Source organism: Rhinoderma darwinii, chromosome 6 (assembly GCF_050947455.1).
Source record: "Rhinoderma darwinii isolate aRhiDar2 chromosome 6, aRhiDar2.hap1, whole genome shotgun sequence".
Classification (NCBI taxonomy): Eukaryota; Metazoa; Chordata; class Amphibia; order Anura; family Rhinodermatidae; genus Rhinoderma; species Rhinoderma darwinii.
The window spans coordinates 69,224,028-69,512,385 of NC_134692.1; the positions used below are offsets into that span (position 1 = coordinate 69,224,028).

Genomic DNA, 288,358 nt, shown 5'->3' on the forward strand with positions numbered 1-288,358 from the left:
TCGATCTGTAGTTGTAACCTAGTGCATTTCTGAATTCCATTAGCAGCACCAAGCACATTCTGCCCAACAACAAACTAGATATAGCTAGTCCACATAAGAGAAAGTATTGGCCATCACTTTCAGACAATTCACTGGTATTAGACACACACGGTTCCTTGCTTGCGGTGGTGTTACTCTGCCGCTGCAAAAAAAACTGGTAAATAAGTCTGCGGCACTAACCAAGAAAGTTTGTTGTTTACTCAAGAGGCAAATAACTTTATTCATATCCTTTCAATTAATTTAATAAAAAAGAGATAGTCAAAAATGAAGATTAAGAAGCACACAAAAATCTATCAGGGTCTAAATATTTAAAGTGTGCCTTCACAGTGCTCTTAGGCTATGTTCACACATTGTGTATTTTGTCCGGAATTCCGTGCGTATTCCATGCCTAAATCCAGACAGAATCCGTTGAAATTCCAAAAGCAATGCATGTCAAACCTGTGGCCGAAATCCTGAGCATAAAGAAAAAGATTGTGACTACAGATTTGACAGTAGATTTGCTTCTACAAATTAAGACCATGTAAACTAGGCCTTTGATCCTTATCAATGGGGCCGTTCACACAGCTGTTGTTTCAATGGACCGTGTGAAGGGTCAGTTGAAAGATAGGACATGGTCTATTTTCTTCCCTTTTCACAGATCCCTCGATAGACTCAAGTCTTCGTGGGATCCGTAAAAACGAGTACTGCATAGGTGCAACTCGGACATGAAAACCTTGTTCGTGTGAATCTGGCCTTAGGCCCAGGAGAAAGGTGTCTGTTTAAGTTAGGGACCCACATAAATTAGGTCACCCTGTCGTGGCAAGTGGGCCAGTATAGTGAACATAGCAGTAATGAAATTTATAATCTATACAGTGCATTTGGTGGTCTTGGTGCTCGCAGAGTACTGTTGCAATATTTATTTTGTACTGTTTGCAGTCATACGACGCACGTGCACCTGCACATTCATGTATTGTGTTAGGATGTGCTGACTAGTCTTGTGTTTACCCTCATTCATTGGAGCAGGATCCATGCGTACTCTTTTAAGAAAGGGATACCTAAAGTGCTAATACCTGCGTTTACGCAGGAACTGTTCCACACTGAGTGAATTTAAATAAAAACGTCAAGGCACTGCGTAAAAGATTCCGAGATAGGGGTTTCCCTGTGCAAACCGTTAAAACTACATATGATCATGTTATGTGCAGCAATAGACCATACCTACTGACATAAAAAAAACTCTAGTCTGGAAATTGAAGGAAATAGAATAACAAGATTAATAGGTACATTTGATGAGAAAAATCAGGAAGTGATGAATATCCTCAAAATGCACTGAAACATCTTAAAGTATGATCCGGAAATCACGGAAGAGATCCCAAGCTCACCTGTGATAACACATATGTGGTGACACATATTTACACGTGCCACTACCAGTGCAAGAAGACATTATGAGGCACATGATTACATAAACTGCTAAATCATTGGAGTAGTAAATCTGACAACCTATATCTGAGATCTCATCTCTGACATAATAAACTAAAAGAACAAACCAGTGCAAACATGTACATGAATGTCACAATGGTGACAGTAGATGTCTCCGTTTTCAAGCCATTGAGATAGTCTGCCTCCGTTAAGAGGGAGCTGCTGGGAGAATGAAATATTAAAGAAAGAGGCCCAATGGATTTTTAGGCTTGATAGCATAAATCACAAAGGTCTAAATTAAAAAAGTTCATAATTTACCAGCATTATTGATTAAAAAATAGTACTGTCTGTCACGTTGCAGCTTTGTGGACCCACTAGGCCGTACCGCCGTAGCGCGGAGGCAGCTGGCCAAACAACAGGGAACCCCAGCAAAAAAATGTCCAGCACAAGGGTACCTGGATAGTCCAGACAGTGACTGCAGCTCTGGTACTGATGGAGATGGGTGCAGCAGGTAACGCCAAACATGGCAGATGACACAGGTGCCGCAGGTTGCGCCAGACGTGGCAAATTCCTCCGGACATGGCAGATGACACAGTACATGGCGGATCACACAGAAGCCGCAGGTTGCGCCAGACGTGACGAATTCCTCTGGACGTGGCAGATGACACAGGATGTGACACGACTCCAACACTAGTAGGCACAGGAACAAGAACAGTACGGGATACAGGAACAGGTAACAAGGCATTTGTAACAACTGGAATGGGAAACACTAAGGGACCATTTGCAAGACAGACTTGGGAAAACGAACAACAATCAGGCAAGGATCAGAAGGGCTGGGACCTTCTTATAGACCAGGAAATCCTGGGCAGTTGATGATGATGATTCTCACTTGTGCGTGCGCTGGCTCTTGAAGGCCGGGCACGAGAGTGCGCACGCACCCTATGGTACACAGCAGGCCGAAGCGGAAGTGAGCACTGGCATCTCCTAGGAAGGAGATGTGGACCAGTACTCACGGATCCATGGCAGCGGGCGTCGGGAGGTGAGTAAACCCGACGGTCCGTGGCCATGGACGCTACACTGTCACAAAGAAATATGGTATAAGAATAGGTATTGGCAAAAAATGGGCTCATAAACTGAGACCCTCCTATGAAATAAAGAAGTAAATTAAAAAATATATAAATACACATCTGTACCTTAGTACGAGGGCATAAAGTGCCTTGCTATATAAACTTGCCATAAGTTATGTGATGGATTAAGAGGCTAATAGGAGAAAAACGTAGTTAGCTGTTATAAATTTGTTTGGATAAATATGTGTGTATCGAAAAGCAGTTTTTCACGTCCGCGTTGCCGACCGTGAGGGTCCCGTTTTCAATGATCCCCATAGGCTTGTGTCTATGGACAGATCTGTGAAAACGGAAGAAAATAGGACATGTTCTATTTTTCAACGGACACCTCACATGGTCCATTCAAACAACGGCCGTGTATGCCACCAATATGCCTTTTCACTAAGGGGCCTTAGGCTAAACCGCCGCAATTTCACAGCAGCCCAGTCTAAGCCCTGCATGCCTGTCCCGTACAGGCTGGAGCCGGGGCTCGGTTGTCTGATGACAGGCAAGCTCCTGCTCCAATGGTTACCGATCGAAGTTTACTTCGATCGTGGCCGTTTAACCCGTTAAATGCCACGGTCAATTGCGACCACGGAATTTAACCTGATTAAAGAGGGAGGGAGCTCCCTCTCTCACCCACCGGCGGCCCGCAAATGCAATCGCGGGCCTCCAATGGGGTGCCGTGGCAGCCGGAGGCCTGATAAAAGCCCCCAGGTCTGCCCTGGGCATATGCCTATTAGGACGTGCCAGAGGCACATCCTAATAGATTGCCTGTCAGATTTACACTGACAGGCAATAATGCTCTGGTATACTAAGTATACCAAAGCATTATAGCATTGATCTAAAGATCGCGTAGTAAAGTCCCCTAGTGGGACTAAAAAAAAATAAGTAATTAATGTGAAATAAAAATTATTAATAAAAACGACAGCAAAAAAATAATAATTTATTTTTTCCATAAAAAGTGGTTTTATTTAGTAAAAGTGTAAAAAAAAAAAATAAAAGTACACATATATGGTATCGCGACCGTAATGACTCAAAAAATAAAGTGCATAAGAAATTTAAACTGCAAGGTGAACACCGTAAAAAAAAAAGCAAAAAACAATGGCAAAATTGCTATTTTTATCCATTGCCCCCCAAAAAAGTCATAATAAAAATTAATCAATGAGTCCCATGTACCCCAAAAGAGTAACAATCAATACTACGTCTCGTCCCGCAAAAAACAAGCCCAAAAAATCACTACATAGACAGAAAAATTTAAAAATTACGGTTCTTGGAAAGCGACGATGCAAAAACAAATAATTTTAGTTCAAAAGTGTTTTTATTGTGCAAAAGTCGTAAAACATAATACACCTATACATATGTAGTATCATCGTAATTGTACCGACCCATAGAATAAAGATAACGTGTTATTTATGCGGCACAGTGAACAACGTCAATTTAAAACGCATAAAACTATAGTGGAATTTTAGGGTTTTCTATTCCCCCCCAAAAAAGTTAATAAAAGTTAATCAAAAAATGATAAGTACCCCAAAATGGTGCCATTAAAAAGTAAAACTAATCCCGCAAAAAACAAGTCCTCATATAGCTATGTAGACGGAAAAATAAAAAAGTTATAACTCTTTGAATGCGACTTTCGAGAAAATGAAAAAAAAAAGCTTGGTCATTAGGGCCTAAAATTGGCTGGTCATTAAGGGCATGCCCAGACGTGGCGTATTTCTTCCGCTACTGTCCGCTTCAGTGCCGCACAGAATCTACGTTGCAGATTCTGTTGCGACTCTGCCCAAAATGGGCAATAAATTGATGCGGACTAGCCATTGCGTATTGAGGTGAAGTACTTCCCTTCTCTCTATCAGTGTAGGATAGAGAGAAGGGACAGTACTTTCCCTAGTGAAAGTAAAAGAATTTCATACTTACCGGCCGTTGTCTTGGTGACGCGTCCCTCTTTCGGCATCCAGCCCGACCTCCCTGGATGACGCGGCAGTCCATGTGACCGCTGCAGCCTGTGATTGGCTGCAGCCGTCACTTAGACTGAAACGTCATCCTGGGAAGCCGGACTGGAGGAAGAAGCAGGGAGTTCTCGGTAAGTATAAACTTCTATTTTTTTTACAGGTTGATGTATATTGTGATCGGTAGTCACTGTCCAGGGTGCAGAAACAGTTACTGCCGATCGCTTAACTCTTTCAGCACCCTGGACAGTGACTATTTACTGACGTCGCCTAGAAACGCTCCCGTAATTACGGGTGCTTACACGTAGTCACCCGTAATTATGGGTGCACACACGTAGTCACCCGTAAATACGGGAGCCCCATTGACTTCCTCAGTCTGGCTGTAGACCTAGAAATACATAGGTCCAGCCAGAATGAAGAAATGTCATGTTAGTAAAACCAATACACTCCGCAGCACACATAACATCTACATAACATCTGCGGACTTCATTGCGGAATTTTGACTCTCCATTGAAGTCAATGGAGAAATTCCGCAATGAGTCCGCAACAAGTCCGCTACACGTCCGCAACAACCATTGTATGCTGTGGACACCAAATTCCGCTCCGCAGCCTATGCTACGCAGCGGAATTGTCCGCAACGTGTAAACGAACCCAACCACAAGGCTGTGGAAGGCAATGGAAAAACGTGTACGCTACATGTGGTCATGCCCTAAGGGTTTAAACTGAACTAGCATTGCAGATTTTCATTCCCATGCAAAAAATGCAGCGTTTTGCGTGCGCAAAAGGTCCATAAAAGCTCCGTATGTCATCAGCATATGGTGCGCGGCTGCATTATTTTCGCGCAGCCTCCATCATTATGACACTGTTTTTATGTTTGTAAACAGAAAAGCATGTGGTGCTTTTCTGTTTTCATTCATAGTTTTGACTACTGTGGCGCGCATCACGCACGGCACACCTAAGTGAGTCCGTGTGCCATGCGCGGTTTTCACGCACCCATTGATTTCAATGGGTGCGTGAAGCGCGAAAAACTGCCAAATATAGGACATGTCGTGCGTTTAACGCAGCGGACACACGCTGCGTGAAAATCACTGACAGTCTGAACGGCCCCATTGACTAACATAGGTCCGTGTGACGCGCGTGAAAATCACACGCGTAGCACGGACGTATTATACGTTCGTCAGAATAAGCCCTTAGAGCTGAGGCAATTAGAATGTTATTCAGATGCAACAGATAGAACTGACCAGACAACTTACTAGTCTATCCAGCCTTCATTAGTAGAACTAGAAGAAATTACAATAGCCCTGCATAATTCACTACTGTGGCAATTTTAAATTTCTTGTAGACGTTATTAGAAATATACATTTTAACAATTTAATTAAATGTTACATTTTCAAAGAGTCTTTGTGAGGTCCATGTTTATTATGCAAAAATACATACAATAGATAAAACAAAATGGCATTGTAGGTTTTCATAGCCTTTAAGGGCATGGCCAGACGTGGCGGACATTTTCTCCATTGCTTTCCACTGCTTTTTAGTTAGGTTCGTGCACACGTTGCGGGAAATCTCAGCTGCGGACCATAGGCTGCAGTGCGGAATTTGGTGTCCGCAGCATACACTGGCTGTTGCGGACGTCTAGCGGACTTGTTGCGGACTCATTGCGGAATTTCTCCATTGACTTCAATGGAGATTCAAAATTCCGCAATGAAATACGCAGATGTTATGTGTGTTGCATAGCGTATTGGATTTCCGAACATGATATTTCTTCATTCTGGCTGGACCTATGTATTTCTAGGTCTATAGCCAGACTGAGGCCCCATGCACACTAATGTAAAAACGCCCGTAATCACGGGCTGTTATTACGGCACGGGCAGACCCATAGAAGGCAATGGGGCTCCCGTAATTACGGGTGACTACGTGTGTGCACCCGTAATTACGGGAGCGTTGCTAGGCGACGTCAGGAGATAGTCACTGTCCAGGGTGCTGAAAGAGTTAAACGACCGGCAGTAACTGTTTCAGCACCCTGGACAGTAACTTCCGATCACAATATAGATCATCGTGTTAAAAAATAGAAGTTCCTACTTACCGAGAACTACCTGTTTCTAAGTCCAGTCCAGCCTCCCGGGATGACGTTTCAGTCCATGTGACGGCTGCAGCCACTCTCAGGTCAATCACAGGCTGCAGTGGTCACATGGACTGCCGCATCATCCAGGGAGGTCGGGCTGGATGTCGAAAGAGGGACGCGTCATCAAGACAACGGCCGGGTAAGTATGAATTTCTTTTGGTTACTTTTACTAGGGAAAGGGCTGTCCCTTCTCTCTATCCTGCACTGATAGAGAGAAGGGAAGTACTCTTCACCTGAATACGCAACGGCTAATCTGCATCAATTTAATGCACATTTTAGGCAAAGCCCCAACAGAATCTGCAACGCAGATTATGTGCGGCATTGATGCAGACAGTGGCGGAAGAAATACGCCACGTCTGGTCATACCCTAAGACTCCAGAAAAGCCAAAAAGGTTAAAAAAATAAAAAGCCCCAAAGACCATATTTTGTTATTTTGATGAAGTGACAAAGAAATGTCAGATTTAATCATCTTTACAATCACCCTAGCTATTTATTTATTTTTTTATCAAAAGAAGGTACCTTAGACTTAAAAAGGTATTCATTTGATAAATTACCCTATTAGATAAGAACTCTCCAGGTTACAGACATATGTCTTGATTGACATTGCTAACTATAAAACTATGTATGTATTTCTCCAATCTATTCGGCAGACATTATGCTAAGATTTACCCCTTAGGGCAAAATTATGTACATGTATGTCAAGGTGATCGCATGGGCACCGATGCCTGTGCGATCACTGCTGGAGCTCGGTGGTGATTGACATGCGGGCTCAATAGTGACCGTGTAGAAGGGTAATTGGAAAAGGGAGGATCCTGCAAGGTGCTGCTGCGTGGCTGCTTGTGAAATATTGGCAGTGATAGACGGAATGATAAATAAATGTTTATTGTAAAACAATGATGGCTACGCGTTTCAATGCTGTACCAGCGTCTTCCTCAGGCCTGAGGAAGACGCTGGTACAGCGTTGAAACGCGTAGCCATCATTGTTTTACAATAAACATATATTTATCATTCCGTCTATCACTGCCAATATTTCACAAGCAGCCACGCAGCAGCGCCTTGCAGGATCCTCCCTTTTCCAATTACCCTTCTAAAACCTAACAAGCGGTGACCGTATGGTTTACCGGTGTGGATCCTGGCAGCAGCATTTGTGGATTTTCTGATTACCTTATTCAAGCACTATCTGGGTGAGCATAATTTACTACTGACATTTCACCCAGACCAAATTGATCTGCACTATGTGGCGCCGTGCTTTTTATTTTTATGTTCACTCAATAGTGACCGTGGCATCTAAGGTGTTTCAAAGAGGGAGGGGGCTACCTATGTCAGCCCAACATTGACAGAGGCCTAATAGATTGCCTGTCAGTTTAGTACTGACAGGAAATAATGCGTTGGTATACTGAGAATATCAAAGCATTATATAAGTGATCAAAAAATTGTATTGTGGAGTCCCCTAGTTGGACTAAAAAAAATTTAACGCAAGTTTAATAAAGTTTATTTAAAAAAAAAATTGTCCACTGGTAAGGTGCAGGAGGACGGGCGACAAAATGCCTGAAACAGTGGTTGCAGTTAACGTTTTCCTTGGAAGAATGCAGTATACTGGAACGGTGCAAAAGTAACATCATGCATATGATTAACTTTAAAATGAAAGCTTTAGCAGTCTTCATATTACATGCAACAATGAAAGCACCAGGCTATAGTAATGTGACTATGGTCAGCCCCCCTGTATGCAGTAATGACGCGACGTGGTAAGGACACAGTCCATCAAAAGCATGAATAAAAAAATCAAAGACCTCTTCTTCGATGCAAGAGTGTGAGTATTTATTCAACATGAAGTGAAACATAGAATACAACAGTAGATTATATCTGCCAAAGTTTCAATTCTTCCTGGATTGATCACGGCAGTAGTTTGGGGAGTGTATTAATATAACAATTAATGGGAGTAACAGTTATAAAATAGAACATAAAAAGTTGTTAGACAAAAAAGTGAATAACAAAACCAACATAAATTAATATTGTATCATAAGTAAATGTGCATAGATTATTCTATATCAAAATAAAGGAAAATTACCTGAATCAACTAGAGCACACATCGAATAATAACTATATTCAATGTATAACTAAGTGCAAAAACAGAATTAAGGGAACATGTAGTGTATTGCAATAGAAATAATGCATTGCTGAGATACATATGGGACAACTTGAAGAGCCATGTCGTGTCAAGGAACAGCTTGGACGACCAAATGGTCCAAAGGATTCCTGTCATCATTATACTCATCGTAGTTGGTAGTCCTCGGTATCTCTCAAGAATTTTGAGCATTTCTTAATTTTTGTAGATTTTTTTTGAGTCTTCTCAGTCCTAACCTTAAGTTCAGCCCAATCACCAGAAGATAGGGTAGAGGTGAATTGCTCCTCAATGTTGTGTACATTCATGGAATCTGCAATTGTCTTCTGTAAATACTCAAAATTAAGAACAAGCAGGTCAAGAGAACAGTATGATTTCAAATTTATCGTAGAATTCCTTATTATCACTAAATAGTGTGAGTCTCAGGTGTGACCTGAGACTGCATGGAATACGTTGACTGTGGAAATATTCTGACAAAATAGAGCAATGTAACTGGAATTCAATCAGCTTCAAGATTCCCGTTCCCAATCTTGGGTCCTGAATTCACTAGTAGGAATATTCAAGAATTGATAAGATATCTGTAATTGAGATACAATGTCATTTGTAATGTCAGTATCATAATAAAAGTTATTGGTAGACATTGGTCCAGGTGCTTAAGACACAACATGTCTAGTATCACAGTACTATTATGGTCGGCACTCTGGTATACAGTAACGGTACCACGTGGTAGGAATAAAGTCCATCAAATATACTGTATGACTAGGAAAACCATGCCACTCTTCGATGCAAGTAAGAGTATTTCTTCAACATAAGGTGAAGCATAGAATACCACAGAAGAGTATATCTACCAATGTTTCGGTCCTTCACAGACCTTGATCATGACAGTAATCTGTGGTATGTATAAACACAGCTCCTCTACTGAATCTGTTGTCTAGCTTCTCTGGATTCTTGCCTCTTGTTATTCCTTGGCTTGATTGCCTAATTAGTCTCACACTTTTGACATCCTATTTAAAGCTATGTAAACCTTTTAATGGCAAAAAATATATACGGTATATATTTTTTTTAAAATAAAAATGTGTATTGGTGCGTTTTGTGTAACTTTGTAAATACTTTTTATAAAAAAATATTTATACTTTTTTAGATACAGCTGCTCTGTATTCTCTATACAGAGCAGCTGTATCATTCGCTATTCACTGAATCCGTCAGCCCCGCGGACCTGACGGATTCAGTGACAGCGGGTCCTGTATGTCTCTGAAACGCAGGATTCACCTGTAAACTATCACATCTAAGTTCAGAACTTAGATGTGATACATAACTGTAGCAAAGTCTGGTTTAGGCGCTCATAAGCACCATTTCTCTGGGGGTAGTACAGTGTAGTGTTACATAGTTATATAGTTTGAAAAAATAAATAGGTCCATCAGGTTCAACCTTTCTCAATAAATTACCCGTCATTCATTGCTTGATTAACTATAACCCTCAAAGCCATTCGTAAATAAATAAGCATCTAGCCTTTTTTAAATGCTGACATAGTATCTGCCATCACTACCTCTTGGGGAAGGGCATTCCATAGCTTGACCACTCTAACTGTAAAGAATTCCATAACTTGACCACTCTAACTGTAAAGAACCCTTTTTTATATTGATGTCTGAAACGTCTTTCTTCCACACGCAATGAATGTCCCCTGGTCCTTTGTAGAGTCCTTGGAAGGAACAGATCATGTGCTAGTTCTCTGTATTGACCACACATATACTTATACATATTAATAAGATCCCCTCTAAGTCATCTTTTTTTCCAAGCTGAACAAGCCCAATTTTACCTGCCTTTCATTGTAAGCGACACCTCCCATCCCATTTAATATTCTCGTTGTCAGCCTTTGAACCCTCACCGGTTCTCCTATGTCCTTTTTACAATGTGTAGCCCAAAATTGAATTCCATATTCTAGATGTGGCCTTACAAGGGATTTTTAGAGTGGCAATATTGCATTTGAATCCCAGGTTTATATCTCTCTTTTTATACACCCTAAAATCCTATTTCCTTTTGCAGCTGCTGCTTGACATTGAGTGCTGCTGATTAGCTTATTTGTTACCAGAATACCCAGGTCCTTCTCTTGTTCCGTTATCCCCAGTTTTTTTCCATTTAACGTATATGAATTAATAGTATTATTGCGTCCTAAGTGCATTACTTTACATTTATCAACATTAAATTTCATCTGCCATGTTTTTGCACATGCTGCTAACTTATCTGGGTCTTTCTGTAATATTTAAAAGTCAAGCTGAGTTTTAAGTATCAGACAAAGTTTTGTATCGTCAGCAAAGACTGACACCTTGCTATCAATCCCATCCACAAGGTCATTAATAAAGAGATTAAAAAGAATTGGACCCAACACTGATCCTTGTAGTACCCCGCTGCTGACTTCAACCTATTTTGAGTAAGTTCCATTTATAACGACTCTTTGATTTCTGTCCCTTAACCAATTCTTTACCCACTTGCATAGATGGTCTTCCAGCCTCTGTGCCTGTAGCTTCAGAACAACACTGTTGTGTGGAAAAGTATCAAATGCTTTTGCAAAATCCAAATAAATCACATCAGCCGCATGACGAACATCCAGATTTGCACTTACCTTCTCATAGAAACCGAGCATGTTAGTTAGGCACGACCTGTTTTTCATGAATCCATGCAGGTTATCAGTTATTAGACTTTTCTCTGCTGTATACTTTTGTAATTCATCACTTAGAATACCCTCACATACTTTACATACCACAGATGTCAAACTTACTGGACGGTAGTTACTCGGTTCCACCTTTTTACCCGTCTTAAATATTGGTACAACATCATCCGTCCACCAATCCTGTGGCACTGATCCTGTTAGGGTATGTTCACACGAGGGCGTCCGTTACGGCTGAAATTACGGCAATGTTTCAGCCTGAAAACATCCCCGTAATTTCAGCCGTAACGGCATGTGCAGGCGCTTGAACGCCGCGTCAATTACGGCCGTAATTAGCGCTGCTATTCATTGGAGTCAATGAATAGCGGCTCCAATTACGGCCAAAGAAGTGACAGGTCACTTCTTCTACGCGGGCGTCTATTTACGCGCCGTCATTTGACAGCGGCACGTAAATATACGCCTCGTGTGAACAGACAAACGTCTGCCCATTGCTTTCAATGGGCAGATGTTTGTCAGCGCTATTGAGGCGCTATTTTCAGATGTAATTCGGGGCAAAAACGCCCGAATTACGTCCGTAAATAGGCCGTGTGAACATACCCTTACAAGAGAGTCTAAGAAGATGAGATACAATGGTCTGTGCATTACTGAGCTCAATTCCATTAATACTCAAGGATGAATGTCGTCTGGACCATGGGATGTATCAATATTTACTTCCTCCTGTGTTAAGCGGGTAATTTTTGGTGGGGAACCTTTATCATTGTCCCCCTAAATATCTGGTACTGGCAGCTCATCAGTGAACACAGAGGAAAAGTACGTGTTTAATATCTCAGCCCTCCATTTGTCCTCTACAATTATATTATCATGGTCATCTTTAAGATGACTAATATCAGATTTGTTCATTTTGGAATTATTATATTTATAAAAAATGTTGGGATTTATTTTAATGTCGTTAGCAATTTGTTTTTCTGTAGATTACTTTGCTAACTTGATTTAATTTTTTAATTTTCTATTGATATCTTTGTAAGTCTGGAATGTATTTGCTGTGCCCTCAGCCTTCAATGTTTTGAATGCTATTTGTTTTTGTCTTACTATATTCAGTAATTCCCTATTCATCCATATTGGTCTCCTTTTATTCCTAGACATTTTGTTACCAGTAGGTATAAACTTACTACACGATTCATGTAATAGATCTTTAAAAACTCCCCATTTATCTTCAATATTCCTATTTACCATTACATGATCCCAGTCAACAAGACAAGTATTTCTTTCAGTCGATTAAATTTTGCTTTCCTAAAATTCCAGGTATTTGTTGCTCCCCTTCGTATTAATTTATTGAAAATTATATTAAAATTTACCATATTGTGGTCACTATCGCCCAAGTGCTCCCGGAACTCCACATCTGATATTGTCTCTGGTCTATTAGATAATACCAGATCCAGAACATTATCCCCTCTGGTTGGTTTATTAACCAACTGAGTGAAATATTTGTCTTGAATTGTGTATAAAAACTTCCAGCTTTTAGCACATCCAGCGACCTCTATGTCCCAATTACTGTCAGGATAGTTAAAATCCCCCATAATAAGGATTTGTTGCAGCATTTCATCCTCAGCCTGTTCCGCTATTTTCGATGGCTTATAACAAATTTTAATTAGTAGTTTACCGTTATTAACCATTCCATGACTATTTACCCATAAAGACTCCACACTTTCACAGTCTCCCCTAATGTCTTCATTCAGGACTGGTCTTAGGCTGCATTTTACAAATAGACAAATCCCTCCACCTTTTTTTTATCTTGTATATCCCTTCTAAATACGGTGTAACCCTCTAGTCATGATTCTCATCCAGCCAGGCTTCTGTTATGCCCACTACATAATTCATGTTAGTCATTAGAATCTCCAACTTGTCCATTTTACTTGCGAGACTTCTTGCATTCGCCAGCATACATTTAATCTTACCGACACCTTTAAAATTCTTAGGTCTGTATTTATTCCTAGTCACCTCCCTATTTGGCTTACTAACCCCAGCCCCCACTAAATCCCTATTACCCCTTCTTTATCCCACTCTCTATGTACTCTATCTAACCCCGCTTGTGTATCCTCACCCTCCTCCCCCAGATCCTAGTTTAACCCTTTAATGACCACCAATACGCCTTTTCACGGTGGTCATTAATGGGCCTTAGTCTAGGCCTTAATGGGCTTTATTCTAGACGACTTTTCACGGCGGCCTAATCATCGTTCTGTATGGGTATCCCGTGCAGGCTGGAGCCGGTGCTCGGTTGTCCGATGTCAGCCGGCTCCTGCTCCAACGGTAGCGATCGAAATTTACTGCGATCGCGACCATTTAACCCTTCAAATGCTGCGGTCATTTGCGACTGCTGCATTTGAGTTGTTTGCAGAGGGAATTCAATTTCGGGCATCTGATGGGGTGCCATGGCAGCCGTGGGCCTAACAAAAGCCCCCAGGTCTGCCCTGGCTATATACCTATTAGGACGTGCCAAAGGCATGTCCCAATAGATGCCTGAAAAAATAACTAATGTGAAATAAAAATTAATAAGGTACACATTCAAAAAAAAATAATTTTATTTACTAAAAGTGTAAAAATAAAATAAAAACTACACATATATGGTATCCCCGCAATCATAATGACCCAAAAAATAAAGTTATCATATTATTTAAACCGCAAGGTGAACCCATAAAAAAACGCAAAAAACAACTGCAAAATTCCTATTTTTTCCCATTTCCCCCCAAAATAAAAATAATGAAAGATTAATCAATAAGTTCCATGTACCCAAAAATGTTAGCAATGAAGTCCCGCAAAAAACAAGCCCTCATATGGTGACATTGACGGAAAAATATAAAAGTTATGGCTCTTGGAAAGCGGCGATGCAAAATAAAATGATATTAGTTCAAAAGTGTTTTTATTCTGCAAAAGTAGTAAAACATAAAAAAACTATGCATATTTTGTATCGCTGTAATCGTACCGACCAATAGAATAAAGGTAGCATGTTATTTATGCCCACAACCTCCTCCCAAAAAAAACAGCCTATAGTTTGTCCTACAAAAGAGATGTATCCCCTATCCACAGGGTAGGGGACACATGTGTGATCGCTGGCAGCGATAAGGAGAACAGGTCCGCCGAAGCTCTCCATGACAAACCTCAGACTTCCGGGGTCTGCGCAGTTCAATAAAAATTAAAGGAGCGCTGGTCACGCATGCGTACAAGCGCGACCGGTGCACAATTCATTTCTATGGAGCTGCCGACAGACCCCGGAGGTTTGTCATGGAGAACCCCGTTCTCCTTATCGCTGGGCATCCCAGCGATCCCACATGTATCCCCTATCCTGTGGATAGGGGATGCATGTCTTTTGTAGGAACAACCCCTTCAGTGGCGTCGGGCTGTAGCAGCTATAGCGGCTGCTATCGGAGCCTCCGGCCATGAGGGTGGGGGCCCGTGCCGGCGGGCAGCATGGGCCCCCTTATGCTGCGGGCCCCGTAGCAGCCGCTACGGCTGCTACAGTGGTAGTTACGCCACTGCCTGGTAGGATTGTCCATGGAGCACATGTTTAAATGGGGTTAAACAGTATAGCAAGACAAAAAAAATTGTAGTACAGAATACAGAAAAATGCACAAAGAAAATGTGTGTATGTCTTTCTAATCCAGCACAACCCTTCAACCAATCTGCCTTCAAAACAGGCCCCTTGGTCCGAGTGTAACTGAGCAAGACATCCATAAGGCAATAGTAAGTCTAAATGTGTCCCATCGGGGCCTTCTGTTGCACTGCTCTGGCCAGATTGCACATTTGTCAGCTTCGGCAGACTGTTTTGGCTGCATTCTGCAGTAAGGGTGGTAATAATAGTACTATATCCAAGCAAACATTTTCACACGTTCGAAGTTCCCCTTCTCCTCATACATTCATCTTTATCAGCTCCCTTTCCGATAGCTCAATCTGCCAAGTGGGCCCACCTCAGTTCCTGTGAGCCTTTCCCTTTCTCCACAACTGGGTTTCATCAATAAGCAGAAATTGAGGACCTCTATCTCCTCTAGCGCTTCATCAGTGGAGCATTTTCACTGCTACAGCCCAGTCAATACCATACCTTTTACTTAAACTTACTAAACCTGGCCAACCAGAGTTTCAAGGCCCCCAGCCTAGCGGTAGATTGTACGAGGGGAGTTTTGTTAGCCTGTAAAATGTGAGGAATAAATCCCCAAGATACAGAGAGTAGTTACTTTACATTGTTTATTCTATTTTGAGCCCTCTATGGCATGGTAAATAGTATGCAAGTATAATAGTGGACTGTGCATTTATAATGTGCTGTTATCTGCTGTTATCTACTGGTTTTGTGTCTTTTCCACACTACGTGGCTTACATTCAGTGGTCTGTCCAGCCACTGCGATGACAGCTTTAGAGGAGGAGTGGTCAGTCCGGCCACTGTATATATTGCACTGTGTATAGTGTTGTGCTGATGTTATGTGAATTTACAGATATAGCCGTCTTTACCTTGACTTTTAATGCATTAAATAAACAATGGCTAGATCTCTTATTTGACTTTTTCATTGACTTTTAAATGGCTTTTGTTGTGTGATATCACGCAGCAGCAAGTTATCAGAATCAAGTTAAAGATGGCTACATCCGTAACTCTGTTCCCTTGCAGGTCTGTCAAAAATATATCTAATTTGTAGGTGCAAGGATGCATGTTCTGAGGGCGAAGCTTAGTGCCGGAACTGGAGCTTGGCACCAGGGCAGAAATTAGTGTATAAAACAGCACGGAGCCTGACAAACAAAGTACATAATGCCAGGGCCGGCCTTAGGGGGTGTGCGACCTGTGCCTTTGCACAGGGCGCATCACTCCAGCAGTTGGAAGGGGGCGCTGCTCTGGCTCCCTTCCCTAGCTTGTTCCAGAATCGCCCGGGCCCGACGAGTCAGCAGTCGCCTTTCCGCCCGGGCGCTTCTTCACTCAGTAGAGTCGCTACCACTGTAGTAGCCATAGCGGATGCTAGCGGTGACACCGGGCATGTGGGCGCCCGCGCTGGGCCCCCCATGGGTGGCAGCGCTGCTAGCAGCCGCTGAGTCTGCTACTGCGGTAGCGACGGCACTATAGCAGAGCAGGGAGGTATCTACTAGCGCCACTGTAGCTCCCTGAAGGAGCGGAATCCTCGGCCACACGCTTGATGTCTCTGTCCATATATGGACAGTGACATCAGGGGAAACTCCTGAAGCGGAACCCCTGTCCACAGTTTTGCCGACTCTGTGGCCGGGGATTCCACTCCAGGAGAAGCCAATGACGTCACTGTCCATTAATGGACACAGACGACAGAAGCTTCTCTTGGAGTGGAATCCCCGGTCACAGCGTCGGAAACACTGTGGACGGGGATTCCGCTTCAGGAGTTTCCCATGATGTCACTCTCTATATATGGACAGAGACATCAAGCTGACCACTCCAGGAGCGGAATCCCCGGCCACATGGGGATTCCGCTCCTTCAGGGAGCTACAGCGGTGCTACCTACAGGAAGGGGGTGCTATCTACAAGGGTTCTGTATGGCACTACCTACAAGGGGGCTGGGGGCTGTGTGGCACTACCAACAAGAAGTCTGTGGGCTGTGTGGCGCTAACAACTAGGGGGCTTTGTGGCACTACCTACAAGGGGGCTGTGTGGCACTACCTACAAGGGGGCTGTGTGGCACTACTTACCAGGACGCTGTGTGGCACTGCTTACCAGGACGCTGTGTGGCACTCCCTACCAGGCGGCTGTGTGGCACTACCTACCAGGGTGCAGTGTGGCACTACGTACAGGGGGCTGTGTGTCACTACCTACATGGGGCTGTGTGGTACTCTCTACAGTGGTCTGTGTAGCACTCGCTACAGGGGGCTGTGTGGCACTCTACAGGGGACTGTGTGGCACTCTCTACAGGGGGCTGTGTGGCACTATCAACAAGGGGGCTGTGTGGCACTATCTACAAGGGGGCTGTGTGGCACTATCTACAAGGGGCTGTCTGGCACTTTCTACAAGGGGACTGTGTGGCACTATCTACAAAGGGGCTGTGTGGCACTATCTACAAGGGGGCTGTGTGGCGCTGTCTACAAGAGGGCTGTGTGGCACTATCTACAAGGGGGCTTTGTGGCGCTATTTACAAGGTGGCTGTGTGCCGCTATCTACAAGGGGGCTATGTGGCGCTATCTACAAGGGGGCTATGTGGTGCTATCTACAAGGGGGCTGAGGGGCGCTATCTAGAAGGGGGCTGTGGGGCGCTCTCTACAAGGGGGCTGTGTGGCACTATGTACAAGGGGGCTGTGTGGCGCTATCTACAAAGGGGATGTGTGGTCGCTGTCTACAAGGGGGCTGTGTGTCGCTATCTAGAAGGGGGCTGTATGGCGATATCTACAAGGGGGCTGTGTGGCGCTCTCTACAAGGGGGCTGTGTAGCATTATCTACAAGGGGGCTGTGTGGCAATATCTACAAGGGGGCTGTGTGGCACTACCTACAAGAGGCTGTGTGGCACTACCTACAAGGGGCTGTGTGGCACTATCTGCAGGGGGAATCTGTGAGTGGTGGGCTGATGGTCATTTTACTGTGAGTGGTGGGCTGATGGTTATTTTACTGTGAGTTGCGGGCTGATGGTCATTTTGCTATGAGTGGCGGGCTGATGGTCATTTTAATGTGAGTGGGAGGCTGATGGTCATTTTACTGTGAGTGGGGGGCTGATGGTAATTTTACTGTGAGTGGGGGGCTGATGGTCATTTTAATGTGAGTGGGGGGCTGATGGTCATTTTAATGTGAGTGGGGGGCTGATGGTCATTTTGCTATGAGTGGCGGGCTGATGGTCATTTTAATGTGAGTGGGAGGCTGATGGTCATTTTACTGTGAGTGGGGGGCTGATGGTAATTTTACTGTGAGTGGGGGGCTGATGGTCATTTTAATGTGAGTGGGGGGCTGATGGTCATTTTAATGTGAGTGGGGGGCTGATGGTCATTTTACTGTGAGCGGGGGTCTGATGGTAATTTTACTGTGAGTGGGGGGCTGATGGTCATTTTACTGTGAGTGGGGGGCTGATGGTCTTCATGTGGTTTCCAACTCTGACCTCCAATTGAAATTAATGGGAGCCAGAAAATACCTGTCATCCGTTTGGAGCTTTTTTGCGTGCGCCTTTTAAATATTATTATTATACTGTATGGGGGCACTAAAGTGGCATTATACTGCTTTTTATAGGGCATTTTTTTTTAATCATGGGTTGGGGCGCCGAAAGATCATTATTCACGGGGCGCCATCTATCCTAAGGCCGGTCCTGCATAGTGCATTCTTTTCTCCATCCCTCAGGGTTCTACTAGCATGGGCGATTACTCGCTCACGGCCATTTGGAACTTGGGTCAATACCGTTCCCAGCCAAATTCAAGCTCCCATCAGTATACAGGGAAAAAGGCTCAGTATAGTCAGCATAGGTGTAACATCCACAGCCACGGACTGTCGTACCCCTCGACGGCTGAGGCCATGTGAGTGCTGGGCGGCATCTCCCTCCTTAGAGACGCCTTCACTCACTTCCGCTTCGCTATGCTGTTTCCCGTAGGGTGCGCGCACATGTAAAAAAATCCCTAATTAGCCCATGATCAGCCCGGACTATAAAAAGGGCTCTGCCCTTTCACTCATTGCCGGAGCATCGTTGTGTTTACCCATGTTAGCCTTAGAAAATTGTTCCTTAGTGTTATCCTGCTCCCGTTGTTCCCGTGCCCTGCTACCAGTATCCTGTATCTCGTATTTGTTCCTGTGCCTTAGAGTGTTGGAATCGTGTTGTGCAACCTGTCACGCCTGCTGTCCCACACCACATCTGGTGTCATCTGTCTTCAAGTTCCTCTGCGCTTAGCCTCCGCTACTGTCTGGACTATCAATGGTACTCTTGTATTAGGACTGTTGTTTGGCCAGCTGCTACTTTGCTACGGCGGTGTGGCCTAGTGGGTCCATATACTCACGAATCGTGACAGTACGCTCAGGCCATGGACCCCGCTGGTCTATCCAAGACCATGATGACATCACAAGCCATGCAGGCAGACCTGCGAGACCTTCGGTCACGACAGAACCAACTCCTCATGGCAATGATACACCATTGCATACTGGTTGGATGCGCAAGCTGCAGTCATCACAACACCTGTTCCTGTTGCTCCGGCTGTTCCTCCTGCTACACCTCCTGTCAGTACCAGTGCTGACTCCTGATTCTCGCTGCCACTACCTCCTCGCAACGACGGAGACGCAAGGACCTGCAGGGTATTTCTGAACCAGTGCCAGATCCACTTCAGTCTAAATGCCAGAACATTCCGTTCTGATGGCGCAAGAATTGCTTTCATAGTCTCTCTCCTTACTGGCAAGGCCCTAGCATGGGCGAATCCTATCTGGGAACGTCAGGGACCAGAGACCCGTGACTTACAGTGTTTCCTACAGTGTTTCCTTCCAGTGTATCAATCTCACCCATTTAACCCCTCAGATGCCGCGCTCAATGGCGAGTGCTGCTTCTGAGTGGTTTTGAAAAGAGGGAGGGAGCTCCCTTTCTGACCCCACCGGCACCATGCGTGTGATCGCAAAGTGCTGGTGTTTTCTATGGCAGCTGGGGGGGCCTAATAAAGGCCCTCAGGTCTGCCACTAGTTATGTCTGCTAGGCCATGCCAGAGGCATGGCCTAGGAGATGCCTGTCCGTTTTATACGGACAGGCAGTAATACACTGCAGTACAAAAGTATTGCAGTCTATTATAAAAGCGATCTGACGATTACATATTGAAGTCCCCTAAGGGGTCTAGTAAAAAGGTAAAAAAAAACTTTAATAAAGTTAATTTAAAAAAAAAATTAAAAAAATTAAAAACCCACTTTTTCCCCCTTAAGAATTGCTTTGTTACTAAAAAAAACAAAAAAAGTTACACATATTTGGTATCGCCGCATTCGTAACGACCCCAAATATAAAGTTATTGCATTATTTAACCCCAATGGTGAACGCCGTAAAAAATAAAATAAAAAACAATGCAAAAATTGCTGTTTTCTGTGAATCCTGCCTTAAATAAAATGTTATAAAAGTGATCAAAAAGTCGCATCTACTCCAAAATGGTACCAATAAAAACTACATGTTGTCCCACAAAAACAAAGTCCTCATACAACCGCATCAACTAAAAATTAAAAACGTTATGGCTTTTGAAATATGGAGACACAAAAACAAATAATTTTGAAAATATAGTGGTTTTACTGTGTAAAAGTAGGAAAACATACAAAATTTATATAAATTTGGTATCGTTGCAATCGGAACAACCTGCAGAATAAAGTTATTGTGTTATTTATACCACGCTGTAAACGGCGTAAATTTAGAACGTAAAAAAGTGTGGCGAAATTGCTGTTTTTTTTCTTCCCCACTCCGCAATTTTTTTAATAAAAAGTAATCAATAAATTCTATGTGCCCCAAAATTGTGCTATTAAAAAATATAACTTGTCCTGCAAAAAACAAGACCTTATACAGCTATGTCGACGCAAAAATAAAAAAGTTAGAGCTTTTTGAATGAGACGATGGAAAAATGTAAAAAATAGCTTGGTCATTAATGCCTAAAATAGGCTGGTCATTCAGGGGTTAAACTGCACAGTAAACAACGTGGAAAAAAATGCAACACAACAGCGGAATTCTATAATCTACAGTACTGTGCAAAAGTTTTAGGCAGTTGTGGAAAAATGCTGCAGAGTAAGAATGCTTTTAAAAATAGAAGTGTTAGTTTTTTTTATCAATTAACAAAATGCAAAGTGAATAAACAGAAGGAGAGAAATTTCAATCAAATCAATATTTGGTGTAACCACCCTTTGCCTTCAAAACAGAATTAATTCTTCTAGGTACATTTGCACAAGTCATGGGTTTTGTAGGATTATAGTCAGGTGTATGATTAAGGCCTGATTCACACGAGCGCTGCGCATCTCGGACGTGAAAAACTGCAGTTTTTCACGTCCGAGGTGCATCCGTGCTCAGCGCTGCGGGACGCGATCTCACGCATCCCCATAGTTGAGAGTCTATGGAGGAATGCGTGATGCGTTAAAAGATAGGACATTTCCTATTTTCCCACGGACCCTTCATACGGTCCGTTGAAACAACGGCTGTGTGAACGGCCACATTGAATTACATAGGTCCGTGGGACGGCCGCTGTTTCAACGGCCGTCCCACTGATGTTTAACACGTTTGTGTGAATCAGGCCTAACTAATTATGCCAAACCGGTGATAATGATCATCATTTTTTATCTAGGTTGAAACAGTCATTAACCCCTTAAGGACACGGCCAATCTTAGTTTTTCTTTTTAATTTTTTTCCTGCCCAAATTCCAAAAGCCATAACTTTTTTAAATTTTTCATCGACATAGCCGTATGAGGGTTTGTTATTCACTGGACAAGTTTTCATTTTTCATGGCACCATTTATTGTACCACATAATGTACTGGGAAACCCCAAAAAATCTTTGTGGGGTGAAATGGACAAAAAACTGCGATTACGCCATTTTTGGTTGGTTTGCTTTTACAGAATTCATCAGGCGGTAAAAACTACATGTTCACCTTATTTTGTGGGTTGATACGATTACAGTGATTTTTATGTTTTACCACTAAAAAATAAAATTGTGTCGCCATTACTTTATAGTTTTCCATCGATTGAGTGATGTGAGGGCTTATATTTTGCAGGGCAAGCTGTCATTTACATTGGGGTACTTGCAACTTTTGATCACTTTTTTTATTTGTTGGAGAGCTAAGTTGACCAAAAATCAGCAATTTGGGTGTTTTGACAAAACATTCTGACAAAACAGGCTTTCCTGTAATAACAGATCGGGGCGATGCGGTAATTACTAGAAGTTGCCCTGGTCATCTGGAGTAACCTGGGAAACCACACTCGTTAGGGCCAAAAGGGTAGGATCACTATTATTGCTGACTGATCCTCCCGAATCTTTGTCAACACCTTCATTATCATTGGATTTGGATGAAAAATTTATGCCAACTTGAAGGACCATCTGATCGAAAAGGCGTCGAGTGCGTGTGGCCTGTCGTGACAAAACAGGGAGTAGAACACTAGAGATTTTCTGTTGGCACTAGTAGCCATCAAATCGATCACTGGACTACCCATTCTCCAGATCATCTGGTTTAAGACCTCTGGGTTCCGTTCCCATTCCCCCGGAACGGCTTGATGACGACTGAGTCTGTCTGCCCAGACTTTGACTGTTGACTTCTCTGATGTTCACTGCCACTAGATCTGTAACATAGACCTCTGCCCATCTCATAATTCGAGCTGTCTCTCAGAATAATATAGCAGACCTGGTCCCCCCTTGTCTGTTCAGATAACTTACAGTTACAGCATTGTCCGACTGTACCTTTGCAGCTCTGCCTTCTAATAAGAACTGAAAGTGTATTAGAGCTTTTGATACAACCATCAACTCCCTGAGATTTGATGACAGGCCTTGTTCTTGGAGGGTCCTCAGACCCAGTATGTGGGCTCCCCATCCATTCCCAGAGGCATCTGTCATCAAAATCGTCCACCTCTATGACTTTATTTACCTTCCATTTACTGGTCTTAGCCACCAATTCAGTGTTTCTCTAGTGCTGGAAGGGATAACCATGAACTCTTCTAGAGTCTTTATGGATCTGTTCCATTGGGTTCTGCTGGAGATCCTGCATGTGCTCTCTGGCCCATGGGACCACCTCTATGGCTAAAGCCATAAGATCTCGGATTCTCATAAGTTTGCGGAAAGATACAACATTGACCAGCCTCATATCTTTTATATGGGTTACTAAGTTCTGAAGTCCCTCATCTGAGAAAGCAATGCACATCTCCCTGGAGTCCAGGATGAACCCTAAATACCCGCACATTTGTTCTGGAATTAAATTAGACTTCTTTTAGTTTATAAGTCAACTTAAGTTGAACAAAAATATCAATCACTTCCTGGAGTTGATTCTGAAGCTGACTGTCCGACCTGGCTAACAGCAGCTAGTCGTCCAAATATGGCACAACTGCAATTTCTCTCCTTCTCAGATTCACCATCATGGCTGCCACCACTTTGGTAAAAATCCAAGGGGCTGAAGACAGACCCAATGGAAGACATATCAACTGGTATTGTTTTATTATACCCTCTACTAGAACGGCAGCTCTTAGAAACTTTCTGCAAGATCTCCTTATTGGGATGTGCAGATATGCATCTATGAGGTCCAAAGCAGAGAGGTCCAACAGTGCTGTAGCGGATCTTATAGTCTCCATCCGAAACCTGTGTTTTGTAATGAAAATATTCAAGTACCTTAGATCTAAAATGACCCTGAATTTTCTGGCTGGTTTTGGAACCAGGAATAAAGGAGAATAGACACATTTGCCTATTGAAACTTGAGAGATTTCTTCTAACAGCCTCTTGTGGATAAATTCTCTGATAGAGGTCATGGGAACATCCCTTGCTGGAGGATGTGGAGGTAAGGAAGTGACCTGAAACCTTGGCAGTGGAAGGGACTGAAAATCTATCATGTAGCCTTCTGAGATACCTGTATGATTCAGGGATCTAAGCCTTGATACTGCCAGATCGTGGCAAACTCCTGAAGTTTTCCTCCCACTGGCGGCAACCTGGCATGAGAAATTGTAGGAGGAAGGGGAGGATGGATTAGATCTGCCCCTCCCTTGAGATCTGCGAGAACTTCCCCTCTGGGAAGCCGAGCCTTTTTCTTCAAAGTGAAATCTCTCCCTGAGATTTCTAATCCCAGCCGCAGAGGAGGCGCCTCTGCGTGGAGGAGACTCTGCGAGGAAATCTTCTTCTGGATCCTTGAAAGAAAGGTAGTGACTTCCCTTTTTTATCCAAAAGTTTCTCCATCAATTCATCTAATCTCTCTCCAAACAGCCTTCCAGGCTTATACTCCATAGCGCATAAAGCATTCTTGGACTTCCAATTGTCCATCCATGGTTTAAGCCATATGGCTCTACGGCCTGTGACAGATAACAGCATACCTCTGGCGGATATTCTGATAGACTGACTAGAGGCATTGCTGAGGAAATCTGTGGCCAAAGCCATGTATCTGAAGGATTTGAAGAGATCGTCCCTCTGGACACCATCCTGAATATCATCTTGCAATTGCGCTAGCCAGCCCCTGACACTCTTCACTACAGCTGAACTTGCAATTGCAACTTTTGGACTGTGCTACCCCGGCATCATATGACTTCCTGAAGGCTGCATACGTCTTACGGTCAAGAGGCTCGCTATGACTAGCCCCCTCCCAAACCGCACCAGGGTTCTTGTGGACAACTTTGCCACAGCCACATCGACCACAGGAGAATTCTCCCATTCCTTGATCTTCTCTTCCTCAATGGGAAACATCAATTTGAAACGCTTATTTATTACTTGTGCTCTATCCTGTGAATTCTACTCTCATTTCATAAACAACTTAGCCCTGTCATCTATAGAAAAGGCCTTCGATCTCTTCTGGATCTCCTGGTCTTCTGATGTTACCTCTGTGTCATCCACTCTCACTGCTGCCCGACGGTTTATCTTGTCACGGGGAAACAGAGTCCCCAAAGGGTCCTCTTCCAATGATGAAGTATACACCTTATCTATGAACTGCAGGTCATCATACAACAACACAGAAGCATCTGCTCTATAGGCCCTTTTCTTGGGGCTAAAAGGGTGACTGGATGATTCCTGAGAGCGAGAAGATCCTAGTTCTCTAATGCATTCAGCTTACATTCCTTTATGAAGTATTCCATTGCATGAGACATTGTGAAACCCCCTACCAATTGCACACAATTTCTGGACAACTTGTCTTTACAACGATCAGGTAATGGGGTCTTGCAATTATCACATGACAAGTGCTTTCTTTTAGATGAAGATTTTTCACTCCTTTGCTCATATCTTCTGGAGTCCTCTGACCCACGACTGGACATCTATAAAGATAAATAACAATTTAAAAGTAACAAGAAAGCAATCACATAACAATCTCCAAAAGTAAACTTACTTTAGAGGACTAACAGAAGGCACAGCAGCCTATGTAGATACATCCACACAGACAACTAGCTACCCTCAACTGGTGTTTTAAATAGGGGCAAGGGAGGGAGAGACAAGTTGCCTAATCCCAAAAAGGCTCTGCCTCCCTGCTTCTCATTAGGCAGAAAAAGACTTCCTTCAAGATATTACCTCCGTACCAGTTCAGTTAGCGCTGCCCAAACTGATAAAAATCCTCAGAGAAAAACAGGCTCTTCTGCGGTCTAAAACTCTGTCTCTGGAACAGCTGATATGGCGCTGGCTATGTTTTCCTGGCGACGCTGTCTCTGCCCCAAGACGCCACCCCTTGAGGAAGCACATCGCGAAACGCGCGTTGGGGTTCATTTCGCTTCACAACAGCTTGACTCTCCTAGCTACCTTCCATCATGGGTAAGTTGCTTTAGGAGTGGGTGGATATATGGATATATGGCTTACTCAGACTCTAGACCGAACATTTATTTTCGGCCCACTACTTATGGTCTTTATACTCTCTAGGTCTCTGTGTTGTTACTAGGTCTTCTACTGCAATCTGATCTCACGACAGTAGCCTTTATAGGTATTAGCTGTATCGTTATTGCATCACATTATCGCATGTAGTCCACCTTCTTACCTATACTACCTCCATAGTCCATCCTTGTGACTTCAGTAAATCTACATTACCGTGTATTATTACTGTACTATTTAGAGAGTCTTCCAAGCTGTGTTATATTGAAATTATATAGAGTCCTCATGTCCAGCTCTGTACCTTTTTAATTCCCTTCATGTATGTCTTTATATGTTTAATAAAGCTATTTACTTTTACCTTTGGCTATTATGCTCCATTTTTCTCCGGTGTATATAAGTATATATAGGAGTTGCCTTTTCTCAGTACCTGGGTAGTATGCTATACTCAAGCATCTAGCCCCACATGTGCCGTATGAGCTGTTTTGTATATTCCTAACGGAGACCACTACGACTCTAAAGCCAAGCCCCCGCGCTCTGCCCCGCCCTACACACAGGGACGAGCACAGCACTAACAGACGTCACTGCCCGGCCACTCCTCTAAACACGGAGGCATGGCTAAGCCTACATCACCGACAAGAGAGCCAGGGAGAGACTAAGGTCAAGCTCCCTAGCCTTGGCCCGTAGCGGTTCCTCAGTACAACGAGCCCCCTGCACCAGGGACAGGAGAAGAAAGAGGAGGTACTGCAATACCATAAGGTGCCCTCCAATAAAAAGATCCCTACCAGACCTCACTTAAAAGGTTTAGCAGAGAAACAAAACCAGAGTCCCCTAAAAAACATAGGGATCCTAGCAGGAGCACCTGTCCAATGGCAGTAGGAAAAAAAAAGAGACAGGGAAGAAGTGGAGATTAGGTCCTATTTGTAGTCTTGTTAATAATTTATTGTTTCTTGGCACCTGTCCTACCAGTAGTGGGGAATTAACCCATTTGTTTCTGTACTGCTGCATAGAACGACCAGGTAAAATAGTTTTTAGGTCGCTGCATTCCAAGAGCCATTACTTTTTTCTTTTTCGGTCGATGTAGCTGTTTGAAGGCTTTTTATTTGCAGGATAGGTCATATATTTGATATAATCATAACAAATTATTTATTAACTTTTATTCCTTTTCTTAGGGGGGTGGAAAAAAAGTTTTACGCCATTGCTTTTTGTAGTTTTATTTTTACGTCATTCACCATGCAGTTTAAATAACATATTTACTCTATTACACGTGTCATTATGATTGCAGCGATACCATATACACTGTATGTGTGTTTATTTAAACACTTTTGCAAAATGAAACTTCTTTTTTTAAATTAACTTAATTTATATTTTTTTTAGTCTCACTAGGAAACTTCACAATGCATTAATTTGATCGCTTCTATAATGCTTTGGTATACTCAGTATAACAAAACCTTATTGTCTGTCAGTGTAATACTGACAGGCAATCTGTTAGGTCATGCCTTTTTATATAGACACGACAGGACTGGGGTCCTTTTATAGGCCCAAGGCTGCCATGGCAACCAATTGGCACCCTTGTGATTGTCTGAATCTCTCTCCCTCTGTAGTTACTTAGGTGCTCCAGTCACCATTTATCGCAGCATCTAAGTTGGTAAACAGCTAAGATCTGAGTTAGAAAAGATATGAGGAAAGTCATTCCATATGTCCTACCTGCCCAAAAAGGTGCTAAAATCCCATTTGAGACATTGCTAAAGGAATTAAAGGGGTTCCCTTATGAACATAACTGCTGAATGGCCTTGTGACAACATCGAAATGGTCGCCATGTAATACTACATTTCCCTTGCTGTTCTGTAGCCGTAGGGCCGCAGCGGCTACAACATCATGTGGGTTGCCTGTTAAGAGACTTAGAATTAGTGTTGGATATCTAATTAATATGTGTATGTGTGTTTGTGTGTGTGTGTGTGTGTGTGTGTGTGTGTGTGTGTGTGTGTGTGTGTGTGTGTGTGTGTTTTCTCAAATAAACCTTTTTTTTAACTGAACTCATTTCGCTATTGTTTCTTATCAAGTAAGTAAAATATATTAGCAAATATGTTTAAAACCAGTGACAGATGTGACAGAGCTGAATTTGCTATTTAGCACAACTCTCCAGGGTAGCATGCCGTGTTTTTCCATGGTTTAGAATTTTCCTGCTAAATAACTCTGATACTGTATAGCTCTAATAAAAAAAAAAAAACTCTACTGAGGGCTAGCAAAAATTACATTGAAGATTCTTTTGGATAACATATAATTATGCATTATTAGCCACAGTAAGCTGGAAAACAAAAATACATGTGGCGGGTTGCTGATTTAAATAGACACTAACATTCAAACAACTTATGATAATCTAATAGTATACCTGATATAGATCATCTTTGTAATTTACTTACTGTTAACACTTTGTTGTTTTATCCATGCAAATTCTGTATGAAGTTACTGCCACCTGGTGTCTCCCTTCCTGTAATCTGCCATCCACCCCATTGTCAAGTAAAATCTGTCCCTAGTTAGAGACGGCTGCAGAAGGTGGCAGGGTGTCATTTCACTGCCTGTCCATACAACTCTATGGAGAAGGGAGGGGAAACAGGAGGAGGGAGCAGAGAGAGAAAGTTTCAGATGCTACATACAAGTCTATTAAGAGGGTAGGGGTGAGAAGAAAGGAAGCGGGAGCAGAGTGAGAAAGACACAGACACGCTGCATACAGGTCTATAAAAAGGGGAGGGGTGAGCAGGGGGAGGAAGCAGGAACAGAGTACGACAAGCACAGGATGCTGATAAGATTTCTGTCACCCCCAGTGCTGGATTCTGCTGTATAATCTCCTCTATGTACTTGCAGCTTTTATGGAGTATGTTCTCTTCCCTATGTGCTATGTATAGAAGACATGAGCAGTTAGGCTCTGCCCACTGGCTCTGAAACAACTGAGAATTAAAGGCTATGTAATCCTTTGAAGACTTTTTTTCTTGTTTTACTAAAACAATGTTCATAACTTAGATGTGAATAATAACAAGTGGATCCTATGTGTCAAATACGTGCAGGATCCGCTGTCACCGAAGCCATCAGTCCCGCTGAATTGACGGACTTGGCTTTCAGCGCAAGATACAGCTTCTCTGTATCCAGGATACATGGAAGCTGTATCTCAAAAAGTAAAAATTATTTTTCATAAAAACCAATTACAAAGTTACACTAAAAACCATAATACATTGTCTTCAAAGGTTTACAAAGCATTTAAGGATAAAGCACGCAGAGAGGACAACTGCTAATAAATGCAGACTACAAGTCATATAATGGCCAGAAATAGTGTTATTCCTAATGTGCACACATATGACAGTTTATTGTGAAAAATCACCTGAAAAGTTAGGCATGCTTTGTGGGTACTCTGTGAAGTAACAATTTGCACCAACTATTATGAAATTGCTATTACTTTTATTAAACAAAAAAGCGTAGTTCAATGCTTTGGCTACATTTAGCATTTACTGAAGAGCTTATTTCCACTTTGCCTTTCCCTGGTTACTATTCATATATTTGAATTAACAGCAGTTACTTTTATTTAGGAAGGATTATGGAGACATAGGCATTTTTGCCAGAAATGACCAGTACATCTGCAGTACGTGGAATATTATTACCTTCCCACAATAAAAGTGACGTCAAGCTACAGTTTAACAAATTGAATTTTTTTTTTGGGGGGGGGGGGGGCGGGATTCAGCAACAAATGAGAAGTAAATTAAAGCTTTGCAAAGATACATGGTTATAGCTAATTGTATATTTGATTTTTAAAGAGGATCTTTCATGTTTTTTTTTTAAACCACATGCCTCCCATTATTCCCGGCATCCCCCTCAGATTCCAGCATTGTAAAAAAAAGAAAAAGAAGTTGCACTTCCCCCGTTGTCCATTACAGCCCTTGCTCCATTTTGGTGCCAAATAGGCTATTCGTAAGTAAAGGTACAGAGAGGAGGAGTTCTCATCACTTCTCAGTAGACGTTGTCTCTTGTATCGCGGTAATGCTGTCCAATCAGAGCCTCACAGCATTGCAGAAGATCTGCTCATCTTCTCGCTAACCCGCCTCTGTAAAGCAAACAATCCGGCAACTGCCACCATTCAGAACACAGGAGAAGAAATAATGGGGAGAAGAATGGAAGACCCAGACCATAGATCCTGCTCATTCGAGCAGCAGCATTGCCAGCATTAGGTAAGTCTCGTGAGATCAGCAGGTCTTCTGCATCACTGTGAGACTGTGAGGTCTGATTGGACAGTGTCAAAGCGATGCAGGACACAATGCCTATGAGGTTAGATTTCCTCCTCTCTGTACCTTTACTCACAATTAGTACATTTCGCACCAAAACAAAGTGGGGTCTATAGCGGAACAATGGTGGAACGAAAAAAAAATAATTTACAACGCTGGAATCGAGAGCACACCAGGACGAAGGGGAGGATTGTAGTTAAAAAAAACTATGCATTTTAATGCAATTCCTTCTATTCTCTTAAGCTGCAAAATAACTAATAGTCAAAGAGATATATATATATATATATAAATATATATATGCTCATATATATATATATATATATATATATATATATATATATATATATATATATATATATGTATATATATTTCCGTTTGGTTTGGCAAGCATCAAAAAGTGCACTAAGCCCACTTATAAAATAATATTTATGGGCAGCTGTCAATTTTTATTTATTCAGGATTTTACAAAAGGAATTTAGCACCATCAAACATGTATACTGACTCTCCCCATATTTTCAAGAACAAAAGCATAGCACCTTTTAATATCTAACAAGAAATACAAGTATTGTGTATGCATCCCAGAATCTAGAGATGAGGTAGCTCATGCTAAGAAATTTTGAATCCTTTTCCACCTGACTATTTGAGGCAAAAATAATGGAAATTTTGCTCGCATACTGTACATTACTGTTTTCTACTTACAATGTAATCCCCTCAATGCTTAACAAAAACTGATCATTGTTGTGAGTAATGCAGTTTGCTACACACTGCTCACATGATGAAGACTTAAAAATAACAAACCATATATTTTCTTTATATCTTGTAAATAAATATTTGGCTTTTTTTTTTGCTCTTTGTAGTAGTACAACAAAGAACATATACAAATTCTACAAAAAAAATAAAAAAAAATGAACTGCAAAATAACAATCAACTGAAAATAAAACCAAAATGGGAAATCCATCAAGCTTTGTAACTACAGATTATATTGTAGCGTTTTCACCAACATTACTATTGGGGAATTTTATTAGCTATTTAGAAATCTGAACTCAATGTCAAACTTTTCTACACCAAGCAATCTGTATTTAATTTGTACAGTATATATGAACAAGAAGCCTTAAGATGTAAACGAAGCCCAATTTTGATAAACCAATCCACATGAATGATCTAATTTAAGAATTTAAACATCTTTGTAAAATTAGATAATGTCACAATGTAAAAGTAACCATGAAAAATATATAAAGCTTGATGAATTAATCCCAAAATTTTGTATAACAGAAGTCCATCAGACTGGTTAAAAAAAAGTCAAATATTGTTTTAAACCTTTAAGACACTTGGCATACCTAGGAAAATCATGATTATTTTGCTTCTACATTTCTTATTTTGGCCAATTTAATCCATGGCGAGCAAATATAGTGACCACTATAAAAATATTGATCCATTTATTATTTTTCTGCTCTTAAGATGGCTTAAAAACCGAAATAAATATTTTGAAGGAAGGCCAAATAGCTAATAAAAAATGGAAAATAATGGACAACTGTATGTACAGTGCTGGGGCACAGCCAGCTATAGTTTTCAAGAGTCTCAGGATAACTTCAGTCAGTTTAATTCCTAGGTTGTTTTTTGGTGGGATTTACAAAAAGCAAACTGGCCCAATGTCAACTCCAAACTCTTGGTCTGCACCTCCAACGTCCACAGGAGCAATATCAATAATGGGTAAACGTTTCACATTCTGGGTCCTGTACTCAAACACAGTTTTGCCGATATTCCCACTGCGCTTCTGGAAAGAGAAACAGAAATAATTTTTTTAACTCACAAAAAGTAAAGAAAAGTAAAAAAACTTAAAGGGAATTATTCAACAGGTTTATGCCGCCATATCTAAGGGCTGCATAAAGAAGTGACAGAGACCCTGATTCCAGCGGTGTGTCACTTATTCTGTAATATTTAATAGTTTAGAGAATCCCTGTATATCCCCTGCAGGGGGAGCTGAGAGTATCCATGAGCTGCGGCTCCCCCGACCTCGTACCGCAGATTGACAGCTTTCTCTCCATACTGGGCATAGGAAGAAAGCTGTCAGTCAGCAGGGAGAGGACCGGGGGAGCTGAAGCTCATGAATATTAAGGACTCCTGAGCACGAGCACATCATTAGGAGTACTCCTGGCTCGACTCACACTGCATGACATAAATAGGGATTTTATAAGGCCTCAACATAAGGCCTCAAGCACATGAGTGTATTACGGCTCTGTACAACGTCCAAGTTATATGGAGCCATAATATTATGTCCATAGATTTCTTTGGGGCCCTACTATACCTCCATATACCTCGGATTTCAAAAGAAGGCATAACAATGTTTTTCCATATGATTTCAACAGAAAAAAAATGTTTCATTAGATGCTGCATTAGGGAGATATTCTCCCCTAGTAGCATTCATTTTTGAGGCAGAATATCTCCATACTATAATACCATATGGAGCATCATATGGTAGCCCATGACGTGCCCACAACACCGTACATCGTCGATGAGCATGGCTCTGATATGTGCAGGAAGCATTAAGCTTTTATTGACGCCCTGATTCTTTGCATTATTCTATACATTTCCTTGTGAGTTAGGATTAGAATCTTGCATGAATTTACTTACTGAACAAGTGTCCTCCAAAACAGTGTATCTGAAGCGGCTGTTTCCTTCTGCTCTGATATCGAGATCATTAGCGCCTTTGAGTATAACAGCTTTCTTTAGATTTTGATTTTTTTCATCTAAGTATCCCACTGCATTTTTACAATAATAGGTAATATTTTGCGAAGCCTCTTTTGACAGAAGACGCAAAAAGGTCATTTGAGTAACAGCTGTATTTGGTGAATCACTTTCCCCATAGACAAACTACAAAAAAATAAAATAAAGTAGATGAAAAACAAAGTAGTACACTAATTACGATATATGATTGCGAATGTTAACAATCACAATTTGTTTAAGCACACAATATAAAAAAGGCAATACAAGTGTAAAATGAATACTAGCTTACAGGTAACTTTCCCACAAATGTTCATACAACTATAGATAAAAGGGGAATTCCTATCTTGTAATGTCATGGCACATCATTAGGATATGCCATAACATTGTGATTGGAAGACGTCCTACTTCTGTGACCCCGCCAATCCTGGCTATTACCCTTTTCAGTAGTGCTCCCATACACCTACTGTTTCTTGGAACTGCAACACAGCAGCTGTGCATGGAAAAACTGTAAGGGAGACACAGCTCTCTGGCTCTCTTATTTTGAGGATCGTGGGAGTCCCAGCAGTTAGGCCACCACCGATCACAAAGGGATTAATAAATAAGGATGAAACACCTTTATTAGCATTATACATGAGCTTTTTGAGGACACAATTAGTTACACATAAAGGGGTATTCCCATCATAGACATTTATGGCATATACATGGGTTATGCCATAAATGTCTGACAGATGTAGTTCCCAGCTCTGAGACCGGCACAGATCTATGGTATATCCTATGGATATGTCATAAATGTCTAAGGTGGGAATTAGAGGGTCTACAGCAGGTCTGGTGAGAGATACCCTAATTGGAATGAGAAGTATAGGAGTGTTCTTTCTGCCAGGTAAAAGTAAGCCTTAAGCCACTTTCACACAACAGTATTTTCGTCAGATTTTTAATTTAGCATTTGTAAGACAAAAAACCTAGAGTGCCTTCAAAACATGAAAGACGTGCAAATCTTTACTTTATACTTTTTCTGTGTAGGTTCCGCTACTGGTTTTGGCTTGCAAATTCTGACCAGAATATAGCCAAGTGAAAGGGGCCCCTAAAGAGTCATTAAAGAGAATATGTCACCAGATTTTACAATATAAACTGCATGCATTATTAAATAGATTTCTTAGACCTGATGAAGCGTGTGTACTTAATTTGAAAATCCATGAAAGAATGGCTGTATAATCCTTTCTCCAAGTTTTCCCACCTGATATTATAATGATCAATTTGATAAAAACCAAGTATATGCATGATGTAATCTCAATCTCTGCCCACCTACAATTGACAAGCTCCTATCAGTGTCCCTCCTCCCCCGCACAATACTGAAATATCACACATACTCAGTAAAAGCTCTGGTTTTCCTTGCTTTGCAGTGAAAGAAAGCAACAGAGCAAGTTAGAAGCTGTAATTCCACACTAAAACTGCTGCTGGAAGACAGGCTCTCCAGGGAAACTGCCGCTTGTACTGAGCATATGTGAGATTTCAGCATGGTGCTGGGGAGGAGGGACGCTGATAGGAGCTTGTCAGATCTAGGTGGGGGGAGATTGAGATTACATCATGCATATACTTGGTCACATGCATATACTTGGTCTCATAAAATGCTAATTTTAATATTAGGCAGGAAACTTTGAGAAAGGATTATACAGTCATTCTGGCATGGATTTTCAAAGCTAGTACATTAGTCTCATCAGGTCTAAGAGATCTATTTAATAATGTATGCAGTTTGTATTTTAAAATCTGGTGACAAATCCTCTTTAAACTCCAGGACGTCCTTAATAAGGCCTACCTTTTCTCACAAATAGTTTGGTTGCTTGTACTTTATAATCCTTTTATTTGTGCCGCAATGGAAATCAGTACTCCACGCATTGGATTTGTATGGAGTAAAACATGGGATAGAATCCTGGAGACCAAGCCCTTTGGCCTGTAACTTTAAGCAATCATCAGCACAGATGTTATTGAAAAACATTTTACATTTTAAAGTACACTTAATGGCTATGTACACCTTTGAAAAAAAAATTATATATAAAATTGTGCATCAGTGTGATTGGTGCAACTTTGTAGTTACTTTTTATGAAAAATTATATTTGCTTTTTGAGATACAGCTGCTTTGTATCCTATATACAGAGCAGCTGTATCTTGCGTCAGGACCTGAATCCGTCAGGTCAGTGGCATTGACGGGTTCAGTGACAGCGGATCCGGCGTAAGAGATCCACCTGTTATTGATCACATCTAAGTTATGAACTTAGATGTGATCGATAACAGCTCGATTGGACCCGCTGTCACTGAACCTGTCAGTTCCGCTGACCTGACGGATTCAGGTCTCAGCGCAAGAGACAGCTGCTCTGTATACAGGATACAAAGCAGCTGTATCACAAAAATGTAAAATCATTTTTAATCAAATGTAATTACAAAGTTGCACCAAACACACTGATACACATATTTATAAAAAACAACAACAAAAAAAACCATTTTCAACAGTGTACATAGCCTTTAACTACTTTCTGGTAGGACTCTTTTCCAGTTTATATTTTTTTAATGGTAAAAGCAATTATACACCTACATCAACTAATAATAAAATTATTTCTCATGACATCATTCAGTTATTTACCTGAGATCCTCTGTTCATATCCACACCATACCATATTGGTTTGAAATTATCTCCGCTTCTACCACTCCACCAAGTCTTAATAGGTATCTTGGAAGGATTTGCAGACATGCAGGTCTCTCCAGTTTCCATATTACAGTAAACCTTGATGGCATCTTCTGAACATCCTTGATTGGGATCTATCCAATAGTCCCCTGTAAACACACACAAATAGTTAAAGGTATCAGCATAATATAGATGGAACAGACACTCTTTCCAATCATGTTTTTTCTGCATTGTGTTTTTTTTTTTGTATCATAATGTGTTATCTGTAGTTAACATGGAAAATTGCATAAACCCACTGCATTATGTGTACAGATGTAGCCAAATTTATCTTGACCTCATAACCTGAGGCAGCGTGACATCACTCAACAAAAGCCATTGGAAAGTCATTGAAAAAGTCAAGTTAAAGTTTCTTGACACTGTGCATTTAATGTGTTAAGAGTCAAGATAAAGATGGCTACATCTGTACCTGGAGGGTTATTTTGATATACAAAAAAATCTATCATGGTAAAATATAATAACTGAATAACAATTTGGTGCCTACTACCTTGCTATTACCAATTCTTTATATAATTATAAAATATAACATCAGCTTTGAGCTGAAAAAAAAAACAATAATAAGATATATTTGCAATAAACAAATAATGTGTGTTTGGCACATTCAGTGCAAAGGGGTCAGTTAGTACAATAGACAAAGACGAGTTTACAACGCAAACATAATATGGAACCTGCAATTATTAGTGCAGGTTGTGTTCCTGTTTATTGGTTGAACATATTAAAGATCATGTAAAGTTTCAGGCATAATTTAATTTAGATAGGAAGTAGAATAGGGTAGGGGGCCTTTCAACTGCTTCTCCATTTGAAAAAAAAAGTCCATACATTTCTGCATTGAAAAGATAACCAATCAGTAGCTTTTTAGTATTATTAAGATACCTACCGCTTTTCTTAGTGGGATGACAAAGTTTTAAGTCATCACATGTACGTGCTGGATTTTTCTTGGAGCCATCAGGACTACGCATTGTTTCAATTTGGCTGCTAAGTGATTTCAAAGTTGCTTGAACACCCGGATCATTCTTTTTAGCATCACCAGCAGCTTCATCTTCAGTAAATTCTGGAAGTGGATCTGGCATAGTATCATCATAACCACCTATAAAATCATCTAGGGCAGCTGTGAGAAGGCCTGGAGGTCCAGGAGGACCAGGCAGTCCAGGCTCACCATTTGGACCCTAAACATAAAGTAATTGTTGTCATGCATTGATTTAGGTTTGCATACACTTGCCATATGCATTAATATTTATGCAATTATTGCGATTACTACCTCAGGGCCAGCTTCTCCAACAGTTCCTCGAACACCAGGAGGTCCAATTGGTCCAGAAGATCCTTGACTACCCTCCTTACCAGGAGGTCCAACTGGACCAGGGGGGCCCTACACATATAAAAAAAAAAGGCATAGTGTTGGAATAATTCGGAATTATCCAGTTCCTTTAATTAAAGGAATAAAAATAATCAAAATGTTGGAAAAAAAACATGTCTTACCCTGGGACCAAAAGGTCCGGGAAGTCCAGGCGTTCCTTGCTCACCAATAGGACCCTACAACAGTAAAACAGACACATAAGAAACAACATATATAACATACTAAATATATAACACAGCAAAATGTGCAATTTATTACAAAAAATGCCTGCCCGTTTGCTGAGGTCTCGGGTTGCCAGTCACGGGAATTTTCTGTTTAGTGCTTGTTTGCTGTTTTTTTATGATTGCATTAGCTGTATATCTTGAAAAAAAATTGGGCAGTAGAACATTAGAATTACCCGATTTGCACTGAATTAAAGTTTTATGGAATTGTCAGGTCCCTGTAGTATGAAGGAGTCCTAAATTATATAGTGGTTTAAAGGGGTATTCCTATCTTTAACATTTATGACATATCCACAGGTTTGGGGACACCCATTCTCAAGATGTAGCCATCTTTATATTGACTTCTAACACATTAAATACACTGCGGCAAGAAAATTTAACGTGACTTTTTCGATGGCTTTTCAATGGCTTTAAAGGGTTTAAAACAATTTTTAATTGGTTTTTATATTTATTTATTTTTACTTTTTGAGATACAGCTTCTATGTATTTTGGATACATAGAAGCTGTATCTTTGCTCTCAAACTCGAATCTGTCAGATCAGCGGGACTGACTGCTTCGGTGACAGTGGGTCTTGCATCACATAGAAGCTGTATCTCAAAAAGTAAAACATTTTCCATATTTTTAATAAAAAAAACAGTTAAAATGTGTTTTAAATCCTCTAATTCATTGATTATTTTTCAAAAATAATTTGCTTAAAGGTTTACATAGCCTTTAAATCCTCCTCAATCGACATGCTTTCAAGTTTCTTCAGTTGAAAAGTTTTTTAACACAATTCCTTGGAGTTTTCTGATATTCTAACTTTTGTTTAACCTGATTAATTAATATTAGGCATTAGAATTATTTCAGAGAGTCCATTTATTTGATAATCCAAATTAAAAGAAGATACCATTAATAGATATGCAAGCAATATTTAATTAAAGCAGGTGTTCCATGACTGGAAATCCCCATTAGAAGAACTTTACTGCAGTACCCAAAACAGTGTCATACATGTACATGAGGCTGTGCTTTGAACTGCAGCTCGGCCATAGCTGAGCTGAAGTACCAGATTTGGATACATGTCATAATTAAAGCTATTTTCCAGTCCCTAAAAAGTTATCCTCAGGATAGGCCATCAATAGCTGATTGGTCGAGGGCCAACTGCTGGGACCCCCACTGATCAGATGTTTTGAAGGCACCTTCATTTTGGTCACTGCTCGTATTGTGAATCACCGACACAGCAGTAGAGGCGGTTCACAGTATTACCCGATTACAGCCTTCTCCCATTCACTTCAACCGATCAGCTATTGATGGCCTATCATGAGGATAGGCCATACATTTTTAGGGACTGAAAAAATCCCCTTAAAGAGATATTCAAATAAATAGGTTGAACTTAGTGGACATGGGTCTTTGTCTAATCTGCTATATGTAACTATGTAATTCATGTGCTCAATAATATGATTAGCCACTTTTCTAACCAATATGTAAAGATGCGGTATATACAAGTTGAGCGTGCAGTTATATTAATTTCTATTTGTACAAAGTTGTTTACTACAATTACATTTTCCAAGTTATATTACCTCCTGAAATAAAGCAATAATTAATATCATTTAATTCAAAATGAACATATTTAGGACTATATTATGTATCATTTATCTGTCATTTTTAAATCATACTTACGGGAGGTCCTGGAAGACCTTGCAAACCAGTGAAACCTCTGTGTCCCTTTTGTCCTCTTTCACCACGTTCACCATTGTCTCCTTTATCACCTTGAGGTCCTTGCGGTCCCTTTAAAGAGACAAGAAAAATTAACTCTTGCTTAATTTAGACTTTATGCTATAAATTTAGCTTATATAGCAACATACCGGCAAGCCACGTTTTCCAGCTCTTCCTGATGGACCCATTGGTCCACGAGAACCCTAGAGAAAAAAGTAAAGAACAAAAAAGGCTCAGGCTAGGGAAGCACACATTGATACAATAGCAATAATAATAACTTAGTCTATGTTTAACCATTACTATTTAAAACAATATCCAATGGATTGTATAGAAGAAAATTGCTCATTCTCGAAGCGCTCCTATATGTACGTGTATTAATCACGTGGTACATACAAAAGCGGCTGCCGCCGGTGTTTACTCCAAGGACCAGCATACTGTATACTACGAAGTTTAAAAGTTGAGTTGTGCCGATGAACTTTGCACGACTGTATAGGGTGAGTAAACATTTTTACCAGCTATACTCACTCATGCTGATGAGTTTCTATCTTTTTAATCTATTTATACAAACTGGATATACAATATCACCTTAGAGCATAACCTGTTCTTCCCCCCCCCCTCTCTCACCCCCTCTCCTTTCCTCCCCCCACTTCAGTTTTTTTCAAGACTACATATTTAAAACAATAAGAATAAACAATGTATACAGTGACTTACTGATTCACCTCTTGGCCCAGCTTCTCCTGGTGCACCAACTGGTCCAGATGTTCCTGGAGCACCTTGAATTCCAGCAAGACCCTCAGGCCCTGGATCACCACGATCTCCCTAAAATTGTAAATTCAATTACAATTTCAATCTAAAATTATGTTACGTTGCTTATACTATGAAGTCAAACTAATACCATCAAACGATCGGATGTGCCAAAAAAAGGCAAGTCAGAATGAAACTTGAATTACATAATATTCCCAACTACTGCAAATCTAGAAAAACTGTATATACATGTAAAAATCAAGTACACATACACGCTTTCCCAGGGCTCCATCACGTCCGGGTGCGCCATCATTTCCATGAGTACCCTAGAAGAGGTTCACATTAGCATATTAATAATCACACAAATAGACTCACAGCTAAATATTATTGTTTTTAACATTTTCATCAGATATCTCATAAGTAATCACAGCTAGAATTATAAGTCTAATATTGATCTGTTACTCAGATCCTAGTACTATGAGTGTATGCTGTACCTACACAGAATGCTTCCACATAAATATAAAAAGGAAAGGGAATTTGCAAATTTGCAATTTCCTTCAATAATAGTGTAGCTTAAGCACAGATGAACCTACACTTATAGATTATGGACTTGCAGGAAGAGTCTGTTAACAAGACTTTAAGGTGATATTTTTACTTTTCAGGGGGGGAATATTTCCAATACAATATGCAAAGGCATGTATGGCAGCTAAAAACCTGAATCAGTACTTTTATTGATTGACTTTGCTACAAAAGGAAGGGCTGCATTTACCTCTGCACCTGGTTCACCAACAGGACCATTAGCGCCTGGAAGACCAATAGGACCAGATGGTCCTTTTTCTCCAGTGGAACCAGTAGGACCCAGTTTTCCTGGAGATCCCTAAAAAAGGTAAACATAATATCTTAAAATATTTGTAAAATGCATGCAACATGTTAAATAAACAATAAATATACTCAATATGTGTTGATTTATATATTAAAGGATTTGCTTATCCTTTGGCAAGAGGATCAAGCCGTACCAAATATTTTCACGTTGGATTATGTAGTACATGATCTCTAAATTATTTTTCTAGATAGCCATGATTTCATATTTACTGGATTTTTGCCTTACTTTACTATGCAGTGTAATCACATCTGTACCAATCTCCTCCTTGGGATGGGCACAGTTACAAAAAGTTATAACTCTTTTTGGCAAACATCCCATTTGACATTTTAATCTGTCGGAGAAGTTTTATTACTCCTCTATTCTACTACACAGTGTTACTTATTTTAATATATCTAGAATGGATAAGTATGAAATCAAAATGTGGTAATCTGCCAAAGGTCAATAACTTGAGAAACAAATGCTGAGTAAAACCCAAATATTTCAGGCCGTGTATCCTTCTGAACTATTTATCCATAATGTGTTGAAATGGAATATAACTATAAAATGTAAAGCTTCAATATTGCTTTTTGTGTACAATTGCACTAGATTGTGGTCTTCTCCTTGCAGACTTTATATAAATAATGACTTGAGGTTTCTTGTACTGAAATTTTTGCCAAACTCCTATAGAGACATACAGTACAGTAATATAAACCATGTAAAACATTGTCATAATACTCACAGCTGGGCCTGGAAGTCCAGGCATGCCTCTTTCTCCCCTTTGACCTGGCATGCCAACTATACCCCTCTGACCAGTTGTTCCAGATGGACCAGGTGGGCCATCAGGACCCTGAACAAAATGAACGCATAGTGTTAACCATGAATATTAATTTTTTACAATAAAATTAAAATAAATATTTTGATACATATTTTTCTAATATCTACTATATAGTATATATCTACTATATATTCAAATAACGAAGAAGAATTGGTAAACTATTATGTAAACTAGATAATCATTAAAAGAATAGATAATTAAATGTCACAGGCATAAGGGAAAGATATGAATATAGCATCTATTATGTCAAACTTGAGGATAATTTGTATTACTTCCTGACAGTATGTTAACAAAGTGGCACCAATTATAATGATAAAGGTTTTAATTAATAATTTTAATACCGGCTGTCCATCATCTCCAGAATCTCCTTTATCACCAGGACTGCCAGAGGGCCCAGCAGGACCTCTGTCTCCAATTCTACCGTGTGCACCAGGCTCACCACGTAGACCTGGTGGACCTTCCTTTCCTGGTTCACCAATAGGACCAGGAGGACCAACAGCTCCCTAAAAAAAAATATAAGGGTAAATAAATATATATCTCACAGAGGTGCAGAAGAATACAATTCATAAAGCTTTATCAGATGACATATACCATTGCACAACAAGCAATACTACAATACAAATGTTACAAAAGTGTTAGAATACATACTCATGATCTTATTTCATAAATATAGACAATCTATGTTTTAGATATATTGAGGCTTTACTCACAGATGAACCAGGAGGTCCAACTCTTCCAGCAGATCCAGGGAATCCTGTTGCTCCCTTAAAAAGTAATAATGTATTAAATATTCAAGCATAAAAACAGATTTAAATATAAAATGTATATGCAGGTAGGTACAGCATGTATATTACTTACAGGTGGCCCTTGTGTTCCTCTACCGCCTTTCAGACCAGGCACGCCATGAGGTCCCTAAAACAAAAGTTTAGGCAATAGTTATATTTTAATGTACTACTAAATGCGTGTTTTTTGTTGATATATACATATAAATAAATAAATATATATATATATATATATATATATATATATATATATATATATAAAATAACATGTTACGGGGTATTTGTTTCAATATTCTGGACAGAAGCATGAGTAACTATATACAATCACATACTCGTGTATCCATGTCATACAGAATATATGCTATCCTAGGAAGCGCATGCACATTGCTTAAGTAAATGCCCAAAATGTGACTCTTTAGATGTGTCCTTCTTTACCTTTCCTCATATCTCAACAGATCCTGTGATGTATGGTATGAGATGACCAGCTTTGAAAAAAACATGATTTTGTGATACTGTGTCCCGAGATGTCCCGGCTATATGTGTCTATGTGTGGTCACTCACTAGTTGTTATATGAATTGCAAACTGTCAAGGGTTTTGCTATCATGTCGTGATATTGTATTGAATTTGTTTCATGAGAAATTGAAGTCCTTAACTAGATTCAAGCAAAGGTAAGAATGACCACATCAGTATAGAAAGCCAACCTGCTACAGTACATAGTATATCGGGATGTCCTTTGATGTAATCAGTTTGGTCTGCGATTAAGACCACGTTCACATCTGTGTTGGAGACTCTGTTAGGATCTGACTGAGAATACCTGAAACAATAGCGTAGCATGCTGTGCTCTTGTTTCCAGTAAAACTACGGAGACCCCGGCAGGAACCCATTAAAGTCAATAGTTCCATCGGCCACCGGTAGTGTCTGCCATGCAACAGAACCAGCGCTTCTAGTATTTCTATTGTTCTGCTCCTCTGACAGAGCAGAACAATGGAAAGCCACAGATGTGAATTAGGCCTAATACATATAGCTCCATTAGGAAAGTAGACATACTTCTTACTCCAAAGTCAATGATCTTTCGCTATATTCATATAGACATTTTCTGACAATGGTTTTAAAGGGAGAGCTTCCAAGCTCTTGCACTTTAGAAGGGCAATATTTTTCTTTCTTCTAGTTATACTGTACGGTAGGGGGGTTTAAAAAATATAAAAGGGGAAGGGGAGACATTTTTCTGGCCTAACTTGCTCTTCAAACAGCATTGATAGTCACCCAATATAATTTGCCTAGTTTTTTGTTAGGGTGGATTTTGAATCTAACTCAAACTGATGCATGTTGTACTAATACTAGTGCAATATCCATATATATCCTATTCAACTAAAAATATATATTTAAAAGAATATAAGCTACCTTTTATCTACAAAAGTAATTCCTTTATGCCTGCAATATAGACAGGGGTGGAAATACCATGCAGCCACATAAGGACCCAGTGGGTAGGGGGACCCACTGCAACCTAAAAGTAGCCCCCTACTGTCTATTAGATTCCATATAAGGGACAGAGCTAACGACTTTCATGGCTCCCAATTACTGGTGGATATGTAGAGGATTTTTTTTTCCAGTCAACATATGGTCCAGTTTTCACGCTCATGCAATTCCCTTGTTTTTTCAAATACTGGAACATGATATGACATCTGCTGTTATAACCCATCTGTACTCAGGAACAACAAGCAGTGCATGCTGAGATGACATATGGTATACTAATGTTGTGCTCAGCTATTATTTACTGCAGTGTGCCAATAGACCTAGCCCTAAATATTAAACCAAGCTTCACTTTGACTATTGCTTATTAATGTACACATAAGAATCCAAGACACAGTCAAGGTACAAATAATTATCAATTTAAAGTTATAAATTAAAAGTTTACAAAAGAGACTAAAATACACTGGATTGGTGTGGGAATGTTGATTTTCAAATCAGTATCTATTCACTGCATGTAACACATAACTGTATGTAAAAATGGCCAATGCTTTGTGGTACTTATGTTTATAGAATCTAATACTCACATGAGGACCAGGAGATCCAGAAAGACCTTGTGGACCAGGAGATCCTGCATCACCCTTTTGACCAGGCTCTCCGGGCTCGCCTTTCACACCAGGTTGTCCATCAGGTCCCTGAAAAAAAAAAAAAGCACCCAAAAAAAAAGTTTGCATTACTGAAGCATGGCATGTATCATGAGATTGTTTTTGTTGTGAGATGGGATTTCATTAAATGCAATTCAAAATAATTAATTTCCACAGTGGAAAAAAACAGTGATTAACTTTTACGTACAGCCGTACTTCATTCATTGATGTAAATTAAGCTAAGGCTATCTAAGTGATAATAGAGCTATAGCTGGTAAAAATAATGAGCATTATAGAAATTAGCAAATCTTCTCATTGATTCTATAATATCCTGTAACATTTTTATATATTTTTTCTCATTTTTTTTTGGGATCCGCACCTATCTCTAGAATGCGGCCCACTAAACCCAGTTCTACCATTCTCGGCTCCCGATGTCTCCAGCCAATTCCTAATTACATGGCCAGGAGTTATGAAAACAGCGTAGCTCACTGAGCTTTGCTGCTTCAGTATCTCCAATAGAAGTGAACGGGGTTTAGGGAGACCCGTTCTAGAAAAAGGTGCGGGTCCAAGAGGTGGGACCCACATCTATCTGACATTAATGGCGTATCCTGTGGATACGCCATAAATGTCCCTGATGGGCAAACCCTTTTAACCTCTAGCTATATGGGACCTTGAGAACAAAGAATTTGTTTTCGTTTTTTCATCACTGTGCTCTGAGAGCCATGACTTTAATTTTTCTATCGACGTAACTGTATAAGAACTTGTTTTTTCTCTAGATGAGTTGTTTATTTTAATGGCACCAGATTGGGATACATATAATGTATTCTAAAACGTTTATACATTGTTTTTTGGGTTTTCTTTTAAAGGCATTCATTGTGTAGTATAAATGACGTGTTAACTTTATTCTGCACGTCATTACAATTACAGCGATACCAAATTTATATGTATTTTATATTTTACTATCATTCTGAAAGCTGTACCATTTTGGGGTACATAGGACTAATTGATTAACTTTTATTTATTTTTTTGGGAGGGAGATGATAAAAAAACACGTTATTCCAGCTTTGTTATTTTGTTTTGCGTGTTCCAGCTACCTCCGTGTGGTGTTAATAACACATTAGTTTTATAGTACAGGTCGTTCTGGTTGCGGCGATACCAGTTATGAGTACTTTTTTTTAATAGTTTTTTGCCCATACTAAATCATCTTGTAAGGGGAAATATAGGGATTTTGATCTTTTTTTACTTTGGATTATTTTTATTTTTTTACATTTTATTTTAGTTCCTCTAGTGGTCATGACCATGCAATCACATGATCGCTTCATTAATACACTGCATTACTTATGTAGTGCAGCGTATTACACATGGTAAAACTGAGAGGCATGCACAGATAACTGACCTGGGGACCTTCTTCAGTCCACGACTGCCATGGAAACCCATTGGCAGCCTGCCTGTTGGATGACAGAGGGATCCCTCTCCCTCTGTCTAAACACTTAGATGTAGTGGTCGATATTAACCATGACATCTGAAGAGTTTAAACGGCCGGGACAAAAGTAATCTCTAATCTCGGGTCCTTGCTGCAAACCCTCAGTTGTAATGTACAGCTGACACTGACTGTGGGTGGTGGGGAAACATCTCCTGGGCCCGCACCATCCCTGCGTCATACATTTATGGTTCTTGGTGCTAACTACATAGCCCCAGCACCGTAGATGTACGTCGGATGGTGCCAAGGGGTAAAAAATAACATTGCATTACATTTGTGCCATGCTGTAGAATAGAATTAAATTATTTTAAATGTTGATGGTAAAATATAGTGATTTTTTTTAGTACAAGATAATTGTCAAAGTAACAAGTTTGGAACGGAAGCATCAAAGAAACAGGTGACGCATTTCAACATAAAAATATTAGCTTTGATAACAAAGAGTACATACCGGGGGTCCAGCAAAGCCAACAGGACCTGTAGGACCATTTTCACCTCGAGAACCCTTAAACAAAAACAAAACAAATATGTTCATTAGTGATACATAGACTAATACTATGGATATTTGTCCTTTATCTATGTTCTGTTTACATTTGAATTGTCAAAGAAGGTTAAGATCATTGTTGACAGAATTAAAAAAAAAGACTACTATAAAACAATTTTATCTACTTTTCTATAGGTGTTTGTCAGTTAGTACACATCGGGCCACAATAATGCCTGATTTTAAGTAATTTTACTGTATTGATGTTAACTTATTATTATGATCATATTGTAATTAAATAAAAGTATTAGAAATATATCACTCACAGGAGTTCCACGTGATCCAACTGGTCCCATTACACCTCTTGGTCCTGGTTCTCCCTAGAATAATAATTAAAAAAAATATATTAAGTGTATCATATCTGCTGTTGAAACTGATAGTTTGACAATATTAAAGAGGTTTTCCCATGAAAGACATTTGTGACGTATCAACAGGATATGTCATAAATGTCAGATAGATGCAGGTCCCACCTCTGGGACCCGCACATATCTCTATAATGGGGGCCCCCCTAATCCTCGTTCTAGCTTTTTGTGCTCACACTGCCTCCCGGCCACTTCCTGATTACATGGTCGGGACATATTCAGGAGTTACGGAAACAGCGTAACTCGATGAGCTGCGCTGTTTCCGTAACTACTATTCACTACTATGGGAGTTACAGAAACAGCATAGCCCAGCGTGTTACGCTGTTTCCATAATTGCCGACCCTGTAATCAGTAAGTGGCCGGAAGGCATCGTGAGCACAAAAATCTAGAATGGGATTTAGGGGACCCCGTCTATGGACAGGTGCGGGTCCCACAGGTGGGACCCGCATCTATCTGACATTTATGCCATATCCTGTGTATATGTCACAAATGTCCTTCATGGGAAAACCCTTTAAATCATATATTTACCTTTTCACCAGCTGGACCTGCTGCACCAGCTGGACCAAGAGGTCCTGGAAGACCCTATAAGAAAAATATTTAATGTGTGAAATAAAATATGCAGGAAATTGCAGACATTGTATTTGTGAGAACACTAATTTGGAGTCTAAAAAAGTGAGGGGAGATGGAGTTCCCGCTCAGGCTAGGAGCAGCTTTAATGTGGCTTGGTGCACTAACAGAATAACTATTTCGCTCTTTTTTCAATGATTTGTATTTATGTAATATAGGCAAGTACTGTCTGTGTAAAAGTACATATAGAGACCGTAAATAGAAAAATCATTGCATGTAAACACTTGCTAAACTGATATATATGTTATAAATATTTACTCACTAAACTATAATATATGATATTTATATTTATTTACAACATCTCTTAAAGAAAGAAAATAGGATAATCGTGCTTGGGTGTTCAGTATTTGTTTCACCATAGATCCCTAAACAGTGGCTTTGTATAAATCAATAATAAATTTGTTTCTGAAAAACAATTTCTCCACATTTAACCGTTATCTAACCACTAATAGACTGTCCCAAGGGTCTGCATTGAATTCTGCAAAGACTTTTGCACAAACAGTTTTGCAGCCACAGGAGAGGAGAACCAGCTGCCAGAGAACAACACAATAAGGCCACGTTCAGACATGGCGGAATTGCTGTTGAATTGCGCTGCGGACAGTCCGCAGTGGAATTCTCCAGCGGCCGTTTTTTACATTTGTTTCTATACATTTTTAGGAAACTTAGTTCAGACGTTGTGGAAAATAACTGTGTAGAAATTAGGCTGCGGTGCAGAATTTTCCCTCCGCAGCATGCACTGTCTGTTGCGGAAAAGAAGCGGAATTTCACTGCGGATTTCAGACTTTGCAATGCAAAAAGTGAAATCTGTGGCAAATCCGCTGTGATATCTGCAACGTCTGAATTACCTGTCAAATATGCAAATGTTGGTGCAGATTCATTGTGTAATTGCCCCGAATCTGCACCAACATTTGCAGTGGAAAAATTCTGCCACGTCTGCCAACTCTATCCAAAGCTCTAGCCCATAGCATAACCTACAAATGTTATAGATCAAAATAAAAGTTAGATAGTGGGGAACCACCATTAAGACTAGATTGCAGGGACACATTGATTCATTTACATTAGGAGGGGTAACAATTTGAGAAAATTGTTTATTTGCTTTGCCGCTAACAACTCAACTAATAAAAACGTACAAAAAAATATAGCCCAATATTTGACTAAAGAGATACAGAAATCACCAAGATAGAATATAAAAAGAAAATATTGTCATTAAGCAAAATGTGACAAAAAATGTTAAGAAGTGTCTGATGATTAAAGTGAAGTGGTTAATACAATTATTTTACAGCAGATTGGGTCCTGCTCGAATGACTGACCTATCACTTGCTTGATTATATTTTACTATGCCACACGTACTTTCTACACCTTATCATGAATAGCTTGCAGGTAGGGACAGTGGGAAGATTGTCAATCCAATGGATGGAAGTCAAAGCACTTGTACTTACTCTTGCACCATCATTACCAGGGGTTCCTTCAGAACCTTTTTCACCTATACCTCCCTGAAATAAAAGAAAAAAAGGGAAAATTATGTTGCATTGTATTCACATTACATTTACTTTACATTAGAGAAGTAAAAACAAGGACACTTACTCTGTCACCTTTTGGACCAGGTGTTCCAGCAATGCCTCTTTCTCCAGGCATACCTTGGAGACCAGGAGGTCCTGCATCACCAGGGGTGCCAGTTGGACCAGGACTTCCCTAGGGTCATAATCACATATTAAAAACAGCTAAGAAAATGTGTAAGAACAGATAGAAAATATGAACTAGACAAATATGAAATGCATGCAACAAAATCGCTCAAAATTGATTTTTAATCGGTAGCGTCAAATAAAACCGTAGTCAATGAAATATGTGTGAGCATACAAACTTTTTGCATACAGTCTTATATTTTAACTTTAGATATTGAATCATCATTACTGAAGTAAAAAACGCAAAAAGACATCATTACTGAACTAGTTCCTTATTTCTTTTGCATCCAGTTAAATAAGCGAATTCACCTTTAATCCATCAGGACCATGACCTCCAGCCATACCCTTTTCACCAGATAGTCCTGAAGCCCCAGGTTCTCCTCTTTCACCAGGATTACCACGTTCTCCCTAAAAGAAGAAAATACATTTGTATTTCCCCCAACGAAAAGGATTGCCCATAACTGCTATACCATGTACTTATATATAAATGTAATGCTTACCCTTGGACCAAGTGGGCCTGCAGCTCCAGAATCTCCAGGTACTCCCTATGTAGGATTTAAAATCATATTAAGTATTTCTCCTATTTTTGACATTACTGAAAATCGCCAATATTTCACCAAAGTTCTCCCTTATGTTAAAGATTTTGCATTAATATTACTGATATAACTTACAATGACATCCTTATCACCATGTACTTGAGAATTAATCCAATTTTGTATTTTTTGTTTTAAAATTGCACTTTTTCACATATCGGTTCATTATGCAATTATATAATATGCACAAGAAATAACTTACTTCATCTCCTGGTTTCCCTGTTTCTCCAGGAGGACCAGGTGGTCCTGGTAAACCCTGTAAAGTATAGAGAACACCTTATTGTATACCTATATTTTAGTTATCATGCTATTCATTTTTCCTAGGCCTTTGCATAGAAAATTTTTGAAAATGCTGAGCCTTACAATGTTGTTTTAAGTTCATAATACTCTTAATGACAAATCACTTGAAGCCATAGCTAAACAGTTATACATTGTATTATGACAAACATTGGCAATAGAACACTTTTGCTACTTACTTACAATTCAAAGCTCTATAACACATTATAATAAAATATGAGTTTAGCAGAATGGCTGAGCCAAGGTTTAGGTCCAATACTTAGTCCAATTAGAATTCCCTTTGACTGATAGTTCACAGAGCGTTGCTCACTAACAGCCTATTCTATTATCTAAAGGGGTTTTACACTAATCATAAATTATCTCTTATCCACAGAAAAGGACCCATTTACTTCTATTGCCCATGGACACTTTCCGTATATTTACGGGAAGGTGTCCATGCCAAGGTTCCGCAAAAGATAGGACATGTCCAATGTTTTGCTTTTTACGGACCGTGCTCCCATACTTGGGAGCACGGTCCGCAAATGAGCGTGGCTTTCTGCGGCCGTCGGTGGCCGGCCATGCCCATAATCACGGAATATGATTACGGGCACGGTCGTCTGCATGGGGCCATAGTCTGCTGATAAATTTATGTGAATTAAACTTCAGAGACATATAATACATACAGATGAAGTTACTGCATATTCTGTAACAATCATAAACTAAAGATGAGATATGAAAAATACCTGAAATCCAGTAGGGCCAGGAGGTCCTTGTTCACCTCTTTCACCAGCAAGTCCCTAAATAATGAAAAGAGTTTCTAAACAATTTGAAATATATTTCTATGTGTAAATCTGAGTATATATAGATATATTTTTTGTTTTTTCTTACTGGTGGGCCAGAAGGACCAGAAGGACCAACTTCACCATCTTTTCCTGGAGCTCCCTGATTCGGATAAACAAAAATGTTAATTTATAAAGATGCATTTGGTCACTAAAGATGAATAAATCATGTAACAAAGGAGACAGTAACTTACTCTTTGCCCATTTACACCTGCACTGCCTTGCTCCCCAGGCTTTCCAGGGTCTCCCTGTGTAAGAGAGATTTTTAAATTATAAATTACTTTGAAAATAGAAGAATAATGATGATTTGGTATTTTGATAAACCGTTATTGCCCATACACTGTTGCCTTTTGGACCAGCAGGCCCCATAGTGCCAGTTTCACCACGAATGCCGATCGGACCAGGTGGACCAGTGCGACCATCTTCTCCAGAAGCCCCCTGCAAGACACAATAATATGGGCTTAAAAAGTTATCCTTTTGCTAAATTGGAACACATTATACAAAACGTTAAAAAAAAAAAGCATAAAAAAGTATAAAAATTGCATAAACGTATCACTAAACTGAACTGAATAAATATTGAGTTTACTGAAAATATTGAATGATTCAGAAAGAAAATACAATTTGGTGAGAATTTAAGTCCTTACAATAATGTGTCTCTTTTAAAAAATGTTTCACACTATAGCCCAAAGGGTATACACTCTATGCAGATATGGAAATATACATTGCATATACAGTATATACCATATAATATAAATTCCTCCTGTTTACTTGCTGTACCTTGCAGCAATTGAGCCAATGAAATTGTAATAATAATCGTAAAATCATTTTGAAATCTTAACAAAGGTTCATTGTAAATTTCATTTATAATAATTATATAGATCAAAATATAATCTAAAATTGAAAGGCATATAATATACACTTTACCAGAGGTCCTGGCTTGCCTTCTGGACCGGAGACTCCAAGATTTCCAGTCAGACCCTGGAACAGATGTAAGATACATTAGTAATGTGCTCATTCTGCAGACCATACCCCCCACCGGAGATATACAGGACATAAACAGACCTTCTGAAATAATACATGTTTTTCATTATAAAGCATATCACTAGAACCTACAACAATCAATGGAAAATATGATGTGATGTTCTGAGGTAATATGTGCTATGCTCAAAATCTTGATAGATCAGAGCATAAAATAAAAATACAATTGTATACACCACGCTGTTAATCGGGTTGCAGCACTGCATGTAATCTCGTTCCAGAAAATGTAAAGGAAAGGGTATGTTCACACGCTTAACCAAAAACGTCTGCAAATACGGAGTTCTTTTCAAGGGAAATCAGCTCCTGATTTTCAGGCGTTTTTTAATCACACTCGTCAATGAAAAACGGCTCCAAAAACGTGCCAAGAAGTGACATGCACTTCTTTTTCGCGGGCGTCTTTTTACGTGCCATTTTTGGAAAACAAGGTATAAGCCCCGTTTTTTGGCCGTTTTTCAAGGCGTAAATGCCCCAAAATACACCTGAAAACACTCCGTGTGAACATACCCAAAGTGTAAACCTGCAGGATTGTGCATCGTATAGTATTTTGCATTTGTAAAGTGTTCCATGATATAATTGGGATCGTAGGGTTTAGTGAAGCTTATGGGGTTGTAAACTGTGGGGTAATAAATTCCCTAGTTCAAGAAAATGTTACTTTGCATGACATTGTATTTTGTGTGCTCCGTGGCACTGTAAATATTGCACTGTGCCTTTGAGAATGTGCTATTTTCTGCTGTTGTCTGTTGTTTTTTTCCCCTAGATGGAGTATCCAGAGGGAGAGTGGTCAACCCGGCCACTGGTGATAGCAATTATGTGGCCATCTGGCGTATTGTATTGCTGCTCTGGGTCTAGCTGATCTAGATATGCCCAGGATTTAGGACCCAGTAGATGTGTAGCTGCGACATAGTGTGGAGAGGATCCAGCTGGGGAGGATTTTATAGATTTTGGGGCAATCTTTGCTTGAGTCAGGTAGAATAAGAGACAATGGGGCACACTTAGTATTGAGACTGTGCTTGCATTCTGTTGTTTTGGCTGTGCAGACAGAGTGATGACGTGCAGCATGGCTATGCCGCATCATCACTTGCGTATAAAACATAAAATGGTGGTGATCCCACCAAACAGTTTTCAGTGTTGGGAGATGACAATGCTTATCATTGGGCCTGGGGAAAAGGTACTGAAATGCTAGCTGTGGGTTGCAGATAGGAGTCTCCCCACTGTGTGTTATCCGTTCGTGTGGTGGGTGCGTGCGTGTAGAAGTCAGTCTACGAACAGCAAGTAATGAGCAGCCATTTTGCTGCATACTAGGCCTTATAGCCAGACCAACCCATGTACCAGGGTGGGGCGCCCTTGACCCTGTCTGCTACAAGAATAAAAGCAAGTCAGTCGCCATCAAGCCTGCAACCAGCATGTCTAATTGCTGTGTCTCTAATATTTGGAAGAACTGACTATACATGTGGCCATGTACGCCATTGGTGCCGGCCTAAAAATAGAGTATGAGTTTGCAATTACCTAAAGTTTCTATACCATCGATTCCATGAACTAACCTGCACCAGGCCCTATACCATCCGTGGTCCCACCTTACATGGTTGAGCATTGCATCGGGATTTAATGAGGTTCAGGAAAAGGTGGTTGAATTTGGACATGGGAGTAAACATTAAAGCAGGGGTAAGGGATGTGTTTCCAATGAGTGAGAAGAAAGTGAGTGAGAAACCTGCCTGTCCCACTTACTAATTGATGTCGGGTATTTGTTTCTTCTTTTCTTGTCGAGGCAGGTTTTTTTGTTGTTTCTTGGAGGGATTGGAAAGTATAAATTGTGTATTTACTTGTGCAATAACCAATGGATGCAGTTAAAAGGGTTTTTCGCATCACAAAAGGTGATGGCATGTGTCAAGGGGAATCAGCTCACTGTTGATGAGTTTTCAAAAGTGCACAACCTCTTTAAGATTAAAAATAGCAATCATTGCCGTTGCACACTAAAACCTTGTCATAGGCAACTGTATCAAGTTGTTAGAAATATTTACAAAGTTTGGAGTGGTTTATATAATAAACAGTAAGGCCCTATTCACACGACGGGGATTCTCGGCCGTATGATGGCCGTTCTTTGAACGTCCGTCACACGGCCGCAGTGGGAACAATGGACCCCAAATGGGGCTATTAACGCGGCATTTTTTTTTTGACGGCCCAGAAGAACGGCCCATCAAAAAATGGGACATACCCTATTTTGGGATGTTCTCCCGGCTGCACAGCTCCCATAGAAGTCTATGGGGCCGTGTAAAGCACGGCTGTCACTCGGATGTAATCCGAGTGACGGCCGTGCATTCTGCCTCTCGCATGCTCTCTTCTCCTCCTCACAGTGTGAAGTCCATGTGAGGAGGAGGAGGAGGCTATTTTGTTGCTCCCTGTATGTGCGGAATCCCTGATCCCCAGGCACAGCGTTGCCGAAGCTGTGGCCGGGGATTCTGCTACAGGAGAAGTCCCTGACATCACTGTCCATATATGGACAGTGAAGTTTGGGACTTTTCCTGCAGTTGTCCCCTACAGGAAGCTAGGGGGAGGTGCCATCTATGGGGGGTGCCATTTATAAGGGGTGGCTATGTACAAGGGTGCGATGTAGCTGGCTACACGGGCTGTGTGGCATTACCTACAGGGGGGCTGTGTGGCACTACCAACAGGGGGGCTGTGTAGCAATACCTACAGGGGGCTGTGTGGCATTACCTACAGGGAGCTGTGTGGCATTACCTGCAGGGGGGCTATGTGGCACTACCTACATGGGGGCTGTGTGGCATTACCTACAGGGGGGCTGTGGCAGTATCTAGAGACGGCAGTGTGTGGAATTATGTACAGAGGGCAGTGTGGGGCATTATCTACAGAGGGCAGTGTGTGGCATTATCTACAGAGGGCAGTGTGGGGCATTATCTACAGAGGGCAGTGTGTGTTATTATCTACAGAGGCCAGGGTGTCACATTATCTACAAAGGGAAGTGTGTGGCAGAAAATGTACAAATGAAAGTCATCCATTTCTAAAACGGACAGGGGAAAAAACGGATGCAAAATGGGTCAAAATCGGCAGTTAAAAATGGAATCACGGCCGGGAACGGAAACGGAACGGGTGCAAAATGGCCAAGAAAAACGGTCAAAAATGGCAATTTTTATCAGCCGACACTCGGGCCCTGTAGTGTGAATAGAGCCTTAATTTACTGTGGCCTATAAATATAATGGCTTCTGGAAAACAAAAACACGTAAAATGGTACAGCACAGAGCTCCCCACGGCATGGAGTGGCTACGGCTATGAGTTCTTAAACTACTTGAGGGCAGTTTGCTCTAAAACGTTTAAATTATCCATATAAGGCGGGATTCACACGACCGGGTCCCGCCGAGCCCGAGTATCGGCCGGTAAAATCGGCCATTTTTCCCGGCCGGTTTGCATTATTTTTGCATCCGTTCTGGGCCGGGCAGATCTGGACAATGACATCAGCGGCAACTCTTGAACGGGAATCCCCATGAGTTTCCCCTGATGTCACTGCCCAGATATGGACAGAGACATCAAGCGCTCTGTCCTTCAGGGAGCTAAAATGGAGCTAGCACATAGCAGAGCGGGGAGATACCTCCCTGCTCTGCTATAGTGGCGAACGCTACTGCAGTAGCAGCAGCAGCAGCTGCTAGCGGCGCCATGGAAGGTGTCGCCGGGCCAGGGCGCTTTTAAAACAAGCAGGGGAAGGGAGCCAGCGCAGTGCTCCCTTCCACCTGCTGTACACCCCGGCCCTGCCACACAGTGTACAGCCATTCGTCCGAATGGCATAAACTCCTCCTCCTCACATGCACTCTGCGCTGTGAGGAGGAGGAGATAGAGCGCAAGCGACGGAAAACCCGGCCATCACTCGGGACACATTCCGGTGATGGCCGTGTATTACCCGGCCCCATAGACTTCTATGGGAGCCGGGTGGCCGGGCACCCGGCCGAAAATAGAGCATGTCCTATTTTTTGACGCCCGGTTTTCCCGGCCGTCAAAAAATCGGTTGTGTGAATAGCCCCATTAGGGGTCTATTATTCCTAATGCAGCCGGGTGCCGGCCGATTTATGAACGGCCGGCACCCGGCCAGGAAATCCTGTCGTGTGAATGAGGCCTTAATAAAGCACTAGTAAATGTTTTAATAGAAATGTAAAATAGAAAATATTACAAAAGTTAACATTTACATAACTCAGTGTGTCACTTACCCTAGCACCAGGAAGACCGGGTTCTCCAAGACGACCAGGGTCCCCAGTAGCTCCTTTAGGGCCTGAAACCCCTGCTATTCCACGTTCTCCTTGAGCACCCTGCAAAAGTTTTGATTAAAATTTCCGGATAAATAAGTAAAAAATTACTAAAATCGAAAATATTCTAAAAGTAAATTTAATTTAGTTGGTTCAACATATTATTTTTATGGTGATGGATTTATTATTAGAAATGAAAGGAGGACGCAGAAGGTAGGGAAAACATTTGATATTATGAGATATCTTCGCACTGGGGGTCTCTATTCTTTGCCTTATAAAGTAAAAAACAAATGAACTAATTATGTATTATATTTAGTTACAGTCTGATCTTATTGCGATCCTAGTGTTCAGCAATATTCCTGATGTATGGGAGTGCTAATAAGACGTTAAGTACAGTAATCTAAACTTCTAGATTAATGTCAGGTCCATGAAAGCTCTATAAGTTAAAACCAGGGCTAGTTCCACTTTTATAGGGGCTTTATATAACAGTATTATGTGGGCACTTTATGGACCGACTGTGTGAGTAATGTATGACGCTATTATGTGATCACTATTGCTGTGGCTAGATTGTTGAGAAGGGCCTAAGGTGGCCATTGTTTTGTACCTATGGGTACCTTAGAGATAAGGTACTGATCAAAACACTTATTATTACCTTAGGTCCAGGCAGTCCATCTGATCCAGGAAACCCACGATTACCTGGGGTACCCTACAGATAAAAAGGAACCAATTACTTTCTGAACAAGATCTAAAAGTTTAAATAGAATGTAACATCTAAATCTGAAGTCTCTTGTATTCAAATAATTTTAGCTTGCAAAATTGATAGTTGCGAAAGGTAAAGGTGTAAAACTAATCTAAGGGTCCATTCACACGTTGCTGTTGAGGTGCTGTTAAAAATGCAGTAAAAACGCATACGTTTTTACTGCAATTGGTGTGTTTTTTCAATGCAGTAAAAAACGTAGCTGCATCAAAAACTACACCAAATCTCTGTTAAAATGCATGCATTTTTTGTATGCGTTTTTTATGCGGTTATAACCACACTTCAACCGCAACGTGTAAATGGACCCTTAGTCATGTTGCACTACATTCTGCCAAACTGCGCACCTGCCAATACAGTACACCCACATACTATACAATATACCTAAGGTCTCATGCACACAAACGTGTTTTTACGGCCGCAATTCACACGCAAATCTGCGGGTGAATAGCGGTCCCTATCATTCCTATGGGCCCATGCACACTACTGTGGTTTCCACGGTCCGTAAATTGCCCGGGGGCCTGGACCGCAAAAAGATAGGACATGTCCTATATGGGGCTCATTGAAATTAATGTATACGGCCATGTGAACGACCCGTGATTTGCAGGCAGCTTGTGGCACCTGATAAACACTTTTGACTTTCAATGGGGCCTGTAAGTTTCTGGTGTGGTGTAAGCTGCTTAGATAGGAAAAATAGCGCTGGATGCAAACTAAATGTGTTCCTGAGAAGAAGAAGAATGGTGCAGAGCGACATGCAGTGCAAAACATCAAACACTACAGAGAATTCCAATTCTCTTAGGCTGGGTTCACACTACCTATTTTCAGACGTAAACGAGGCGTATTATGCCTCGTTTTACGTCTGAAAATAGGGCTACAATACGTCGGTTTGCCGACGTACTGTGCAGACGACCTGTCATTTACGCGTCGTCGTTTGACAGCTGTCATACGACGCCGCGTAAATTGACTGCCTCGGCAAAGAAGTGCAGGGCACTTCTTTGCAACGTAATTTGAGCCGTTCTTCATTGAAGTCAATGAAGAGCAGCTCAAGATTTACGAGCGTCAAAGACGCCTCGCATATTACGAGGAGCTTTTACGTCTGAAACGAGGCAGCTGTTTTCTCCTGAAAACAGTCTGTCTTTTCAGACGTAAAAGGCACTTCTCGTGTGCACATACCCTCACAGTTTATGTGAGGAAAGAGGGATCTAACACTCAATGATCCATTGAGTTTAATAACACAGTTACAATGGAACATATTTTTTCTGAAGTCTCTTACACTAATATTCTGCCTCACAAATACAAAAAATACTTTAACTATTATTTTGTGTGTTTTATCTACTTGTCACTGGACAAATACAGTATTCACCGTTTCTATATGCAGACCTGCTAAATGCAGGTATAACAGCTGAAATGGGGAAATATTCCATTCAAGTCATAATCTCTTAGCTGCTCTCTACTCTGGCTAGAAGCAGGTTTGAAGTGGAGGATCCCTCTCTATGACGTCCATATGCCCTGATAGATTATATAAAAGCAGTTATCTATCCACAGACGTAAGGAAACAGTAAAACTGATAATTGCAAATGCGTATCTTAATAATCTCCTCTAATGAATTGTTATCTTATTTTTTCAAATTAGATGGACTTGCAGGGGTTTGCTTTCTCTGCCCCTCTTCTTTTGTTGTGGAAGTTTAATTCATGAATGGCAGATAGGCTCAATTCACACCAAATTTGTGGTGCACTGTTATTGTATACCCCAGGAAAATCTCCAGATGTCTACACCGATTCATTTTGTTTTGCATGAAAATAGTTTTACCCTTTCTCCAACTGGTCCTAGAGGGCCTAGTGATCCGGGGTCTCCTCTGGGACCTCTTTTACCCTCTTCTCCTTGTGGACCTATTGGACCTTGTGGACCATGTGGACCCTGTTTGGACAAAAACATATCTTTAGTTAACTATAAAAAAAAAACCTTGTTTGAGCTTTGGTAGATGAACTAGATTTTTTTTATTTTCAGTATACAACATACACAGTTTACACAAATACAAATTAATCGGTAGCTATCGAGTAGGTTTTAGAAAGCATGTATATACTTACAGGTTCACCTTTTGGTCCAAATTCACCTTTAAAACCAGGTACACCTGGATCACCCTTTAAGTAATAAAAAAAAATATGTATTCCTTTATTTATTCTACAAATGTATGGTTATAAAATTTAACAGATTTAATATATAAACTTTGACAAAGATGAACTCAAAAACCTTGAAAAAAGGGTCAATCTAACTCAAAAGACATAAAACAGATGTAAGTCAGACATACTGTGCCAGTAAGGACCTCCATGAAGGATGATAAAAAACAAAAAACAGATCACAGAATATGTTTTCAAATATTGGGAAGTGCATGTAGCATGACATTTGTCAGGTTATGCATCCTACAGCTCCGCGGAAAGTTACCCATGCAATGAGTATATACAAGACAAGTATATATGTCTATGTAAGTTTCTAACTACCAGACATGTCTAATATTTTTTTTAAAACATATAAAAAAGAAAAAATAGCATGTTTCCTTCAGCACCAGTCCACCATTAGTTTGGAAGTCCATTACTAAATGTTTTATTGTAGGAAATTATTTTCTGATCTATATAAAATTGTTTCCAATTTTTCCAGAAATAGTGATCAGGAATATGCAGGGTTTTGTTTTGCTAGGATGAGAAAAATCTTTCCTGATTCTATTCTAGCAAAATATCACTGAATGGAAATCCAGACCTCAGACAAACTTATAATCAGTTATCTGGATCTCCGTGTAATTGAAAGGGGATTTTTGGAAACCATACTGTAGAATTTCTTTCACATCATATTTTTCTTACGAATAAATAATTTGAAAGGACCCAAAGGAGGTATTTTAATAGGGGTTATCATAAAATATTTCAACCCTCCATTACTACTACATTATCTGTGATGCCCATGAGCTTACTTCTACGTACCAACAAATTGTTTTATATGTTTTTGGGATTTGAAACAAAATGCTTTGTGAGAAAACGCCACTCTTCAATGTAGTTTTATATAAACATCGCATTCTCTTATAATTCTCAACTATTCTCTAATTAATTTTCAGGAATCATCAGATGCAATTCAGACCTACAATGATCATCAGTCTTAAAACCTAAAAATATTTTAAAATCGAAGAACGTAATCGTTATATTCAACTTTATTGTTGTTTTGTGTATAGTTCCTTCTAATTCAAGGTAATTCCATTAGATCCAGCAGCATTTTCATGGATGGTTCTATAGTTACGTAGTTGGTATGGTTGCAAAAATACATATGTCCATCAGGTTCAACCAAGTCTGATTAGGCTTTTTTTTTGGTATGCACAAAACTCGGAATCCTTTTATGAATCCAGATTACAATAGCATATATTATTTACCACTGAGCCTCTGATGCCTGGTGCTCCGGTACTTCCTTGAGGTCCATTAGACCCAGGTGGTCCTATAAGCCCAGGTGGACCAGCAACCCCAGGAACTCCCTGGAAGAGAAAATATAATAATACACTTCATAAACTGTATATTTGCTGAGAAAACGGTCAATTGTGGGTTGTATTTCACTTACATTTGGTCCTTTGGCTCCACCAGTTCCATCAGTCCCTGGTGTACCCTAAAAGCAATGTAACAGTTACAAAAACATCCATTAATCATATTATCTAAGGAAAAACTACTTAATAGTGTTTCACTGTTTTATTAGGATTGGTCATGGAAACGTATTTCTTATAAAAGAAAAATGTATGTATATTTTCGAAAGGGATGTAAATGTATGTTTCTGTATGCCTTTACATTTGCATAAGTTTGGCATTAACTTTTTGTAGTTCTTAAAAGGGTAGCACTGTGGAAAAGACACAAATTCGACATGTTTATGCACATAACAAGTCTATAGGTAAGTTATAGTATAATGTATATGATGAATACATTTTTGATTAACATACATCTGACATAAAATTTGCATTTTAATCTTTTTTTTAACTACGGAGGGTAAAGGTGTTTTTGAAGCTCAAGAGGACACTGTTCAAACTCTATGAAGCAGCTCTCAAAAAAGACAAGAGACGACTGCTACTGAGGAACGTGGGGAAGTAAGTAGGCACTTGCAGTGTGTTAAGATATACAACACATTTTATGATATGGTTGTTTGCTGTACAGTCCTTTCACTTGAATTTCTATAACATAAAAAACAAACATACCTGGAGACCTTGTGATCCTGCAGGTCCTTGAGAACCAGTTTCACCTCTTGAACCTTGAGGACCTTCAGGACCACGTGCACCTGTTGGACCAGCTTCACCCTTGTTGAAAGAAAGGGAAATAATTACTGTTTTATTATTAAAATTTTACACAGTCATGGAGAAAATAACCCACATAAGGTCACATGCAGGGGCAGCACTGCCGCCACAAAGAACTTACCATAAGAAATAAACTCAACAATCTACAATGTGCATTTAGGCCTCTAATACCATGTGCAATATGGAACAGTCTTGCGGGAAGCACAGTTCCATGTAGGGTGCCGTAACTCCCTCCGATATATGGAATCCGATGGAGCGTTGTGTTATGCAGACTACACAGAAAAAAAATCTCTGTATACAGCTGTATTTTTATAAGGATGTATGCAAGGGCCCATTAAACTGAAATACAACTATATTCAAGCAAGGTAGGATATGGATCCATTATGGCCATATACATTAGGTTTTATTCTGTATAGGACAGTGATTTCAGTTGATTTCAAGTATGAAAGCTCAGATTTTAGTTTTAGCAGCCTAATTATACATGTCTATGGACAATATAAGGTCCCTTCCACATAACATTTTGGACATATATTTCAGGAAAATTTATTTATTTTTTTCAGGACAAACCTAAACTCGGCTGTATCCCATTTAAGCATCTATAGGTAAACAGTTGAATACATTTGCCATTGACATTCATTGAAAAAAAAAAGAGTATACTGTAACATGTCATTTAGTTTTTTTGTTTTTTTGCTGCATTAAGTAGCAAACCTGTAAGTCTGTCAAACATATGTTTGGCCAATAGAAACCCATTGGTACATAACAGGATACATTTGGATAGCTTTTCGCCATCCAAATGTTACCTTCTGATGTAGCCAATAAACATAGTGTGACATTGCTTTGTTCTTTGTAGTGTGTTTTTCTGCAGTGGAAAAAACGCAGCATCCAGATGTTCCATAAATGTGAATAAGACTTGTAAAAGTTGACACAAAATCACACATTTCGCATTTTGAAACCACAATCCTAAGTGTTGTTGCACGTCCAATCTCCAGAGATTTTTTGGCAATATTTCCACACAAAAAAAGGCAAAAAATGGATCCTGGCTATGACATGCACTACGATGATTATAGGCGCAGCACCACAACTTACGTGTTTTTTTTGGGGGGTACATACTTTCTGTATTAATTCCTCACTGCTTTCAAGATGTTTGCGTGGAGGCGCTAAATCTACCGTGAATATGTGGCAAAATCTGCCTTTGTCACATGCAAAGTGAAAATCTTCGAGAGAGATGACATGCAGCAGATTTGAATATCCGCAACATTCTCTGAATTTCATGTTCATTTTTTCCGCTACATGTGGATGAGGTTTTCAAAACAACATCCACATGCATTGTATTGTAAATTGATGTGGATTTTTTGTGCAGTAATAACAAAGAAAATACACAACATTTGAATTCACCCTGACTGTAACCAGTCCAGCACCATAACAGGGGCAGGAAAGGATTTCATCCACTTAAAGGAATCAATTACGGTTCTTACTGAATGACAGCGAGATCTTCTTGAAACAATGAGGAATTTGTAAAAAAAAAAAAAAAAAACAGAAAATTGTATAACATTTTATTTTGAAAGAGTAATTTGCTGAAACTGGAATATGCTTTTAAGCCTGACTAATTTTAAAATGAATTCCCCCAGGGCTGGGTTCATAACCAAAACAATTTTCCCATTGTAGCAAGTTATACAACTCATAATTGAGTTTCCACAAGGGAGAGACGAAAACCTGGAGTGCACATCAACTTGTTATACTTGATCTATTGCGCCTCAGCAAAATTTAAAAAATGTATGAACACGAGGTTCTTAGTAAATATTTTGATCAAACTGTATAAACCCACTTGCCACTCCATGGCGGCCTCTTTTAAGTGGGTCCCTACTCTATCAAGCGCAGTATCGCATGACAACCAGTGCCGCTGCAAAATAGCACCTGCAGAGGGAGCAACCCAGGAGATCAACAGCACCCATGTTGCCAGTCTAAGCCACCCTGGCTCTGGGCCACATCCCCCCACAGATAAAGCAACAAAAATCACCACACTTAGAGTTAGGTTTAGACTGGCAACATGGGTGCTGTTGGTCTCCTGGGTTGCTCCCTCTGCAGTTGCTGTGTTGCAGCGGCATTGGTTGCGATACTGCACTCGATAGAGTAGGACCCACTTAAAATAGGTCACCGTGGAGTGGCAAGTGGGCTTATACAGTTTGATCAAAATGTTTACTAAGAACCTTGTGTTGGTACATTTTTTTTAATTATAATTTGTATAGTAATGTAGTATTATTATAGTAATGTAGTATTATTATAGTAATGTAGTATTGTTATAGTAATGTAGTACTGTTATAGTAATGTAGTAGTATTATAGTAATGTAGTATTATTATAGTAATGTAGTATTCTTATAGGAATGTAGTATTCTTATAGGAATGTAGTATTATTATAGTAATGTAGTATTATTATAGTAATGTAGTATTGTTATAGTAATGTAGTATTATTATAGTAATGTAGTATTATAGTAATGTAGTATTATAGTAATGTAATATTGTTATAGTGATGCAGTATTATTATAGTAATGTAGTATTATTATAGTAATGTAGTATTATAGTAATGTAGTATTATAGTAATGTAATATTGTTATAGTAATGTAGTATTATAGTAATGTAATATTGTTATAGTGATGCAGTATTATTATAGTAATGTAGTATTGTTATAGTAATGTAGTATTATTATAGTAATGTAGTATTATAGTAATGTAGTATTATAGTAATGTAATATTGTTATAGTAATGTAGTATTATAGTAATGTAATATTGTTATAGTGATGCAGTATTATTATAGTAATGTAGTATTGTTATAGTAATGTAGTATTATTATAGTAATGTAGTATTATAGTAATGTAGTATTATTATAGTAATGTAGTATTATTATAGTAATGTAGTATTATAGTAATGTAGTATTATTATAGTAATGTAGTATTATAGTATTGTAATATTGCTATAGTAATGTAGTATTATAGTAATGTAGTATTATTATAGTAATGTAGTATTATAGTAATGTAGTATTATTATAGTAATGTAGCATTATAGTAATATAGTATTATTATAGTAATGTAGTATTATTATAGTAATGTAGTATTGTTGTAGTGATGTAGTATTATAGTAATGTAGTATTATTATAGTAATGTAGTATTATTATAGTAATGTAGTATTGTTATAGTAATGTAGTATTATAGTAATGTAGTATTGTTATAGTAATGTAGTATTATAGTAATGTAGTATTATTATAGTAATGTAGTATTATTATAGTAATGTAGTATTGGTATAGTAACGTAGTATTGTTATAGTCGTAGTTCAAATAACTAATTGATTAACAATAATTGTGTATTGTATCAAATTTGAAAGTAATGCGGCCCGTCAACTTCAAATTTTTTCTATGTGCGGCCTATATACCCGGCCGAGTTTTGGACCCATGAAGTATAGCAAGTGAATGTGCAGTTCAGGTTTTCTTCTCTCCCTTGTGTTGGTATATATAGTCTGTCTTTTTTTCTGGTACCAGCACTCCACCCCATTTGTCCCAGGTGTTTTTAAATAGTAGAAGACTGCATAAGGGCATACCCAGACATGGCGGAGTTCTTCCGCCACTGTCCGCATCAATGCCGCACAGAATCTGGGCATTAAATTGATGCGGACTAGCCATTGCGTATTGAGGGGAAGAGGGCTTCCCTTCTCTCTATCAGTGCAGGATAGAGAGAACGGACAGCCCTTTCCCTAGTAAAAGTAAAAAGAAATTCCTACTTACCCGGCCGTTGTCTTGGTGACGCGTCCCTCTTTCGCCATCCAGGCCGACCTCCCTGGATGACGCGGCAGTCCATGTGACCGCTGCAGCCTGTGATTGGCTGCAGCCGTCACTTGGACTGAAACGTCATCCTGGGAAGCCGGACTGGAGGAAGAAGCAGGGAGTTCTCGATAAGTATGAACTTCTATTTTTTTTACAGGTTGATGTATATTGTGATCGGTAGTCACTGTCCAGGGTGCTGAAACAATTACTGCCGATCGCTTAACTCTTTCAGCACCCTGGACAGTGACTATTTACTGACGTCGCCTAGCAACGCTCCTGTAATTACGGGTGCACACACGTACTCACCCGTAATTACAGGAGCCCCATTGACTAGACCTAGAAATACATAGGTCCAGCCAGAATGAAGAAATGTCATGTTAGTAAAACCAATACGCTCCGCAGCACACATTACATCTACATAACATCTGCGGACTTCATTGCGCAATTTTGGCTCTCCATTGAAGTCAATGGAGAAATTCCGCAATGAGTCCGCAACAAGTCCGCTACACGTCCGCAACAGTCAGTGTATGCTGCGGACACCAAATTCCACACCGCAGCCTATGCTCCACAGTTGAATTGTCCGCAACGTGTAAACGAACCCAACTAAAAAGCTGTGGAAGGCAATGGAGAAACGTGTGCGCTGCGGATTTCCGCTGCAAACTGTCCGCAGCGGAATTCCAGGTCATGCCCTAAGGGTTTATATCTATCTCTTCTCAGTTGGCCCCTGAGACTACAAGGAAAGGTGAGCTTTTTTCACCGGTTCACTTTTTTGTGGTATTGTGTGGTGGGCGGATGTGGTCCAGAGCCAAGGTGACTTAAACTGGCAGCATGAATGCTGTTGTTCTCCTGGGTACTCTCTCTGCAGGTGCTGTTTTGCAGCGACATTGGTTTATAAGGGGTCGCCGTGAAGTGGCAAGTGGGCTATTACAGTTTGATCAAAATGTTTACTAAGAACCTCATGCTCGTACATATTTTACACTTTACGAGCAATAGATCAAGTATAGCAAAGTGGGTGTGCGGTCCATGTTTTCTTCTCTCCCTTGTGGTGATAATTGAGTTTACTGCTACGCTCAACTGACTAGGCAAGAAAATGCTTAAGGCCAGAATCACACACGTAGTTTTGATGCAGTTTTTGTGGCAGTTTTTGACTCAGTTTTTCTCAGCCAAAAGTCTCCTTTCTGGTAATTTACATACAGCGCACGTTGCATTATAACTTTTTATTGGACATTATGCTAAAACAGACAGTTTTGAGAGGGGCGTATTTTGGACGCTAAACTACAGAAGTATAATGACATGTTAGGGGCTTAGTGCGCTCCAATCTAGTGACAGGTTCCTTTCAAACATTGCTCCAGTTTCTATTACATCACATATGTAGTTTTGTATATAAATATATATATATATATATATATATATATATATATATACTGTAGTTTAGATTTCAATTTGTTAACTGATCAATTACACGTTAGTCCATGTCATATACTGTAAGTGATTTTCTTAAAATTGGTTCAGAACAGTTCACAGAAACATCTTCCCTTGTAACAAATAGGAGCCTCCTTAGGGCATTTCATAGTGTTTCCATTTACTGTGCCAAACAGTTTTCATTCCAGTTCTTTTAAAGGCTTTTGAGAATTTCATAAAGTCAGAGATCCATGAGAAACAAACTGATTACACAATATTTAAAGGAATGAAAACGTTCATTGTATGAAACAGTCTGCGGTTCATTATCTTGTGGCGAATAAAGGACTGACTTTTGCCAACTGTAACATTTGTAAATGCAGCTGTCTCTATCATACTGACTAAGTAGCACCTGCAGACATTATTTATTGCATTTCCATACACCAAAAGTGACCGATGTGCCACATCCCCAACGGCACCTCAAGTAGTGTAAGTACTGTAGATAAAATACCATGTTTTACATGGCTGTCACTATTTGTACACAATTTTTTTTAAACTAGGTACAGTCGTTCGTAAACTACAAGGATAACGTAAAGGGTTGTCTCACAAAGACATCCCCCTTTCACGCGGAAGCCATGCGGTCTGACTTCCCACACACCCAGCCAACAGCTGAGTTTGCAGGGGGAAGGTGCCATCAGCTATACAATTATTGCAATAGTACAGGTGGCCATTCAAGTGGGTGACATGTAGCGGCTCTCCACTCTGGCTCATCGAGGACAGTCCTGAGCATATGCCCTAATTTGCCATACAGTCCGTTAGACAACTTAGACCAGGCAGGCACAAAATGCACCAAATTTATCACAGTGTTGAATGCTGCATAATAATTTTGGTGCATCTTGCATGACCTATTAGACACTTTTCACTTCCATATACCACTTTTGATTTGGCTTATTCTGCGCCAGAATTTGTGCTAGTTTTTTTTTACGCATTTTTGACTCACATTGGCATATTTTACGCCATGCCTCCTTTCTGACAAGCCACACTCCTTTCCTGCTAAGTCACGCCCTCTTTTCGGAACACTTTGAAAAACTGTTTAGTCAGGTGCAAACATTAAAATTATGCCAAACTGCACAAATTTGCGATAACAATTTGGCGCATTTTTTTGACACTTTCTAGACCCAGACGCAGTAGTGAAGCTGCCCCAATATTTTTTTATCAGCAGGAAATTAATGTGCCTTACCTTCATACCAGGGTTACCAGGAAATCCAGGAGCACCACTCAAGCCTATTGGACCCTATTTAATAAAAAATACCATTGTTATTCATACACTCCGTTCAGCAGCATGTTTTTTTTCCAACCTGACCTCACTCTTGGTAATTACCATGGCACTGAACACCTATCCTAATAAAATACATACATTTTTTCATAGTACTCAATAGTTTGGCTGCTATCTTAAATAGTTTCTCTCTCTTTGCAGACTGGCAGACGTTCTGTGTAACAACCAGATTGCATAGTCACGCAACTTCTGAGGTGGTATTAGAAGGGCAGCACTGCCTTAAAGCGTATGTAAACCTTTGCAGTCTTTTTTATTTAATGTATGTGTTTAGTGTTTATTAGCATTTTATTGAAACTTTGAAAGTTTTAGTGCTGCAGCTTCTATGTATCCACTATACATAGAGGCTGCATAATGTGACTGTAAGCCAAATCCGTTAGTGAGCTGGACTGATGGCTTGGCTGGCTGCGGCTCTGTGTGCCTCTAACACACAATATAACCCTAATATTATTCAAATCTAAGTTTATCAAAACTAAATAACGCTCTGTTCAAATCTGCGTTGGGGTCCCGTTCTGACGTTCCGTCGGAGCTTTCTGTCAGAACGGGACACTGAACAGACACAAACTGACACGAACGGAAACCAGAGGTTTCCGTTTGCATCACTATTGATTTCAATGATGACGGATCCGATGCCCGTGGTTTCCGTTTGTCTCTGTTGTGCACCGGACCCGTCGTTTTGCCAGAAGCAATAGCGTAGTCGACTACGCTATTGCTTCACCTAAAATGAGAAAAATTAACAATTATCTTATATGGGGAAGTCCTCTGGAACAACACTGCATGATAATAGGTCAAAACAGATGGAATTATTGAACATTACTAATATATGTTACTTTGTTGTTGAACTTTAGTAGAGTATAATCCATAAAAATAAAGATAAGCTAATAAAAATAGTTTCGTCTGTAGAACAATCTACAGTTTAACCAAATAAACCTTACTAGTATCGTTAAAGGGAAAAAAATATGGTAACTTACTACTGATCCTGCTGCCCCCACAAGTCCATTGCCACCTCTTCCACCCTAAAAATATATAAAATAAAAGTGTTAAAGAAAATAGTAGAAACATTCATTAAGACACCTTAATGACAGATCCCCTTTACGGCCTCTATTGTGCCAACATTTTTTCCAAAGGACTTCTGGAAGGCAATACTTTGTAGTAACAATATTGAAAAGACGTACAAAACTAATTCTGTAAACAAAATTTCTGCAAAAATAACAACATCCATTATGTGCGTAATGGTGAAAGGATTTATAAGAGATTTATCATCCAAGCCAAAACACAAAATTATTATGGTATGTTTTGGACTAGTCTATAAGGCACCTTGCTATAAAAGTGTCTGTGGTGCCAGACCCATTCTACACCTTCCTGATCAGGCCGTGCGCTTATAAGGCGCTTTGCCTTATCATAAAGAGAAAAAAATCATAGCTTGACTGTTCTCTCTATCCATGCCTGGCTCTAATCTGTATGATCTGTGCAGAGCAGAAAGGGAAACGGAATGTGATGTGCACATCCACTATACCAATCAAATCCATTGTAGTATTGTACACTAGACCACAAGGAAATACATTGTGAACCTCTCATATACCTTAGATCAACTGGGTATAAACCCCCAATTTTACCCTTGACCACCAGAGAATAAAATATATACATTAGACCCTAGACCACCAGGTTTTGACACCCTCTTCTACTCTGGACCACAGAAAATAAATTACTCTTTCTTCTAACGTAGACCCAGAAAAAATGTAAATTAGTATGAAATATTATTTTTCTAATTTTCTGTTCTTGAGTGCGTCCTATAGTCTGGTGCGTTCTATAGTCCAAAAAGTAGGGTAATTAAAGGAATTGTTGCTTTGCATTATTGAGATAGATTCCATTTTTGTTTAGTCAAAATAAATATATGTCTAATATTAATTTTACTCTAGACCACTTATTATAACACATGGGCAGCTTCTATGCCTAGAAAAAGTAGCTCTTGCTATAAGCGTAGATAATGAGCAGTAAGGGCACGTTCAGAAGTGGCAGAGATTTTCGTTACAAATGTTGGTGCAGATTTGGGGCAATTACGCAACGAATCTGCACCAACATTTGCATATTTGACAGGTAATTCAAACGTTGCAGAAAACACAGCGGACTTGCCACAGATTTCAGTTTTTGCATGGCAAAGGCTGAAATACGCAGTGAAATTCCGCTTCTTCTCCTCAACATAGTGTGCATGCTGCAGAGGGAAAATTCCGCACTGCAGCCTATGGTCCTCAACTGAGTTTTCCGCAACGTCTGAACTAACTTGCCTAAAAATGTATTGAAGCAAATGTAAAAAACGGCCGCTGGAGAATTCCACTGCGGACTGTCCACAGCGGAATTCAACAGCAATTCCCCCACATCCGAACCTGCCCAAAGTCACTCTCTGTGATACTCTGTTTGCATATATGTCACAAAATTTCCTGAAATATACGCCGACTTGACCACAGACTAACTTTATTTGGCAAACATTTTGCAAGTATACGTTGGGGGGTCTAGCAGCTACAACTGTATTAAAAAGCACAGTCAACTGTGCTTTTCTATATAACTGTATGATAAAAAAAAGAATGCCTTGAGGTATGGGGTTTTTAAATGGCAGTCTAAGACAGACACATGCAACAGTATTGGCGGGACTCCTTCAAATGGCAGGACCATCTACGCAAACTTTAAATGAAGTTTGAATTTAGCCGTAGAGCCATGAAATAAAACAAATTCCCATTGGAAGGATTGGTACTTAATCATATAAATGACATGAAAAGACTTTGATTTCTTTCACCAAAAAAGGAATGGCTTTCATGTACTTGTATTAGATTAACCTTGTATAAATAATGGATCCAGGGGTTTACTCTGGTCACCATATATGTGGGATTGCTCTCTTTTATGTATTGCATAATTGCCAACTACTGTACCTCACATGGATTTTGCTTGAAGGCTATTTCCAACTGAAACATTAATGGCTTATACACGGGATATGTCATAAATGTCTGATAGATGCGGGTTCTAGATGTCTGATAGATGTGCAGCCATCTATCATCCATTCTTCATTGGTTGACCCACGTTCTGGAGACAGACAGATCCAAGAGTTGGCGCCTGCGCCTATCAGATATTTACTGCACACCCAGTGGATATGCCATAAATATTTTAGTTGGTAATACCCATTTAATACTGATTGACTCTTTATATTTAACCTTACTGTGAATTTCATATTGTTTTTAATCTGTTTGTGTGACAGTACTTCTCCATATACTATACAATAATCATGAATATTGATACTTACAGGGGTACCTTGAGGTCCAATACGTCCTCTTTCTCCAAGCATTCCTCTTGGTCCCTTTAACATTAAGAATCATGAACAAATTAAAATTTTAGCTTGTAGGGACTCATACAGGCCAACCGAAAATTAGGAGAATTACTCCCCATGCACACAATCGTAAATTTCGTCCGTAATTACGGACCGTAATTGTGGTCTGTAATTATGGACCCATTTATTTCTATTGCCCACAGACGCCTTCCCGTATATTTACAGGAAGGTATCCGTGCCATAGAAAGGCTCCTGCAATTTTACTTTTTACGGACCGTGCTCCCATACTTTATATGGGAGCACGGGCAGCAAATGCGGGTGGCTGTCCGCAGCCATCAGTGGCCGGCCCTGCCCGTAATTACAGAGCATGATTACGGGCACGGTCGTGGTGATTACGGGCACGGTCGTGTGCAGCGGGCCTTAGGCTTTTGAGATATCCTGGCGAAATGGTGTGGCACATAATTCATACTTTTGTTTCATGGACAATTTAAATACTACATTAGCTTCTGCCCGGAGACCCTTACGCTGATAAAGATAGCAATAGAAATACCGGTATATTGTGGAATATTTTGAGAATACAATTTTTGGCAGTAAGCAGAAATTGAAAATAAACGTTAGAAACAGGTTAGTCTCCTCTACAATACAATGTTACTAGTTTAATACGGACACTCTGGTGACAGATTCCCTTTAAACTTATTTCTACACATTCAAGATTACAAGCTCCATCTATTTTGATTCATTTGATAATTACCATATACATAGAGGTTAGACTAAAAGTAAAAATACTCTCAAAGTATGTGTACAAAGCATTGGATCCAAATACCTCCTGTCATTTGTACAGTGTTTGGTTGAATATACAAACTGTCTATCTCAATAACCTTGATTCTTTAAAACATTTAAGTTGTGTTTGTTAAATAAGACTACAATGACCTAAGGCTTCGTACACATCTGCGTCGGGGGACTCCGTTCATCGGTTCTGTCGGAGCTTTCCCTTAGGGGAACCCATGAACGGAACCCAAACTGAAACAAACAGAAACCATAGGTTTCCGTTTTGCATCACCAATGATTTCAATGGTGACAAAGCCGGAGCAAATGGTTTCCATTTGTCACCGTTGTGTAAGGGTACCGTCGTTTTGATGGAATGAATAGCGCAGTCGTCATTATGAAGAAAATGAAGGATCCTATAGCCTGTTTCTTCCCAGATCTATTAACCGATGCAACAATCATATAAACACTGGTATATGTCCAGCTTTTGTTGTAGTTTTAACAATAATGTGTAAAGATCATGGCAAGACCATGGTAGATTTCTCTCTATGCTTTGGTAGGATATCCATTAAATGGCCACCGAAAAGTCAAGTCAGTCTGCTAACATGGAAATACATCTGCATTATTTTAGGCTATTATAGGCCATATGCAAAAAATACTCAGCTAAAGTATAAATAACGTAGGATTAAAGAAAAAAGAATGAAAGGAAAATGTTGAGAAAGAAATAAAAGGGAATAGTGAGAGATGCAATTGCAGCTGGATTAGATGATGATTACATTAAAAAAAAACAAAAAACCAAGATTAACAGTAGAACTACACAAGTTGTATATGCTGTTCCAAACTTACCGGTGGGCCATTTAGACCCATTGGACCAGTAGGACCAGATTCACCCTAAAACGAGACAGTAAAGAATAAGTAGTTGATCAACTGTGGCTCATATACCGATATGTGTGTGTGTGTGTGTGTGTGTGTGTGTGTGTGTGTGTGTGTGTGTGTGTGTGTGTGTGTGTGTGTGTGTGTGTGTGTGTGTGTGTGTGTGTGTGTGTGTAAACACGTCCTCATTTTTAAACGTAATCAAAGTGACAGGTTCAAAGATTAAACTTTTTCTACTTTTCAAACTTTGGGCTTTCTGCAAAAAAAAAAAAAAAAGGCCTAAAATATTCTTAAAGCAACGTCCCTGACATTTATTGTAAAACATTCTAAAGTGAAAACAAATGAGTAACAGCTTGTATTAACGTATTACCTTTGATCCAGCTGCTCCAAATTCTCCTTTTGGACCGTCCAGTCCTTTATGACCCTATAAAAGTCAACATAAGATGTACAAAACATACATTAGTGAAAGATTTTCTTTTTTATAGTTGAACTACTTTTTATATGTCCCACATCGCTTCTACAAATAAAGTAAATCAAGTAGAATTGATTAGAGTAGCATTTTAAAGGATTTTTTTCCCATCACAGAAAGTGATGGCATATGACTAGGATATGTCATAAATGTCTGATCAGTGGGGGTCTGACTGTGGTTACCCCCACCAATCCTGTAAATGGAGCACTGGTTTAGCACTTTGGCCTTTCATTTCCATTTATTCCTTGCACAGCAGCGCTCCAGGCCACCAGCTGTGCAGGTATCTGCAGTACAGGCCCATTCATTTCAAGTAGGTGGGCTGGAGCGACGTTGTGCAAGTAAAAACTGTGACGGGACTGTAGAACTAAATCATCACTGCGACCCCTGCAGTCTCTGGATCAGTGGAGGTGCTGGCAACCAGATCAGAAAGGGATGGCGTATCCTAGTGATATGCCATCACTTTCTGTGATGGGAAAACCCTCTGACTTCCACTTACACATTACGGTATATTCTCTTGAAAACAGCTCCGTATTTTAAGACATTTTTGCATGTGAACATACCCTTAGACTTATGAATTTGCATGTGGATGCCAAATACTAAAGAGGGCAATTTGTGAACATATGTAGTTATGTATTTAGTGAGCTTATGTGAGCCCTAATCATTCTATTCCTGAGGTGTGTTTGCTGCTAACAACAAATAAATATTGTTTTTTCCATTAACCCCTTCCCCCTGCTTTCATTCTGGGCCCTAATGACCAAGAATTTTTTTTCGTTTTTCCATCGTCACCTTCGAAGTGCTATAACTTTTTTTTCCCACGTGGACATGGCTGTATGAGGACTTGCTTTTTTGCGGGATGAGTTGTATTTTTCAAAGGCACCATTTTGGGGTATATTAACTTTTATAAACTTTTTTTGGGGGGATATAAAAAAACAGCAATTTAGCCATTGTTCTATGTGTTTTACATTTACGCCGATTACTGCGCGGCGTAAATAACATGCTACCTTTATTCTATTGGTCGGTACGATTACAGTGATACAAAATATGCATAATTTTTTTTAAGTTTTACTACTTTTGCAGAATAAAAACACTTTTAAACTACAATAATTTTATTTTGCATCACCGCTTTCCAAGAGCCATAACTTTTTTATGTTTCCGTCAATGTCGCCATATGAGGGCTTGTTTTTTTGCGGGACTATATTGCTACCATTTTGGGGTACATGGGATTTATTGATTAACCTTTTATTATTATTATTTTGGGGGGAAATGAGAAAAAAATTTCAATTTTGCCGTTGTTTTTTTTCGTTTTCTTTTACAGGGTTCACCTTGCAGTTTAAATAATATGATAACTTTATTTTTTGGGTCATTATGATTGCGGGGATACCATATTTCGTAGTTTTTATTTTATTTTTACACTTTTATTAAATAAAACCATTTTTTATGGCAAAAAAATGGTTGTATTTTTTTCAATGTGTACCTTATTCATTTTTATTTCACATTAATTATTTTTTCAGTCTCACTAGGAGACTTCACTATGTGATCTTTAGATTGCAGATATAATGCTTTGGTATACTTCGTATACTAGAGCATTATTGCCTGTCAGTAAAGAACAGACAGGCATCTATTAGGACATGCCTCTGGCATGTCCTAATAGGTAAATAGCCAGGGCAGACCTGGGGGCCTTTGTTAGGCCCCCGGCTGCTATGGCACCCCATCGGATGCCCGTAATTGCATTTGTGGGCCGCCGATGGGTGACAGAGGGAGCTCACTCCCTCTGTAAACAACTCAAATGCAGCGTCTAATGACGGCGGCATTTGAAGGGTTAAACGGCCGCGATCTAAGTAAACTTCAATGGCTATCGTTGGAGCAGGAGCCAGCCCCGGCTCCAGCCTGCATGGGAGAGCCGTGCAGGACGTTGATTAGGCCGCCGTGAAAGCGCGTATCAGCGGTCATTAAGGGGTTAAACAAAGCTGATACTTTAATAAAGATGTAGTATGAATGGTTGTGTCAGATAGTTATATCTAGAATGTGTAGACCATGGAGACGTGTAGGCAACACAACACAGCACCATTGCCATCATTGTGGGCAGCAGCAAAATCAATTCATATTTTACAGTTATACAGAACAGAGTGATGCCCAGAAGAGGTTTTTTTTTTTGGTTTTTTTAAACTACAACTACAGATTTCAGTCATTTTAAAACATGATATAAAAGCTAAGAAATATATGGCAACAATGTCTTACTCGATGTCCTTTGAGTCCTGGGAGGCCTGGAGCACCAGGAAATCCTCGGGCTCCCTAAAAAGAAGAGATACAATAAATAAATAAATGCATAAACTACAATATTGCATTGTATTGCATTATTCGCTGTCCCCAGTAATGCTCGTAGAAGTTGATCCGCCATGACATCTGTAGACATGTTGAATATTTTGGTTAGAGGATAAGCAATGAGTGTGTGTATTTTGCACTAATAGATCACAGACCTGTGGCCATAAACATTAGATCATGATGACCTCATGTATAAGGGGAAACTTGAATAATGTCAGGGGAAAGAAGGATCAGACATATTGGATTTCATTATGCCCGATCCTTTGGTTCCTTGGGTGATAAGCCACTACCAGTCTGTTACTGGACAGAAATAAACATGTATGCTCTGTGGGGGAGTCAGGAGAGACAGCTTTCAGATAAATTTGCATGGCAAGCTTAAATGGGCATTCCGGTAAGAGCGATTTATCACCTATCGGCTGTTTCTGGCAGTGCCACAGACTTTGAATGGAGCGGCAGAATGCATGCTCAACCGTCGTTCCATTCAAACTCCTCCTAGCCACGGTCTTGCAGCTGGGGAGTACAGGGGAACAAGGTTCTCGGGCCATCAGGGAGGGTAGTCGGACCACCACCGATCTAGCATTTATCCAGTGGATAGGCGATAAATTGTTCTTACCGGAATACCCCTTTAAAGTTATATATCTTCTGACTATATACTAGATGTCAGAATGACAGGTACACTGCCAAATCAGTTGTAGTTCAAAGATCAATCAGTGTGGAAGGATTTGATAAAATATTAAAGCAGCCCGTCCTCAATGAGTTATCCACCCGAATGCATGATTTAGACCACAAAGTAATGCTTATCATGGAATCCATGCTGCTGTATTTTCATTTGCATTAGTCAGACTAGGGAAGAAATTTGGGGTGCTGTGAAAAGGAGAACATGTTGTGGTGAGAGACAATGGAGTTCTCCTAGCATTTTTTTTTTCTTACACACATAAAAACATGAGTCAGTCGTGTTCACAAGCAGTCACAATGTCGCAGCTTTAGTTGATCTACCCCCTCTCGAATTCAAATTCCACTTTCTGGTAGGACACACGCCTGGTTATCAAAAATCAACCCACGTATGCCTTGCTGGGCAGCCATGATTTAAAGCAAGTATGTCTATTACTTACTGCTGATCCTGGGAATCCAGTTTCACCTGTTTGTCCTGCTCTTCCCGCTTCACCCTGAAAAAAAACAAAAAATAAATTTAAAATGGAATGATGTCAAAGCCTGTTCATCTCCGCTATGAAATCATTGATAATTGTAATGAATTGTGGGCTGTCAGAAAAAAAAAACATTTTTTCCTTGCCTGAAATACTTTATTAATAAACAATATTTCAAGTTGTAGAGCATAAAAATATAGGGTGATGCCAATGGCTCGACACTACTTTGTTCTGACTAAATTTTCCCATTCTAGCTAGTATTTATCTGGTCTTATAATGAGTGTATATCTTATTAATAAAGTCGGGTTAAACCCACCTGAATGATCTTATCTTAAGGTACTACACTAGATATTATCCTGTATACTGTCATTCTTTGATTCATGATCAGTTTTAATCCATTCCGTTTTTAAGATAAGTAAACAACACAAGTTTTACAATTATGCGCCATAAACTCATCCATTCAACTTATAACTGAATGACTCTACATTGACTTATTAAAGTGGTTGCTTCGTCACAGGCAACCTCTAGATTATGTGTGTGTGTGTGTGCGTGTGTGTGTGTGTGTGTGTGTGCGTGCATGCATGTGTGCGTGGGTGCGTGTGTGTGTGTGCTGCACCCCCTCCCTTCCTGTTTTTTTACACTGGCAGGCGAGCTGCAATGTAATCTGAGCTATATACGTTCTATATATAATATCCTATATGAGAGCTTGTATGATAGTAGAAACGGTGATGACAAGCAGCATAGCTACGCCATTTTGTCACGCTGGGGGTAGCATGTAGCGTATAAACTAGCAGTGTTCCCGCCAGTTCCTTTTTCAGTGTCGGGTGGAAGAGAGGAGTGACCTGGTTTGCGTTCTCTACTAGAGAAGCGAGAGCGTGGAGTGCTGTGGAGTGTTGGAGAGCTGTGGAGGAGCTGCTGAAAAACAACGGCATCATCGCTGGGATTGTGGCAGACATCTTGGAGTGAGCCATGGATGGTAGACAGTGGACTCCACACTGTGTGTGTGTCCAATTGTGTGAGAAGTGGTGGGTGCGACAGGAGCCTTCCCACGAATAGCAAGCAGTCAGACATTTTGCATCCCACTAGGCCTGAATTGGCAGAGCAGACCCCTGTTTCATTGGGTGGTGCCAATGGCCCTGACTCCGATAGTACAACAAAGCAGGCAGCCATCATAAACGCCTGCCTGAGTCATGTATAAACAAGTGCCTCCCACATCGGTAACATCTTAAGTTATCATGTGGCTGTGTGCACCATCAGCACTGGATTGAAAGTGAAAGTTACGTTGTTGCAAGAACTCCTATTTTGTACCATCTTTGCTGCAGCATTTCTGTGAGGGCCGTATAACAAAATAGTGCAGGGCAGAAGTTTGGCTATGCGCTGTAGGGAGACTTGGGGAGACAGTACTGTGTTGACCCACCTTACTGTGTCTGACGGTTACGTGAGGGCTGCCCACTCACCAATCAGGAAGTACAAAAGATTCCCAATAGAGATGAGAGGAGGAATAAATGGGTCAAAATGAGTAATTTTTCAATGCAAATACATACAAGTGCTGTCAATTTTTATGATGCAGTATATTGAAATGGGCACTTTTAAAATGATGAGCTTTTGTGAGACAACCTCATTAAAAAGAAGAACTAAAACCGCTGACAACAAAACAAAATAATTTTGTTATCAATACAAAATGTATTTATGTTTTTTTTCCCTCCATATTTTGGACAAACTTGGTAAAAAGTAAAAGTCCACTTTGCCTTCCTATGACTCAATACTTCATGATAACAGACAAACTCAAGTCTTTTTCAACCTCACTGGATATGTGTTATATAGTCAGACAGTATATGAATCTCTCTGTGGAAATATATGCAAAAGTATGTCAAGATCATTCTTACTGTAATTTGGTATTTTTTGCTCTTTCTGTATAATATGCAATATATCTGTAACATATGCACAATATTTTGACCATTCTTAGAGAGATAAAATCATTTCTTTTTATGATTGATTTTGTCTGTGCAACCATAAGCCAACAATTAAAAATGGCATCTATTAACAACTGTGATTTTGCAGTAAATTACAGAAAACTTACGTCTTCTCCTGGTTTTCCTGGAGGTCCTTCAGGGCCCCGTGGACCAGATGGACCCTAATACAAAAAAAGATAAACATTAGTGGCAATTGTCAAATTGTCATCCACTGATATGATTTATTTGTTTGTATATATATATATATATATATATATATATATATATATATATAAGACACAACTCCTTTACATGAACAACACCCTGTGTAGTATGATCTGGCAGCCATACCGCCTTCCACCTGTCTCTTCTTTCTTGCTAACCTTTTAAATATATGTTAGCAAGAAGGAGACGACAGATGGAAGTAAATACGACTGCAGGATCAGTAGACAAAGGGTTTGTTTGTATTCTGTAACCAAGGAGATGCATAGGTTATACCATCGGACTGGTATATGTCGATATACCTTTTTTTTGAGGGATCGAATAACGTAGTAGACAACGCTGTTCCATCCTGAGGGATCCCACTAAAGAAACGTATACCATGCGGTATATATATTTTTTACATGGGAACCTATGTGTGATGGATGCCACTGTATGGAATCCATCACAGGTATACATTAAAAGTATACCTTGGGGGTCTTTCCCAGGGCTGGAATCCCCAGAAAGAGCATCAGGTAGCGTTCGGCCCACGGATTTCGGCACGGTGGAATCCCCTTACGTGGCTGGCAATGTATGGACAGTGATGTCAGGGGCTTTTTACTATGGAGTCCCCTACCAGAGAATCTGTATCACACTGGCCAAGGACTTTGGGACTGGAGAAGCCCCTAGCGTTACTGTCCATGTCTGGACAGTGACGTCACAGGCTCCACCAGGAGTGGAATCCCCAGCCAGATCGTTGCCGACGCTCTGCCCAAGGAGTCCAGCATCTCAAAGCTCCTATCGTCACTGTCCACATATGGACAGTGAAATCAGGGGCTTCCCCCGGCTCAACACAAAAAGTAGCGCTGTGCCCGGGGAGTTTGGGCAACGTATCCCACTACATGCCTATACAGTGGATGCGTCGGTACCTTCCGTCGGAGGTATACGTCAGGACTCCTCCCAACGCATGCTTCTGCCAGAAGGAAAAACGAGATGTAAACATAGCAAAAACTTGCCATTTATTCTTCTTGGTTATGTCAACAGGTACAGTTAGAGATTTTCAGTCAATTCCCTCTGGGAAAATATCTCTATTAATATTGCCTATATACAGTATGCCAGTAAGAATGCTACTTGCTAATCAACACATAATGAACGGTATCGATGACCTGTGGGGTGGAAGATATTTGCTTCTTCACAAGTGTCTCCATTAGGACATTTAATTTTATTTGCTTAGTATACATACTTTATGCCTTTGACCAAATACTCAGTATTCTGCTTTAAAGGGTTATTTATTATTTTCAAAATGATGAAACATGATAAAAAGTATGTAGAATATTACTGCTTACCATAGAGCCTGGTTCACCTAGTTCTCCTGAAGAGCCAGAAGGGCCCATTCCACCCTATTAGGAAAAAAAGACAAGTAAATGTCTAGATTTAATAGGCCACACAATGTTCTATTATAGTTTATTGCATAATTGTTCTGGTGACAGGTAGAATAATAAATATGAACATATGCTTCATACTTAGGTGTGATGGAGCTTTATTATATTATATGTTATTACAGAGTGCAATAATATACGCACACGTTCTGTCTGGCTCCATGTGAAGGCAGATATAAACTAAAAGTATTCAATATTTTGTCTTTCAAATTCATTTAGTTTTTACAATCAATAGCTGACATTTAGAAACTCTACTTCCTTATCCTAGCACTGGTACCTATGAAGGATGCCGAGGGTGCAGAGTACCTTAGATGGTAAATTCTTCTCCTGCTGCCGTATAGAAGGACAGTAATACTATAAATGGCATGTGATGGTTGGGGAGGTCTGGCATGTCTTTTGCTTTGGAAACTAGGTGCTCAATAGTCCCAGCTGTCTATGCTTTAAAACCATCAGGACCCATGACAAGGCATTAGACCATTAATATTAAACAGACAACTAAACGTTCCAGTGACGGCAAGGCATTACAATAACACTGACTTCAAGCAAGTGGACATTGAGTTACAGTAGTGTAGCCAGACATTGACTGTACTCCTGACCCACAGTGAATAAATGCTAACTGTACTACTAATCGCCAGGTACCTGGGATCTGCCTGCACCTCTGACCAACAAAGTACCATTTACCATCAGATTCAGGAATACTTATTGACCACCAGGTATAGGTTTTATGACAGTACAATTAACCGATGGGGTCCATATACTGAATATTTCATCAGGTACTGGATACTACATGTAGCAGAGACCACACACTAAATGCTGAGTATGTCTGCATATGACCTCTCCTGTTCTTTTGAAACCAGTTATGTTAATTTATGTGACATTAAATATCAAAGTTCTCAAAGGCCCTGTCACGTTTAGAAAACCCAGTGTACCCTATTAGGGAATTCTGAGTTAATATAAGGAAGTCCTCTGTTCAGGATCCCCATCTCTTGGCGCAGGTAGAGAGTGGCGCAAAGAGTGTCTTTCACCCTGGAGGACCTGTCCGGCTTTACAAAGACAACCCATAAATTTAAATGGCCACTGTGCAATGCTTAATTTGCCCTGCGGTGGTGGTGCAGGGAAACTGAACAGGTTTCTACACAAATAAAAAGCAGATCACAAAGTGTCGAGCTACTGGGACCCCAGTGACCAGCTATTTCCAGAGACCCTTCTAGTAAGTAGGGATTCTCCACAGCAGACAACCCCTTTAAGTTCAGTAATATGGTCATCTACACCTCTAAATGAAAAGTAGAGACCAGCACAAGAATTCATGTTAAATAACATTTAATAATTACTTACTGGGTTGCCTGGTATACCCTGTGGACCTCTTGGTCCAACTTGCCCCTGTAATACAATATGCAAATAACCGATTATAATATTTCTAAAGTTACAATAATTCATAGACAATAAGAAACATTTATGGATCTTTCTGACTTAAATATCCGTGAAATGACCTATTAACCTATCCATTACACATTAAAACGCACTATTTATGTCCACTAAATGATTTAAACTTGGTTCTATCTAACATACATTTAGTAGGTTAACAAGGAGGGGATAGATGAAAGAGGGTATGACTACGGAATCAGACTACACAGGGTTCGTTTGTAGTCTATTACCATGGCGACTCATACAAAGATGGGACATTTTTAATCAAGACTATTTGCAAAGTTGCTTCATTTTTCATTTCCGAAGTGTTACAACATAAGTCAAATTGGTTGCAAGATGTATATAGGTGCAAGGTTTACGTAGCCTTTAAATAATAGGGGTAAATTATTTTGACAGATACCATTTTGCAAACTACCTTTCCTTTTCGCCCAACATTAATTGCCTGACTTCACTAGTATTTGTAGCTAAAAGGTTGAAAATCTCCTCAGCCATATTAACAAATATAGTAAAAAGCCTGCCCTGAAAGCAGAGAATATAATAGAAGCAAAAGGTGTCTGTCTCCATGTTAATGACCATGATTTTGGAACAAGATGTTCACTAAGCACATGGATATACTGTATTTAGGTGTCCACATGCTTTTGACTATGTAAGGTATATTTGGGATAAAAAGTGCACTTATGCCAAGAGAAGTGGAATATGTAAGGTAGCAACTGTTCTGTGGGCATTTCTGGGTCTGGAAATTAGTTTCCAATTGGCCTACTAAACAAAAGGGAAAATTCAAAATATCATTCTATAGCGCAATATAGACAAGAAAATAAAACAGTGAGTTTAAAGGGCACTTGTCAAACTTTTCTTTTCTGCAGATATCGTAAACTGTGTTATAAGAAACTTTGATTTGAAATGGTCAAGAATAGACCTTTGTATTTCAGCATAACAGACACAGACTCACAAGAGAAGCTCGGAAGAGATTCTTGTCTTCCTAAACATTTCTACAAAGTTTGTAAATTTGATTTTGGCTCTCATGTGTCATTTCCCAGGGAGTATGTTAGAGAAGCTGGGTCTGACAAGCGCTGCTAGGCCTCAGGATCATTTACAAGGACTTACTAAAAGGACATTTATTGTATTAATATTTTGGTTGACATTTGATAAAAAATTTGAATAATGTTTCTTACCACTGAACCAGGCATCAGTCCAACTTGAGACCCGAGTCCAGATTTCTCATCAAATCCACCTTGCATTTGAGAGGAAAATGGCTGTAAAAAGAAAACAAAGCTAAATGTTGCAGTAATTCGCTATGGGGAGTAAACGGTCTTGTAATGAAACATATACGGACAGTTATTTACAATTTTTGTAAGTGTTTAAACTTGCCACAGTGGACATTCTTATTTTGTATGAAAGTGGCCTACAAGACTGTTCCCTCCATGTATTATCCTTCCGCAAAGTTTCAACATAAAACAATACAGTATCACTATGGCTGAAAATATGAAGGCTGAACGCCTCCAAACATCTGCCCATTGATTGCAATGGGAAAAACTGTGTTTAGTTCCGACGCAGCCGTTCATTGGGTCAATAGAAAAACAGCTCCAAAATTGGCCGCAAAAAACGCCTCAAAAAACGCTTGATGCTTTAAAAACGACTGAAAATCAGAGGCTATTTTCCCTTGAAAACAGCTCCGTATTTCACGGACGTTTTTAGTTTGCCATGTGAACATACCCTAAAACTTAAACACAATATAAAAAATATAATACATTTTGTCAAAGATTTTTTTGATGGAGATGGTGATATGGCCATCCAGTAATATCGTTTCTCTTGCAGCAGGAATGAATATAAGTCGTGCTGCTGTCTCGTAATGGACCCTCTTCAGTATTCTTCTGCCCACACCGTTGCCAGTTTTGGGATGCTGCTTCTAGCAGTGAACACATGGCAGATTTGTGTACAACTAAATTTACTGCTGTAGCCAATTGAAAAATATAGACAATTTTTTTTGTGTATCAGGAGAACAGCGTCTGTTCCCTATTCTGATAATAGGCTCTGCCTTTCTGCACTGGAAAATGTTATCTCCTGCAACATCATCTATCGGTACATTATGTTTCAAATAACATTGCACATTTCCATTGCACATTCAGCCATAAACATTGTCATATAGAGTTATAAAGAAGACTGGCCTCTGCCCTAGGCAAATGTTCTCAAACAAAAGTTGAATTAAATACATTTGAACTGAAGTCTGCATATTTTATATTCTAATTTCACTTAGAATATTTAAAGTCATAAATGATATCTGTGCTTAAATAAAATGTCCTACGCATTTAATTACATTTAATATAAAAAAAAAATACAGTCTTTACTTACATGACTTCCAGGGACGGAAGAATGACTAGGAGGGCCAGGATCACCAGGCTGTCCAGGAATACCAGGTTCCCCATCTATTCCAGCAGGACCCCGGGTACCCTTACGGGAAAATAGTTAAAGGAATATTTTTTGTCATCTTTAATTATTATAATAAATCTAAATCATGAGCCATAGTTGATAATTTAATTATATGTATCTGCTAGTGACATAGAACAACGCAATGTGTTAAATACATAAAGCAAATTGTCTATAAGTCTACTCCTTATAAGATGTTCTTGAATTGATCGAATTGGTGTTTTAGAACAAAAATATTGGAACTTACGAAGTTTGTGCATTATAACATTGTGTTTTTGAACTTTTTTATATGATCGGTGGTGTTTTGTGCCATGCTTCTAGTCTTTTATTGGGTAATATGTTGTTGTAAGGCCTCCTTCACATCTGTGCTCACCATTCCATTGCTCTGCTCCATCAGAGGAGCACAACAAGGGAATAGCCGGAAGCGCCGGTACTATTACACCACAGACACCACCAGCTGCCGACGGAACCCATTGAATTAAATTGGTTCTGTTGGGTTTCTGTTGGGGTGTCCGTGGCATTGCCAGGTATTCTCAGATGGATCGGCGAGGAAGGCCCCTAATGGAGACTCCAACACAGATGTGAATGAGGCCAAAGGTAGTTTGTTTAATCAACAAAATGTACCACAAAAAAACTGTACACACTGCATAAAAAAACTAAATAAAAATAGTGCAAGAAAGCATGAACAAAGTTTAATAATATTACTATCCCTGCTGTAGTACTTCTACCCTGTCTCTTTAATTATTATGTCCTATAGTGGAAGATTTACTACGAGATAAAAAAAAATCCTAAAATACTTAAATCTATCAAATTCTCCCATATGTTTTGTTATGATGATGATTCATGACATTAAAATTATCATATCAAGTAACACGACAGTAAATTATGACAAAATATTTTGATGTGATTCATGTCCTCAGTGTCGTATTCAGTGAAGCAGCACTGACATCCAGTGTCGATGAAACGCAAATGCAAATGGCAGCCGTCTACTATAAATTCCGAGGCAGGCAATTACCTCCTATGAATTTTAGAATGTGAAATCCCTATGAGGCATGGCTTTCCACACTGTATTTTACTATACTTCTCAGTGTAGTAAATATTTTCTATGCTGAAAGCATAACCATGCTGCTTTTTGCATTAACATGGCATGACCCCATACATGGAAATAAAGACTCTTCAATTACTTTAGGTTGGTAAAATACAGATTGAAATTGCAGTTTTTCTTTGCAAATAACAATGATACATGTTGATAAAAAAAAATATTTTCGGAGAAAATGAATGTGAAATACGCCTACACATGTTTACATTTCAGCTATATTTTAACCAACATCCACATACAAAGTATTTTCTTACTCAAATTTATTTATTAACTGGCAATTAATCTAAATTAGAGTTAACTTGGCAATACCTCTCTATAACAAATATATTATGTTAACTTACAGGTTTTCCCTTTGGGCCTCTGTCTCCTCTTGATCCTTGGGAGCCTGGGGGTCCCTGTAAAAAAATTAAATATCATTCTCATTAAAAATCTTTGCCGTCCACAAACAGAGCTCAATATAGAAAGAAAGAAGTAAGCTGAAGTAGATGAACATGTGCCTACTGACTTAAAGGGTAACTAAACGTTCGAGAAACTTCTGACATGTCATAGTGACATGTCAAAAGTTTTTATTGGTGGGGTCCGAGCACTGAGACCCCCACCAATCGCAAAAACGAAGCGGCAGAAGCACTCGTGTGAGCGCACAGCCGCTTCGTTTCTCTTTGGCTTTTTCAGAAAAGCTGAGGTAGCGGATTATGGGTTCATAGACTTTCTATTGAGCCCGTACTCCGATACATTGATTTCCGGGAAAAGCTGAACAGACACGAAGCAGCTGAGCGCTCACACGATCAAAACTTCTGCCACGTCACTATAACATATCAGAAGTTTGTCGAGTGTTTAGTTACCCTTTAAGCTGGGTATATACTCCAGATTTGGTACGCCAAAAAGTTTGATTTAAACCATTTTCTGCTGTCAGTTCTTTTTTGTGGCACAAACAAGCAAGACAGACGCCGATAGAGAAATATTCCTGTAAATAAGGGGATCTGTCGTGTTGGATTTTTTTCTGACATTGTGGGGTGCAATCCATGGGAAGTCATTTATTCCAAACGAAAGATCTGCATCCAATCGATAGAAGCCTAAACCCAGCCACAGATCAAATCTAGGCAGAGATCGATTGGCAATTTGTAATTTTAACTTACGATGTTGTCATTTAAAGAGACTCTGTCACCACATTATAAGTGCCCTGTCTCGTACATAAGGAGATCGGCGCTGTAATGTAGGTGACAGTAATGCTTTTTATTTAAAAAAAACGATCTTTTTTAACAACGTTAGGAGCGATTTTGGTTTATGCTAATGCGCTTTCTTAATGCCCAAGTGGGCGTACTTTTACTTTCGACTAAGTGGGCGTTGTACAGAGGAGTGCATGACGCTGACCAATCAGCATCATGCACTCCTCTCCATTCATTTACACTGCACTAGCGATATAGTTATATCACTATGTGCAGCCTCATACACAAGCCCTAACATTACTACAGTGTCCTGATAATGAATACACATGAGACATGACCATCCAGCCTGGACGTCATGTGTACTCAGAATCCTGACACTTCTGACTCTTTTTTGTGAGATTCCAGCAACGGATACGAAATCTCGCGAGATCACGGAGCTAAAAGTGTCAGGATTCTGAGTACACATGACGTCCAGGCTGGATTTCATGTGTATTCATTATCAGGACACAAAATCGCTCCTAACGTTGTGAAAAAAGATCGTTTTTTTTAAATAAAAAGCATTACTGTCACCTACATTACAGCGCCGATCTCCTTATGTAGGAGATAGGGCACTTATAATGTGGTGACAGAGTCTCTTTAAGACGTCAACCTTCACATGCCAACCAGGAACACCAAGATGTTCCGAAAACGGCCATCTGAAATCACTAATGTACAGTATGGCTAGCTTTAGTAATGTATTCTGGGAAAGAATAGCTTGCCATTAAGAGCCTGTTGATTTGATCAAATGAGGTTGATAAGGTTCAAGATTGTTCACTAAAGTCTGGCATCCGCTAGAAATGGGCTGAACCAAGAATGTCCTTCTTCATTCAATCTCAATGACCTAAAGGTTGAACACATAGCAAGGAAGTGAAGTTTACATGTGCTTTCTTGGCTGGCTTCTTAGGCCCAGCTGAATAATATTCTCTATATGGCTTCAGCTGCTCAGGGTAGATAGAAGTGATTTTCAAATACATAAATAATAAGAAACTGAAAACTGAAAGTGTTGGCAGTCTCAAAAATAATCTGGGTATAATGGTGAAGGAGGATGAGGAAAAGTCCAATCTATTAAACGCTTTTTTCTTTATTGTATTTACACAGGAAAACCCAATGTCAGGCGACATGATTAGGGATAAAGTAAATTCTCCATTAAATGTCACCTGCTTAACCCAGCAAAAAGTGCAGCACCGCCTTAAAAACACTAAAATAGACAAATCACCGGAATCCACATGGTACACACCCCGGCGTTCTGAAGAATTAAGCACCGTGATAGACAGACCCTTATTTTTGATATTTAAGGATTCTATCATGACTGGGTCTGTTCCACAGGACTGGCGCAAAGCAAATGTGGTGTCAATATTCCAAAAGGGCTCAAAAACTGAGCCCGGAAACTATAGACATATAAGTTTAAAGAGGCTCTGTCACCACATTATAAGTGCCCTATCCCCTACATAGATCGGCGCTGTAATGTAGATAACAGCAGTGTTTTTTATTTTGAAAAACAATAATTTTCACGCAAGTTATGAGCAATTTTAGACTTATGCTAATTCGTTTCTTAACAGACAACTGGGCGTTTTTCACCTTTTGACCAAGTGAGCGTTGTAAGGAGAAGTGTATGACACTGACCAATCAGGGTCATGCACTTCTCTCCATTCATGCCCATTTGTACTCAGCACAGCGTGATCTCGCTCTGCTGTCACATACACCCATGTCAACTTTACTGAAGTGTCTTGAGAGTGAATAGACATTGCCTCCAGCCAGGACGCGATGTCTATTCACACTCCCAACACTTCGGTAAAGTTTTTGAGGGACTTACTCACACAGCACGCTGTGCTGTCATTCACAGCGTGATCTTGTGAGATCACGCTGTGCTGTGATTAAGTCCCACACAAACGTTACCGAAGTGTCGGGAGTGTGAATAGACATCGCGTCCTGGCTGGAGGCAATCTCTATTCACTCTCAAGACACTTCAGTAAAGTTAACGTGGGTGTATGTGACAGAGGAGCGTGATCTCACGAGATCACGCTGTGCTGAGTACAAATGGACATGAATGGAGAGAAGTTTATGACGCTGATTGGTCATCGTCATACACTTCTCTTTACAACACCCACTTGGTCAAAAGGTAAAAAACGCCCATATTGTCTATTAAGGAACTAATTAGCAGTAATCTAAAATTGCTCATAACTTGCTCAAAAATGATCGTTTTCCAAAATAAAAACCATTGTTGTTATCTACATTACAGCAACGATCAGATTATGCAGGAGATATGGCATTTATAATCTGGGGACAGAGCATCTTTAACCTCCATTGCGGGTAAAATATTTGAGGGTTTTCTAAGAGATGCTATTCTCGAATATCTCAATGCAAATAAACTGTTAACACAGAATCCGCATGGGTTTATGAGGGAACGGTCCTGTCAAACCAATCTGATCAGCTTCTATGAGGAGGTAAGTTCTAGACTGGACCTGGGTAAGGCTGTGGATGGGATGTACCTAGACTTTTCAAAGGAGTTTGATACTGTGCCGCATTAAAAGGTTGGTATAAAAATGAAAATACTGGGACTGTGGGAAAATATATGTAATTGGATTAACAACTGGCTCATTTATAGAAAACAGAGGGTGGTTATTAATGGTACGTTAGAGTGGGTCACAGTTACCAGTGGGGTTCCACAGGGTTCAGTATTGGGCCCTCTTCATTTTTATATATTTATTAAGGACCTTGTAGAGGGTTTACAGAGTATAATTTCAGTATTTGAAGATGACACTAAGCTCTGTAAAGTGATCAACACAGAGGAGGATAGTGCAATACTACAAAGGGATTTGGAGAAGCTGGAGGTTTGGGCAGAGAAATGACAAATAAGTTTAATGTGGATAAATGTAAGGTTATGCATTTGGGACAAGGAAACAAATGTTACAAATATGGAGAAAATGTTAAAACACTGGGTAAAACTGCTACTGAAAAACATTTGGGGATATTAGTGGACAGTATATTTACCTTTAGCAACCAGTGCCAGGCAGCTGCTGCCAAGGCAAATAAAATCATGGGATGCATCAAAAGAGTCATAGATGCTCGTGACAATAACATCGTTTTGCCTCTACACAAATCACTACTCAGACCACACATGGAATATTACGTACAATCGATGAACATCTGTGTATAAGACGTACATGGCTGAACTAGAACGGGTGCAAAGTAGGGTGACCCAGGTAATTAAGGGAAATAGGTGGATTGCAGTTCCAAGAAAGTTTTCTAAACCTGGGGCTATTCAGTTTAGAAAAAATACGGCTATGGGGCGATCTAATTACAATGCACAAATATATAATTGGACAGTACAGAGATCTTTCTAATGATATTTTTATACCTAAGCCTTTAACAAGGACAAGGAGGCATCCGTCTAGAGGAAAAAATGTTTCACCATCATCGCAGACGGAGATCCTCTACTGTGAGAGCAGTGACACTATGCCACAGGATGTTGTGATGGTTCACTCTTTGAACAAGTTCAATAAGGGCCTTGATGCCTTTCTTGAAAAATATTATATTACAGGTTATGAGTACTAAATTCTGGAGATAGGATGTTGATCCAAGGATTTATAATGATTGCCATATTTGGAGTCGGGGAGGATTTTTCCCCCTAATGAGGCGATTGGCATCAACCTCATGGAGGTTTTGCCTTCCTCTGGATTAACACGGTAGGATTATAGATTGGACTTGATGGACCTGTGTCTTTTTTTTAACCTTATCAACTATGTAACTATGTAATGCCGCAAAACCCAACTTGACATCGAGTCTAATGACCCGAATGAACAGCATCATGGTTTTCTATCATATCTAATCTTTTCAAAACTTACAGCAGGTCCTGGACGTCCTCGAATACCAGACACCTAGAATAAAATAATACAATTTAATTATAACATGTTCTATTTTGGTAAGCTTTTTCTTAAAATCATTAACTTTAACATTATTAACTGAATTAACTGAATCCCTTTGCCAATAGTCTGAAGATATCTACCAAATAAAAGTAGAATATTACTGTATTTTATCTGAAATAATTGTTCAATTGCATATACGGTACATTCTAAAATGACGTGTGGCACTCATGGATATTTAATTATACAGGGTGGGCCATTTATATAGATACACCTAAATAAAATGGGAATGGTTGGTGATATTAACTTCCTGTTTGTGGCACATTAGTATATGGGAGGGGGGAAACTTTTCAAGCTGGGTGTTGACCATGGCGGCCATTTTGAAGTCGGCCATTTTGTATCCAACTTTAGTTTTTTCAATGGGAAGAGGGTCATGTGACAATAAACTTCTTTCACATTCGCAAGTCACTTTCAATTGGTTGAATTGCAATAAAAAGTTTTAATAATCAATCTTTTAGGCAAAAATATAAAAAAGCAATTCCTAATATACTAACCTCTCCCAACCTAGATGAACCTAAATTGTATGTATTGTTTAATTTTTTATTTTATTTTTAGAAAAGGCTAAGTGCATTAAGAAATTAAAAAAGGAGTGTGCAATCTGTGACAGATTCTTCTAGAATGAAAATATTCTGACTGCATGCAGCCACCACAAGGGGGAGCTTACTGAAGATGGATTTATACAGCTTCTATCCATCCATAAGCTTCAAAGCCCCTCCTAATAGTGACTGCAGGCAGCTGTTTACTATATGCGGTATACATGCTGTATACAAATGACAGCACAGGATCGGTCAATAAAAATCTAATATCTGTAATCACTTTAAAGCTCCTGATTTCACACTATCCACAGTTATAAGACATTAGACTTTAATTAATGTAATACATTTATCAATGCAATTACATCTGGGGTGTGGGCTATAATTTGCATAGTGTGCGACTCATTTATTAACCTGGTCTAGTTCAGTAGCTGTCGTATTCCTCAACATGGCACGCTACACAAAACTGACGTACGGATGGGCACATGCAACATTGGCTTTCCTTTTAGTTATGTTGATAGTATCTTCTAAGCACTAATTGTTCTTGTGATTGTCTGAATTTATGCTCATAATGCTATGATTAGACATCTAAAATCAACCTGACTGAATTTTAAGAATTTATAGACAAAAACAGATAAAAATCCACAAGAACTTACAGCGGGCACATCACCAGGTTCTCCTTTTTGACCCTATAAAGAGAAATAAACAAATATATTTAGGAAACAATGGAGATATATTTTTGAATATCACATATGTCTTCTACCAGAGAAATATAATTAAAGAGGAATACTGTATCCTCACCCTAAACATAACAAAAAAAAGCATGTTCCGTAGATTGCCATCCATTGATATGTTTGTGAGGTGACTGTGGCATAAAAATATGATGAGCTGTCCTACTGCAAAAAGTCTGTGCCTTTAACAGTGATTTAGGCCCCATGCATATGCCTGTATTTTCATCTATCCCGAAATACTGTCTGTAAATACGGATCCGTAGGCATCCGTATTTCATCCGTATATACGGATCCGTAAAAACGGAAGGAGGATGCAAATGATGTCATCAGAATATTGCATAGCAATGCTTCCGTACATACGGACGGTATACGTATGCTCATCCGTAGCCGTCCGTATTTAAGGAAGCTCCCATAGACTTCTATGGGAGAGTCCTTGTCGTAATTACTGACAAGAATAGGACAGGTTCTATAATTTTTTCAGCACGGACACCCATCCGTAAAAAGTTTCCGTGGCCAATAGAAATGAATGGGTCCGTAATTACTGTCTGTAATTACCGATGAAAAATACGGTCGTGCGCATGGGGCCTTAGGCTGGGGCTATGCACAGACTTTTGCAGTGTGACAGCTGTAATTACTTGTAGTCCATTGGAATACATTGCGTCGCATATGCAAGAGAACTTCATGTAATTGTAACACAGCAAATATATTAATAAGGCCAGTTTCACAAGAGTGTTATATACGGATACATTTCCTGCGAATCCGAGCCTGACTGCAGGTTTGATAACCCATACTAAATCGCTATGATGCTGTGAGGTCCACATTCAGACTGCCGTGTTCAGTCCATGATCACAGATCAGGGAGAAGGGCTCCTAAAATCATAGTTATCTATGACACTAGGAGTTGCTGCCTATCCGCAGGAATACTGTCCCGTACTGTAATCATGTTTTCAGTACGGGACAGTTTTCCCGCGGGGAGGCAGGGACATGTTAGGTACACACCACATTTTTGAATCCAGTTGAAAGTAAGCAACAGGACACAAAAATGATGCATTGTAATCTTTTCTGTCCCGTTTATGAACAGAATCCAAATATATCCTATTTTCAGTGCAATAGAATGGCAACAGGATGCAACGGGATAAGCATCCTGTTGTATCCTGTTTTAAAACAAAAATCTTGAAAAGTACCTTTCAACAGGATGAAAAATCATAGTGTGAACACCCACGTTCGTGATCCATCCATTAATTGAACCATCAGCCAATAAAATAAAAATAAAATATGCTCACTTCATCGCTCCTCTTCTGCCCTCTGCGTCCCCCTCAGCATTCCAGCACGGCTCATACAAGGACCTGATGCTAAGCAGTTTCAGGGACTTATATGCAATGCAGCACTCAACGTCATCAGGCAAAAGCACTTTGTATGAGCCGTGTCATGCTATGAGGAACTGGAGGGAAGAGGAGAAGTGTTGAGGTAACCAATTCATTTTTTTTATTTCATTTTTTTTATTTAAATGTCCATTGGGGGGTAAGGAGCACAACACTAACCTCTACCTTGCTACGCCCCACAGAATAAAATCTATGCCAGCTAGGTGCTGGTGTAGATTTACACTATAATTCAAGCCAATATTCTGGCTTAATATACAATAAATGTGTCGGGTCTTTGAGGCCCACCCTCTTATGAGAAGTCGGGCCCCTTGACACAAAAGCAGCAAGGGTGGCGTAAAAAGGCCAAAAGTCTTTTGGGCCCTTTGCAACTTTTCTATGCCAGAAACTGGCATAAAAAGGTTGATAAATTCCCCCCAATATATTTCTATGGACTGCACTTCTCATGCTACAGTTAAAAAACAGTTGTCGCACTATGGAGGTGCACAGACGAATATATAGACGAATAGCATTTTGCTTGCGTTTCAATTCTCTTAGGAGCAGTATCACTTCCCAGCAGGAGGGGAGCAAGTTTTAGGTGTCATGAGCACTATAAACATCTTGAATTGTGGCATATAGTTTGCATATAGATTCTTTAGGCAACCCTACAGAATTTGTGAAATATTGTGTTATTGAGCATACACCATATTAGGAAAATGTTGTGCCTATGAATCTCAAAACTGGTTGTTGTCTTTAAGGGCTCATCCACATCCGGGTTCTGTTGTTCTGCACTATCATAGGAGAAGAACAATAAGAATACCTGAAGCTCGGGGTTTGTTGCATGACGGAAACCATTGGCGTCAAACGGAACCTATTGACTGTAATGGGTTCTATTTAGTCTTTGTCAAGGTTTCCGTAATTTCGCTGGACATAATAGCGGAGTATGCTGGCCTATTTTGTCCAGCAAATACAATGGAATATTTGACAGAAGCCCCTAACCGAGCCTCCAACGCAGATGTGGACAGCCCCTAAGATATGCTATTGCTTATAAATATGATGATAAATATGGTTCAGCATTTTCTGTCACTTTTCTAAACAGAAACCTGGTGGAAAAGCTTTATAAATGGATCACACAGATTACAGCACTGAAGCCCTGTCCCTTTTTTCTGACACAAGTGTATGTGTTGGTTAAAATGGTCAAGGCCTTCTTAAATACGACGGTCTGTCTGAACGCCATATTTTTTCAATGTATTTACACCATAAAACTGGTGTAAATCCATTGATAGATTTGCCCCATTTGCATATGTTTAATACAATTAGTAATGCAGTTTTAACTCACCTTTAGTCCTCTACCTGCAAGTATAAAAGAAAACAATTTGATTATTATAATCAGACATTACATAAACGGAAATCATTAAACCAGAGGAATTTATACATAAAAGGGCTCATTCAGACGAGTGTGTAACTCGTCCGTGTGATGGCCGTTAAATCAACAGCCGTCATGCGGACACATGTATTTCAATGGGGCCGTTCACACGACCGTTGTTTCAACGGAGTGTGTTGAGCGTCCATAAAAAAATAGGATCCTATGAGGGATCTGTGATAACGCGTCCCGCACAGGTGCATCTCGGATGTGAAAATACGCATTCTCTGCCTCCCATTGATGTCAATGGGAAGTCAGAGACGTAAACGCCCGAAGATTGGGCATGTCGCGTCAAAAAACGTGTCAAAAAAACTCAGTGTGAACAGGGCCTAAGGTTCACTCCATGTTTTTGCATCCTGTTGAAAGGTACTGTTTTTTTTGTTTGGTATATTCACCATTAAAACAGGATGCACCAATACACAAAAATAATGCAGGCTTTTTTTTCTGTCCTGTTGAAGAACATCCTGTCTATTTTACAAAAGAAGTCAACGGCAACAGGATCGGCATGCTGTTGCATTCTGTTTTAACGGTGCCTTTTTTCAAATTTTACAAAAAAATAAAACAGTACCTTTCAACAGGATGAAAAAACATGGTGTAAACCAATGGTAGCTTCTTCAACTTTACAAGTTATTATATTTTAAACAGGTACTGACAATTCGCTTGTAATTGAAGGATAAAAAGGCCAAAATATGTAATAAAAGTGAAGTGCATGCTAGTGAAATATAAATAACCAATAAAGAAAATGCTGTCCGCAGCTTCTTACTCTCCAAATGCAAGTATGAACACAAATGAGATGACAGAACGGAGGCTTTATATCTGAAGGGAAAGAATCCGAACTATAGGCTAGGAAAAAGTACTTTTATTTAAAAAAAACAGTCAAAGCTTCTTTCAAAACAAGCGTTCAAAGAATACCATTGCTAATTGTAGCCGTTTTCACCCCCTGCCGACATTTCATGTACATTTACATTATACTCGATAGGGGGGAGCATGAAGCAGGTTTATGAGCTGAGTAAAGGAAACTACGGAGCATAGCCGGATCCATCGAACAATGAATACCACCGATGCCTGATGGACCTGATTGTTTACAATGGGGTCCCTTGGGTTCCATTGTGGTCTCCATAGTTTTGAGGGGGAAAATATTACTGCATGAAGTATGATTCTTCACATCAAAACTGCCGTGTCTTCCTACAAGAACCTCTGACGGCAGTTTGAACATAGACTTAGTGGGAGATTTCTTACCTTGGCTAACTGTGCGACCTCCAGATGTGCCTCTACAGACTGGACAGCATTCTCCGGGAGGGATCTCAGGATTTTCACATCCTACGACATCTGGGCATGGAACCTCATCACACAAGATGGCGCCACCATCACAAACACAGATTTGGCATGGAGATGGTTTCCAAACATCTTGGTTCATGTAAATTTTATCACCCTGTTTGCAAACAATGCCTTCGACTTCTCCTAAAAATAAAGACATAGTTGCTGTAAATTATATGATGCCATGATAATGCAAATTGCTGATAGATGTTACTAGTAGTTTTACCTATTTTACTAGAATGTTTGAGGAAAGCGCCTACTTACTCTTAAGCCCCATTCAAATTACGTTAAGTCGTGTATGTCAGGTAAGCACCGTAGGTCAATTTCTGTGCATTTTTTCCACTCACTATTTACGCAGCGTGTGGATGAGATTTGTTTTATCTCATATACTTTGCTGCTACTGTATTGTGCTGCAGTATTTACGCACCGTGTGAACTGACCCTGACAGAGACCTGGACAGCCATTTTAAAGTAGTGATCGTGTTGCATATAGCTCAGACGATAAACATGGCGATTCACTTTAACTGTCTAAGTTTGAACATTTGCTAGAATTGAGCTCTTCCTATGGAAGTAATTCATGTCATAAGAAGATTCTGCTTATAGGAACATCTGGCCCCCAGCGTAAACATTCTCTATAAAACCAAACCAAGCTCTTGAGAGAAACCATATTTCACAGTTCAAACATCTAGTCTGGAAAGCACACATTTTAAGCCTTTCCCACTCAATACACTACCTCACATGCATGACTTATTCAATAAGATTTTAACAGAATTAGAGATTTCTTTCCAGATGGTATTAGTATTTTTTTCCAGCCACATGCTTGTATAAGATGTAACTGACCCCTTTGGAATATGTAAAGCTGCCTTGGGCCCCATTTACGTCCCATTTACGGCCTACGTTAGACGCATACGCCGGGAAAAACATCCGTCACCCATAGACTATTATAGCATCCGTCTAATTTACTGAACTGTCATTACCTTTTTATGACGTACAGATGTAGCAAAGTTTAACTTAAAGGGGTTTTCCCATGAGAGACATGTATGACATATCCACAGGATATGTCATAAATGTCAGATAGATGCGGGTCCCACCTCTGGGACCCGCACCTTTCTCTAGGACGGGGCCCCCTAAACCCGTTCAGCCACTCTTTTGCGGCTGAAGCAGCTGAATTCCGACCATGAAAAAGGTTATATGGTCATGAACTACGTACACAGCGTAGCTCGCTGAGCTACGCTGTTTCCGTAAGTCCCATAGAACTGAATGGTAGTTACGGAAACAGTGTAGCTCACATGCTACACTGCTTCCGTAACTGGCGTTCGCTACTATGGGAGTTACGGAAACAGCGTAGCTCAGCGAGCTACGCTGTGTACGTAGCTCATGACCATACAACCAGGAAGTGTCCGGGAGGCAGCGAGAGAAAACAAAGCTAGAACGGGGGTTTAGGGGGCCCCGTTCTAGAGATGGGTGCGGGTTCCAGAGGTGGGACACGCATCTAGCTGACATTTATGACATATCCTGTGGAAATGTCATAAAAGTCTCTCATGAACCCCTTTAAATCTGAGAAATTGTTGCAGCGTGAAATCACACACCAAATTCCCTTGAAAAGCCATTGAAAAAGTCAAACTAAAGTTTCTTGCCCCCGTGTATTTAACGCGTTAAGAGTCAAGTCTAAGATTGCTACATCTGTATACGTTAAACAGATGCCATAATGGTCTATGGGTGACATATGCCACTGTTAGTCATCAGTCACAGGCATCTGTTACCCATAGGCTATTATCGCATCAGTTTAATGTAAAATATGTAAGTCATGAAAAGCTCATGACGTATCCAGTATGTTCAACTGATGCCTGTGACAAAATGCCATCCTGTGACATACATAACCTATAGGCACCCATTTTAAAAAAAAACAACTTATAACGTCCTGTATACTTTTTTTTTCAGGGTCCCGTAGTCTACTTTACTATTTCATCTTTGAAAAAAAAGGCATACCGACGTAAACCGGCCCAACGGAGGCCAAAAGACAATTTTTCCAGCGGACTAATAGAGCCCTATGGACATGTTTAGGGTCAGTTCCCACAAACCGCGTCGAATCAGCGCCAAAAAATGGGCAAAATCACCCCCCATGGATTTCAATGGGAGGCAGAAGCCTTTTTCCCGAGTGGCTTTTGGCCGCTCACGGAAAAAAAAGGGCCATGTCCTATTTTGGCGCGGTTTCCGCCTCTGACCTCCCAATGAAATCAATGGGAGGCCGAGAAAACCTGAGGCGCTCGTTTCTGAGCTTGTTTTGCAGCATTATCTAACCACGGTCCTTGCATTGGCTTTAGTGGTCGTGGGTGAAAAACACGGGGAAAAAAAGCGCAGGCAGTTCAAGATCTGCCTCAAAATTCCAGTAGGAATTCTCCGCCTGCAAAAATATTTGTTTGAACAGACCTAATTATATACTCCGGGAGCTTTCCTGGTGTACATGTCTAGCGTAGGGACAAAACGTGATGTGAACAGGTTCTTGATTATGAAATTATTTTTACAGGATTTATAAAGTAGTTTATCTTCTGGCTGTTACAACTTTATTTTATGTACCCAGACAATAGGATTGGAGGAGTTGTCCAGGATCAATATGGCATTCTAATAATCATCACGCAAGGTTGCAGAAAAGCCCGATCACTAGACTAAAGTAATGGCAACCTGCATTCTGCTAGTAGATTCTTAGGGCTGATAGTAGATTCTTGAATTCCCCAAGTCCTACAACTTTATTACTGCATTGTTCACACTTGAGGGAGTGATCCTAATAAAAAAAGACTACTTCATAGAGTAACGAATGGATGATCTGCATGATGCTCGATGACAGTGAAATTCGAAGGAAGAACATTTTAGAACCCCCCCCCATGCAAATGTTTTATATTTATTGCATTAAAAATGTCTTATTTTATTGACCTACTTTTAACAATAAAAACAAGGGAGACAGATTGAGAGAAAATGACATCAGTTTCCATCATTTTGACTTTCACTTTAATTGTGTAAAAAATGGATCACGATTTACCGACATGGATCCATTTCCCTCTTTTAACTAAGAACGAAAATATAACTTAAGGCGACGGAAGCAAATAAAACGTTTGTACAAGGCTTTTCTTAAGAAAATTGGTAAATGTATATTACATTATCTATTTGATTTGTGATTTCCTTATTAAGAATGGAGCAACTATGTCATAATTTGTAATAAACTCTTATGTTTGTACCATATTAAAAATGCACATCTTTGTTATATGAGAAGAAAGACTTGTGAAGTCTGCATGTTATTCCTCTCTTCTCCACAAGGTGGCAGTATTAAGCCACTAGCTTTAAAGTACCATTTTTTTTCCATAATGCAGTCTTGGTGGATAACTCCCAGTCTCTGCTTCATATTATTCATGTCTTTTGACTTCATTCCAGGACACTGACATAAAATCTAGGTTTCACAGTAGAATTTTCCTCCACATGTGACCAATCAATGTTGTAGGAGGGAGGAGACGTTTTAGAATTGCTGATCCTGTAACTTGAATTTCAGAATCATTAACTCTATGTTTCCAGAAATATTTTGAGCTTCTTATAATATTGCTCATGTTCATTTGCTCATAATTTTAATTCTGTCTTGCAGGGCTTAATTTTATTACACATCAAGTTGCTCAAATTGTTACTAATAATTGGCTTTACATGTGTTTTGTTTTTTTACTGTGGTTATTTCAGTGCGGTATCGTAGGAAACCTAAAGAAAGGATTCAATATCTCAAAATATGCTTTAAAGGGTAACTAAATGTTCAACAAACTTCTGACATGTCATAGTGACATGTCAGAAGTTTTGATTGGTGGGGGTCTGAGCGCTGAGACGGCCCCCAATCACTAAAACGAAGTGGCAGAAGCACTCGTGTGAGCGCTGAGGCGCTTCGTTTGTTTTCGGCTTTTTCCGTATGGGCTCCTAGACTTTCTTTTGTCCGTACACCGCTACATCGATTTCCGGTAAAAGCCGAACAGAAACAAAGCGGCTGAGCGTTCACACGAGCTCTTCCGCCGCTTCGTTTTAGAGATTGGTGGGGTTCTCAGTGCCCGAACTCCCCCCAATCAAAACTTCTGATGTCACTATGACATGTCAGAAGTTTGTTGAACGTTTAGTGCCTTGTGTGAAGATGGCCTAAGGAAAGTATTGATGAAGCGTGAACGCTCAGTTGGTTCGTTTCTGTTCGGCTTTTTCTGGAAATCGATGTAGCGGTGTACGGACAAAAGAAAGTCTATGGGCCCGTACACCGCTACATCGGCTTTCCGGAAAAAGTCGAACAGAAACGAAGCCAATGGGGCGTTTCTAACTAACTAATAGGCAAGGGGGCATGATGTCTCCGCTCTGACACTGTCCAATCAGCTGCGGACAGTGTCAGGGCGGCTAGCGATGTGTTCCCTCCCACGAGAACACACACAGACTTGGTGTTTGTGCTGCAGATAGCGTGCGTGCGCCCTCACGCATTCGTGCACAGCCGTTCGCTCGCATGACACTCCCGCCGAAACGGAACGAGAAGACGAGGAGAAGCAGAGACGAGGAGTAGGAGACGAGGAGACCTACTTACATCCGTCAATGTGCGCGCAAACGGCCGTGCGCACCCACGCTATCTGCAGCACAACCACCAAGTCTGTGTGTGTTCTCGTGGGAGGGAACACAGCGCTAGCCGCCCTGACACTGTCCACAGCTGATTGGACTGTGTCAGAGAGAAGACATCACGCCCCCTTGCCATTTAGTTAGATAGAAACGCCCCATTGACAGTTCAGGGGCTTATTTACATATTGGGCGCCAAATATAACGGCACCGATATGTAAATAACGGAGGGAGTTAGAGTTTTTTTTTTTACATGAGACAGGGTTTGTGAAGCCTTTCCAATAACATGCTGCACATGTTTGGGGAGGTGAATGGTTCTCTTTAAAGAGGCTCTGTCCCCAGTTTCATACTTCCCTATCTCCTACCTAATCGAATAGGCGCTTTGATCTAGATAACTACTGTTGTTTTTTTGTTTTGTTTTTTTTTAAAAACACATTTATTATTGACTAAGTTATGAATATTTTTCGATTTATGCAATTTTTTTGTAAATGCCTAGCTCAGTGTCATACACTTCTCATCATTCCAGCCCAGCTTGATTCACAGCACAGCGTGATCTCGCGAGATCCCGCTGTGACGTCACGTTCTCCGGCAGATCCTTCACCGGAGCGACGGAAGACTTAACAGACATCGCCTCCAGCCGCTGAAGATTCGGATAAACGTCCTGGCACGACTGGAGGCGATATCTGTTTAGTCTTCCATCGCTCCGGTGAAGGACCTGCGGGAGAAAGTCTCATCACAGCGTGATCTAGCAAGATCACGCTGTGCTGTGAAACAAGCTGGGCTGGAATAAAGAGAAGTGTATGACGCTGATTAGTCAGCGTCATACACTTTTCTATACAATGTCCACTTGGTGATTTAGAAAAAATTAGCATAAATCGAAAAATGAAAAAAAAAATCGCCTATTAGATTAGGTAGGAAATAGGGAAGTTATAAACTGGTGACAGAGCCTCTTAAGTCAATAAGTTGGCAAAATCAAGAATGAAGTAAGATTACAAACTGCTGGAGTTTAGCAAGAGCAAATAAAATGTCATGGAGGACCATCTGGATTTATAAGTTCATTCATGCCTGAGTGAGAGCAATGCTACAAGCACGCTTGGCTGTACTAAGCTTTGTGTGCTTAGGACTACTGATAAGACTAGGAATTTGGCAAATATCCAGACAGAAATATCTCCCCCGAGGCCATTGTGGGATCATCCAGAAGACTATCTCAGTAAATTAGTGAACAGCAATGAGACGTCAGTTGAGTTTCTTTGTAAGCAGGCGTTTACTGTACATTGCCAAATTACTTATTATATACAGTATGCGAGCGTTCATCAGCGTGAAGACTATCAGATCTAAAATGGAGACTTGCACAATACCAAATGAGGTTTGGACTACAAAGTGGCCAACTTTTTTCCCTACAGAAAATTTTTGACAGTTTCTTTTAAAGGAGTAATTCAGTGGCGTAAATTTCATTGCCTATCCTCAGTTTGGGCCATCAATATCTGATCGGTGGGGGTTCGACTTTGGCACGCCCGTCGAACAGCTGTTTGAATGGGCTGCGGCGCTCCGGCAAGCACTGCCTCCGCTTCACTGCTTACACAGCTCCGTGCAACGCTGTCCCATTTGTAGTGGCTATGCACAGTATTACATCTTTCTCCAATGCAAGTAAATGGACACAGCTGTAATACTGCGAATAGCCGCTACACATGCAATGGTATTGTGAAAATCAGAGCTGTGTAAGCAATGAAGGAGAACTAGCGCTCGTCCCTCCCGTGGATGACACTGCAGCCCATGTGAACACTGCAGCCTGTGATTGGCTGCAGCGGTGATCACATGGGATGTTTTAAAAACACATTTATTATTGACTAAGTTATGAATATTTTTCGATTTATGCAATTTTTTTGTAAATGCCTAGCTCAGTGTCATACACTTCTCATCATTCCAGCCCAGCTTGATTCACAGCACAGCGTGATCTCGCGAGATCCCGCTGTGACGTCACGTTCTCCGGCAGATCCTTCACCGGAGCGACGGAAGACTTAACAGACATCGCCTCCAGCCGCTGAAGATTCGGATAAACGTCCTGGCACGACTGGAGGCGATATCTGTTTAGTCTTCCATCGCTCCGGTGAAGGACCTGCGGGAGAAAGTCTCATCACAGCGTGATCTAGCAAGATCACGCTGTGCTGTGAAACAAGCTGGGCTGGAATAAAGAGAAGTGTATGACGCTGATTAGTCAGCGTCATACACTTTTCTATACAATGTCCACTTGGTGATTTAGAAAAAATTAGCATAAATCGAAAAATGAAAAAAAAAATCGCCTATTAGATTAGGTAGGAAATAGGGAAGTTATAAACTGGTGACAGAGCCTCTTAAGTCAATAAGTTGGCAAAATCAAGAATGAAGTAAGATTACAAACTGCTGGAGTTTAGCAAGAGCAAATAAAATGTCATGGAGGACCATCTGGATTTATAAGTTCATTCATGCCTGAGTGAGAGCAATGCTACAAGCACGCTTGGCTGTACTAAGCTTTGTGTGCTTAGGACTACTGATAAGACTAGGAATTTGGCAAATATCCAGACAGAAATATCTCCCCCGAGGCCATTGTGGGATCATCCAGAAGACTATCTCAGTAAATTAGTGAACAGCAATGAGACGTCAGTTGAGTTTCTTTGTAAGCAGGCGTTTACTGTACATTGCCAAATTACTTATTATATACAGTATGCGAGCGTTCATCAGCGTGAAGACTATCAGATCTAAAATGGAGACTTGCACAATACCAAATGAGGTTTGGACTACAAAGTGGCCAACTTTTTTCCCTACAGAAAATTTTTGACAGTTTCTTTTAAAGGAGTAATTCAGTGGCGTAAATTTCATTGCCTATCCTCAGTTTGGGCCATCAATATCTGATCGGTGGGGGTTCGACTTTGGCACGCCCGTCGAACAGCTGTTTGAATGGGCTGCGGCGCTCCGGCAAGCACTGCCTCCGCTTCACTGCTTACACAGCTCCGTGCAACGCTGTCCCATTTGTAGTGGCTATGCACAGTATTACATCTTTCTCCAATGCAAGTAAATGGACACAGCTGTAATACTGCGAATAGCCGCTACACATGCAATGGTATTGTGAAAATCAGAGCTGTGTAAGCAATGAAGGAGAACTAGCGCTCGTGGAGTGCCGGTTTGTGGCATTTTGGTGGCATTTATGGGTTGAGTAGCTTTTTTTTTTAAATGCAGCCTGCTCTGGGTATGGTGTTTTTGTTCTAACGTTATACGGCATAAAAAAACGCTTGTTTAAAATGCTTTCAAATATAAAACGCCACCAAAAATGAATAGAAAAAAAAAAACATATAAGATGCATATTACATTTAAAAAAAATTCTGGCATTTTTACATGTTTATTTTCATGCAGTATAAAATGTCAGACAAAAACCTAGTGTGAAGGAGGCCTAATCAGGGTGGATTCACACATGGTGTATTTTTATGTCACGGATTTGGCCGCATCGAATCCGCTGTAAAATGTGCATGTTTTACATAAGGATTCAGTTGTGGATTTGGATGCAGATCATCTGCAGACTGCTGCAGATTTCACAGCAACAAATTCTGCATGTAAAACATTTGCGGAGGCAAAAGCCATATGTGACTTTTCTTAAGGTGCATTTAAACGTATCATTCGTCTGGATTTTTTGCACTGATTTATGCAAAATTGTACCAGAAAACACTGTGGTTATGCTAAACCATGGCAAAAACACAACAGTTTAAAAATACTGTGGTGTTTTTGCTGCTATTTTGGTATATTTTGGTTTTTCAATCCTAAGAAATTGATGGCCTTATCCTTAGGGTAGGCCATCAATATCTTATCGGTCAGGGTCCGACTCCCGGCAACCACGCGGATCAGCTGTTTTGAAGGGACCGCAACCCTCGTACGAGAGATGCTTCCCCTTCATTTTCTTCACTGTGAATCGCTGACAAACTTGAAGCGGCGGTTCACAGTGTATTAGCCTTCTCCCATTCACTTTTTGGGGCGTTTTTCGGGCCAGTGGTGTTTTTTTCAGAACACAGCATGCTTTGGGTATGCCATTTTTTGGGGCGTTTTTTTCCATAAGCTTTTTTATAGGTATTCACAAATGACAGAAAAAACACATGTTCAATTAAAAAAACGTTGTGAAAGACGATTGTGAAAATAGTGTGTGAAGGAGGCCTTAGACTGGGTTCCAACGTACCGTAAATGCTGCGGAATTCCCGCAACGGAATTCTGTGTGGAATTTACAGTAGAATCAAAGTGAAAGACATTTAGAAAATCTCATGCCCACACTGTGTAAAAAAAATGCAGTGAAAACGTTCATAAGGGTAATGCCACACAAAGCGGCACTAACCTGGCCGGATCCAGCCAACAATCGCGCCGGCACCATGTTTGACGCAGCTGTCAAGTGGCCTGTTAATGGCTGCGCGTTGTCCCGGGTAAAACGGCCCTTTACCTGAAAAATTGTGCAGCCATAATGGGTGTATTAATGTATTAATTAATGGACGCATAATTTTGCAGGTAAAGTGCCGTTTTATATGCTATTTGAGAACCGCGGCAAACATGGCGCTGGCGCGGTTGCTGGCTGCATTGCGGAAGGGTTAGTGCCGTTTTGTGTGTCCTTACCCTGTATTGACCTGCGGCGTGTCAATTTGTGCTGCGTTTTCGTTGCTATTCTATTGCAGGTTTTACCCATTGAATAGAAAGTAAAACTCTAACAAATAGCTCAGTGTTGCGACTTTTGTGACAGAAACACTGCAGGTTCTAGGTTGGATAAGCTGCGTACTTTTACGCAGCATATTCAACCCATAGGAACCCAGCCAGAACACTCAAATCTGCAAGGTCAGGCCCCATGCACACGACCGTAAAAAAAACCTCCAGAATTGCGGACCGTAAAACAGTCCACAATTATGGACCCGTTCGGTTCTATTGGGCGCGGACACCTTTCCGCATCACTACAGGTAGGTGTCCGTGCCGTAGAACCTAGCGGGGAATTACGGGCCGTGCTCCCACACTTTGTATGGGAGCACGGACCGAAAATGCGGCCCGAGGCCATCGGCTGTGCCTGCAATTACGGGCCAAGCATGAGGCCTAAGTCAGTAGCTAACATAATTAACCCCTTGAGGATCGGGTCAATTTTGGCATTGAGGACCAGAACAATTTTTTAATTTTTCCTCTTTGAATTCTGACGGTCATAACTTTTTCATTTTGTGTTCGGTGTAGGCACCCATAGGCTACCATTGCAAAACATTTGTTCAACGTATAATAGTGTAATCAATTTTTTTTAAACATTTTTTTGCAGTATACTGAGGTCAAAAAGACACTCTTTTGGCCACCATCTGACAATGAAGCCCTATGGACACGTTTAGGGCATGCCCCCACGTGGCGGATTTCCTCCGCAGCTGTCCACATCAATGCCGCACAGAATCTGCGTTGCAGATTCTGCTGCGGATCTGCCCAAAATGTGCAGTAAATTGATGCGGACTAGCTGCTGCGGACTGCGGTAAAAGTACTTCCCTTCTCCCTATCAGTGCAGGATAGAGAGAAGGGACAGCACTTTCCCTTGTGAAAGTCAAAGAAATTCATACTTACCGGCCGTTGTCTTGGTGACGCGTCCCTCCTTCGGCATCCAGCCCGACCTCCCTGGATGACGCGGCAGTCCATGTGACCGCTGCAGCCTGTTATTGGCCTGTGATTGGCTGCAGCCGTCACTTAGACTGAAACGTCATCCTGGGAGGCCGGACTGGAGACAGAAGCAGGGAGTTCTCGGTAAGTATGAACTTCAATTTTTTTTACAGGTAGCTGTATATTGGGATCGGTAGTCACTGTCCCGGGTGCAGAAACAGTTACTGCCGATCGCTTAACTCTTTCAGCACCCTGGACAGTGACTATTTACTGACGTCTCCTAGCAACGCTCCCGTCATTACGGGAGCCCCATTGACTTCCTCAGTCTGGCTGTAGACCTAGAAATACATAGGTCCAGCCAGAATGAAGAAATGTCAAGTTAAAAAAGCAAAACGCATCCGCAGCACACATAACATGTGCATGACAGCTGCGGACTTCATTGCGGAAATTAGAATCTCCATTGAAGTCAATGGAGAAATTCCGCCATGAGTCTGCAACCAGTCCGCCACTGCTCCGCAACAGACAGAGCATGCTGCGGACACCAAATTCCGCTCCGCAGCCTATGCTCCGCAGCGGAATTTTACGCATCGTCTAAACGAACACTGCTAAATTAAAGTGGAAGTCAATGGAGAAACGACTCCGCTGCGGATTAACGCTGCGGAGTGTCCGCAGCGGAATTTAAGTGAAATTCCGCCACGTGTGAACCCAGCCTTAGCGTGTACGTCGGGAACTTTTCGGCATACACACTTAACATATAACCAAAATGTGATGTGAACAGAGCTAAAAATGTTAAATTTTTTGTACCTGAGAACAGGAAGTTGTGGGAATTTGCATTCATTAAAATGGTAGAAACTGTCAGGGAGATAAAAGTTAGAAAATATGACAGGACAAGGGCCTCAAAATGAGTGCTGAATTACTTACTATTGGCAATTCTTCTGTTTCCCTTGCACTAGTTTTCATTGATCTCCTAAGTAGTTTTTTCCAAATCACTAAGTTTGAACTTTCATTGGTGATGATAGCACTATAAGGGTATGTTCACACGAGGGCGTCCGTAACGGCTGAAATTACGGGGATGTTTCAGCCTGAAAACATCCCCGTAATTTCAGCCGTAACGGCATGTGCAGGCGCTTGAACGCCGCGTCAATTACGGACGTAATTGGCGCTGCTATTCATTGGAGTCAATGAATAACGGCTCCAATTACGGCCAAAGAAGTGACAGGTCACTTCTTTGACGTGGGCGTCTATTTACGCGCCGTCATTTGACAGCGGCGCGTAAATTACGCCGCGTGTGAACAGATAAACGTCTGCCCATTGCTTTCAATGGGCAGATGTTTGTCAGCGCTATTGAGGCGCTATTTTCGGACGTAATTCGGGGCAAAAACGCCCGAATTATGTCCATAAATAGGCCGTGTGAACAAACCCTAAGGCTGGGTTCACACAAGCATGTTACGTCCGTAATGGACGGAACGTATTTCGGCCGCAAGTCCCGGACCAAACACACTGCCGGGAGCCGGGCTCCTAGCATCATAGTTATGTACGACGCTAGGAGTCCCTGCCTCACTGCAGGACAACTGTCCCTGTACTGTAATCATGTTTTCAGTACAGGACAGTAGTAGTTTTTTTATATGCTTGCATTTCCATTTAAATAAAAATTCTGGAGCAGTTTTTCTTAGAACTCTTTAGGGCATGTTCAGACGTGGCAGATTTTCTGCGGATTTGTAGAGCGGATTCCACAGAACAAATCCGCAGTAATTGACTATACAACACAAGTGGATGTGGTTTTCAAAACCCTATCTACTCGTAGCGGAAAAAATTTGCACTGATAGCAGAGCATACTGCAGATTTTCAAATCCACAGCATGTACATTATGTTGCGGAGAAGCAGCAGATTTTCACCGTAAATTTCAGCCTTTGCTACGCAAAACCTGTGGCAAATCTGCTGTGAAATCCACCATGCTGGATGCACCCCTTAATATATGAAGATTTTGAAGCAGATTCATTGCTTAATTTGCATGAAAATCCACAGCCAAAATTGTCTGCCATGTCCGATCATACCATTATGCTGCCGTTCCTCCGGGATCCCTTCTGTATATGTAGGAATTACTTTACACCTGGGTGTTACCATTTTTTTTGACAGCTTGTCAAAAGGGTGTGTCCCTACAGTCTGACCCAGTCAAGCTCTGATTGGACAGTGTTAGGCCTCATGCACACGACTGTGCATTACGGTACGCATACTATCTGCCATTGCATAGCCCGGACCACAAAAAAATAGGACAAGACATTTTATGGGCCGCATTTATGTTCAGGGCTACTAAGAGTCAACGCACATCTTGTATGTGCACTGTACGTGATTGTAGACAGCCTGCGGATGACACTCCGCGGCCAACTGTGACGGTATGATTTCTTGGGCCGGATTCCCATGGGCCCGATACTCTGCATAAAAATAGTGCAGTGTGTCTGACCTGGAACCCGCAGTGCATTCCATCCGAAAAATCGCACCACTGTGTTTTTTATGGCAGATTTTCTGCTGCGGAAAGCAGCAGTAAGGGCAAAGCCACACGTGGCGGAATTGCTCTTGAATTCCGCTGCGGACACTCCGCAGCGTTAATCCGCAGCGGAGCCGTTTCTCCATTGACTTCCACTTCTATTTAGTAGGGTTCGTTTAGACGATGCGGAAAATTCCGCTGCGGAGCATAGGCTGCGGAGCGGAATTTGGTGTCCGCAGCATGCAATGGATGTTGCGGAGTTGTGGCGGACTGGTTGCGGACTCATGGCGGAATTTCTCCATTGACTTCAATGGAGATTCTAAATTCCGCAATGAATGAACGGATGCGTCTTGCTTTTTTGACATGACATTTTCTTCATTCTGGCTGGACCTATGTATTTCTAGGTCTACAGCCAGACTGAGGAAGTCAATGGGGCTCCCGTAATTACGGGAGCGTTGCTAGGAGACGTCAGTAAATAGTCACTGTCCAGGGTGCTGAAAGAGTTAAGCGATCGGCAGTAACGGTTTCTGCACCCTGGACAGTGACTACCGATCCCAAAATACAGCAACCTGTAAAAAAAATAGAACTTCATACTTACCGAGAACTCCCTACTTCTATCTCCAGTCCGGCTTCCCAGGATGACGTTTCAGTCTAAGTGACGGCTGCAGCCAATCACAGGCTGCAGCGGTCACATGGACTGCCGCGTCATCCAGGGAGGTCGGGCTGGATGCCGAAAGAGGGACGCGTCACCAAGACAACGGCCGGTAAGTATGAAATTCTTTTACTTTCACTAGGGAAAGTGCTGTCCCTTCTCTCTATCCTGCACTGATAGAGAGAAGGGAAGCACTTTTACCGCAGTCCGCAGCAGCTAGTCCGCATCAATTTACTGCACATTTTGGGCAGATCCGCCGCAGAATCTGCAACGCAGATTCTGTGCGGCATTGATGCGGACAGTTGCGGAGGAAATCCGCCACGTGTGGGCATGCCCTAAAAAACACTCATACTTACCTAGGCCATTGTTATGGCAATGCGTCCCTCCTGTGCAGTCCCTCCCGTGGATGACACTGCAGCCCATGTGAACACTGCAGCCTGTGATTGGCTGCAGCGGTGATCACATGGGATGTAACGTCATCCCAGGAGGCCGGCCCTCTCTTGCCATCCAGGCCAGCCTCCTGGGATGACGTTTCATCCCATGTGACCGCCGCTACAGCCTGTGATTGGCTGCAGCGGTCACATGTGATGCAACGTCATCCCAGGAGGCCGGACTGGACGAAGAAACAAAGACTTCTGGGTAAGTATGTTTTTTGTTTTTTTTCCATAGTTGCGATTTTTGCTGCACAATCGCTGCGAATACGCCGCAAAAGTCGCAACACTTGACTGTTGCAGGACTTGCATCCCCATTGAATTCAATGGGGAAAATCTGCAACGGAAAATCAACTAAAATGCAGCATAAATTGACATGCTGCAGATTTGAATTCCGCACCACAGGTCAATTTATTAACATTTACGCTACGTTTTTTTTTCCGAATCTCATCCACTTTACTGCTACTGTAAATGGTGTGGGATTTCCGCACAGAATTCCGTTGCGGAAATTCCGCAGCGTTTACGCTATATTGGATCCCGGCCTTAGGGTATGTTCACACGTAGTATTTTCGGGCGTATTTCGGGGCGTAAACACCTCAAAAAAGCCTTGAAAAACGCTACTTAAATGCTGACAAACACCTTCCCATTTAAATCAATGGTGAAAACAGCGTTTAGTTCACACGGTGCTTTATTTACACCGCTGTTTTAAAAAACGGGGCATAAGAGGACTCAGTGTAAAAAGAAGGAGCATGTCACTTCTTGAGCTATTTTTGGAGCTGTTTTTCATAGGGTCAAGCTCCAGAAACGGCTTAAAAAAAAGGAACAAAAAGCGTTTTCTGCTTCAAAAACAGCTGAAAATTAGAAAATTAGAAGCTGTTTTCCCTTGAAAACAGCTCTGTAATTTTCAGACGTTTTTACTTGTTCGTGTGAACATACCCTTAGGCCGGATTCACACGAGCGTGTTCGGTCCGTGATATACGGACCGTATGCAGGCAGTATTTCCCGGACCAAACACGCTGCAGGGAGCCGGGCTCTTACCGTCATGGACTCCTAGTGTCATAGATAACTATGATGCTAGGAGCCCGGCTAACTGCTGTGTGTTCGGTCCGGGACTGAACACGCTCGTGTGAACCTGGCCTTAGTGTGTAGGGACAAGCACTATTAACAAGCGGAATTTAAATACCCAGTTGTCAACTTATTCATACATTTCCAGGAGGATTATCATAGGAACCGCACAACGCAGAGTTCCAAAAAAAAGATTCTCCAGAATTATAGTTTTATGGGGAATGAAAGTATTTACTAAATCAGACATTTTAGGAGAGCTGACAGGACATCTTAGGCCTTATTCACATGAGTGTGTCTAATTTGAATCTACAAAAAAAACATTGATTTCATGCACAAGACTGTCCGTGTGGTTTCCGTGTGTTATTCGCTTTTCTTGTACGTGTTTCTCCTCTGCAAGCATTTCCTGGTTTAAGTTTTCTTTTTTTCTATACATTTCTTGAGCAACTGATGCGTGAAAAATGGGCAGCACACGAATGTTGTTTATGTGCGGTCCGTTTCTTTCAAACACACACATAGACTTTAATGGGCGAGTTTGGTCCTCAAAGATTGACCAGAATAGGACATGCAGTGAGTCTCTCGCAACAGACACACAGGAAAAAAAAACGGATGTGTGAATAGCCCCTTTGAGATGCATAGGTCGGTATGTTGTCCATTGTTAAAACGGCCTTAAGAGGAGAAAACTGAAAGTATGAGTGCTAGAGCCCTCCCCAAACAAGTTCTTATACTGATGCAACATCTTGAGACAACCAAAGAAAAAACTATCACCACATACGATACCTAGATCAGGGACTCCAAAAAAGCTACAAATCATCACAAACCAAAACACTATGTACGTAGCCATAACTTTTTTTTTTACTGTCAATGAAGCTATACGAAGGCTTGTTTTTTTCGGGATTATTTGTATTTTTAAATGGCACCACTTTGGTGTGCATATAACTTTTTTGAGGGTGGAATTTAAACAAAAAGAAAAGCAGCAATTACGGCATTGTATTTTGCGTTTTAAATTAATGTTATTCACCGTGCTGCATAAATAACGTTACCTTTATTCTATGGTATCGGTAGGATTACGGCGATACCAAATATGTATAGTTTTTATGTGGCCGCATTCCAAGAGTCATATCTTTTTAATATTTCCGTCAATGTATGTGGGCTTGTTTTTGGCAGGACGAGTCCTATTTTTTAGGGTTCACATAAATTATTGATGAACTTTTATTTAACGTAGTTTATCTTGTGGTTTAACGTGTTAACTTTATTATACCGGTTGTTACAATCACAGGTATACCATAAATGTGTATTCTTTTTTAACAGTTTTTGAAAATAAATACCACTTTTTATGGAGAAAAATGGTTTTGTTTTATCTTTACTCTGAGCAGGTTGTGTTTTTTTTTTTCCAAATAAATGTTATTAAACTGTGACTAACAATTTTTTTTAGTCCCACTTGGGGTCTTCAAAAATGTGAATTTCTGATTGCTTATATAATGCTCTGGTAAACTCGGGTTACCAAGAAATTTTGTCAGTGGAAGGATAAGTTTGCACGTAGCATAAATACTGCACAGTTTCCGACTAGAATTTCCAGACAGAAACAAGACAGCTTCCTTTACACGAACATTTTGTATTGTGCTTTTTGGCAAATGGTACAAGCCATTTTTGGTGCCGTTTATTCAAAATCGAAATCATGTGTTTCAAAGATCATGTGATGAAAAGATTCCTCCTTGCAACACACGATTAAGGCCTCATTTACACTAACGTAATATACGTGCGTGCGACGCGCGTGCTTTGCACGCATGTCGTACGCACCTATATTAGTCAATGGGGCAGTTTAGACGATGCGTGAATTGCGCTCAGCGCGTGTGCGCAGAAAAAAACTCACGACATGTTTTATAATCGTGCGTTTTTCGCGCACTCACGCACCCATTGAAGTCAATGGGTGCGTGAAAACCACGCATGCCGCACGGAAGCACTTCCGTGCGAACTGCGTGATTCGCGCAAGAGCTGTCAAACTCCTGAATGTAAACAGAAAAGCACCACGTGCTTTTCTGTTTACAAACATCCAAACGGAGTGTCAAATTCGAGATGAGCGCACCGAACTTCACCGGGTTCGGCCAAACTCGTTTTGACCGAAACCGGTAAAAAATGTTCGGGTACGCGACGTCAGGAGACAGTCACTGTCCACGGTGCTGAAAGCGTTAAACTGGTTCAGCACCATGGACAGTGACTTCCGCTCCGAAAATCCATGAACCTGTAAAAAAAAAAAGAAGACGTTCTGACTTACCGATAACTCCGGTCCGACCTCCCGTTATGACAGTTCAGTCCAAGTGACAGCTGCAGCCAATCACAGGCCAAGCACAGGCTGCAGCCAATCACAGGCTGCAGCGGTCTCATGGACTGCGGCGTCATCCTGGGAGGTGGGGCCGGATGACAAGAGAGGGACGCGTCACCAAGGCAACGGCCGGGAGCCCGGACTGGGGGAAGCAGGAAGTTCTTGGTAAGTATGAAAGTCTTTTTTTATTCACAGGTTGGTGTATATTGTGTTCGGCATTCACTGTCGAGGGTGCTGAAAGAGTTACTGCCGATCAGTTAGCTCTTTCAGCACCTTGGACAGTGACGGGCGTCGACTAGCCTCATCTCTATGATGGCGGCTGCGCGAAAATCACGCAGCCGCGCATCATACACGGATGGCACACGGAGCTGCCAAGTGCCTTTTGCGCGCGCAAAACGCAGCGTTTTTTGCGCGCGCAAAACGCAGCGTTTTTTGCGCGCGCAAAACGCACACGCTCGTGTAAATGAGGCCTTATACTGAAAAACCCCACCAAATACATCAAAGCCAAAAAACGCAAGACCAAATAAAAAACTGGCACAAAATAGATCAGTGCATTTAATAATTTCCTTTTGACTACAAGCTAACATTTGGCCACAGCGTTTTTTTTGCCACAAAAAATTCCATTGAAGGCGCTAAAAAAAGTGGTGTTTTTCCTAAAAATTCTGTGTGTGAAGCCACTGTAAGGCTGGATTCACACGAGCATGTTCGGTCCGTAAAGGACGGAACGTATTTCGGCCGTAAGACATGTAATCATGTTTTCAGTACGGGATAGTAGTTCCACGGAGAGGCAGGGACTCCTAACGTCGTACAAAACTATGATGCTAGGAGCCCGGCTCCCTGCAGTGTGTTCGGTTCGGGACTTGCGGCCGAAATATGTCCGTCCACTACGGACTGAACATGCTCGTGTGAATCCAGCCTAAAACTGACAGGCAATCTATTAGCCTGAGTCCCCTCCTTCTGTAGCCACTTAGATGTTGCGGTCGCCATTCAACGAGTTAAAAGGCTGCCATCGAAGTTACCTCCGATCCTGGCAGTTGCAGTGTGATGTCGGCTGTATATCAGCTCCTGTGTTTGCCCCACCCAAAAAAAAAAACGTGAAAAATTCTCCGGGAAAAATGCCACCGAAAACGCAAGTAAACGCTGTATGTGAGTCCAAAATTAATGCTTCATACATAGATGACAATGTTGAATGCAACACTGAGATTGCTATAAATGAACTGGGGGAAGGATATAAAAGCTAGAGCAAGGGAAATGTGAAATTATTGCTGAACCCAATGAGATTCCAGCTCTCATTTTTCAAAGTCCCTTTGGAAAATTAAATCAGTGATCTGATTGGTCGCTATGGGCAAATTTTCCACATTCTCCCCATTGTGTCTTTAGTGGACTTTTCACACGGTCTCCTCCATTGCTACATTGTTGATTGTGTGACAGCGTAGGAGATGTAGTGTAGAGATCCAGCTGTCCTGTAGGAAGTTCTTCTCTCACAAAGAATTCCATTTGAACTAAGCAACTTGATTTCTCCCCCTTGACTTTTTAAAGTCTCAAAGTAAAAATCCTGGACTGGTTCACTTGTTTCTTACCTCAGGCTTTTAACCACTTGAATAAACAATAGCACCATTAACTAGTGATGTGCCTGGAAACAGCTGGCAATGCTTATTCAGCTGCGCACCATTAAATAACCATTTGATTGCTAGTAAATTGGCATTTTCCGCATCAAGTCCACAATTGATTTATTTCCGGTTGTGCATCATTGGAGGGCCGCACATAAAATAAAACTGATCTGATGGGTTAAAGTGTCATTATATAAAAAAAAAAAAAAAAAAAAAAAAAGGGATTAGACCACCCAGTATTTAAAAAAAACCACATATTTCCAAGCTGACAGTTCTGTGTTTCCATTGAACTTGCCAGAAAATAAAATCTTCACAGAATTGAAAAATTAAAAAAAAAATTATTTATTAGTAATTTTATGGTTTTAACAGATTTGCAAGCTTCTCTCACTTTCTTGATGTGGTTTCTTTCAGTTTTCTTGTGCTCTGTTCACATCTGCTTTGGAAGCTCGGTCATATTTCAGGACAACATAGTGCAGCATGACGGAAATCCAACAGAACCCATTCAAGTCACTGGGTTATGTTGGGCGCCGTTGGTGTCTGACATTTGGCGGCTGCGGTACTTCAGATATTTTTGTTACTCTTTTGCCATGACGGAACAGAATAACCGAAAGACGAGCGCAGATGTGAACAGAGCTTTAACGTCCACAAGGGATAGAATTTGCAGCGCTCCAGCAAAAAAATGTGCATGTTAGACATGCAGATTTTGCTATGGATTTTGCTGCGATTTTCACCGTAAATATCAGCCCTCTCATCAAAGGTATTATAAAGGTATCACTCTTATAACAGTATTTATCATCACATAGACTACTCTCATTGATAGGAGTGCAATCTGCAATGAAAATCCACAAATTTTCCGCAGTGCGTTGATGACATCTGTTAAGATCTCATCATCTTTGCTGCCAATGTAATAGAAATCTGTAAAACAAATCTACAGCGTATCCTTGTGTGAACATACCCTTAAGTACTTGCTTTTTAAAGTCGAATGCCCAGAACCTATGATCTTCTAAGGGTATATTGCACTTTTTGCGGTCTTGAAACTGAAACCATCTGCTATTCGTGTCTCAGGTAATTGATGATTTTGTATTATTCTGCATTCAAGCGTAGGGGCACACAACGGCTTATTAATTCAGAAGATGCAATCCATTCAGCTTGCGTTGGTAGATGATTATCCTTCAATTATTTTCATGGGCTATGCCGGTATGTCTGTTTTGGAATTTCCGATGCGGAACCGTTTTGAAAAATCATGGGTCAGACGGTCAGACCACTAGCATCCTTCATATTGAAAGGAAACACGTCAGAAAAGATTTGAAGAGTTCAAAACCGCATGACAACAGCAAAACAACTGCACTAAATTACAAAAAAGCATTACAAACCCGCATGCACTTTCAGCAATATGAGATGCGCTTTTTTAATGCGTTTTTTGACGTTGCACCTCAACTGCATCGTGTCAATAAAGCCTTAGATCCTGCTCACACTGGTGCCATGGGTTCTGGATTTACTAACTCCATGACGGATGTCTTTGGTTTGTGACGGGTCCATTTTGTAATGGATCCTAACAGATCCACTTGACTTGTAATGGGTCCCTCAGATCTTAATTTTATTTAATAAGTAGGATATCACAGCATACTACACTATTCTGCCTGTCAAAAAGCAATTGAAACTAAACACCAATAAGAAAAAATCCTCAGGCATAATTCACACAACTGTATTCTAGATTCGTAATACATGGATGCAGATGTGACATTTAATTAATTTTGCAATATTCATCTGTCATTCAGGCTTCAGTATTAGTATTTTGCTAACAAAAAGAAACTGTCAGTAGAAATATTTTTATCTACAGTATAGTTTATGCTCTTCATTATGTTCACAAGAAGCATTGTGGTATGTATTTATGTTTCTGTGGTTTTTGGAGAAAAAGTGGCACATACCAACCAGTAAGACATGGCAAAAGATGTCATTGTTGGCAATCAAGAGCTGGGACCCTCATCTAGGGCTTACTAGAGCTCAGCCTCCAAGACCGTTTCCTTTGTGATAGGGCAGAGTGCTTATAAACCACTATTGTATCATACAGAACTGCTGTTGTGGAAGTCAGCAGGACTGTTTAACCATATGGCAAACGGTGCTCTTACAGCAGGCCCCCTGATAGTGGCATCACTTTCAACTGTATCTGCCTCCTCAGGCATCGGATACAATTAAAAACTATGGGGGAGCATAACCTGTCCATCTCTGCAGTAGGCCACGTGGCGTGGCAGCATGATAAAGTCACTGCATCGCTCCACCTGCGGCGAGCTGCTGACGTTAGGCCGTAGCCATCCTTTTCTCTCAGTGGCCTAGAGTCGTGTGATGATTTAAAATGCCATGCATCGTCTGCGCCAGGCCGCTGACTATGCAGGCTGGAATAGTTAGATAGAAATAATATAATTTAAGGGCTAACATTACTGTAAGGGGAAGCTCAGAAGCATTTATTCTGTGTGTGTGTGTGTGTGTGTGTGTGTGTGTGTGTGTGTGTGTGTGTGTGTGTGTGTGTGTGTGTGTGTGTGTGTGTGTGTGTGTGTGTGTGGGCACAAAGGGGGCATTATTACTGTGTGAAGCACTAAGACGAGCCCTATTACTGTGTGTTGCCAAAAAGGGGAAACTATTACTGTGTGGGACACAACCAAGGGTACTTTTACTGTGTGGGGCACTATTACTAACTGGGACACTTAAGCTTTTTGGGTCACTATCTATATGGCACTATTGCTTTTCGAGTTGTAGTTGGAAGAAGTTATTATAATGGTCTGGGCAGGATAAAGAAAAAAGGGAGAGTGAACGACTCCAAGCAGAGAAGATGTCACCTGTGAGTCAAAGCCTTTCCCATTAATGTGCCTAAAAATTGTCTCTAAATAGATTTAATTGTTTTTATAATGTTTAATTGAATGTGTAGCCATTAAAATATAATTAACAATGCTCAGGATGGGGGGCACTCATAAAAACTTTTCACAGGGCCCATTGATGTGTTAAAATGGCCATGTTAGTCAGGTAGAGGAAATTACTCGTATATGCAGTATTTGCTCCAGGTTTCCATTGTGAGTACCCCAGCAAACAACTTCCCATATCTCAGCTTCCCTGTGAGTGTGGCTTGAAGAAGCGAGATATTGGGGTTAACTGCAGTCTCTCCGAATTTGTCCACACATGGACAGGTGAAATAAGTCTACACTTTGTGATAAATACCAGTCCAACTGTATTGCATTTGCTATAATACCATAGAACACCTGCATAGCATTAGGTCCATTAACCCCGACTAAAATGTTACAAGCAGATACTGTTTTTTATGTAAAACACCCCAGGGCCCAGGGTGTTTAAGAAAATAGGCTGTAATATACCATAAGTCTATGAGGCAATTATGGCCTATTATGTTTTACAGTCTTGGATACATAAAGTTTTATTTCAGTTTGTGCCTTAGGCATTCATTAAACAAGAGGTTTATTCCATAAATTAGGATCATGTCAGATTAATGCAACTGATTCAATATATTTCACTTTATAATAATAAAATAATATGAATTTATATAATTTAAAAAAATCCTCAAATTGTTAGAATGTTTGGCTTTTGTCTTTGAATTGTAATATATTACATCAGATGTTAGAGTTAGATCATGACATCACTGAAGTTTACTGCAGGGTCTTTTGTAAACATGGGGGCACCAGACATCTATGTACTAAGTGGGAGTATGGATAAGTGACAAAGAAAATACTGTCATTAGTCATCAATGGTCAGCTGTGAAAATGATGCAAAATTTTCCAAAATTGCAGATATTATTTTGTCTAACTCACCAACCATGTTAGACACTTTTTCTTATGCCACCCCACATGCAAACAAATAAATAAATGTGGCACATTCTATGACTTTACCGTTAGCCATGCCCCTTTTTTCTCAACACTTTCAAAACTGTTCTTAAAATGTTAAAAGTTGAGAGTGGGTTGCTTAACTGTGTACAGAACTACTGGGAATGACATTTACATAGATCCTTGGGCGCTAGCACTTAGAGGGACAGCCCCACTTTGTATCAAGCATCCAAACACTCCCTGTCACAGATCACTACTGCTGGGCAGACACTTTTTCTCTGCTGAACTATGATTTACTACTCACAGTAGCTTTCTGCTAAGTTTGAAGTATTTAACTATGACACTTTCCTATTTGGGCACTCTGGCTAGCATCACTATGGGGGGCACTTTGATATTTGCCAAAATATGCCTTTCCTTTCCCTATTTCCTGTCTCCAAAATTGGTAGGTATATATTTATATTGCGATACTTTTATGTACCATAGCATATATCAGACCAAACTACTATTAAGTACAAAAAAAAAATTTAAATCGAAAATTCAAGTGTATTATAAATTAAACTTGTTAAATGTAATAAAATTGACTGTCCATGCTGCTTGTCTCTGCTCACATGAAAAGCTCTCCAGTAATATGATTCATTTTGACACCATTAGAAGACCTTGTCAAACAGTGACTTTTTAATCTGGTTCAGTTTGATGACATTCCATTCTAACACATTTCAATATCTATGCAAGCTTTCAGCAGGTTACATGTTCAGACACGGTGATAAGGACTGTACACCATTGTATACATTTCAATCAATGATGATATGCTCCCTCTCCCCCCCCCCCCCCCACAGAAAATCTACTTTGTATAACTTAAAGTAAGAATTTAAGAATATCAAGCCTAGACATTTACAAGCCCTACGCTGTAGGGAAGTATAAAGAGCATTATTCTTGTATGAAATGTGTAATTAAGAAAAGAATTTCCCTTCTGAGAAGTGGGAGATACAATAGAGGCTCTTTATGCAACACAATGTACAATTGCCACCAAAAATCTCATTTACTCTTTAGTTCATTATTCTCCAAACACTATCACAATGCAGGACTATACGTTTCACGTTGAACTTGATGGACATGTGTCTTTTTTCAGCGTACTAACTATGTAACTATGTAACATAAATGTAAACTTTCTTTACTTTCATCACTTTTACCAAATACATAAAATGGAACTTCAGTGCCACGTTCTGCACTATTTATATTTACTGTGTTCCACGAAAATCTGAAATTCTTACTAAATGTTATTCATGTACTGCCTCTCTGCTCCTTCCAGTGAAATGAAAGAAAACTCTGGGCAGTTTGCATTCCTAGCCCCAGGGTACATTAAAATGAAATGGGTGTACTGACCTTAGAGTGCACTTCCCTTGTGTACTAATCCAAGTTGCCACCGAACGCTTAGATGTGTGAATATGGGAGTATCATACATAAAAACGGACATACGGTGCGTAGAAAGACACGGGGAAGTATGTGCATATATTAGATGGCCGCCCCCATAAGCATGTACAGAAAATAGAATTTTAAAAAATAACAATTTACAATAAAAAAATAGAAAAAAAGAAAATGTATCAGAATCTGTTTAGAATTAGTAACAAAAATATTTAGGAAATCAAATTCCAAACTCTTCCGGTTCTATGAGCAGAATGGTTAAAGAGCGTATGTGACTGTGATTTTTCCAGTAGCTTACACTGCTGCTGTCCTGAATATACACTATATATCTTAAGAAAATGGCTGCTCATGAATACATATTAGGAGATCTTTCCTTGTCCAGTCCTGTTAGGGTAAAGAATTTAGCAGCTGATTGGTCAATCATGTGACCACATGAGGTCACATGGCTAAACTACACTGAATCTGATTGGTCAAAGTCTTCACTGCAGCTCCAGCTGGTCTACTCATCCTGACACAAGGATGTCACACAAATATAAAACCAGTACAAATAACTATGTGAAAAAAAAAATATGTTGTTCAGTACCAATAGGACATGCTCTATTTTCGGCCAGGTACCCGGCCGCCCGGCTCCCATAGAAGTCTATGGGGCCGGGTAATACACGGCCATCACCGGAATGTGTCCCGAGTTATGGCCGGGTTTTCCGTGGCTTGCGCTCTATCTCCTCCTCCTCACAGCGCAGAGTGCATGTGAGGAGGAGGAGTTTATGCCATTCGGATGAATGACTGTGCGCTGTACACTGTGTGGCAGGGCCGGGGTGTACAGCAGGTGGAAGGGAGCGCTGCGCTGGCTCCCTTCCCCTGCTTGTTAAAAGCGCCCTGGCCCGGCGACACCTTCCATGGCGCCGCTAGCAGCTGCTGCTGCTGCAGCTGCTACTACTGTAGCGACGCCACTATAGCAGAGCAGGGAGGTATCTCCCCGCTCTGCTATGTGCTAGCTCCATTTTAGCTCCCTGAAGGAGCGGGATTCCGCTCCTGGACAGAGCGCTTGATGTCTCTGTCCATATCTGGGCAGTGACATCAGGGGAAACTCCTGAAGCGGAATCCCCGAACACATGGGGATTCCCATTCAGGAGTTGCCGCTGAGGTCACTGTCCAGATCTGCCCGGCCCGGATGCAAAACTTTATGCAAACCGGCCGGGCAAAATGGCCGATTTTACCGGCCGACACTCGGGCTCGGGCGGGACCCGGTCGTGTGAATCCCCCCTTAAAGAGATGATTATTCAGAAAACTTTGTTTGTTTTTACGTTACTATCCACATAAAAAAAACATCTTGAACTATTCCAATTTTCACACTTGCCACTAGAGTACACACAATAGACACTTCCTGTTTTCTGCAGCTCACTTGCTAGCTTTGCAGAGTAGACTAGGACAGTGTCAGCAGAGGGAAAGTGATTCAATGACAGCTCTATAGTACTGCTGGAGGCCTAGATAAGGCAGGATAGGAAGACTATGGAATATACACATTGATAATGCTCCGTATGCATGTCCTTTGGTATGTGAGGTAGGGGGCTGTACTCCGTCACTTCTAGAACACTGTAATGGTCTATGACAGTTCTCCGTCAATGAACTGTAATTCATTGTAACTGCCATGAAGAACACACACCCTGTTGAACTGTCTATACAGACAATACAGAAAGGAAATGTGTGTCTCCAAAAAAAGAAAGTTTCAATAATGAAAAATAAATAGCAGCAACATTTAAAAAAAAGAACAATCACATTATTTCTCTTATATGGTTTTAAATCTAATTAAAGACTATGTACACCTTTGAAAACTTTAAAAATAAAAATGTGTATCAGCGTGTTTGGTGCAACTTTCTTTTTATGAAAAATAATTTTTACTTTTTGGGATACTGCTGCTTTGTATCCTGCATACAGAGCAGCTGTATCGTGCGATGAAACCTGTATCCGTCAGGTCAGCGGCACTGACGGGTTCAGTTACAGTGGGTCCTGCGTGTCTCTGACATGCATAATCCACCTGTTATCGATCAAAACTAAGTTATGAACTTAGATGTGATCGGTAAAAGCTCGATCTTGCGTGTCAGAGACACGGAGGTGTCACTGAACCCGTCAGTGCCGCTGACCTGACGGATACAGGTTTCATTGCACGATACAGCTGCTCTGTATGCAGGATACAAAGCAGCTGTATCTCAAAAAGTAAAAATTATTTTTCATAAAAAGTAATTAGAAAGTTGCACCAAACATGCTGATACACTTTTTTATTAGAAAAAAAACCAAAAAGGTGTACATAGTCTTTAATGAACTAAGTTATATAAATAACTACTTAAGATGTTCCCTTTAAGCAATAGACACCTTAAATACATGGCACAAGAAGGTTTTACACAAACATAACGTTTACACAGTTGAAAATACCACCCAATTAATTATCCATCTGTAATGCTTTAATAAAAAAAGACATGTGGATCCCATTTGGATGGGATCCTTTAAAGGTAATTGGGAGTAATAGTAATGTTTTTCTTTAAAGACCAGGAGAGCATTCTGTTGCAATGCCTGCTTGACAAATGAAAATATATTACCCCTACTTCAAAGCAAAGTAGTAGTGGAAGGCATTATTGATAGGAGCATCACACTAAATTGAAGGGAACAACAAATTCTAGACTACATAGACTTGCTGATGTAACTAGGTGTATTGCTTGCTTTTGTAACCAGTTATATCATTGTACCATATTTCATAAATTAAGATATACTGTAATTACAGTGCAAACCTGAAAAAGGACCTGCCAAGTTTACTTAAAGGGAAATTGTTTTAACACCTTGGTGCCGCAGTTGTTTTTAATTTTTGGTTTTCGTTTTTCACTCCCCGCTTTCCAAGAGCTATAACTTTTTTATTTTTCCATCAATGGAGTGGTGCGAATGGTTATTTTTTGTAAGAGGCGTTGTAGTTTCTAGCAAACTGAAAATCTTTGTGGGGTGGAATTGGAAAACATTACAATTCCTCCATTGTTTCTCGGGTTTTGTTTTTACATCTTTCACCATGCGGTTAAAAATGACAACTTAAAAACGTTATTCTGCTGGTCAATATAATTACAGCTATACCAAATTTATATAGTTTGTTTTGAATGATTTACTACTTTTACAAAGTAAAATCTATTGTTAAAAAAAAATTGGTTTTGTTATGCCATATTCTGAAATCCATAACTTTTTTCATTTTGATTGAGCAGTGTGAGGGCTTATTTTTTGCATGACGAGCCGTAGTTTTTTGTACCATTGTTTGGTACATACGACTTTTTGATCACTTTATATTAAACATTTTTTTTAGAGCTAAGTTGACAAAAAAAACAGCGATTTTGGCATCTTTGTTTTTTCACAGAGTTCACCGTGCGAGTTAAATAAGGTTATATTGTAATAGTTCAGACTTTTACGTATGCGGTGATACCAATTTTATTTATTTTGGTTTTTTTTTACATTACTTTAGAGAAAAAAAATGGGAAAAGGTTTATTTGAACTTTTAATACTTTTTTATTTTTTGTACCTTATAAAAACTTTAACTATTTTTACCTTTTTTTTATTAGTCCCACTAAGGGATTTGAACCAGCGATCATTAGATCGCTGGTACAACACACTGCGATACTAATGTATGGCAGTGTATTGTCATTTTTACTGGCTACTACTAAATGTAACTAAACAAAACATTTTTTTAAATAAGAAACTTAAAGCTGTTGTTCCAAGATTAAATGTTATCCCCTAACCACAGGATAGGTGATAACATGCTGATCAGTGAATGGAGCGCACTGCTGCTCCATTCAATGTCTATGGGACTGCCGGGTACAGAACTCAGCTGTCTTCGGCAGTGCCATAGAGAATGAATGGAGCAGCAGGGCGCATGTGCGATCTGCCGTCCGTTCAATCAGAGAAACTGGACGCCTGTTCTTGTGATCGGTGGGGGTACCAGTGGTCGGGCCCCCACCGATCAGCATGTTATATATATTGGGATTTCTGGGATTAAAAGAAAAATGTTCTGTTTATACAGGGTGCTCCTGCAAATGCTAAGAAGACCCGATGTTCTGATCCAGAAAGGTGTGAATAATATTCTTAGTGGCCAGTTTATTATGACCATTAGGAAGTAGTTATTATGCAGATATTGCTGATGTCAGATCACTGGGAAGTATAGAAATCTGAACATGAAAGCTTTCAGCAATTACTACAGTTTTTAGTTGAAGGCAAAATGGAAAACCGTGTGGGTGGACCACAAGGGAAAAAAGGGACTGAATGTTCTTAAACAGATGTTAGATGCTGGAGCTGAGCAGAGGGCTGTTCAACTTGTACAGGTAAATAGACGTGCAAGAGTGTGTCAATTACCAGATATTCTGAATCAGATACCGAGTCAAAAGTTAGAATCTTAACATACCGTACAATGCCATACATTACAATGTATAAGGATGGGCAAAATGTGGCGCAACAAAGTATTAAATAGGTGCTCATAGTAAATTGGGCACAAAGCGTATTTAACTAAGACTATATACAACATATATTGTACAGTACCATGCACTTGTCTGCAAAAGCATACAAGAGATAAGAGGGCTTTAAAACAGGCAATACGTAATAAAGGAATGCTACAAATATTCACTTACGGCTTTTTCCCAATCTTGCTGCATTCAAAATATATATATATATATATATATATATATATATATATATATACATATATATGTAGGATCGTATAGTGTAGGTACTTATTCGGTTCATCAACCTTTACAAGCTTCCTGAGAGTAATTCTTCCTGCAGCTAGTGGCATAACTATAGGGGTCGTAACGGTCACAATTGTGACCAGGCAACAAAGCCACGGGGGCCCGCAGCCCCCCTCACCACATCAATGAAAAGTTACTATAGTAACTGGGGCCTATGTAATAAACTACACGGGCCCCCGTTACTAAAGTAACTGACAGTACTTACATTCCTCCTTCCAGAGCGCGGTGTGGTCCTGACGTCAAAGCGCTGTGTGCAGCGCATGACATCACAACGCTATGCGCTGCACACAACCAGGATCTCCGCTGCGGCCGAAGAGGAAGGTAAGATTAATATCTGCTGGAGCTGATGGGTCAGGGTTCGACTCCCTGTACCCCCACCAATCAGCTGTTCCCCTTCATTCCGGTCACTCTCTCACGCTGAATTGACAACACGGATATCTCAGCGATTCACAGTGTGAGCAAGTAAGGGAAATGAAGGGGAAGTAGCTCTTATACGAGCGCTTAATCCCATTCAAAGCAGCTGTTTGGCGGGGGTCCCAGGAGTTGGACCCATCAGCTATGATGGCCTATCCTGAGGATAGGCCATCAATGTTTAGGGACTGGACAACCCCTTTTAAGCCTACCATGTGGTAGGCTTAGATACAGGGCCCCAGCAGACAGTAATCTTATACTGTACAAGATTACTGTCTTCTGGACCTAAGGCTTAGATACAGGGTCCAACAAACAGTATCACACATGCACTTGGGTCCTATATCTAAGCCTACCATATGTGTTAGGCTTTGTTCACATCAGCGTTGCCCTTCTGTCGGATAACCCCTCAACGGAACGGTAAACTAGAGCTCCGCTTCAGTTTCCCTCACCATTGATGATCTCCATGGTGACGGGAACGTTGCTATAGGTTTCCGTTTGCCACCATTGTGACAGGATTCCGTTGTTCTTGATGTAACTAATAGCACAGTCGACTGCGCTATTGATTCCGTCAAAACCCCAAACACCATGACAACCATAGGCAGCCCCCGAAATTGCATGTAGGCGTTGCCGATCTGCTCTAAACCCCTTAAATGCGGCGATCACAATCGACCGCCGCATCTAAGGGGTTAATTGCCAAAATCAGCAGCGACGGGCCACTGGTCGGCAACGGAGAGAGCAGGGCAGACACCCTACACAGTTAACCGCCACTGCGGTGTAGCGCCGTGCGCCGGTTAACTGTTCATGCGCGGAAGTAACTGCACGCCCAGGTGCGTGAAGATACTGCTCACCTGGACGTGCATGTACGCCAAGGTCCGCGAAGGGGTTAATGAAGGTTGTGTGGGGGGGGTTTTATTTCAATAAACCTGTTTTTTCTATGTCTTTGTATTTTTTTTTAAACTTTATTACTACTGCCTTATTAATAGCTGCTGGCTGATTGACAGCATCCATTATTAAGGCACGGCTTAGTGTTAGCCGGTGTAGAGGCTAACACTAACCCCAGTTATTACCCTGGTACCTATTGCCACCAAGGGTGCCGGGAAGATCCAGTACCGGACCATCTGTAATGACGGCCAGGCACCGGGGCCGGTATTATTAGGCTGGGAAAGGCCAAACATAGTGGCCCTTCCCACCCTGATAATGCTAGGCTGCTGTTGCTGTGTTGCATCTAGCTGGTTATGAAAAATGGGGGGGCCCTTCATCATTTAAAAAAAAAAAAATAATAATAAATGGAAAGAACGATGTGGGGTTCCCCCATTTTTATAACCAGCCAGATACAACATAGCAGCAGCAGGCTAGCATTACCAGGGTGGGAAGAGCCACTGTTTTTTGGCTTTCCCAGCCCAATAATAGCAGCCTGTGGCCGTGGTGGTGGTGGGTACCGGGTTAATAATGGGGGTTAGTGTTAGCCTTTTCATGTCTAACATTAAGCCCCGCCTTAGTAATGGACGCTGTCAATCAGCCAGCGGCAATTACTATGGTGGTAGTAATAAAGTTTAGAAAAATACAAAGACATAGGAAAATAAATGATTGAAATAAAAATCCCACACAACCCTCGTTATCCATTTTATTGAGAATAAAAAAAATGCCGTCATCTAAGTAGTCCTCGAATCTGAAGTAGTCCAACAACCGAACTTGTAAAAAAAACATAAACGCACAAAAATAATTAATAACACATAAAAAAGCAAAACTATTCTTACCTTTCCTGGGTCCAACGCTGGAGCCGCAATGTCAGCGAGCTGGGCCCTATATCTAATCCTACCATGTGTGATACTGTCTGCTGAGCCACTGTATCTAATCCTATCATGTGTGATACTGTCTGCTGAGCCACGGTACCTAATCCTATCATGTGTGATACTCTTCTGCTGAGCCACTGTATCTAATCCTATAATGTGTGATACTGTCTGCTGGGCCTAATATCTAATCCTACAGTATTCATGTGTGATACTGTCTGCTCAGCTGTGTATCTAATCCTATGATGTGTGATACTGTCTGCTGAGCTGTGTATCTAATCCTATGATGTGTGATACTGTCTGCTGAGCCCTGAATCTAATTCTATCATGTGTGATACTGCCTGCTGAGCCACTGTATCTAATTCTATCCTGTGTGATACTGTCTGCTGAGCTGTGTATGTAATCCTATCATGTGTGATACTGTCTGCTGGGCCCTATATCTAATCCTATCATGTGTGATGCTGTCTGCTGAGCGACTGTATCTAATCCTATCCTGCGAGATACAGGCTGCTGGGCCATATATCTAATCCTATCGTGTGATACAGTCTACTGGGCCCTATATCTAATCTTATCATGTGTGATACTGTGCTGGGCCACTGTATCTAATCCTATAATGTGTGATACTGTCTTCTGAGCTACTGTATCTAATCCTATCATGTGTGATACTGTGTGCTGGGCCCTATATCTAATCCAATCATGTGTGATACTGTCTGTTGAGCCACTGTATCTAATCCAATCATGTGTGATACTGTCTGCTAAGCCACTGTATTTAACCCTATCCATAGCTATAGGGTCGTAGTGCTATAGATATGCTTTCTCCTATATACACATATACATATCCATACACACACACACACACAATTTTTTTTGGGGGGGGTATATGTTTAGGGACTATTGCCCCATGTTGTTATAAGACCTCAGTGAAGCCCCTGGCTGCTAGAGTTGCATCGTTGGGTCACTTAGGAGACCCAGCGATGCAGTTGAAAGCTGCGGGCCGTCGGCCATGAGAAGTTTGGGGGGGGGGGGCCAAGAAGAATCTTTGCATCGAGCCCATGAGCCGTTAGCTACGTCCCTGCCTGCAGCATATGCAATGCTATGACCAGAAGAATGCCTAAATGTGGAAACTAGAGAAAAATGAAATGTCCAACATTTATAGTATAAAAAGGACCCCTTTGAAGTCACTGAGGAAACTTTTTAGAGACCTAAGTGGCCAATTATATTTCCTGTTGTTAGGGTGTATGCTTCCATGATTAAACAGCTGCTTAGATATATCTGTTTGTCATCTTAACATATGATATAACATTTAAAATATAAAAATTAGGAAAAATGTTAAAGGACTAATAGGAAATGTAAAAAAAAAAAAGTAATAAAACTCTTTTTTTTTAATTAAAATAAATTGTATAATGTATACATTATAATATTAATCTACATAAATAAAAAGCTACAGTCCCCTGATTCACTGAAGGTTTATTAATACCTACGTACAAATCAAAAGTCACAAACCGGACCGCAAATGGGGCAAGGATTATGCAGATTTGGTCACATTTACATGAAAAGAGATGTTTGTTTGTGGTTCTCATGCAGTGGTCACGTGCCGCTGCAGCCAATTGCTAGACTCAGCAATGATGCCACCATAACTAGCGTGTGACCGCTGATGACAGTGATTGGTTGAAGCAGTACATGACGGAAGAACAGTACTTCAGGGGGTGAGCATCTGCCAGTTTATTATTTTACATGATCCCCTGCCCTGCTGCCGTTTTGAAAGTGTCTTGGATAACGCTTTTAAAGCTTAAATGGGTTGTCCAGTCCTTAAAAATTAGGATAGGCCATCAATATCTGGCCGCTGTCGCAGGATCCCCGCCGATCAGCTGTCTTGAAGGGGCCGTAGTGCTCGGCACAATATTTTATGTGTCCTTTTGGATAATAGGAGAATGAGTCAGTCCCTGTAGTAGGCTGCATATGTAGCCAATTTAACTGTAAAAAAATAAAAAACTTGATTGATGCTCTTTAAGCTTGTCCTTTTCTTACACTAGTGCAAGAGAGTAACTAGCAGGCTGCTGAACACCACTCCAACCCCATTCTTAAAGAGGCTCTGTCACCAGATTATAAGTGCCCTATCTCTTACATAATGTGATCGGCGCAGTGTTTTTTATTTTGAAAACGATAAATTTTGAGCAAGTTATGCACAATTTTAGATTTATGCTAATTACTTTCTTAATAGACAACTGGGCGTGTTTTAACTTTTTTGCCAACTGTGCGTTGTAAAGAGAAGTGTATGACGCTGACCAATCAGCGTCATACACTTCTCTCCATTCATTTTTAGCAGTACTCGCAACACAGCGTGATCTCGCGAGATCACGCTGTGCTGTCATTCACAGAAACTTTACCGAAGTGTCGGGAGTGTGAATAGACATTGTGTTCTGGCTGGAGGTGATGTCTATTCACTCTCTTGCGAGATTACGCTGTGTTGCGAGTACTGCTAAAAATGAATGGAAAGAAATGTATGACGCTGATTGGTCAGCGTCATACACTTCTCTTTACAACGCCCAGTTGGTAAAAAAAGTAAAAACACGCCCAGTTGTCTATTAAGAAACTAATTAGAATAAATCTAAAATTGTGCATAACTTGCTCAAAATTGAACGTTTTTCAAAATAAAAAACACTGTTGTTATCTGCATTACAGCGCCAATCACATTATGTAGGAGATAGGGCACTTATAAACTGGTGACAGAGCCTCTTTAAAGGAGTGCTAAGAATTAAAGGGCAATGAATTGTTGATGAAAGATGGCAGATGCCTCTAAAGGTAAATGCATGAGACAGAGGGAAAAGAGACTGTGAAAGTGGTAAAAGATAAGTTTTTTATTTAAATAAATGTTTTGTATAGTTACATTTAGGTTATATCAGTAAGAGATCTTTATCCCGTAGGCAAGGTATGGGAGTTATGAAAATACATTTTGAGGCATTTATCTTGGCTTCCAGTATTATCTCGACTTTCTACTTTAATCTCCCACAGACACATATTTTTATTAAATGAATAACTATGGCCTTCAGTCATTATCTTAATTCTTTTCACTTTCCAGTAGAACCAAAACTATTTATTCCCACCCCCCCTCCAATACTCTCAGAATTTTGCTGTATAGATCTTGTTGTGACATGAATGGAAATATAGTTTACAACAGTATTTCCCTTCAAAATACCTTTCCAGTTACATTTACATAGGAGAAAGCTTTTACTACCAATAGCTACATATATGCAGTACATATACAGGTGGTACAGGGATCACAATAATTGCTTGGCTGCTCAGTAACAGGAGAATGGCTCTACTATATATAGTAGCTAAAGTGCAATAACATATAATGATAAATATACAATTATGTGATAACACTATACAGACCTATTCCAGTGTACAAAAGTATACTTCACTTTTATAAAGTACACATATAACTTACATTGTGAGGTTATTGCATTTACTGGTATTTTATTTCCTCTTTTAGTGGATAGTTTCAGGAACCGCTACTTGTCAGGAATGTAGAAGTTCCATTATATATATGAAATAGGTCTATATATATAAAGGAGCTGTCAAGGATGAGAAGAAAAGAGCTGCTTTTTAACCCAGATACAGATCCTCTTTTGTCCATTGTCTATGTCGGGTATTGTAGGTTATCCACAACCAAGTGCATGTGGATGAGCTGCAATACCAGATACCACCCATGGACAGGAGAGGTGCGTTTCTGGGGAAAAAAATGTAGACTTTTTCTAATCCTGGACAGCCCCTTTAAGTTTAGGCACTGCCCATGCAGGGGTTCACCAAACATGAAGAAGAGTGAAAGATTTTGCTTATCCTTATCCTGCATGGCTTAAAGTTCTGAGCAAAAAAAGGGCACAAGCATTTCAGCTCTCTCTTTCTAACTACTAATTACTAAAAAAGAAAAATGCCAAAATAATATATATCTTAATATACACTACATGGTCAAAAGTATTGGGACACATACAAATTACACCTACAGGAGCTTTTATGACATCCCATTTTAAATCCATAATGATTAATATGGAGTCAGCCTCCTCTTTGCAGCTAAAACAGTTTCCATTCTTCTGGGAAAGTGTTTTACAAGGCTTTGGCATTTGTCTGTGGGGATTTCTGCACACCAACTGATGTTGGACAAGAGGGCCTCGCTCGCTATCTCCATTCTACTTTATCTCAAAGGTGTTCAATGGGGTAAAAGGTCAGGGCTCTGTTCGGGCCAGTCAAGTTCTTCCACACCTAACTCACCCAACAACTATGTCTTTATGGACCTTGCTTTGTGCACAAAGTTGGAAGCATGCAATTGTCCAAAATCTCTTGGTCTGCTAAAGCATTAGGATTTCCCTTCACTGAAACTAATCAGTTGGGCCAACTCCTGAAAAACAACCCCATAACATTATCCCTTTTCCCTAAAAACTTTACAGTTGGCACAATGCAGTCAGGCAGGTAACTTTCACCTGGCATTTGCCAAACCCAAAATGCCAGATAGAGGAGCGTGATTTGTCACTCCACAGGATGTGTTTCCACTGCTCCAGAGTCCAGCTTTACACCACCCCCTCTGACGCTTAGCATTGTGCTTGGTAAAGTAAGGCTTGCCATGGAAACCCATCCCATGAAGCTATTGATGCCAGAGGAGGTTTGGAACTCTGCAACTATTGAGTCAGCAGAATGGTGGCTCCTTAACGTTCCACTTTGCAATAATTCCTTTCAAAGTTGACTGCAAAATATCTCGGAGGTAAAAAATTTCAGGAACTGATTTGTTGCAACAGTGGCATCCTTTAACAGTATCACACTCAAATTCAGTGAGCTCTAAGGGTGTGTTCACACGCAGAGTGTTCAGGCATATTTTGGCATATAAACGCCTCAAAATACACCTGAAAAAACGGTAGCTGAACACCTACAAACATTTGCCCATTGAAATCAATAGAAAAAACGGCGTTATGTTCAGACGGGGCGTTTTTTTACGCCGCTGTTTTAAAAAACAGAGAATAAAAAGCGCCCCGTAAAAAGAAAGAGCATGTCACTTCTTGAGACGTTTTTGGAGCTGTTTTTCGTTGTGTCAATGGAAAAACAGCTCCAAAAACGTCTAAAAAAAGCCTCAAAAAATGTTTTCAGCTTCAAAAACGGCTGAAAATCAGTGGCTCTTTTCTCTGAAAACAGCGCCTTAATTTTCAGCCGTCTTTGATTTTGCGTGTGAACATACCTTGATGAACGACCCATTCCTTCACAAATGTTTGTAAAGGCAGACTGCATGGCAAGGTGCTTGATTTTATACACCTGAGGCAATGTAACTGAAAGAAACACCTGAATTCAATGACTAAGAGGTGTGTCCAAATAGTCTATTTCGCATATATCTATATTGTTGGAATCTGTGCGTAGGGGGTTGCGGTTGACAATGAAAAGGTCCCCGCTTGGCTTTATTGCAGTCCAACAAATTTACAAGTGCTTATCCAGCATACAAGACTTGCAGCATACAAACAAAACAAACACTTGCCCCTCTGGGCACTAACTAAACAGCAGGTTTCCTCACCTATTACAAACCATGAGTACAGTGTTCCTTGGATCAGGCTTTTCACACTATCCTTGTGTGGATTCCCAGGCTCTGACCCACTGCACTAACTTCAGAGCTTTTATGGCTCAGTAACAAGCCCAGTAGCTTTACCTGAGCTATCTGGGCTGTGGGTACTGGAGTGGGGAAGGAAATGACAGATCCCACTACTATTTCTACCTGCTATTCCATAGAAATCCAGTCCCAGAACCACATTTTACAAAAGCCTCAGAAAACTAGGTTTGCTGAGGAAGCCAAAGTTTCCTGCATTCCTTTATCTCACCGATCTCAACAAACTGAGTGAGATATATAGCCCCTTCAGTACCAGTACTTTTCCTGCTACGAGCTTACTATATAATATAAATAATGATCGCTGCTCTGGTTTTCCTAAGATGCAAAGGCAGTCCTTATGTAAGCATTTTTTTTAATACATTATAGCTGGCATATCCTACCATTATATGTTGAAAATTGGTGCACATAAACTTTTTCCTATGCATTTCAATGCTCTTTAGGTTCTTTTATTAATTAAAATAACTACATTTACACAGCTTCACACATTGCAGAACACATTATAATAAAAATATAAGCACTAAAATAATATTTGAGCAGATAGACACTTGTTTATAGCAATATTCTTAATGCTTAGACACTGCTTAAACCCTAAACAAGGACATTGCGGTAGAACAGATGAACATTTTAGTTTACTATCAGTAGCCTTTTGCATGATGAAATCACCAAAGGCGAATAACAGGGCCTCGGAAATTGAAATTAGAACAACCTTGGCTTGTATTGTTGAGACATTCTACTGGGAGCCCCAGCAAACTGCTGTTATCATCGGTGAAACTGAAATGTAGATGTTTGTATAGTCTGCAGAATTGCAGAATGACCATATAAGAAAGATAATTATGGAGCAATTGTTTTTATTATTAATTGCCCAAAAATAGGGATGGATACTTGACTGGTGACTGAATGAAATATTAATCCTTTACAGACATTTCCTGGGACAGTATAGTAAATTTAAATGTAGATTTATTCGAAGAAAAAAAAAAATTAAACAGGGAGGCAGAAAGGTTTAAAGAGGCTCTGTCACCAGATTTTGCAACCTCTATCTCCTATTGCAGCAGATCGGCGCTGCAATGTAGATAAGAGTAACGTTTGTTTTTTTTAAAAACCGAGCATTTTTGGCCAAGTTATGACCATTTTTATATTTATGTAAATGAGGCTTTCTAAAGTACAACTGGGCGTGTTTAAAGTTATGTCCAAGTGGGCGTGTATGTACATCTGGGTGTTTTTACTTCTTTTACTAGCTGGGCTTTGTGAATAGAAGTGTATGATGCTGACGAATCAGCATCATCCACTTCTCTTCGTTACCACCCAGCTTCTGGCAGTGCACAGACACACAGCGTGTTCTCGAGAGATCACGCTGTGGCGTCACTTCCTGCCCCAGGTCCTGCATCGTGTCGGACGAGCGAGGACACATCGGCACCAGAGGCTACAGTTGATTCTGCAGCAGCATCAGCGTTTGCAGGTAAGTAGCTACATCGACTTACCTGCAAACGCCGATGCTGCTGCAGAATCAACTGGGTGGTAACGAAGAGAAGTGGATGATGCTGATTCGTCAGCATCATATACTTCTATTCACAACGCCCAGCTAGTAAAAGAAATAAAAACACCCAGATTTACATACACAATACACGCCCAGTTGTACTTTAACTTTAAACACGCCCAGTTGTACTTTAGAAAGCCTAATTTGCATAAATATAAAAATGGTCATAACTTGGCCAAAAATGCTCGTTTTAAAAAAAACAAAAAACGTTACTCTTATCTACATTGCAGCGCCGATCTGCTGCAATAGGAGATAGGGGTTGCAAAATCTGGTGACAGAGCCTCTTTAAGTAAAAAAAAAAGAAACCACTGTCTGTCCAAAGGTATGAAGGTATGATTTGCAGTATAATACTGTGGACCACCAATCAGACTGAACACTCAAGTATGGCATCCTTGGCATCTGAAATGAGCTCTTCAGGTTGAAAAAGTAAATTTAGAAAATATATGCAAGAAATATGCTTCTCTTCTAAAATCTTGGAATCCCACCAATACAGATAAAAGAGAAACCCGTAAAGAAATATCTTAAAGGGAATGCCTCGTTTTACGTCTGAAAATAGGGCTACAATACGTCGGCAAACATCTGCCCATTCATTTGAATGGGTTTGCCGACGTACTGTGCAGACGACCTGTCCTTTACGCGTCGTCGTTTGACAGCTGTCAAACGACGACGCGTAAAAATACAGCCTCGTCAAAAGAAGTGCAGGACACTTCTTTCAGACGTAATTTGAGCCGTTCTTCATTGAACTCAATGAAGAGCAGCTCAAAATTTACGGCTGTCAGAGAAGCCTCGCAAAATGCGAGGAGGAGCATTTACGTCTGAAACGAGGCAGCTGTTTTCTCCTGAAAACAGTCTGTCTTTTCAGACGTAAATGCCTGCTATCGTGTGCACATACCCTTACACTGACAGGCAATAATGCATTGGTATACTAAGTATACCAAAGTATTATATATGCGATCAGCAGATCGCATAGTGAAGTCCCCTAGTGGGACTAAAAAAAAAAATTTAATCAGTTAAATAAAGTTTGTGAAAAAAAAATAAATAAATTACAGTCAAAATCAAATAAAACTACTTTTTTTGCCCAAAAAGTGGTTTTATTTAGTAAAAGTGTCAAAACAAATCACACATATATGGTATCCCCGTGATCGTAACGACTTGAACAATAAAATGAACACATTAATTAAACCGCTGGATGAACGGCGTCCAAAAAAAACGCAAAAAACAACGGCAAAATTCTCTCTTTTCTCCCATTCCCCCCATAAAAAATTAAATAAAAATTAATCTATAAGTCCTATGTACCCCAAAATAGTACTATTGAAAACTACACAATGGCCCGCAAAAATCAAGCCCACATACGACCACATCGACGGAAAAATAAAAACGTTACGGCTCTTGGAATGCGGCGATGCAAAAACAAGTAATTTTTTTCTAAAAGGATTTTTATTGTGCAAACGTAGAAAAAACATATAAAACCCTTACATATTTGGTATCCCCGTAATCGTGCCGACCCATAGAATAAAGTGAACATGTTATTTACGCTGCATAGTAAACGGCGTAAATTTGTAACGTGAAAATAAATGCTGGAATAGCTGCTTATTTTCAATTCTCTCCTAAAATAAAGTTAATAAAAGTTAATCGATATATTATAAGCATCTAAAAATGGTACAATTACAAAATACAACTCGTCCCGCAAAAAACAAGCCCTTATACGGCTATATAGACGGAATACAAAAACAGTTACGACTCTTGGAATGCGACCGTGAAAAAAACAAAAATAATCCTTGGTCATTAACGTGCAAAATGGCCCGGTCATTAAGGGGTTAAAGGGGTTTTCCTGCCAGTAAACATTTATGGCCTACCCACTGGATAGGCCATCAATAACTGATCGGTCGGGGTCCGAATATCGGGACCCTCACTGATCAGCTGTTTTGAAGGGGGTTCAGCGCTTGTGCGAGCGCTGCTTCCCCTTCATTTCTACTTGCTCACTGTGAATCGTCGACACACATGTTTCGTGCAATTCACAGGTATTGCAGCCTTTTCTCCGAATCACTTCAATGGGAGAATACTGCAATACTGTGAATCGCCGCTACATCCGTGTCGATGATTCACAGAGAGCAAGTAGAAGTGAAGGGGAAGCAGCACTTGTACGAGAGCTGTACCCCCTTCAAAATCGCTGATCGGCGGGGGGTCCCGGGAGTCGGACCCCAACCAATCAGCTATTGATGGCCTAGCTTAAGGATAGACCATCAATTTTTACTGGCTGGAAAACTCTACAATTATGCACGGAAAGTAGAATAAAAAAAACATACAATCAGAAAAAAAAAACTGATTCGAAAAAAGATTATGTTTCACTATCGGGTTTATATTTGGAAAGACAATTATAGGCGTGACATTCTCTTTAAGGTGCAAATATATCCCCCCAAATATAAGACAATTGTTTTTTCACAAAATACAAAAGAATTGGCGTTTACAAAACAGTTAATATTACTGTTACTAAGCTATGGGTAATATGAGGGAGCATATGTTTCTAATAAGTTCAATACTCTATTTCCATGAACTCATTCCCCATCTCATATTTCAGAGAATGCAATGCAAGAACCAAAAGCTAAACCTGTTACATCATTAAAAGTAAAAATGTTGTATTCTTTGCATATCAGCCACATTGTTTTGAGGAAACATGCAATCAGGTGTAATGATATATAATTTATCTATAATGCTTGTGTGGAAGTTGCCAAAAAGAATGAAATAGCAGCTAGATCTTATATCTAACTGAATTTTAGTACTGGTAAAAAGAGGAGTAGTGCGTGGCCCCGACACTTTGTTCGGCTGCCAGGGCACTAAGCCCCCCGCGCTCTAATTTTTTACTTTTTAAAAAAAACAACTGTCCTGTTGACGCCCATGGCCTACAGAGGGTCACAGTCACTGACAGGGAAATTTCTATAAAGATCTCCCTGTGCTCACGTGATCGTGACGCTGGTTGGTGATGCGTCATGCTAGCGCCAAGGTCTAGTGATGGTCGTATCTAGAATAGAGTTGCTCCTGGTAGGTCTGATAAGCACATGTATGGGTATGGTGTCGTGTGGTTGCAGAACATAGTGACAGCATTTTAAACTGTGCCTAAAGGCGCCACTTCTGGCTTTCCCAAGTAACTGAGGTCTATCAGAGGTCCAACCATGCTTTTCTTCCACATCAAAACGATAAAGAGTATCCAGGAGCCGATGGCCCAGCAGAATTGCACTTGGTCATCATGCATGAAGAAAGGGAGGTAGATGGAAAGGCCATACCAGAGCTGATAGCACCTGTGGCCGCTGTGCAATCAGCAACTCGATTATTGGAAGGTTGGGGGTGTCTCATGGAATGTTATACACTAGATTCTGAATAATGATGTGTTAAATATAAAATGTGCTTACTGACTACGGTCTCTTCAGTCTGTAAACCACAGTCATCGGTCAATAAGTGAATAAATTATTTTTTCATTTTTAATTCTTATCGATATATCTGCTGCCATATACAAATACTTTAAATGACCATAGATACTGTAAGAGATTTTTTGATCATTGCCTATAAATGTGTGTTCCATATACAGCTGCTTCATCTTAATGTTGTGGATAGTTTTGTACTTGCTTGGTCATCTATTAAGACTTTGAATAAAACTGTGCAATACAAAGAACATATTCGTTAGTTATATCCAAGCAGTGTCATTTTCATAGAGGAATAAATGAGGGTCCATTATTGGTCTTATCCTTACATCTATAGCCTATATGTAACTGTAATATTCCAAGGAGTACAAAGAGATGACTGCACTTTTATTATCAGATAGTTTAGATGCCTCCATCTTGCTCATTGCAGTATTCACTGAGACATATGTCAGGAATGTGACTCCCATTCAATTTAAGATATTTAAAAATAATCTATCACAGAGTTGCCCCCTCCCTCCCATTCTCCTGCCACAAACTATAGCTCATTTTTTTTGAGTTTTTTGTGACAGATGAAAAAGGGTGAAAAAGGTTATATGGCCTTGAGTTACATAAACATTGTAGCTCTCTGATCTATGCTGTTTCCATAAGTCCCATAGAATTGAATTGTAGTTACGGAAACAGCGTAGCACGCATGCTACGTTGTTTCTGTTACTACCATTCACTACTAAGGGAGTTACGAAAACAGCATAGCTCAGCGAGCTACGCTGTTTACGTAATTCATGACCATACAACCTTTTTCATGGTCGGAATTCGCCTCATTCAGCCACAACACAAAGGGGCTGAACAGGGTTTAGGGGGCGCCATTCTGGAGATAGGTGCTGGTCCCAGAGGTGGGACCCGGATCTATCTGACATTTATGACATATCCTGTGGATATGCCATAAATTTCCTTCATGGGAAAACCCCTTTAACCTTAAGATCAAAAGTTGTAAAAAAAAGTATTTAGCTTATACTGTTTATTGTAGCCAAAGCACACATAAGAGGTTGCATGTTATTATCTTCTAGTAGTCAGTTGACATCAGAGATAAACCATGCATGGGATGAGGACATTGCCTTAGGAACCCACACCTATCTCGAGAATATATCCAGTTGGGGTGTCAGTAGCAAGGTGGCCGGGATTAGGAAAACAAGCTCAAAGTGAATGGGATCCATGGAAACAGCATAGCACAGTGAGCTACGCTATTTACAGAACCTAGGAGTTTCATAAACTCGGCGACCTTGCCAGCGGCCTCATCACCAGGCGGAGACGAGGACGGTGGACCCCTGTTTTCGATATAGGTGTGGGTCCCAGGGCTGGGACCCGCATCTATCAGAAATGTATAGTATATCCTGCGGATATGCCATAAATATCTAAGATTGGAATACCCCTTTAAGCATGCAGAAGTATTGTAATGGCAGGAAGGAGGTGAAGGGAAAGTGAGCCCTAATCTACCCACCGCCCTGTCCCTGCCTACTTGCAACGACCCGCCCTAGGCGACGAGGTACAACTGGGCGGCGGTCCCTACGCTGGCTAAGTGCACAGGAAGACAAACAGGGAACACGCAAGGGAAGGGGCAGTAGCCACGGAACGCCACGAGGAAACGGGGCGGCGAACGAACAGTCAGGACCAGGACGAAGTGAGTACACCCGAGCGGGCACGGAGACAGAAGCAAGCCAGGGGCAAAGCAAAGCAGGTCAAGCAGAACTGCAGCAAGGCAGAAGCACGGCAGAAGCAGGCTGGAGCAAGCAGCAGTGGGGCCAGGAATCCAAAAGAATTACAAGCACTGAGGGAGAGCACAGGGCAGGTAATAAAGGGCAGGGGGCGGAGCTAACTCCGACAGACCAGGCCGCGATAGGCTCTCCCACTCCTGAGCCTGCCACCCTGGTTGGTGGGAGATGGTGTCAGTCGAACAGGTCTGGCCTCAGGTGTGGATTGATTAATCCCAGGAGTATAGCAAGATGAAGTACCTGGCAGATCCCTAACAGTACTCCCCCTTTTATGAGGGGCCACCGGACCCTTACTAAGGGGACCCGGTTTAGTGGGGAAGAGGAGGTGGAACCTCCTGATCAATACCCCAGCGTGAACATCACGGGCAGGTACCCAAGTCCTCTCCTCCGGCCCGTATCCTCTCCAATGGACCAGGTACTGGAGGGAGCCCTGGACCATCCTACTGTCCATAATCTTGGCCACCTCGAATTCCACCCCCTCAGGGGTGAGAACGGGAACAGGAGGTATCCTCGAGGGGGACCAGGACGGGGAGCAGCGTTTAAGGAGGGAGGCATGGAAGACGTCATGTATGCGAAAGGATGGGGGGAGCTCCAGACGGAAGGATACAGGGTTGAGGACTTCAATGATCTTATAAGGTCCAATAAATCGGGGAGCAAACTTCCTGGACGGGACCTTAAGGCGCAAGTTCCTGGACGACAACCAGACCAAATCCCCGACGACAAACCGGGGGTTAGCAGAACGTCTACTATCCGCCTGAATCTTTTGTGCGCTCTGGGACGCCTCTAGGTTCTTCTGAACCTGGGCCCAGACAGTGCACAGTTCCCGATGAACCTCCTCTACCTCAGGATTATTGGAACAACCAGGGCAGACGGAGGAGAAACTTGGGTTAAACCCGAAATTACAGAAAAACGGGGAGACCCCTGACGAGTTACTGACCCGGTTATTCAGGGAAAATTCAGCAAGGGGAAGGAATGAGACCCAATCGAATTGACAGTCAGAGATGAAGCACCTTAAATATTGTTCCAGGGATTGGTTGGTCCTTTCCGTTTGGCCATTAGTTTCGGGATGGAAGGCGGAGGAGAAGGACAGATCAATCTCCAACTTTTTACAAAAAGCTCTCCAAAATAAGGAAACAAATTGTACCCCTCTGTCAGAAACGATATTGACTGGGGCCCCATGGAGACGCAGGATGTGTTTCACAAACAAAGAAGCTAACGTCTTGGCGTTAGGTAGCTTCTTAAGGGGCACAAAGTGGCACATCTTGCTGAAGCGGTCGACTACCACCCACACCACCGACTTGCCCTGAGATGGAGGCAAATCGGTGATAAAATCCATGGAGATATGGGTCCAAGGTCTCTGGGGAATGGGCAAGGAACGTAGTAGGCCCGCAGGTCGGGACCTAGGGGTTTTGGACCTAGCGCAAACCTCACAAGCGGCGACGTAAGCCCTAACATCTTTAGGCAACCCAGGCCACCAATAGTTTCTGGTAATGAGGTGTTTGGTGCCCAAGATGCCAGGATGACCAGATAGAGCGGAGTCATGGTTTTCCCTGAGTACCCTCAGCCGGTATTGCAGGGGAACAAACAGTTTGTCCCCAGGGACGTTCCCGGGAGCTGCACCCTGATCAGCCGCGATATCAGAAGCTAAATCAGAATCCGTGGCAGAGACGATTATACCAGGGGGTAAAATACAAGCAGGATCCTTCTCGGAAGGAGGATTGGCCATGAAACTACGTGACAGAGCGTCAGCCTTAATATTCTTGGACCCAGCCCTATAGGTAACCAAGAAATTAAATCTGGTAAAGAATAGTGCCCACCGAGCTTGTCTAGGATTAAGCCTCCGGGCCGATTCTAGGAAAACCAGATTCTTGTGATCCGTAAGGACCGTTACCTGGTGTCTGGCCCCCTCCAGGAAGTGCCGCCACTCCTCAAAAGCCCATTTAATGGCTAGAAGTTCGCGGTTGCCAATATCATAGTTACTCTCCGTGGGCGAAAACTTCCTAGAGAAGTAAGCACAGGGGCGGAGATGGGTGAGGGAGCTGGTACCCTGGGACAAGACGGCCCCCACTCCCACCTCGGAAGCGTCAACCTCCACAATAAATGGCTCCTCTTGGTTGGGCTGAATCAGCACGGGGGCCGAGATAAAGCACTTCTTGAGAGTCTCAAAGGCCTGGACGGCCTCAGGGGGCCAATGGAGGACATCGGCACCCTTGCGGGTAAGGTCCGTAAGAGGCTTAGCGACGACCGAGAAGTTGGCAATAAATCTCCTGTAATAGTTGGCGAACCCTAAAAAACACTGTAACGCCTTAAGGGAGGCAGGTTGGACCCATTCCGCCACAGCTTGAACCTTGGCAGGGTCCATGCGGAATTCATGAGGAGTGAGGATTTGCCCTAAAAATGGTATCTCCTGTACCCCAAAGACACATTTTTCAGTCTTAGCAAACAGATTATTCTCCCGAAGGACCTGGAGCACCTTCCTGACATGCTCCACGTGGGAGGACCAGTCCTTGGAAAACACCAGTATGTCATCAAGGTACACAACGAGAAAATTACCCAGGTACTCTCTCAGGATTTCATTAATAAAATTCTGGAAGACAGCAGGGGCATTACACAACCCAAAGGGCATGACCAGGTATTCGAAATGACCCTCGGGTGTGTTGAACGCAGTTTTCCACTCATCCCCCTCTTTGATGCGGATAAGGTTATATGCCCCCCGTAGATCGAACTTAGAAAACCATTGGGCTCCCTGAACCTGATTAAAAAGATCCGGAATCAAAGGAAGTGGGTACTGGTTCCTTACGGTGACCTTATTCAGGTTACGATAATCAATGCACGGCCTAAGACCACCATCCTTCTTCCCCACGAAGAAGGAGCCAGCACCTACAGGAGAAGTCGAGGGGCGAATGAAACCCTTGGCCAGGCATTCTTGGATATACACCCTCATCGCTTCACGTTCAGGACATGAAAGATTAAATATCCTACCCTTAGGAAGCTTGGCACCAGGCACCAAATCGATAGCGCAATCGTAATCTCTATGGGGGGGCAACACCTCGGAGGCCTCCTTAGAAAACACATCGGCGAAGTCCTGAACAAACTCAGGAAGCGTGTTTACCTCCTCCCGGGGAGAAATAGAGTTAACGGAAAGACATGACATAAGACATTCATTACCCCATTTGGTGAGATCCCCAGTATTCCAATCAAATGTGGGATTATGCAACTGCAACCAGGGAAGGCCTAAAACCAGATCAGACGATAATCCCTGCATCACCAGTACAGAGCACTGCTCCAAATGCATGGAGCCAACCAGGAGTTCAAAAACAGGAGTATGCTGAGTAAAATAACCATTAGCAAGGGGGGTTGAGTCGATTCCTACTACAGGGATAGGATAAGGTAAATCAATACAAGGCATCTTTAGAGACATAGCAAATTCCACAGACATGATATTAGCAGATGAGCCAGAATCCACGAAAGCACTGCCCGTGGCAGACCGGCCAGCAAACGAGACCTGAAAGGGAAGCAAAATTTTATTGCGTTTCACATTAACGGGAAATACCTGTGCGCCCAAGTGACCTCCCCGATGATCACTTAGGCGCGGAAGTTTTCCGGCTTCTTATTCTTGCGCCTGGGACAGGTGTTCAGTAGATGCTTGTCGTCCCCACAGTAGAAGCAGAGACCATTCATTCTGCGAAACTCCCTACGTTGTCGAGGGGACATGGAGGCCCCGAGTTGCATAGGTACCTCCGAGTCCTCCGTGGAGGGGCGAGGAGACGGGACCTCGGGGGGGATCGCAGAAAAGTCAGAGGGGAGCACACTGAAGCGTTCTAGCTGACGTTCCCTGAGACGTCGGTCAAGTCGTACTGCTAGGGCCATAACCTGGTCAAGGGAGTCAGGCGAGGGGTAGCTAACCAGCAGATCCTTCAGGGCGTCAGATAATCCTAACCTAAACTGGCACCTTAGGGCCGGATCGTTCCACTGAGAAGCTACGCACCACTTCCTAAAATCAGAACAGTACTCCTCAACCGGTCTCCTACCCTGACGTAAGGTCACCAGCTGACTCTCGGCTAAAGCAGTCCTGTCAGTCTCGTCGTAAATGAGTCCGAGGGCAGAGAAAAAACGATCAACAGAGGAAAGTTCAGGGGCGTCAGGAGCCAAGGAGAAGGCCCACTCTTGGGGCCCTTCCTGGAGTCGGGATATGATGATACCCACCCGCTGGTTCTCGGAACCTGAGGAGTGGGGCTTTAGGCGGAAATACAGTCTGCAACTCTCCCGGAAGGAGAGAAACGTCTTACGGTCCCCTGAAAACCGGTCAGGTAACTTGAGGTCGGGTTCTAGAGGTGAGGTGAGGGGTACTACTAAAGCAGCGTCACCCTGATTGACCCTTTGGGCCAGGGCCTGGACCTGTAGGGAGAGGCCCTGCATCTGCTGGGTCAGGGTCTCAAGGGGGTCCATGACAGCGTCAGCGTAGGAGAAATGGTAGACTAGGTAAGGGCTTGTAATTATGTAATGGCAGGAAGGAGGTGAAGGGAAAGTGAGCCCTAATCTACCCACCGCCCTGTCCCTGCCTACTTGCAACGACCCGCCCTAGGCGACGAGGTACAACTGGGCGGCGGTCCCTACGCTGGCTAAGTGCACAGGAAGACAAACAGGGAACACGCAAGGGAAGGGGCAGTAGCCACGGAACGCCACGAGGAAACGGGGCGGCGAACGAACAGTCAGGACCAGGACGAAGTGAGTACACCCGAGCGGGCACGGAGACAGAAGCAAGCCAGGGGCAAAGCAAAGCAGGTCAAGCAGAACTGCAGCAAGGCAGAAGCACGGCAGAAGCAGGCTGGAGCAAGCAGCAGTGGGGCCAGGAATCCAAAAGAATTACAAGCACTGAGGGAGAGCACAGGGCAGGTAATAAAGGGCAGGGGGCGGAGCTAACTCCGACAGACCAGGCCGCGATAGGCTCTCCCACTCCTGAGCCTGCCACCCTGGTTGGTGGGAGATGGTGTCAGTTGAACAGGTCTGGCCTCAGGTGTGGATTGATTAATCCCAGGAGTATAGCAAGATGAAGTACCTGGCAGATCCCTAACAAGTATGCTGACCTTGTCCCAATCTACACAGCAAATCTGCCAAGTGATCTGCAGAAAACAGGAAGTGTCAGCCTATAGTAGTGACAAGTGTGACAGCTTTTTATATATATATATATATATATATATATATATATATATATATATATATATATATATATATATATATATAGTTAGTCATATAATACACATTTCTATATATAATTTTAATTTTACATACATTTCCTGTGTTTTAAAATATAAGCCCCTTTATAGTTAAAAACTCCACAGATGCCGTTTTTATAATTGTTTGTCAAATTATGTTGTGCATTTATCCTAAAGAAGCTCGGATGCATTTACTATAGCTATTTTCTTACACTAAAAACAAATACAATCCCTTTTTCCTCTCTTGCAAAGTGACTTTGGCCAATTTTGCCTGTGAGGGGAAAAAAATCCATCCTGCGATTCCTTACCCCATGCCGTTTTTTTTTTTATAGTCCTCATAAAGACCTACCATGAATCTGAAAACAGTATTAATTCATTGTGAACTGAGTTGCAGGAGGTATATGAAAAAATCCTGCATGTTCCATGGTAGTTACGATTTTTTTACTTCACTACTTTACTGAGCTCTATTAATACCACAAATTTTCAGTAGCCATTTCAGTGTATGCTAGAGGGTGGTAAAGCTAAATCCAATCCATTTATATATTCCAGTGGTCAAATATTTCTTATAATTTTCATTTAAGTGTTTATATCCCCAAAACTAAATCTTATATGATGTCCCCAAGGTATGGTTATAGGGCTTGACTACATATAAAAATAATAATAATAATAATAAAAATTATAATAATTATCTTTATTTACATAGCGGCAACATATTCCGAAGCACTTTACAATTCAGAGGGAAAATGTACAGACAATATCAGATATTACATAGTGACAAAACTAACAATTCACTCAAGAGGAGTGAGGATCCTGCTCGCAAGAGCTGACAATCTATGAAGAAATGGGGAGACACAAAATGTACAAAGTGCTTGTGAAATACAATGGTCCAGCCATCATTTATACATATGGGGTAGTACACATAAAGCTGCATGAGCCGGTCACCCAGCCAGTATCTGTGTGTGACCGATACAAAGTACATTAAGGTGCAAGGGGTATGGGGGATACTGCTGAATAAAGGGGTCAGGTTCTGATGCCTAATGTAATAGTGGGAGAAAAGGAAAGGAGTCAGATTAGGCAATGTTATAGGCCTTGTTAAAAAAATGTGTTTTCAGGGCACGCTTAAAACTGTGGATGTTGGGTAGCGCATTCCAGCGGACTGGTGCAGCAGGACTACATTCACGATTCCAGACAGTTTGTAAATCCACAAAGGCTGAAAGATCTTGACAAAGGTGTCAAGAAAAGACCATCCACTATGCACAGTGACTTATTTATTTTTTAACCTCCATGGAAGGCCCCGTACACAACATGGTTATGGCCTCCATTCAACGTATATATTGGGAAAAGCTTTTGATGTATACCTTAATGATGCCTCCGACAGATGCCATACAGTGGAATCCGTCACCACTAGGCAATGTTGGCATCAGTTTGACATATATATCATGAACTTTACATGACCTATACAATAAACAGATGCCATAACAGACTATGGGTGACGCATGCCACTGCATGGCATCCATTACAGTCATCAGCCATCCATAGGCTATGATGGCATCCATTTAATGTATACAGATGTAGCCAAGTTTATCTTGACTCTGATAACTTGCTACAGCATGATATCACACAATGGAAGCCATTGAAAAGTCATTGAAAACGTCAATTTAAAGTTTCTTGCCACTGTACATATAATGCATTAATAGTCAAGATAAAGATGGCTACATCTCTACATCATAAAAAGCATATGAAAAGATCATGACGTATAGGTTAAATGTGTGCCTGTGATGGATGCCATACAGTGGCATCTGTCACCCATAGGGTCCCATGATAAAAATTACAGCGCGATATATGTTTTTTTTACTGGATTCTTTTGAATGGAATAGTGTAATCTACTATACAGGTACATACTTTTTTTGTGGTATAATAACCTATACCACCATAGGGCCACAAGGGCACGCTAAGGTCTCCCTCTGGCTAATGTAACCCTATGGACATGTTTAGCGTGTACCCTGTGAGCTTTCATAGCGAACATGGCCTAGAGCAGGATCAAGTGTGGAGTGTTAGAAAAAGAGTCAATTAATTTTCTGCACTAAATAAAATGAATACCATAACGCATGTGAAATACAACTGTTTCTTATGCCACGTCTCAAGACATCTGTTCTTAAGGAAATGCAAGGCCTGTCTAAGCAAGTACTCATTTTCTTTTCATATAATACATAGTTTCCTGTTACGAAGAAGCTTTTTTTTTTTTTTGTGGTGCATAGGAATGAAATCAAACTCAGACTAAAAATAGAGTCGAAAATGTGAGCGTCTATCTTGTTAGTGTAGTATTTCCAGTACTTTATTTTACTTTTAAAGGGAAAAGCAAAAAGCAAAATAAGTTATTTCATTTTTACTAGAGTTTTCACTGTTGCCGAAGCTACCAAAACAATGTTGGGTACTGTTTCTCAAATTGTGCTGGACTAGATAAAAGATCGAACAATTAATAGCAGTTTGCCTGTTCTCTTTGCTCACAAAATACAACTCCATTTAAAGACTTTTCCAACAGATGATGATAACTTTACAATATGTCATTAAAAGAAAAAAAAGAACCAGCAAAAATAAATTGAACCTTGTAATTAGGGAGCGATCTCTAGTAAATCATAATTCAGTTATAAATATATTAAGACTGGCGTGTCCTAAACTAATTTATGTTGGCGGAAAATGCACCAAATATATTGAGAGGTGCATAACTCTCAATATATTTAACGTATCTTGGGCTGTCTGTGCGACAGAAATGCAAATCTATATCTGCTATAAGCAGGTGTAGATTTAAAGCATAATTTGCGCCAATTTCTGTAGTTCCGGTGGAGGCCTCGTCTAGTTTGTCTAAACCATGCCCATTTTCTCGCCACTTTCTGAGCAAAAATATCTAAGATATTAAATATTACACTCATCCACATTCACTTCAAGGGCTTGTCTAGACATAACGGAATTGCAGAAATTAACAGAAATTTTCTGCAGCAATTCGGCAGAAACGAGCAGAAATTCCACAGTGGGAAAAACGCATTACCTGCGGTTTTTACTGCAGAAAATGGTGCAGATTTTGCGTCGTTTTTTTCAATGCTGGGAGATGGTGACATCTCCTGTCAAAAACGCAGCAATTCAGTCCACTTTGCGCAGCAGGAATTGACATACTGTGGTACGAAAAGTACACAACGCAGGTCAATTTCTGGTCGGAAATTTTATGCAACATGTGGATGAGATTTGTTAAATCTCACCAGCTTGGCTGCTACTGTATTTTGCTGCGTATTTTCCGTCTGCAATTCCGGATGGAAAATACGCAGCAATTCCGTTACGTGTGGACAAGCCCTTACACATTTATTGTTTAGCTTTCATTATTGTATTTGATTTTAAAAACTCACTGGTACTTACTGAATAACTATTATTAAACATACACAATGAGTCACTATCAAACAATACTTACACTATGTCTTTATAATATACTCAAACATCACATTAACAGGATCGGCCTTAAGGGTGTGTGACTTGTGCCATTGCACAGGGCACATCACTCCAGCAGGTGAAAGCGGGCACTGCGCTAGCTCTCTTCCCCTGCTTGTTTCAGAAGCTCCCAGGCCCGGCGACTCAGCAGCCTCCTTTCCGCACGGGGCTGTGTGGCACTATCTACAGGGGGAATCTGTGAGTGGCAGGCTGATGGTGATTTTACTGCGAGTGGGGGGTTGATGGTCATTTTACTGCGAGTGGGGGGCTGATCATCATTTTACTGCGAGTGGAGGGCTGATGGTTATTTTACTGTGAGTGGAGGACTGATGGTTATTTTACTGTGAGTGGGGGGCTGATGGTCATTTTACTGCGAGTGGAGGGCTGATAGTTATTTTACTGTGAGTGGGGGCTGATGGTCATTTTACTGTGAGTGCTGGGCTGAAGGTCATTTTACTGTGAGTGGGGGGCTGATGGTAATTTTAGTGTGAGTGGGGGGCTGATAGTCATTTTACTGTGAGTGGCGGGCTGATAGTCTTCAAGTGTTTTCCACCTCTGACCTCCAATTGAAATTAATAGGAGGTTCAAAATACCTGTTGCGCTCGTTTGGTGCTTTTTTGCCTGCGTCTTTTGCATTAGCTTCAACGTCTTGAAGCGCAAAAAAAAAAACAAAGTTCAAACAATGCTGTCATTTCAAGATCTGCTTTAAAATTCCTGAGGCAATTTTGAGGATGATTGTTCTTGCCTTACAAAAACATACCCTACGAGTGTAGTGCTTGTTTTTAGCCGTTTTCTGTCTTTCTCGAAACAATTTTTGGTAGGGATGCCCTGAGGACATTATTTTTACAGGGGTGCCTCGAGTCCCAAAAGGTTGGGAAACTCTGTACTAGACTACAGGATCATGCTGGCCTACGCAAGGATCCCTTTATGGAACAGCTGAGTTCATCAGGATCGGGGCCTAGATGAGTAAGAAAAAATGTTGTTTGGGGGCACTGTCTACAAGAGGGAGGTGTGGGGCTTATGGCACTATCTACATGGGAATGGTGTGGGCTGTATGCCACTGTCTACAAGGAGGAGTTGGGGGATTATGGCACTGTCTACAGGGAGGCTGTATGGCACAATCTACAGGTGGGCACTATCTGCAAGGGGGGGCTGTGTGTGGCAGCCAGGGGAGGGGGGCATTATACTGTGTGGGGGCCACTAAGCAGGCATTATACTGTGTAGGAGTACTACAGGGGGCAATATACTGTGAGCGGCATTTAGGGGGCATAATACTGTGTGGGCACAATTAGAGGACAAAAAACGGGTTATAATATATTATATTATTAAATATTATTTTACTGTATGGGGGGCACTAAAGAGGCATTATACTGTGTGGGGGCACTATATAGGGCATTATACAGTAGGGGGCCTTATACTTTTTTATGGGGCATTTTTTATGATGGGGTGGGGCGCCGAAAGATAATTTTGCACGGGGCACCATCTATCCTAAGGCTGGCCCTGCACACTGAGATAATAATACCTCAGTAGGTGCAAAAAGGGATGGCAGAGCTAAAGATTTACTCCACTCTCTAAATGCCCCTTCCAGTCCTATTTAGACTGCGTCCATAAGCATTAAAATCGGAAAAAGTCCATAAGCATACACTGAAATAAATAGAGCAATAACGTGTAACGCTCGCACAATGGGTAGCACACTTGTCTTGTTTGAGTTACTAAACTGAATGTTATTCACTTAGCTCAGTAGTTCTTTTCCTTTGGCATAAAAGAGCCTCTCTATTTATACCCTAGAAAGGATGCCAAGCTTAAGTCTTGTAGTATTATCCTTTTGGCCAACCCCCTTCATGGAATTAACAGTGATACAATACAGTCATGGTTACATAGTTATAGACTATTGCCAAATATTGTCATTGCTGACTGCCTAGAGGGAGTTTTCAAAAGAGAAAATTGGGTGACTGAAATATGTGCTTAAAGTTAAACCCACGGGTAATCCAGTGAAGAACAACATACAAAACACATCTAAGATGTGAACCCTAGTAGGGGTTCATCTGGGTTTAGAACTGATTCTGTCAGTACTAAGTGCAGCCTAAAGATTCTAGTCTTTAGCTCTAAAAGGACAGAAATGTACAATAGTTATCTGTTAAAGGGATATTCCACACTAGTGTGAAAATGTCAATCTACCTCTATAGGGGTGGACATCTTTGTGCAAATACAGTTAGTAAGCTTTATGCATTCTGATACCAGAATTTTTTTTTTATATGTCACAACTGGGTGTTACCTATACAAAAGCTGACTTTAGAGCATTTCTTTTTCCATGTTATTGGTCATCAAAATCAAGAAAAAGACACATGCCCAAGATATAATTGCTACTCAGCCAATGTTAACCTAGGTCAAGCCCTTGACCTATCCAAGTCCCATGTTCAAAGTTTACTTATGTAGAAAGATACATAGCCCAGTGCCCCCAAACTAACCCCTCCATTATTTCTACTGAATACTTTGATTGACAACAGGGCCCACTATAATAACACAGTTGGTGTCCCTCTTTGCTTTCAGGACCCCTTTACAGTTGTACGACTGGAACAGGTGACGTGGTCGAAAAGGATAACAATAGCTGATATGCCATCACTTTATAAGATTGGAATGCCACCTTAAACACTTATGCAGCTGTCTTTCTTGTGTATTTATATTAGTCCCTTCTCTTTTAGACAGGAGAAGGCCAGTCAGGGGTCGGACATATTGTGCAGATGGACAGGGACCCAGTTGAAGGGAGCCCTCTGCTTTCTTATAAGCGACCTCTTACTGTCTTGCATGTAAGGGTCTGAGCTAATCAATGTCATAGCTCACAATTGATAAAGTATTATTAGGGAGACATATGGATGGGGTCCTCTATGATGAGCTATAAGAGAGGAAGGGGCTCATATACTGCCCTTGCACAGGAGTCCTCTGCTGTATGTGTCCGCCACTGGAGGAGGCAACTATTTTTCACTTTAAGATGAATTTTGTATAACTAGCAAGAGAACATTCATAACATAAGCTTGAACTCAATTGTAACATATTAAGGTAATCTTATTCCTGCTGAGTTCTGCTAATGCATGGCAGACACATTTGACGGAAAAAAAATCCCAGGAACAAATTATAGCATCACTGGAATGGAATTTTATGGTGGGATAATGGTTTCCTGCTGCAGACTGCAAAGAGAGTGAAATAATAATACAGGAAAGAAAAAGGAAAGATATAGTAGATCATTTTCTAATAGCTAGTAATGGACTATACTTCCAAAACAGAAGGTATGTATATGAGATTGGTAATGGACTGTTTGTGCCCATTTGTGAGATAAGAGATTCCTCAAATGCTGGTGAGGACTAAACCATAAATTCTCAACATCAAGGCCCCATGCACATGACAGTATTTTTCACAAGTAATTACGGACAGTAAATGCTGATAGTACTTATGGACCCATTCATTTATATTGGTCACGGACACCTTTCAGTATTTTTACTGATGGGTGTCCGTGCTGAAAAAATCATAGAACCTGTCCTATTGTTGTCAGTAATTACGGCAAGGACTCTCCCAGAGAAGTATATGGGAGATTCCGTAAATACGGGCGGCCACTGATGTGCATCCGTAAACCCTCCGTATTTAGGGAAGCATTGCTAGGCAACATGTTGATGACATCATTTGCAACCTCCCTCTTTATATATGTATATACGGATGAAATACGGATGCCTACTGATCCGTATTTATGGACAGTATTTCTGGATAGATGAAAATACTGTCTTGTGGATGGGGCCTAACAAACAGGGAAAGTGGCGCTGACTGGGACTGCATTTTCCAGCATACACAGCACTAATAACACAGGAAAAGGAAGTTCCCAATCACTAATATCCCGTCAGGTGATTTTTATTTCTTGTGGCCTCTAATGAATTACAAGCTGACAGTTTGAGGTAGGCCCAAAAGCATTATGTCCTACATACTATATAATGTAATTCTCTTACATAGAAGGCATTTGGAAAGTGCTCAGTATTGGTTGTTCACACTGTAGTGGTTGCTAACACTAACCTTAAAAGATGTTATTTATGACTTTACAAGAACACATAAGCCTGTATTTAACACTGAGAAGACATGGAACGGAATAGGCTGCACATGTAGGTGGCCACTGAGGATAACAATGCTAATGGTTACTTTTTGCTTTCTATCTGTGGCGTTAGACAACTTGTCAATCATTAGCACACATGTTAAACACATTTCCTCAATGGAAATATTTACAGAGCTATAATAATCCCTAAAGTGAACGTACAATTCTAGTAGAAGTGAAATCTATATGAGGTTTACAAGATAAGGTGGAAAAATACTCTAAGACGTCATTTACAGTAGAGTAGTGGTTGAAAAATATAGTCATCTGGTATAACTGTAAAATAAAAATAAATTCTCTCTCTCAAATGATTTCATAGGGAAAAATACATCACGTACAAAAAAAGTGATATCATCCCGCAGTATTTATCTCTATTCTGTTCAACCCATAATCTTCACTTGCGTCCTTGTAATGTCACCGCTAGTGATCCTGCACCCCATTTTGCTCTTCACAGATTTCTATTGTTTCATTTTCCATGTTCTTTATTACTCGCTTGTCCAAACCCTGTTGTCTTACAGCTTTATTTCCATTCCTTTATATGTGCCCAGCAAATTCCACTTGTAACATGACATTATTCCAAAACAAGCGAGCTTTAGCACATCTGGAACTTGTCTTTCATACTTTGCAACTGGAAAATCATTTACCATAGAAACGTCTGGTTCTAAACCCCCCAAGAGGTATATGGATGTATTGTATACGGTTACAGATCGCTGTTACTTGGCAAGTAAGAATCCTATTCCCTAATGAAGCTTTGTGCAACACAAAAGTGTTACAATCCATAACCTTACTGTGTGGATCTTCAGTGAAATGGACATTTCATACACTCCTAATATATATATATATATATATATATATATATATATATATATAACCTAGCTGTTAGTCAAACTAAAGATGTGAACGTTAAGAAAATCACAATAACTGACAACCCCCTACACAGAATTTATTGTTTCCTGCATGCCCAAAGATAATAATGGAACACATATGGTGGACTACTCTTAGTATTTTATAACGTTTCACAGAAGACTTTTAAACATACTAAGTGGTACAGGACAGCCATAAAAATAAACTTTTAAGGGCTTATTCAAACATATATGTAGTCCGTGTGTTGGACTGTGTGAAGGGCCCTTGAAAAAATAGGACATGTCCAATTTTTGTCCGTTTTCACAGATCCCTCAATAGATTAAAGTCTATGAGGGTTCCGTGGAAAAGGGTCCCGCATGGGTTCCACTCTGACGTTTTACACAAGTTTTCGCCTGAATAAGCCCTAACTAAAGAGACACAGCAGTTTGATTTATCTCCTGACCATACACATAATGTCAGTCAAATGACATCTATATCAGTAGTAACTATTGCTAGTAATATTTCTACATGTACTAATTGTAAATACAAGGTGGAGTCGAATATTCCATTGAAAGCCGATCATTTATACACATGGGATTCATCCACATAGGATTTGATCAACTTGTAGCCAACCGGGACATCCTATAGGCCTGTGCTTCTCAAATTGTGAGTAGGGCTTTGCTAGTGAGGCATACCCCAAAGTTGTTGCTGAGGCGCAGCTGTACTGGCAGTTTTGACAATACGGCTCATATGTTCATCTCTTCTGATACAGGACAGTAGTTAACCCATTGGAGGCAACGGCAATTATTGTTTGTTCTTTTTTTATCTGCGGCGTTCACCCGGTTGGTTAAATAACATGATATTCTAGAAATTGGGACTTTCACAGACGCGGCGATACCAATTATGTTTACTTTTTTATTGCTTACGTAATTTTACATAATACTGATTTATTGCAGTGTATTGCCTCATTTATTTATTGCAGTGTATTGCCTCTGGCAGGGCTTTATAGTAAATCACAGAAGACAGGCTACCAAAGCAACTTATCAGTACCTTGCAATTTTGTCACAGGGGGAGGGGGGGTCAAGGGACAGAGGGAGCCCCCTCCATCTTTTTGATTGCTCAGATGCCGCGGGCTCTATTGACCACAGCATCTAAGGGGTTAAATTGGAGTTATCTCCAATCCCGGCCATTGCAGTTGGCTGTCAGCTGATTGAAACAGCCGACACCCGCCTCTTATGGTGCGGACTCAGCTCCTGAGCACGCTCCATATTTTAATGACCCATATTTAACATAATAGTACTACAGACTATGCTTTTCTTATCGCCAAAAAGCAACGGAACCCTCACAGATATTGATATTTGTGTGTTTACTTGTTGGGCTACTTATTGTACATTTATAGCTACAAGCCAGATTTCCTTTTTTTATTCCACTTTACATTTTCATAAAGTGATTAATTACGGTACATAATTTTTAAAAATCATACACTATTTATTTGCCCTTTACAAAATGTGTCATACACCTTATAGCAAATAAATTTTCAGCATAATATTAATAATGTATGCTTCCTTTATTTTGTCTAAACAGTCGCAAATACTGGGCACAGGCTCTTTTCATATGGCGTTGGCAGTGTCCATCGGAGCTATTTATCGAGAGATAAGCCTACAGAGACAGGCATATAGTAGCATAATCGACCATAGGCTTCATTGTAAAAAAAAAGTACACCATGCAGTATATGTTTATTTACTGGATATCTTTGTATGAAATAGCGCAGTCGACTGCTCTATTCCTTACAGTAGAAAAATAGGTATATGACGTATACCAGCCGACAGAGGGCAACAGGACACTTTTTGGCCTCCGTACAGTGAATCGGGGTCCATGGATGAATTTTTTTGTATACACCAGAAGCTTTACCGTCACATTAGGTAATTGTACACTGAAAACGCAGTGTGAAAAAGGCCTAACCTGTTCATTACTTGCTGTTAATGTGCTATGAAGAGCCAAATAGCATCAGTGGTAATATTTGTATGACTTCTGAACTGTAGCAGCACCCAGTTTATTTACGTTGTCATTCAGCCTGAAACAGCACCTGGAAAGTGTTCGTATAATAAATTACTACAAGATACTGCACTTAAAACCAATACACCAAAATGTTTACCTTTCACATGACTTCAGCACATAAGTGTGAACTATACTAAGTGCTCTATGCATTGGTTTGAGCCTATTTGAATTTGCATTTGTAGCATAAGGAAAGGTTGTAAGTTAGCACATGGCTCTACTTTCTCTGGTGTTTCTCCGTGTCCTTGGAAGATTACAGTAGAGCTCCACTGTGCAGCATCTTAAATATTAAGTTAGGGAACTGAAATATTAGCAAATACCTAATATCCAGTATTACTGGAATTGCTATCCTCTCACGGGATCTATTCTAGAAATTAATAAATGTTAGGGAATCGCTGATGCTACATGTCCCTAATTTAATGTTTAGAGGGAACCTGTCACCAGCATTTCACCTATTGAATTCTACTCACCCCTCACTGGCCGCTGCAGTCAAAAGTTCATTAGCATTATCCCCTCTCCTAAACTCCTTCTCCGACCGTAAATAACGGTCTGCAAACATTTTGCTCCTTTTATGGTAATAATCTGTCAGTCTCTTTCGTTCCTCTTTTTATGCCCATCCACCGCCAAAAACTGTCCCGCCCTAAATGCCGAAATCACATCTGAGATAGCGCACATGCGCCAATCATGTATGGCCCGATACCCTTCCCTGCTTCGTCCAGACCTCAAATCTGGTAACTGCACATGCGCTGCTATGATGTCCCGTTGTGCGCACGCAGCAGAACAGGATATCGATGCACAAGCGTGGGATTTCGTGTGTGCTGGGGGGAGGCGAGGAGATGTCAATAAAAAGTAAAGAGGCGGGGTTAACTCTGAAAGGCTTGGGGAATGAAGATATGACTCTTTTCGAATGAAGATATGACTTTTATGCTCATTGGCATACAGTGCAGGAACACTAAAAAACTGAATACTAAAAGAACAGAGCCGACTAAGAAGATATTCAAAGGTTACATAAAAATAGTTTTTCACCCAGTTCCACCAGGTATTGCCGGTTTAATAGGTGAAATGCTGGTGACAGATTCACTTTAAAGGAACAGTGTCATCACAAATTATTTTTTTATATTTTAAAGATGTTAGTGCTTTATTAAAAACGTTTATATTCATTTGTGTGTTTGTGTTTTACTTTTTCTTATTTTTACACTTTTTCTTCCCTATGGGGGCTGCCATTTTTTGTTCCATTTCTGTGTGTGTCGATTAACGACACATACAGACATGGAATACGGCAGCCACAGTCCCATAGGGACTGCGAACGGCTCCCGTCCCATTGACTGCAGTGTACGGCGTCTGTGTGGGAACTGCGCATGCGCCGCTCCCACACAGTCCTATTCGAAATTGGCGCCGTCCGGCACCATTTTCCTGTGGACCGGAAGTCGCGGCCGGACAGTAATATTACTACTTCCGGTCGCGGCTTCCGGATTTGTGCACTTGCACCAGCGGCAGCAAACGCAGCGGACGGGCCGGAGGGAGCCGCGGCGGCAGGAGCAGGTAAGAGATTTCAATGTATGTTCGTGTTTGTGTGTGTTTACTACTGTATGTAAACCTACTACACTGTGGGTTAGCTCAAAAAATGGCGACACACAGTGTAGGAGGTTACATCGTTCAAACCCCTCGTTTATCCCGGCACTAGCCAGGATAAAGGAGGGGGGGATGCTGAGAGCTCACTAGAGCGAGGGCTTTTAACCCAATGTTGCAATGCTGCAATTTTGGGAACAGCTCCATCTAGTGACCAAAAATGGGTAGTATTATAAATTAGAAATAATTTATAATATTTCCTGGACTCGTGCAAAAAAATAAAAAAAATTTGAACAATGTTTAATCACCCACACACTAAATGTTTAATTTTTAAAAAAAAAACATGTTTTTCTGGCAACACATTACCTTTAAAGTTGCTCCTAGTTGGACCTCCACTCAATACCAGCCATTGCCTAACCAATTTTAATCAAATTGTTATAGAATCCATTCAAAGGCTATGTACACCTTCGAAAGGGATTTGTATATATATATATATTTATATATATATATATGTGTGTATGTGTGTGTGTGTGTGTGTGTGTGTGTTTGTACGTGCGTGTGTGTGTGTGTGTGTGTGTGTGTGTGTGTGTGTGTGTGTGTGTGTGTGTGTGTGTGTGTGTGTCAGTGTGTTTGGTGCATCTTTCAAATTCATTTTTATTTAAAAATATTTTTACTTTTTGAGATACAGCTGCTCTGTATCTTGTATACAGTGCAGCTGTATCATTCACTTAGACTTGAATCCGTCAGGTCCGAGGGACTGACGGGTTCAGTGTCTGCCGTTCGGATTCACCTGTAATCTATCACATGTAAGTTATGAGATGTGATGGATAACAGGTGGATCCAGCGTGTCAGAGACAGGCAGGACCCGCTTTTACTGAACCAGTCAGTCCCGTGGACCTGACTGGTACAGGATTCAGCGAACGCTGCAGCTTCTTTGTATACAGGATACAGAGCAGCTGTATCTCAAAAAGTAAAAATAATTTTTAATATAAACGAATTTAAAAGTTGCACCAAACACAGTGTCTGCCACTTTTATAAATAAAAAAATAATTTTCAAAGTTTTACATAGCCTTTATTGAATCTGACATTACAGTTAAAGTGTACTTATCCTTTACATTTTCTCCCATAAATCAATAGTGAATGTAAAGATAATAAACTTTGTAATATACCTTGTTAAATACCTCTTTATTAATGTATATTTCCCACTAGACCTGGCTATTAAAATCTGTAACTGATCAGAATCTCTACACTCACTGAAAAACCTGCCAAAAAATAGTCTGAAAGTCCTGAATGGGTCATAGTACACAGAGCAGATAGACTCTGTGAGGAAGAGCGTAAAAGAGAGGGAGAGAGGGAGGATGCAGCACTGATCAGTCCTGTATAATGTCCTCAACACTCGGTTAGTTCATTAGAAGCACCCACATAATTAGTGTGTGGGGTGTGAATGGGGGTCATAACTCCTGAGTGTGGGAGATATATCACAGGTGCTAGTGCCAACCCCTTCTAGAGCTAAGCTCAGATAAAACTGACAATAGGAAAAGGAGCCTGCATAGGGAACCCTTGTAAAAAAAAAAAAACATGATAGGGGTGACATTGTAGTCGGAAATTAACACACATGATATTCTAAAAATGTACCTGGAATGATAGATACGCGTAAAGTATGGCAGATTTAAATATGTTTTCATATAAAAAAAAAAATCACAACATAGCTTTACCTAGATAACACTACATGTAGTCATAAAATAGATGGAATATTGTGTAAAATGCAAGTAAAAAAATGAAATGAGTTTTAAGCATTTATATTGGGATTATTTTACATTTTTTATGGCTTTTTTTTTTATTATTTAGTGTCACTTTGTACAAGCGTTTTCCTGGCATATTTGAAGTCCTATAGAGAAGACCATGGTAAAAACTACATTAAAAAACAGCATACCTGGAGCATCCCGCATTTTTTTAAAATGCAACTGACCCCAAAAACTCTATGAAAACTCCACAAACTAAAACGCTGTGCATGTAGGCTTTCTCAGATTTTACTATAGACTTTAAAGTAACACCTGGCCGCAGCAATGCCAGGCCAAAACAAAGTTCAGAGGGAGTCTTGTTAATTCATTGGTGGTTTCCTTATCAAGAAAGATTTGAGAAATTGGGATTTCTTAGTCTAAAAAATATATGCCTTAGAGCTAACATATATATATATTTTTATACTGTGCAAAAGTTTTAGGCAGTCTTTTTTAGCAATTAACAAAATACAAAGTGAATGAACAGAAGAGAAATCTAAATCAAATGAATATTTTGTGTGACCACCATTCAAAAGAGCATCAATTCTTCTAGCTACACTTGCACAAAGTCATGGATTTTGTAAAATTATAGTCAGGTGTAACCAATTATACCAAACAGGGGATAATGACAATCATTTTCGTATGTAGGCTGAAACACAGTCATTAACGGTAACATAAACCGCAGTGTAGAAGGATTACTACTGGGTGAGGAACAGCCAAACTCTGCTACAAAGGTGAGGTTGTGGAAGACAGTTTTATGTCACCGATCCACCATGGCAAGACTGAGCACAGCAACAAGACACAATATAGTTATGTCTCGCCCTGGCAAAGATTTTAAAGCAGTCTGGGGTTTCAAGATGCGCTGTTCAAGCTCTTTTGAAGAAGCACAAAGAAACAAGCAATGTTGAGGACCGTAGACGCAGTGGTCTGCCAAGGAAACTTAGTGCAGCAGATCAAAGACACATCATGCTTACTTCCCTTTCTAATTGGAAGATGTCCAGCAGTGCCATCAGCTCAGAACTGGCAGAAACCAGTGTGACCCAGGTACACCCATCCACTATTCAGAGAAATCTAGCCAGAAGTGGTCTTCATGGAAGAATTGTGTCCAAAAAGCCATACCTTCGACATAGAAACAAGGCCAAGCGACTCAACTATGCACGAAATCATAGGAACTGGGGTGCAGAGAAATGGCAGCAGGTGTTCTGGACTGACGAGTCAAAATGTGAAATATTTGGCTGTAACAGAAGGCAGTTTGTTCGCCAAAGGGATGTAGAGCGGTACAATAATGAGTGTATGTAGGCAACAGTGAAGCATGGTGGAGGTTCCTTGCAAGTTTGGGGCTGCACTTCACGAAATGGAGTTGGAGATTTGGTCAGGATTAATGGTGTCCTCAATGCTGAGAAATACAGGCAGATAACTATCCATCATGCAATACCATCAGGGTGGTGTCTGATTGGCTCCAAATTTATTCTGCAGCAGGACAACAACCCCAAACATACAGCCAATGTCATTAAGCACTATCTTCAGTGTAAAGAAGAACAAGGAGCCCTAGAGGTGATGTATAGGGCCCCCACAGAGCCCTGATCTCAACATGATCAAGTTGGTCTGGGATTACATGAAGAGACAGAAGGATTTGAGGAAGCCTACATCCACAGAAAATCTGTGTTCCTTCAAAAACTGTGTGCAAGTGTACCTAGAAGAGTTGATGCTGCTTTGAAGGCAAAGGGTGGTCACATCAAATATTGATTTGATTTAGATTTCTCTTTTGTTCATTCACTTTGTATTTTGTTAATTAATAAAAAAAAACTTTTAATACTTCTATCTTTGAAAGCATTCTTACTTTGCAGCATTTTTTCCACAACTGCCTAAAACCTTTGCACAGTACTGTATATATACACACTCCTTAACATTGAAGTTGCAACACCAAGAAGGGCAATCCATAAGGTTATGCAATTCGAGGAAGTAGCAGGTGTCGCTAAAATCTTCAAGTGATCAAATTTTCAAGCACCTAGATCCAATCTGTGGCATGTGTGAGGGGCAGAAAAACCAGATTGAATGCAAAGTTTTTTGCCACACGAAAGCTCAAAAATCGGATCAAGTGGTGTGGGATAATTGTGCGATGCCTCCTGTTCGTCGACGTCACAGTTATTGCCACTTGTCGCAAACTGAGAGGGACAGAATCCTTTAACTGCAAGACCTTGGTTTATCCCTCTGCCAGATGTCAGCACTGTTCAAGGTTGCGTGTCCCAAATGTTGGGAGAACAACAACGAATGGGTATGACAGCAAGAGGTGCATGGTGGTGAACCTCTACTTGGATGGACCGTCTGATTGGAAGAATGGTGCTAAGTGACCCATTCTGTACTGCAAGTGAATCTGGATGTCACATCCCAAGCTTAGGACGATAACCAGTGTCGACACAAACATCAGAAGGCGTTTGCACGACATTGGGCTATGAGCCAGATGCCCAGCTATAGGTGCTCGATTGACCACACACCACCGCTCAGCAAGGTGCACAGCAAGACAGATTGGAGGCTGGAATGGAGATCTATCCTCTTTAGTGATGAGTCATGCTTTTGTCTCAGATGCAATGATAGCCGGAGATTGGTCTGAAGACCACATGGGCAATGCCATGAAGGGGCCTTCACAAAAGAATCTCACTCTGGTCCCAATCCTGGGATTATGGTGTGGGGTGGCATAATGTACAGCAGCCGGACCACTCTAGTCCTCATTTCAGGTACACTAACAGCTCGGCGTTACATTTATTTGGTAGTGGAACCAGTGGTACGGCCATTTCTCCAAAGTGTCCCAGAAGTCGTTTTCAACAGGACAACACCAGACCGCATGTTGCTCGTGCTACTGTGAGCAGTCTGTGTGGCCTAATTGTGCTACCATTGCCTTTTCATCTAGAGAAAAGTAGGTTATAGCATTAGGGTAAAAAAGGGGTACTCCACTGAAAGAACAGTAAAACTATGTAACACTTTGTCAAAAAAAAAATGCTCAGAATGCATTCTGTTTGTTTTTTTTAAAAAAATACTTTTTTAAAGAAAAAATTTTTTTTATCCATTACATGAGTCATATTTTCAGCTATTCCATATGGCCTTTGTTTCTGCCTTCCGTAGGACAAATACTGTATGGAAATGAGACTTTCTTAAAGGAACACTTCAGACAAAACTAATATACTGTGTTATGTCTAGTGTTTGGCTTTGATTCCAAATACCAAAGAGATTTGTCATGCACCGCCCCCTCAGGCACTGGAGTAACTCATCCTTGCCAGAAGTGTTGCTTTAATACGGTAAGTAACTATGTAGTTCTTTTTAGCTGACAAAATGAAGATATCAACTTGATAAATAGAAATAATATGTTAGCAATGTTTCTCTCGATGTGCACAGTTGGCATTTAATTGCAATTAATCATATCAGAAATGCCAGAAAGACAGGGATTATTGAAAAAAATCTATCTGTTCCACCACCTCCATGGTGGAATGACAGTCATTTTAATAATTAATTGATCATCTCCTTGATATTCTATGGTTATCATCAGACAATAGTCTGGCAAATAATTTCATGATTTACAAGATACATTGTTTAACACGTGTAATAAAATGCTGCCAACACACTAAATAATGTATTTTAAAGTTGGCACCATCTTCTGCATAAATATTGTTACCAACTTTGATACCTAGATCAAAGTCAATATTCTATTTGATTTCTAGCATGAGAGGCATGTTGAACATGGATAATGAGTTACAAATGGACAGGGAAAAAGTTTGGATTTAAGTAGAAGGAGTGGTAGCATTACTAATGGAATTTAGCTCAAGGTTTGTAATAAATTCCAGACTTGGCATTTACACGTGGTATCTTTTTGCATTGTGAATAAAAATACGTTGAAGGGAAACATCAGACGAACAGATGTTCATCAAAGACATTGGTTGCCAAATAATTTCCTGCTTTAACATCCCTGACATTGTGGCTCTCTGTGAGCAGGTAAATTATGATGCAGTGGATATTGGTAACCATGGAACTATTGGAACATATTGTTTCAAGCAACTACTAGTGTAGAAAAATGAACATAAAATGCATTACTTAACAAATGTACTAGTGAAGCTACAATTAAGACACATCTCCTTTCATCTGCAACATCGTTCTTGCTAGAAGACACTTGGTGGTCAATGTCCAAACGCCGGAAATGTGATAAGTAGTATAACACTTGACTATGATTCGGTATGAAAATAATTGTAATTTGAGAATTTACATAACTAACAACCCTAATCGATAATAATAAGAAAGAGAAAAAGAGTATTATCTATTTCACAAATATGTAAATGATCCTTATTAAAACCTGCGTTGTCACTCTATTTGCAGTACAAATTCTCTTTTTGTACTTAAAGGAAGAATGGAAAGTTATGGAAGAAATGTTTCATAGATTTATGAAAAGATTGGACATTTTTCTTCAGAAGAACAGGGTTCCTGATATTAAAAAGTAGAATGTTGATCCAGGGATCTGTCAGATCTGTTTGCCAGTAAGGAATTATCAGGTGATCTTCCCCATTTTAGGCAAATTAGTCTATGCTGTTCAAGGGTGGTGTTTACCTTCCTCTGGATCAACTGGGGATTGTAAGTGAAGAAGGTTGAATTGAATGGACACATGCCTTTTTTCAGCCAATTACTGAACTATATTATTGTAAAGGATCTGCCAGGCACTGCTTCGGGGTTAATTCCCAGAATTAATCAGTCAACACCTGAGTGTACATCCCTGAGACAGACACCAGCTTCCTCCACTCAGGCTGGCAGGCTTAGGAGTGGGAGAGCCTATCGCAACCTGGCCAGACTCAGCTAGCTCCCGCCCTCGGTCTATTTAAGCCTGCTCTTCCTGTCCATCTGTGCTTGTGATTTCTTTCCTTGAGGTTTCCTGGCCCAGCTACAGCTCCTGCTACTTTTTGATCCTGCTCCATACAGACCCCGGCTTACCGACTACTCTTCTGCTTTTCGCTTTGTACCTCGCACTCTCCTGGCTTGACTCGGCTCGTTCACTACTCTGTTGCTCACGGTGTTTCCGCGAGCAACTGCCCATTTCCCTTGCTTGTATTCCCTTGTTTGTTTGTCGTGTTTGTCATGCACTTACTGAGCGCAGGGACCGCCGCCCAGTTGTACCCCGTCGCCTAGGGCGGGTCGTTGCAAGTAGGCAGGGACAGAGTGGCGGGTAGATTAGGGCTCACTTGTCCGTTTCCCTACCCCCCCCCACCATTACAATTATGTACTATATAAGAGTAAATAGATGCACCATGAAAAATAAAAGAATATGACACAGGATAACTTATCTGGTAATAATGATGCAATTCAATAACTGACATTTGAGCCAAAATTCGATGATGTTAACATTAGTAATTGGGAATGTCTAAAATTTAACTTTATCCCTTCCCTTTCTCCCATCCCTTGGTTAAACTTAATGGACATATGTCTTTATGCCAACATACTAACTATGTAAAAAATATTTCTGAGTCAGTCTAACTAATTAAAACAGTCCAACAATAAAACTGGACCGTTTCTCATAGCAACCAATCAGCGCTCAGCTTTCATTTCTTAAATGTCTCTGGAAAAATGAAAGCTGTGCATTGATTGGTTGCTGTAGGAAACAAGGCCAGTTTTTCTGTTAGCGGGTTTTGCTCTTTGAAGTACTTACTAAAACAAATTATAAGGATATCAGAAGACATAGCAAGTTCAACCACCATAAAACAGTGTAAGACCACAAGCTGTGTGCTATTATACAGGTCAAAGAACTCCAAATTAACTTTTAAAATTCTTAATCCTTGACAGTACCAGTAAGTGGTACAGTATATTATGCCTTATAATACACAGCCTAACTGCGGCAGAGTCTGAAGAGAAAACACTTCTTCGTTCTGTGGAGTCACATGGTCTGTATTGCATGAGAGGCATCATGTGATATCCCAATGCTTTCTTTTCAGCCCCCCCCCACCCCCCATTGGCACTATGGTGGCTGTTGAGTGGAGGCAAATCCACTCACAAGTATAAATCTACTATGGCATCACTCTAATGTCATAGCCGTGTTGTTGCAGGTGGTTGAAATATGGTGGTGTATAGCAGTTCTTTAAACTATTTTTATGTTTGCTTTGAAACTCTATGAATACCACTGTTATATAATAAACAGGACTTTAGTTTGACCCGGCCATTATCTGCACACTAGTGTGTAGATTTGTCTATTAAAAGTAAGACATATCCAGCATTTTAATACAAATCCATTGAAGGACACAAAAATAGTCTTTACGAATAGTTTTTACGAAACAATAGTTACATTTTAAACATTAAATGGCTTTTTATATTTTTAGTAAATATAGTTTTACAATCTGATTATTAAGAAAAGATATACAGTGCCTCAGTGTCTTTCCTTTGTGTAATGAAACGTCTTTTCCAAGAGAACTCTAATCCAGCTTCGTCGCTAAAACTTTTATAAATCCATTACGTCATCAGACAGGAAGCCAGCATTTTTATTGGTTGCATGTAAAGTTTGTAACCTCTGGCCAGCATTATATGTTACAACAATCTCCATTAGAAGCAATATTTTTAACCTTATAAAATATTTGGAAATATACAACCAAGCAGATATAGATTGCTCACCATACAGAACTTGAGAACTAACTCTAATATTATTTTGATGATAGACAATTGGAAAAAGCGGATGGAAGTCAGCGCTGTCCGGTGGATCTATGTCCCGAGTGACGGGAATACTTGGGTTCACAAGAGAAATAACTCTTGGGCACAGGATGGTACATGCAGTTAATGTGTTTATTTCGGAAAAGGCAGTAAAGCTATGCATTTTGAGGTCATCCTCAGGCTTTTAAAACACAAAAGAAACACATTTACTGCATGTACTGCATGTACTATCCTGTGCCCAAGAGTTATTTCTCTTGTGAACCCAATGCTGTCAGGGCAATGGTTTTGAAGGCCATAAATATAAAACATTTTACTTATTAGTCCAAGAAGAACCTCATGGTGAAGGTAGTTCTTTTACATTTAAACCCTAATTGTGGATGCTCAGAATAGACTTTGGCCTAACTATCTACTGAACACAAATTCGGCCCTACTTATTAAAGTTCATTCTGACTATTACCACAGACAATTTCGTTAAATTCAGGGATCTGCAGAGACGAGATTGGGCCTACATCAGAAATCAAAATGTGGCCCCCTCCTGGTGCTCGTTGATAACATAACAACTCTCTCTTCTTATCCAAGGATAGAACATTTTTCTCTCTTTTCTCTCTTCCTTTAGGTATCCCAGGACAGAACATTCTAGTATTAATTTAAGCAACCCTTCCTAAGGGTTCATTCAGATGAGCGTAATACTCGTCCATGTGCTGTGCTTTGAAATCACTCACAGCACACAGACCCATGCAATTCAATGGGGCCACTCACACATGCGTTTTTTTTTCGCGTGGGGTGTGTACGTTGCGTGAAACTCACTGCATGTCCTATATTGGTGTGTTTTCACCTAGTCACCCACTGTAGTCTATGGGTGCGTGAAGAACACGGACAGCACACGGACGACATCCGTGTGCTGTCCGTGTTTCACACATCAAATACATAGAGAAGCAGAGAAATAAATATAAAAAAAAATGAAGTGCTTACACGGACGTAATAAATGTATTCCACATGTAAAGCACACAATGCCAATACACAACACACATGGACAAGAAATATAGGGAAACTGCTGCGTTTTTTACGCACGCAAATTGAAGACGCTCGTCTGAATGAAGCCTAATTCAAAGTTTGACCCCAGGCTAGGCCACTAGTTCCCCCTCCATTGTATGTTAATAGAATTGTATGTAGAGAGTAGCCCTGCATAGACCTGCTCTAGCATAGGAAAGGAAACTTAGGTCCGACCTGAGTTAGGGGCCTGTCATTGCACATTCCCAATATGAGCCTAAATTTTGTAACCTACAAACACAGTAGTTTAGAAATCCTGAAGAACAAGACATACTGTATTGGAAATAGCCATGCTTAATAATATTTTGCCACTGCTGCAGGTCTAACCAGATATTGTATAATGGATGCTTTGATTCATATTAAAATGTCTTCGTTTTTCTCCATATATTTGCAAAAACTATTTTTTTCATAGATGTGATATATTAATATATTTATAAAAAGAAAAAACAACAACTGCAGAATATATCAGCTATGCTGCAATACTTACAATAGTAAACAGCAAAGATAGAAATGATAATTTTTTAATTGCAATAAATCCATCCACTTAAGTATGAGTTAAATGTTGCATTGTATTCAAGAATACATCCTATAGATATTGTAGATATTGAGTGTGTACAGTGTGAGCCTATGTGTGTCTATGTCTTTACTGTAGGTCTTGCCAGTGACTTAGGGTCTTTAAAAAGGACCATTAAGAGTTAAATAAGCAATCAGTGACACAGTCCAATTTATAATAATGACCCATGACGTAACTGTCCAGCCAACTGTTCTAATCATTACAGTGCTGGGATACCTCCTGTCGGCGGAACACTATACAGTGCACATCCCCCATATGGTATTTGCGTTAGCATGAATGTACATGGGAAAGTTGCTCAAGAGATTTTCCAGTAACCCTCCTGCTGGATTATCTAATTACTGATAAAACATAAAATAAAACTTTGAAAGGAATGGAAATGTAAAATAAAATGCTGCTGTAAATAAAATTGAAAATACATTGTAATGGTTTTCAACCTGCAAAGAAAATTGAAAACACAACACCATCTTGAACAGTGTGTGTGTGTGTGTGTGTGTGTGTGTGTGTGTGTGTGTGTGTGTGTGTGTGTATATGTATGTATGCAAGTGTTCAGGACACTCCTTTTGAGGTATTAGATATGCAATGTTAAATACTTCTGTGTCAAAAAAGACAAAAGTATAGTAGGTATGATATAAATCTCCAAACTCTACTATAAACTATACAATGTATTTCACATCCATTAATCAATTAGTGAAGTAAAATGTGTTAAATGCACCAGTGTGTAAACATGGCTAAATGTGGACAGAGGTGAAATGTTCACTACAATGTCTTTGTTATGTTAAGCAAGTCCCAAGGGAAAGCTATGTGAAGAAAATCCTTGAGGGAGAACTAGGCTTCTGGGAACACTCAAACTTCAATGTCACTTTGCCTTAAAAAGTCTAACCCTGAAACACAATCCAACAGAACAAAAGAATAAAACTGGTGGACGTCACGTGGAAGTGTCATGAAAGTGGCATAAAATAATGTTGGAAAATAATTGCCAAAATAATAAAACATTGCTTAGTATAAAACACAAACTATATGAAAAGCGATCAAAAGATAGACAAGGGAATTTTTCTCAACAAAGAAATAGCCTGAACACATAGCAAGGACTCCACCCTAGCTGGATGTGAGCACTACAGAGAAAATTCAGCAAGTAACTAAGCCGGGCACATCCTTAGCCATCAGTTTCATCTGCTCTTTGCCAGGTAACAGATGAATAAACCTTGTCAGGAGCAGTTTTGTGCCACACACTATCTGATCAGTGCTGTGCACTTTCTAAGTGACAAGGACATTCAATCAGCTTCAAAGAAAGTCAAAGTGTGCAACTCTTATAAAACCATGCCTAGTATAGTAACACCTATTGTTAAAAACAGCAAAACAGCCAATACCACAAAGTTTAGAAAGTCTGCCCTCATTTCACTTATCAAATGTCGCAGAAAGACTTGAAAGCCTGAGATCTTTTACTTACCACTTTCTTCATCTTGAGCTTGTACAGCTAGAAAGTGCCCTATTAAAAGTGTAAAAGTTATCAAATTCCTTTTCTGTATTAAATTCATAATGTCTACTTGATAGACATGTGGCTCTCCTTTACGTTAGGGTCTTCTCAGCACCATTAAGCTACCACTATATGTTTCTTCCCTGTGAGCTTCAAGACAAAGTCTGCAAACAAGACCTTTTTTGAAGTGTTGCAGCTTTAAATAGGAAGAATGCAGCCTTCCCTGGTTTTCCTGCCCCTTTTAGCTTGTGCAGGCTTATAGTCATCCAGTCACTGCCAAGCAGAAAGTGATTGATGGTAAACAACTCAAATCAAAATTACTTTACTCTCTTCCTCCAGCGTTTCTATACTGCTGCTTTAATACTACATATGTTCCATAGATTATAGATTAACAACAACATTTTTCTATTACTAGTGTAAATAGTTTTTGTAGTTTTTATGTCTTAACTTTATACAGTACTAGCAGAGTTACACGGCTATGCCCGGGTCTGTTTGTTGTTTGTGTGTGTGGTTAAAAAACTTTGTTTCCTACTGATGCACCTTGTTGCAGGAGTCTTTCGTCCAAGTGCAGGGTTCCTTTTTGGAGGCATGACTGGTCTGAAAGGGGTTCAATTTATGGGAATGCTGAAATCCAGTATAGTTACAGTGTAGTATAGGGACAGTCTGTGAGTAAAGAAAGATGGCTGGATTGTTACGGAAACCCAGCGTAAAACAGAAATGAGTATGGGAACTTGGTCTAAAACTGTGTGTATGCCAGTGAGGCTAAGAATGAAGGACCTGCAAGATTCTATTGGCTAATACAGGTCATCTGATGTGATATGGAGTAGGACTTGATGTGGAAACCAGTGGTGCCATATTTGATTTTGTATTGCAATTATTTGTGAATATGTCAAGAACGGTGGGCCTTAGAGAGCTGAAACCCACTCTAAAGCCTTCAAAAGTGCTCAATTTACTCATGTGCCAAATTTGGTGCAGATTGGTCGACTCATTTGGATGTGCATAAAGAACAGACAACAGAAATTCATTTTTATCTTTATATATAAAGATAGTATTTAATATAGATATTTAGTGCTATTATTGTTAATAATATACAATTAAGACTTAATTTTCACCACATCTGTGTTGGTCATTTGGAGTATATATATCGAAAAAGTCTCCTAGCTTTAATAGCCAAACATATGCCAAAAGGATGTTTTTTTGGTATATGTATGGCCAGTATATATTAACTGTATTAAAACGTGTAGTCGACTACATGGTATACTCACGGTATGCTATTTTCTTAATATAAGTTATTGGCTAAGATTTGAAACTGTATAGCCATACAGCTGCACACATTTAGGGTGAATGTGATTGACGAACATGGTGTGCACTTAGCCCAACACTGTATGCAGACTTCTAAATTACAATTAAAGGGGGTTTCCCATAATCAATATTTATCACCTTTCTTGTAAAGGATCTGCCAGACACAGCTTCTGAGTCGACGCCCGTGGTTAATCAGTCTGCAACGGCTCCTAAGTCTGATAGAGTGACTCGATCTCCTACCACTCAGGCTGGTAGGCTCAGGAGTGGGAGAACCTATCACAGCCTGGCCAGACGGTTCTAGCTCCCGCCCTCGGGCTATTTATACCTTCATTTGCTGCTTGTCTTTGCCTGTGATTCTTTCCTGTTTCCTGGCTCTGCTGCTCCTGCTATTATTATTGACCTTGCTTCATTTTGACCCGGGCTTTACTGACTACGCTCCTGCTCTGCGTTTGGTACCTCGTACACTCCTGGTTTGACTCGGCTCGTTCACTACTCCTGTTGCTCACGGTGTTGCCGTGGGCAACTGCCCCATTTCCCTTAGCTTCTGTGTACCCTTGTCTGTTTGTCTGTCGTACACATATTGAGCGTAGGGACCGTCGCCCAGTTGTACACCGTCGCCTAGGACGGGCCATGCAAGTAGGCAGGGACTGAGTGGCGGGTAGATTAGGGCTCACCTGTCTTGCTCCCTACCCCGTCATTACATAATCATAGGCCCATATACCTTTTCTACCCTGGTCCCTGACACAACTATGGACCCCCTTGAGATCCTGGCTCAGCAAATGCAGGGCCTCTCCCTACAGGTCCAAGCCCTGGCTCAGAGGGGCAACCAGCGTGATGCTACCCTGGTAGTGCCCCCCACCTCACCTCTTGGACCCCACCTCAAGTTGCCTGACCAGTTCTCAGGGGACCGGAAGACTTTTTTCTCCTTTCGGGAGAGTTGTAGGCTCTATTTCCGTCTAAGGCCCCACTCCTCAGGTTCTGAGAGCCAGCGAGTGCGTATAATTATATCCCGGCTCCAAGGCGGGCCCCAAGAATGGGCCTTCTCCTTGGCTCTTGACGCCCCTGAACTTTCCTCTGTTGATGTTTTTTTTTCTGCTCTCGGGCTCATATATGACGAGACTGACAAGACTGCCTTTGCCGAGAGTCAGCTGGTGACCTTACGTCAGGGTAAGAGACCCGTTGAGGAGTACTGTTCTGACTTTAGGAAGTGGTGTGTAGCTTCTCGGTGGAATGACCCTGCCTTGAGGTGCCAGTTTAGATTGGGTCTGTCGAACGCCCTGAAAGACCTGTTAGTTAGCTATCCCTCTTCAGACTCTCTAGATCAGGTTATGGCTTTAGCGGTACGTCTTAACCAACGTCTCAGGGAACGACGACTTAAAAGTTTTTGTGCTTTCTCCTCTGGCTCCCCCATGATGGCTCCATGGGTTCCGTTGCTTCGTTCTTCCACGGAAAACTCGGATGAACCAATGCAACTCGGGGCCTCCATGTCTCCCCATCAACGTAGAGAGCTCTGCAGGAAGAATGGTCTCTGCTTCTACTGTGGGGATGACAAGCATCAAGTGAACAACTGTCCTAGGCGTAAGAATAAGCAGCCGGAAGAATTTCCGCGCCTAAGTGACCATCGGGGAGGTCACTGCGGCGCACAGGTATTTCCCGTAAATATGAAACCTAATAAGATCTTGCTTCCCTTTCAGGTCTCTTTTGAGGGTAGGTCTGCTACCGGCAGTGCCTTCGTGGATTCAGGGTCTTCTGCTAATATTATATCTGTGGAATTTGCTATGTCTCTAGCTATGCCATTGATTGATTTGCCTAAACCTGTCCCGGTAGTGGGTATCGACTCCACTCCACTTGCTAATGGTTATTTTACGCAGCAGACCCCTGTTTTTGAACTCATTGCTGGCTCCATGCATTTGGAGCAGTGCTCTATACTGGTGATGCAGGGATTATCGTCCGATTTGGTTTTAGGCCTTCCCTGGTTGCAGATGCATAATCCCACATTTAACTGGAATACTGGGGATCTTACCAAATGGGGTAATGAATGCATGACGTCATGTTTTTCTGTTAATTTTATATCTCTCCCTGAGGAGGTGAACACTCTACCTGAGTTTATTCAGGACTTCGCAGATGTTTTTTTCTAAAAAGGCCTCCGAAGTGTTACCTCCTCATAGAGAATACGATTGCGCTATCAATTTGGTACCAGGAGCTAAGCTCCCTAAGGGTAGGATATTTAATCTCTCTTGTCCCGAACGTGAAGCCATGAGAGAGTATATCCAGGAATGCCTGACCAAGGGTTACATTCGTCCCTCTACTTCTCCGGTAGGTGCTGGCTTCTTCTTCGTAGGGAAGAAGGATGGTGGTTTTAGGCCGTGGATCGATTACCGAAACTTGAATAAGGTCACTGTAAGGAACCAGTATCCCCTTCCATTGATCTCTTCAATCAGGTTCAGGGGGCCCAATGGTTCTCTAAGTTTGATCTTCGGGGGCTTATAACCTTATCCGCATCAGAGAGGGGGATGAGTGGAAGACTGCATTTAACATGCCCGAAGGTCATTTCGAATACCTCGTCATGCCCTTTGGGTTGTGTAATGCTCCCGCGGTCTTCCAGAATTTCATAAATGAGATTTTAACCCCTTCCCTCTTTAGCCACTTTTGACCTTCCTGACAGAGCCTCATTTTTCAAATCTGACATGTGTCACTTTATGTGGTAATAACGTCGGAATGCTTTCACCTATCCAAGCGATTCTGAGACTGTTTTCTTGTGACACATTGCACTTTAAGTTACTGTCAACATTTGCTCGATATGTTCAGTATTCAATTGCGAAAAACTCAAAAATTTAGCGAAAAATTACACAAATTTGCATTTTTCTCAATTTAAATGTATCTGCTTGTAAGACAGGCAGTTATACCACACAAAATTGTTGCTAATTAACATCCCCCATGTGTCTACTTTAGATTGGCATCGTTTTTTGAACATCCTTTTATTTTTCTATGACATCACAAGGCTTAGAACTTTAGCAGCAATTTCTCACATTTCCAAGAAAATGTCAAAAGGCTATTTTTACAGGGGGAAGTTCAGTTGTGAAGTGGCTTTGAGGGCCTTACATATTAGAAACCCCCAAAAAGTCACCCCATTTTAAAAACTTCACCCCTCAAAGTATTCAAAACAGCATTTAGAAAATGTCTTAACCCTTTACACATTTCACAGGAATTAAAGCAAAGTAGAGGTGAAATGTACAAATTTCGTATTTTTTTGCAAAAATGAATTTTTAATACAATTTTTTTAATAACAGAAGGTTTTACCAGAGAAATGCAACCCAATATTTGTTGCCCAGTTTCTGTAATTTTAGGAAATATCCCACATGTGGCCCTAGCGTGCTACTGGACTGAAGCACAGGCTACAGAAGCAAAGGAGCACCTAGTGGATTTTGGGGCCTTATTTTTGTTAAAATATATTTTAGGCACCATGTCAGGTTTGAAGGGCTCTTGCAGTGCCAAAACAGTGAAAATCCCCCAAAAGTGACCCCATCTAGGAAACTACACACCTCAAGGAAATTATCTAGGGGTATAGTGAGCATTTTGACCTCACAGGTTTTTTACAGAAATTATTGGAAGTAGGCCCTGAAAATTAATATCTAAATTTTTTCAAAGAAAATGTAGGTTTAGCGATTTTTTTTCTCATTTCCACAAGGACTAAAGGAGAAAAAGCGCTATTTGGCTTTTGGAGATCAAATCTAGCAGGAATGGTTTTCGGAGGCCATGTCACATTTACAAAGCCCCTGAGGGGACAAAACAATGAAAACCCCCCACAAGTAACACCATTTTGGAAACTACACCCATTGAGGAAATTATATAGGGGTATAGTGAGTGTTTTGACCCCACAGGTTTTTTGCATAAATTATTGGAATTAGGCCCTGAAAATGACAATCTAAATTTTTTCAAAGAAAATGTAGGTTTAGCTAATTTTTTCTCATTTCCACAAGGACTGAAGGAGAAAAAGCATCGTAAAATTTGTAAAACAATTTCTCCCGAGTAAAACAATACCCCACATGTGGTAATGAACGGCTGTTTGGAGACACGGCGTGACTGAGAAGGGAAAGAGCGCTATTTGGCTTTTGGAGCTCAAATTTAGCAGGAATGGTTTGCGGAGGCCATGTCACATTTACAAAGCCCCTGAGGGAGCAAAACAGTGGAAACCCCCCACAAGTGACCCCATTTTGGAAACTACACCCATTGAGGAAATTATCTAGGGGTATAGTGAGCATTTTGACCCCACAGGTTTTTTGCATAAATTATTGGAGGTAGGCCCTGAAAATGACAATCTAAATTTTTTCAAAGAAAATGTTGGTTTAGCTAATTGTTTCTCATTTCGACAAGGACTGAAGGAGAAAAAGCACCATAAAATTTGCAAAGCAATTTCTCCCGAGTTAAACAATACCCCACATGCGGTAATAACTGGCTGTATGAACACACAGCGGGGCTTAGAATGGAAAGAGCGCTATTTGGCTTTTGGAGATCACATTTAGCAGGAATGGTTTGCGGAGGCCATGTCAGATTTACAAAGCCCCTGAGGGGACAAAACAATGAAAACGCCCAAAAAGTGACTCCATTTAGGAAACTACACCTCTTGAGGAATTCATCTAGGGGTGTAGTGAGTGTTTTGACCCCACAGATGTTTCATAGAATTTATTAGAATTGGGCAGTGAAAATAAAAACAATCCTTTTTCTTCAACAAATAAAGGAAAAAAATAACCCAACATTTGTAAAGCAATTTCTCCCGAGTACCGCAATACCCCATATGCGGTCATAAACTGCTGTTTGGGCAAACGGCAGGGCTCAGAAGGGAAGGACCGCCATTTGGAGTGCAGATGTTGCTTGATTGGTTTCTGGGCGCCTGTGGGCCCAAAACAGTGGAAACCCCCCATAAGTGACCCAATTTTGGAAACTACACCCCTCAATGCATTTACCTAGGGGTTTAGTAAGCATTTTAACCCTGCAGGTGATTGGCAGAATTGGTGTGCACTCGATGTTGCAAAGTGAAAATGGGATTTTTTTCCGTAGATATGTCAATATGTGGTGCCCAGCTTGTGCCACCATAACAAGACAGCTCTCTAATTATTATGCTGGGTTTCCTGGTTTTAGAAACACCCTACATGGGGCACTAATATTTTGTCTGGACATTCGACCAGGCTCAGGAGTGAAAGCGTACCATGTCAAATTATGGCCTAATTTGGCGATTTACAAATTATTGCTTCACAACTGCAGAGGCTCAGATGTGAAATAATAAAAAGAAACCCCTGAGAAGTGACCCCATTATGGAAACTGCACCCCTCAAGGCATTTATTAAGGGGTGTAGTGAGCATTTTCACCCCACAGGTCTTTTCCATAAATGATTGCACTGCGGATAGTGCAAGGGGCAGAGTCAGGTGGTATAATAATGGGGTAAAAAAACAACAAAATGATCCATAGATGTGTGTTACGCTGTGGAGCAATCCTTTCTGCTCAGGCCGGTGTCGCACTGATATATGGCGTCCTTTCTTATCCCCCTTTTGGTCCACACTACGCAACTTTTGCAGTTTGGGGAATTTTGCTGGGAAAGTGTTGTCCTGGTATAATACGGGCACCCTCGCTTCCAGTGGATGTGTTTGGGCTCTACCCTTCCTGGTTCCCTAATTTTATGTCCTTGATAAATCGGCTCTTGAAACAGAAGAAATGTTCCCCTCGGACCTGCACAACTGCATATTTTTTTAATTTCCTGACTTATTGGAGCCTTAACTAATTTTATTTTTCATAGACGTAGTGGTATGAGGGCTGGTTTGTTGTGGGACGAGCTGTAGTTATTATTGGTACCATTTTGGGGTACATGCGACTTTATGATCAACTTTTATCATATTTTTTGGGTAGACCAGGTAAACAAAAAAACGCAATTCTGGCACAGCTTTTTTAGGTTTTTTTATACAGCGTTCACCATGCGTTATAAATTACGTTAACTTTATTCTGCGGGTCAGTACGATTCCGGCGATACCTCATTTATAGCACTTTTTATGTTTTACAACTTTTTGCACAATAAAATTACTTTTGTAAAAAGAATGTATTTTATCTGCCGCCAAGTTGTGAGAACCATAACTTTTTAATTTTTTTTTCGACGGAGCTGTATGAGGGCTTGTTTTTTGCGGGACGAGCTATAGTTTTTATAGATACCATTTTTGGATACGTGCGACTTTTTGATCACTTTTTATTCTAATATTTGTAGGGCAAAGTGACCAAAAAACAGAAACTCTGGTAAAGTTATAATGTTTTTTTTTTACGCTCTTCACCGCGTGCAATAAATAATATAATATTTTGATACCTCAGGTCGTTACGGTCACGTCGATACCAAATACGTATGCTTTATTATTATTTTTCAATAATAAAGGACTTGATAAGAATAAAAGGGGGATTGTGTTTTATTTTATTACTTGAAACTTTTATTGTTTTCAAACTTTTATTTTTTGCACATTTTTTTACACTTTTTTATACTTTTTTTTTTACACTTTTTCTCAAGTCCCACTAGGGGACTTGAAGGTCCAACGGTCATATATATATTTTTCTAATACATTGCACTACCTACGTAGTGCAATGTATTAGATCTGTCAGTCATTCACTGACAGCAAGCCGATTAGGCTTCGCCTCCCGGCGGGGCCTAAATCGGCTTCCATAATGGCAGAGCAGGAGACCATTGTGTCTCCTGTTGCCATAGCAGCAGTTGCCAGTCCTGATTGCCTGTCAGGGCTGGCGATCTGCTAGTAACCGCTATGATGCAGCAATCGCTTTCGATTGCTGCATCGGAGGGGTTAATGGCAGGGATCTGAGCTAGCTCCGGTTCCTGCCGTTACTGGTGGATGTCAGCTGTAACATACAGCTGACTTCCACCGCTGATGACGCCGGATCAGCTCCTGAGCCGGCGCCATCTTGCCGGCGGCTACAGAAGCCAATCAGGCTCCGCCGCCGGGCCTATCTTGACCGGTTTCAGTGCTAGGCAGACTGGGAGGCCAGTATTAGGCCTCCGGTTGCCATTGCAGCCACCGGAACCCCAGCAATTTCATTGCTGGGGTTCCGATGAGCTGTAAACACCTTAAGTGCAGCACTCGCGTTTGAGCGCTGCACTTAAGGGGTTAATGGCGGGGATCGAAGCTAATTTCGGTCCCCGCAATTACAGCCGGATGTCAGCTGTCAGATACAGCTGAGATCCGGCGATTATGGCACCGACTCAGCTTCTGAGCCGGTGCCAAACATTTGTCGTAAGTATACGACATTTTGCGGGAAGCACTGGCTTTCCATGACGTATACTTACGACAAATGTCGGGAAGGGGTTAAGAGACTACCTGGGGGTATTTCTTGTAGTGTACCTTGATGACATACTTGTGTTTTCCAAGGACAGGTCCTCCCACATTGAGCATGTCAGGAAGGTGCTCCAGGCCCTTCGGGAAAACAAACTCTTTGCTAAAACCGAAAAATGTGTGTTTGGGGTGCAGGAGATACCATTTTTGGGTAAAATCCTCACTCCTAATGAATTCCGCATGGACCCTGCCAAGGTTCAGGCTGTGGCTGAATGGGTCCAACCTACCTCCCTGAAGGCGTTACAGTGCTTTATCTCGGCCCCAGTGCTGATTCAGCCTAACCAAATGGAGCCATTCATCGTGGAGGTTGACGCCTCCGAGGTGGGAGTGGGTGCTGTCTTGTCCCAGGTTACCCGGTCCCTCACCCATCTCCGTCCCTGTGCCTACTTCTCCAGGAAGTTCTTGCCCACTGAGAGTAACTATGACATTGGCAACCGCGAACTCTTAGCCATTAAAAGGGCATTTGAAGAGTGGCGCCACTTCCTGGAGGGGGCTAGGCACCAGCTAACGGTCCTTACCGACCACAAGAATCTGGTTTTCCTAGAATCTGCCCGGAGGCTAAACCCAAGACAAGCTCTATTGGCGTTGTTTTTTATTAGATTCAACTTTTTAGTCACCTATAGGGCTGGGTCTAAAAATATTACAGCTGATGCACTGTCGCATAGGTTCATGGCCAGCCCTCCTTCGGAGGAAGATCCTGCTTGTGTTTTGCCCCCAGGTATAATCATTTCCTCAGTTGATTCTGACTTAGTCTCCGAAATTGCGGCTGATCAAGGTTCAGCTCCCGGGAACCTTCCTGAGAACAAGCTGTTTGTTCCCCTGCAATTCCGGCTAAGGGTACTGAGGGAAAATCATGACTCTGCACTATCTGGCCATCCAGGCATCCTGGGTACCAAGCACCTCATTGCCAGAAACTATTGGTGGCCTGGGTTGCCTAAAGACGTTAAGGCCTACGTCGCCGCTTGTGAAATTTGTGCTAGGTCCAAGATTCCCAGGTCCCGGCCAGCAGGCTTACTATGTTCTTTGCCCATTCCCCAGAGACCTTGGACCCATATCTCTATGGATTTTATCACCGATCTGCCTCCATCTCAAGGCAAGTCAGTGCTGTGGGTTGTAGTAGACCGCTTCAGTAAGATGTGCCACTTTGTGCCCCTCAAGAAACTACCCAATGTTAAGACGTTAACTACCATGTTTGTGAAAAACATCCTGCGTCTCCATGGGGTTCCTGTCCATAATGTTTCTGACAGAGGGGTACAATTTGTTTCATTGTTTTGGAGAGCTTTCTGTAAAAAGTTGAAGATTGATCTGTCCTTCTCCTTGGCCTTCCAACCTGAAACTAATGGCCAAACTGAGAGGACTAATCAGTCTCTAGAACAATATTTAAGGTGTTTTATCTCTGACTGTCAATATGATTGGGTCTCATTCATTTCCCTCGCCGAATTTTCCCTTAATAACCGGGTCAGTAACTCGTCAGGGGTCTCCCCCTTTTTCTGTAATTTTGGGTTTAATCCACGGTTCTCCTCCGTTTCACCTGGTGGTTCCAACAATCCCGAGGTAGATGTCGTTCATCGGGAACTGTGCACAGTCTGGGCCCAGTTTCAGAAGAATCTAGAGGCGTCCCAGAACATACAAAAGACTCAGGCAGATAGAAGACGTTCTGCTAACCCCTTGTTTGTGGTCGGGGATCTGGTGTGGCTGTCTTCAAAAAATTTGCACCTTAAAGTCCCGTCCAAAAAATTTGCTCCCCGGTATATAGGGCCGTACAAGGGCATTGAGGTCCTTAACCCTGTCTCCTTCCGACTGGAGTTACCCCCGTCTTTTAGAATACACAACGTGTTTCATGCCTCCCTCCTGAAATGCTGCTCCCCGTCCTTGGCTACCTCGAGGAAACCTCCCGTTCCTGTTCACACCACTGAAGGGGTAGAATTCGAGGTGGCCAAGATTGTGGACAGCAGGATGGTCCAAGGCTCCCTCCAGTACCTGGTCCATTGGAGAGGATACGGGCCTGAGGAGAGGACTTGGGTACCCGCCCGGGATGTTCACGCTGGGGTATTGCTCAGAAGGTTCCACCTTCGGTTCACCAATAAGCCAGGTCCACCTAGAAAGGGTCCAGTGGCCCCTCATACAAGGGGGTACTGTAAAGGATCTGCCAGACACAGCTTCTGTGTCGACGCCCGTGGTTAATCAGTCTGCACCTGCTCCCAGGTCTGATAGAGTGACTCGATCTCCTACCACTCAGGCTGGTAGGCTCAGGAGTGGGAGAACCTATAACAGCCTGGCCAGACGGTTCTAGCTCCCGCCCTCGTGCTATTTATACCTTCATTTGCTGCTTGTCTTTGCCTGTGATTCTTTCCTGTTTCCTGGCTCTGCTGCTCCTGCTATTATTATTGACCTTGCTTCATTTTGACCCGGGCTTTACTGACTACGCTCCTGCTCTGCGTTTGGTACCTCGTACACTCCTGGTTTGACTCGGCTCGTTCACTACTCCTGTTGCTCACGGTGTTGCCGTGGGCAGCTGCCCCATTTCCCTTAGCTTCTGTGTACCCTTGTCTGTTTGTCTGTCGTACACATATTGAGCGTAGGGACCGTCGCCCAGTTGTACGCCGTCGCCTAGGACGGGCCGTGCAAGTAGGCAGGGACTGAGTGGCGGGTAGATTAGGGCTCACCTGTCTGTCTCCCTACCCCGTCATTACATATCTACAGGATAAGGGATAAATGTCTGATCAGTGAGGTCCGACTGCTGGGACCGCCACCGATCACGAGCTTACCTTACCATTCCTGGGAGCCCCATTCGAATGGAGCTGTAGTGCGCATACTCAGCCACCACTCCATTCATTTCTACCGGGGTGACGAACATGTTGGAGCTTTTTTCATTAAATATGGTGCAAAATTTGGTAAGTATTATGATCATTAGTTTTTGGTGCATCCTCCCTAAAATCTAAAGTGTCACACAAATGCGCAAATTAAATTAAGTGCCTCTCTTTGCAAATGTATGTCTGGTCTGACCTAGTGTAAGCTACGTAACAGATTTTTGCCATTGAAAATTTCACATGTGCTAAATAAATTTGGTGCCCACACAAAACCAAAAAACTGTTGATGAGGGAAACCAGAAAAAACAGACAGATCATAGCTTAATAAATGTGTGTGTACTATTTACAAATAACAATTTACATCAAAAGTGCGCATGGGACAGTTTATACATGTGCCCCATCTTCTTCATCACACTATGCAATTATGTGATTATTACTTAAGAAATAACTCTTATATGATTTAGTAATGTGGAGGTTCACAATGTCTCATCTTGTGCACTGGATATCTACAGACTGCATGGGAGGAAGCTGTAATATTGTGAACCACCGCTACAAATGTGTCAGCGCTTTACAGTATTAGGCAGCATAAGAGATGAAGGGGAAGCAGCAATCGCTAGAGTTCCACGGCCCCTTCAAACAACTGATCGACGGGGGTGCCCAGAGACAGACCCCAACCATTTCGATATTGATAGTCTATCCTGAGAATAGACCATCAATTTTCTTTCTCCAGATAACCCCTTAAAGGGGTTGTCCAGTCCCTAAACATTGATGGCCTATCCTCAGCTAGCGGCGACACCGGGCATGGGGGCGCCCATGCTGCTCGTCGGGTAATGGCCAGGGTGCCGCTGGCAGTCGCTACTGCTGCTGCTACAGTGCTAGCGGCACCACTAAAGCAGAACAGGGAGGTATCTCCCTGCTCTGCTATGTACTAGCGCCACTGTAGCTTCCTGAAGGAGTGGAATGCCCGTGTGGCCGGGGATTCCAATCCTGGGTGGCGTGCTTGATGTCTCTGTCCATATATGGACAGTGACATCATGGGCAACTCTTGAAGCGGAATCCCCGTACACTCTGTGAAAGGGGATTCCGGTCCAGGAGAAGTCCTTGACGTCACTGTCCATAAATGGACACAAAGGGGGCTTCACCTGGAGTGGAATACCCAGTCACACTGTTGGCAACACTGTGGATGGGAATTCTACTTTAGGAGTTGTCCTTGATGTCACTGTCCATATATGGACAGAGACATCAAGCGGAGCGCTCCAGGAGCAGAATCCCCGGCCACAGGGGCATTCCGCTCCTTCAGGGAGCTACAGTGGTGCTACCTACAGGAAGGGGGGCTATCCACACTGGGGCTGTGGGCTATGGGGTAATATCTACAAGGGGGCTGTGTGGCACTACCTACAAGGGGGCTGTGTGGAACAACCTACAAGGGGGCTGTGTGGCACTACCTACAAGGGGGCTGTGTGCCACTACCTACAAGGAGTCTGTGTGGCACTACCTACCAGGGTGCTGTGTGGCAATACCTAGCAGGGGGCTGTGTGGCACTACCTACAGGGGGTTGTGTGGCACTACCTACATGGGTTTGTGTGTCACTACCTACAGGGGGCTCTGTGTCCCTACCTACAAGGGACTGTGTGGCACTATTTACAGGGGGCTGTGTGGCACTACTCTACAAGGGGGCTGTGTGGCACTATCTACAGGGGGAATCTGTGAGTGGCGGGCTAATGATCATTTTACTGCGAGTGGGGTGCTGATGGTCATTTTACTGTGACTGCTGGTCATTTTACTGTTAGTGGCGGGCTGATGGTCATTTTAATGTGAGTGGGGGGGCTGATGGTCATTTTACTGTGAGTGGGGGCTGATGGTCACTTTACTGTGAGTGGGGGGCTGATGGTCATTTTACTGTGAGTGGCGGGCTGATGGTCATTTTACTGTGAGCGGCGGGCTGATGGTCATTTTACTGTGAGTGGCGGGCTAATAGTCTTTGGTTTCTAAAAGAAGTGGTTTCCACCTCTAACCTACAATTTAAATTAATAGGAGGCAGAAAATACCTGCGACGCTCATTTGGAGTGCTTTTTTGCCTGCGTCTTTTGCATTAGCTACAAAGGCTTAAAAAAAACGCAAAAAAAAAAAGTCAAACAACGCTGTCAATTCAAAATCTGCTTTTTGATTTTCAGATTTTTTTTGCCTTACAAAAAACGCTGTGTGAACATACCTTATGAGTGTAGTGCTTGTTTTTAGCCGTTTTCTGTCTTTCGCTAAACAATTTTTGGTAGGGGTGCCCTGTGGAAATGTTATTTTTCAAGTGGTGCCTCGAGTCCTGAAAGGTTGGGAAACTCTGTACTAGGCTACAGGATCCCGCCGGCCTTTGCAAGGATCTCATTGTGGAGCAGCTCAGTTCGTCATGGGAACAGGTTCTAGGTGAGCACAATTTTTTGTTTTTGGGGTACTGTCTACAAGGGGGTGGTGGGGTACTGATGGCACGATCTACAAGGAGGAGGTGGGGGATTATGGCACTGTCTACAGAAAGGCTTTATGGCACAATCTACAGGGGGCACTATCTACAAGGGGGGGCTGTGTGTGGCAGCCAGAGGAGGGTAGCATTATACTGTGTGGGGGCCACTAAGCAGCCATTATACTGTGTAGGTGTACTACAAGGGGCAATATACTGTGTGGGTACTATTAGAGGACAAAATTGTGTGTGCTTGAAGGGGTTATAATATATTATCTTATTAAATATTATTATATTGTATGGGGGCACTAAAGGGGTATTATACTGTTTAGGGGGACTATATAGGGCATTATACTGTGGGGGACATTATACTTTTTTTATGGGGCATTTTTTTTATGATGGGGTGGGGCGCCGAAAGATAATTTTCGCACGGGGCGCTATCTATCCTAAGGCCGGCCCTGCTGACAGTTCACCTCAACGACTCTCTGCTCTCTCCACCCCCTGCATTTACTCAGCATACTGGTAACACTGAGATCTCCCTGCTCCCTTTCAGGTCAGTTGCAGGAGGGACCAGCTAAAATGGACATACAATATTAATTGGTTCAGTGAAGACCATTGTATGTTGAAACCATTTTATTTTGAAACCATAACTATACAGAAAACTGGTAGTTGGTTACGAACACCCAAAATGTCAACCGGAAAAAAGCAAAATGGCAGATTGAAAAACATTAACCACAAAAAACCATACAGATAAAGAAAGTCTTTACTTTTAACAGTCAGAAGGAGCAACAGGAAACTGGTTAATCACTTTCTGCAATGATGGGAGCATATTCGGGATCTGTTCATTGCCTTTTGGTACTGCTGGAAAAAGTGTCCAAAGCAGTTTGTCTGGTGTTTTTTTCTGCAGGCTTTTAAAGTAGCTCAGCACCTTATCTTCATAACAGGTTTTACAGGCTATGTACACATTTGAGGGGCATTTTTTTTTCTCAAATAAATAGGTCTGTCAGTGATTAGTGCAACTTTTTAATTAGTCTTTATTAAAAATGTGTTTTACTTTTTTAGATATTGGGAAAAATTTTATATTGAATATTCTGAATTCCTATACAGAGCAGCTGTATCTTTCGTATTGACCTGAATTCGTCAGTCCAGCGGACCTAACAGATTCAGTGTCAGCGGGTCCTTCGTGTCTCTGACATGCAGGATCCACCTGTAATCCATCACATCTAAGTTATGAACTTAGATGTGATGGATAACAGGTGGATCCCGTGGACCTGACGGGAACAGGATTTAGCACTACATATAGCTGCTCTGTATACAGAATACGGAACAGCTGTTTCTAAAAATTTAAAACATATTTTTAATAAAGACTAATTAAAAAGTTGCAATAATCACACTGACAGACATGTTTATTAAAAAAAAAATATGACCCTCAAAGGTGTACATAGCCTTTAAGCTCAGTAAGAACAATCTCTGGGTGTTTTCTGACATCACTGTTCACAACGTGGTCATCTTTACAATGTTTTACTTCTCCACTGTCATGCTCTGTTGACTTCTCAAGCTCAATCAACTCTTCCGTTCCCTTTCTTGAATCATTTCCTCCACATCATCTTTATCACCTTTCAGACCTGCAAACTGAGCCAGAGTGATAATTTCCTGCTCAATGTCATCTACTACTTGTACTTCAGAAACATCTGCATAATGCACAACAGAAGACCACAAAGGTTTCCAAGCAAAATTAAAGCAAATAAAGCAGCACAGGTCCCAGTAAATGGGATGGTGTCACGCCGTCCTATATTGGACAAAACCCCAGCCGGTTGTCTACAGAATTTTCACCAGTGTTCGGACAACTGCACACATCTTCAGTAGTATCCAAAGAAAAGTATTTATTCGTCAAACATCAAATGTAAAACAGCAATGTTTCGATCCATTGTGCAGGTAAGGTCTTTCTCAAGCCATGATCACTAAAATGATCGCTATGGTAAGGTAAGAAATCTACCTGGTCACACTCCATTACTTAAGCAGCCCCATTTTTCACCTTACCTTTGTATGGACCTGAGGAAGAAATCGTTGTTGATTTTGAAACATGTTGTCCTGGAATAAAGAAATACTTTTGTATACCCCACCTGGATAATTCTCAACCCCTGATGGTCGCACTATACTAAGAGCGATCATTTTCTACGTATTTCTGCATTGTATCACCGGTTGTACCAGATCATCGCCAGAAAAGCAGCAGCCATCTTATGCTAACAGCAGGGTTGTGCCTGTTCATGCAAAACTCACTAAGGTGAGTTAAATATTTCCACCGTTATTTTACTCTACACCTGTCCTCCATGTTTCACCTTATTGGAGCACCTTGTGGACCCTTGTTTTTATTACAGTGCCTTATCTACACGGGTTGGAGCCCAATTAGATCGGGATCACAGATTAAATTTTTTAACCACAGGACAGCAGCACCTACCAAGGAAAAAAACAAAATGGAGTACTGAAAACGATCGGAACATCGTGACAACCTTATCAGACAATTTACTACATGTGAAAATACAGTTGAAATCCAAGATCTGATAAATATAACCCCACCAGACTTCACCATTAAACAAGCTCAAGTCATAATCAATACTTTATGGACCCTAAAAGATAAGATCAAATCTGATTCAAGACAACATAGACGTCTCCTTTCTATGAATTTACCTGTAAGAACAAATCACCCCTAAGGGACTTTGCACACCCTTTTCATCAGCCTTTCAGGAGGATGATATCTATACACAAGATTGGAAACGTTTATGGTGGAATTCTCTAGAGGCATGCTGTGAGATTTATTAACAAACGAATGAAACTTGTAGAAATGTTTAATTGGGAAATAGAAGTAATAAGAACTGATTTAATAATTATGCTTTGCATCATGACTTTAACCATATGAACCATACAGTGTCTAATAGTTTACGCATCTTTGAGCATGATCTAATTATGAAAAAAATCGAGAAAGCTCCTAAAGTATAGATTAGACTACCAGGAAGGCAACCTACGTGTGTGGTCCATAACCTTAGAGCAGTCCAAATCAACCAATGCTAAAAATAAGGGCAAAATTAACACTCAAAACAATAAGTAAAAGTTCCCTGACACTTCATTCTACCATTCCCCCAGTTTTGAGAAAAAAACTGAATGGATCACCCTCACAAACATAAAACATATAATAATCAAAAATACAGAAAATAAACTGACAAAAATCTATATCATGTATATTCACACACACCAGCCCAAGAATCTTACACATAAAACAAATACTATCAGAGAACCCCAGGACGTAACATATACGGAGACCACCGGGTCCGTCTCACAACCCAGAGCCTTATCCAATATGGGACCTAAGACAGCCATCAGAGCAGCTGACCTGGAAACTGAGATTAAAAATATCAATCTCCTCAATCCTTCAGGACTCACCATGCACGAGTAGAATATCACCATATCTGGCGATAATAATTTCTTAACAGTCGACACATACACTCATTATAACCACAGTCAAACCCCAAGCATCAAAACTACCCCCTCCAGAATGTCCTCGGTCTCTTTTTTAGAACTCCCTTAGGCCTCATGCACACGACCGTAAAAACTCCCGTTATTACGGGTCGTAATTACGACCCGTAATAACGGGCTCATAGACTTCTATTGGCGACGGGTGCCTTCCCGTTTTCTCACGGGAAGGTGCCCGTGCCGTTGAAAAAGATAGAACATGTCCTATTTCAGGCCGTAATAACGGCACGGACAGTCCATAGAAGTCTATGGAGCTCTCGTAATGACGGGTGGCTACATGTGTGCACCCGTCATTACGGCAGCGTTGCTAAGCGACGTCAGTAAATAGTCACTGTCCAGGGAGCTGAAAGAGTTAACTGATCGGCAGTAACTCTTTCAGCACCCTGGACAGTGACTACCGATCAGAATAAACCTGTAAAAAATAAAAATAAAAGACGTTCATACTTACCGAGAACTTCCTGCTTCCTCCAGTCCGGTCTCCCGCCCGTTGCCTTGGTGACGCGTCCCTCTCGACATCCGGCTCGACGTCCTGGATGACGTTTCAGGCCATGTGACCGCTGCAGCCAATCACAGGTCAATCACAGGCTGCAGCGGTCACATGGACTGCCGCGTCATCCAGGGATGTCGGGCTGGATGTGAAGAGAGGGACGCGTCACCAAGACAACGGCCGGGTAAGTATGAATTTCTTTAACTTTTATTACAGAAAGGGCTGTCCCTTCTCTCTATCCTGCACTGATAGAGAGAAGGGGCTGCCGATTAGTGCAGTGCTATTTTGCCGCCAAAAACGTGCCCGTAAATACGGGTGGAATACGGGTGACACCGGACCCATATTTACGGGCACGGGTTCGTAAATACTGGTGCAAAACGGGTGGAATACGTGTGACACCGGACCCGTATTTACGCCAGTATTTACGGGTGGGAAAAAATACGGTCGTGTGCATGAGGCCTTAGTCACTAAGGGCACGTTCACACGTGGCGGAATTTCACTTAAATTCCGCTGCGGACACTCCGCAGCGTTAATCCGCAGCGGAGCCGTTTCTCCATTGACTTTCACTTTAATTTAGCAGTGTTCGTTTACACGATGCGTACAATTCCGCTGCGGAGCATAGGCTGCGGAGCGGAATGTGGTGTCCGCAGCATGCTCTGTCTGTTGCGGAGCAGTGGCGGACTGGTTGCGGACTCATTGCGGAAGTTCTCCATTCACTTCAATGGAGAATCGAAATTCCGCAATGAAGTCCGCAGATGTTATGTGTGGTGCGGAGCGTAACTTGACATTTCTTCATTCTGGCTGGACCTATGTATTTCTAGGTCTACAGCCAGACTGAGGAAGTCAATGGGGCTCCCGTAATGACGGGAGCGTTGCTAGGAGACGTCTGTAAATAGTCACTGTCCAGGGTGCTGAAAGAGTTAAGCGATCGGCAGTAACTGTTTCTGCACCCGGGACAGTGACTACCGATCTCAATATACATGTATCTGTAAAAAAATATATAAGTTCATACTTACCGAGAACTCCCTGCGTCTGTCTCCAGTCCGGCCTCCCAGGATGACGTTTGAGTCTAAGTGACGGCTGCAGCCAATCACAGGCCAAGCACAGGCTGCAGCGGTCACATGGACTGGCGCGTCATCCAGGGAGGTCGGGCTGGATGCCGAAAGAGGGACGCGTCACCAAGACAACGGCCGGTAAGTATGAAAGTCGTTTACTTTCACTAGGGAAAGTGCTGTCCCTTCTCTCTATCCTGCACTGATAGGGAGAAGGGAAGCACTTTTCCCGCAGTCCGCAGCAGCTAGTCCGCATCAATGTACTGCACATTTTGTGCAGATCCGCAGCAGAATCTGCAACGCAGATTCTGTGCGGCATTGATGCGGACAGTTGCGGAGGAAATCCGCCACGTGTGGTCATGCCCTAAGAGAGCCCTTGTATCCACAACTTTCAAACCGGAAAGCGAACATGATCTTACAATACTTCAACCTAACAGAAACAAAAAGAAAAGGAAGACCCTGCGGAAAAAGAGAAGGACATAAAATTAACAAAAAAAAAACATAAAACAACTCAATACAAAAGATAAGAATCAAAATATTCAATCTTTCCAAAATATGTTTTGAGCTGACATGAAACCAAACTCGAAACTTGAAAAGGAATATCCTTCTGCCCAACTGTGAAATCAAAAGACTTTGACATCTTTTAAGACTGGAATAGATACAACAGAAAACTAACTTCATGTCGTCACTTTTCAATGAAAAACAATTTAAATCCCTCCTCAGCAAACCCTACAGTGACCATGAATGAACGTATTAACAGTAACAATACAAACAGTATGGGTGAACCCCCTGAACCTGTGCAAACAATGTGAAGCCAAAATCCACTTTTACCCGATGCGCCACAAGGGTTCGTTCATTGAAACCTTTTCAACGTTAGTGTCTGCTGACTTTAAAAAAATTACTCAATTGGATAAAAATAAAAAACACAAATAAAAACACAAATGAATAACAAAATCTCACCAGAAGGTAGAGCTGAAATCAAGTAAAAGCACGCAGCGTATCCGCCCTCTGCGCCACAGAGAATTTTAGGTGTAATTGGATGCAGTGGCAGTCACATGGGATGAACCGTCATCCCAGAAGTCCGGCCCTCTGATGTCATCCAGGCCGGACTCTTAGGATGACGTTTTATCCCATGTAACCGCCGCTACAGCCTGTGGTTGGCTGCAGCGGTCACATGAGATGAAACGTCATGCCAGGAGGCTGGCCTGGAGGAAGAAACAGACTCCTGGGTAAGTATAAGTTTTTTTTTCTGAGTTGCGTTTTTTGTGCGGAATTGCTGCGAACCCGCCGCAAAAACGCAACAACTTCTGTTTGTTGCGGGTTTTACATCCCTATTGAATTCAATGGGGAATACCCGCAACAAATAAGCAGATGCAATTGACATGCTCCAGAATAAAAGTCTGCACCGCAGGTCAATTTCTGAGCGTTTTTTTCCACTGCGTTATTCACGCAGCGTGTGGATGAGATTTGCTTTATCTCATCCCCTTTGCTGCTATTGTATTTGCTGCAGATTTTCCGTAACCAATTCCGTTGTGGAAAATCTGCAGTATTTATGCAACGTGTGAACTGAGTCATGTAGTCCATGCAAAAATTATGAAATAATAATCAAACCTGCCGATAAAGTTGGGGATACAGTGATTCTCAACCGTGATTACTATATCGCTGAAAACTTGAGAATTCTATCTGATTAAGAATATTACAAAACACATACTATAGATCCCACCACCAATAGTATGGCACAATTGGAACAACTAATCCATCCAGCCGCAAAAAATAAGCCCTCACATCGCTCAATCGCCGGAAAAATAAAAAAGTTATGGCTCTCAAAATATGACGACGCTAAACTAATTTTTTTAGCAAGTTTTTTTTTTTTTTCTAAAAGAGGTAAAACATAAAAAAACATATAAATTTGGTATCGCCGTAATGGTATGCACCCATAGAATAAGGTGAACATGTCGTTTTTTACCGCCAGATAAACGCCGTAAAAACAAACCCCCCCCCAAAAAAATGGTGTCATCTTTATTTCATTCCCATTTCACCCCACAAATATATATTTTTTCAGTTTCCTAGATCATTACGTGGTACAATAAATAGTGCCATGAAAAATAACAACTTGTTCCGCAAAAAACAAGCCCTTATATGGCTATGTCAACGAAAAAATAAAAAAGTTATGGCTTTTGGAAAGGGAGAGGGAAAAAATAAAATTAAAAAAAAAAAATTGGCCATGTCCTTAACCCCTTCAGGACTAAGCCTGTTTTGGCCTTCAGGACGAAGCCGATTTTTCAAATCTGACATGTGTCATTTTTTGTGCTAATAACTCCGGAATGCTTTTACCTATCCAAGTGATTCTAAGATTGTTTTCTCGTGACATATTGTACTTTATGTTAGGGAAAAAAATTTGGTCGATAAATTCAATATTTATTTGTAAAAAAAAACACCAAGATTTAGAGAAAATTAGCAAAAATTTGCATTTTTTTAAATTTAAATGTATCTACTTGAAAAACAGATAGTAATACCACACAAAATACTTACTAGTTTATATTTCCCATATGTCTACTTTATGTTTGCATCGTTTTTTGAACATTCTTTTATTTTTCAAGGACATTACAAGGCTTAGAACTTTAGCAGCAATTTCTCATATTTTCAAAAAAATTTCAAAAGCCTATTTTTTCAGGGACCAGTTCAGTTCTGAAGTGGCTTTGAGGGCCTTATATATTAGAAACTCCCCATAAATCACCCCATTTTGAAAAATGCACCCCTCAAAGTATTCAAAACAGCATTCAGAAAGTGTTTTAACCCTTTAGGTGTTTCACAGAAATTAAAGCAAAGTAGAGGTGAAATTTACAAATTTAATTTTTATTTTTTTTCGAAAATTAATATGTAATAAAAAAAATTCTGTACCACAGAAGGTTTTTCCCAAGAAATGCAACTCAATATTAATTGCCCAGATTCTGCAGTTTTTAAAAATATCCCACATGTTGTCCTAGTGCGTTAATGGACTGAAACACAGGCCTCAGAAGCAAAGGAGCACCTAGTGGATTTTGGGGCCTCCTTTTTTAGAATATATTTTAGGCACTATGTCAGGTTTGAATAGGTCTTGTGGTACCAAAACAGTAAAGACCCTCCCAAAAGTGACTCCATTTTGGAAACTCCACCCCTCAAGGAATTTATCTATGGATATAGTTAGCATTTTGAACCCACAGTTTTTTTCTAAATTTATTTGAATTAGTATGTGAAGATGAAAATCTTCTTTTTTCCTCCGCACTTTCTGAGATCCACAACTTTTTTATTTTTCCATCAATAGAGTGGTGTGAGGGCTTATTTTTTGCGGGACGAGCTGTAGTTTTTATTGGTACCATTTCTTAGTACATAAGACTTTTTGAGCACTTTTTATTACATTTTTCGTAGAGCCAAGGTGACCAAAAAACTGCGATTTTGCCGTTTAAAATTCTTTATTTTTCACGGCGTTCACCGTGCGAGTTCAATAATGGTATATTGTAATAGCTTGGACTTTTACGGATGCAGCGATACCAATTTTGTGTATTTTTTTAATTTTTTTACATTACTTTAGAGAAAAAATTTGAAAAGGGTTTCCTTTTGGACTTTAAATATTTATTTAACTGGTTCCCGACCGCTGGCTCTATTTTTACGGCCAGCGGTCAGGGTCCTTAAAACCCGAGCCATAGACTTTTTACGGCTCGGGTTTTAACTTGCTGCCCGCGCGATCGGGCAGCTGAATGTCGGGTCTCCGGCTGTCATTGACTGCCGGGCACCCTGAGGAGAGGATAGAAGCAGCTTTCGCTGCTTCTGTCTTCTCTGATGACATCTACATAGCGCTCAATGAACGCTGTGTGTATGAATAGAGGCAGCGGCCGCGCCGCTGTCTCTATTACTCCCGGTGATCATGTGACTGGTCACATGATCGCCGGGTGCCGTTACTGACAGACTGCTGCTGGGTCTTACTAGACCCAGCACAACCCAATTAGTGACAATCGTCACTATGAGAGGGCTGATTTCCCCTGTAACTGGGGCTGCTGTGCAGCTCCAGTTACAGTGGAAGAACATGGTGTAAAAGAAAGAAAAAATATATATAAAGTTCCCCAAAGGTCTTTTTTGACCTTTGAGGGACAGACCATAGTAATAAAAAAATAGTAAAGTAAAGTGCAAAAAAAAATAAAATAATAAATACACATAAAATACCCACCCCATAAAAAACCGTCCCCCCCCCCCGCCAATAATTGTTGTAACGCTAGCGCTGACCCAATTACCCTAATATAGACATGTAATATATTAAAATTTACGGTAGACAATGACGATCACAAATAAAAGGTCTATTTTAGGGTAAGACTAAGTTATTACTAAAAAAAAAATAGCTGAAATCTAAAAAAGCTTATTTTTTTACTATTATTTTCAAACTTTATGACTAAAAATTCTAAAATAGCAAAAAAGGTGCGTATAAAAATGATAAAAAAAGAAACCTGCATTGTCTACGGAAAAAACGCAACAAAAATCATGTCGTTAGCCCAACAAATAAAAAAGTTAGAGCCATTGAACTAACGCGTGCTAAAAATGGCTAGACGGTGTCTGGTCCTGAAGGCTCAAAATAGCCCGGTCCTGAACTGGTTAATTTATTCCACTAATAATAACTATTTACTTTTGTTTTTACATATTTTATCAGTCCCCCTAGGAGACTTGAACCAGTAATAGTTAGATCACTGGTAGAATACACTGCAATACTAATGTATTGCAGTATATTGTGATTTTTACAGGCTCCTGTAACAGCGCGATCGCTGTTTCTGTCCGTTAGTCCCGGGTATCAGCTGTAATACACAGCTGACACCCGCAGCGTATGGCGCGGGCTCAGCGTGTAACATGCTCCATATAACACCCCCCACACCACGACATGCTATTAAGTAATGGTGCGCGAAAGGTTTAATGCGCAGCGGATGGTGCAGAGTGAAAATTCAAATTTTCCACTGATGTGCCATTTTAGTTCACTATATGTTGTGCCCAGTTTGTGCCACAAATACCTCATAAAATATTAACCGGGTTCTCCCGGGTATGGCGATGTCATATCGGTGGACGTAAACGGCTGTTTGGGCACGCTGTAGGGCTCAGAAGGGAGGGAGCGCCATTTGGCTTTTGGAGCGCAGATTTTGCTTGGTAGTAGCTCTGGCGTTTTGCTGGTATTTCAGTTTATATTTCCGTTTTTATTATTATAAAAAAAAACAAGTAAAAGAGTTACACATATTTGGTATCGCTGCGTCCGTAACGACCCCAAATATAAAGTTATTACATTATTTAACCCACCGGGTGAATGCCGTGAAAAATAAAATAAAAAACAATGAAAAAATTTCTGTTTTCTGTGAATCCTGCTTAAAAGAAATGTGAGAAAAAGTGATCAAAAAGTTGCATCTACTTCAAAATGGTACCAATAAAAACTATAAGTTGTCCCACAAAAAAATGGCCTCATACAACTGCATCGGCGGAAAAATAAAACCGTTATGGCTCCACAAATATGGAGACACAAAAACAAATAATTTTGAAAAGAAAGTGTTTTTACTGTGTAAAAGTAGTAAAACATACAAAATCTATATAAATTTGGTATCGTTGCAATCATAACAACCTGCCAAAGAAAGTAATTGTTTTATTTATACCACATGGTAAACGCATAAATTTAGGACAAAAGTGTGGTGAAATTGCTGTTTTTTTAAGTTAATCAATAAATTCTATGTACCCCAAAATGGTGCTATAAAAAAAACAGCTTGTCTCGCAAAAAACAAGACCTTATACAGCTATGTCGACGCAAAAATAAAAAAGTTATAGCAGGTCATTAAAGGGAGCCTGTCACCAGCATTTCACCTATTAAACCAGCAATACCTGGTGGTAGTGGGTGAAAAATCATTTCTATATAACCTATAATTATCTTCTTAGTCGGCTCTGTAGCTTTAGTATTCAGCTTTTTAGTGTTCCCACACAGTATGCTAATGAGCATAAAAGAGTCATATCTTCGTTTGAAAAGAGTCATAACTTCATTCCTCAAGTCTTTCTGAGTGTACCCCGCCTCCTTACTTTTGATTGACAGATCCTTGCCTTCCTCCAGCACACAAAATCCTGCGCTTGTGCATTGATGTCCTCTTCCGGTGTGTGCGCTCAAAGGGACAACGGATTATTACGATAAAAGGCGCTAAATGTTTGCAGACCGTTATTTACCGTCAGAGGAGGAATTTAGGAGACGTGAGAACGCCAATGAACTTTATATAGCTGGGGCCAGTGAGGGACAAGTAAAGTTCAATAGGCGAAATGCTGGTAACAGGTTTCCTTTAAGGCCTAAAATGGGCTGGTCATTAAATATATTTTTATACATATCTCTTATGTTTTGGCCCACATATATTTATACTTATAATTACCTGTTATTTATTCTATGGTCAATCTAAGCTGAATGTGCCTGTCTTGGTCAGATCACAGATATTACACAGCTTAAGGCCTCGCAAGTACCAGCATGGGAGACTGGCTGGGAATGTCACTCTCCCTTACTTAACCAGCCCCATTTTTCACCTTACCTTTGTATGGACCTGAGGAAGAAATCGTTGTTGAAAATGTGTTATTCTGGAATAAAGATATACTTTTGCATACACCGCCTGGATAATTCCCAACCCCTAATGGGACCACAATACTAAGAGCAATCATTTTCTACATCTTTCTCCCTCGTTATAGTTACAGTCTCTGTATTAAACTTTAATGTATTTATACATAGTTATTCGGTCTTTTCTCTAAATTAAATAACCCTAATTTTAATAATCTTTCTGGGTAATGTAGTCCACCTATTCCATTTTTTACTTTAGTTGCCTGCCTTTGAATCCACTCAAGCTCTACTATGTCTTTCTTGTGTACTAATGCCCAAAACTGTACCGCATTCCATGTGCGGTCTTACAAGAGATTTACAAACTGGTGGAACTGTATTCTTATCATGTGCATCTATGCCCCTTTTCATGCACCCCATGTTCTTATTTGCCTTGGCAATTTAATATCATCTGCAAAAATTAACATTTTTCTGTGCAAACCCTCTACAAGTTCATTAATAAATATATTATACAGAATAGGGCCCAATACCCTATGGTGCCAGAACTAGTAAAGGTGACCCAAACTGAGTAATGTACCGTTAAAAACAATCCTCTGTTTTCTATCGCTGATACAGTTACTTATACAAATTTTCCCCCAGTCCCAGCAATCTCATTTTATGAACCAACCTTTTATGCGGCACAGTATGAAATGCTTTGAAATAATCAAGATATATGACATCCAATGACTCACCCCAGACCTCCTCATAGAAGCTGATCAGATTAGATTGACAGGAACGATCCCTCATAAACCCATACTGATATGGAGTTATACCTTTATTCTCATTGAGCTACCCCAGGATAGCATCTCTTAAAAAAACCTTCAAACATTTTACTCACAGTGGAGGTTAAAGTGTAGCTAAACGTTTGACAAACTTCTGACATGTCATAGTGACATGTCAGAAGTTTGGATTAGTGGGGATCTGAGCACTGAGACCCCCACCAATCGCTAGAATGAAGCAGCTGAAGCGCTCGGGTGAGTGCTCCGCCGCTTCGTGTCTGTTCGGCTTTTTCCGGAAATAAATGTATCAGTGTACGGACTCAATAGAAAATCTATGAGCCCATACTCCGATACATGCTTCAGCTACTTCGTTTTAGCGATTGGTGGGGGTCTCAGTGATCAGACCCTCACCAATCCAAACTTCTGGCATGTCACTATGACATGTCAGAAGTTTGTCAAACGTTTAGCTACACTTTAAACTTACAGGCCTATAGCTTCCAGGCTCTCTTTTTGACCCTTGTTTAAATATTGGCACCACTTTTGCTATGCACCAGTCCTGTGGAACAGACCCAGTCATTATAGAATCCTTAAACATCAGAAATAATGGTCTGTCTATCACTGTATTTTATTCCCTTAGAGTTCGAAGGTGTATGCTATTTGGACCTGGTGATTTGTCTATTTTAATATTTTTAAGGAGGCTCTTCACTTCTTCCTGGGTTAGAGAGGTGACATTTAATGGAACATTTACTTTATTCCTCTGCATTTTACCTGACATGTCTTTTTCCTGTGTGAACACAGTTAAGAAAAAGAGTTTAATAAATTAGCCTTTTCCTCATCAACCTCCACAATTTCTCCCTCATTACTTTTTTTTAAGTGCCAATACTTTCCGTTTAACCTTTTTATTGTTTATGTAATTAAAGAACATTTTAGGGTTAGTTTTACTGGCAATGAGTTTCTCTGTTTCCAGCTATGCTGTCTTCACCTGTTTTTTACATTATTTATTTTTTCCCCCATAGTTTTTTAGCGCTTCTTCACTGATTTCCTGTTTTAGTAGTTTAAATGTTTTCTTTTAGCATTTATCACCCCCTTATATTTTCACTTATCCACATCTCCTGCTCCTTTCCCTTAAGGTATGTACCGCTCACACAAAAAATTTAGGAGACTTTAAAAATATCCAATTTAGTGTATGTGCTCTTATTTTTAAGGACATTGTCCGAGTCAATAAGGTTAAGGGCATCTCTAAGCTTATTAATTTTTACCTACTTGAAATTAGTGTTTTTGTGACTCCTCGACTGAACCTTCTATTAAAAAATAAGTGAAAGTAATAATATTATGGTCACTTTTTCCTAGGTGCCCCCCAACATGCCACTCTGTTATTCTGTCAAGTCTATTGGTTAATATTAAAGGGGTTGTCCAGGTAGTCATCAATATCAGAACGGTGGAGGTCTGACTCTCAACACCCACACTGATCAGCTGATTGATGGTGCTGCAGCTGTCAAGGAATCACTACTTAAGCAATTCCCTAGATAGCAAGTTTATGGAATTGCTATACAAGCAATTTCCCAAAGACAGCTGTTGACTGTCCTGGATCAAGCGTGCAGGTAAATTAGCTAAATTAGCATCAAGACCAGAGTGGTCAGAGTGGTCAGCAGAGTCAAAGCTACTCTATGGTCTTCACTAGAGCCCGCCGCAAAGCAGGTTGGATTTGGCTGCATATAATCCAGGTTGCTTTTACAGAGTACGGTGTTGGACAGGAGGTGCAACTGCAGGCAATATCGGAACGGATAACCAGATAAGTCAGAGGGATAATCAGCAAGCAGAGTACAAAACAGGAGATACTAAACGTCCTAATAGTCAAGGAGATACAGAGAGTAACGAGGAGCTTTATCAGACACATGCATACACAACAAAAATCACAACAATGAGAAAACTGAACAGATTCAAATACTTCAACCTTGGCCCTAATAGGGGCAGAATGAGAAATAGGAGTGGCTCTGCAACACAAACCAGAGCCACCCAGAGCCACCCAGAAGCTTGACTAGTAGTCATAACAACTTAAAAGTGACAGACGTTTCCTAAAAGCAGCGTTTGTCACGGCGGGGATGACCTAGGGAAGACCTAGGCAGGCGTGAAGATGTCATCACGCCAGCTTGCATCAAAGAGAGGCTGCCGCCATGGATTTTCAGATAAGATAACCATAGGGCTCCTTTGTACCCTCTGATGCAATCTTGTTTATTCAATTGTCTTGTAGGAGGGACTACAGCGGTTGGTACGCAATGAACGAGACACACCTTCTTTTGTGCAACTTCTTTACTGTAGCGAGCAGGTAACAATAAATTCTCTTCTATGGAGCAGACAGGAATTCTGAGGTTGAGGACTTCGATCCCGCTGGATGTCCCCCAGAGAGAGGTTGTGCCTGACCCCACTCTGCCGGCTTGGCTAAGGACACGCCGCTGTCAGTCACGGTGGGAGCTACCCGCTACTGACAGCCTACCCTAGGGTAAGAGTCACACTCTCGGCCCACGGGTCGCGTCGTGGGAATCAGCGACTAACGTACCTACTAGCACCGTCACGGGTCCTTGCGGAGCTATCCGCTACCTTTCATGACCACCCTCTCTCTCCTCAGTTGATGGTCCGAACGGTGGACCCCCTAGGACGCAACTGAACTGGCAGGCTGACGCTAAGGTTTACACAAAGTCCAGCTAATAGTCCAATAAAGTCCCGTCAACCCGACCGTTCCTTCTGTCTGCTCCTGTTCCAACAAGATTCATCAACAACAGTTCCATGCAAGGGTTACAGGCGGTGCTTTATCAACAACAGTTCCATGCAAGGGTTACAGGCGGTGCTTTATCAACAACAGTTCCATGCAAGGGTTACAGGCGGTGCTTTATCAACAACAGTTCCATGCAAGGGTTACAGTGGGTTACACTCTGGAGGACACGTAAGGACACTGGCGCGGTTACTGAGGTGGCGGGCCGGTGCTAGGCCTAATTCAGGCTACAACATCCGAGGCTAGTGTAAGGCTAGTCTTTAACGTACCCTGTGACCAGGATAGACGAGGGCCGTACTTCTATTTGAGGGTCAGGCTGTACTGCGGTTACTGGTGCTGTCCCTAGGAAGATCTGCGGGTATTAGTGAGGGGCTGCGTGGTGTGGGTGGTACCTTTAGTGGATGCTGATGCTCCCATCCCCTCCAGCTCCGGTCAGTCCTCCGATATAGCGCACCCCTGTTGGTCTCTCTCCACTGCAGGGAGGCACGTTCCTACTTGCGACTCACTGATGCTGCCACACTGCTTTTCTCTTTCTGGCTGCTAATCCGGCAGCCCTCTCTCGTACCTCCTCTTGTCTCCCTTCATCTGGGGGCCAGTCCCTCACTTTACTCCTTCCTGCCACCTACTCGCTCCTCTCCCCCTCCTTTTTACACCCTCTTGGCGCGCTTTCTTGCTCCTCTCACTTCCGGCCGCTCCCTCCGTCCTCTCTCCTCCTCCGGTCTTTTCCTCTGCCCCCAAGTCCCGACATCACAAGACTTCGCCATGTTTCCGGCTGGGCGCCTGCGTCATGACTGTCGGCAGTGCGGCCGTTGCCATGACGCCCAGGACGCTCCGGAGCCGAACTCCCGCTCTGCAGACCAGCCCGTGTCCCTGCGTTGGCCCCCTGTACCGTCGGTAAGTACAGGCACACCCCTTACAGTCTTGTCTTCCTATCCTGAGAACACAGATACAATGGAACATGACCAGGTCAGAATTCTACTTCTCCCTGATTCTGCAATCCGGCTACTATTTCAGTGAAGAGCACCGCCTCAGGCCCCATGCACATGACCGTAATTTTGTGGATCATAATACTGATGCATTCATTACTATGGCCAACAGACATCTCCCCGTATACAGTACTTACGGGAAGGTGTCCGGGACTTAGAAAGCATACGTAAAAAATAGGACATGTCCCAGTTTTTGATTTTACGGACCGTGCTTCCATACTTTATAATGGGAGCACGGCCCGCAAATGCGGGTAACTGTCCGCGGCCGGCCATTTTTGTAATCATGGACCGTGATTACAGCTCCAGCCGTCTGCAGAGGGTCTACATTTCAATATCATTGCACTAAAGCTGCTCTCTTATGCTTTCAAATATTATACCTTCACGGCATGCCTGGATGAAGTCTCCACCTCCTGTTTACACACAGCACCCACGTCACATGCATAAACTACAGGCCAGGTACCAACATTTTTAGAGACCCCAGACCCTAAATTAAAGTAGACCCAGAACAGTCTGCTAAATTAATTCATACCACAGATCAGATCCCTAGATAAATTCAAACACCTGACCCCAAAATTAATTCAGAACCAAAACCAGACCCTTATGTTAATTCAAACTCTATACCAGACCCCTAATTAATTAAGACACCAGACCAGACCCTCTGAAAAAATCATACCCCAAACCAGACCAAAAAAACCAACTCAACCTTAAGCTTCTGACAATGCTCACAAATGGTGCATATAACATCCTGATGCCAGTCCCGATGTATTCTTGCTGGGCTGTCAGCTGCTTATCCTGCCTCTCTGCATTTGGTCACAGCAGGAGGAGCCGGCACTACTAATTTGAGGGGTGGCAGAGGGGAGGCCACCTAACTTGATCCCTGTGCTGGTGCCGCTGCCTGCCTCTGCTGTAATATGCAAAGTAGCATTTGCGCGGACAGCCTCGATTCACCTTTCAATACAGTTGGTACTGCATGATCCCGAAGTGTCCTGGCCAAACATATTCCAAAAGGAAACCGTTTGGCATAGATTTGGCCATTAAAGCCTATGGGTACGTTGACATATATATCGGGAGACTTTCCAGGTGTACATGTCGACAGTTCACCATCAAGGTTATTAACTGTACCTAACAATAATTTTCGTCAATAGATATTTTAAATTACCTCAAAACAGTGAAATTAAAAGTTTAAATTGGTTCAGTTTTTGCTGACATTAAAAAATAATTATTAATATCTACTAATTTTACACTAAAGAAAAACACAAGAGCTGCCAAACCTTTGGTTAGTTTAGCAGGATAGCCTTCAGAATTCAAACTTTCATTAGGACTTGGCATTTAGGAGTGTAGAGATTTGCAGAGAATCAGAGGAAGAGAGGCAGAATGGACTGACAAGACACCTTACATTTATGGAAATATCAGCATCCATTTTCAGATGTCCTAAGATTACATACAGAAGTGCCAAAACTATTAATTAGAGCAATTAATGGGAAACCAGTGAGGTATACCGCATTATTCCCTGAAAGGAAATGGAGTAGCAGATGTAATTGCTGCCACAAGATCACTAACCGTGTCAGTATCATTTGGAGTAACGCAACGGGGGAGTAATTTCATATTTTGACCTTTTTAAATTGTGCCTTAGCATTTATAACTTCTGCATCAATAAACGTAGGTCCAATGTAACGAATGGACTAGTAAAACATTGCGTTTTGAGACATGAGGTTTAAATCATAATTATGATTTTGAACGATTTCAAGTTATACTGATTAAGCAAGTCTCACAATTTAGGCCAAATTGGTTTGAAATGTGCAATGTTTTGAATTTTTAAATTTACTTTACTTGTAACCTTGGGCCGGAACGAAACAGTCGTGGTATTATATTAGTCATTTATTAACCTGGGACGTTCTTTCTGTCAATACTATTTTCATTGAAAATGTTTTATAGAGATTTATACCTTATTAGCATTTTTTAAATTTACTGATCTGTTATGTATTGTGTTGCCTATTTTATTGTACATAGCTTATATTTTATTTTGTCCACACTACATTACATTTCCCGCAGCTCGTACTACATGACATGACGATTATCTTTGACGGCCGTTACCACAAGTTGGTCCTTAGGCGTTACGAGGAAACTAAGCTACCAAGCTGTGATGGCTCTAGGCTGAGAGTACATGTGTCTCAGACAACAAGATACAGAGAGGATTTAGTTTGACACCTACCAGCCACCTTAGTTTATTGGCCGTCCTTGGTTACTATACCAAAGACGCACAGGGATTCAGTTTGACACCAACTGTCCACTGGTTACTCCACCTTTATGCCTTCACCCAGCCCTAGGAACCTTAGCAGGATCAGGATTTGGTCAAGTGTGAGAGTGGCACCAGTGGGAGATTGCAGCAGACAAATCAGCAGAGTGCCAGAGACTGTCCAATTCTGCCATCAGACCTGGGCATATTGTTAGCCTGTGCAACTCCAGGAGTCAAGAGCAAGGCTGGGTTCACACGACCTATTTTCAGACATAAACGAGGCATATTATGCCTCGTTTTACGTCTGAAAATAGGGCTACAATACGTCGGTAAACATCTGCCCATTCATTTGAATGGGTTTGCCGACGTACTGTGCAGACAACCTGTCATTTATGCGTCGTCGTTTAACAGCTGTCAAACGACGACGCGTAAAAATACAGCCTCATCAAAAGGAGTGCAGGACACTTCTTTCAGACGTAATTTGAGCCGTACTTCATTGAACTCAATGAAGCACAGCTCAAAATTTACGGCTGTCTGAGAAGTCTCGCAAAATGCGAGGAGGAGCAATTACGGCTGAAACGAGGCAGCTGTTTTCTCCTGAAAACAGTCTGTCATTTCAGACGTAAATGCCTGCTATCGTGTGCACATACCCCAAGGGAGAATACTGACTGAGTAACAGTGAATCATTGTTTGTCTGCAGCTCCCAGACCTAATCTGGCAAATTACACTCAGTGGAAAGTTACGACCCCAAAACAATACCCCCTTTTATTCATGTTGGCACGTATTTACACATATCGATTTTGTGGTGTATTTTATCATGATTTGCACAAAATCATTGCAAAAAAAGCCACAAAAACGCAAATACACTTCAAACCTGGCTGGTATTTTTGGGTCCAAACGCTGGCAACCCTAGCCGACACCATCTCAATGACAATAGCTCCAATTCTGGTTTTATTGAAATTCCATGTTCAGTAAACCTAACACGCATACGTAGCCTTTTTACATTTTTATTTGTTTCATTATAATATTTACCCAACGCCCAGACTGACCCCTGTGGATTTCATCGGCGGCACCTTTGGAACCTTTGACACTTCTCAGAGAGACCAAACATAGTTGTGGCTGAACACAGCAATATAAAGTTCAGCACATTCTTTTACCCTTTACTTTTTAACTTTTTCCTGAGGTATTAACCTATTAGGCGCTCTGACTTTTGTTTTATCTGTACTAGTTTTACTTTAACAATATAAGCACAGGAGATCCTGGAAAGTAAGCTGACTGCCCTGTTACTTATAATACATACTGCAGCTGGTACAAACCAGTTTACTTCATTTATCAAAATTGCTGCTTATAGTACCTAAAACAGAAACATGCAAAGAGAATAACCATAGGTTGGTCCAGATGTCCAACACTATGTTTTATATGAGACACAGAGAATTCAGTGACTCATGTATGATTCATTACTGCCCGTCTCAAGTACCCTTCTATTGCTACTCACTGTGTGGAGGAAATCTTTCTTCAACTCACTGATTATTCCCATACCATGCTGTTCTCAAATTAATAGGCTTAGCAAAGGGGCTCTACGGAATGAGTTATTAATTAGTTCATATGGAGTACACTCATTCCCCTTCAGATAAATGTGTGTTTATAGGTCAATGATTAGCTGGTCTGACTTGTCTAAAGTATTACGGTATCACAGAATAATTCATTTTGAGAGACGAGATCAACAATAAATATACAGAAAGTGGTTGATTAAACTTAGGACTGTATATGGTGAGGCCAAAATACTGTAAAACTGTTTTAAAATTGTATAAAAAGAAAAGGCAGAACATGCTAAGGGTTGCTTCCTTATTATGGGTAATTTTATCTATCATAGAAAAGAGAAAGAACTAGGTTAGCAAGGATTTGAAATGGGCTGTGCATATAAGAATGGTTACTACAGAAGATAATGGTATATATTGTATGGGAATTTTTGGTTTAATACGTTATTGAAGCATCAATGTGTTATATGTTATTTGGGTGAAGATCAAAAGAGAGTCTGGGTGTAATTTTTAAACCATACCTTTTCACCAAAAAAACAAATGGTAATTTAGCTGCTGTATTCCAGTTTTTTACAGTAGGTCACCACCACGGCCACCAAGTGTACAGGTTTGGGTAAGTGCACACCTCTCCTTACTATTGAGCTCAGATATTTCAGGTGTGGTAGACATGTACACTCCTTAACATTGAAATTGCAACACCAAGAAGGGCAAGCTTAAAGGTTATGCAAATCGAGGAAGTAGCAGGTATTGCTAAGATTTGCAAATTATCAAATTGTCAAGCACCGAGCTCCAATCTGTGGCCCGTGGCATAAAAGCCAGATTGAAAGCAAAGTCTTTTAGCCACATGAAACCTCAAAAATCGAATCAAGTGGTGTGGGATGATTGTGTGATGCCTCCTGTTTGTCAACGTGACAGTTATTGCCACTTGTCGCAAACTCAGAAGGACAGAATCCTTGAACTGAGAGAGCTTGGTTTATCACTCCGGCAGAACGTTACGCACCTAGGCCGAGATGTCAGCACTATTCAACACTGCGTGTCCAGGCGGTTGGGAGAACAACAACAAATGAGAATGACAGCAAGAGGTGTGTAGAGGCGAACCTGTGCACGGACGGATCATCTGATTGTAAGAATGAAGTGTAGTGATCCATTCTGTACTGCAAGTGAAACTGGACATCACATCCCAAGCCTAGGGAGGCAACCAGTGTTGACACAAACCAACAGAAGGCGTTTGCACGACATTGGGCTACAATCCAGACATCCAACTACAAGTGTTCCATTGTCCAAACGCCACCGCTCTCAAAGGCTATCATGGTGCACAGCAAGACGGCAATGGAGGCTGGAATGGAGGTCTATCCTCTTCAGCATTGAGTCCCGCTCTTGTCTCGGACACAATGATAACCGAAGATTGGTCTGATCATGTGGGCAATGCCTTGAAGAGGCCTTCACAAGGGAACGCCACACCAGTTCTACTCCAGGGATTATGGTGTGGGATGGCATAATGTACCATAGCCGGACCACTCTAGTCTTAATTTCAGGTACACTAACTGCTCATGGTTTCATTGATTTGGTCGTGGAACCAGTGGTACGCCCATTTCTCCAAAGTCTAATAGAGAAAAAATGGAGATGAACAGCGGCACATGGTGGAGGTCACCTAGGGAGGGATGTTTAAAAAATGAGAACAGTAATGTGCTCACCTATGATGGTTGTGCTAATTCAAGCACAACCCTGATGTCACAGTCCGAACTGGCAACAGAAACTGTTACCACCAGGTATAGAGGTCCAGGGTTCTCAGGAAAAAGTGGACCATAAATTGGCAGTGCTGTTCAGTAATAATTCCTATTCCAGGTAAAAGATATAATAATTATTAAGTCTATTAGGATAAGGCTACGCGTTTCAATGCTGGACTAGCGTCTCCATCAGGCCATAAAATTAACAGTAACAGAGGCTCCTTTAAATACAGTATGATATTAGGTAAAACAATTACAAAAAAATAAAATTATTTTATTTTATTTTTTTAATCTCTCCCACTTACCAAAGCTATGAGTGTGACGCAAGACAACTGTATTAAACTAAGTGGCTTAGAAATTGGTGCAGGAAGGAAGGGTATGGGTTAATGGAGAACTGAGTTGACTTCTCTGTCGACTACAGACTCTATGGTAGGGATGGCACGTAGGCAGCTAAATAGGAAGGGTGCAGCTGGGATGGGAGAAAGAATAGTTAGACAGCTGGAGGAGCTAGTGTCTTGGGGAGGGAGGATGATGATGATATAAAAATGGTATTAGATAGAGTAGATACGGAAAGGGAATACAGCAGGAGTTAATTGAACTTTAGCGGGGGATGGGCTTAGCAAGAAAAGTAGAGAGGTGACTAGGAATATGGACCTAAGAAAATTAAAGGCGTAAGTAAGTTCAAAAGTATGCTAGCGAGGGAGCGTGGCCAGCTATGGGAGAGTAAAGATGTGTCCTTCTGTGCTCCTCTATTACATACCACTATATCAACTGGCATCCTGTTTCCTACCATGGGGAAGACCTCTAGAAAGTCTAGGGCAAAGCCCACCACACGTTCCTCATAGCCACAACGTGATATTGTAGCTTATTTTTGGATGGACTGCTTCCCCTCAACTGCTGGATTCATCCCTCCATGGGGCCAGGCCCAAGATGGCCTCCCATCACCTTCTCCTCCTCCTTCATCCCTACCCTCTAGGTCTCCTGACTTGCCCACCCCTGCTGTACCTCCACCTGATTAAGTGGACCAGATGACGCTGACCTCTATCCTCTCTCTATTGCCCTCTGGAGCGAGCGTTGTACACCAAAAAGCAGCGGCCGCCCAAGATAGCCGACCGGAACTTTCCTCCGTTAGTCCGCGGCCTACCTGCAGGTTGGGATCTCCCTACATAGCAGTTCCGTCTCCGTTCCCGCCAGAAGTTCAGAGCCACTTGCCAAAAGCTCCAATGATCGGGGATCCGGCCTTATCTTCTGACACAGAATCCCAAGATGGCCGCCGGTACCCAGATCCCACATTCCCTGGGATGCTACTCTAGCCTTTGGCCCGGACATAATGTGCAGTACTAAAAATAGAGGTCTCAGATACAATGGACCCGCTGATGGTCAGCCCTTGCTATATGCTGAGCTGCAGCCTATCTCCTGCACACCTGAGCCTCATGCAAGTTCTCCTATGATAACAGGCCCTACTGGTCCTCCACCACCTGACAGGGACTATTCACTGACAAGCCTAATCGACTTGCTGTCAGTGAATGACTGACAGATATAATACATTGCACTACATAGGTAGTGCAATGTATTAGAACAAAAAATCTGACAGTTAGACCTTCAAGTCCCCTAGTGGGACTTGGAAAAAAGTGTAAAAAAGTGTAAAAAAATATAGTTTTAAAACATATAATAAAAGTTTCAAGTAATAAAATAAAACACAATCGCCCTGTTCCCTTATAAAGTCCTTTATTATTGAAAAAATAAAAATAAACCATACATATTTAGTATCACCGCGTCCGTAACCGCCTGAACTATAAAGATATTAAGTTATTAATTCCACGCGGTGAACGGCGTAAAAAAACTCCGTAAAAAACTATACAAGAATTTCAGTTTTTTTGGTCACATTGCCCTACAAATATTGTAATAAAAAGTGATCAAAAAGTCGCAAGTATTAAAAAATGGTACCTATAAAACTATAGCTCATCTCGCAAAAAACAAGCCCTCAGACAGCTCTGTCAACTAAAAAATGTAAATGTTATGGTTCTCACAACTTGCCGTCGTAAAAATACTTTATTTTTACAAAGAGTAAGTTTATTGTGCAAAAAGTTGTAAAACATAAAAAGGTGCTATAAGTTTGGTATTGCAGAAATCGGACTGACCCGCAGAATAAAGTTAACATGTAATTTATGATGCGTGATATAAAAAAAACCCTAAAAACCGATGCCAGAATTGCAGTTTTTTGGTCCCTTGCCTCTCAAAAAAAAGGATAAAAAGTGATCAAAAAGTCGCACGTACTCTAAAATGGTACCAATAATAACTACAGCTCGTCCCGCAAAAAAACAGACCTCATACCACTACGACTATCAAAAAATAAAATTAGTTAAGGCTTCCATAAGTCAGGAAATAAAAAATATGCAGTTATGCCGGCCCGAGGGGAACATTTGTTCTTTTTCAAGAGGCGAATTATCAAGGCCCTAAAAATAGGGAACCAGGAAGGGGATGGCCAAAATATCTCTGCTAGAAGCGAGGGTGCCCGTATTATACCAGGACAATGCATTCCCAGCAAAATTCCCCAAACTGCAAAGGTGCAGAGTGTGGACCAGAAGGGGGATGAGGAAGGACAATTATCAGTGCGACACTGGCCTGTGCAGAAAGGTTTGCTTCACAGCGTTACACACATCTTTGGATTATTTTACAGCTTTTGTTAACCCAATTATTATACCACCTGACTATGTCCCTGATGTACTCTGCCCAGCTTACATGTGCCCCCACATTATAAACGGAAACACCAGCAAGACTCAAACAAATCTACTACCAAGCAAATTCACGCTCCAAAATCCAAATGGTGCTCCCTCCACTCTGAACCCTACAGTGTGCCCAAACAGCAGTTTACTTCCACATATATGGCATCGCCATACCAGGGAGAACCCTTTTAACAATTTTTGCGTCTCCAGTGGCACAAGCTTGGCATGACACTGGCCTGTGCAGAAAGGTTTGCTTCACAGCGTTACACACATCTTTGGATTATTTTACAGGTTTTGTTAACCCAATTATTATACCACCTGACTATGTCCCTGATGTACTCTGCCCAGCTTACATGTGCCCCCACATTATAAACGGAAACACCAGCAAGACTCAAACAAATCTACTACCAAGCAAATTCACGCTCCAAAATCCAAATGGTGCTCCTTCCACTCTGAACCCTACAGTGTGCCCAAACAGCAGTTTACTTCCACATATATGGCATCGCCATACCAGGGAGAACCCTTTTAACAATGTTTGCGTCTCCAGTGGCACAAGCTTGGCATGACATATTTGCCACTGAAATAGCATATCTAGGGAAAAAAATGAAATGTTTACTCTTTACTATCCGCAGCGCAATCATTTATGTTAAAGACCTGTGGGGTGAAAATGCTCACTACACCCCTTAATAAATGCCTTGAGGGGTGCAGTTTCCAAAATGGGGTCACTTCTCAGGGGTTTCTTTTATTATTTCACATCAGAGCCCTGCAATTGTGAACCAATACTTTGCAAATTGCCAAATTAGGCCTCAATTTTACATGGTACACTTTCACTCCTAAGCCCTGTCAAATGTCCAGGCAAAAGATTAGGGCCACATGTAGGGTGTTTCTAAAACCGGGAAACACAGCATAATAATTAGAGAGCTGTCTTGTTATGGTGGCACAAGCTGGGCACCACATCTTGGCATATATATGGAAAAAAAAACAACAAATTTTGACTATGCAACATCGAGTGCACACTAATTTCTGCAAAACACCTGCAGGGTTAACATGTCCACTACACCCCTAGGTTAATACCATGAGGGGTGTAGTCTCCAAAACTTCTGGGGGGTTTCCACTGCTTTGGTCCCACAGGGGCTTTGCAAATGCGACATAGCACCCAGAAACCAATTCAGTAAAATCTGCACTCCATAAGCCAAATGCCGCTCCTTCCCTTCTGAGCCCTACTGTGTGCCCAAAATGCAGTTTATTACCACATATGGGGTATTGCCGTACTCGGTAGAAATTGCTTTACAAATATTGGCATTCATTTTTCCTTTATTTGTTGAGAAAATGAAAAATTTTGAGCTAAAGCTACGTCTTATTAAAGAAAAGGGATTGTTTTTATTTTCACTGCCCAATTCTAATAAATTCTATAAAAACACCTCTGGGGTCAAAATGCTCACTATACCCCTAGATTATTTCCTCAATGGGTGTAGTTTCCAAAATGGGTTTCACTTGTTGGGGGTTTCCACTGTTTTGTCCCCTCAGGGGCTTTGCAAATGTGACATGGCCTCCGCAAACCATTCCTGCTAAATTTGAACACCAAAAGCCAAATGGTGCTCTTTCCCTTCTAAGCCCTGCCGTGTGTCCAAACAGCCGTTTATAACCACATGTGGGGTATTGTTTTTCTCGGGAGAAATAGCTTTATAAATTTTGCAGTGCTTTTTCTCCTTCAGTCCTTGTGGAAATGAAAAAAAATTAGCTAAACCTACATTTTCTTTGAAAAAAATCAAGATTTTAATTTTTACGGCCTAATTCCAATAATATCTGCAAAAAACATAGGTGGTCAAAATGCTCACTATACCTCTAGATAATTTCCTCAATGGGTGTAGTTTTCAAAATGGGGTCACTTGTGGGGGGTTTCCACTGTTTTGTCCCCTAAGGGGCTTTGCAACTGCGACATGGCCTCCGCAAACCATTCCTGCTAAATTTGAGTACCAAAAGCCAAATTGCACTCTTTCCCTTCTGAGCCCTGCCGTGTGTCCAAACAGCCGTTTATGACCACATGTGGGGTATTGTTTTACTCGGGAGAAATAGCTTTACAATTTTTGCGGTGCTTTTTTTTCTTTAGTCCTTGTGGAAAAGTCCTTGTGTTTTGAATACTTTGAGCGGTGAAGTTTTTAAAATGGGGTGACTTATTGGGGGTTTCTAATATATAAGGCCCTCAAAGCCACTTCAATACTGAACTCATCCCTGTAAAAACAGCCTTTTGAAATTTTCTTGAAAATGTGAGAAATTGCTGCTAAAGTTCTAAGCCTTGTAACGTCCTAGAAAAATAAAAGGATGTTCAAAAAACAATGCCAATCTAAAGTAGACATATGGGGGATGTTAATTAGCAACTATTTTGTGTGGTATAACTGCCTGTCTTACAAGCAGATACATTTAAATGTAGAAAAAATGAAAATTTTTGCAATTTTTCGCTAAATTTTGGTGTTTTTCACAATTAAATACTGAACGTATCGAGCAAATTTTGCCAGTAACATAAAGTCCAATGTGTCACGAGAAAACAATCTCAGAATGGCTTGGATAGGTAGAAGCATTTCAAAGTTGTTACCACATAAATTGAAACATGTCAGATTTGAAAAATGAGGCTCTGTCAGGAAGGTCAAAAGTGGCCAAAGAAGGCAGGGCATATGCCCACAATTAAATGTGAATTTTACACGCACTGGCATTTAACCCCTTAATGACCAGCCTATTTTAGACCTTTTAGACCAGGCTATTTTTTACGTTTCTCCATCGTCGCATTCCAAGAGCTATAACTTTTTTATTTTTGCATCGACATAGCTGTATAAGGTCTTGTTTTTTGCGGGACAAATTGTATTTTTTAATATCACCATTTTTAGGTACATATTATTTATTGATTAACTTTTATTAACTTTTTTTTTGGGGGGGGAAAAGAAAAAAATCTGACATTTTGCCACTCTTTTTTGCGTCCTAAATCTACGCTGTTTACCGTGTGGTATAAATAACACAATAACTTTATTCAGCGGGTTGTTACGATTGCAATGATACCAAATTTGTATAGTTTTTGTATGTTTTACTACTTTTACACAGTAAAAACGCTTTTTTTTCTAAATGATTTGTTTTTGTGTCTCCATATTTGAAGAGCCGTAACGTTTTTATTTTTTTGCCGATGCAGTTGCATGAGGGCTTTTTTTTTGCGGGAAGACGTGTAGTTTTTATTGGTACCATTTTGGAGTAGATGCGACTTTTTGATCACTTTTTAATCACATTTTTTTTAAAGTCAGGATTCACAGAAAACAGCAATTTTTCCGTCATTTTCTATTTAATTTTTTACGGCGTTCACCGTGCGGGTTAAGTAATGTAATAGCTTTATAGTCGGGGTCGTTACGGACGCGGCGATACCAAATATGTGTAACTTTGTAACTTTATTTCGTTTTTTTAATACTAAAGCAGTTTGTAAGGGGAAAAAGTGTGTTTTTAATTTTTTTTTCACTTTTTTTTTTTTATTAACTTTATTAAACTTTTTTTTTTACTTTTTTACTAGTCCCACTAGGGGACTTCACTATGCGATCCTCCGATCACTATTCTAATACACTGCAATACTTTTGTATTGCAGTGTATTACTGCCTGTCCGTTTAAAACGGACAGGCATCTGCTAGGTCATGCCTGCGGCATGATCTAGCAGGCATTCATTACAGGCAGACCTGGGGCCTTTATTAGGCCCCCGGCTGCTATGGGAGACACAGATACTCGGCGATCTTATCGCCGGGTGTCAGTGGGATGAGAGGGAGCTCCCTACCTCTCTCCAAAACCACTCAGATACGGTGCTCGCTATTGAGCATCGCATCTGAGGGGTTAAACGGGTGAGATCGATACTGATATCGATCTCACCCGGCAGAGCAGAGACGCCCCCAGCCCTCAGCTACCTCTGGCAGCTGAGAGCAGGGAGATTTGACAGCTCCCTGCTCTGTTTACTTATTCCGATGCCGCGACGTAAAAAGTCTATGGCATCGGAATAAGGCCCGTTAGTGACCGACGTAAAAAGACTATGGGCCGGTCACTGACGGGTTAAACAATAATCCACTCTCTAGTTTTCATGGATTTGAGGTGGCCATTCACATGTCTCTTACGCGTCATTAGTTGCACAACTAATCCAGATATGTTATTCTAGTCCTCCTGTAGGAGGCCGAAATTTCATTATCATTAGCGCATACGCCTCCAACCAAAGTCAAGTCCCCTTTTTGACAGACCTTATAGACACAACACTTCCCTTAGTCCGAGGCACTGTGGTGCTTTGTGGAGATTTTAATCTTACCCTAGATCCGACTTTGGATAACTCTACTGGTCGCTCAGGTGTATCCTATAATGCTATACAAAGTGTTAAACATGCTCTTTTACGCCTTCAATTGTGTGACACATGGGGTCTCCAACATTCACTCGATAGAGGTTATACTTTTATTGTCCTCCGCAAAGTACTTACAGTCTCTTGGACTTCAACACAATGCCCTTCCCTGGGTGATCTCTACATCAATTGGTAATATATTAAGGTTGGACCATGCCCCAGTGTTTTTCACTTTACGGCTCCCCTTTCTCATTAGAGGCTCTTGGTCCTTGAGACTTAATAAGTCCATACCTCTAGACGAGGTCTGCCTTTCTGAACTGATACAAAGTATTGATCATTTTCTGTCTGATCATTCCCATGATGCCACTTTCCCCATAATGCAAAGGGACGCTCTCGTAAATGCGTACTTTCATAAAACATGGCACCTGTCTTAAAAAACAACGGGCTTATACCCTCAAACTTGCCCTACAGAGAGTCACCTGTCTTGTACTGTCCCATAAGCGTGTGCTCTCTGTTTCAATTTTTTTACGGGATCTACAGAGTGCTCGACAAGAGGCCGTATGTCTTTTAGACTCGCCCCATAAATGTGCTTTACAGGTTTGCCATAGTAAATTTTACAAATATGGCAATAAGAGTGGGCGCATGTTGGCCAGAGCACTGAGATGCCAGATTTCTCAATCTCACATTCCTAGTAGATCTCTATCGGGCATAATAGCCCATACCACCCCAGAAATTGCTGAAAACTTCCATAGCTTATACTCTGATCTTTATAGGGCCAGTGCGTGCACATGTTAATCTTCCCTGACCAATCTCCAGATCACCCTGGACTATAAAAAGGGCTCTGCCCTCCCTCTCCTTGCCTGAGCATTGTTCTTGTCTACCCATGTAAGTTCTGCAAACGGTCCCTTAGTTGTATCCTTCTTCTAGTGTTCCTGTGCCCTGCTACCCGTATCCTGTATCCCGTGCTGTGCTTGTTCCTGTGTCTTATCCAGTGTTGGAGTTGTGTTGTGCCATCTGCCATGCCTGCTGTCATACACCATGTCTGGTGTTATCTGTCACGTCTGCTGTCATACACCATGTCTTGTGTCATCTGCCACGCCTGGTATCATCCGCCACGTCTGGCGCCACCTGCCACATTGAGATTCATCCGTACCAAAGCCTCTGCTACTGTCTGGACTCTTACAGGTACCCTTGTGCTAGGACTTTGCATAGACTTTGTATAGACTGTGATTTGGCCAGCTGCCACTCCACTGCGGCGGAGTAGCCTAGTGGGTCCACATACTCCGAGATCGTGACAGTCAGCAGTTACTGCTTGTGCATAGATTACAGCGGGGCCGGTCACATGACGAAGAGTCATGTCGTCATCAAGGAAGACTGTGCAACTAGACTTCCGGTCCCCCGCCAGGGCTATAAAAATCTATTAAAATTGTATAATCAGCGTGACGGCGGACCGAAATGTATATTAGGGAGTGTACTTACATACTGCAGTGAGTACACTGCTAATACTTTTCGCTCCCCCTTTACTAAATCCTGACCAAGTGGGATTTGTGCCTGGTCGGGTGGCCTGTGACAATACTCTTAAAACCCTGGATATCATACATCATGCTCAGTCCCACCAAGTCCCCCTTATGATCCTATCACTAGATGCTGAAAAGGCATTCGATAGAATCTCCTGGCCTGCTCTCCATACCACTCTCCAACATATAGGATTTTAGCCCTTTATCAATCTTTTTCGCCCAACTAAAAATAAATGGCTTTCTTTCCGTGCCCTTTAACATATCTAACCGTACCAGACAGGGTTGCACTCTATCTCCTCTTTTATATGTCCATGGAACATCTCATGGCCTCCATTTCGAACAAACCTGATATTCAGGGTTTTCTCATTTGTGGGGTAGAATGTAACATTTGCTGATGACCTACTGGACTATCTCTCAAACCCACATATTTCTCTTCCCTTCCTGATATCTGAGTTGTCGCATTTTGGAGCCTGGTCTAATTTCAAAATTAAACTCCCAAAATCAGAAGCCCTCAATGTTTTACGGCCGACCCACGCGGTCTCCACTCTAAAAAGTAATTTACCATTCGCATGGCTTTCTAATGGTATAACCTATATTTACTGATGAATGGCATGGATGGTTATAACTAATCTAGCAATGTAATTGAGTGAGAAAGGATGAACTTGATGGACCTGTGTCTTTTTTCAACCTATGTAACTATGGTTATGCATTTGTATTAACTGATGGTTGTGGGAAAAGGAAGCAACAAAAGTATTATTACTATGACTTAGGTAAACTCACACCAGTCAATCCTTCAATTCATAGAACTCAGATATCCCTCAACAGATCCTGTTCAGAAACCAATGCAGATAGATGTTATCTGACAAACACTCTCTCCTGCAGAGAAGCGTTGATGCATTGCAGACAAACTAGTTCCTGAATGTCGTAATAAACCTCAATGGTCAATTGCAGTGACTGAACCTATGCAGGATTCTGCACCATTTCCCCATTGTGTCTATTACACCAGGTACTGATATGATTACCAACCATCCCTATTTGATCTTACCCATTCAGCTCTGTAATGTATCTTGCAATTTACTATGGCAATGTTGGATTCTTGGGCAGTAGGACATTTTAGGGACATGAAGCCTTTGATACTCATATTAACCACAGTCCAAAAACTTCTCTGGATGAAATAGTCACAGTTGACAGGTCACCCTTAAGCTCTGGTCTACTTACTCATGAAACTATTTAACTGGGGTTAATAATTCATCCTAATCATCATGAAAATATGTTTTCACTTAATCTCCTCCCCAAAATGTACAGTAATTTTGGCCATTCCTTGGCTTGGCATCCATAATCACTCAATTTATTGAACGTATAGAGGTCTAAATTTTACTTCTGAATACTGTCAACTAAATTGTTAGCTGAAGAATCATATTCTCTCAAGTGGAAGTTAAAAGTTTTTGTACTACCTTGGGAAATGAAGTCCTCTTATCCATTGCCTTTTAACCGCAGTCTAATGGACAAACTGAGCGTACCGACCAAACTTTGGCAGTATCTGTGGTGTTAGACTAGCTATCTCCAGGATGACTGGGTAGACTTTCTTTCAAAATCAAGAGAGGTTGACAAACACTTCACAGCTTAAAAACTCTACAAGAGAGCCACAGATAGACATGCAAAGCTGTTCATTCCTGTGTGTGTGTGTGTGTGTGTGTGTGTGTGTGTGTGTGTGTGTGTGTGTGTGTGTGTGTGTGTGTGTGTGTGTGTGTGTGTGTGTGTGTGTGTGTATGTGATAATTTTCCAGCTAACATTAAAAGGATTATATTGTTTAGAAAAACAATTTGCAACCTCCCTGTAGTGCGTACCGTGATAATGTAGGGGCTCCTTCATGTAACCTCGATCAATTAGCCAGAGCAGAGAGCACCTACAAAGAGCCTATCTCGCTATCTAGAGCACCCAGCACAGTTTACCTGTGTTGGACTGGGGTTCCTTTGTTCCACAAGAGGAGATGATCCTGAGGGTTCCCCTCCATCTATACAGAACATGAATGAACACATCCACTTTTAATTGCATTGTAATCTTTGTTGCTATAATTGCATATATAATTGCATATATATATATATATATATATATATATATATATATATATATATAATATAATTGCAAGGATATTATACTATAAGCCCAATTGGACAGGGACTGTTAAATAAACAATCGTTTAGTTTCTAGATTTCATGAATTGATTAAAGGATTAATAATTTGTTAAGTTAGTAACAGGAATACATTTTTATTTACTCATTCATTTTCTGAAAAAAGAAATGTGAAAGTCACTACTAAAATTGCAAAATAATTTGCACAATATAAGGTATGTAAATACAATGACTGTCCAGTCAAAAGCCAATTAATCGTATATATATATTTGGAGTGTGGGAGGAAACCCATTGAAGTATCGGGAAAATGGCGAAACTCCATTATATTACAAATAGATTATGCCTAGATATTAGTCACAGTGTTTTACATCTTGTACTATGGCATGCTGACCTAAAAATTGTGCCCCAAATTTAGTTAAGCATTCAAGAACAATAAGAAAATAAGGTCATAGAGTGTTAAATTGTTACATTACCGCTGCAAACTGTAGCTTAACAGAAGCATAACTTTATGTTCCTCAAGTCTGCTTTTCACAGAAACATTTCATATATTGTACATGTGGCAAAGCACTTTGGAAATTAATTCCAGACGTTGTACTATTTTTATAGTTGAGTAAGCACAAGAACATTTTCTCAGGACTTTCTGCAACTAAAATGTTGTTTTAGAGAATTTTTTCTTTTTTATTAATATTGATTATTAAATTGGATTTGTAGTGATCATCTATAAATTTATTTATCTATCCATCTATCTCAGTAAAAAGTTTTGAGATTTTAATTAAAAAATAATTCATAGTGCACCATCTGACCAGAAACAAACAGCTAATGCTTACTGAGTGAGTCAGTTATTCCTGCCACAATGTTGATTGCTTAAAGTTCCATGCCCAAAATCTTAGTCTAGTTCATACTTTCGTAATTCTCATGGCCTCAAAAGATTTGTGTATTTTTCATTTCTTCACAAATTTTTCTATTCATTTTCTTTTTATTGAAACATCTACAAACATAAAAATCTATGATACAAAACTTTTAGTTACTATTTCTCACTCTGCCCTGTTTCAGTGGTGAGTGTTGGGAGCGGCTGTTGCTCCAGCCAATGGCTGCATCTGGTTGCAAGGTAACCAGACACCTCCTCTTCTGCTCCTGTCTTCAGCCACAGCAGGGCTGCAACTGAAGACAGGAGAAAAAGAGGCGGCGTCCCTGGCCCTCCTCCTCTGAAGAATTTTCAGATCAAGGTACATTGTTAGGTTATTGTTCCTATTGCTATTTTACTTGAAGCCTGACTTTGACCTTGACCCTGACCTTGTTCCTGGGTTACGGGCCTGTCCAGATGATTCGGACTACAGTTTCTTGGGCTTACAAGTAGAGATGATGCTGAGGGTCCCCCTCCATCTATACAGATTATGTATATGTTGTAGCATCCATGGCCGCGGGCCGTCTGGTTTACTCACCTCCCGACACCCGCAGCCATGGATCTGTGAGCGCTGGTCCCCATCTCCTTCCTAGGAGACACCAGCGCTCACTTCCGCTCCGTTCGGCTGTGTCCCGTAGGGTGCGCGCGCACGCTCGTGCCTGGCCTTAAAGGGCCAGCGCGCGCAAATAGGAGGAAGTCATCATCATCAACTGCCACGATTTCCTGGTCTATAAGAAGGCCTCTGGCCTTCTAATCCCTGCCTGAGTGTTGTTAGTTTTCCCAGTCTGTCTTGCAAATGGTCCCTTAGTGTTTCCCGTTCCTGTTGTTACCCGTGCCTTGTTCCCCATTCCTGTTTGCCGTGCTGTGCCTTAGTATCAAGTCGTGCCACGTCCTGTGTCATCTGCCACGTCCGGAGGAATCCACCGCGTCCTGTGTCATCTGCCACGTCCTGTGTCTTTTGCCACGTCCGTAGGAATCCACCACGTCCTGTGTCATCTGCCACATCCTGTGTCATCTGCCACGTCCAGAGGAATCTGCCACATCCTGTGTCCTCTGCCACAACCAGAGGAATCTGCCACGTCCTGTCTCATCTGCCATGTCCGGAGGAATCCACCACGTCCTGTGTCATCTGCCACGTCCGGAGGAATCCGCCACGTCTGGCACAACTTGCGGCTCCTGTGTCATCCGTCACGTTTGGCGCTGTCTGCTGCAACAATCTCCATCTGTGCCAGAGCTGCGGCCACCGTCTGGACTATCCAGGTACCCTTGTGCGGGACATTGTATTTCTGGGGTTTCCTGTGGTTTGGCCAGCTGCCTCCCCGCTACGGCGGTACGGCCTAGTGGGTCCACTAACCCGCTTCCTGACATATGTCCACTTTTAATTATGTAGTATTCTTTGTTGCAATCATTACAATCACAGGACATCAATAAGGTCTAATAGGTTGTTTGTGAATCATCATTTAAGATATAGACTCTAGTGACCTGAGACTTTGACGACACAAGTCATGCTGGCCGAGATGGAGGATCTCTAGTCACGACAAGACCAGCTCCTCCTGTCGGTGAACGCCATAGCCAATCGGTTGCTCGCTCCAACCACAGTCGTCACCACACCCGTTCCTGCGGTTTCTCCTGTTACACTTCCTGTCTGTACTGGTACCAATCCCCTGTGTTTCTTACCACTACCTCCACGCTATGACGGAGATCCGAGGTCCTGCAGGGGATTTTTGAATCAGTGCCTGATCCACTTCAGACTACATGCCACGTCCTTCTGTTTGGATGATGTCAGGATCGCCTTCATAATCTCTCTCCTTACTGGCAAAGCCTTGGCATGGGCTAATCCTCTGTGGGAACATCAGGGACCAGAGACCCATGAATTGCAGTGCTTCTTACAGACCTTCTGCTCGATCTTTGAGGAACCTGGTAGAGTTTCTTCGGCTGCTGCATCCTTGCTAACCCTACACCAGGGAGACCTCTCCATGGGTGAGTATGCCATTCATTTCCGTATCCTGGCTGCTGAATTGACCTGGAACAACGAGGCTTTGGTGGCTACATTCTGGCAGGGACTGTCTTCAGGGATCAAGGGCGAGCTGGCTGCTCGCGATCTGCCATCTACCCTGGACGATCTTATCCTACTCGCCTCCCGGGTTGACATGAGGATCCGGGAACGTTCCCAAGAGGTTGTCCGGGAGAGAGAACTTCATAGGCTGGATTCTGCTGTCCTGCAATCCCCCTCAGTCGTCCCACCAGAGGATCCGATGCAGGGTAATTATGTCAAATTGTCCACCCAGGAGAAACAACGCAGACGCACTTCTGGACTTTGTCTGTATTGCAGCCGTGGAGGCCATATTGTGCGTCTGTGTCCCTAGAGGCCGGAGAGACCCCATTGCCTAGGATTGGTTGGAGAGACAACCCTAGGTGGAACAGAATCTAACAGAGCATTCGGTTCCAAATTGACTATTCCTGTGACCCTGGTATCCGGCGAGAGGACGCATCAAGTTTCTGCCTATCTTGACTTTGGCTCTGCTGCAAACTTCATCCAGAAAGAGCTCGTGGATCATCTTCAGTTGCCCACAGTTCCCCTAGAGACGTCTTTGGCTGTTGCCTCAGTTAATGGACTGCCTCTGCCTGATCCCATCATTTCTAAAACCAAGCCGTTGAAGCTCCAGGTTGCAGTCCTGCATTCTGAATTCATTTCTTTCCTTGTTTTGCCCAAGGCCATCAACCCTGTTCTGTTGGGCCTGCCTTGGCTTCGACTACATGCCCCAGTCCTGGACTGGAATTCTGGAGAGGTTCTCCAATGGGGCTCCAAGTGCCATGGTCGTTGTCTGTTGCAGATCCATCCTGTCAAGCCTCCTCTGCCTCAGTCGTTGGTGGGACTGCCTCCCCATTTTGCTCAGTATGCAGATGCTTTCAGCAAAAGGGAGGCTGAGACGCTGTATCCACATCGAACCTATGACTGCCCCATTGAACTGGTTGCTAATGCCTCTCTCCCCCGTGGACAGGTATATCCTCTCTCCTTGCCTGAGTCTCTATCCATGTCGGCCTATATCAAGAAGAATCTGGAGAGGGGTTTTATACGAAAGTCTTCCTCCCCGGCCGGGGCTGGATTCTTCTTCGTTAAAAAGAAGGATAGATCCCTTCGTCCCTGCATTGACTACCGGGGCCTCAACCTGATCACAGTCAAGAACAAATACCCGTTGACACTCATTTCTGAGCTGTTTGATCGCATACGAGGGGCCAAAATTCTTTCTAAGCTAGACCTGCGGGGGGCTTACAATCTAGTCCGGATTCGCCGGGGTGATGAATGGAAGACGGCATTTAACACCCGGGACGGGCACTACGAATACCTAGTGATGCCCTTCGGACTGTGTAACACTCCCGCAGTGTTTCAGGAGTTCGTTAACGATATCTTCCGGGATCTACTCTATGTCTGTGTTGTTGTTTATCTCGATAATATTTCGATTTTTTCCCCAGATATGACGACTCATCGGAGGCATGTCCGTCAGGTTCTACTACGATTGAAGGAGAATCATTTATACGCCAAGTTGGAGAAGTGCGTCTTTGAGAGGAATTCTCTGCCCTTCCTGGGCTACATTATCTCGGATCAAGGCCTCAAAATGGATCCTGAGAAAGTGAAGACTGTGCTGGAGTGGCCACGTCCTCAAGGCTTAAGGGCCATACAGCGGTTCCTGGGATTCGCCAATTTCTACCGCCAGTTTATTCCTAACTTCTCTTCTCTGACAGCTCCCATCTCAACCCTTACCAAGAAGGGTGTGAACGCCAAAATGTGGACTCCAGAGGCAGAGTCCGGATTTATTAGCCTCAAGAGAGCCTTCACTTCAGCCTCGATCCTCCATCATCCTGACGTATCTCGGCAGTTCTCACTGGAAGTGGACGCTTCCTCTGTTGGTGCAGGTGCACTTCTGTTCCAGAGGAGCTCCAAAGGAAAGGCAGTAGTATGTGGCTACTACTCTAGACTGTTTTCTTCTGCTGAGCGCAATTACTCCATTGGAGATCGGGAGCTGCTGGTCATCAAATTGGCCCTGGAGGAGTGGAGACATCTTCTAGAAGGCGCAGCTCACCCCATCCTGATCTTCACCGACCATAAGAACCTTACTTACCTTCAGTCTGCACAACGACTGAATCCCCGTCAAGCCAGGTGGTCGCTGTTCTTCACCAGTTTTCAGTTTGTGCTCCACTACCGTCCCGTGGACAAGAATGTGAGGGCCGATGCCCTGTCCAGATCGTTTGAGACGGAAGACACGGTGGAGTCTCTTCAGACCATCATAGACCCGTCCTGCATTGTCACTGCTAATCCTCTGCAGGTTAGAGACATCCCTCCTGGGAGGACTTTTGTTCGATTGGCAGACAGGAGAAGAATTCTCCGCTGGGGCCATAGTTCTAAACTTGCTGGGCACGCTGGTGACCGTAAAACCTGAGACCTGATTGCTCGTCACTTTTGGTGGCCCACGCTACCTAAAGATGTTCTTGACTTTGTCTCTTCTTGAACGGTGTGTGCCTCTAACAAGGTGACTCACTCCAAGCCTGCCGGCCTGCTTCAACCTCTGCCTGTACCCAATGCCCCCTGGCAGCACATTGTGATGGACTTCGTCACAGACCTTCCCCCCTCAGCAGGATGTAACACTGTCTGGGTGGTGGTGGACCGGTTCTCTAAGATGGCTAATTTTATCCCGCTGACCGGCCTACCTTCTGCTCCTCGTCTGGCGAGTCTCTTCATTCTACACATCTTTCGCTTGCATGGCTTGCCTCTACACATCGTGTCAGATTGGGGTGTTCAGTTTACCTCTAAGTTCTGGAGAGCCCTCTGTAAACTCCTGGATGTGAGTTTGGACTTTTCCTCAGCCTATCACCCCCAGTCCAATGGGCAAGTTGAAAGTATCAACCAGATCATGGAAAATTATCTCCGCCACTTCATCTCTTCACAGCATGATAACTGGATACAGCTTCTTCCATGGGCCGAGTTTTCATACAACAACCACACAAGTGAGTCCACCACTTCCACTCCGTTTCACATTGTGTACAGTCAACATCCAAGAGTCCCTCTTCCTGTGTCGACTTCATCTCAGGTACCCGCTGCTGACTCCGCATATGGGGACTTCCTGCAAATCTGGCAACAGACCCGGTCCTCTATTTTGCTGGCGGTAGATCGCATGAAGCGAAAGGCAGATACTAGGAGAAGAGAGCCGCCTCAGTATCTTCCGGGGACTAAAGTCTGGCTGTCCTCTCGGAACATTCGCTTGAGGGTGCCTTCATACAAGTTTGCTCCCAGGTTCCTTGGTCCTTTCGAGATCCTGCATCAAATCAACCCTGTCTCCTATAAGCTGCGGCTGCCTCCTACCCTCAGAATCCCTAACTCCTTCCATGTGTCCCTCCTGAAACCAGTGGTCCTGAACCGCTACAGCAAGACTTCTAGTTCCACAGTTGCTCCCAGCGGTCCTTCTGATGTATTCGAGGTAAAGGAGATCCTGGACTGCAAAAGGGTAGGAGGAAGGACTTTCTATTTGGTGGACTGGAGAGGTTTGGTCCTGAGGAGAGGTCCTGGGAGCCAGAAGAGAACCTCAGCGCCCCTGCTCTTATTAAAAAGTGCCTCTCTCACTCTGGCCCCAAGAAGAGGGGGCGTAAGAGGGGGGATACTGTAGCGTCCATGGCCGCGGGCCGTTGGGTTTACTCACCTCCCGACACCCGCAGCCATGGATCTGTGAGCGCAGGTCCCCATCTCCTTCCTAGGAGACGCCAGCGCTCACTTCCGCTCCGTTCAGCTGTGTCCCGTAGGAGGAAGTCATCATTATCAACTGCCACGATTTCCTGGTCTATAAGAAGGACCCGGCCTTCTAATCCTTGCCTGAGCGTTGTTAGTTTTCCCAGTCTGTCTTGCAAATGGTCCCTTAGTATTTCCCGTTCCTGTTGTTACCCGTGCCTTGTTCCCCGTTCCTGTTTACCGTGCTGTGCCTTAGTATCAAGTCGTGCCACGTCCTGTGTCATCTGCCACGTCCGGAGGAATCCACCGCGTCCTGTGTCATCTGCCACGTCCTGTGTCTTCTGCCACGTCCGGAGGAATCCACCACGTCCTGTGTCATCTGCTACGTCCTGTGTCATCTGCCACGTCCAGAGGAATCTGCCACGTACTGTGTCATCTGCCTTTTCCAGAGGAATCTGCCACGTCCTGTGTCATCTGCCACATCCGGAGGAATCCGCAACGTCCTGTGTCATCTGCCACGTCAAGAGGAATCCGCCACGTGTGGCGCAACTTGTGGCTCCTGTGTCATCCGCCACGTTTGGCGCTTTCTGCTGCAACCATCTCCATCTGTGCCAGAGCTGCTGCCACCGTCTGGACTATCCAGGTACCCTTGTGCGGGACATTGTATTTCTGGGGTTTCCTGTGGTTTAGCCAGCTGCCTCCCCGCTACGGCGGTACGGCCTAGTGGGTCCACTAACCCGCTTCGTGACATATGTCCACTTTTAATTATGTAGTATTCTTTGTTTACAATCACAGGACATCAATAAGGTCTAATAGGTTGTTTGTGAATTATCATTTAAGATATAGATTCTAGTGACAAGTGATTGGCTACAGTAAGCTCCAAATTTGGGTTGGACTCCTGTTGGATCATTAGGGCCCAATACTCCGCTATGTCATAACCACAGCCAATCGGTGACTATTCTGGGGATCCATGGAAAACGGCTCCATTTACGTCTGAAGAAGTGACATGACACTTCTTTGGCGCGGGCATCTATTTACGCGCCGTCTTTTGACAGCGACGCGCAAATACACGCCTCGTGTGAACAGACAAACATCAGCCCATTGCTTTCAATGGGCAGATGTTTGTCAACGCTATCGAGGCGCATTTTCGGACGTAATTCGAGGCGTAAAACGCCCGAATTACGTCCGTAAATAGGCCGTGTGAACATACCCTAACAGTTACATAGTGCAATCGATAGATTCTCTCTACAAAGTTTTCTGCCAATTAGTGTGGCTAAAATCAGTACAAAAAAAAATTCAAATAGAGGGGAACTCCGACTTTTGTGTTTATTCAATTTTCTAAGCTTCTGCTCAACCCCTTAATGTAATGTTATCAGTCTGTGACAACATTCGGAAGAGTGAGTAAACTTCTTAACACAGACGTCAGCACAATCTAAATCTACAGGGATGGCTTACAGAAGGCTACCACTCCACCCAGGGGTGGGATCTGGCCAGTTCGCCCTAGTTTTCCCGAACCGGTTATTAAAATTACCGCCGGTTCAGAAAATCAGGGTGAAGTGGGAACCCAGAACAAGTCCCCTGCACTCAATTGTATCCGCGTCCTACAATTGATTTGCCCAGAGCTTCCTGGCAAGGCACAGGATGCCTTGCAATTCGGTGCTTTAGCAATGATGCAGCCGAAGCAATGATGTCATCGCGCGGCTGTGTCGTTCCGCTGGATAAGGCCTGGCTTTGCTAGAGGACAGCGTGGGAATGGGGACAGGTGAGCATGTAATGTTTTTCTTTTTCTTTTACAGTGGGCAGTGTTGGGGGCAATATCTACAGGATGCACTATCTACAGGGGACTTTATGGGGGCCCTATCTAAAGGCGACTCTACAGGGGAGGCTACAGGGGACTCTACATGGGGCACTATCTACAGGGGGCACTCTCTGCAGGGGACTTTATAGGGGGCCCTATCGACATGGGCCCTATCTACAGGGGACTCTACAGAGGGCACTATCTACAGGGGGTACTATCTACATGGGACTTTATAGGGGACCTATATACAGGGGCCTTTTCTGCAGGGGACTACATGGAGCACTATCTACAGGTGGCACTATTTACAGCCTGTAGACTACAGGGGGCAATATTTACAGGGGACTCCATAGGGTCTCTTTCTACAGGGGACTCTACAGGTGGCACTATCCACAGGGAACTCTATGGGGGGCAATACCTACATGGGCCTCTATTGGGGCACTGTCTACAGGGGTTCTAATGGGGACACTATCTATAGGAGGCTCTATGGGGTGCACTATCTACAGGAGGCTCTATGGGGAGCACTATCTACAGGTGGCTTTATGAGGGGCACTATTTACAGGGGCCTCTGTGAGGGCACGATCTACAGGGGGCAATGTGTGTGTGTGTGTGTGTGTGTGTGTGTGTGTGTGTGTGTGTGTGTGTGTGTGTGTGTGTGGTGCTTTACTTTACAGTGTTTGACACAATTTTATTCATGGGTACAGTGTATGGTACTAATATAATCAGGGACGCAGTGTATGGTACTATTATATTCAGGGGCACAGCGTGTAGCACGATTATATTCAGGGGCACAGTGTATGATATTATTATATTCAGGGGCATAGAGTGTGGAACCATGAAAATGTTATCTTCATTTATAGGTGCGGAAATGTTGGAAAAGTGAGCAGCCGAAGATATTTGAGCTGCAAACTCTGCAGAAATGGTACGTGTCCAGGAGGCGTAGTCATGGAGATCTGGATTGGATGGAAAAGTAAAGAGAAAAAGAATGACTCCAATCTGAGAAGACGTCACTTGTGAGTCACTAAATGTAAACGTTTATTCTCCCAGTGACTGATCAGTACTGTAATGTCCAAATAGAGAAAATGGGCAGCACAGTAGAACAACAACCTCCAGGGTAGCAGGGTGCAAGCCTCTGGGAATCCGACTTGAAAATCCCCAGCTATTAGACACAAAATAGAAATAGAGGCAGCACTCCAAATATCATATAAAAAAAAGATTTGTTTTTATTCACCCATCAGTGCAGTGGGATGCAACGTTTCAGCTGCTCAATGCAGTCTTTGTCAAGCTTGAAACGTTGCATCCTACTGCACTGATGTGTGAATAAAAAAAAATCCTTTTTTTTATATGATCTTTGGAGTGCTGTCTCTATTTCTATTTTTTTGTCTGATCAGTACTGTAGTCACTGTATGATTTGCAGCGAAAATACGGGTGTATCGTTCTTTTTGTGAAACAAAAAATCCCAATATATCCTTACCATTGTTCGGGCCAAACTGGGAGCTGTAGTTTTATGTTGTACAAACTTATGTGGCAGGGGTTAAACTGAATTTACAAATGATCTCTGTACTGAGCTGCATTTGTGCTTGTGCTGTATATATATACTGAGCTTGCTTCTGGTGCTGTATTTATATTCTGAGCTTTGTTCTGGTGCTGTATTTATGTACTGAGCTTTGTTCTGGTGCTGTATATATGTACTGAGCTTGGTTCTGGCCCCATATCCGTGCATTACCTAGGAGATTTGTTGCGGGTTACTGCGCTCGATGCACTGTCCTCCACCCTTCTCACAGTGCACAGCCTAACTAAATGGGCTGAGCACACTTAGGATATTGAATGTGCGCATATACTGAAGGTCTAAACGTAATGGGTGAGTTTAATATAATGTGTGGGTAGGTAGGTATGTACGCTTATCTAATTACATACATAGTGTGGCAAACCAGTTAAACATTCTGCACAGGGAATTTCTTTTTTTAGCGTCCACTTTAATATAGGGTGTATTAGGAATATCGTAATTGTTTTAATTGATTAATAGAATAATTTCCCATGACGCGATACAACGTGAAACGTGATTCCCCGGCGCGTTTGTTTCTGTCGGCAAAACAGGGAACCTGTTGTTAAAATTTTGAATGCTACCCCTGCCTCCACCCATATTTCCCATGGGGGTACGCAGTCTGAAGTCATTGAGACCTAAACCTTTAGTGAGCTGATAGTTCTCTCTCATCTTGGGGAAACGGATTTAGTAGTGAATTCAGAGTAAGTGTACAGTTAGGAGGGAGGGGGAAGGAGACTGATAAGTTGAGAAAGGGGCATTTTTCTAAATTATGCAAAGTTTTTTGAAAAGTTAGTGACCATTTAAGTCCCAAACTAGCCTGGGTTTAGGGGGTTAAAAATTATTTCAGGGACAGGTGGTAAGCTTAGTGCAAGGACCTTAAATGCAGTATTTTCGTATATACTTACTGTACCATGTCCCACACCAGAGAGGCAGCATGAGATTAGGGAGGTGAACAGGTGGCTTAAGAATTGGAGTAGGAAAGAGGGGTTTGGGTTCGTGGAGAACTGGGCTGACTGCTGGGATGGTCTGCACCTGAATGTCAGGGGTTTAGTTGTGCTGGGGAGAAGAGGTATGGTATAGTAGGTTGGAGGAGTGTTTAAACTAGGGATCAGAGGGGTGGTGGTCAATATTCTGTAGGTACTGTAGATAGAGAACTTAAACTTATTAATTAAACTGTGGGTGGGGGTTAGAATAGTTGATGAGGACAAATTTTAAATAAAAATATCCCAAAACCTCAAAATTGAATGCCCAGCAATGCTACAAGCCTGACAAATAAAATTGATGAACTGGAAATAATAATATCTGAAGAAAAGTATGACCTTGTGGAAATAACAGACATGGCTTGGTGACAGCTATGACTGGCCAGTTAACTTACAGATTTACAGTTTGTTCAGAAAATATTGTAAAAACCAGAAAGGGGGAGGGGTTTGCCTTTATGTAAAGTCCTAAATCTCACACCATGGTACAATTTATGTGAGGGGAAATGAACGCGTGGGTGAACATTCATAGAGGTAAAAAGTATAATAAAATACTATTAGGGGTTTGCCATAAACCACCAAGTATAATAGAATCCACAGAAAATATTCTAAGGTAAATAAATGAGTCAGCAAAGCACAATGAGGTTAATATGAGGGACTTCAACTATCCAGAGATAAATTGGGAAACTGAAACTTGTGAATCTCATAAAGGAAACAGGTTTTTGTCACTAACATAATTACCTTTTTCAAATGGTCCAGGACCCAACTAGAGAGAGGGCCCTTTAAACTTAATATTAACCAATAGACATGACATCATAACAAAGGTGCAGGTTGGGTGGGGGGCAACTAGAAAATAGTGACCATAACATAATACATTTCTACTTATCTTTTAATTTAATGTTTTGTCAAGAAGCCACAAAAACACTGAACTTGGGGAAGGTGAAATTCTATCCACTTAGAGATGCCGTTAATTTCATTGACTGGGACGATGTCCTCAAAAATAAGAGTACAGATACTGAATTGGATATTTTTAAAAACATCTTACATTTTTATTGTGAGAAGTATATGTTTTTAGGTAATAAAAAGGTTAAAAACTTAGTAAACCAATGTGGATGAATAAAAATGTAAAGAGGATAATAAATAATAAACAGAAAGCATTTAAACTACTGAATCAGGCCAAAAAAAGCACTAGAAAGCGTTAAGAAAAAAATAAATTAAGTAAAAAACAAATAAAGGCAGCAAAGCTGGAGACAGAGAGACTCATTACCACAGAGAATAAAATTAACCCTAAAATGTCATTCAATTATATAATTAGTAAAAATGCTAAAACTGAAAGTATTGGCCCTTTAAAAATGTAATGTGGGAGGAATTGTAAAGCATGATGAGAAAAAAGCGAACTTACTAAATATTTTTCTTTACTATGTTTACAAAGGAAAAAGAAACGTCTATGAAATGCACAGGAATAAAGTAAACTTGCCATTAAATGTCACCTGTCTAAGCCAGGTAGGTCTGCAGAGCCGCTTTAAAAAGATTAAAATAGACAAATCACCAGGTCCAGATAACATACACCCCTGTGTTGTAATGGAAATACTTCTAGTATTTAAGGAATCTATAATGACAGGGCTCACTTTTTTAACCCTGTTTTGAATATTGGCACCACATTTGCTATGCACCAGTTATGTTAAATAACTGGTGCATAGCAAATGCAGTGCCATTTTTCAAAATGGGGTCAAAAAGTGAGCCCAGAAACTATAGGCCTTTAAATTTAACTTCTATTGTGGATAAAACGTTTCAAGATTTTGTAAAAGATGTTATTCTGAAGTATCTTAATGAAAATAAATGTATAACTCCATATCTACATGGGTTTATGAGGGATCGCTTCAGTCAAACAAATCTGATCAGCTTCTCTGAGTAGGTAAGTGCACGACCGGATTCGGATATCATACAGTATAACTTCATTTCTTCAAAGATAATGTGCCACATAAAAGGTTGATATATAAAATGAAAATGTTTGGTCTGGGGGAAAATGTGTGTAAGTGGGTCATTAACTGACTCAACTAGCTAATATACTCAGATTGGGTCACTTGCTATTGGGGTGCAACAAGGGTTAGTATTGTGCCCTATTTAATATATTTATTAATGACCTCAATAGAGTGATTGTACAATAAAATGTTAATTTTTCTAAATAATTCTAAATTGTGTAAAGTAATGAACACAAAGGAGGGCAGTATTCTATTACAAACGGATCTGGAGAAGTTGGAGGCTTGGGCAGAAAAGTACCAAATTGGGTTTAACATTGATAAATGTAAGGTTATGTGCAAGGCAAGGGGAAATACATACCAAGATTACTTACTAAATTGGAAAACACTGGATAAAAATGACATGGAAAAGGACTTATGAATTTTAACAGTAAACTTAACTGCAGCAGCCAGTGTCAGGCAGCTGCTGCAAAGGAAAATACGATCATGGGGTGCATCAAAAGGGGTATAGATACACATGACAAAAATATAGTTCTGTCACTTTAAATCACTAGTCTGACTGTACATGGAATATTATGCACTATTTGGGGTACTAGTGCACAAGAAACACATAGTAGAGCTTGAGTGGGTTTAAATGCCGGCAACCTAAGTAATTAAAGGAATGTGTGAGTACAGTACCCAGAAAGATTATCAAAATGAGGGTTATTTAACTAAGTGAGACCATGGAACTTTCTGCCATGGTGAATTCACTAAAAGAATTGAAATGGTTATGGTCACTAGATTATTGGAAATGGAGTGTTGATCCATCACTTTATTTTAATTGCCAGATTTGGAGTCGGGAAGGAAATATTTTCCCTCAGATGAGGATAATTGATTTCTGCCCCATGAGGGTTTTTGCCTTTCTCTGGATCAGCATTACAGAATAATATACTCAACTGGATGGTCTGATATATTTTTTTTTCGGCCTTACAATCTGTTAAAATCTACAGTATGTTACTATGTTATTAATAGTAAAATCTCTCTTTTTTTTTTCTCAAAACCTCCACTCAACATTACTTTATAAATATGAATTTTGAATTGAATATATATAAAATATGCTTGACATGAGAAAACTGGGAACTGACTTATATGTCAGCCAGCAGTGGCTAAAGCTGATCAGAAACAAGTTATTAGTGATAGGAACCTTGTTTATAAGCTATACTCCAAAATGTTACAACCAAAACCTCCAGTAAATCACACACAAGGAAAAAAATTCTATGGGTAGAAATTTCTGTTTATTCCAATATATTTTTTAAGTGGCTACAAAAAATGCAACATCTTAAGAGCGTATTAGTGTAACTTACCTCACACGGTTCCAAAGGCTCATGTCTTGGTCCTGTGGCTCTAGCGAACGTCCGCATCCGGTTGCTAAGCAAACAGACGCCTCTTCTGCTTCTGCCTTCAGTAGCGGCCCTGATGGATCCGGTCACTGGCCCTCTTCCTCTGTAAGGCCGGCAGTGTCAGGTTGTCTGGGCAACCGGCGCTCCTGGATGGTGGGGGAATACAGGTTTTCCCCCTGGCTATGCAGATTAAGGTACATTTTTGATTCTGTTCCAGATCCTGACCCTGATCCTTACTTTCTTACTGACTTATGCTCCTGTCTCGCCCTTTGAAATGTTGCCTAGTTCCGGTGTTTCAACTTCTGATATTGACTCCTGGCCTGATTCCTGGCTACACATCTGTCTCATCCTCTAGAAGATATTAAGGATGAAGAACGTAGAAATTTCTTAGACTCTACACCCAAGTGTACCCAGTGTCAAACCGATTGCGGCTTCAGGAAAACCCTTCTCAGGTGGTAACATTTAGAAACAAAATCCAAGTCTTCTATGTATTAAATCTAAATATGAACTAAATATTTTGTATTTATAAGACAATACAATACCCTACTCTAGCAGTTTTTCAGATATCAGTAAAAACTAAATACAGACGTGTAGATTTTTAACTTACGTCATCTGATCACAATTACACATTGAGCAGAACAACCAGATGTTTGAAGAGCTCCATAAATGTATACAGATTTCCTAAACAGAAGAGATTTAATAATATTTTTTTTCTGAGAAATAATAATTATACTTCTAGTTTACTTTTACATTCTCCATACATAAAAGAACCTATACTATATCATCATGCTGGGCAAACACATGCTTCAAAAATTGTGACGTTAATAAATACAACCTCTATAATTATCAGAATTCCTCTTGTGCTTATTCTTTTTTTTAGCAGTTGGGCTAGGACTGATCACTGGGGGACCCCAACCGAAAGGGGAGAAGAAGTAGTGCTAATAAATTATACACTGCACAAGCGGTCAGAGAGGTAGGAAGAAAACCAAGAGAGAGCAGTGTCCATAAGGCCAATAGAGTGGAGCAATAGCATACTGAGTAGGAGTTGGTGGTCTACAGTGGTAAACGCTGCAGAGAGATCCAGAAGAATTAATAGAGAGTATTTGTCATTAGATTTATAGATCATTTGAGACTTTGGTAAGTGCAGTTTCTGTAGAGTGTAGAGTGCAGAAACCAGATTGTAAGGGGTTGTTAAGAGAGTTAGCAGAGAGATCGTGGAATAGTTGTGAGTAGACCATCATTCCAGGAGTTTAAAGATGAAGAGGAGATTAGAGACTGGTCGGTTGCTAGCAGCGCAAGACGGATCAAGAGAGTTTTTCCAAGAAATGGAGTCATAGCAGAATGTTCGAAAGAGGAGGGAAAGATCCCAGGAGAAAGAGAAAGGTAAAATATTTTAGTTGGGTAACTAGTGACAGCTGGGCAGAGGGACTGGACAAGGCGCTGGGGGATAAGACCAATAATGCAGGTAGTAGGGCAAGAAGCAGATAAGCCTAGATACCTCTTCATCTGCTATTGCGCCAAATGCTGAAAGTGAAGAAGACGATGTGTGGGAGAGAAGGATCAGTATTACTAGGTTACGGAGAGATGATTTCATGCCAGATATGATCAATATTAACTTTGAAATAAGTGGCCAATTTTTAGTACGGATATCTGTGATAGGCGTCTGCACTGTAGGACAAGGAAGAAGTGAAAAGTATCAGAGTTGTTTTGGAAAACAATAAGCCCTTTATTTTCTGTAATTTCAACGTCAGATCTAAATGTTGAAGCTGCTTGAAGATATAATATTTGCTTAGTCAAAAGAATCCAATAATTAAATATTTGTATCCAGCACTTAATAGTAAATCATTTTCTCAGAATGCAGTGGAGTTTCAGTGTTTTATTCCAAGCAGCAACATAGTTGAATTATACTAGAATAACCTTTTCTCTCTTTTAGAGAATTCAACAAAAAAGTACATCTATGGTTAGAGAATATTAATTATTTTTTGAAAAGGAAAAGAGCGTATCTTTGATTTGCTCCAACTAAAACCAAGTGATAACATAGGAAAATAATTTGTTTGTGTACATGCTCTTGTCTAAGAATTATGTGCGTGTAAGGGGGAGCTAACATGATGCATTTTCACTGTAAATGGTACCGTAGCACATAGACCCACGAGTATAAGATAATTCTTTATTAAATTATGAGGCAAGCGGTACTTGGGCAAATTTGTTAAATATATTGAAATAGTCTCATGCAAGCACAGTGGAATAAAAGCCATAAATTGCACAAGGTCACCAATGATAGGGGTTGTTGGTAGGACCTCTGAATGTAACAAAATGACACGTTGTTTAAAATGGGTGATAATGCTCCCCCTTTTATAACAGTTTTCAAATGCTACACAATTTTATTCATACCACTACTGAGTCCAGTCGCTTCTGCTGACAGGCAGGTGCAGTATCTACTGGAGCTCTCGTTGTGTGTTTTGACGTACAGGAACACCTTGGAACTGAGTATGGATTGTAACTAGATTTGTTTCTCTGACAATGACTGCCTAATGGAATATAAACTCATCAGAGTGGTAGGAGGTTATTAACCCCTTCCCTCTTTAGCCACTTTTGACCTTCCTGACCGAGCCTCATTTTTCAAATCTGACATGTGTCACTTTATGTGGTAATAACTCCGGAATGCTTTCACCTATCCAAGCGATTCTGAGATTGTTTTCTCGTGACACATTGGACTTTAAGTTACTGGCAAAATTTGCTCGATATGTTCAGTATTTAATTGTGAAAAACACCAAAAATTTTGCGAAAAATTGCAAAAATTAGCATTTTTCTCAATTTAAATGTATCTGCTTGTAAGACAGGCAGTTATACCACACAAAATTGTTGCTAATTAACATCCCCCATATGTCTACTTTAGATTGGCATCATTTTTTGAACATCCTTTTATTTTTCTATGACGTCACAAGGCTTAGAACTTTAGCAGCAATTTCTCACATTTTCAAGAAAATTTCAAAAGGCCATTTTGACAGGGGCCAGTTCAGTTGTGAAGTGGCTTTGAGGGCCTTATATATTAGAAACCGCCAAAAAGTCACCCCATTTTAAAAACTTCACTCCTCAAAGTATTCAAAACAGCATTTAGAAAATGTCTTAACCCTTTACACATGTCACAGGAATTAAAGCAAAGTAGAGGTGAAATTTACAAATTTCATATTTTTTTGCAGAAATAAATTTTTAGTACAATTTTTTTTATAACACAAAAGGTTTTACCAGAGAAATGCAACTCAATATTTGTTGCCCAGATTCTGCAGTTTTAGGAAATATCCCACATGTGGCCCTAGGCTGCTACTGGACTGAAGCACCGGCCTCAGAAGCAAAGGAACACCTAGGGGATTTTGGGGCCTTATTTTTGTTAGAATAAATTTTAGGCACCATGTCAGGTTTGAAGGGCTCTTGCGGTGCCAAAACAGTCAAAATCCCCCAAAAGTGACCCCATCTGGGAAACTACACACCTCAAGGAAATTATCTAGGGGTACAGTGAGCATTTTGACCGCACAGGTTTTTTACAGAAATTATTGGAAGTAGGCCGTGAAAATTAAAATCAACATTTCTTCAAAGAAAATGTAGGTTTAGCGATTTTTTTCTCATTTCCACAAGGACTAAAGGAGAAAAAGCACCGTAAAATTTGTAAAGCAATTTCTCCCGAGTAAAACAATACCCCACATGTGGTAATAAATGGTTGTTTGGAGACACGGCAGGGCTGAGAAGGGAAAGAGCGCTATTTGGCTTTTGGAGCTCAAGTTTAGCAGGAATGGTTTGCGGAGGCCATGTCACATTTACAAAGCCCCTGAGGGGACAAAACAGTGGAAAACCCCCACAAGTGACCCCATTTTGGAAACTACACCCATTGAGGAAATTATCTAGGGGTATAGTGAGCGTTTTGACCCAACAGGTTTTTTGCATAAATGATTGGAAATAGGCCCTGAAAATGACAATCTAAATTTTTTCAAAGAAAATGTAGGTTTAGCTAATTTTTTCTCATTTCCACAAGGACTGAAGGAGAAAAATCACCGTAAAATTTGTAAAGCAATTTCTCCCGAGTAAAACGATACCCCACATGTGGTAATAAACGGCTGTTTGGAGACACGACAGGGCTTCGAAGGGATGGAGTGCCATTTGGCTTTTGGAGATCACATTTAGCAGGAATGGTTTGCGGAGGCCATGTCACATTTACGAAGTCCCTGAGGAGACAAAACAGTGGAAACCCCCCACAAGTAACCCCATTTTGGAGACTACACCCATTGAGGAAATTATCTAGGGGTATAGTGAGCGATTTGACCCCACAGTTTTTTTGCAGAAATTATTGGAAGTAGGCCCTGAAAATAAAAATCTACATTTTTTCAAAGAAAATGTAGGTTTAGCTTATTTTTTCTCATTTCCACAAGGACTGAAGGAGAAAAAGCACCACAAAATTTGTAAAGCAATTTCTTCCGAGTAAAACAATACCCCACATGTGGTAATAAACGGCTGTTTGGAGACACGGCTTGGCTGAGAAGGGAAAGAGCGCTATTTGGCTTTTGGAGATCACATTGAGCAGGAATGGTTTGCGGCGGCCATGTCACATTTGCAAAGCCCCTGAGGGGAAAAAACAATGAAAACGCCCAAAAAGTGACACCATTTAGGAAACTACACCTCTTGAGGAATTCATCTAGGGGCGTAGTGAGCATTTTGACCCCACAGATGTTTCATAGAATTTATTAGAATTGGGCAGTGAAAATAAAAACAATCCTTTTTCTTCAATAAGACGTAGCTTTAGCGCAAATTTTTTTAATTTTCGCAACAAATAAAGGAAAAAAAAGAACCCAACATTTGTAAAGCAATTTCTACCGAGTACGGCAATACCCCATATGTGGTCATAAACTGCTGTTTGGGCACACGGCAGGGCTCAGAAGGGAAGGACCGCCATTTGGAGTGCAGATGTTGCTGGATTGGTTTCTGGGCGCCTGTGGGCCCAAAACAGTGGAAACCCCCCAGAAGTGACCCAATTTTGGAAACTACACCCCTCAATGCATTTACCTAGGGGTGTAGTGAGCATGTTAACCCTGCAGGTGTTTTGTAGAAATTAGTGTGAACTCGATGTTGCAGAGTGAAAATGGGATTTTTTCCACAGATATGTGGACAATATGTGGTGCCCGGCTTGTGCCACCATAACAAGACAGCTCTCTAATTATTATGCTGGGTTTCCTGGTTTTAGAAACCCCCTACATGTGGCCCTAATCTCTTGCCTGGACAGTCGACCAGGCTCAGGAGTGAAAGCGTACCATGTAAAATTGAGGCCTAATTTGGCGATTTACAAAGTATTGGTTCACAACTGCAGAGGCTCAGATGTGAAATAATAAAAATAAACCCCTGGGAAGTGACCCCATTTGGAAACTGCACCCCTCAAGGCATTTATTAAGGGGTGTAGTGAGCATTTTCACCCCACAGGTCTTTTCCATAAATGAATGCACTGTGGATGGTGCAAATTAAAAATTTATATTTTTCCCTAGATATGCCATTCAGGGGCAAATATGTCGTGCCCAGCTTGTGCCACTGGAGACACACCCCCCAAAAATTGCTAAAAGGGTTCTCCCGGGTATGACGGTGCCATATATGTGGAAGGAAACTGCTGTTTGGGGACGCTGTACGGTTCAGATGGGAGGAAACGCCATTTGGCTTTTGGAGCGTGGATTTTGCTTGGTAGTAGTTTTGTTTGGAGTCTTACTGGTGTTTCCGTTTATAATGTAGGGCATATGTAAGCCGGGCGGAGTATATAAGGGGCATAGTCAGGTGGTATAATAATGGGGTAAAAAAAACCAATAAAATGATCCATAGATGTGTGTTACGCTGTGAAGCAATCCTTTCCGCACAGGCCGGTGTCGCACTGATAAATGGCGTCCTTTATTATCCCCTTTTGGTGCACATTCCGCGCCTTTGTAGTTTGGGGAATTTTGCTAGGAAGTGTTGTCCTGGTATAATACGGGCACCGTCGCTTCCAGCGGACATGTTTGGGCCCTCCCTTTCCTGGTTCCCTAATTTTAGGTCCTTGATAAATCGCCTCTTCAAACAGAAGAAATGTTCCCCTCGGGCACAACTGCATATTTTTTTATTTCCTGACTTATTGGAGCCATAACTAATTTTATTTTTCATAGACGTAGCGGTATGAGGGCTGGATTGTTGCGGGACGAGCTGTAGTTATTATTGGTACCATTTTGGGGTACATGCAACTTTTTGATCACCTTTTATCCTATTTTTTGGGATGCCAGGTAAACAAAAAAACGCAATTCTGGCACAGCTTTTTTCGGGTTTTTTTTATACAGCGTTCACCATGCGTTATAAACTACATGTTCACATTATTCTGCGGGTCAGTACGATTCCGGCGATACCTAATTTATAGAACTTTTTCATATTTTACAACTTTTTGCACAATAAAATTACTTTTGTAAAAATAATGTATTTTTTCTGTCGCCAAGTTGTGAGAACCATAACTTTTTAATTTTTTTGTCGACGGAGCTGTATGAGGGCTTGTTTTTTGCGGAACGAGCTATAGTTTTTATAGGTACCATTTTTGGATACGTGCGACTTTTTGATCACTTTTTATTCTAATATTTGTAGGGCAAAGTGACCAAAAAACAGAAACTCTGGTAAAGTTGTTTACATTTTTTTTTTACGCTGTTCACCGCGTGCAATAAATAATATAATATTTTGATACCTCCGGTCGTTACGGTCGTGGAGATACCAAATACATATGGTTTATTATTATTTTTCAATAATAAAGGACCTGATAAGAGTAAAAGGGGGATTGTGTTTTATTTGATTACTTGAAACTTTTACTGTTTTCAAACTTTTATTTTTTGCACTTTTTTTTACACTTTTTTATACTTTTTTTTACACTTTTTCTCAAGTCCCACTAGGGGACTTGAAGGTCCAACGGTCAGATTTTTTTTTTTCTAATACATTGCAGTAGTGCAATGTATTAGATCTGTCAGTCATTCACTGACAGCAAGCCGATTAGGCTTCGCCTCCCGGCGGGGCCTAAATCGGCTTTCGTAATGGCAGAGCAGGAGACCATTGTGTCTCCTGTTGCCATAACAGCAGTCGCCAGTCCTGATTGCCTGTCAGGGCTGGCGGTCTGCTAGTAACCGCTACGATGCAGCAATCGCTTTCGATTGCTGCATCGAAGGGGTTAATGGCAGGGATCGGAGCTAGCTCCGGTTCCTGCCATTACAGGTGGATGTCAGCTGTACAGTACAGCTGACTTCCACCGCTGATGACGCCGGATCAGTTCCTGACCCTGGCGCCATCTTGCCGGCAGCTACGGAAGCCGATCAGGCTCCGCCGCCGGGCGGATCTTGACCGGCTTCGGGGCTAGGCAGACCGGGAGGCCAGTATTAGGCCTCCGGTTGCCATTGCAGCCACCGGAACCCCGGCAATTTCATTACTGGGGTTCCGATGAGCTGCAAACACCTTAAGTGCAGCGATCGCGTTTGAGCGCTGCACTTAAGGGGTTAATGGCGGGGATCGAAGCTAATTTCGGTCCCCGCCGTTACAGCCGGATGTCAGCTGTAAGATACAGCTGAGATCCGGTGATCATGGCACCGGCTCAGCTTCTGAGCCGGTCCCAAACATTCGGCGTACATGTACGGCAAGATGCGGGAAGTCAATGCTTTCCATGACGTACATGTACGGCAAATGTCGGGAAGGGGTTAAAGGGCTGTGGATAGTGAAAAGAGATACTGACTAGGCTGGTAAGTATCTTAATTATAACTTTTATTTAGGAGTTAACAGCTAAATCTATGCATTTTGGGACCGAACCGGTCCCTCCATCAGGAAATAAAAACAGGAGGCATGTGCAGTATTTAAAACTAAGACTGCAAAATAAAAGTTAAAACATGTAGATACATAAAACCTACATAAACGTTAGAAGTAAGATACTTACCGGCCTAGCCAGTATTTTCTTCCACTAACAGCAGCGCAATAATAACCTAATTTTCATACTACTCCGATGAGTCTATATTCCTGAAAATGGACCCACAGAGGGACAATGTCGAGGCGCCAAGGCTGCAGCTTACTACCTTATATCCAAGGCTTCTATAGGTGTGCCCTGCGCACAACACCAAAAGGAGAGCATAACGTATGGAAGGGGCACGTCTCACACAAGGTTCAGCAGCATGGCTCCTGGTCTCTGGCACTCACCTTATAAACTATTGCATTGTTGATAGGCTTGCAGGGTTTTTATGCATTGATTTATAATATTTTACTTTTAGGGCACATTCAAATGTGGCGGAATTGCTATTGAATTCCGCTGCGTACAGTCAGCAGTGGAAATCGCAGAAGACGTTTTTTTATTTGTTTTTTTACCTTTATAGGTAATTTAGTTCAGACGTTGCGGAAAATAACTGTGTAGAATTTAGGCTGCGGTGCAGAATTTTCACAATGCAAAGGCTGAAATCTGTTTGTGATATCCGCAACATCTGAATTACCTGTAAAATATGAAAATGTTGCTGCAAATTTCGCACCGAATCTGTAGCAACGTTTGCAGCAGAAAAATTCTGCCTCGTCTGAACATGCCCTTAGGTCCCATGCACATAAACCGTTTTACTGTTCTATTGGTTGCAGACACCTTTCAGTAGCGCTATGGATAGGTGTCCATGCCCTATTTTTAGTATTTTACGGGCAGTGCTCCCATACATTGTATGGGAGCACGGCCCAAAATGCAGACAGCCATCAGTGGGCGGCCGTGCCCGCAATCACGGGCTGTGATTACGGGCACGGCCGTGTGCATGGGGCCTTACTCTTTCTCCTTTTTACTGTCAGCGTGAACATCCTGACCCTACTATTATAACTTGAATTATAGGTCTGGGGAATTGCTCATCTTCCTTACTTATGTGACCAGATTTTTGTCCATGATACCCATATCTGTTTTATGTAATTTGTACCTTTTTTCTTTTTTATATCATGTATGTTTTTAATGCATATCGATAAGCTTTATACAACTTTTATTGCATTTTGGGTTCAGCACTCATGTCTTTATAGGTGTTCACAATGTCCACCCTGTCTACTCTTCTCTACATCCAACCTACCATACACGTCTGTCCTATAGAGCACTTTCTACTCTTTTTAAGACTGTTAATTCCATTGTGCACCAGACTATCCCACATTTTGGAGTGATCCACGAGATCCAACAGAGAGATCAATAGGAGCCGAGCTGCACTAGTGGAGCAGATTAGAAAAAGAAAACTCATGAGAGAATTTACACTTGGGGTACTTCAGCAGCTGTCACAGACCGAGAGAACGCTTCATCTCTAAATAAACAGCAGACACCAGCCACTTCCCCCCACCCGGGTAGTAAAAACAATAAGGTACTCTTTTTCTGAAGATCAAACATAACGAATGACTACACTATTTAATGTTTTGGGTTATACCCTTAAGGGAGAACTAATTCAAAAGTCGACATAATGTTTTTAAAAAGATATATGAAACAAAAAAAAGTAGCACCTAGTTACTCTTCTGCATGTCTTTCACATTGTCCTTCAAGGATGACAAAATCGACTCCGATGATTGGGAAAAACTACATGGAAGAATTTTCTATGGGTATGATAAACAGAGTGTATAACAAAAGGCTGTTAGGGTATGTTCACACAACAGCGCAAAATACATCTGAAATTACAGAGCTGTTTTCTGGAGAAAACAGCTCCTGAATTTCAGACGTTTTTGCATGTACTCGCGTTTTTCGCGACGTCTTTTACGGATGTAATTGGAGCTGTTCTTCATTGGAATCAATGAAAAACGGCTCAAAAAATGTCCCAAGAAGTGTCCTGCACTTCTTTGACGCAGGCGTAATTTTACACGCCGTCTTTTGACAGCGACGCGTAAAATTACACCTCGTCTGCACAGAACATCGTAAAACCCATTGCAGGCAATGGGCAGATGTTTGCAGGCGTAAAGGAGCCGTCTTTTCAGGCGTAATTCGAGGCATAAAACGACTCCATTACGTCTGAAAATAGGTCGTGTGCACATACCCTTACTCTGTGATTTTCTATTAAAACAAGTTAATGACCTAATCACTGAACTACAAGCTTTCTCACAACACATAGATTATTTTAAAATCAACCAAAACGTAACCATCAGAATATCACTTTTGGAACAAGACTTCATCCAAAAAAAAGTTTATAAAACTTGGCAGGGACAGACGTCAGGTTAAATTCGCACTTGGAACACCGTAAAAAATCACCACACTACCTATGACCAAGGAAAAATCACTACCAATACATCGCAACAAAAAACTCCAACAAATAGGGGAAGAAGTTTCATAAATTCCAAATAAGACTGCCGATTCTAACCGCGAGCACAAACATGCGCCACCACCCCCCCAAACATGCCACCTCTCCCTCCCCCAATAACAATCCTAAGGCCTAAAAACATGTCACCCATGTCAACTATAACAACCCGCCAAGACCAGTCCCAAGGTCAACCAACGCGTCATTCATAGCAATGAACAAAAAAAATCCCCACGTATCCCCAAACTGGTACACCAAAAAACCCCAATATTCCGTCACCTAAAGCGCAATCATCCCCACAATATAATGTCAATGTACACCTTACCACCTCCACTCCAGATTTAAATTTGTCTATCTTCACTGTACACAATGAATCTCTTAACAGAACTCAAGAAGAAACATCTGCAACACCAATCACCATCAATAAGACTGGAGCTGAAGCAAATGTCTAGTTTTTGGATTATCTGCCAGGACCATGGTACCATAACATCATCCTCTATCAAAGCTACAGTACATAGACAATCTTTTTATCAACCAAAAAGGCAGTGAAAATATCACCATTTCGCATAAAGGCACCTAGTTCATCCAAAGCTTTCTTAAAAACAGTAGACACTATCAGCTATGTCGATTTCTACAGTTGCCACTACACAAATTTACTATACAACAAATTAAATTAATTAGAATAAATTGTATGTGTCCTTTAGATCTTACAAAACAAGCAAAGATCCTAGAAACTTGTTTTAAACCCTTAATGACTAGGCCTTTTCATAACTTTTATATTTTTCTATCGACATAGCCGTATGAGTGCTTGTTTTTTTGTGGGACGAGTTGTATATTTTAGTTGCATCATTTTTGAGTATATTGATTAACTTTTATTAACTATTATTGGGGAGGGAATTTAAAGAAAAACAGATATTCCAGCATTGATTTTGGCATTTTAAATTTAGGCTGTTCACTTTGCGGCGTAAATAACAGGTTACCATTATTCTATGGTTCGGTAGGATTGTGTCGATACTAAATATATATATATATAGTTTTTGAAGGTTTTACTATAAACAAAACAAGCCCTTTTTTTAAAAAAAAAAATAATATTTGTTTTTGCATTGCCGCATTTCAAGAGCCGTAACTTTTTTATTTTTCCTTTGATGTGGCCGTATGTTGGCCATCTGTTAACTGTTATGATTTTTTTTGAGGGTGGGAATAGAAAAAAAGGAATTTTGCCGTTGCTTATTGCATTTTTTTTGTACGCCATTCACACAGCGGTTTAATCAATGGGTTAACTTTATTGTTTGAGTCGTTACGATTGCGACGATAACATATATGTATATTTTTTATTCTTTTTTTAAAAAACTTTTACACTTTGGTTTTATTTTATTTTCACTGTAATCTTTTTTTAATCATAAACTTTATTTAACTGTTTTTAATTATTTTATTTTGTCCCACTAGGGAACTTCACAATGCAATCTTCTGATCGCAGATATAAATCTTTGGTATACCAAGGCATTATTGCCTGTCAGTGTAAAATGGGCAGATAACCTATTAAGCCATGCCCCTGGACTAGCAAAATAAGCAGTTACTGAAAGCAGACCTGGGGGCTTTTATTAGGCCCCTGGCTGCCATGGAAACTCATTGGCTGCCAGCAATCGCATTACGGTTGTGCCTGTGGGCTTCTGTCACTTCGTTTTAGCGAATGGTGGGGGTCTCAGTGCTCGGACCCCCACAAATAAAAACTTCTGACATGTCACTATGGCATGTCAGAAGTTTGTCAATCGTTTAGTTGCTCTTTAACAGTCAGTCATTTAACCCCTTAATACCGAAGTTTTTCCAACTTCACATTCAAAGAGCTAGAACTTTTTTATTTTTTCATCGACATAGCTGTATAAGGACTTGTTTCTCTGCAGGACAAGTTGTATTTTTTAATAGCACCATTTTGGGGTACATATAATTTATTGATTAACTTGAATTAACTTTTTTGGAGGGGTAGTAGGAAAAAAACACTGAAATTTCGCCACTCTTTTTAGTCTAAGGGTATGTGCACACGGTAGCAGGCTTTTACGTCTGAAATGACAGACTGTTTTCAGGAGAAAACAGCTGCCTCGTTTCAGCCGTAATTGCTCCTCCTCGCATTTTGCGAGGCTTCTCTGACAGCCGTCAATTTTGAGCTGTGCTTCATTGAGTTCAATGAAGAACGGCTCAAATTACGTCTGAAAGAAGTGTCCTGCACTTCTTTTGACGAGGCTGTATTTTTACGTGTCGTCGTTTGACAGCTGTCAAACGACGACGCGTAAATGACAGGTTGTCTGCACAGTACGTATTGTAGCCTTATTTTCAGACGTAAAACGAGGCATAATACGCCTCGTTTACGTCTGAAAATAGGTCCTGTGAACCAAGCCTAAAAGAGGTTCTGTCACCACATTATACGTGGCCTATCTTGTACATGATGTGATCGGCGCTGTAATGTAGATTACAGCAGTGTTATTTATTTAGAAAAACGATCATTTTTGACAGAGTTATGACCTATATTAGCTTTATGCTAATGAGTTTTTTAATGGACAACTGGGCGTGTTTTACTTTTTGACCAAGTGGGCGTTGTGGAGAGAAGTGTATGACGCTGACCAATCAGCGTCATACACTTCTCCCCATTCATTTACACAGCACATAGCAAAATAGCTATATCACTATGTGCAGCCACATACACACACACTAACGTTACTGCAGTGTCCTGACAATAAATATACATTACCTCCAGCCAGGACGTGATGTCTATTCAGAATCCTGACCACTTCTGTATCGCCTCCTTGAGACTACAGGACAGCACAGCGAGATCTCGCTGTAAATTACAGTTTACAGCGTAATCTCGCGAGACTACGCCTGCTATGCTGTAAATCACAGAGAAGGGCAGAGAAGTGTCAGGATTCTGAATACACATCCCGTCCTGGCTGGAGGTAATGTCTATTCATTGTCAGGAAACTTGATTAACATTAATGTGTGTGTATGTGGCTGCACATAGCGATATAGCTATATCGCTATGTACTGTGTAAATGAATGGTGAGAAGTGTATGACGCTGATTGGTCAGCGTCATATACTTCTCTCCACAACGCCCACTTGGTCATAAAATAAAACATGCCCAGTTGGTCATTAAGAAACTCATTAGCATAAAGCTAAAATAGGTCATAACTCCGTCAAAAATTATCGTTTTTTTAAATAAAAAACACTGCTGTAATCTACATTACAGTGCCGATCACATTATGTACAAGATAAGGCACTTATAATGTGGTGACAGAGCCTCTTTAAATTGACACCATGGTATAAATGACATAATAACTTTATTGAGCGGGTCGTTACAACTGTGGCAACACCAAATTTACCTAGTTTTCTTTATGTTTTACTACTTTTACACAGTAAAAACACATTTTTTTTTAAATTATTTGTTTTTCTGTCGCTATATTTTAAGAGCCATAACGTTTTTTATTTTTCTGCAGATGCAGCTGTATTAGGGCATTTTTTGCAGGACAACTTGTAATTTTTATTGGTACAATTTTGGAGTACATGCGACTTTTTGATCACTTCTTATAAATTTTTTTGAAGACAGGATGAACAGAAAACAGCAATTCTGGCATTCTTTTTTATTTTCGTTTTTACAGCGTTCACCGTGTGGGTTAAATAATGTAATTGTTTTATAGTTGGGGTCATTATGGACATGTTGATTCCAAATAGGTGTAACTTTTTTTCATAATAAAGTATTTTGTATGGGGAAAATGTGGGTTTTTATTTTTCAATTACTTGGGACTTTTATTTATTTATTATAAACTCTATTAAACTTTTCTAAACTTTTTTTTTTTTTGGTGCCACTAGGGGACTTCACTATGCGATCATTTGATCGCTTTTATAATACACTGCAATTGTAAAGGATCTGCCAGACACAGCTTCTGTGTCGACGCCCGTGGGTAATCAGTTTGCATCTGTTCCTAGGTCTGATAGGGTATGTGCACACGATAGCTGCCTTTTACGTCTGAAATTACAGACTGTTTTTAGGAGAAAACAGCTCCGTCGTTTCAGACGTAATTGCTCTTCCTCGCATTATGCAAGGCGTCTTTGACGGCCGTATATTTGAGCTGTTCTTCATTGAATTCAATGAAAAACGGCTCAAATTACGTCCAAAGAAGTGTCCTGCACTTTGACGAGGCAGTCGTTTTACGCGTCGTCGTTTGACAGCTGTCAAACGACGACGCTTGAATTACAGGTCGTCGGCACAGTACGTCGGCAAATCCATTCAAATGAATGGGCTGATGTTTGCCGACGTATTGTAGCCGTATTTTCAGACGTAAATCGAGGCATAATACGCCTCGTTTATGCCTGAAAATAGGTCTTGTGAACCCAGCCTTAGAGTGACTCGATCTGCTACCACTCAGGCTGGTAGGCTGAGGAGTGGGATAACCTATCACAGCCTGGCCAGATGGTTCTAGCACCCGCCCTTGGTCTATTTATACCTTCATTTTCTGCTTGTCCTTTGCCTGTGATTCTTGTTTCCTGGCTCTGCTGTTCCTGCTATTACCATTGACCTCTGCTTAATTTTGACCCTACTTGACTGACTATTCTCCTGCTCTGCATTTGTTACCTCGTACACTCCTGTTTGACTCGGCTCGTCCACTCTCTGTTGCTCATGGTGTTGCCGTGGGCAACTGCCCTTCTTCCCTTTGCTTCTGTGTACCCTTGTCTTGTTTTGTTTGTCGTGCACATAGTGAGCGTAGGGACCGTCGCCCAGTTGTACGCTTTTGCCTAGGACGGACTGTGCAAGTAGGCAGGGACTTAGTGGCGGGTAGATTAGGGCTCACCTGTCCGTCTCCCCACCCCTCTCGTTACAACAATACTCCTGTATTGCAGTTTATTATTGCCTGTCAGTGTAAAACTGACAGACATCTTTTAGGCCATGCTTCCGACATGGCCTAAGAGGCATTCACTAAAGGCAGACCTGGGGGCTTTTGTTAGGACCCAGGCTGCCATTAAAACCATCGGCAGCCCGCGATCGCATCGAGGAGTGCCGGAGGGGTGAGAGAGGGATCCCCTTCCCTCTAAAACCCCTCAGATGTGGTGCTTACTATTGACCGCCCATCTGAGGCGTAAACATCATCGGAGACCACTGCTATTGGTCAAGGATTGTTGCCCTGAAGCCCAAGGCTGTTAGCAACAGAAAGTGTTAATAGTTTTTTGTGTACCTAGAAAAATTGATGCTGTTTTGGAGGCAAAGCGTGGTCACACCAAATATTGATATGATTTTAATTTATTTTCTGTTCATACACTTTGCATTTTGTTTATTGATAAAATAAACTATTAACACTTCTATTTTTGAAAGCATTATTACTTTGCAGAATTTTTCCACAAATGCATAAAACTTTTGCACAGTACTGTGTATATAGATTGATATAAAAAAAATTATGTAATAATATGTATACAGCACCGTGCAAAAGTTTTAGGCAGTTGTGAATAAATATTGCAAAGTAATAATGCTTTTAAAAATAGAAGTGTTAATAGTTGTTTTGATCAATTATCAAAATGCAAAGGGAATAAATAGAAGAGAAATACGAATCAAATCAATATTTGGTGTGACCACCCTTTGCCTTCAAAACAGCATTAATTATTCTAGGTACACATGCATAAAGTTATAGATTTTACAGGATTATAGTCAGGTGTATGATTAACCAATTATACCAAAAAGGTGATAATGATCATCATTTTCATATGTACAGTAGGTTGAAACACAGTCATTAACTGTAACAGAAACAACTGTGTAGGAGGCTTAAAGGCTATGTACACCTTTGAAATTTTTTTTTTTAATAAAAATGTCAGTGTGTTTGGTGCAACTTTGTTAAGGCGGGATTCACACGACCGGGTCGTTCCCGAGCCCGAGTGTCGGCCGGTAAAATCGGCCATTTTGCCCGGCCGGTTTGCATAAAGTTATGCATCCGTGCCGGGCCGGGCAGATCCGGACAGTGACATCAGCGGCAGCTCCTGAAGGGGAATCCCCATGTATTCGGGGATTCCGCTTCAGGAGTTTCCCCTGATGTCACTGCCCAGATATGGACAGAGACATCAAGCGCTCTGTCCAGGAGCGGAATCCCCGAAAACACGGGGATTCCGCTCCTTCAAGGAGCTAAAGTGCGGCTAACACATAGCAGAGCGGGGAGATACCTCCCTGCTCTGCTATAGTGGCGTCGCTGCAGTAGTAGCAGCCGCAGCAGCAGCAGCTGCTGCTACTAGCGGCGCCATCGAAGGTGTCGCCGAGCCAGGGTGCTTTTAACAAGCAGGTTGAAGGGAGCCAGCGCAGCGCTCCCTCCACCTGCTGTACACCCCGGCCCTGCAACACAGTGTACAACGATGCCATTCGTCAGAATGGCATCAACTCCTCCTCACATGCACTCTGCGCTGTGAGGAGGAGGAGATAGAGCGCAAGCGCCGGGAAACCCGGCCATCACACGGAACACATTCCGGTGATGGCCGTGTAATACCCGGCCCCATAGACTTCTATGGGAGCCGGGTGGCCGGGTGCCCGGGCAAAGATAGAGCATGTCCTATTTTTTGACGGCCGGATTTCCCGGCCGCCAAAAAATCGGTCGTGTGAATAGCCCCATTAGGGGTCTATCATTCCTAATGCAGCCGGGTGCCGGCCGATTTATGAACGGCCGGCACCCGGCCGGGAAACCCTGCCGTGTGAATGAGGCCTAATACTTTTTATTAAAAATTATTTTTACTTTTTGAGATACAGCTGTTTTATATTCTCACAGAGCAGTTGTATCGTGCGCTGAGACCTTAGTCCTTTATGTCTCTGACACGCAGGATCCACCTTTTATCGATTACATCTAAGTTAAGTTAAGAACTTAGATGTGATCAGTAATTGCTCCTAAAATCGGTAACAGTTCCTAAAACTTTTGCACAGTACTATATATATATAGTTCAAAAGTTTAGGGTCACTTAGAAATTTCTAATGACTATTCTAGCTGCAAACGTCTGGACCAACGTCTCAGCCTCTCACTTGCAGAAGACATCCGCAAAACTGGCATACTGAGATGGTAGATCGGAGAGTGACTGAGGCAGAGGGGGCATAACAGAACGAACTTGTGACAGGCAATGGCTATGGCATCTGGAACCCCATTTAAGAATTTCTCCGGAACTCCAGTCAAGAACCGGGGCGTGTAGGCGAAGCCATGGCAGACCCAGCAGGATAGGATTGATAGCCTTATTAGTACAAGGAAGGCGATCTGCTCCGAGTGAAGCGTTCCGACCCATAATGTCAACGGCTCCGTAATGAAAACAATCGGATCAGGCAATGGTAGACCATTCACAGAGGCAACAGCTAGGGGTCTCTCCAGAAAAACTGCGGGTAGATATAAATGATCCACTAGATCCTGCTGGATGAAATTAGCAGCTGCTCTGGAGTCAAGATAGGCGGAGGAGGGATGTGACGTGGCCACAGGAATCGATAATTTGGAAGAGGTTTTAACGTTTGGAGACGTCCTAACTAGAGTTGCCTCTCCAACCAACCCTAGGAACTAGAGTTTTCCGGTTTCTGTGGGCATTGGTGCACAAAATGACCCTTAAGGCCACAATACAAACATAGTCCAGAGGAGCGTCTGCGCTGCTTCTCCAGTTTAGTCAACCGGACTCTGTCTACCTGCATGGGTTCTTCAGGTAGCGCACTAGGGGAAGGAAATAGTGGTCTCTGGACCAAGGATGCTGGTCTGTGGACCCGGCTCTCCTGTTGAACCTCTTGAGTGCGAATTCTCATGTCAACTCAAGTGGCTAACAGGAGGGCATCCAAGGTAGGAGGTCGCGTGCTGCCAGTTCGTCCTTGATGTGAGAGGACAGTCCCTGCCAGAAGGTCGCAACCAGTGCCTCATTGTTCCATGCCATCTCGGCTGCCAGGGTACGGAAGGAGATGGCATACTCCCCTACTATGGAACCCTCTTTCTTGAGAGTCAACAGAGTGGCTGCAGCAGAGGATGTTCGACCCGTCTCCTCGAACACGGCACGAAAGGACTGCAGAAACAAGGCTAGGTCGGGGGATACAGGTCCTTGTTGCTCCAAGATTGGGTTCGCCCATGCGAGGGCCTTGCCAGCAAGAAGGGAGATGTTAAATGCTACTTTGGCCTCCTCGGAGGGGAAGAGATGAGCCCGTAGCCTAAAATGAACCGTCAATTAGTTAATAAATCCTCTACATGCTCTGGGATCACCGTCATAGCGAGGAGGAAGAGGGAGAGAAACTGTGGATCCGGAACAAACAGGAGGAGCTGCGGGCAGTAGTACAGCAACAGCCTCAGGAGGAAGAACCGGAGGTGAAACAGTGAGTAGATCCAGACGGACCATGATAGAATTTACAGCCTCAAGGAGTTGATCCTGACGTGTGCGTAGGTCATGCATCTCTCGACTGTATCTTCTGGACAGTGGTCTTGGTCTGGCCAGCGGGTTCCATGGCCTGAGCGTACTGTCACGGTCACAGGGTATGTGGACCCACTAGGCCGCTCCGCCGTGACGGAAAGGCAGCTGACCAGGTCTCAGTTTATACAAAAGTCTATTGGCAATTTGTAACACTTGGGTACCTGAACTAGTCCAAACAGTGGCTGTGGCTTCAGCACGGATGGAGGTCGGTGCAGCAGGTAGCACCAGACGTGGTGGGCAGTACAAGATGTGGCAGAAGACAATGGATGTGGCAGAAGACACTGGATGTGGCAAACAACACTGGACGTAGCAAACGACACTGGACGTGGCAAATGATACTGGACGTGGTAAACGACAGCAGGTGCAGTAGGACACGACTCCAACACTAGTAGGCACAGGAACAGGAACTAGCACCGGATACAGGAACAGGTAACAGGGCACGGGTAACAACTGGTACGGGAAACACTAAGGGACCATGTTCAAGACAGACTTGGGATAAACTAACAACGCTCAGGCAAGGATCAGAAGGACTGGAGCCTTCTTATAGGCCAGGAAATCATGTGGATTGATGATGATGATTGTTTTCATGTGCATGCGCTGGCCCTTTAAGAGCAGGCACGAGCGTGCGCGCGCACCCTACAGGACACAGCGGGCCGGAGCGGAAGTGAGCACTGGCATCCCCTAGGAAGGAGATGGGGACCAGCGCTCACAGATCCATGGCTGCGGGCGTCGGGAGGGGAGTAAACCCGGCGGCCCGCGGCCATGGACTCTACACATTATACTTATGGGTAAGGCACTTGGCCTCTGACTCCTTGATGGGACTTTGTGCTGCATACAATCTCTTTTGGGGAATTTTCTCTTTGGCTAACTGATCTGGGCTGTTCTAGTTACATGCAACCCGGATCCTCATCATATATTACACAAAACACTGGTTATCCTCTTTTTGCTTATATATGTCACTTATTCAGCTATTGTGTCTTATACATATTTCATATCACAGAGTGTACCCTCATTGTTGACACTGAGTACTCTTTTTGTATCAATATCAGGTTGGATCCTCTACAATTTTTAATTGTGTAATCCTGTATTGTGTACGTTTGTGTACTAATAAAGATTGAGTTTTTCTATTTTTATATCGATAGTTCATGACTCCTTTTGTTCTCCTGTGTTGTGTATGATATTTTGGATTTTCTATCTCTTGACACTTTGCAGTTGGCATGCCGTATTCAGGAACCACCTAGCCTTTGACCTACTGTCCTGCGAGACTAATGTTTATCATATTGACTACCTCATCGGAGAAGCCCTTATATTTCAGAGACTGTTGTTTAGTTTCCATGCCGTTAACTGTAACCTGTCTAACGTGGGATGAAACCAGACCTCCTGTAGTAGAAGATCTGGACGTAATGGAAGTTTCCAGAAGTTGCCGTTCGAGAGATTCAACACGAGCGGAAACCATGCCCGTCTGGGCCAATGAGGAATGATCGCTATGGCCTTCACTTTCTCATCCCTTATTTTCCTCAATACCCGAGGAATGAGAGGAATGGGGGGAAAGACATAAATGAAGGTCTTTTCCCAACTCAATGATAGGCTGTCTATGGAATAGGGGTGATCTGACCTGCTGAGGGAGCAGAACTTCCTTAATTTGGTAGTCTTTGCGGTCACCATGACATCTAAAGATAGTATGCCCATCTTCCTGGTGATTTTAAGGAAGACTTCCGGATTCAAGCTCCACTCTCCCGGGTGAATCCGATTCCTACTCAGCCAACCTGCTTTCAGATTCAACACTCCTCAAATGTGGACTGCGGAAATTGATCCCAGGTTGTGTTCTGCCCACCGCATGATCTGACTGCATTCCTTTTTGAGGGAATTGCTTCTGCTGCCCCCCTGTTTGTTTACATAAAAAACTGCGGGGAGGTTGTCTGACTGAACTTGGACATCGTGACGATGGAGTACAGACTGAAAGTGTAATAGGGCTAGTTTGATCGCCCTGAGCTCTTTCATGTTGGATGAAATGCAGCTGTCGTGTTTGGACCATTTATTTTGCACCCATGATGTTCCCACATGTGCACCCCAGCCTGAGCCTGAGGCATCCGTAGCGAGGATCATCTGACGAACTGGCCTCAGGGACCTGCCTTGATCGAGATGGTAGGGTACCAGCCACCACTGGAGGTCTTGTCTCAAGTCCGAAAACATTGACATTAGGGTGTCGAGAGACACTATTTTCTTGCCCCAACTTTTCAGTATGTTGGATTGTAACATTCGGATGTGTGCCCTTGCCCAGGGTACCGCCTCGATAGCCGATGTTAGAAGCCCTAACACTCTCATGGCCTGACGGATGGAACAGTGACTCAGTGATATTAGTCGTTGAACTCCTTGACGGATAGAATATATCCGGTCGCTGGACAATGTGTGTCTACCATGAAGCCTAAGTACTTCAACCTGGTGCATGGCGTTAGATGAGACTTTTGGAGGTTTATCATGAAACCGTGCGAGATGAGCATGTCTAGAGTGACTTAAGTGCTTTGTAAGGATGTCTTCTGATGGAGCTCTCACCAGCCAATCATCCATGTAAGGACATATGAAGATCCCTTTCGTAGTACTGCAGACAGTACCACCACTACCTTCGTAAACACTCGAGGCGCTGATGTTATCCCAAAGGGCAGGCAGGTGAACTGAAGATGTAAAACCTGATGATGAAGAAGAACTGCTACCCGGAGAAATTTCCTGTGTTTCTTCAGGACCGGGATATGAAGGTATGCATCTTACAGATCGATAGTGGCTAGAAAATATCCTTCTTGGATAATATTTATGACCGATTGTATAGATTCCATTTTGAACTTTCTCTTTACAAAGAATTTGTTCAGGTATGTCAAATCTATCACTAACCGCCACTTGTCCTCCTTTTTTGGAACGGCAAAGATAGGGGAGTACACTCCCTGATGATACGGGAATTCTTCCAATGCTCCCTTCCTTATGAAGTCTTGAATGAGACTGAGAACCACTGGATTTCTTCCTCTGTTTATACAGAATTTGTTTTTTGGAATGGTGTTTAGTTCCAACGAGTAGCCATTCTGGATGGTGGATCTGACCCAGGCGTCTGAGAACATTTTTAGCCATAGGTGAACAAACTTTCCTAGTCTTCCACCTACTGGACACTCCTCTCTCTTGGCATCATAAGTTAGGATTTCTTTGAAAGGGGGATTTCTTCCTGAAGGGGAGGTTACCCTCTTGCTTGCTTTTGAACCTACGCTGCCTGTCACCACCGCAAAAATATTTTTGACCCTTAGGGGACCTTTTGGAACGGGTTTGACAGGTTTTGAATGGCGGCCTCTTTGGAAGGCATGGGAAGGAAATCACTCTGTCGTCATTTATCAACTTAAGGATGTCTTCCAGCTGAGGTCCGAAGAGAGAAGAGGGATGAAATGAAATGGTAGGGAACAGAAATGATTCTTGGATGGCACATCCCCTGTCTATTGCTTGATCCAAAGGGTTCTACACACCACATTAGAGTGAGCTAGGGATCTAGAAGAAAACTTCAAGACATCCAGTTGTTCGTCGCATAAAAACTCTGCAGCCGCTTTCATGAGAGGGATATTATGTAAGAACTTCTCTCTCGGTACGCTGTCCTCCAGATCTTATGAGAGCTGACTAAGCCATGTACGAAGGGCCCTGGCATCCTAGATGGAGGCTGATGCCACTTTATACATCGCTACCGACGTTGAGTAGACTTTTTTTTAATAATTAATCCGCTCTGTGACCCATTGGATCCTTTAAGAGTGAGGATTCCTCTGAAGGAAACACAGATCTCTTTGATAATCTGGCGACAGCCAGATAAACCTTGGGCGGAACATTCCAGTTAGAATTAAACTTGCGATCTGTTTTGTAGGTGTGTTTAAACCTCGCCCCTTGATCGATACATCTCTCCGGCTTACCCCAATCTTTCTGGAACCAATCCGTGAGAACAGGAAGGGAGGGAAGGACTCTGTCTTTGTTGACCAGAAAATAATAAAGTTTTTAGGTTTATGAGACACATCTTTATCAGTCTCGATGGTAAATTTGACTGCTTTCAGCAAGTGCAGGACCTTGTCTTTATCTAACAAATAAATATTATCTAGAAGTTCCCCATCAGAGTCCTCTGAATCCAGATCATCCTCCGATATATCATATTCAGAAGGGGAATGCGGAGAGGGCGTCTGCTTTCTACCTTTAGATTTTTTCGGCATAGCAGCCGACTTCATCTCCTGAAAGGTGTCCGTAAGCTAATCCTTAAACCAGGACAGAAACCCCTTGGCTTCAGTATGGAGGGATTGTTCAGGAGGTCTGCAAGAGGAGCAGAAGCTCTGATCACAATCCCCTGGCAATGGTTGCTGACAACCTATACACATATTGTGCTTGGATTTCCTCTTGCGTTTTACTTGAGATGCAGGACTTGCCATCTGGGGAAAGAGGCATGCAATTTACAATCTAACCTCTAAGTGGCCTCAAGGATGAAAACCCTTCCAAGATTAACACAATGAAAGTTAGGTACCTTAATTCTCCAGGGTCAAGCAGCTTAACCAGCGCCGTAGCCCCAGATTCGCGGTCCTTTCTTGAACCGGTGGGATCCCGCGAAACTTCCATTCTCGCGCATGCGCAGCACGCACCAAGCCGGCGCATGCGCATTACTTTGACAGCGGCCATTTTGGAACACCCATCCAGAGGCGAATGGGATCCACGTCTAGGAGCCGAGGGACAGGTAAACCTGTATGCCGCTCCAGAATGGAAGCTCGGCTTCTATCCCAGGTAAGACTTGGAAGCCAGGCTGAGGGACTGAGGAAATCCCCAGTATGGAGCCCCCCATGTCCTCATGGGTCTTAGCTTAGGGGCAGAGGAAACTCTCTGTATAAAGCATTCAGTATAGATGTCTTTACTATCCATGTTCATAGAAGAGAAAAAATACGCTTTCTGAAGGGATTTGGGCTCTATTTAAGGTTACCTGGAACCTCCTAATTGTTTAATTGATTACTGCTGAGTAATATGTCTCTTCTATCCAGTCAAATGAAGTATCTTAACCCTCAAGTGGGTTGCCGTAGGACGATCAGGAAATATATATACCCACAGTATATATACTAAATTTTATTATTTATCAATGGTTTTAATAGGGTATCATGCCATTACCTGGTCCTCAAACTAAAAACGCCTCTACTCTTTTATGCATTACGGAAACCGCAGCCTACCTAACTTTAGCCTAATTTCTCTCCACCATCCTCCTCTCTGATACAAGTTTTATTAATGCATGTTAAAATAATTCTGACTTATTCTACCTAGTGACAGATATCAGATACTCTCAGATTGGAAACCTGTACTATCATATTCCTGATGATCTCCGCTGTCTTGTCTTGCTCATTCACGAATAGTCACTGCTATGGATCAACACCTATTAAAAAGCGGTTTACCCTTCTCGGAGCTATCTTTTCAAATTATTATCTTAAAATTATTTTAAGAAAATCAAGCCCCCCGCACCTTGATTGACACATTCACAAATACTGTCCTAGTAGCATGTTTTATTCCAGCATTCTATTGTTGCTTCAGCACTATAATGTCTCTGCATATGCCATTATTTGTATTTTCATATTTATTGTTACATAACCTTTATTTTTGTTCTAAAATACTATGTAATACATGCATATTAACCTTCTTTTTATTGTCAAAATTACTAAATATACGTCATGTAAATCATGATGTTTATTAAATATTTCCGTTCTATTTGGTATCCTGGTCCCCTTCCTCTTTTTCCTCCCCTCATTTTTCTACCATTCTGATGAGTCTATATTTCTGAAAATGTTCCCCCAGAGAGACATTGGCAAGGCAACAAGGCTGCCGCTGTCTCCCTTATATTCAAGGCTTCTTTAGGCACTGTGCCCTGCACACAACACCATAAGGTGAGGATAACCTATGGTAGGAACGGGTCTTGCACAAAGTCGCCTCTGACTTCTCTATATTCAACCTGCCACATACGTCTGCCCTATGAAGCGTTTTTCCCCTCTTTTAAGATTATGAATTCCAATGGCTGCCTAATGAGCCATTCATCTAGAATCATGTATCAGAAGAGTGGGACAATTTCTCTAAGGCCCTGTTCACATCAGCGTTCGCTTTCCATTGAGGGGTTCCGTCTGAGGTTTCCGTCGTGGAACCCTGCAATGGAAAGTCAAACGGAAACCACAGCTTCCGTTTGCATCACCATCGATATCAATGGTGACGGAAACATTGCAAATGGTTCCGGCAGGTTTCCGTTTTTCAACGGAATTAATAGCGCAATCGACTGCGCTATTGATTCCGTCGGAAAAATGGAAACCTGCCAGAATGGTGACGAACGGTAACCATTACCAATGTTTCCGTCACCATTGATATCAATGGTGACTGAAACGGAAGCTGTGGTTTCAGTTTGACTTTCCGTTGCGGTTTTCACCCGACGGAAACCTCTAACGGAACCCCGGAATGGAAAACCAACACTGATGTGAACAGGCCCTTACTTAAATTCAGATCCAAAGTTACTCAGTTGTCCTTAAAGGATCTATGGATACTGTAAAGTGTTTTGAGGCGGTAACACACAACTTTATCCTCATCAAATCAACTCATACTCTTGACTAGAGATGAGCGAACCGGGACAACCGAACCCGGTTTCGGTCCGAACTTCAGGAAAAGTTCGGTTCGCAGCGAATCCGAACTTTACCGGGTTCGGCCGAACCCGTTTTGACCGAACCCGGCTACATTTTGGCGCCTGCCACATGTTACATCTAAAATGGAGGATTACAGAAGATCACCTGACATCAGGCTACCCCATAATGCCTTGCAAACGGCTCTCCCAGCCAATCGGGAGGCAGCATAGGGGCGGGCTCAAGCCTGCAATAAAAGTCTATGCACGGAGCTCAGCGGCCATTTTACAGACAGGAGCTGTAGGGATAGCCTCTCTGTGCAGTAAGGGAAAGCTTTAGGAATCTAAAAGGCAGGAATTCAGAAATCGAAGGGGCTCATCCACTACTCACTACTCAGCCAGTGTGTGAATACGCTTTTATAAGGGGCTCATCCCCATTGCATCCAACTTGCAATACAGGCAGCCTTTGTAGTAGTGGTAGTAGTAGTACTACAAGGCCCAGCATTCCCTGAGTGCACTGCAGCGAGGCTGATTGAAATTCTCATTCATTGCCATTTGCCAAGCCAGTGTCCGTGTGTGAATACGCTTTTAAAAGGGGCTCATCCCTGGCCGTTATTAACAGGAATAACAATCCAACTTGCCATACAGGCAGCCTAGTAGTACTACAAGGCCCAGCATTCCCTGAGTGCACTGCAGCGAGGCTGATTGAAATTCTCATTCATTGCCGTTTGCCAAGCCAGCGTCCGTGTGTGAATACGCTTTTAAAAGGGGCTCATCCCTGGCCGTTATTAACAGGAATAACAATCCAACTTGCCATACAGGCAGCCTAGTAGTACTACAAGGCCCAGCATTCCCTGAGTGCACTGCAGCGAGGCTGATTGAAATTCTCATTCATTGCCATTTGCCAAGCCAGTGTCCGTGTGTGAATACGCTTTTAAAAGGGCTCATCCCTGGCCGTTATTAACAGGAATAACAATCCAACTTGCCATACAGGCAGCCTAGAAGTACTACAAGGCCCAGCATTCCCTGAGTGCACTGCAGCGAGGCTGATTGAAATTCTCATTCATTGCCATTTGCCAAGCCAGTGTCCGTGTGTGAATACGCTTTTAGAAGGGGCTCATCCCCATTGCATCCAACTTGCAATACAGGCAGCCTTTGTAGTAGTGGTAGTACTACAAGGCCCAGCATTCCCTGAGTGCACTGCAGCGAGGCTGATTGAAATTCTCATTCATTGCCATTTGCCAAGCCAGTGTCCGTGTGTGAATACGCTTTTAAAAGGGGCTCATCCCTGGCCGTTATTAACAGGAATAACAATCCAACTTGCCATACAGGCAGCCTAGTAGTACTACAAGGCCCAGCATTCCCTGAGTGCACTGCAGCGAGGCTGATTGAAATTCTCATTCATTGCCATTTGCCAAGCCAGTGTCCGTGTGTGAATACGCTTTTAAAAGGGGCTCATCCCTGGCCGTTATTAACAGGAATAACAATCCAACTTGCCATACAGGCAGCCTAGTAGTACTACAAGGCCCAGCATTCCCTGAGTGCACTGCAGCGAGGCTGATTGAAATTCTCATTCATTGCCATTTGCCAAGCCAGTGTCCGTGTGTGAATACGCTTTTAAAAGGGGCTCATCCCTGGCCGTTATTAACAGGAATAACAATCCAACTTGCCATACAGGCAGCCTAGTAGTACTACAAGGCCCAGCATTCCCTGAGTGCACTGCAGCGAGGCTGATTGAAATTCTCATTCATTGCCATTTGTCAAGCCAGTGTCCGTGTGTGAATACGCTTTTAAAAGGGGCTCATCCCTGGCCGTTATTAACAGGAATAACAATCCAACTTGCCATACAGGCAGCCTAGAAGTACTACAAGGCCCAGCATTCCCTGAGTGCACTGCAGCGAGGCTGATTGAAATTCTCATTCATTGCCATTTGCCAAGCCAGTGTCCGTGTGTCAATACGCTTTTAGAAGGGGCTCATCCCCATTGCATCCAACTTGCAATACAGGCAGCCTTTGTAGTAGTGGTAGTAGTAGTAGTACTACAAGGCCCAGCATTCCCTGAGTGCACTGCAGCGAGGCTGATTGAAATTCTCATTCATTGCCATTTGTCAAGCCAGTGTCCGTGTGTGAATACGCTTTTAAAAGGGGCTCATCCCTGGCCGTTATTAACAGGAATAACAATCCAACTTGCCATACAGGCAGCCTAGAAGTACTACAAGGCCCAGCATTCCCTGAGTGCACTGCAGCGAGGCTGATTGAAATTCTCATTCATTGCCATTTGCCAAGCCAGTGTCCGTGTGTCAATACGCTTTTAGAAGGGGCTCATCCCCATTGCATCCAACTTGCAATACAGGCAGCCTTTGTAGTAGTGGTAGTAGTAGTAGTACTACAAGGCCCAGCATTCCCTGAGTGCACTGCAGCGAGGCTGATTGAAATTCTCATTCATTGCCATTTGTCAAGCCAGTGTCCGTGTGTGAATACGCTTTTAAAAGGGGCTCATCCCTGGCCGTTATTAACAGGAATAACAATCCAACTTGCCATACAGGCAGCCTAGTAGTACTACAAGGCCCAGCATTCCCTGAGTGCACTGCAGCGAGGCTGATTGAAATTCTCATTCATTGCCATTTGCCAAGCCAGTGTCCGTGTGTGAATACGCTTTTAGAAGGGGCTCTGAAATGTCTGGGAAAAAAAAGGTTGTGAAAGGACGGGGTAGAGGAAGAAACACCCATGCCGTCTCCTCTTCCAGTCCAAATGTTGGATCTGTTGGTGCCAGACCCAGTAGCAGCATTTGTGGCACAAGACATGTGCCCAGTTCCACTAGTAGCAGCTGCCATGTGCCTGCTCGTAGTAGTATCAGCAAGCCAGACTTGTCCATCTCCTCCGGTGGGCGGGTTACTTTAGACAATACGGCCATTGTGGACTGGTAGGCTGGCTCGCGGTCATCTCAGCAGGAAGACTCTGACGATCTGGCTTCAAGCCAGGTTTCGTTGGATTCCAGATCCTCTACAGTTCCTTGGCACGGTGACAGTAGTAATATCGGTATTTCTAGCGTTTCCATTCCATCATCTATGTCTTCGCTCCCCCTTCCTAGCGGGAAGCCATCTTTCCTGAGAGTCCTAAGAGACATCTCCTCGGGTGCGAAGGAAGATACTGAACAACATAGTGATGATGATGATGATGATTTGTTTTCCGCGAGTCAGCCAACGGAGTGTGTTGCGGCGGTGGTGGAGGTGGAAGCGGTGACCGAGACGCATAGCTGCGGTAGTGGGGGTGTTGGTGGTGGTAGCCGTGGTGGCAGATGCAGTAATGAGGGGGGGCATGGAGCCCACCATGATGTCACATCACATTCACAACACAGTGACAGAAGTGGCGGGGATGATGAGGAAGGCTATGATGATGATGTTGTTTTAGACAGGACATGGGAACCAGGTGACGAGGTGATGACAGCGTCAGAGGAGGAGGGTAGTAGTGGCGGCACTGGATGTGATAAACAGCCAAGCCGAGGTAGGGGCAGAAGTCAATCTGCAAAACGTTGCAGCGGTAGGGTCAGCTCAGGAGCCGGTGACGGCGACACAGATGCTGGTGTAGGCTCCCGAAAAAAGCCTGCCAGACAAGGGGCAAGCTCGGGTGGTTGTGGTGGTGGTTGTGGTGGTGGACGTGGTACTACCTCTTTACGGTACTCTGCCGTGTGGCAATTTTTCTGTACCTTCCCGGAGGAGGAAAACATGGCACAGTGCCGTATCTGCAAGCAGAAAGTAAGGCGTGGGCAGGGCAGCAATGTAGGAACTACTGCTCTACGTAAACACATGGAACGGCATCACAAGGCCATGTGGGACAATCAACATGCCCCACCATCATGTACATCTAATGAAGACCCCTCTTCCGCTGCTGCTGCTGCTCCGAGTCCCTGTCATCTAAGTAGTAGCCAGGTCTTATCCACCATGTCGTTGTCATCATCATCATCACTGTCATCTAGTGCTCCTCCTATGTCCCGTCAGTTATCGATTACGGAATCGTTGTCCAATAAGCAACCATATATACCCAGTCATCCACTTGTCGTGCGGCTTAATTCACACCTGGCTAAGTTGTTGGTGGTGCAGTCGCTGCCGTACCACCTGGTCGACTCCGCCGGCTTCAAGCAATTGATGGCGTGCGCTCAGCCTAGGTGGCGAATACCTAGCCGACATTACTTCTCCAAAACAGCTGTCCCTGCCTTGCACAAGCATGTGGAGGAAAAGGTGTGCCAGTCCTTGCAATTATCCGTGTGCAGCAGGGTACATGCCACCGTCGACACATGGAGCAGCAACTATGGGCAGGGACAGTACATGTCTTTCACGGCCCACTGGGTCAATATTTTGCAGTCCGATGCACCACCGCAGCAATGCCAGGCATTACCACCTCCACGCTTGTATGTTTCTAGTTCAACTCCGGACACCAGGCGCCTACCATCCTTCTCCTCCTACTCCTCCTCCTCCTCCTTGCCTTCCTCCTTGGAGGTCTTCCCGTCCCTGACAGGACACAGCGTATCTTCCACTCCTCCTCCCTCCTCTTTTCATAGGTGCAAGGTGAAGTGCCACAACGCTGTCTTACACCTGCTGAGCCTGGGCGAGAAAAGCCACACAGGGCAGGAGCTGCTGCTGTGCATCAAGGAGGAAATCGCACGCTGGCTGTCTCCTCTGAAACTCACACTGGGCAATGTTGTCTCTGATAACGGCAAGAACGTTGTGGCTGCACTGCGTCTAGGTCACCTGACACACGCTCCTTGCATGGCACATTTGATCAATCTGGTCATAACACGCTTCTTAAAGTCATATGTTGGTTTGAAGGGTGTGCTGGCCATGTCCAGGAGGGTTTGCGTTCGCTTTAGACGTTTGTATGCATTTAAGCACGCCCTCCTGGACTTGCAGCGTCAAAACAATCTCCCAGAACACAGCCTGATTTGCGACGTTCCAACACGATGGAATTCCACCCTGCACATGTTGGACCGTCTGTACGAACAGCGGAAAGCCGTGAATGATTTCCTGATGCAGCAGACGGGCAGCGTTTGGAGCCAGTGTAATTTCGAGCTCAGGCACTGGCAGCTGGTTAGAGACGCATGTCGCGTTTTGAGGCCCCTTGAAGAGGCCACACGATTTGTGAGCCGTGACGCTAGCGGAATGAACGATGTTATGCCGCTGATATTCATTATGGAGCAAACGCTCACAGCGATGATTCAGCAAAGGATGGAGGAAGGATCACATCTGGCTATGGATGTTGAGGAGGAGGAGGAGGAGGATGAGGATGAGGAAACAGGACCTGAAGAGGAGCTGGATTTGGAGATGGAATCACAGGAAGGGATAGGGGACGAGGCAGCCGCACAACATGACAGTGATGGTGGTGATGACGAGTCTGACGACGACCTTGATGATGGACAACCATGGCAGTATGGGGCGGAGATGGAACCAACGGGCCCTCTGAAACGCTGGCCAGGATGGCGAGCTGTATGCTTCGTTACTTGCGCGCTGACTGTCGTATTGTTAGCATGAAGCAAAGAGATGACTACTGGATAGCCACACTTTTAGACCCTCGGTATAAAGCCAGAATGGGGGAGTTTTTTGCGCCTTCCGAGAGGGAGGCAAAATTGGCTTATTATAGAGAGAAGCTATGCAGCCAGCTTGTCACGGCTTTCAAACGGCAAACACCCGCTGCAAGCATGTCTGACCGGGGGGCCACTCTCCGCTCCCCACTGTCTCATCGTTCCACCGCCTCTGGCAGAGCTACCTCTGCAATAGGCGGCAGCCGTGGCAGCAGCGGCAGCAGCAGCCAATTCAGTTTGGAAAATATGATGACAACATTTTTACATCCAATAACCCGACCTGACACACATCGTAGTACTAGTCACCAAAGGGATGTTCACCATCTCCAGGTGCAGCACCTAAACAACCAGGTTCACTCGTACCTGGACTGTGCCCTTTCTCCGTCAGAAATGCTGATCCCAGACCCCATGGACTTCTGGGTCAGCAGATTGGATCATTGGCAAGAACTGGCCCAGTTTGCCATGGGTGTACTGTCTTGTCCACCCTCCAGTGTAGCGTCAGAGAGGGTATTCAGCGCAGCAGGGGGCTTCGTCACCCCTAAGCGAACAAGATTGTCCGCCAACAGCTTGGAAAATCTCACGTTTCTGAAAATGAATCAAGCGTGGATCGGTGAGGATTTTAAAACCCCTGTGCCTGATGCCACTGATTAGATCTGACATTGCTGCTGCTGCTGCCGCTGCCGCCTGCTACTGCCGCCTGCTACTACGGGATTCTGTCCTGTCCACTCTTTTTTTAATGTGCCGCTGTTGGTGCTGCAACTGCTACTACTTCTACCACCAATCCACCCCAGAGCCGTCTGCTACAAGCAGGCCTGCCCCACCAGAGGGCTTTGTCCTGTGACTCTCCAGTCTCTTTTTTTAATGTGCTGCTACTACTGCTTGCACCCTTGCTGTCTGTGTTGGCTAGTACCTCTATTACCACCAATACACCTACACTGCCATCTGCTACAAGCAGGCCTGAGGCCTGCCCCACTACAGGGCTTTGTCCTCCTGTGACTGTCCAGTCTCTTTTTTTTAATGTGCTGCTACTACTGCTACTACTGCTTGCACCCTTGCTGTCTGTGTTGGCTACCTCAACCTCTACTACCACCAATACACCTCCACTGCCGTCTGCTACAAGCAGGCCTGAGGCCTGCCCCACTACAGGGCTTTGTCCTCCTGTGACTGTCCAGTCTCTTTTTTTTTAATGTGCTGCTACTACTGCTACTACTGCTTGCACCCTTGCTGTCTGTGTTGGCTAGTACCTCTACTACCACCAATACACCTACACTGCCATCTGCTACAAGCAGGCCTGAGGCCTGCCCCACTACAGGGCTTTGTCCTCCTGTGACTGTCCAGTCTCTCTTTTTTAATGTGCTGCTACTACTGCTACTACTGCTTGCACCCTTGCTGTCTGTGTTGGCTAGTACCTCTACTACCACCAATACACCTACACTGCCGCCCGTCTGCTACAAGCAGGCCTACCCCACCACAGGGCTATGTCCTGTGCTGTGACTGTCGTCCAGTCTCTTTTTTTAATGTGCTGCTGCTACTACCAGTCTACCACCCGCCTTGCTGTCTGTGTTGGCTAGTCTACCTCTACTACCACCAATACACCTCCACTGCCGTCTGCTACAAGCAGGCCTGAGGCCTGCCCCACTACAGGGCTTTGTCCTCCTGTGACTGTCCAGTCTCTTTTTTTTAATGTGCTGCTACTACTGCTACTACTGCTTGCACCCTTGCTGTCTGTGTTGGCTACCTCGACTACTACCACCAATACACCTCCACTGCCGCCCGTCTGCTACAAGCAGGCCTGCCCCACCACAGGGCTTTGTCCTGTGACTGTCGTCCAGTATCTTTTAATGTGCTGCTACTACTGCTACTACTGCTTGCACCCTTGCTGTCTGTGTTGGCTACCTCTACTACCACCAATACACCTACACTGCCGTCTGCTACAAGCAGGCCTGAGGCCTGCCCCACCACAGGGCTTTGTCCTCCTGTGACTGTCCAGTCTCTTTTTTTAATGTGCTGCTACTACTGCTACTACTGCTTGCACCCTTGCTGTCTGTGTTGGCTACCTCGACTACTACCACCAATACACCTCCACTGCCGCCCGTCTGCTACAAGCAGGCCTAAGGCCTGCCCCACCACAGGGCTTTGTCCTCCTCCATCTGCCAATAAAAAGGGTCAATTTTTGGAGGGCTTGTGAAAAGCCATTGCTTGTTGCTTTTACATCCATGTATGGAAGAACCCCGGCAGGCATCTGCCAATAAAAAGGGTCAATTTTTGGAGGGCTTGTGAAAAGCCATTGCTTGTTGCTTTAATGCTTTTACATCCATGTGTGGAAGAACCCCGGCAGGCATCTGCCAATAAAAAGGGTCAATTTTTGGAGGGCTTGTCAAAAGCCATTGCTTGTTGCTTTAATGCTTTTACATCCATGTATGGAAGAACCCCGGCAGGCATCTGCCAATAAAAAGGGTCAATTTTTGGAGGGCTTGTGAAAAGCCATTGCTTGTTGCTTTTACATCCATGTATGGAAGAACCCCGGCAGGCATCTGCCAATAAAAAGGGTCAATTTTTGGAGGGCTTGTGAAAAGCCATTGCTTGTTGCTTTTACATCCATGTATGGAAGAACCCCGGCAGGCATCTGCCAATAAAAAGGGTCAATTTTTGGAGGGCTTGTCAAAAGCCATTGCTTGTTGCTTTAATGCTTTTACATCCATGTATGGAAGAACCCCGGCAGGCATCTGCCAATAAAAAGGGTCAATTTTTGGAGGGCTTGTGAAAAGCCATTGCTTGTTGCTTTTACATCCATGTATGGAAGAACCCCGGCAGGCATCTGCCAATAAAAAGGGTCAATTTTTGGAGGGCTTGTGAAAAGCCATTGCTTGTTGCTTTTACATCCATGTATGGAAGAACCCCGGCAGGCATCTGCCAATAAAAAGGGTCAATTTTTGGAGGGCTTGTCAAAAGCCATTGCTTGTTGCTTTAATGCTTTTACAGCCATGTATGGAAGAACCCCGGCAGGCATCTGCCAATAAAAAGGGTCAATTTTTGGAGGGCTTGTGAAAAGCCATTGCTTGTTGCTTTTACATCCATGTATGGAAGAACCCCGGCAGGCATCTGCCAATAGAAAGGGTCAATTTTTGGAGGGCTTGTGAAAAGCCATTGCTTGTTGCTTTTACATTACATCCATGTATGGAAGAACCCCGGCAGGCATCTGCCAATAAAAAGGGTCAATTTTTGGAGGGCTTGTGAAAAGCCATTGCTTGTTGCTTTTACATCCATGTATGGAAGAACCCAGGCAGGCATCTGCCAATAAAAAGGGTCAATTTTTGGAGGGCTTGTCAAAAGCCATTGCTTGTTGCTTTAATGCTTTTACATCCATGTATGGAAGAACCCCGGCAGGCATCTGCCAATAAAAAGGGTCAATTTTTGGAGGGCTTGTCAAAAGCCATTGCTTGTTGCTTTAATGCTTTTACATCCATGTATGGAAGAACCCCGGCAGGCATCTGCCAATAAAAAGGGTCAATTTTTGGAGGGCTTGTCAAAAGCCATTGCTTGTTGCTTTTACATCCATGTATGGAAGAACCCCGGCAGGCATCTGCCAATAAAAAGGGTCAATTTTTGGAGGGCTTATCAAAAGCCATTGCTTGTTGCTTTAATGCTTTTACATCCATGTATGGAAGAACCCCGGCAGGCATCTGCCAATAAAAAGGGTCAATTTTTGGAGGGCTTGTGAAAAGCCATTGCTTGTTGCTTTTACATCCATGTATGGAAGAACCCCGGCAGGCATCTGCCAATAAAAAGGGTCAATTTTTGGAGGGCTTGTCAAAAGCCATTGCTTGTTGCTTTAATGCTTTTACATCCATGTATGGAAGAACCCCGGCAGGCATCTGCCAATAAAAAGGGTCAATTTTTGGAGGGCTTGTGAAAAGCCATTGCTTGTTGCTTTTACATCCATGTATGGAAGAACCCCGGCAGGCATCTGCCAATAAAAAGGGTCAGTTTTTTGAGGGCTTGTGAAAAGCCATTGCTTGTTGCTTTCACATCCATGTATGGAAGAACCCCGGCAGGCATCTGCCAATAAAAAGGGTCAATTTTTGGAGGGCTTGTCAAAAGCCATTGCTTCTTCTTTTACCACCTTATATGTATGAACCCTGGCAGGCATCAGCCGCCTAAAATGGTTAATTTTTGTACCTTTTTTAACAATGCATTAAGCATACAACATGCCCAAGTTCAGTGGTTTCTGTTAGTTATCTCCGTGTCCCATCCGTTTTCCTAGAGCCATACATGTTGGCGTAACTTTGACACTAACTTTGCATTAAAGACAGCTCAAAAGTACTTGGATACACTCATGGGTGACCTAAGAGTGTTATACAGGGCTTCTAGGGCTTTAAAACAGTGTTATACACGATTTTTAGGGGCTTTCTTGTATTACAGGTTCGGTCAGAACTAGTTCGGTCCGAATCGAACTTTTGCACGAAATTCGGTGAACTTGCCGAACCGAACTTTTCATAAGTTCGCTCATCTCTACTCTTGACCTCTGAGCTGAAGAAAGATTTACATCAATCCACTCACTGCACATTCATCAAATTAACAGAATGCTGTCATTATCATCTAAGTGGAGGTCTGCACTACATACACACAAGCATCTTTATGCACTTTTGCAGTAAAAACGACATGTTAACTTTATTCTGGGGTCAATACAATTACGGCGATACCAAATTTATATAGTTTTTTATGTTCTCTGCTTTTACAAGGAAAAAAAAATGAAAAAATTATTGTTAAATATAAAGTTTGTGTTTTGTCACCTTTTTCTGAGAGCCATAACTTTTTTTTTTATGTCGATATGAGTGTGATGGCTTATTATTTATTTATTTTCTTATTTTTTTGCAGGGCGAGCTGTAGTTCTACTGGTACCATTTTGGGGTACACAAGACTTTTTATTCCATTTTATTGTGGGAGATGAAGTGACCAAAAAACAGTGATTCTGGCGGTTTAATTTTGTTTTACAGCTCTTACGGACGTGGCAATACTAGTTATGCTATTTGTTTTTTTACATTGTGCTTGGGGGAATATCGGAAAAGGTTATTTTTTAAACTTTTAATATTTTTTTATTTTTATATATATATATATATATATATATATATATATATATATATATATATATATATATATATATATATATATATATATATATATATATATATATTAAAGAACGTAATTTTAGTGTATTTAACTTTTTTTATTAGTCACCCTAGGACTAATCGTTGGATTTTTTGAATGATATACTGACAGCCTATTAAAAAGTTTTGCCGGAGGATTAGTAATGTTTGATCGCGGGTAGATAACCAGATTGTGGAGTCAATAAATGGCCTTATGTACAGAGGGGTGGCTAGATAAGCAACTACTCCCCTTTTTGCTCCTTTTCTAGGAGGAAAAAAAACCTTTAAAAAACCCTATATGTGGCAATCAAAGAGCAATGTTCTTTTGATTAATAAGGTAGTGTAATAGCATGAACAAAAGATCATGGTATCAATCCCCCAGGGTGATCTAAAGCCATACAGGGACAGAGGGATGATCACAGATCATCCTCCTCTTCCTGCACTTTTCAGCTTCCTTTCCACAGTCCCCCCTCTGCTTCTTCACACAGGCTAAAGCAGGAGCTGTAAATCTATCCAGCTTCCACTTCAGTCCGCCCTAGCGCAGTCTAGATCGAGACTAGAGCCACGTTCTTGATCTAATTTTACAGCCACGTTTTAGTCTGAGCTAGTTATTTGTACCAAGGGCTTATCAGATGTATTCTTTTGCTACTGAATTCCTTCCCTGAAAGGACATACTGTATGAGATACATTCTTGGAAAGGGTTAATATTCAAGCTTTTACTATGGCCACATTTTCCTTTTATTGATTCTGTTACACCTGGCATAGAAAGTGCACATGAAGGTCATACATGTTCTGCTGTACACCTTATATGGTTCCATATTGGCAAGAGAGGCTTATTTCCAAAAATGTTGACAAACTTACTTAAGAAATGCAACATTTGATAAATATTGGTACGTAGAATCCAAGAGAGATTTGATAATGACCAATTCCAGTGATTACAGGCTGATAACAATCATGCACATGGTATGCATGCACGGTATCCCGCTTAGTTGAAAACATGTCTTTCTACTGCTACTCTAAGGCCCTCTTTACACACTCGGGAATTGGCCATATTGAATGGGGCTAATCCTTGTGCGGATCAACAGCACATCAAGTAGACATCCGAGGCAAAAATCCAAGTATCAGTCTTGGATTTCTGCAGTGGATGTTTTTTAAATCTACCATAGGCAAATCTGTGATGTGTGAACGTACCGTAATACTGTAGGACAGGTATTTGATGTGTTTATACAGTGCTAATGATGATGGACAATCAATGGTGCTGGTCCCTGCAACATCATTTGAGGATAATGATAAATTATTATTTTTTTCTGAGATTCAGAAAATTTAGATTTTTCAAGATCTTGACAATATTATCAAACTTTACAATAAATAAACAATTAAAACAACTTTCTGATATACTTAAATTAGGGTTCAAAAAGTTTTTATTAAATTGTCAGTTAACAGAGAAATGTATAGATATGCCAAAATGTTGAAAAGAATATCTAAAAATGGTACTTTGCAGTTACTGATAAACATGTTGCAATTTAGATGAGGTAAATATTTGTCATAGAAAATGAAAAAATTATTATATTAGGAAAGAAACCAAGGGGAAGGTAGGAAAGGAAATTATGAGGGGGGAAGTATGTGGTGATAAACCTTTGATAGGGCAATCTTTGAGTTAGTATATAACAAGGGCGGGGTGCCATTTGATATCTAGGTGGAGAATGCAGAACATCCTCTGAATTGGGACCGGGGGAACCATGTAGAGTAAAAGGTGGAGGTTTATTTATCGTCCGAGGCCCTGATCTCCTCTATACGCATCAAGACATCTAAGGCCTCTACTCATGTCGCCCATGAAGAAGAAATGGTTGACTTACATTGCCTATGAATGATTTGTCTCATTGCAAGCACAAAATATCTAAGAAGACCTTTTTTACAATTTTTGAGACAGGACCCAGAAACATAGAGAGAAAGGCAGTCTCACCAAATGTGTTGCATTGTGCCGGGTGCTGAGAAAGTAGATTCTAAGTAACTTTTCCAAGGTTCTGTATCATTGTGTCAGAATTTAGTAATTAAGTTCCTGTGGAATAAGGCTTCCCTTACATATCCGTTCGGGCTCTATTCTGACGTTTCCGACGGAGGTTTCCGTCAGAATAGAGCCCTGACTGACACAAACGGAAAACATAGGTTTCCGTTTCCATCACCATTGATTTCAATGGTGATGGATCCGGTGCAAATGGTTTACTTTGTCTCAGTTGTGCAAGGTTTCCGTCGTTTTGACGGAATCAATAGCGTAGTCGACTAACTTATTTTCCTAATTATAAATGAATTTAGACTCAATGAGCAAGGCCTCAAATGGTTAGTAACCTTAAAATAAAAAAATTATAGCTGACAGGATGCGAGGATGCAAAAACATAAAAAAAGTCCATGGTTCATAAGGAAAAAATGGCCTTAGTCATTAAGGGGTTAAAGAAACTCCAGCCACCACCTATAATTGTGTCTCTTAACAATTACATGGTGACAGACAATAACCTGTTAGGGATATTAGATGCATCAGAACCTCTCTGTGTATCTGTAAGAGGTAGTACCTAAAGAGTCCACCACATCACATATGCAAGGTTTGGGGTCTCCATCTAAGGATAAGAATAAGAACAATGAATGTTGCATAGAGGCTGGGAATTGTGGATTTTCTATCAATAGTATGAGGGGGCCAGGGGTGGAGATCAAGCGGAGACGTATTGCGAATCATCCCAAAGTTCTCAGCATACTAGACAAGAAAGACGATAAACCTAGGTTCCTTCAATCTGTTTAGAAGGGCGGCCAGAACTTTCATTGAGCCTGCGCAAGGGCCAACTTATGATTCATCTCTATCCAGAGATTAGTAGAGCAATGGGGAAGAAGATTAATTCCGCAGTTTCAAATAGTGACTGTCACGGCGCGGGGTGTGGACCCACTGGGCCGTACCCAGTAGCGGAGTAGCAGCTGGCCAACAAGGTACAAAACTATGTCTATAGCTCAGAACGGGTACCTGAGGCAATATAGACAGTAGCGGATGCGGGACTTGACTTTCACAGCAGGTGACACCGTGAATGCAGCGGGAAGACACGACTTGACTTTCACAGCAGGTGACAACGTGGATGCACGACTTGACTTTCACTTGTAGATACGATAGCACGGGATACAGGGTACAGGCAGCAGGAACGGGTAACACTGGGAACTGGAAAACACTGGGAGACCATTTGCAAGACAAACTAGGGTATACAACAACGCTCAGGCAAGGAACCAGTGGGCAGGGCCCCTTATTATTGTCCAGCAGCCATTTGGGCTGATAATTGATGTTTGACAGCTGGACGCGTACTGGCCCTTTAAGGCCGTGCACGCGCAGGCTCGCGCACCCTGGGGGAAACAGTCCGAGGACCCGGAAGAGTGTACCGGCGTCTCCCTGGAGGGAGCGGACGCCGAGAAGAGAGATGTCCATGGCCGGGATCGTCAAGGGGTAAGTCTGAACGACGACCCCCAGCCATAGACGTAACAGTGACCTTATGATAGAGAGCAAAATGGGGTAGTCCCGCACCTTCCCCCGACAGCTTAAAACGAGCCATCAAACTATGCCCCAATTGTGACCTGGTATTTTTCCAAACAAAACTAGGTTGCTACTTTCCTCACCTGAAACCAGAAGTTTTTAGGGATATCCCAAGTGATAGTTTGGATTAAATATACAAGTTTTGGAAGGGTATACATTTTCATGACATTTATCATGCTGAACCATGATAGCAGAAGATGATTCTATTTGTTGAGGTTGGATTTGAGATGCAGAGTTCAATGGCCAAAAGCTGAATTTTTACTTTAAATACAGTGCTCCAAGTCTAATGTCTACTGTAATGTTAATTAGTGACTAGGGAATTACAGTGTTATGGGTCTTCTGAACATATAGTTCTGCTTTTATGTTACTCCAGTCTAAACAATGAGTATTAGACCATTATAAATATCCAAATATTTTTTCTTCTTCATGGCTTCACAATACCTATGATATTTGAGATTAGTAACCAGGTTACTGAAAAGTATATCCAGAAATGCATCACTGGACTATTTAATTGAATAAAATTGCTTGCAATTAACCAACTGGTTTCAATATAACATATCTTATTCTCAATCAAAGCAGCAAGTGATCTATGACTGGAATGATGAATGCCATTATTTTCTATAAGGTTTATGCAATAAATAGCAGTAGCAAAATGTAAAATACAAATCTGAAGTGATCGCTACTTGAACTCGATAAACACAATGGATAAAAATAAACATTTTCTATTCTATTCTATGCTATTTTCCTGAGTTTATCTAAGTGATTTAAAACTGGGCAACTGGTGATCCAGATTATTGCAATTACGCACCATCACCAGCGGGAGTGTGGCTGTGATGCTGTGATTGACGGCCACATTCCCACACTAACGGTTGGGAATGGAGAAAACATATACCTCCTATTAACCATTCAAGTACCCTGTTCTATCCTTCTTGCAGTGCTGACAAAGGGAGGGAGCTCACAATGCCAGGGTCTAGGGTTTTATAGGGAACCTGAGTCCTAACAAAGGCCTCCAGAGCTTTAGGCTACATTCACACGAACGGCCGTCGCACGGCCGTTTTCGGAACAATGATGTTCTATGGGTGTATTCACACAGCCATTTTTTTAACGGCCCGTGAATATTGGCCGTCAAAAAATAGGACATGTCCTATTTCTGGCCGTTTTCACAGCCAGACGGCCCCCATAGAAGTCAAGGGATCCATCTTTAACGGCCATCAATACATGTAATAACCGTTAAAAATGGATCTCTGACATGGGGATTCAAGAGGCAAGGGAACTATTGGTTCCCTTGCTAGCTATTGGCAGCGCGATGACGCTGAATGCCCTACACACTCACCGATGCAGCGTCGTCTTCTTGAGGTGTGGTCTCTAGTCTTCACGGGTCCAAGATGACGTCATCGTGCCGCCTTCGCTGATCCCGTGAAGACGAGAGACCACACGTGAAGACTAGAGACCACACATGAAGAAGATGGCACCTCATCAGTGAGTGTGTAGGGCATTCAGCCGAAAGTTTATTAATAAATGTCGGGCTGTGTGGCATCATATACAGGGTGGCGGTGTGGCATCATCTACATCGGGGCTGTGTGGCATCATCTACAATGAGGCTGCGTGGCATCATCTACAGGTAGGCTGTGTGGCATCATCTACATGGGGGCTGTGTGGCATCATCTTCAGGGAGGCCATGTGGCATCATCTACTGGGAGACTGTGTGGCATCATCTACAGGGAGGCTGTGTGGCATCATCTACAGGGGTGCTGTGTGGCATAATCTACAGGGGGGCTGTGTGGCATAATCTACAGGGAGGTGTTTGCCATTATCTACATGGAGACTGTGTGGCATCATCTAAAGGCAGGCTGTGTGGCATCATCTACAGAGAGGCTGTGTGGCATCATCTACAGGGGGATGTGTGACATCATCTACAGGGGGCTGTGTGGCATCATCTACAGGGAGGTGTGTGGCATCATTTACAAGGAGGCTGTGTGGTATCATCTACAGGGGGGCTGTGTGGCATCATCTACAGTAGGGCTGTGGGGCATCATCTATGGGGGGGGGCTGTAAATAGTGTCTAGGTGAACATGTGACCTTCCATTGGGTGTGGGACAAAAAAAGCCTGACAAATGAAATTCATCCGTTTTTTTAACATCCATGAAAAATGATGCCAAACGGATGTCAAACGACCATTAAAAACAGACAGACGGACTAGAACTGGATGAAAATTTGGAAACACACTGATGCAAAATGGCCATGAAAAACTGACAGTTGATCAGATTTTAATGGCTATTTTTTTTTCACTGTTTTGTGAATGTAGCCTTAGGGCCTGTTCACATCACCGTCGCTTTCCACTGAGGGGTTCCGTCAGCTTCCATTTCCCTCAACATTGAACTCAATGGTGACACAAACCTAGCTAATGGTTTCCGTCTGTCACTGTTGTGAAAGGGTTCCGTTGTTTTGGACGGAATCAATAGTGCAGTCAGCTGCTCTATTGATTCCGTCAAAACAACAGAACCCTGTCACAACAGTGACAGACGGAAACCATGAGCAAGGTTTGTGTCACCATTGAGGTTCAATGGTGAGGGACACGGAAACTGAGGTTTCCGTTTGCCTTTCCACTGAGGGATTAACCCGACGGAAACCTCAGACGGAACCCCTCAGTGGAAAGCGACGGTAATGTGAGCACAGCCTTACAGTATTAGTACCTGTTAAAGCATACCTTGGGTACCACCTTAACAGATGCCTGAGTATTTTAAATACAGAGATAATAGTGTAATGTTACAGATGTGTCCTTCCATACCTTTGCTTTTTACACAACATGGAGTATAACGAGATATGTTTCGCAAGATGACGAGCTTTGAAAAAAAAACAACATGATTTTGCGATACTAATCACAAAATGTTTATGCTATGTGTGTGGCCACCCAGTGGGTTTTTAAAACATAATAAATCATCAAGGTTGAACTTGATGGACTTGTGTCTTTTTTTAACCTATGGAACTATGTAACTATGTCATTTCTTCACAGAAAAAGTGAATAGCCAGTAAAAATATACATATTAGGTACATTTACACTGGTCAACGTTTTATTAATTCTGCCATTATAAAAAAAAGTTATAAATTAAACATTATTGTATATGAAACCAAATATAAAGCCAAACAATTTTACAGCTTGGCCCACAAAAGGACTTAAATAGTTAGCAACCTTAAAAAATAATTATTACTGACAGAATGAGTCAAAAACAAAAAAAATTCCATGGTTCATAAGGACAAAATGGGCTCAGTCATTAAGGCCCTGTTCATGTGGCAGAATTTTTATTCCGCTGCAAAATTCTGCCTCCCATTGATTTCAATGGGAGTCGGACGCTTGATTTTTTCAGCTAGCGGGAAAAGGAAGTGTCCTGCTCAATCTTCATCAATGGGAGGAGGAATCTCAATGCCGACGGCAAGAATAATTCCGCGGCTGCTTGCGCAGCGGGACCCGACATGCAAAATCTGCTGTGTGAACAGGGCCCAAGGTGTTAAAGAAACGCTCCAGCCACCAACTATAATTCTGCATCTAAACAGTTACTTGTTGACAGGCAATAAATAACCTGTTGGTATATATATAGTGAAATCCACAAATTTTCGGAAATATTCAAATTTGGTTTGTTTAGCCCAGCAGCCATGTTGTTTCTCACTGGCTTGTCTATTAGAAAGATTCTGCGTTCATTGCTTAATCAGGGCTTTCCTGTGCTTAGTTCTGTATAAATGAATGACAGTTTGTAGCATAACTTCCCACACAAGAGGGCAATATTATTAATAATTAAATAATTTTACTGGCAGGAAGATGGACTGCTCCCCCTAATCAGAATACCACAACGTTACACTGACACTTAAGAGCAGTGGTCTACTTGCAGTGTCATGGACTGCAGGCTTCATTCATTGTAAATCTATAATCTTATCGCTTCTCGGCCTTTTGGCTAAGATCAAGTGTAGTACCTGCTCAAGCTGAGGTTAGTAATCATCCCTGCCGGAGGTTGATGGGCCATCGTAGGGGGATGACAGAACGCCGAGGTGAGGGCAGGGAACCACAACGGTCATCGCTCTGGTGTACGCATTTGGTTTAAAGGTACCATTTGTAGGTGACCAGGCGACCGCCGGATCGAGGTCAAGAGGTCGGGTAGTTTGAAAGCTCGACTTGCTCACACTGTGAATCGCTGACATGTCCCTGTCGGCGATTCAGTGTGAGAAAGTGACCGGAATGAAGGGGAAGTAGCGCTCGTACGAGCGGCTGCAACCCCTTCAAAACAGCTGATTGGCGGGTGTCCCGGGTGTCTGACCCCAACCCATCAGCAAGACACTAAAATTAAACTTACCTCCTCTTCAGCCGCAGGTCCTAACTCCATCAAGTGTCGAGATGCTGTGCACATCGCATAGCATCGTGACGTTATGCGTGGTGCATAGCGCTGTGACGTCAGAACCTCTGATGCGCTCCAGGAAGAGGAGGGTAAGTACTGTCAGTTACTATAGTAACAGGGGCCCGTGTAGTTTATTACATAGGCCCCAGTTACTATAGTAACCTTTCATTGATGTGGTGCGGGGGGCTGCGGGCCCCCCTGGCTTCTGGACCTGTTCGCAATTGTGACCGCTGCGACCCCTATAGCTAAGCCACTGCTAGAAGTTGATAACCGTACCCTAATGGTATTTATTTTAATCACTTCTCAATCTATTCAGGGAAAAAAATGCTTGATATATCAACATCATTATTAAAACCTTTCGCTGACAGAGGTTTTTGGACAATTTGCACACTTTTGACATACACAAATAAAACCTGAATTATAAAATAAACAAAAATCATATTATAGCCCCATACCCAAATATTCTCTGAAAGTAGACACTGTCAAATTGGGAAAATACCACCCAGCACTTTACACTCAAGGATGCCTTCATGCAATCAAAGTGTAATATTTTGTAATGTTTGCGGCTAAAAGTCTGACCAAAGGAGAGCCTGAGACACACAACATATCCGAAAACTAAAAGTTCAAAATGTGCAGAGTATGGCTGCACATGGCAGAGGACAGCTGTGATGGATGTCTCTAAAGGATGCCATCTGTCAGTCACCCTTTACCCATACACTCCCATGTTAAAAAAAAATATGTTTAAAATATATACGCTTTTTTAAAGTGTGGCGCAAAATTGTATTAAATTGGTATCATGACAGATTGTACTGTATAATTTAATGCATTTAAAAAAAGTGAAAGTGCCGCCAATCTATATATTTTCTGAAAGCAGCCAACCAATTTTACGAGTCTTATCTAGTTGTTTCCAGCAACGACCACTTTCATGTAACACAAAGTGATTTATTTTTTACGAAAATTGCACGTATACATAATATATAATTCTATACTTACCCTACTATTCCATCCCCTATAATGATTCCCTAACCCTTATCCATAATTGACAATCCCTAAACTTAATTATAACATAAAAAAAATTAAAATGTGGCATGCTCCAATGAATACCGTATTACAAAAGTATTCTCCACTCAAATTATTGCCTCTATACGAGAATATAGTTCCTTATGGCAGAACAGAAAATGCCTAATGGTCTATTATATGGATTTGCAGTCTACTCCATGCACTGCCCTATGGGTGTGCTCATCTGTTATTTTCGGGTGCCTGAGGCCTTTACTTGCAGACATTTTTAGTGCAACTACACGTTTTTTTGGAACCAAATGTTAATGCCAAAGTTCAGTGAATAAATTTAAAATTCCAACTTATGTAAATCTTTACCCTTGACCAGGAATTTCTTGGATATTTTTAAGGGTATGTGCACACGATATCGACAATTACGGCTGAAATTACGGAGCTGTTTTCAGGAGAAAACAGCTCCTGCATTTCAGACGTAATTGCTCGTACTCGCGTTTTGCGAGGCGTCAATTACGGCCGTAATTTGGAGCTGTTCTTCATTGAAGTCAATGAAAAACGGCTCAAATTACGTCCCAAGAAGTGTCCTGCACTTCTTTGACGATGCTGTTATTTTCCGCGCCGTCTTTTGAGAGCGACGCGTAAAATTACAGGTCGTCGGCACAGTACGGCAAACCCATTGAAATGAATGGGCAGATGTTTGCCAACGTATTTGAGCCGTGTTTTCAGGCGTAATTCAAGGCGTAAAAAGCCTCGTTTACGCCTGAAAATAGGTCATGTGAACCCAGCCTAACAGTTCACAATGCATGCCCCACACTACGCATTCTGCGCATGCACAAGGATTGTAAAGGGAATCAGTCCTTAATACCTCCCTTCTTCTTTCAGGCATCAGCAAAACTCAGTAGTGCCTGAGGTATCCAAGACATCCAATTGTATTTCAGGGCATCTCCGGTTGTTTGCCCGCAATGCATCAAATGAGACTGGCAACATAAACATGAAATATACAGGGTGGGCCACTTATATGGATACACCTAAATAAAATGGGAATGGTTGGTGATATTAACTTCCTGTTTGTGGCACATTAGTATATGGGAGGGGGGAAACTTTTCAAGCTGGGTGTTGACCATGGCGGCCATTTTGAAGTCGGCCATTTTGTATCCAACTTTAGTTTTTTCAATGGGAAGAGGGTCATGTGACACATCAAACTTATCGAGAATTTCACAAGAAAAACAATGGTGTGCTTGGTTTTAACGTTACTTTATTCTTTCATGAGTTATTTACAAGTTTCTGACCACTTATAAAATGTGTTCAAAGTGCTGCCCATTGTGTTGGATTGTCAATGCAACCCTCTTCTCCCACTCTTCACACACTGATAGCAACACCACAGAAGAAATGCTAGCATAGGCTTCCAGTATCCGTAGTTTCAGTTGCTGCACATCTCATATCTTCACAGCATAGACAATTGCCTTCAGATGACCCCAAAGATAAAAGTCTAAGGGGGTCAGATAGGGAGGCATTTCTTCTGCGGTGTTGCTATCAGTGTGTGAAGAGTGGGAGAAGAGGGTTGCATTGACAACTGAGTAAAACTACACATCTTATCCGCCCCGGTAGCCGCAGGGAATTCCGCCAGCAAAACCGCACCAAATAGTGGCGCAGGTTTCGTGAGGCATGTCCGCTGCGGGAATCCTGCAGGGAAAAAAAAGTTTCGACTTGCCCCGGCTGTAGTCCTGGTGACGCATCTCTCTCTTCTGAACGTAGCCCCGCCTCCTGGGATGACGCTGTAGACCATGAGACCGCTGCAGCAGTCACATGGGATGAAACGTCATGACAGGAGGCCGGGCTGCGCTAAGAATAGAGGATCGTGTCACAAGGACTACGGCCGGGGTAAGTCTAAACTTTTTTATAAATTTAAAAAAGTACCTTTTTTTTTTCTCATTTGTGATTTTTGCGGCAGAACCGCAGCATTTCTGCAACAGAGGAGAAGCGATTCCGCAGAATAAATTGACATGCTGCGGCTTAAAAAGCCACACTGCAGGTCAATTTTTTTTGCAGCGTGTGGATGAGATTTGTTCATATCTCATCCACTCTGCTGTGACTGTAATACGCTGCGGATTTTCCACAATAAAATGTGTTGCATAAAATCCGCAGTGTTCATGCCTAGTGTGTTCCTACCCTAAGGCCGGATTTACACAAGCGTGTGTTTTTTGCGCGCGCAAAAAATGTGGCGTTTTGCGCATGCAAAAGGTACATAACAGCTCCATGTGGCAGCAGCGTATGATGCGTGGCTGCGTGATTTTCGCGCAGCCGCCATCATTATGACACTCTGTTTGTATGTTTGAAGCACGTGGTGCTTTTCTGTTTTCATTCATAGTTTATACTGCTACGGAAGTGCTGGGCGTGATTTTCACGCACCCATTGACTTCAATGGGTGCGTGATGCGCGAACAATGCACAAATATCGGACATGTCGTGAGTTTTACGCAGCGGACACACGGACACACGCTGCGTGAAAATCACTGACAGTCTGCACGGCCCCATAGAGTAACATAGGTCCGTGCGAGGCGCGTGAAAATCACGCACGTTGCACGGATGTATTACACGTTCGTCTGAATAAGCCCTAACAATAAGGCCCAGTTCACAGAGTTTTTGGGCCTTGATATTGACTCGGACACTGCGTCAGAATCAGCACCAAACAACTTCCAAAACCGCCTCCCATTGATTTAATCTGAAATCAATGGGAGCCAGTCGCGGAAAAAGAAAAAGCAGCACATCCTTTCTTGCCGCGGTTCCGCCTCTGACCTCCCATCGAAATCAATGGGAGGCAGAAAATTGTTAATGTTCTCACAAAAAGGTAGTGTTCACTATAGACACGGCAGAACGGCGGTGGGAGAGAGGGGCCCAAGTTTGTGGAACAGCCCAGGGCCTATGGTCTACTTAAAGGGTAACTAAATGTTCAACAAACATCTGACATGTCATAGTGACATGTAAGAAGTTTTTATTCGTGGGCTCCGAGCACGTAAACCCCACCAATCGCTAAAACAAAGCAGCAGAAGTGCTCGTGTGAGTGCTGAGCTGCTTAGTTTCTGTTCGGCTTTTTCCGGAAAGCCGATGTAGCGGTGTACGGGCTCATAGACTTTCTATTGAGCTCGTACTTTGCTACATTGATTTCCGGAAAAAGTCAAACAGAAACAAAGCGGCTGAGCACTCACACAAGCCTTCTGCAGCTTAGTTTTAGCAATTGGTGGCAGTCTCAGTGCTCGGACCCCCACCAATCAAAACTTCTGACATGTTACTTACTATATGTCAGAAGTTTGTTGAACGTTTAGTTACCCTTTAATCCACCACTGACTTTATCTATTTGTCAACAAGCTTTCGTATTCCTATATTAAAAAATGTTTTATACGGAGCTGCGAGCCACAAATGCAGCGCTGTCTTCACCTCTTCATCAGATGTGAATCTTCGTCCTCTTAGGGCTTCTTTCAGGGGACCAAACAGGTGATATTCCAACCAATAGAATCAGTTCACGTGCACACTCAATGTTGTCATCAGTCGCGGATATGTACGAGTGCCAGGCTCTTTCTTCATGGCTGACACTTGTGTGACATTCGTTGAACTTCTCTATCTCTTCATACACACTTCTTAGTGACAAACACTTTCTCCAAACTGTGCACAAAATTTCCGATAAATATCGGCACCAGACACACCCTCAGACCACAAAAAACGAATCACTGCACGCAGTTCTTCTTTCATGCAAATCACAAGTGGGGCAGCCATTGTTTCTTGCACCACAGTCCCAAATAAACAGACAAAACACGTTCACACCTGCACAACATTGACAGGGGAAACCGCAACCTCATACGGAAACCGCTGATAAGAGTGCAGCCAATAGAAGTTTTAATATAACCGGAGTAATAATTTTTGACTCGCCCTCGTGTATTGCTGGAGAAAGGCCCGAGATGTGGACTGGGTGAATAAAGTATCACTTGTTTACTGGTATTGCATTGAGTGCTTCCTATTCTTGTGACAGCTGTATATCTGAAATATCTGAAAGGGCTGGAGGTCAAGGTCCTGAGGCGTACACCCAGTTATCTACAGCAGTATAGTGCTGCTCTCTTTGGAATTTTCTGCATAGGGAACTATATTTATAATTCACTTCAACAAGAGAAAGCACCACGGGAATCACTATTCATCAAAGGTCTCTTCTTTATTGCGAAAACACGGTCACAGGATATGGAAAACAATATTCCTACCTATCTAAACGGGGTGACAGTGATACGTATGGGGACTCCATACCCGCATGAAATCAGCAGGACCGTAACCTTTTTGACAGAGTGGTGAAAATGAAAACAGTCAATTGAATCCTGAGGTCCAAAATTTGCTTTTCTTTGGTGGTACAAAAGTGCTTAAAGTGTAGCTAAACGTTCGACAAACTTCTGACATGTCATAGTGACACGTTAGAAGTTTGGATTAGTGGGGGTCCGAGAACTGAGACCCCCACCAATCGCTAGACCGGAGCAACTGAAGTGCTCGTGTGAGCGCTCAGCTGCTTCGTTTCTGTTCGGCTTTTTCTGGAAAGCCGTTGTATCGGAGTACGGGCTCATAGACTTTGCATTGAGTCCGTTTACAGATACATTTATTTCCGGAAAAAGCTGAACAGACACGAAGCGGCTGAGCGCTCACACGAGCACTTCAGCTGCTTCGTTCTAGCGATTGGTGGGGGTCTCAGTGCTCGGACCCCCACCAATCCAAACTTCTGACATTTCCCTAAATTCACGAATATTTCCATGTGTTAATATTTTCTTGTTATGCATTCACTTACTGTAGATAAAGTTCAGATTGATTAATAAGTAGATCATACTTTTGTTAAGCTTATATAGCAGAAACAGTAAAATGATTTACTACAACTGATCTTTTATTACAAAGTTAAATAGTCATATGCTCGGGAGAGCTATAATACGCCTCTTAACTCCACATGCAAGCTTTTAGCAACTGGGAGGGGTGTGCAGTGTTCCCTGGTCTTGTAAAATTTTAAAATGAACCATTCATTTCAAGGGAACAGTCACATCCCAGACAGTGATGTGGTTGGACTGGAATTTAAGAAGCAGACAATATAGTGATGTTCAAGCCACAGTCTGTCCAGAAAAAGCACTGGAAAACATGACCAGTAGCTTACTGCCTAATCAGACATCTGTAACTCTTCATTACTGTGCTCAGAAAGCCCGTGACCCAGCCAATATCGGTACACTACTACATCTAGCAATAGTAAAAAAATGCCATTTAGATTGTAGTTCAGATAAGGAGATTTGCCTGTCCAAGACAAAAACTAAGTCAAGTTTTATAACATATGACAGGCTTAGATACAGCGCCTCAGCAATTTACTGTCTATGAATATTCACTATAATGAAAATCAGTGCTGTGGTGCCTGTAAAAATGTAGGGGAAAATTCCCAACTCTTAAAGGGAATGTATCAGGCTGCGTTCACATCTGCATTGTGGCTTCCGTTCTAGCGTATCCGTCAGAGGACCACAAGAACGGAAGTTAACGTTTCCGTAAAAAAAAAAAAAAGAATAATAATTTCAATGGGTTTTATTTTTGCATCAGTTGTGCTCAGTTAGGCTCCGTTCCGCAAGCTTTTCGTTTTTTTGACAGAAGAAATACCGAAGTTTTCTGCTCTATTGTTTCCGTCAAAAATTACGGAAAGCTGACAGAAAGGAGCTTGCCAGTTTTTTTCAACATTGAAGTCCAATGGATGACGGATACAAACTGATATCGACTACGCTATTGATTCCGTCGGAAAACCGGAAACCAGCCGGAATGGTGACGAACGGAAAGCATTAGCGATGTTTCCGTCACCATTGAGATCAATGGTGACTGAAAGGGAAGTTGTGCTGTCAGTTTCACTTTCCGTTACGGGGTTCACACGACGGAACCCTCCGACGGAACCCTGGAACGGAAATGAACGGTGATGTGAACAGGCCCTAAGTTATGCATTACGTTTAACGGATCCGTTTTTTTTCTGTACATGCGTAGACTAAAAATGAAAGCAAGAAAGATGCAAAGATAAAAACGGATCCGTTAAAAACTGAGTATATCTGATGACAAACTGACACAAACTGAAAGAAAAGAGTCAGTTTTTTTGATGGATCCGGTAAACTGATCCGTCAAAAACAAACTTTTTTTTACCTTTCGTTGCATTCAGTCTGGCTTCAGCCAGTCTGTCAATTTTTGAATTTCAACGGATCCGCTAAAACTGATGCCACAACGCAGATGTGAATGAAGCCTCACCTTTAATATTTACTAATTAAAACTAGATACTGATACATATTTAGTTTTTCTGGTCTATTTTATTTTTCTAACCATAGATTATGTTATTCTGTTTTCTGTACATAATTATGGGGGCAGCCATCTTGCCTGAGCTGCTGTTAACAGCATTAGTAGAAATGCTTTACAGCAGCCATATGGACCATAGGAACCTGTGAACAGGAGATAACCGATTTACTTCTATGGGAGAGTATTCTAGACATGATCTGTGACCTGTGCAGGTCATTGTGCAGGAAGGCATATGAGGGGAGCTGTGTCCATCACCTATAGTCAATGGTGGATCTTGTGTTATCTACAGCAGGGGCGTAACTAGGAAAGACTGGGCCCCTTAGCAAACTCTTGACCAGCCCCCCCCCCCCCCCGGGTGCCACAAGCAGCCCCCCTTATAAATAGTGCCCCCTGTAGAATGTGCCATACAGCCCTCCCTGTAGACGGTGCTATATAGCCCCACCTATAGACAGTGTCACACCCCATTTGTAGATAGCGCCCCCACCTCCCCCTTGTAGATACAGGTATAGATCAGCAGCACTGGACAGAAAGATATAAGTTGGATGAATGCCACTTAGGCAGGGGCGTAGCTAGGGGGGGCAGGCGGGGCACGTGCCCCGGGCGCAGTTCAGAGGGGGGCGCCAGCGCCCCCTCCTCCTACACTATAATTGTACCTGTGTCGCAAGGACACAGGTACAATTAGAAGCAATGAATGACCGGGCACGTTTCGTGCCCGGCCATTCAGCGCCTTTCCACGAATGAAGCGACTGGTACCTTTTGTACCAGTGACACTTTCGTCGATGAAAGGCGCTGACTGACTGACAGGGAAAGTCATCCTGCCCAGCCAATCAGCGCCTTTCATAGACGCCGCGTTCAACCCCCTGGAGACCTGCGCAAAAAAGAGCAGGTCTCCATGGCTGCCAGACGGCGTGGGAGCGGGAATAAGGTGAGTTTGAATATTATTTTTTTTTAATTGTAATAAAAGTGTGGCTGTATCTGCGGGGGGGGGGGGGGTGTCTATCTACAGGGGGACCATATCTACAGGGGTAGGCTATATACAGGGGACTATATCTACAGGGATTGGGCTATATACAGGGGGACTATATCTACAGGGGGTGGGCTATATACAGGGGGACTATATCTACAGGGGGTGGGCTATATGCAGGGGGACCATATCTACAGGGGGACCATATCTACAGGGGGTGGGCTATATACAGGGGGACTATATCTACAGGGGGTGGGCTATATACAGGGGGACTATATCTACAGGGGGTGGGCTATATACAGGGGGACCATATCTACAGGGGGACCATATCTACAGGGGTGGGCTATATACAGGGGGACTATATCTACAGGGGGTGGGCTATATACAGGGGGACCATATCTACAGGGGGACCATATCTACAGGGGTGGGCTATATACAGGGGGACTATATCTACAGGGGGTGGGCTATATACAGGGGGACCATATCTACAGTGGGACCATATCTACAGGGGTGGGCTATATACAGGGGGACTATATCTACAGGGGGTGGGCTATATACAGGGGGACTATATCTACAGGGGGTGGGCTATATACAGGGGGACTATATCTACAGGGGGTGGGCTATATACAGGGGGACCATATCTACAGGGGGACCATATCTACAGGGGTGGGCTATATACAGGGGGACTATATCTACAGGGGGTTGGCTATATACAGGGGGACTATATCTACAGGGGGTGGGCTATATACAGGGGGACTATATCTACAGGGGGTGGGCTATATACAGGGGGACCATATCTACAGGGGGACCATATCTACAGGGGTGGGCTATATACAGGGGGACTATATGTACAGGGGGTGGGCTATATACAGGGGGACCATATCTACAGTGGGACCATATCTACAGGGGTGGGCTATATACAGGGGGACTATATCTACAGGGGGTGGGCTATATACAGGGGGACTATATCTACAGGGGGTGGGCTATATACAGGGGGACTATATCTACAGGGGGTGGGCTATATACAGGGGGACCATATCTACAGGGGGACCATATCTACAGGGGTGGGCTATATACAGGGGGACTATATCTACAGGGGGTTGGCTATATACAGGGGGACTATATCTACAGGGGGTGGGCTATATACAGGGGGACTATATCTACAGGGGGTGGGCTATATACAGGGGGACCATATCTACAGGGGGACCATATCTACAGGGGTGGGCTATATACAGGGGGACTATATCTACAGGGGGTGGGCTATATACAGGGGGACCATATCTACAGTGGGACCATATCTACAGGGGTGGGCTATATACAGGGGGACTATATCTACAGGGGGTGGGCTATATACAGGGGGACTATATCTACAGGGGGTGGGCTATATACAGGGGGACTATATCTACAGGGGGTGGGCTATATACAGGGGGACCATATCTACAGGGGGTGGGCTATATACAGTGGGACTATATCTACAGGGGGTGGGCTATATACAGGGGGACCATATCTACAGGAGGACCATATCTACAGGGGTGGGCTATATACAGGGGGACTATATCTACAGGGGGTGGGCTATATACAGGGGGACCATATCTACAGGGGGACCATATCTACAGGGGTGGGCTATATACAGGGGGACTATATCTACAGGGGGTGGGCTATATACAGTGGGACTATATCTACAGGGGGACTATATCTACAGGGGGGCTATATCTACAGGGGGACTATATCTACAGGGGGGCTATATCTACAGGGGGCTATATCTACAGGGGGTGCTATATAATGGGGTGGGCTATCTATGGAGCACCATATACAGGGGTGGGCTATAGCTACAGGGGGGGCTATATAGTATATAGCCCCCTGTAGATATAGCTCACCCCTGTATATGGTGCTCCATAGATAGCCCCTCCTGTAGATATAGCCCCCTGTAGATATAGCCCCCCTGTAGATATAGCCCCCCTGTAGATATAGCCCAGCCCTGTATATAGCCCAGCCCTGTATATAGCCCAGCCCTGTAGATATGGTCCCCCTGTAGATATGGTCCCCCTGTAGATATGGTCCCCCTGTAGATATAGCCCACCCCTGTATATAGTCCCCTGTAGATATAGCCCACCCCTGTATATAGTATCCCACAAATAGCTCCCCCTATAGTGCTCCACAGAAAGCCCACCCCTGTATATAGCCCCCTTGTACATATAGTCCACCCCTGTATATAGTGCTCCACAGATAGCCCACCCCTGTATAATCTAGTGGAGCACTATATACAGGGGTGGACTATATGTACAAGGGGGCTATATACAGGGGTGGGCTATCTGTGAAACACTATATACAGGGGTGGACTATATGTGGAGCACTATATACAGGGGTAGGCTATATCTACAGGGGGCTATATACAGGGGTGGGCTATCTGTAGAGCACTATATACAGAGGTGGGCTATCTGTAGAGCACTATAGGGGGAGTTATTTGTGGGGCACTATATACAGGGTGGGCTATCTGTAGAGACGGTATAGGGGCAGCTATTTGTGGGACACTATATACAGGGGTGGGCTATATGGGGGGCACTATCTACAGGGGGCACTATCTACAGGGGGCTCTATGGCAGGCACTATCTACAGGGGGCACAGTGTGTGTCTGTGTGTGTGTGTGGGACACGATGTATGGTGCTATTATAATTAGAGGTGCAGTGTATGGCGCTATTATATTTAGGGGTGTAGTGTGTGGTATAATGATAACTTTATATTCATTTATAGGTGCAGAAATGTTGGTAAAGTGAGAAGCTGAAGACATGTGAGCGGCAAACTGCAGAAATGGGCTGTAACCGGGAGAAGTCATCATAGAGGTCTGGACCGGATGGAGAACAGAACTAGAATCTGAGACGTCACCGGTGAGTCACCTAATGTAAATGTTCATTCTGCCTCTAATCAGCACTGTAGTCACTGTATGATCTGCAGCGAGATGATGGGTGATGTGATTATAATATGATTTATTTTTTGTGAAAATACATCTCCCAGCATATCCTTATCATTGTTCGGGCCATGCTGGGAGCTGTAGTTTTACGCCGTACACACCTATACAGCAGGGGTTGCACTAAATTGAGCTGTATTTATTCTGGGGCTGTATATATGTACTGAGCTTGGTTCTGGTGTTGTGTATAGAACCATATTGCTTGTAAAATGTACAAATGTTTTTATGCTCGCGTTACATAAAAAGAAATGACACGTCAATTGGCAGAGAAAACAAACACGGCGAGGGGGAAGGAGGAGATGTCGAGAAAGAGGTTGGGGGGGGAGCCAAACTGAATCTTTGCCCCGGGTGCTGGAGAACCTAGCTACGCCTCTGTCTTAGGTCACAGTCCAATGACCCTTCAATATAAGTAAAAGGAAAGTGAGGCAGCACTACCAAATTTGTGATAAAAATTATCCGTTTATTCCACTCGTGTGCGACGTTTCAGCTCAGTGTGAGCCTTTCTCATGCTTGAGAAAGGCTCACACTCAGCTGAAACGTCGCACACGAGTGGAACAAACTGAACATTTTTTTCACAAATTTGGTAGTGCTGCCTCACTTTCCCTTTCCCCCTTGTAGATAGTGCCATACAGCCCCCCTGTAGATATCGCCATAAAGTCCCCACTGTATATAGCGCTATACAGCTCCCACTGTATATAGTGCCACACAGCCCTCCTCCCTTGTATATAGTGCCACAAAGCCCCCCCTTAGTAGAAAGTGCAGCACAGCCCCCCCTTAGTAGAAAGTGCCACACACAGACACCTGTAGATTGCGCCACACTCAGCCCCCTGTAGATAGAGCCACAGCCCTCCCCCTTGTAAATAGTGCAATACAGTTCCCCATGTGTATAGTGCCACACAGCTCCCCCTTGTGTATAGTGCCACACAGCTCCCCTTGTGTATAGTGCCACACAGCCCTACTTTGTGTATAGTGCCACACAGCGCCCCCCCCCCCCCTTGTGTACAGTGCCACAAGGCAATGGCGCATCCGAGAAAGTTGTATCAGCCAGGGAGATGTCACTCAAACATGGAAAGGTGGGATTGGAGGCAGGACTATGTGACTCTTCAGGATAGCGGCACCGCCCCATGACCCTCTAATGAGTAATTAGCATATAGTGTGCACCGTTTTAGAAGTGGATTTTAAGGATTTTGCTGCATCTGAAAAAAACATACAAGGGAATGTTTGGAAATATTGTCAGGTAGTATTACCGCATGGTGGCGGTTCAAGGGGTTAAAACTACCTGACAGATTCCCATTAAATATACAATGAATTGAGAACAATTCCATCTGCCCTGCAATTTTGTTATTATAAATATATTCTATATAACTACAGATCCAGAACCAAGCTCTGACATACATACAGTACAACAACCAAGCTCAGTACATAAATACAGCACTGTGCCCTACATATAGCCGCCCTGTTGCTAGTGCCTCACAGTTAACTCACCCCTGTATATAGTGTCCCACATATAGCCCACCCCTATAGAAAGTACCCTAAAAATAGCTCTCCTATAGATAGTGCTCTACATATAGCCCACCCCTGTATAGTGTCTCACATAAAGTGCCCCACATATAGACCCTCCTGTAGCTAGTGCCCCACATGCCCATATTTAGACCCCCCTGTATATAGTGGCTCACATATAGATGACCCCCCTATAGATAGAGCCCCCACTATAGATAATGGCACTCACAGTTTTATGAGAAAAAAAACAAAAAACTTTACATACTCACATGATCCTGTTCCCACGCTGTTCACTGGCGATGCAGATCTGCACTCTTCTGAGCAGGTCTGCTGGAGCTGAACGAGTGTCGTCCAATGACGCTGATTGGCGGGGCAGAATGACTTGCCCCGTCATGCAGTGCCTTTCAAGCATGGAAGCGGAGCAATGATGTTATCGCGCCGCTAGACAATCAGCGTCATTGTAAGGCACATGCCCGGCCATTCAGCGCTAATGCATGTATTTGGCTGTCGCTAGCACCGGGGACTTTGCATATGTTTAACATAATAATTTGATTTAAACAATAGGTCATTTTCTGATGACAAATTCCCTTTAAAGGGGACTTTGATGTTTAACATATATATTTATACATATACCACAATATGTTTCATTTATTTATGCACTGGGCTTTTAAAGAGACTCTGTCACCACATTATAAGTGCCCTATCTCTTACATAAGGAGATGGCCGCTGAAATATAGGTGACAGCAGTGCTTTTTATTTAGAAAAACAATCTATTTTTACCACTTTATGAGCGATTTTTAGCTTTATGCTAATTAGTTTCTTAATGCCCAAGTGGGCGTGTTTTTAGTTTAGACCAAGTGGGCGTTGTATAGAGGAGTGTATGACGCTGACCAATCAGCGTCATGCACTTCTCTCCATTCATTTACACTGCACAATAGCTATATCGCTATGTGCAGCCACATAAGCACACTATAACATTACTGCAGTGTTCTGACAATGAATATACATTACCTCCAGCCAGGACGTCATGTGTATTCCGAATGCTGACACTTCTGAATCTTTTCTGTGAGATTTCCAGCAAGGCAAACGTAATCTCGTTTTAAATGACAGTTTACATCGTAATCTTGCGAGATTACGTTTGCTTTGCTGGAAATCTCACAGAAAAGATTCAGACGTGTCAGGATTCTGAATAAACATCACGTCCTGGCTGGAGGTAATGTATATTCATTATCAGGACACTACAGTAATGTTAGTGTTTGTGTATGTGGATGCACATAATGATATAGCTATAACGCTAGTGCAGTGTAAATGAATGGAGAATAGTGAATGACACTGATTGGTCAGCGTCATACACTCCTCCGTACAACGCCCACTTGGTCTAAAGTAAAAACACGCCCACTTGGAAATTAAGAATCGAATTAGCATAAAGCTAAAAATCTCTCATAAAGTGGTAAAAATAGATAGTTTTTCTAAATAAAAAGCACTACTGTCACTTACATTATAGCACCCATCTCCTTATGTAGGAGATAGGGCACTTATAATGTGGTGACAGAGCCTCTTTAAGTGCTGTGAAGTGGTTATGTTGTGTTGCTACTTTGTATATTGCACTGTAATGTTACTTTTGTAATATGGTGGGTGTGGCGGATAATGGTTAAAGGGTACTTGTCGTTTCATTAGATTTTTCAGGATAAGCTACCATGTGTGTGTACATGAGGAGTAGCACTGTTTCTGGCCATTATATGACTTTGATTTTGAAACTTTTGGCAGTCTTCCCCTTACATGTTATATCTGTAATTTGCATTTCACTCTGAATAGGGGGGAGGAGACTAGCAGCAATACACTACAACAGTAAGGAGAGGAGAATCTGCTCCATAACCTTCTCTCTCACACAGAAACAGCCCTACGGTCATGCAGAACATTTATAGAGAAGTACTGATCTGTACAGATGTGAATAAAGTGTTTTGGTTGTGATAACAGCAGAACAACAGGCATAGAAACTTTTTCTTATCTCATTCACTTCCTACTCATTCTTCCCCCTCCCCTCTCCATAGCCTTCCATAGACATGTGTAATCTAAAACATGTGAGCTGCAGTACGACTCGAGTTGGATAGGGCTGAATTTTCAGACTGAAAGTCAGTTTAACATAGGGAGGTGTAACAGGGAAACAGCCAGATAAGAGCAGAGAGAGGCTTGTTACTCAGAAAAGATATATTACAAAGTTTCTTATCATCATCTGTACTATCCATTTATGCAAAGTTTGTTGAAATTACAGTGTCCATTTAAATTACTTGGCCCCAGAATGCTCGGCCCGAATGCCCTCCTTGTTAAATTATACTGCACTATAACAATGCCTCTACGTAGAATCATGGGTACTCCGCTTCCTGAATCTGGGGGTGGCGCCTCTTCTATTAAATGACTGCTGTTCCTGTCAATAATATTCAGTGTTCGGGTAAACACAGCGCAAGCCGGCTGAACATAGTATGTGTGTTTAGTGTCCTGGAGCTGATTACTGTGTCAGTGTTGTATGAGCTGTAGTCAGTGGGTGACAGGCAGAAGCCTCCCCATGTGAGCCAGTGAAGCACTGCAGTCAGTTGCAGCTTACTAAGCCTGAATATACCAGACATCCTCTGCATCAGGAATAAGAACCCGTGGCTCTGTTAGACATAAGTGTGAGCCAGCCATCAACCCCCATTTGTAAGAGACTGTGCCTCTCATATTGAGAAGTGTTAATTTGCTAGCTGTGGACAGGTGTTTTGTTAACACTGGCTTAGTAGAGTTTTCATTTTCACATGCTTCTGGTATCTCTTTCATTACCTCTGCGACAAACCTGAAATGGGCTGAACACCATCCTAGGTCCCCACCTTCTAGGCCTACAAATAATATGAAAGTATACCTCTAAAAAAAATATAGTCATACAGTTACCAAGTAATACCACTATACAAGGAGCAATATTATCACCATAGATATTACTATAATACGATTACTGGACAAAACCCACTTTTACAGAGACCAACATTACCAATAATAATACTAGATAATGGTCAAATAATACTGCCAGAACACGACCACATATTTCCACCACATAGTGACTGAATATTGCCACTGTACTGTTATTGAAAAAACAAGCATTACCACCTTACAGTGACCATATAGTGGTAGATACCAGTTCTGCACAGGTGCTCTGCAGATTATATAAGTTATTACAGCACAGTTAAATCCAGTGACTCACAGGTGACGTCCTCTGTTTCCCTATTTTCCAACAAGCTTAGACTGTTATGAAGACTTTTTTCAACCATGACTCGTCTCTGCAAAATTTGCTGGCCAGACATCTTCGGCTAGTGTAGGTCTTGTAGCTCGATTGATGTGGCCTAGACAT

The 288,358-nt window shown here is 41.9% G+C and overlaps 1 protein-coding gene and 1 pseudogene across 1 annotated transcript; one reads left to right on the forward strand and one right to left on the reverse strand.

Moving 5' to 3' along the window:
- Positions 1-30,522: 30,522 nt before the first annotated feature.
- On the reverse strand, positions 30,523-167,750 carry COL5A2 (collagen type V alpha 2 chain). Its single transcript, XM_075829918.1, has 54 exons — positions 167,538-167,750; positions 95,285-95,506; positions 93,962-93,975; positions 91,191-91,223; positions 89,924-89,956; positions 85,215-85,268; positions 83,700-83,798; positions 82,523-82,603; positions 81,261-81,305; positions 79,833-79,886; positions 78,417-78,470; positions 76,304-76,357; positions 75,108-75,161; positions 72,771-72,824; positions 72,374-72,418; positions 70,739-70,792; positions 68,418-68,462; positions 67,354-67,407; positions 60,810-60,908; positions 60,188-60,232; positions 60,006-60,104; positions 58,681-58,734; positions 58,403-58,510; positions 56,492-56,545; positions 55,804-55,902; positions 51,479-51,532; positions 50,894-50,992; positions 50,749-50,802; positions 50,604-50,657; positions 50,459-50,512; positions 49,642-49,695; positions 49,347-49,391; positions 49,156-49,254; positions 48,749-48,856; positions 48,604-48,657; positions 47,066-47,119; positions 46,442-46,495; positions 46,086-46,139; positions 44,101-44,208; positions 42,122-42,175; positions 41,974-42,027; positions 41,605-41,766; positions 41,168-41,275; positions 40,336-40,443; positions 39,839-39,892; positions 39,534-39,641; positions 38,972-39,025; positions 38,787-38,894; positions 37,032-37,085; positions 36,814-36,921; positions 36,433-36,721; positions 35,457-35,647; positions 32,729-32,968; positions 30,523-31,871 (listed from the first exon to the last, which is right to left on the reverse strand). The coding sequence occupies exons 1-54, from the start codon at positions 167,623-167,625 to the stop codon at positions 31,725-31,727; spliced, it is 4,479 nt and encodes a 1,492-aa protein (XP_075686033.1). The 5' UTR covers positions 167,626-167,750; the 3' UTR covers positions 30,523-31,724.
- A 104,008-nt stretch (positions 167,751-271,758) lies between these two features.
- LOC142656748 (U2 spliceosomal RNA) lies at positions 271,759-271,828 on the forward strand (annotated as a pseudogene).
- Positions 271,829-288,358: the final 16,530 nt, after the last annotated feature.

Coding starts and splice junctions, on each gene's coding strand:
- COL5A2 (XM_075829918.1), bottom strand. CDS start 167,625: ATGAATTTAATACAGAAAAGGAATTTGATAACTTTTACACTTTTAATA. Junction 85,269..89,923: donor GAGGACGTCCAGGACCTGCT/GTAAGTTTTGAA, acceptor ATTTTTTTACAG/GGACCCCCAGGCTCCCAAGG. Junction 56,546..58,402: donor TAGGACCAGTTGGAGAAAGG/GTAAAACTATTT, acceptor TTTTATCTGTAG/GGTACCCCAGGTAATCGTGG.